The following is a 288,358-nucleotide window of genomic DNA, read 5'->3' as shown; positions in this document are numbered from 1 at the left end:
CTGTCCATGACAAAATTCATACAGATATTGAGAATTGCATGTATAGAATTTTTTTCAGCCATTTGTCACAACAGTTTTAAAACTCTTGAAGCTAATCATAAAAAGAGGAGTTTGTATTTTGTATATTCACCCATGAGGAACTGAAAACTTAGAACTAGCTAGATTTTAACCTCAGAGAGTTTGAGAAGCACTGTCCTGATTTGCCTTTCCAATAACCAGTGACTTGCTCTTGTGCCAATATTATGTGATGAGTGATTCTGATCTTCTGATTAGCTATGGCCAGAAAGTAAAATCAAACAAAATCTGATAAAAATAATTTATCACCTATTACCAGTATTAGTGCTGGTTTTGCCTTAAAAATCTTTATTGCATATCAGTTCATTTTAATTTACTAATCAGATGATATTGGGAAGCTATTATCTCCATTTTGTACATGATTCAGCTGAGTTCAGAGATGGTGTGTCCTATCCAATCTCACAGTTGAGTTGGCAGACCGGAGAGGGACAGGAGAGAGTTAAAAAGCTATTTACTGGGTGAATTACTATGAAGAAATTGTTTAGTATTTTTGAGGTTTACTTTCTTTATCTGAAGCAGGCAGATAATAATATTTACCTTACGCATTAAAGACTTGGTCAAAAGAATGAATGAGAAAAGATGGTAAGCACTCAATTGAATTAAGGGTGATTCATTCTTATTAAGGATCTGTTCACTAGAAATATAGGTAAAACATTGGTATTTCCCAAAAGGAAGATAGTGTTACCAGGGACACACACATCCACACACACGAATTGTCAATGAAAGTAGAATAAATGACTAAATGCCGTATGCTTATGCATAGGTCTTGAGTTCTTTAGAATGCACACACAGCTTAGCCAACAGAAGTATGATCTTGCCAATTCTGTTCCCTATGACTATATTAGGGTTTATGGGCTATATCCAACTATATATAAATTTTTGGATACTCAATTCAAAGGTTTTTCAAACTCATTTTAAGAATTCTATAGAATTCTGTTCTCTGAACAAAGTTATCTACAGAGTTCCATTGTTCAAAACAGAACAAAAAATATCTGGGTAATGGAAACAGTGTGATCTGATTCCTGACTCAATCATCCTCCCCTGCCCCACAATAATCCCTGAGACATTTTCTTAGACAGCCTCCATGTAGTTCAATGTGAAAACCTCTATTAGTGGACAGCGTGCACAGTGACAGTAGAATAGTCTTAACCAAAAAAAAAAAAAAAAAAAAAGAAAAAAAGGAAAAAAGGATTAAAAAAAAATCAGTAGGCTTAATCAAAGTGATCAGAACTGACAAGAACTTAGTGAATTAGAAAGAAAAAAGGCAAGTGCACAAACCTGGAACATAACCATCTCTCCTGAAAATCTCCCCAAATTGATGACCATAAATCAGTTTGAAATATCAACCTGCAGTAATTTATCCAAACTTTCTGTTGTTCCACCCAATGATGCTTTTACATGCTTGGAGAGAAGCGCAGAATTTCCTATTGGGTATGGTGGTTTTAGGTGGTGTTGTGATTATCCAGGGCCAACTTTCCTCAAGATCAAAGACAAGAAAACGCAAGAAATCAATGAGGATGTTACAGACCTCCTAATAATCCCATGACCCTGACTTACAAGAATCAGGCAGCTAAAATCACTGACTGAATCCATCAGAGAAAGTAAAATGGTCCTCTTTAGCAAAATACTTGAAAGAACATACTGCAACTTGAGGTCAGTTACTGGGTTAGGCAATGGAGCCTCCAGAAATTTGCTCTGAGAACAGCAGTTGGTATTGCAAAGGGAGCTTGGGTAAATGAGGAACTTGAAAAAGCAGGGTCCCAAGGACCCGTCTGTGATTGAAAGTGGACACATATACCCCTTCTGTGAACCTTGAAGATGAGGAGTTCAGTTTTAACCTTTTTGAGTTCATGGAGAAGGTGGGACATGCGGTTTCACAAAGTGCCAAAGAGTTGAAAAGGTTACAGAGTTTGTTTACTCTTCTTTATGCTTTATGGGCTCCCATCTCTGCTGGCAACCTCAGTGTGCTTTGAATTAGCAAATGCTATTCCAAGATATCAGATACTGTTTCCATTTTTCTCCTTCAGAGGAGTGTGTCTGTCTGTCTGTCTGACTCTCTCTCTCTCTCTCTCTCTCTCTGCTGGGGACTGAACCCAGGGCCTTGTGCATCCTAGGCAAGCACTCCAACCCTCAGGTACATCCTCAGTCTTTTTTTTTTTTTAACAGAAGAATATCTAACATAGCATCTGGAGGTTTTTTTTTTTTTTTTTTTTAATCTCACTATAAATACATTGCAGGTCCTGGGGAGAATGGAGGAAGAGAGTAGGAGGACAGAAAATACCTTAAAGAATCTGGAAGGCCATCTCTTCAATCTGAGATAGTTACATTCAATATCACTCTTCCATGACTCCAACTGATCTTTTCTCCTCAAATCATGTAAAGTTTCATGTCTTAGAGCAGTGATGTCCAATGCTTAATGAGACAGTGAGAGATAATGCAGAAGTACAGGATCATCACTTAATTTTCCTCAAGAATTATCTCTACAATTTGCAAGATCTCTGTCACTTTCTAGTCAGATTACAAATTCATTCTTTTGTAATAGCACTTAAAGACAGATGGTCTCAATATTTAACATAGCAATATAAAAAATTATTGGAACCACAACTCTGATGTTGGTAAAGGAATTTAGCAAATTTGTCCTGAATTTGAAGCCATAGATATTCATTATGACTCTGGTATGGAATGGGGAAATTTTCTTCCCATTTTACATATAGGCAAAGTTTAGGCCCAATAATGTTAAAAGTTGTTATAAATTCTATGACTAAACCCCAATTTTCTATACTACTCACCTTTGACCTATTCTTTAAATTGAGCCTTCATTCCAGTGGAATTTTTTGCAGAGGTAAGATTTTTTTTCTTCTGCATAAATATTGCATTTTCCGTGGCCATATAGAGAATCAGGAAAACAGGTAAAACTACATATTCTAGAACTAGGAAAGTTGAACTATCTTTCAGTATTTTGGGGATTTCCAAGCCAAGTTTATGTAGTCTACTAATTTTTTGTTAGAGGAAACTGCTTTTTAAACATGAATTGTCCTTTTGTATTATTCTTCTTTCAACTAGAAGACCTATACATGGTGTATGCACTTAATAAAGACTCCAGATGCTCTTAGCCCTAGAGTGCTATTATTATTATTGGGAGTGCTAGTATTTTAAAATCATTTGATTTTAATTACTTCCATGGGTAAGATAGCATAGGGTGAGGTGTAGATCATGAGGATTATGATCAATGTTCATGCTCACATGTGTGACCAGAAGATCAAGAGTGGGAGGAAGTGGTGAGCTGCTTGGTTAAACACCTTGCATGGAAGCAGTATCCGTTGGACAGTTAGAACCCTTTAAGGAGGCACACCCAGGTATGACGGAAATGGTGTGAGATTTATTGTCATTCACCCAGGCCAAGGGAAAGAATCCAGGAAGGAAAGAAGCAAGTCAAAGTTTTCTCCACTAGAGTGAAGCAAATTACATTACAAATCTTGATTGCCATCATATAAAAAAAAAATTATGTACTTTTGGTGAAAGTCTAGGATAGGCTTGGAATCAAAGGGAAGTAAAAGCTTTGGGATTCCAATCGACCCTTATGCTTCCCTCCTTTGATGCCTTGAAGATGGATAACATTCTCTAAAACCAAGAAGATGCCTTTTGCCAAAAAAGAAAAATTCATCTTGAACAATGATGGATATGAAATACCAAAATTGTGATTTTATAATGGCTTTTTATGGTCATTATTAAAAATATGAAAGTTTTACCATGTGGGTCAACTGGGTTTATTCTGTTAGATTTCAGTTTAGATACAGCATTGTGATCAGGAGTCTTTTTTTAAATGGATTCATTATTTTTCCAATTGAAGGCTTTAACAATATTCAGATGACACAATTGTCTGTTCAATGATTAAGGTGATCAAAAGTTTGATCTTGGAAGGTCCAATGACCTTTCTCATTTCCACGTCACTGTCTGGTCCTAAAATATGTGTAGTTTTTGCCTCTTTCTTACAGGTCAGCAACCTCATAATTAATACCTACTATTCTAGCTGGAAGTTCTGCTTATGGATTCATTCAACAAATATTTATTAAGTAATATGCTAGGCATAGTGCCCAGTACTGGGTATTTGTAGATGAATAAGGGAGAATGGAACAAATGTTTGAGAGCCCAGGACTTCCTGGACATTCCTCTGACCAAGTCACCATATGCCAAACAATATACATAACAGAAGTCTTTTCATTCTAGGCAATTATATAATGTGGATATCATTGTTCTCTTGATTTTTTTCCTTTAAAAATAAAATTCACTATGTTATAAAATATACATGCTGTAAAAATATGTGATCATAGTAAAGAATATGAAAAATATGTGAAGGTACAAAAAAGAAAATTAATGTCCATAATAGAAACCCCTAAGAATAATTACTATTACTTTGGGAATATTTTCTGTATTGTGAATCAGAATTTTTGTGCTTAAAAAATTGTAGTGTGTCTTAAGGATTTGTTTGTTTGGGCAGAGTTGATGATGGGGCTTAGAAACTAAAGACTTAAACCTAAATATTTTGTATGTAATAGTTTGGTTCTGAAATTTCCTCCCAGTTCCTGTTTGTTAAAGGCTTAATTCCAAACTCAGTGCTGTTGGTGGCTTGCCCTTGGAGGGGATAGCTGGATCCCAGTGCCCACTCTTCCTCTCTTTCAATCCTCAGCCATGAGATGGGCAGCTGTGCTCTGCCACATGTTCTCCACCTTGATGTGCCATTTTGTCACAGGCCCAAAAGCAAGAGAGTCAATTGGTCATGAACTAAAACCTCAAAACTGTGAGTCAGAAATTAACTGTTCCTCTTTATAAGTTGATTATCTCAGACATTTTGTTGCAGTAACAGGCATGTCTATGAGAATTGGTGAGATTTGTTCTTTCCATTCTCATTCCTACCCCACTTCATCTTCAAACCGACAACTTTGCATCCTCATTTAGTCTAAGAAAATATTTTCTCCCACAGAACTGTGGGAGATCTTGAGAGGAGCCCTTCCATCTTATTTACTGTTGCAACTTAACTACCTAGCAAAGAATTAAGTGCACAAACTCTTTGGATTAGCTGAGTGAATGAATGACTGTGGCACAAAGACCAAGGTCCTATAGGAATCCTGCCAGGATCAGAGATCATGGTAGAGGGTCAAAAGCTACTGCTATAAACTCAGGAATGTATGTCGATGGGGCAGAGGAGTGAGGAAAGAGCAAGGCAGAATGAGGAACAGTGTGACACAGAAGTTCAGTGTGGGACCTCAGGGACAAGGCTGAAAATTGTACTGGTGGATCTAATTTGCACAACAGATAACTTTCTGAAATTTCACTTTTGGGGGGCATTGATTCCCTGATAGAAAATCTATTGATGTACAATATAAATTCCAAAACATGAACACTTACCAAAAAATTCACTTTCACATTTATAAATCATATTTTAAAGTACACAAAGATTTCAAATAAAATATTCAAAAATAACTCTATTGTATTCATAATCTCATACAAGTCAAATACTTTACCAAATATTGAGCAACATAGAGAACTTAGAAAGTTCCTGGAATTGGGAGATATGAGAAAGAAGAAATCTCTTCTTTCTGGAGAAACACTTAGTACATTTTTTTTAAATGAATTCATTTAAGGGAGCAGTTTTGAGCAACTATTTTCTTATGATATCTTTTATTTTCTGATTTCTTTTCAAACCAGATGAACAGAAACAATTGAGAAGTCTATGGTCTTCTGCCTAGAATTTTCTTACATTTGCAATGAGGGGCAATTGCTTTATGAGTTCTGTCATCCCTACCATTATCTGCCTTCATATTCTCCAGACTTTACAGATTTAAATTTTGCCAGAGTCTTACCAATTACCTACTCTAGCACCATCCCTTGCAATTGAGGAAAATAGAGAAGGGGAGCAAAACTTGCCTACACTGGTTACTGGCACTAGAACCCAGGTCTTTGGAACCCCTTGTTCTTCCAGTGTCCTTTCCCTGGACCACACAGTCTCCCAGGATAAACTGTGTTTGTACGTGTTTTGGGAAAGGAGAATGAGGCAATGCCCAGGATTCAAGGGTAATCATCACTTTGTGACTGTGGCCACCAGTAGGCCATCAAACCCAGACTTCAATGCACCTGAAGCAGCCAAAAGACATACAGTGTTCTAGCATAGAATAGAAGCCTTGAAATGGTGCCAGATGTCTGCAAAAGAGCTCTGACATCTTGAAGAAACTCAGGTTTGAAATCATATCCTAAAAAGAAAAACAAAATGGCAGAAAATATTTTGGAATATTATTATTTAAATTGAATTTACAGAATATAGTCTGCATAAAAATCAACATTTGGAGGATGTACTTTTTATCATCCTTAGCTGCAACAGCAGCTAAAGTAATATCAGACCCCCTAAAAGGAAGATCTCCCTATACATCCTCTCTTCTGCACCATCTTCATTAAGTTAAAAAAGAAAATAAGATATAGAAGTCAGTTGGAAAATAGACAGTCAGGACCATCTTACCACTTCAATTACACAAAGGAACTCTTATAAAACATGCAAATGAATATAGACCCACCAAGCACTAATGAAGATGAAATTACATGAAGCCACTAAGTAAAAATAGCATATAACAAATGACACAGCACACAACCAGGTTTTTCTGTGCTGAGGGAAAGAAGAGAACTGAATTTTATCCCCCTGTGAAATAAAAACAGAGTTGAGACTGGGTCATGTGCCTGGCCAGCTCACCCCTGGAACACAGCACAACTGGGCTCTGGTTTTGCAAAGAAAAGCAAGGAACAGTGTAATCCTCATAGTCTTTTGGCCCCCAAAACTCTCAAACCCATTCCCAATCTGTCAGGGTGCTTATCTGTTTTGAACATTTAGTCTTTTTTTCCAGAGTCTTTCTGAAGTAACCCAACACTTTCTCCAAACCACCAGCACAGCCTGACTCTGCACCTCTCAGCTGGAATTCTCCTGCACACATCTGGCTGGTTAGTTTATTTCCCTATTAATTCAGAAGCTGCTTGACAAAACTCTTAAGTGTTGATAGGCATATGTGTTCTGCAAGTTAGTGTTCATAAAATATATGTGATTTTGCAGCAAGGAAAGCCAGATTCTACAGGACGAGAAGTTACTGTGCTCTCTCTAAACTCTCCCAAAACTATATACCTACCTTGAGATAGTGAGGGTTGTGGGGATCAAGGGGTGAAACAGAAGATTATCATTTAAAGGAGTCTAAGAAACAAATTTACAGTTTTTAATCTCATATGATTGTAACATATAAAATGAGGCCTGGTTACACTTGCTTTAAAGCCAAATGCAACCAAGGATAATAGTTAAACCACACCACTGTGACTCAGAAAGCTTTCAAGAATTTACTAGGTCTTTGTTGTAATTTCCATAAAACTTCCTAAAAGTCCTCTGTAGCCATCTTTTCTTTCCCCACCAAGTTTCATAATGCCAGTGGCACCTTCCCTCAAACTTTGGTAAATAAGGTCCTTTATCTAGTTATACATTTATATATTGAAGAATAAGTTAATGTTGCCAAAGAAATTCACTTGTTATTTTGTTGTTGAGTGCACTGAACATTTATTAAGCACCAACTGTGTACCACCCAATTGTTCTAAGCTTCATGGGTACAAGGATAAATAAGAGACAGGATGCAATCCTTGCCTACTGAAGAGGACATTGTAAGGTAGGTAACATAATCGTCTCCATCTTATTGGACAGAGTCTACACTCAGAGGTTAAAGGAGTTTATTTTCTATTATTGGTGGCCTATGAACTACATCCAGGACTGTCTAATTTGTGGATGATTGCTCCTAATTTTGCATCCAAGAGTTTCTTGAAAAAAAAGGAAAAAAATCCACAAAACTTTTAGTTATACGCAGTTAGAATTCCTGAACTGGTGTAAAAAATGTCATTATAGCCAACTGGAATTTTAAATGTTCTTTTGTGTGACATCATTACTTCATTGAGCTTCTATAACTGTGTTATCCAGTAGAACTTTCTGTGAAGATAGATATGTTACTAGTCACATGCAACTATTGAGTCCTTAAAATGTAACTAGTGCAACTGAAGAAGTAAATTGTTTTATTTTTATTTTATTTTAATGCACTTAAATTTAAATATCCTTATGTGGCTACCAGCTGCCATATGGGACTGCACAGTCTGACAGTGTGCAGATCATAGTGTTGGGGATGAACAGGGATGACCTCATCCGGGAGAAGAATCTTTCTTTTAATAGGTAGGGGGATATTTGTTAAATATTTAACCTGTTTTAATATATAATGGAAGTGTAGGTAAAAATGTAGTAGAAAAAGAAGCAGTCAAAGGTGATAATGGGTAGAGATTGAAAAGGAACAGCCTTCACAAAACAGGTGACAGTGACTGCAGTTCCACATGCTGATGGTTCATTGGAAATGTATTGTCATCTGCAGGAAGAGAAAGTCACTTACACCTGGAGGAGTGAAGAAAATAAGTTTGTGCTTATGCAAGCTGGTTTCTCAATGAAATGACCTGGCTACTTTTATCTCTACAAGCATTACTAAAGAGTAATGATCTCTGTGGTCTGAAATAAAACGGTTGTAAATGGGAGGGAGGAAAATATTATTCTTTCTTCTTAATAAAGGACAAGCACACCTGAAACCTCACTTTGTCCATGCACACTGGGGTGGCGGTGGGTTTTTACCCATTAAAGAGTCAGGAATCAGCTCAACGGATGGAAAAATATTCTCTATCACTAATTCTCTTAATCTTCTGATTTTCACACTGGATTTACTAAGAATTTTTCTAATAAGAGCACACCTGCCTTTTCTTATTCATTTTGTATTTCCACACTATAACTATATCCAAGCTGATGCTCAGTGTGACAAAATTCCACCATTGACTCTGCTCTTAAGCTGAAGATATTGGGGAGGTTTGGTGGCCAGAATCAAGGTAACTTAATAAAAAAAAGAGAAGTTTTTACTGGAATTGCTGACACCAGTTCCATTTCACCAACCCACACCATCAAGCACAGGGCAAAGAGAAGCCAAGACCATAGAACTCACATCACCATAAATTTCTCCTTTAAATCATAGGAATTATTCTAGATATAAAAGATACAATAAATAGTAATATAAAGATAAAAGGACAACCTGTCATGGTGGTGCACATCTGTAATCCCAGCAGCTCTGGATGCTGAAGAGGAGGAGTGCAAGTTCAAAACCAGCCTTAGCAAAAGTGAGGTGCTAAGCAACTCAGTGAGACCCTGCCTCTAAAGAAAACACAGAATAGGACTGGGGATGTGGCTCAGTGGTTGAGTTCCCCTGGTACCCCTGCCACCCAATAAAAAGATAACAGGACAGTTTTTAACCAATTTAAATATGGAAATGTCACTGTCTTCTGTTCTCTGGTTTTCTTTGCTTTTCTGCAATGAGCCATTCAACCCATTTTAGAGGAAGGAAATTTCCTCTACCCTCCTTCCATTCCCATCACCCCCAATTCCCAGGAGAGAAAGCAAACACTTCTAAATGAGCAAACACTTCAGTCCTCTCCATTCACCTCAATGTTGACAAAAGTGAGGCTCACCCTGTAGTTTCTGACTGGCACCTCAGAGGCATTCTTTTCATATGTACCAACACCTCACTAAATTGCTTGATGGACACAGTTACTACTCTTACCACAGAATATTGTCCTGCTATTTGTAGTGGTCCTCTATGGACTATGTTGCCTCTACATATCAGGACATCTTTAGCTCAAGGGGCTTCCTGTACTTTTCACTAGATCACAGGGAAAAATCTCTCCAACTGAATGGAGGTAGCTTATGTTCAAGCTGGGATGGTGATCTTCAAGTGGAAAGTTGTTATATAAGCATAGTAGACCACTGATTGTTTCTCCTATCTGTTCTATTTCCCATCTTTTACAAATAGATCTCGCATACTTTTAAGGTGTTCACCATCCCTTTTCTTTGAAGTCCATGTAACTTAGGGGACTCTGATCCTATTCTTAGTTTGGGGGTAGGTTCTTATTAATCTCAGCATGGTGAACTCATCCCACAATGATCTCATCCCCATTTTCAGTGATTGGTTCAGAGCACAGGCCTAAGCCAACTAGCTCTTGATATTCTCTCTTGTGGCTATACTATTCCAGGGCTAGGACATGTGAACTATCTGTAGCTTTGGCCCAGTTAGAAAGAAAGGACTTTCATTTTAAGGTTGGAAGAGATGCTATCATTGTCTCCTACTAGAACATGAATTAAAAAGTGTACCATCTTGATTCCTAATGGTAGGCATTGCCCCAAGGAGAATCAATCTTAAGTTGGTTCAAAAGATTGAAATGGAGTCATGGAAAATATTTTCATGTTTGAAGACATTGTTCAGTCACAAAACCAACCATTTTTGAAGTCCACCCTGCCATAGGTTTATTCATTCCCTTATTGTTTAAATCAACTTATTGGAAGTGTCTATAACTTGTAGCTAAAAACTGGCTTAAAATCCTTATTAGAGGCACCCAGGAAGCTAATAATGAAACCTACTTGCTATTAAAGTGAAACCCCAAATTCTCAGTGATCAGCCAGAAAGAAAAACCATTCAGTGTAGGAGAAGTAGAGCACTAATTAAGTAGCCCTAATTCTTTCCTCAAGGAGTTCATCCCGCTATATGGAGTTCTCTGAGGTCAGACACTGGTAGCCACCACCATACTTGACCACAGAGGTGTGTAAATTCCCTTTTAAGGCCAGACATAGGCACAGTTAAGCTGTAACTTCTAAGAATGTTATATATTATAGGAGAACTATAGGAAAATGAGCAAAGAGTATGCTGATGAATAAAATATGACTTTCAAAATAAATATGACTTTCAAAATACATGATTGTTCCATAACCTAGATTTACAAATCTTGTCTTATTTCTTGTCCTGGTGTCTGAGCTTTGCATGTGACCCTGCCGGGGTTTCAAACTTCCTCCTACTTGGCCTCAATATTGGTAGCACCATCTTAAAAACAGCCCCTCTGAGGTTTCCTCTTAGCCCTTTGACAAATTCAGTGTAAGCATTTCATCACAGCTCTAGTCAAAACAGTCTATTTCTGCTGTATTTCCTGAAGTCTGACCAACAACAATCCACATCAAAATCATTAGGGATTAACACCTAGAATGCAAATTCCTGGGCCCTACTCTAAGAGTCAGTAACTCTGAAGTGGCACCCAGGAATCTGAATTTTCACCAGTTCCTCGGGTTATATAATCAAAATAAAAGTAGAAAACACTACTCTAAGATAAGCTTTAATTTTTCCAAAACTTAAGTTTTCTGGTATATCATGCTAAGTGAACAAATATCATACAAATACAATTTATCACAAATATATATGCAGTGATTATTATGGACTTTCAAATCTGGCTTGTAGCTTCTTTCTACAAACTATTTTCCATGCTTGCATTTTTTTTCCTTAACCAATCCAAATGCATGCCTTTTTATTAACCTAGAAAAACATGGTAGCTTTGAAGTTGAACATGGACTTTCAATGGAACAAATTTGTTGTTTTCTTTTTTTTTAAATAAACTCTAAAAATTGCTAAACATACATTGGAAGAAGGATGCTAACACATTAGAACTCGAGATTAATTAAAAACAAAAAAGTGTAGTTCAAGAAGTGGTCAGTCCATGTGCCAAACACTTCTACTCATGACAGATTAAGAAAGGTTTTCATGCTGCAAAATAGCCCCTCAACCAACCAGTTTTCCAATGCAACACCCACTGTTTTCTGTTTTCACATCACATTTCTTTAATTTATTGTGTTTGAGGTTGCTGTAACCTCAAATCATTACATGAGAGGAATAGCATATAAATTAATTGTAAATGATTTGTTTGAATGTTTGTAATCCTTTCTGTGAGACAATGACTCTGATGAACTGACATCCTGGTGGATGGGAGGTTGAGTCTTAGTGGGAAGACAGTTGCTTATTTTGAGTTCTCCCAGAAACAGCTGTTGAGACAGAGAGGGAAATTTATCTGAGATCAGATCTAAGGAATCACAGGTAGGGGTGTGGGGAAGTGAAACACAGATGCAATGCAGGGTGTGATGATGAGCAATTTATTACAGTGGCAACTGGGATTTAGACTACAAGAAACCTGTAGGGCACTGCATTACACAAATCCATTATCTCAACTAAGGCGTAAAGAGCTGGGGTATCATCCACTAATTGCCTTTCAACATTGGTTCAAGGATGTTCCAGAAATCCCATGTCCCCCAAACATGCCCAGTGGTCCACTTGTATGGTGTTGTGCAGCCTTCGAATCTCAGAAGTTTGAAGCAGACATTCACCAGCATGTAAGAGGCTGGAGACTGTTGGAACGATCTGGGTGAAGCACTAACAGTTCTGCTGCAGTCTACCCTTATGTCACTCAGATCCCCTTGGACCCTACATTAAGCTGACTAGGTTTTGTTCCTGATTCTTTAGGAGATGACTGGTCAGAATTTCACAGAAAAATGAAGAGACAACAAGGTTAATAGGGTAAGATACAGTCTCCACAGCTGCAGTTGTTCCCAAAGTCATAACTAGGAATCATCATCTTCCTCCTGTATCACCTTTTTTGGCAATCCTGCTGGTCTAGGATGCTATGCTGATGTGATGACCTCACTTTCATGTCTGAGGAATCTGAGTCCCTGATTTAACATGTGTTTGTCAAAGGAGAATTGCTTGACTTCCCTGGTCATGATGGTCACCATGTTTGAAACTAATAAAAAGTGTTACAGTGAATTTCCTGAATTCAGACCTTTTGCCTGCTGATATCATGCATTAGTAATCCTATCTCCTATCTCCTTATGGTAATCAGGACCTATACTTCTCACTATAGTAACTTTTTGTTTGTTTGTTTGTTTTTGTTTTTTTCTGTTGATCTACCAACATGAGGAGTCCAAAATGACTAAGCGGAAGTTGTAACTATCAGTAAGAGGATCTCCAAAGAGAACCTGGGAGTTCCCAAGACTATTTTGTGGTGTCCACATTTTCAACTTCATATCTTCAAGAGACCAAATTTTCTTCATATACTAAAACAACATATCACAGCAGATTGAATGCTGAAGCAGATATGAGAATCCATGTGTCTTCTATGAAACCAGATATTAAGGAAATTGAGAAAAATATAAAACAATGTCATTTTCCTCTTAAATTTTTTGTTCTGGAAACAATTTTTTCATTAAAACATTTTTTACTTTAATATGTAATGGGTTTACTATTATTTTAAAATATATTAATAATATTTTGAAATTCCTGAAGTTTAATTACAAATAGAATAATTAGTGGTAGAGAAAAACTCACAAAAATAAAATTCACTGGGGTCTACAAAGAATTTAAAAGGGTCCTGAGATTAAATAGTTGGAGACCTCTACTTCAGGTTTAATGGAACTTTCACCGTGTTCCCTGAGATTTGTGACTGTTCCTAGTGAACCAGAACCTTCACTCAAGCAAAGACTAAAAGTGCTGAGGTGGAAAGGAGAAATTCTCCAGAAATACATTGGTTGTACTAGTGGGAGGGACCACTCATTCCACCACTTGATTTCTTTACCCACATATTATAAATTTCAAGACATAGAACAAAAAAACCATATAATGGTTACAGATTCATATCACCTTAGCTCTGCAGAATACTATTCATTCCCAAAGTGGCAACTTGGTTGTACTTACAACAAATTATATTAGGAAAATTTTCTAATATATGCAAAAGAAGATAGTGGAGTACAATGAACCTCTCTGTACCCATCATCCATATTCAACAGTTGTCAAAATTTATAACACATGCTTTCTCTCTGATTTTCATTTTTTCCATTTTTGCTATGCTTACATATTTTTTAAATCTTTTATAATTTTATTAGGGTATAAGTGAAGCATATCCCACACATTAAGAGCCTGTAATTTAATAAGTTTTAACAAACATTTGTAAAATCAAGGTAACAAACATTTCTATCATTACTAAAAGTTTTTTTTTCATGCTTGTTTTTGATCCCACCCTCCATTTCAGTTCCTGGACAACCACTGATTTGTTTTGTCACTATTAATTACTTTCATTTACTATAATTTTATATAAATGTCTTAAAGTAATTAAATGGAAGACAATTAGGCTGAGGCAACTCCTGCACTCTGGGTCTCCATGCAAGCAAACCAAAACCCAAATCATGTAAATACTAACATGAAATTTGAACTTAATGAATCAGAAACCAACTAACTTTAATTAGGGACTTTGCACTAGAATGACCTAAATAAATGTACTGCTCCACTCTGACCAAACAATGTTTTTTTTTTTACATTGCTTCTGCGTTTTTTCTAAAAAAAATCTTCCCCTTGTGCCCTTTTCGGGGGAGCCCTCAAACCACGTGTGGTTTGGAGCTGTCTGATTCATGAATCAATGTCTTCTCAAATAAAGTTTTTAATGCTTAATATGCCTCAGTTTACCTTTTAACAAGTGAAATCATAATATGCACTCTTTTTTGGCTTGGATTTTTTTATTGAATTTTTACATTGTTGAATACATCAATATTTCATTTATTTTAATGCTGAGTAGTATCCCTCCATATGGGTATACCAAAATTTATCATTTCAACTATTGATACACATTTGGGTTGTTCCCAGGGTTTAGTTATTAAAGATAAAATAGCCATGAGCATTTGTGTACAAGTCTTTATGGAAGTGTATGTCTTCTATTTCCTAGGAGTGGAATGGAGGGGCTATATGGTAGGCATAGTTTTAACCTTTCAAGGAAGTGCAAACTTGTTTTCAAAATGGTTGCACCATTTTACATTTCTACCAATAGTTCAAGAGAGTTCCAGTTGCTCACATCCTCACCAAAACTTAGTTTTTCAGTTATTTTAATTTTAGTCGTTCTAATAGATGTATAGTGATAGCTCATAATGGTTTTGGTTTGCATTTCTATGGTGACTGATGGCATTAAGTGTATTTTTTATGTTCATTTACCATTCATATATCTTCTTACATGAAGTGTCTAAATCTTTTGTTCATGTTTTAGCTGAGTTGTCTGTCTTCTTATTCTTATGAGTTTTTATATATTTTCGAATCAAGTCTTTTGGCAGATACATGTGTTACAAATATCTTATCCAAGTTTGTGGTTTGTCTTTTTGCTTTCTTGTGAAAAACAAATGTTTTTAATTTTGACGAAGTCCAATTTTATCATTTTCTTATGGTTTTTGCTCTTTGCAGTTTGTCTAAGACAACTTTGCCTATCCCAAGATAGCAAAGATTTTCTTCTTTCTTTTTGATGTTTTATAATGCTGGATTTTTCATTTAGGCATTTAATTCATTTTAGCATAATTTTACAAATGACATCAGGTGAGTTTGATTTTTTTCGTATTGATAACCAGGATCAACTCTTTTTACTGGTTCTTTCAGTTATACATAATAGTAGAATCCATTTTGACCTAAATATACAAGCATGGAATATCTTATTCTAATTCAGCCCCAGAACCTCTTCTTCTCCTTCTCTTTCCTCTCCTCCTGCTTCCTTCCCTTTATTGATCTTTCCAACATCAACTTTTATTTTATTTGTTCTACTTATTTATACAAGATAGGAGAATGCATTTATTCATTTTGATAAACCATACATAAATGGAGTATAATTTCTCATTTTTCTGATTGTACATATTATAGGATCACATTGGTCATGCAGTCATACAAGTACATTATTACATGAGGTAATAATATCTGTTTCACTCTACTATTCAGCACCAACTTTTGAAAAGATATTTTTCCTCATTATATTACCTTGGTACCTTTGTAATAAATCAACTGACCATATACATGTGGATCTCTTTCTGGACTCTATTCTGTTTCACTGATGCATAGGTCACATATTTTCTAATTTGCCTTGTGTTTTCATCCATGACCCATGAATAGAAATGTGTTATGGCCAAAGAATAAACTACGTGTGATTTTGTAGCATGTGGACTTGGAAAATAATGTGTATATTGCACTTGAGTGTAATGCTTTATAAATGTCACACAGGTGAAGTTGAACGATAGTATTGTTCTTATCTTCTGTGTTTTTGTTTATTTATTTATTTATTCGTCTTGGATTCAGCAATTGCTGATAGAGGAGAGTTGAAATATTCTACTGTGTTGAACTGCCCATTTCTTCAGCTTATTCATTTAATATTTATTATTATGAGGTACCTACGTATTTATAATTGTTTTATTTTCTTTTTGTTTTACTTTTTGGTACTGGGGATTGATCCCAGGGGGCCAATGAGATACATCCCCAGTACTTTTTATAATTGTTCTAATTTGTTACACATGGCAGTAGACTGCATTTTGACACACCATACATAAATGGAGTATAACTTCTCATTCTTCTAGTTGTACATGATGTAGAGCTGCACGTAGGGTAATAATGTCGAATTCATTCTACTATCATTCCTGTCCCCATACTGCCTCCCCTCCCTTCACTCCCCTCTGTCTAATCCAAAGTACCTCTATATTTACAATGACATCATGTGCTAGTATTATTTTACAAATGAGAAAACTGAGACTTAGAGAAGAAAAATTCCACAGTTGGTAAGAACCGAACCTGGATTCCAACCCAGACACTCTGACTCTAGACCCTGCACTAGGAAGGGCCATGTGAGATAATTTGTTCCAGAATTTTCCCTGTGTGCTCTGTGGCATGTGTCCTTCAGAAGATTAAATTCACTGACAGATTCTTCACAGCTGGATACCAAGAAAGCATTGCTCAGTTTATGTGAACAACTCCTTGGCACCCAGACAAGATGGGTACAGAGCCCTCCCGTGGACTCCAAATTATCTGCTATGGACCTTGGACCCCATGACTTCCTGTGCCTGTCTGGGGAATCCCACACCCCACCCTCAGCTGATCCTTAGCCCTAAGCAGACAGGTTAGGGTGGTCCCTCAAATGAGCTTTTTAGCATGAGGTAAAGGGCGGAGACACAAGAGTTTTGGGTCAGTTGCCTGTGAACATATTATTAGATTATAGTTTGGTGGATAGTAATATATCTCATCTGCTTTTATGTCACTTTATACAGTGGCTGCTTGGGTCCACGCTAACTATGGAACAGCAAGAACAGCTCAGTTCATGGGGCTGATGAGGAAGGTTTAGCCTTCCATGACAGAGTGTAAGGCTCCAGGTGGCCTCTCTTGGGACTGATGTTCTTTCTGCATAGGCCATTTTTCTAGCCTATAGTGTTCTTGGTTAGAATTTATGTTGACTCAGCTGCAGTCCCTCAGCTGGCACAGCTGTGCTGTCACCAGGAGATCGTTAATTCCTCATAAAAAGGCAGTGATATATAAGGTTTGGTCCGGGTGTGTGTGGAAAATAAATGAATAAGTGTCCCCACTCCAAAATTACAGAGGAACCACAAACTCCTTGGTGGGAGACTACCAGGAAATCTAAATATCTTGTACTATGTAATGCTCTACTAGCCAACCTTTAACTTGTGCCACTCATGTGATTCTCTCTCATAAACACACCCCTACTGCCAGCTCACTCCCCTCCCCCTACCTCAGACAGTTCTGGAGGTATGTGAGGTGCAGCTGCAGAACACGTCCCTTTTGTAACCAGGAAGCCGAAATCCAGGGAGAAAGAGTGACTTACCCAAAGTGAAAATGGATCAGAAATCAGAAACAGGAAGTCCTTACTCAGTGAGATTTACAGGAAAATGCAGCACCCTGGGTGAGACACTGTGACCCTCATCTGACCTGTCTTCCTCTCACACCACGGGATGGGAACTATCAGTTTCTACAGGGATGTTTGAAAAATAAACATTCTTCTCTGAATTTCCTGTAGATCCTGTATCAGTTTCTCATGGCTGCCATAACTAATTACCATAAACTTGGTAGCTTACATCAATAGAAATTCATTCTTTGACCTTTCTGAAACCTAGAAGTCTAAAATTAAGTGTCCGTAGTGTTGATTACTTCTGGAGCTCCAAGGGAGAATCAGTTCCATGTTTGTCTCCCAGCATCTGGTGGCTACCAGCAGTTATTAGTATAGATACATCATCCCAATCCTTGTCTCTGTCTCCTCTGTGTGTGTCTGTCCTCTATGTGTCTTCAATAAGGATACCTGGTATTGAATTTGGGCCCCATCTGAATAATATGAGATTGTCTTATCTCAAAACCCTTTTTCCAAATAAAATCATATTCACAGGTTCTAGGGATTAATACATGGACATATCATTTTAGGGGGGCCATTCACCATACCATGGATCCCTGATATCCTGGTCCTTTGGATTTATTTGCATTACCTCAGACTTGCTACATACTAGAGCTAAGAAAGAAAATATTTACTGAGTTTCTGCTATGAGACAGAAATCAGCTACCATCCAGTAACATACATCTAATAACAAGCTCACTAGCAACTGACCCAGAAGACTGGTGAGGTACCTGCACAACAGCAGACAGTAGACCATCAGCCTAGGGGAGGTGTGCTTAGCATAGATGAGTAATTTTAACAACAGCAAAATATCCCTCCTAAAATCCCACTCACAGCTAAAGGAAATGCCATCATTTCCTTTGCCTTTGGTGTGAACCCCCCATGTGGGAGATGACAGGAAATTGACACAGTTATGATATGGCAAACCTGACCTTTTTTCATGTGGCATGTAGTAGAACTTTGGCCAGCTTCACCTCTCTTTGATTTCTGAGGTCAGACACAGTTAAATAGAATATGGAGTTTGAGAAAACCTTTCAGTGTATCAAGTCATCAATGTCCTAAATCCTACCCAAAAGGCAAAAAAGAATAGGAAAATGGAAAATGTATTGACCTATAGAAACATTAACTGCTTCAAAGCTTTTTCCCTGGGAAGCCAAGGAGACCCTAGGAATAAGAAGTTCCCACAGCTCCACCTTCTCTCCTAGTTATCAAATTATTCCACTGCACTTTTCTGTCAATGTGAATTTCATAGCTAATTCACAAAGATAAAACCCCAAAGTCACCTGAAGTTAGAAGAATCAAGGTCACTGAATGAATTATGTCAAAAATAAGGGAAGGTCAAATGCTTTGAATTCCATCTTATCTTACATTCCATTCCCCCAGGTATGGCATTCAGCTCAGCAAGTCTGTGCCATTTCATGAGCAGATGCTATTCATCGCTTTCCTCATGGAACCACCTCTGAAAAACAGTGCAATGACAGAAAAAAGAAGAGGAAGAAGAGTATACACCTTTGTAGATTCAACATCTAAAGAATAAAGCTTAAAAGCAAGGTTTGAGCAAAGCAGTGTGTTGTGTGCTCTACCACAACACCTTGCTGCTGGCACAGATGAGACAAGGACTTCTTGGTTTGGGGTTTGCAACAGGAAAGAGAGAGAGAGAGAGAGAGCGAGAGAGCGAGAGAGAGAGAGAGAGAGAGAGAGAGAGAGAGAGAAGGAGAGAGGGACCCTTTCAAATTATAACGTCTGGCCTGATTCAAGGCCCAACATGCTATAGCAGTCAGGGCCAAGTATTTCAGAGAATGGGTTCAGAATGCTGGTGCCTGCAAGAAAAACCTTGAATCAAATTCCAAATTAAACTTGTACTACCAGGGGGAACAAGGATGCCCTCTTTGTTAATTTTTCCTACTGTTACAGGAATTCTTCTGGTTCATATCCCTATTTAATTGGTTGGTTATATTTGCTCTCAAGGCCATGAATCCCACTAGCTGATTATACCCTTTTAGAATGGTTCCCTATGGACCCGCCAGTCTGGCCTCATACCGGATGAGAAGCTGTCTTGTGGTATTTACTTCTTCTATAGCAATGCATTTCTACCCCCAAAGTAAGTATCCTATTCCTTTCTCAACCCTACTCAATTCTTTGGCTTTCTCTCATATTGCAAGCTTCCAAGCTGTCATCTGGAGATTTCATTAAATTGTTTATCCCCAAGGTCACAATAACATGAAACACTTACCCAGACCTGACCACTTTCCCCTTGAAAGGCACACTCCAGACTTCCCCATCATACCTGCAGTTACAGCAGTATTTCTTGTGCATATGACACTATAACTTTGATATTTGCTTAGCAAAATCTAGCAACATGTGTTCCCAAATGTTTAATATTCTTAGGGCACTTTCCAGATGTTTGTGTCCTCAGATTTAGTTATTCAGTTCACATTGGATCTTTAGACCTGTCTGGGGTCTTTGCATGCAATCTCTTTCATGTGTGGGGAATCCAGGGAGCCTCAGGTCATAAGAAATTGTCTTCTTTACCCATTTATTTTTGATACCTAGAATCTTACAGAAAAAGATTGGAATAAGGCCATCTCCACTTTTTTCCCTATTACACATTCAGAGCCAAAGTAATGCAGGCAAATAATTTTTGTAAAACATCAAGCTATAAAATTCAACAATGAGGTGAGGTATAGAGGAATAGAAAATGATAATTACATTTGATAAAATTTTTGTGTTTGTTTGTGTGAGTTTGTTTAATTTACATTTGCTGTCTTTTCCCTGTGTTTTCAAATTAGTGAGTTTGCCTCATGGTACAGGTTTTAGAGAGTACAGAGAAAAGTCTGCCTAGATAACCTCTGGATTCACTTAGCACGTCATGGTGATAATAAGGGCGGACTAGAGGGAGACTGCGTTCCTTGTCGCTCCGTAATGCCAGTTTCAAGCAGAGGATATCTGTTTCTCAGTGAGGCAGTTTTTGCTGCTTATTGATCCCCTGGTGTTTACCCATTTGTCTGCTGTGATGACCTGCAGTCTGCCAGCATATCGACACCTTTTTTGAGAGCAGATTACTCACTGTCAGGCGTCTATCATCCGCCATTTGCCTGCCTCTCGCCTGTCCATCGCCTGCCTTACTCCTATCCATCACCCAACACTCGAGGTTCACCTCCTGATCGTCCAACAACAGTCAGCAAACTGATCGCCAACCGCCCGTGGAGCACCAGCTGCCTGCTCCTGCCTGGAAGTTCTCTGTCACAGAACCTGCAGGTTTGATTACACGTGGCTGCCGCCATTTTGAGACAACAGCCACGCCCCGTAGGACCCTTGGCAGGACTGACTGAGCCCCGTCTCCAGGATCCCTCAGCCCAACAGATCACTCCCTGCCTCTGGGGCCCTCACATCGACTGACTTCTCCCTGCCGCCAGGACCCCCAGACCAATTGACTGTGCGCTATCACCGGGACCCCAGACCGACTGATTGCACCCAGCCTCCAGGATCCCACAACCACACCAAACACACCAGACCTTCAGGACCCGTGCCGGACCAACTGCATCCCTTCTTCAGGACCTCCAGCTGACCACATCCACCCCCTGAGCTGCAGCTCCCCATTTGCCAACACATTTCGAAGCCAGAGCAGCCATCTTGGATAATCCTGGAAGCATAACTCCGATCTTTGGGTGGGGCAAAACCCATCCTGCGACGCCTGCTGGAGACTTGAAGCTCATTGTCAAGTACCTCTCATGCATCAGGCTACTGAACACTGGGAGGTTTCATTAGTATATGACTGTTATACAGTAGATTTTCTTTTTTCTCCTTTTAAAAAAAATTTAAGTTTTTATTTCTTTACTTTTCTTGCTTTCTTTTCCTTTTGTTTACCTGTTCCCTCAGAGTCTCTTTCTCCTTTTTTGCATGCTAACATCTGATTTCTTTTGATTACACTCTCACCCTTTCTATTTTCTAGAACTTCTGTATATTCTTTTCTTATCCCATTAACAGCCACATTCTACATCCCTCTGCATCCTCTTTGTCCTCCATTAGAAACTGCAGACCTTATTGCAAACCTGTTTGTTTTACCGAAGATAATATTTGAACTCATTTTGTTTATTATGACAATTTCATTATTGTCCCCATAGGGGCTATTTGATCTAGGATTGCATAGTGTCTGATTTGGGCACTGCTAATATTGATCTCCCCTTAAAGAAAGGGTTTTGGAAACCTATAGGATCACTATAAGCCTATAGGGGGAAATCTGCAATACCCCAGATCTGCACTGCTAGAGGGGAAGATACATGAACAACATGAAAAAACAAGGGAAGAAAATGATCCAAACAAATCTAGATTCTATATTAATAGAATCCAATGACAGTATGTTAGAAGAAATGTCACTTAGCATGTCATGATTTTCCTGATTGACCTAATAATAGTAGTAATGAGAAGACAGCAGTAATGAGAAGAATGACCCAGAATTAAGGCAAGTTTTTAAAAAATGTGAGGAAGGTAAGTTTTGACAACCAGAGAAATGAAAGTTGTAACCCATTTGTGTATAATGAATCAAACAAGAAGAAAGAAAGAAAGAAAGAAAGAAAGAAAGAAAGAAAGAAAGGAAGGAAGAAAGAAAGAAAGAAAAAAGAAAAAAGAAAAAAAAAAAAGTACGATAATTTGATTTAGATCATTTAGGAAGTCCTAAGAGAGTGTGGCAACTGTAATGGAAGGGGTGTAGTTACAAGGTTCAAAGGAGTGATTTTAACATAAAACAGAGTAAATCTCACTGGACTCTGGCTTATTTACATACATGTTCTTTCAAATTATCCTTCAGTTTTAGTTAAAAATTGTAATGTATAAATCTGCTCTCCCCGCCCATCAGGTATAGCCATTTGCCCACCTCCCAACCACTTGTCAATCTGTGAACATCCTGGCTAGCTATTGGTTCATCAGTCAGCTTGCACGTATCCTTCTCCAATATTGGTCCCCTGTTACCCCGGCGGAATTCAACTGTTTTACTGTAGCTCCCCCGCCATCTTTTTCCATTCTTCTGTCTGTCCTCCTCACTTTTCTCTATCCTCCTGGCTTTCCACTCTCTCTAGCACACACCCTTTCTCTTTCCTTTCTATTTTCCTCTCATTTTCTCTTCCCTGCAGAGAGACACTCTGTTTGCTTAATAAATTCCCTTATGTGATTTCCTGTGTCCGGCATGATTTCGTGGGATTTCCTTACAAAAATACATTGACACTTTTTTGAGACAATCAAAGCAAATAAAAATGATGAACTTTCTTAACTGACCTAACACAAGGAAATAAATGAATAAGTGATGAAAAAAAGACAAGTTTTGAGGTTGAGTCCAGCTTCCATGTTTGTGGCACTCTTCCTGAACCCATTTGGGTTCCCTTTATAGTGCGCTTTTATTACAGAAAAAGCTGTCTTTGGACACAGGCTTTCAAAATTCAGAGGTCTCAAGTCACTGCTTTATTGACCATTCTTTAAACTTAGTACTTAAGAATCCTTCACTCCAGTCATTTCCTTCACTGGGAAATTTATGTTAATCCTCTCCAAAAAGTGAGCCAGAAAGTTCAGCTGTTGTGATGGGTAATTTTAGGTGTAAACTTGATGGATTAAGGCATACCTAGAGAACTGGTAAAGCATTACTTCTGGATGTGGCTGTGAGGGTGTTTCCAGAGGACACTGGTGTGTGCGTCAGTGGACTGAGGGGAAGACCTGCCTTCAGTGTGGGTGGGCACCATCAATATATTAGAAGCCTTTGCAGAACAACAACAAAAAGGTAATTGTTGGGACTAATGACAGGTTAACTAACTCAGGCTGACTCCTTACTCCCTGGCGAGTAAGGAGCAAGATCAAGGCTCAAAGGTGGTTTCAAAGGTTCATGACGATAAACCCGACCACTGTCAGGGATTGGTTAACAACAGTTCCGTGAACGTGATCAGCTCGTGCTTGCCATATAGTCCAATGGGACTCTCGCCTCCGTGAACCCCCCTGCCTTGCTGACCTTTAAGCTGATTGGTTCCCGACTAGCCCCCACCCTACATAAAAGCTGTGGGATTTCCTCAATAAACGAGTTCCTGCTGTGACGGGTCTCCCTGACACGTCTGATTGTCCTCCGCCTGGAGGGCTGGGAGCGGGCGGTCAGTCGGCTCTACCTCTCCCGGTCTGACCTTGTTGGGGAGTGTCCCCTTCCCTTGTCGCTGGTCAAGAAAAGCAGGGGGGCTTAAGACTCCGACAGGTAATTTCTTCCCTCTCCTGGAACTGGGATACTCTTCTTCCCCTATCTTCCAGGCCTTCAGGCCTTCAGGCTGCTTGAGTTACCCCAGTGGCCCATCTGGCTTCTGAAACTACACTTGGACGCAGTCAAGCCAATGTCATCCCAGAGTCTCAGATTTGCAGACAGCCTGTCATGGGACTTCTTAGTTTCTGCAATCACATGAGCTAACTCCCCTAATAAATTGCTTCTTCTCTATCTATCTATTTATCCACAGTCATGTGTTTCATCACAATGGCAGGCTACATATACAATTGCAGTCCCATAAGATTATAATGAAGCTAAAAAATTCCTATTGCTTAGTGACTGTAGATGTCAGAACATTGTAGCACAACATATTATTCATATGCTTTTGGTGATACTGTTGTGAACAAACCTACTCTGCTGCCAGTGGTATAAAACTGTAGCACGTGCAGCTATGTAAGTACTTAATACTCAACAATAAACTTATTATACTTGATTGTTTCACTGTACTATGTTTCTTATCATTACTTTAGAGTGTACCTTCTTTTTTTGTATAAAAAAGTTTACTCGAATACTCTGCCATATTATGCTGGCAGCAGGCTCATACATTTCCTGTTACCACCTCTCTTAGTTACTTCCTCTTAATTACTTCAAAAGGCCACATCAAGTGATTGACCTCTGTCAAGTAATTGACCTCTATCGGCTAGGTATGTGTAAGTGCATTCTACTGTGCTCACCAGGACAAAATAGCCTGAGGACATATTTCTCAGAATATTTCTACATCATTAAGCTCTTGATTAAGCTCTTGATTATATATATATATATATATATCCATATCTGAGTATAGATACGGAAATAGATCTAGATATATCCTACTGGTTCTATCTCTCTGGAGAACCCTCCATACAGTGATGTTTTGCCTAATGAAGAGAAGAAAGAAAATAGAATTTGCTCTTAAAAGATGCCTCCAATATAACAAAATGAAAGTGATTACTGGAGTGATGAACTTCTCAAATTAGAAATTCATTTCAGCCTGAAAATTTGTTAAGAGTAGAATAAATTAGTATTGGAAAAATTGTTTCAAAAATGCTATTTCTTTTCTAGATTGATAATAATTCTGTGGTGAGAGTTTTTTAAGGGTGCATTGAGTTTACTTTTCATTCAAAAAGCAATATAAGATCATTAGGAAAAAAATTTAAATATAGAAAAAAGGAAGAGAAAAAATTCAAACACCACACACTTATATTCCCCAAAGACTGAAAATAATTTTAGGAGACAGTTTTGTAATGAGAACTTGAGCTTTGGAATTACAGAGGCCTGGATTTAAAACCAGCTCCAAGTATGTGACCTTGGGCAAATCTGTTTAATGAACAGATGCTTAACAAATGGAAACTGAATGACAAGCCTGATTATTTTTACATAATGAGGTCATTGGAAAGAAACACTCACCTTTCTTTTCAAATACCTGACTGCATTCAGGTCAGTATTAACTATCTCTAATGTTCTTCATCTTGAACTTCCCAGCCTCCAGAACTGTAAGCAATGAATTTCTGCTTCTTAAAAATGACCCAATCTGATGTGTTTTGCTTTAGTCGCCAGAGTACAGAGTACATTAAGACTTTGGAATAGGAGCTTGGGTACAAGGTTAAGAGTAAATGACAATGAAGATTTGAAGGTGGCAGGGAGGAAAGAATAGGGCAGCAATGGGGAAAGGTGGCTGACTGGGGAAGTACCAAAAAGATTAATTCTCTTTATGGTTCTGTCAAACTTGTATACACACACACACACACACACACACACCACCCTATATACATATTTGCCCACCCCTAACCTCAATCCCCTAAATCCCTGAATATTTTCCAGTTGCTTCCTCTGGTAAAATGTCCATAGACCCTATCCTTAATCTAAAAGCATCTTGGAAAATATCAGTCCAGATAGACATGCACAGGAAAAGGATTAGAGATCAAAGAACAACCAGAGACCCCTGTTTCTTTCCTAGGCTGGGTGTAAACAGTTAATGAAAAGATGAACAAGCCATCTGTTGAGCATATAGTTTTCTGTTTCAGAGTTTCTGCTTCAGAAAACTTAGATTAATAAGACTACTAAGCATAGAAAGAGCCTCCAGTTTTAAATTAGATGATAAGTGGTTAAAATTTAAACTTGAGAAAACTTGAAGCTTTATGTTCTTAACCACCACATCACATATTCTACAAATATTGCAACAGTCTTTCCTAAAGAAAGGTTTAGTTAAACCACATCCACTTCTCAGTTCTCTCTTCATAGAGCAGGGAGTCTATGTGGGCTTCCTTTACCCTCTGTCTTCATCTCAGGTAGGACCTCAGGAGGCTGCTGTCAGGGAGTTATGCAAAAGCCACAAGGGTCTCTTCTAACTCTCATTGAGGTACCTTCGACATTTTCTCACATTTCTTTCCACCTTAAGAACCTCACAGAGAGAGTGAGAGTGAGGTTTATCGTGCTGAGGAGAGGGGAACTGAGGACTCACCCACAAGGCACCACCACCAGCCCAGAGGCAGGTTTGGTGAGAGGTGACAGCAGCTGCAGGGTCCTTTCAGCTGCTGGGGGTGGTCAGACTCTCCCCAGCCTCTCCCATCTTCCTCCTATTGGGCAACAAAGGACTCAGTTGTGTTTTTTGACCTTCTTTCCTGTCACCCCCCCTCCCCCTATCCTGTGAGGCCTCCCTATACCATTCCTCTGCACTAGGCAGGTGTTTGAATCCCCTCGCCTGGGAAGCCTCCCTCCAGGAAACTTGCTTCTTCCAATGCCCTGAAGACCTTAGGTCTCCAATGTTACCTCAATTTTAGTCTGCCTAGGATATTTAACTGTTAGCATAGAAGTCTACTAGGATGATGATATCATTTCATTTCTTCACCTAGATCCCTCACGGGTATGTTCACTTTGTGAGTGAGCATTGAGCTGAATACTGAGGAGTTGTGGGTACACAACTCAGTTTTGTTCATATGTTTGTTGTGTTTCAATAAGAAGGTTTTAAATATTCCATCTTCTTCACTAGTATCTTCCTAGAGGACTATTTTCTCTTCTTGTCTCATAACTTGCAACCAAAATGCCTGACACTTAAAAACTTATCAGAGGGCATTGATCTAAATGGTATTTAACCTTATTACAGGAGTAGCAAAATCTAGTTTAACAAACAAAACACTGAATTAGAATAAAGAGATTTGAATTCTGGTCTGGACCTGCTATCATTGACCTAAACTAACTCTGGCAGTTTCTTTGGCCCTTCTGGACTTAGCTTTTAAAACTATAAAACAGACTTCTCTGCATTTTCGTTCTTGACCTCACAAGGATTCTGTCAGGAATCAGATGAGGTTTTCTATATAAAAGATACAGGAAAGTGTAAAGTCCAAGGCAGAGTTAGGTGGGTTTCATCTGGGGGCTCCTGCTTATATTCCTGAGAGCTAGGTCCTTGTCCCCAATGCCAATTCATGCCAATTTAATAATAAGCACATGACTTTGAGATAAAAGAAAAAGAAGGTTTATTGCTTTACTGGCAAAGAAGAAGCATAGGGAACTCCTGTCCCAGAGGCTGTGGTTCTGCCCATCATGGAAAACAGAGGGCTTTTAAAGAAGCTATTCAAAGGCTACATTCCAGGTGTGCCCTGGCAGGGGGTCCCAGTGTACCCTGATGGTGTATTGAATTCACTTGTTAATTTGGCAGTCATTTCCTAGTTCTTCTGGTAACATCTCCTTCCTATGGAGAACAGATAACTAAAGGTAATCTTGTTCCCCACCCCAGGTTAAAAATAAGCAGCAAGGGCTATATTCAAAAGGTAAATTGGACCACTTTTGCATCGCCCCACTGTCAATATCTACATTTGATTTCTTTGGAAAAATGGACAATGATATCTCCAAGATGCTTCCTGCTGAGAGAGGCTGAAGTTGGTGGAAAGTGACCCAAAACAAAGTCCTTGTTTTCTGTCAGGTGGGGCACAGACAGTTAAGGGTATTCAACATCAAGGAAATCCAGAGGTTTATGGTGGCAGTTGGCAGGTGGCTGGACAAGGCATACATAGGGCAAGGATCAGCTAGGATGACAATGAACAAGACAACAAAGCATTACTTTTTTGTAAGCAATATGAAAGCAATTAGTATTTTAGCCAGTTTTTGAAATGCAGAAAAAGCTTGTGTCTCTAGAGTCATTTGTGGTAGTTAAATATTAGGCATTTCCACATAAAAATCCTTTCTTTATAGCCTCCAGCTTTACTTATTTTAGGTAGGGTTGACACAAGTATACATCTTCAGTTACATTTTTTTTAAAAAAAAAAACATTGTTTTTTCTTTTAAATATCTATGCAGGACTGTGCTTTAGCTATACTCTCCTGCTAGGTAGGTGTTTAAGACCAAGTTGATCAAAACCAGCCTTGTTCCTATCTATTCTTAAAAGTCAGCTGAGATTCCTCAGAGATCACTCTCAGGGATGTGTGCGAAGACTCTTGACTCCTTTAGATTTCCTCTACCGGTGATGTCATCTGCCATGGGTCAGGGTCCTGCTGACCATACATGGCTTCTCTTGGAAGTATCAGGGACATTTCCCTCTCCAATGACCCTCCTCTTTGTGCAGTGGTTGGCTTCCTGTTCTTTAGGGTTCTCTCCATCTTCCTGATTAGCAGATCAGGTGACTCACCAGAGTTTCAGAGCCCTTAGAGGGGTCCCATCATTTTCTGGGTATTTTCTGATGTCAGAGGGCAAGGGTCAAATAATGACTGCTTTTTCCTTAGCCCTTTTACTTCCTTGACTTTAGTCTCCAAGTTTCTGGTTTTAAACACTCAGCAGACCAGTTTTACCAGTCTTTAAGTGGAGTAATAGGTTTTAATTTTACAGTCAAATTTAATTGGAAGTCAATATTAGCACTGGTAGTTAGCCTTATATCCTGTCTGTCCTATAAGTGATGGCTTATTATCTCAAATTAACTCAGGTTGTTCTAGTAGAAGGAGTACCTCTGCAAAATGTTAACAGTCAACAGTTATAAAGTTTACAAGGAAAATACAAGATGAAATTAACAATAGCAAAAACATATTCAGTTTGTATAACTGTAATCCAAAAAACATTAAAACTCATAATCTCAAACCTTACCTAGTTATATATCTCCTATTGGAGATCACAGTAATCTTTACAATAAAAAATTCATCTTTTGAACACAACTCTAAATAAGTTCGTGTCTAGCCTATCTGGAAGCCTTTCTAACATACAGTAAGGTGGGAGGCAGAGCCTTATCTCAGGTAAGGGGGGAACTCTCACAAATAATACAATATTACATCTAAAACATGAATCAAACAAAAGCTAAGAGAGCTTTTAACTTTCTTTTTGTGGAAAAAGTGGCAAAATGCTTTCATGTTTCATGACTTCACCTTTAAACAGATAAGACTGTCCTTATTACTTTCCTAAAATACATTTAAATTCCTAAAATGCATTTAAATTCCTATTCCAGTGTGAAAAGTAACAAAATTTTACATACATCTTAATGATAACAGGTCCAATTATAGAACATTAAGTGATATAAATAAATCCCCAATGAAATTTTGTTTCTATAAGTCTAAAATTACCTTTATAGACAACTTCAGTTTGGAGAACACCAGCTTGATGAAGTGCTCTCCTAAGCTTTATATTTTAAAACTTGTATGCTAGAAGAATATGAATATATTTAATATACAGAGAAGAACTAATAGTGTCATAATTACATGGATGTCCTTGTATTAACTAGGTTTAATTTTCCTAGGAAAATTCAGAATCCACAGATAATTAAAGACTTGTAGATTTTAGCAGTGCTAGCAAAAATCGAGGATAGCCTTAAGTCTCTTATACATTTAGGGAACAGTGTTAATGATCAGAACTAGACTTTGTCACAGCAGATAGATACAGCCAGTTTTTCAAATGATAACATGGGCTTTTTTTACCCCAGATGCAGTTTATAAAAGATAACACTTACCGATTAAACCTATGTGAACTTTCATTTTCTAAATGTTTATGGAACATTTAAAGTTCAGGCAAACATTTGTTTCAGATGTGTGTGTGTGTGTGTGTGTGTTTGTGTGTGTGTATAACAGTCATAAAGTCTCATTATTTATATACATATAGTCACATAATATACATATATATAGTGTATATGATCATATATATATGGTCACATATACTTAGGTTATTCATCAAAATCAAGCCTGGTCAAAATTTTAAGTCATCTGTTTCTCTGACAAAGAAAAATCCTAAAAGCAATGGACATCACACTTTAATAAATATTTATAGCTCTCGCGTCTTGCACAAATTGGTACTCACTCACTCAATGTGAGGTTTTTTAACAGGCAGAGTGGTATAACTACTGATTCAATTCCCATTTTAAACAACTGTCCAGAAAAGAATGAATCCCTCTCTTTAGGCATTATTTTTTTCCCTGGGGCAAATTATTTTATCCTAAAATAAATATTGGTTAAGATAAAGTTGATCACTCAGGGTCCCTTTGGCCTAAAAGGCCTTACTCACTTCTAGAAGACCTCCAGCAGAACTGACTCTGTTTCTTATCCTGGGAGGCACTTGCAAATAAAATTGTTGCCTTCTGGGTGAGAATGTTATCTGTAGCTTTAATTTATGCAACAAATTTTATCCCAGGAGAGGAATCAGACAGTCTGGCATATTTAAAAAACTGTGCCTTAAATCTTTTTCCTGCCAGTTTGCACTCAAGGGATTGGAACACAGGGTACTGCTGTTTGAACAGTCTTCCTTATCATCATCATAGTGCCATTGACTTTAAGTGAGTTCCCCACTGTCAATTATACCTAGAGACTCTCTCTCTTTATATAAGTATGTATCTAGGGCCCTCTATTCAGTGAAGCTCATACTGACCACACAGAGATTGATAGGGACCTCTCTCTGTAGAAATCAGCAGGGCCAAGACACAGGCACTTGCATACATGGGAACTTGGGGAGGCCCTTGTATTTTAACTCTATGGGCAACAGGCAGGGCTGCAACTAGAAGTGTCCCATGGTCAAATGGGGCATCCTGTCAGATCTTAAATGGGGAGACTATTTTGTCCCCAGGTTATAATTTAATAGTACTGGAACTCATTGCCTTGTTCCTGTAACTGGCAGATTTTACCCTTACCCCACCCCCACAAGATAGGTTAGTTAATCAAACAATGAGGATAATGGTGCCCCAAATAAGATTTTTTTTTTTCAAATGTAAAGCCAACTCTGTGAGGTTAAGTATTCTAGTTTACTCCTTTGTCCCAGTGGAAAAATGGAAATGGGGGTGGACACAAATGGAGGCTACAGAAAATTCAGACATAAGGACAAGATGGACACAGTCAAATAGAACGTCATGGGTCTTGATACCTTCCCACATCTGTATAGCACAGATTCCAACAATTAGCTTCAACACTTTTTAATGTCTGTTCAGCATAGACCCTGATCGCTGCCTTTATCCAGAAACCTTAAGTCCCCAGACTAGTATCCTGAAGTGGACAATCTTTCTACCAGTTTCCCCCTCACATCACAGGGAGTTCCATCTTTTTTTCTCTCATTCAAAAATAATTTTATTTCTTTTATTTTTGCCCTCTGATACCATCCGTGGATTTCATTCTTTGAAGCTATGAGACAAGAACCCAGAAAGAAAAGAGGTGAGGCCTATGGCTCATATAGGTTTCATTTGTCTGCAGAAGTGGTGAACTAAGCCCTGTTCTCAAACTCCAACTTTATTCCCATGTACAAAGAGTAGCTGGAAAGCAGGGTAGAGGCCAGGTCGTCTTTGCACATATCTCTATAGACCAAGCAGATTTCCTGGGTTCTTTTTTTCTTTTCCTTTTCCCCAGAACTGGTGTACCTGACCCATAGCAGGATAATTTACAACTGCCTGGGACCAGGCTGAGAAGCACTACGCAGACTGTCAGCCCTTAGTTGAAAGGATTTTTTAAAAATTTTTTAAATCCTTTCCTTTGGGGTTCTGCTATACTCGCACATAAGAGGTTGCACCTTTTTGCATCCAACTTAGTATTTGACTGTTTATAGTCCCATTATGTAATTGCATACATGCCTGTATATACAGACTCTTTCTCTTATCTTTGACAGACCAACTCTAACTGCAAGATTGTACAATAATTCAGAAAACCATTCAAAGACCAGATTGTTATGGTAAAACATCATCTTTTTCTTAGATGGGTTTATTTCTACAGATGGCCCATTCAGCCAAGTTCTTTCCTAAGTAACAATCTGTAGGATCAACACGGTCGTGCCCATGTCTTAAAGGCCCAGAAACAGATACAAACAAAAAAACATAGAGAGAGAGATAGAGAGGATCCTCCAAACTCTAGCCAACAGATGGGAACCTTTAAAGCAGACCACAGAGGGAAAAATCCCCCCAAGTTCCCAATTCCACTTAACTATGACTTCTATACCACTGTCACCACAGATGTCCCCACAAAGAGGGTCCAGATGTTCCCACAAAGGGGAATCAGATGTGTAGAATCAAGGGTCTTGTTGGGCACACCAGGGGAGCTTACCAAACAGCCAAGGTGTTGTGAATTTACTGTGTTCAGTTTCTTTTTTCTCAAAGTAGACCAAGATGGAGTACTCCATATAGTTCAGGGAAGTGAGGTGGGACTTCCCCAAAGCAAAAGGGGCTTCAGCAGATGCTGGAATGGTCCCTCAATCCTTCCCTGTACTCACAGGAATAGCTCCTCTGGCTCAACCTGAGACACACTGGCCTGACTTGACTTTCCAGCAGTCAGCTCTCAAATAGTTCATCTTAAGTCCTCAGCATGGAATTGGGGTTGCTTATAATGCCAGGCCTCCTCAAGAAAGCTGGAGTGGGGGTCGCTCTGGGGTCCCTTTGTGGTCACCAATTTTGTTACTGAAAGCTCAGTCCTTGTCCCCTATGCCAATTCATACCAATTTAATAATGAGGACACAGTTTTGAGATAAAGGAAAAAGAAGGCTTATTGCTTTACTGGCAAAGAAGAAACATAGGGGACTCCTGTCCCAGAGGCTGTGGTTCTGGGACATCAGAGAAAACAGAGGGCTTTTAAAGAAGCTATTCGAAGGCTACATTCCAGATGTGTCCTGGCAGGGGGTCCCAGGTGTACCCTGATGGTGTATTGAATTCACTTGTTAATTTGGTAGATATCACACTCTAGTTCTGGTGATATTTCCTTCCTGTGAAGAACAGATAATTCAATATTAATAATCATTGTCATTCTTGTTAAATAAAATTTATGGAGGTTGCTATAGTTCAAATGTCCCCACCAAGATTCATTTTGAAATTTAATCCCATTGTATTAAAAGGTGGGAAAAGATGGGACCTTTATGACATGACCATGGATTAATAGATTGATGTGTTATCTTGAAACTGGGTCATTATAAAAGCTAGTTTAGCTCTGTCTCTTGTAAGTGCTCTGCACCACCTCAGTACTCTGCATAGAGTCCCTATTGGTAAGAAAGCCCTCCCCAGATGAAGACCTTCAATCTTGGATCTTCCAGTCTTCAGAATCATGAACTGACAAAACCTTTGTTCTTTTATTGGGGGTGGGGAGATGTACTGGGGATTGAACTTAGAGGCACTCAACCACTGAATCACATCCCCAGTCCTATTTTGTATTTTATTTGGAGGCAGGGTCTCACTGAGTTGCTTAGCACCTCACTTTTGCTGAGGCTGGCTTTGAACTTGCAATCCTCCTGTCTCAGTCTCCTGAGCTGCTGGGATTACAGGTATGTGCCACTGCACCTGGCAAAACCTGTTCTTTATCACTTAGTGACATTCGGCTATAGCAACAGAAAATGGATTAAGACAACAACCATTGTACTGAGCTTCTGCACTAAGCCCTCAACAGATCAATCCTAAACTGAATCACTCAAGATAGAGTTACATGTCAACAAACCAAAATCTAAATCTTCTGATAAGAACTGACCTTCTGAGAAATCAGAAGGGAGATTGCAGCTAAATCCCCAAACAGGTCAGGTTTAACCAGCATGACAAGGTAGTAACCTCTCCTTACAAAGAAAGCAATCTGAAGCAATCTGTTGTTTACCAATCCGGTTTTTGGGTTTTGTGCTACCCTGCTTTTTTTTGTTGTTGTTGTTGTTGTGGTACTGAGGATCAAACTCAGGGCCTTGTGCTTGCGAGGCAAGCACACTACCAGCTGAGCTATCTCCCCAGCTCTACCCTGGTTTTTTATACCTTACAAAAACTGAACTTTTTGCCCACCTGGCATAGTGCCTTTCTATTTTGATGGAAAGCCATTCAATTCTTGAATCATTAATGAAAGCCAAGTAGACTATTAAAGTAGATTTATTACAGTTTTGTTTATTGATATTATTTAGTATGAAGGAGCCTTCTGAATATTTCACATAGAAGGCAACCCAACTAGTGGTACTGTGGGTGCCAAGGATGGAAAAACAAACAAACAAACAAACAAAAAACCAGGAAGAATCACAGAGAAAGTTTTTTGGGGCTAAATGTCAGGTTTTGGGGAGTGGAGCAGGAGGGGATATGACTCCAGAAGAATCCCTCATACCATTGAGAAACACAGAATACACCATTGTCAAATGGATTACCAAAGTTGTTAACATGGAGAGTTCTAGTTAGGTTTTAGTTTCCAATACTGTGATATGGTTGATAAAATTTACTAACACTAAATTTGCTGTATCATGTAGGCAAAGATTTCTTAAATGGATTACAGAAATAACTTACTGATACAGGAAAAATTAGTTATTTATTATTTATTATTAGTTATCTATGAACAACTGTTCATAAATGGATACCATTCAGAGAGTGAAAAGATAAGCCACAGACTGGGGAAAGGTATCTGCAACTCAAGCATCCAAAAACGAATTAGGTAAAAGTATTTGAAAAACTCACATGTCAGTAGAAAAAAGCAGTCAACCCAAATTAAAAAAATGTTGCAAAGGTGGGTGTTAATGAAAAATGACTTGAATTTCACAAAAGAAGATACACAAATGGCCATAAGAATATGAAAAGTTGCCTATCTTTCAGGGAAATGCAAATTAAAACTATTCTCTAGACTAGATGACGGACTTAACAATTCAATTGCTCATTCATTCATTTTTTTAAATTATTTTTTATTTTTTACAGACTGCATTTTGATTCACTGTACACAAATGGGGTACATCTTTTCATTTCTATGGTTGTGCACAATGTAGATTCATACCATTCATGTAATCATACATGTACATAGGATAATGATGTCTGTCTCATTCCACCATTTTTCATAACTCCCCCCATTTTCCACTATGTAATCTAAAGTTCCTGCATTCCTTTCTCACCCCCACCCCACCTCCCGCATTATATATCATCATCCACTTATCAGAGAAAACATTTGTCATTTGGTTTTTTGGGGTTGGCTTATTTCACTTAGCATGATATTCTCCAATTCCACCCAGATGCCATAATATTATTCTTCTTTATGGCTGAAAAATATTCCATTGTGTATATATACCACAGCTTTTTTATCCATTCATCAATTGAAGGGCATCTAGGTTGGTTCCACAATCTAGCTATTGTGAATTGAGCTGCTATAAATATTGATGTGACTGTATTACTGTAGTATGCTGATTTTAAGTCCTTTGGGTATAAACCAAGGAGTGGGATAACTGGGTCAAAAGGTGGGTCCATTCCAATTTTTCTGAGAAATCTCCATGCTGCTTTCCAGAGTGGTTGCACCAATTTGCAACTCCACCAGCAATGTAAAAGTGTGCCTTTTTCCCCACATACATGTCAACATCTATTATTGTTTGTGTTCTTGATAATAGCCATTCTAATTAGAATAAGATTAATCATGGTATTAAGATACAAGTATGATGATATTGAGTGAAAAAAATCATAATATAAGATAGTGGCTGCAGAAATGGTTCTTAGACTCAGTATACATCATATTACCTAGAGGGCTTGTTAAAACACAATTGCTGGGGTTTTCAAGATGGCGGACCAGAGGGCGACTGCCTTTCATGTTGCTCCAGGACACAGGATTCAAAAGAGGAGATAGTGAGAGACTTGGGACCAACTCAAAGCTGCTGGGTGAGTCTCTCCCATTGGGGAGGCATCCCGGATGGGGCGGTAGTCCCGGAACGCAGGGAACTTTGTGAAGTAGAGTCGTTCGGTGAGACGCCCCTCCCCCCACTGGAGCGGTAAACATGGACCACTGGGATCATCATAGAGGAGGCGGCTCAGCACAGCACTTGGACTCGGAGCAACCACTGGGGCTCCAGACGGCTGCCTGAAGAGGAGCTGCGTGGCGAGCTGTTTAGACTCAGAGTGACCGCTTCTGAACATCGGGGGTTGCCTGGAGGAAGAGGAGAAGCATGGCAGGTCGCTTGGTCTAGGAGTGACTGCATCAGAGCCACAGGCGGTTGCGAGAGGAGGAGGCGAGTGGTGAGTTGTTTGGACTCAAAGCGACCGCTCCTGAACACCGGTGGCCTGCCTGGAGGAGGAGTGCAGTGGGTCACTTGGTCTCCGAGCGACCGCTCCTGAACACCCGGGGGGCTACCCCAAGGAGGAGGAGGAACAGAGCGGGTCACTTGGACTCAGAGTGACTGCCTAGGGCTACGGGCGGTTGGTGGGAGGAGGAGACGGCGAAGTGAGTTGCTTGGACTCCTAGTGACTGCATCGGAACACCAGGCGGCTGTGCGGAGGAAGAGGTGTGTGGCGGGTCTCTGGGTCTCAGAGCTATTGTACGGGGCTCCAGGTGGCGACTCAGAGGAGGGGCCGCATAGCCAGACAATTAGGTGCAGAGCAGGGTCCCAGGACCGGCTTCATGCTGGAAGAGTCGCACAGAGACACGCCTAGGGGCAGAGCGAAGTTTCCAGGACTGCGGGCAGATTCTCTGAGGAGAGGCAGCCTAAGGAGACTTGTCTGCGAAGGGTGAGGCTGCCAGGCCCAGGAGGTAGGTCCGGGCCCCTGGGAACGTTGCAGAGGAAGACAGCCCAGCCCAGGCGGTAGTTGTAGATTGAGTGGAACCTCTAGGAGGGGAACTGACAAGCGAAACCTCCCCACTGGGTGAGTTTTCCCTGCCGGGTGAGGTTTTCCCACAAGGACAGTAAAACCAGAGACACAGGCACAAACAGGCCTTGCCTCAGCCCACAGCCTAGTTCCCCTTTGGATGACCATTGGTCAACAAGTGGAGGCACCTCTGCCCACTATCAGGGAATATACCCCACTGAGGGTCACCAACCCTAGAGAGGCAGCTTCCTTGTGGAGCACTGCATTATCAACTTCCTCCAAGACTGCAGGCTACTGAAGGATAAGAGGGGATATACTAGCAATCTTCAGGGAAATTATAAGTCAATAGAGGAAATCTGCAATATCTTAATGACCCACTGATTCCTGAACAATATGAGAAAACAAGGGAAGAAAATGCCCCAAACAAATCTAGATGTTACATCAATAAAATCCAATGACAGCATGGCAGAAGAAATGACAGAAAGGGAGTTCAGAATGTACATAATTAAAATGATCAGAGAAGCAAACGATGAGATGAAAGAGCAAATGCAGGCATTGAATGATAGCACCAATCAACAGTTAAAAGAGCAAATACAGGAAGCAAAAGATCATTTCAACAAAGAGTTAGAGATATTGAAAAAAAACCAAACAGAAATCCTTGAAATGAAGAAAACAATACCAAATTAAGAACTCCATAGAAAGCATAACCAATAGGATAGAACACCTGGAAGACAGAACCTCAGATATTGAAGACAAAATATTTAACCTTGAAAACAAAGTTGAACAAACAGAGAAGATGGTAAGAAATCATGAACAGAATCTCCAAGAACTATGGGATATCATGAAAAGGCCAAATTTGAGAATTATTGGGATTGAGGAAGGCTTAGAGAAACAAACCAAAGGAATGAACAATCTATTCAATGAAATAATATCAGAAAATTTCCCAAATCTGAAAAATGAAATGGAAAATCAAGTTCAAGAGGCTTATAGGACTCCAAATACACAAAATTACAACAGACCCACACCAAGGCACATTATAATGAAAATACCTAACATACCAAATAAAGACATATTTTAAAGGCTGTGAGAAAAAAGAACCAAATTATACTCAGGGGAAAACCAATACGGATATCAGCAGATTTTTCAATCCAGACCCTAAAAGCTAGAATGGCCTGGAACAACATTTTTCAAGCTGTGAAAGAAAAGGGATGCCAACCAAGAATCTTATACCAGCAAAACTTACCTTCAAATTTGACGACGAAATAAAATCATTCCATGATAAACAAAAGCTAAAAGAATTTACAAAAAAGAAAGCCAGCATTACAGAACATTCTCAGCAAAATATTCCATGAGGAAGAGATAAAAAACAAAGAAGCAAATCAGCAAAGGGAGGATTTATCCTAAAGGAACTGTCAAATAAAGGAGGAACCAAGTTGTGTCAAAAATAAATAAATAAATAAATAAAATTTTTAAAATGAACCAAATGACCGGGAATACAAATCTTATCTCAATAATAACCCTGAATGTTAATGGCCTGAATTCATCAATCAAAAGACATAGACTGGCAGATTGGATTAAAAAGAAAGATCCAACAATATGTTGTCTGCAAGAGACTCACCTCATAGAAAGAGATACCCATAGACTAAAGGTGAAAGGATGGGGAAAAACATACCATGCACATGGACTCAGCAAAAAAGCTGGAGTATCCATCCTCATTTCAGATAATGTGAACTTCAAGCCAAAGTTAGTCAGAAGGGATAAAGAAGGACATTTCATACTGCTTAAGGGAAGCATAAATCAGCAAGATATAACAATCATAAACATCTATGCCCCAAACAGTGGCTCATCCATGTATGTCAAACAAATCCTTCTCAATTTTAGAAACCAAATAGACCATAACACAATAATACTAGGTGATTTTAACATGCCTCTCTCACCACTGGACCGATCTTCCAAACAAAAATTGAACAAAGAAACCATAGATCTCAATAACACAATCAATAATTTAGACTTAACAGACATTTATAGAATATATACCATCCAACCAAGAGCGAATACACTTTCTTCTCAGCAGCACATGGATCCTTCTCTAAAATAGACCATATTTTATGCCACAAAGCTAATGTCAGCAAATACAAGAAGATAGAGACACTACCTTGTATTCTATCAGATCATAATGGATTGAAGTTAGAAATAAATGAAAGAGTAAAAAACAGAAACTACTCCAACACCTGGAGATTAAACAATATGCTATTATATGATGAATGGATAACAGAAGATATTAGGAAGGAAATTAAAAAAACTCTTAGAGGTAAATGAGAACAAAGAAACATCATATCAAAATCTCTGGGACACTATGAAAGCAGTACTTAGAGGAAAATTTATTTCATGGAGCACATTTAATAAAAGAAGTAAAACTCAACAAATAAACGACCTAACACTACAGCTCAAAGCCCTAGAAAAAGAAGAACAGACCAACACCAAAAGTAGTAGAAGACAGGAAATAGTTAAACTCAGAGCTGAAATCAACGAAATTGAAACAAAAGAAACAATACAAAAAATTTACAAAATAAATAGTTGGTTCTTTGAAAAAATAAACAAAATTGATAAACCTTTAGCCACACTAACAAAGAGAAGATGAGAGAAAACCTAAATCACCAAAATTCGGAATGAACAAGGAAATATCGCAACAGACACGACTGAAATACAAAACATAATTAGAAGCTATTTTGAAAATCTATACTCCAACAAAATAGAAAATTTTGAAGATATCAACAAGTTTCTAGAGACATATGAATTGCCTAAACTAAACGAGGAGGACATACACAATTTAAATAGACCAATTTCAAGTAATGAAATAGAAGAAGTCATCAAAAGCCTACCAACAAAGAAAAGTCCAGGACCAGATGGGTTCTCAGCCGAGTTCTACAAAACCTTTAAAGAAGAGCTCATTCCAATACTTCTCAAACTATTCCATGAAATAGAAGAGGAGGGAACCCTCCCAAACTCGTTCTATGAAGCCAATATCACCCTGATACCTAAACCAGACAGAGACACATCGAGGAAAGAAAATTTCAGACCAATATCCTTAATGAACATTGACACAAAAATTCTCAACAAAATTTTAGCAAATTGCATACAAAAACATATTAAAAAGATAGTGCACCATGATCAAGTGGGTTTCATCCCAGGGATGCAAGGTTGGTTCAACATCAGGAAATCAATAAATGTAATTCACCATATCAATAGACTTAAAGTCAAGAATCACATGATTATTTCAATAGATGCAGAAAAAGCATTTGGTAAAATACAGCACCCCTTCATGCTCAAAACACTAGAAAAAATAGGGATAGTGGGAACATTCCTTAACATTGTAAAGGCTATCTATGCTAAGCCCATGGCTAATATCATTCTAAATGGTGAAAAACTGAAAGCATTCCCTCTAAAAACTGGAACAAGGCAGGGATGCCCTCTTTCACCACTTCTTTTCAATATCGTCCTTGAAACTCTAGCCAGAGCAATTAGACAAACCAAAGAAATTAAAGGGATACGAATAGGAAAAGAAGAACTCAAACTATCCCTATTTCCTGATGATATGATTATATACTTAGAGGAACCAGGAAATTCCACAAGAAAACTTTTAGATCTCATAAGTGAATTCAGTAAAGTAGCAGGATATAAGATCAATGCACAGAAATCTAAGGCATTTTTATACATAAGTGATGAATCTTCAGAAAGAGAAATTAGGAAAACTACCCCATTCACAATAGCTTCGAAAAAAATAAAATACTTGGGAATCAATCTCACAAAAGAGGTGAAAGACCTCTACAATGAGAACTACAGAACACTAAAGAAAGAAATTCAAGAAAACCTTAGAAGATGGAAAGATCTCCCATGTTCTTGGATAGGAAGAATTAATATTGTCAAAATGGCCATACTACCAAAAGTTCTATACAGATTCAATGCAATTCCAATGAAAATCCCAATGATGTACCTTACAGAAATAGAGCAAGCAATTATGAAATTCATCTGGAAGAATAAAAAACCCAGAATAGCTAAAGCAATCCTTGGCAGAAAGAGTGAAGCAGGGGGTATCGCAATACCAGATCTTCAACTCTACTACAAAGCAATAGTAACAAAAACGGCATGGTATTGGTACCAAAATAGAAAGGTGGATCAATGGTACAGAATAGAGGACACGGACACAAACCCAAATAAATACAATTTTCTCATACTAGACAAAGGGGCCAAAAATATGCAATGGAGAAAAGATAGCCTCTTCAACAAATGGTGCTGGGAGAATTGGAAATCCATATGCAACAGATGAAACTAAACCCATATCTCTCACCGTGCATGAAACTAAACTTAAAATGGATTAAGGATCTTGGAATCAGACCAGAGACCTTGCATCTTATAGCAGAAAAAGTAGGTCCAGAGCTTCAACATGTCGGCTTAGGACCAGACTTCCTCAACAGGACTCCCATAGCACAAGAAATAAAAGCAAGAATTAATAACTGGGATAGATTCAAACTAAAAAGCTTTCTCTCAGTTAAGGAAACTATCAGCAATGCAAAGAAAGAGCCTACAGAGTGGGAGAAAATCTTTGCCAATCATACTTCAGATAGAGCACTAATCTCCAGAATCTATAAAGAACTCAAAAAACTCTACACCAAGAATGTAAATAATCCAATCGACAAATGGGCTAAGGAAATGGATAGACACTTCACAGAAGAAGACCTACAAGCAATCAACAAACATATGGAAAATGTTCAACATCTCTAGTAATAAGAGAAATGCAAATCAAAACCACCCTAAGATTCCATCTCACCCCAATTAGAATGGCGATTATCAAGAATACAAGCAACAACAGGTGTTGGCGAGGATGTGGGGAGAAAGGTACACTCTTACATTGCTGGTGGGGCTGCAAATTAGTGCAGCCACTCTGGAAAGCAGTGTGGAGATTCCTTAGAAAACTTGGAATGGACCCACCATTTGACCCAGCTATCCCACTCCTTGGCCTATACCCAAAGGACTTAAAATCAGCATATTACAGAGATACAGCCACATCAATGTTCATAGCTGCTCAATTCACAATAGCCAGATTGTGGAACCAACCTAGATGTCCTTCAATTGATGAATGGATAAAGAAAATGTGGTATATATCTATAATGGAATATTACTCAGCCATAAAGAATGATAAAATTATGGCAATTGCAGGCAAATGGATGAAACTGGAGAATATCATGCTAAGTGAGATAAGCCAATCTCAAAAAACCAAAGGAAGAATGATATCGCTAATAAGTGGATGATGACACATAATGGGGGTGTGGGAGGGGTTAGTGTTAGGGTTAGAGTTAGGGTTAGGGAGGGGGGCAAGAATGGAGGAAGGAAGGACTGTATAGAGGGAAAAGAGGGGTGGGAGGGGTGGGGGGAAGGGAAAAAGTAACAGAATGAATCAACCAACATTACCCTATGTAAATTTATGATTATACAAGTGGTATGCCTGTACGCCATGTACAAACAGAGAAACAACATGTATCCCATTTGTTTACAATTAAAAAAAAAAAAAAAAAAAAACAATTGCTGGGTCTCAAAGTGAGTTCCTGTTTCAGTAGGTCTGCTGCAGAACTCCATAATTTGCTTTTCTAGCAGGTTTCCAGGTGACATTCATGTTGCTGATTTAGGACCACATTTTGAGAATTAGTCATTTAAAGGATGATTGTGAGTATGTTAAACAAGCAAAACTACATATGGAAAAAGTATAGGGCAAATAAAATTATACTTGTTGAGGAAAAAAAATACTATTCTCTGCCCTCAGAATGAAAGAAAGGTGTTGGCAAAGACATGGGACATCTAGAACTTTCATACATTGTTATCAGGAGTGGAAATTGGTACAGTTTGGAAGTGGGTTTATAAGTGTGAAAAGACAAAAATTAAAACAAATTTAGTTTAAAGATCTTAGTTGATTTTATTTGTGATTCTAAAATTTAGCAACACATCCTTCAATAAAATAGAATTGATCATGTCTGTGAGTCATTCTGAGGAGTTTGATTTTATAGGCAGAAAAGGGTTTAGGAAAATAAAAATAGAAAACAAAAAGTGTATCAGTTGCTTCAAAGTTAACTTTTCTTCCCAGCAACTCAGGAGGCTGAGTCAGGAGGACCACAAGTTCAAGGCCAGTAAGGACAACTTAGAAAGACTATTTAAAAAAAAAAAAAGCAAAAAAAGGCGGGGTGGCATGGGTGTTGGGCTCTAGGGATAAAGCACCACTGGATTCAATCCTGAATTAAAAAAAAAAAAAGAAAGTAAAAGAAAAAGAAAGGAATATTGTAAGCTTGTGGCCCACAAATGACAAAGACAGGAGATGGGATGCAAACCTCGCATCAGCAGGCTTTACTTTATTATGCAGCAAAGTCAATCAATCAGGCACCGGTGGCCCTTTTTCCGGGTATGGAGGTGGCCCCCAAGTTACAGAAGGAGTCTGGGGTTTATAGTTTCATTGGAGACTGCGGACGTGCAGTTTGGACCATCAGGGGCTAGTTGTACAGGTTAAAACTTTAACTTAGGAGGGTAGTTGCAAAAAGGTTGAAACTCAATATTATCTGGGGAGATAGGAGTCCAGATCCTGAGGGATGAGTACTCAGATCTTGCCCTTTGGTTTTCTTTCTCTGGGTTCCATTGTTTCCCAGAGTTTCAATATTCGCTGTGCCTCCATTCAGGACTAATTTGTGATGGGGAAAGGTCAAAGTTCAGGGCCCAGCATTCAGTATTTGCCTCCTTCCTAAGAGGTAAATGTTTGCTTTTGGTGGAGATGCTGGGGATGAACCTGGGAAGGGATGAAAGTTCACTTTATTCCCTCAGGGCCCATTATTATTGGGAAAGGGTGATGTGGGAGAGGTTCAGTGCTTGATCAATTTCCCCTCCCTCCTCCTGAGCCACACTGTCCCTCTGTTTTTCCTGGGGAGTTGTCTTGTAGGAATATTATTTTCCATAATCCTTCAAGTATAACAAAGTTAACTTTTACGTGTTGAAGCAGTGTTTTCATGCCAACTAAAATGATTTGAGATTTTGGCTTTTATCTCCCTCTTGATTACTCAGAAATTGAGATGAATAGCTTAGATTAAGTTTGGTGACCTGGAACTCTGGCCTGAGTGACTCCTTTTTCATTAGGTCTGTTAGGCCTCTTGCAGGAGTTCAGTCCAAACCAATGACTCCTATGCATTGTATTCAACATAATTTTCTACTTTTGTTATATATGCATATGCAAAAGTCCAAAGTTCCATTCCTTAGTACAAAAGTTTATTCAAAGTAGGATCGTTCACAATAGCACCCTCTGAAAATGGATCAAATGTCCATTAACAATGGAATGAATTTGCTAACTATGCTAAATTTACTAAAATGGAATACCATCCAATGAAAATGAATAATGAAATGAACAAACTACTATAAGCAACACAGCAATGTGGATGAATCTCATAAACCTAATGCTGAGTTAAAGAACTCCCAACATAAGAGGATGATTTTACTCATGCAAAGTCAAAATGACAAAAAAAAAAAAAAAAATTCTTTGGTAAGCTCAATGAGAAAGTGGTTATCTTCTGGGAAGGAAGAGGGACTCTAAGTGACTCTTGTGCACAAGGATGCTTCTGGAATGAGTTTCATTGCATTTCTTGAGTTTATGAAGGCTACAAAAAAATTTTGCAATCTTAAAAACTCATTGTTTATGAATTGTGTTTTTCTGAATGTGTTATGCAAAATAAAAAATAAGGTTATTCATAAATGAAGTCAAACTTGCCCTGCTCTCCCCCACCCGTAGAGAACTGTATAACTGTGACTGGTGGAATGTGGAGCCTGTGTGAGCCTGATTTTTCCAGAGGAACTGGAACTCTGCAGCCTTTCTGGGAGGAGATGCCACATCCCCACCACAATGCCTAAACATGGGCAAAAAGATCTGAGAGATAACAATGACATAAAAATGCAATTCAGTGAATTGATGAAACAACTTACACATCATGAGCCCACATACACTCAGTGCCAAAGCACAGCCACAGCTAGAGGGAGAGCCCAAGTAACAGCAGCCAGAGAGGGCTTCTGAGGGACAGCAGGGTCTGCATCTGGGCCTTGCTCTTCCCCGAGGCAGGAATGAAGTTTAGGGACTCAGGTCCAGGCACATGGTATAAACAGGCAAGATCTGTATTCAGGACTTAAACTTTCAGCAGCCTGGCTCCAAAGCTTGGGAACTTGACTCCTAAGCTGTGCAACTTCCTGAAGATGAATAAAATATAGGGAAGGACTTCCCAGTAGCCATAATTTTGGAAATTTCTAGGAGTCACATACACATAACAATTAAGACATGGTAAAACTAATTTTGTTATTAATTATTTAACCAAAATTTAAACATTTCCACATGAAATAAATATGTTTTAAAAATGAATTTCTCAGTGAGGTAGTTCAAGATTTTTTAATACTAAGTCTTCAGAATTCTGTGACTATTTTCTTTACAGTTCTTATCTATTTGGACAAACCGCACTTCCCCTGTTCATGTGACCATTGTATTGGAAAGCATCGGTCTAAAGAAGTGGAGAGGAAAGAGAAACACTATCCAGTGAGAGGAATAACCTGTGTGGAAGCTCAGGACAGAAATGTTCTAGCATTTGGGGCATCTTTCATGAACTGCCTGAGTGTGCAGGCCTGAAAAACTGCTTCCGGGGAAATTCACTCTACCTCTTAATACTCCTTTCTGCATGTAGTGATTAGAGAGAGTTGAAAGTCCATGTCCAAATAAGCCTCTCCCTGAATCCCATGAGCTTTTACACCGACAGGTCAGTGTGAGGGAGAAGCCCCTTTGAGGCACACCCTTGGAAGTCCAAGGCCAAGCCTGGCACTAAGGCCTTGCTTCTCCCCTGGCACAACCTCACCTCCTCAGCCCTGTGCCTCCTCTTCCCACCATGCACTCTCTTCTCAGCCTCATTCATCACTGTCCTCCCTTCTCCCATCCACCTCCACCTCTTCCTCATCCCTGACCTCATCTTGGGGGAGTTTACTCTGCTTTCTTCCCCACTTCTGAGCCTCTCCAAACCTTCCCCCACCATTCCCTTAGAACTCTGATCCAGGTTCTTCACAGGACCCACCATGTGAGCTGCACCATCTGACATTGTTTCACAGCCAACTTGTCCCCCAACCAGAGTTTTATCTTCTATTGGCACAGTGTCAGATAGATAATAGCAACGTATAAATAAGTGTTGTGGGAATAAAACCTACAAGGATTGAAAGAAACAGAGTTCTCTTGCCAACAGATCTCTTAAAAGAGGGCAGTTGAGGTAGTTGTGTTTTATAGTCATTGTGCATTTGCCAAATATTGTCCTATTGAATCATTTCTTAAAGTCTGTCTGATCACAACTTTAACTATAAATTAATTCTGCATCTGCATAGAAACAATCATATGTAAGCATGTTATCTTATTTAGAAGTGCTGGCATTCACATTTCTAGATGCTCAGACAAGAACAGACTGAGAGAGGTTCATCTGGAGACAGGCATGCCATGCAGATTTTGTCATGGTAGAAGCAATGCCAAGTGTTAGGATCCGTCAGAGATGTGTAAAATGTAAATAACTAATGTTCTCAAAACTTTGCAATGGTGTGCTGTTCCTGTATAACCTTAGGAAACATCTTGTCATCTCTGTATATCTAGTCCTTGCTTTGTGGTCTCCCTCAAGCACTACTAGCACGATATCTCTGTTTCTGGGAAACACGTGGCTATTTCTACAGATGAAACTGGTGGCTATCAGGATCATTGCAGTGGTATGCTGTAAACCACAAGGCTGAATCTCTGATGTGCTGATAATTTGCAGGTTGCTTCCTCTCTGAACTGCTTCTCTTTGAATCTGTGAAATGGGAGGAAGTGAATATACAGAGTAAGGGGAAGTATAACATCAGGTAGAAGGCACACATATCGCAGGACTCTGTGCTCCCTGGATGGAGCCCTGAAGAGGAGAGTGAGGATGAATTTGACTCCTCTGATTCTCCATGTAGACAGGCTGGAGCTTTAGATCTAGTTTCATGAAAGGAATTATGGGGTGGGAAGGAGGAGAGGGCAGAGTTAAAGACGACCTCAATTCATGGCACCCCATCATCGCCATTCCAGGCAAGGTTCTTTGTTGCTTTTTGTTGTTGTTGTTTGTTATGTTTTGTATTATATACGTCTTCTTCATTCCTGGCACCTACCTGCCACCTCCGTAGGTAGTCACTAATATGTACGTGTGTGTGTGTGTATAATAATACATTTGAAATTTTATGATTGTCTCTGTGTACTTTGTAAAGATGAGTGTGTGTGTAGATAGATAGAGAGAGAGATAGAGAGATTAGATTATGGAACTCATTCTTCCTCTCACTTATTTTTTCACTCAGCACTATGCTTTTAGGATTTGTCCATAAACTTGATGTACACTACTCTGGTGGCAGTTACAGAGGTAGACCATATGCATAATGGTTGGGAATACGTCCTCAGGAGTCCGACTGCCTGGCATCATGACCTGAATACCATCTGTCAACTTAATCCATCTACGAAACCTCTTCAAACCTTGGTTTTCTCATTTTTAAAACAGAAACTGTGGAAGTATCTACCTCGTGGAGTACTAGAAATGTGTAAAGTATTTAGCACCCACAAGCATACAGCAGGAGTTAACCAACATCAGATCATCATTGCCATCACTGTTATCCCCATACCAGTGCCACAGTGAACATCCTCATACACATCCCTTTATAAACTTGTACCTGGGCTTCTCTGAGGTGTAGACTCCAGAGAGATGACTGGGTCATAGGGCAGAGGCTCACCTAATTTTACCACATACTGCCAAATTTTTCTCCAGACTGACTGCCCCGGTCTGCATTCCCACCATCGATTCTCCAGCAGTGAAAGCGCAGATTTTAACAAGTCTCCCTTCTAATTGCTCTGACATCATTTATCTGAAAGACTTCTGTCCAAGTTGGGTAGAGAAGCTGCTTGAGGACAGTGTAGCAGTCTGTGCTGTTCTGCACCCTGGGTCCTTGGGACTCACCAAATAGGGAGAATCAGAATCACCCTGGGGTGGGATCCCAAATGCTTTCCCAGGTTTTCTGACTCACACACTCCAGGTGGACATAAACCTCCAGTTTCCTACCCTTAAGTAAGAATCCCTCCTTCTGGGAGCCACTGTCACTGATATGAATGATGACCTCAGCTCAGAACAAAAGACAGAGAACCACTGAGAAGGATAGGCCTGCAGTGGGTCAGGGATCTGAAGGAGTTGAAGTCTGATGAGGTGAACTGATGGAGCAAAAGGTGCTGAACATCTCCATGTCCATAAAATTCTCCCGTTGTCAGTTCTCTTTGTGGCCTAGAGAATACCAGAAATGCCACTGTTTAATTCAGCCTTTTGAATTAATCCTGAATTTTCTCTGGAAGCCTGTGCTTTATTAGCACATTCCCTAGGAGGGCCCTAGTCTCCACACCTGTTACTGCCAAGGCGTGTAAGCATCTAAGCAGTAGTCTCTGAGGTATTTGGGCCTTTGATAAATGTTTGGTAGATGAAGTATGATAAATGTCCCATGGCATTGGGAGACATTTATCTCATAATCCCCATGGACAGTGAGTACAGCTCCAGGGGAGATTATGAGGCTCACTTCAAGGTACCATTTACACCTACCCTGACACCCACATCATCATAAAGATGCTAAACTGAATAGCTGCCAGTAATACCTGATCTAGGTTTGGAATTCAATAACTTTTAAAATATCTATTTTTATGAACAATGAGTCAGCAAAATCTGTTCCCTTTATGTCTGCCTCACAAGAGTTCATTAAACTTCAAAAGCAGAAACCAGGTAATTCAGTCACTGCCTTACATACTGGTGAGCGGTTTCTTAGAGTTGGTTTCTGCTTCTAAAAAGAAACTGCATGCAATTATTTGTGCTGAAGGTGTGCAAAAGTGAAATTTGCCCTTGGATGTATGAAGGTATGTTGCCCTCGGGGATGAAAGAGTAGAGATAGAAGCCCTGAATCAGGTAATGGGCAAACAACTTTCTGCCTGATGAGGTAACAATTTTGTGATGCAATTTGGCTTGAGGTTTTCTCACTCTGGTCTGAGTGATATCAGCTACGTATCAACTTTTTGCACTTGAGAGAAGATACTGGGAAGAAAATGAAGTTGGCTTGGTACTGGAGCACTAATTTTTAATTGAGTAGTCTTTCTTATTACTTTGTATTCCAAGAAATTTTTTTCTGTGGATCAATCAGATGACATGTAGTAGGTTCTCAGAAAATATTTTCTGATGATTGATTGATTAGTCAGTGCAAGACAGGGCTGCTTACTCTGTTCACAGATCTCTGAGCCCACCCTCACCTTCCACATAATCTCTTGATGCTATAAGACACATAAAATAAAAACATATGTTGAAATCTCATATAAAAATTCAAGCTGGAGGCTGGTGAAGTCTCACTGAGGAACTAGCCTGAGTTGTGGCAGGATGAGATCTGAGGGGCCTGAGGTCAGGTCAACAGCTGGCTCAAGAGAAAGGGAAGTGTTAGGAAGTGTGCCGGCCTGAGGAACAGTGATGCTTACAGTGAACCCTTAGGAGGCAGGGACGGATGCTGCACAGCAAGGAGGAATTAAACAGAGAGCATCTGATAGGAGAGGTCAGTTGGAAGGTAATACAGGGGCTTGGGGGCAGGGATCAGGTGTACAAGGAGAAGAGGTCGCCATGAGTCATAGTAAGAAATGAAGATGCTAAGGCTGCTGCATATTCCACCCATCTCACCCACACTCCCACATATGGACAGCAGGGTTCAAGGTGTACCCCAAGACATTCAGGAAGGGGGCATCTTCTGAGGTTTTGCCTACCTGGTTTGATGCCAAATTGATATCCTTTGTCTCTACCTTCTAGAACCAGGCCCTGCTAGATCCTAGTCTCTGTGGCCTGGTGAGTCTGCTGCCCTCCAGAAGAGGCAGACCCAGGGGAAGAAATGTAAGCCTATCTTACCCAACCATCTGGGTCCTGGCCCCAATTACTGTGGACTCTACTCTACCCTGACTTGGACCCTCAATTCTAAACACTGGGCTTCAGGTTTAACTCAAAAACATTATGGAACACCCTATCATGAACTTTGGTCCCAACTAGAGATACAGTTAATGAATAAAAACATTATCCTTAGCCTCAGGGAGACTACAGCCTAGTGAGAGACAGGGTCCAGTAAATAGGCAATTTCAATAAAATGTGATAAATACTGGGATGGGGAAATGGAAGCACGTAGGAGGGCAGCTAACCCAAACTGGGGGAGGAAGGGTGTGGCAAGAAAGATTTTCAGAGGAAGTGAGAGCTATATCCTGATGCAAAGGACAAGTAATAAACCAAACAGAGAAGAGGTCTGTGGGTGTGAGTGGGGCAAGGATGTAGGAGGAAGTTCAATGGCCCAGAGATTCATGAAAGTAGGACAGGCTCAGGATCTGAACTTAATATGACTGAAGTCATAGAGGCTACCGTACTAACTAGCTCTATGTGACATGAATAAGCTATTTGACTTCATTAATACAATTCACCCATTCGCAAAAGAAAGAAAACAGTATCTCCTTCACAGAGTTGTGGAGGGTAAATAAGAGAACATGGTGATAGAACCTAACTTGGTATCTGACTTGTAGTAGGTGCTTAACATAGTTTTATTTTCTTAAATAACTGGAACTTAGCAGCAAGAATGAATATACCCTACAGAAGGGAACAGCTTAAAAAGATCAACTGTATTTTCTAGATTCAAAGTCACCATAGCAATTATTTGCATTCTTCAGATCCAACTATGCTTACTCTAACCCTGTTCCCCAGGTTGCAGGTGGGGACCTCACTTTGTATTTCTTTGTGGGTACCAACTATAGGTGCTTTCATTAGATGGGGCCATAGCTAATCTATTCTATTTGATTGTTTTCCACCTTCCATGCTCAAAGACCATTAGCCAAGAATGAACCCTAGAATGCTGTCTTCCTGTGGGCAGCAGGGACAAGGAAGTGAAGAGCATATTGCTAATAGCCTGATCCCCTTCAGATCTGTTGGCTGATGTTCCATTGCTTGTAGTCAGATACTTTTAGTTCTTACTCTGACCTGCTCTCCTCCCCTGTCCCATGCCAGATTGCCTGAGCCCACTGGGCATTGCAATGCTCCCTTGGCAAATCCATCTCCTTGGTATTTGCCACAGCACTACAAACCATGGATAATTATCTTCTTTATTAATTTAAAAGTGCACTGAGAGATTTTCATTTCTGTAGAATATTGTTCACTTTATTACACCTCACAATACAAAACAGTCCATGTTACAATGACCTTGATTCCCCTCCCCTGCAACCTCTGAATGTGAGTCTGTATATGGCACAGCTCCATGTTTTGGGGCCAGACTTATCCTTAAATGAGAGGGTGGTGTGATAAATATGGTTTATAATAAGCCTTAACTAAATATCTGATCCATCTTTTTGATGGTCCTGTTCTTATCTTGGGAGTCCTAGGATTACATTAGGAGGAATGATTCAGAGGGAGTTAAGAAACAAAAAAAAATAAATAAAACTGACACGTGGGCCAAAACTGTGAATGGTGCTGACAGATCACTTAGACCCACACCAGGCCTCTGTACCCTTCCTTGTTGTGTCTCTGGCCTGCCTGTCACAGGCTTTGGGTCCACCTCACTGAACGAAGGAAGCACCACAAGGAGTCCTCAGCAGTCCTTTATACTGCTACCTCGGTTTCTGTCTTCACAGACATCAGCAGACCTTTCACCTACAGGAGGCCTCTCATCTGATGCTAATCTTATCTCTCAGAGTCACATATGCTGTGTTTACTTCTATGTTGGTCACCTTTAGACTATCAGGAAACTGAAAAACTCCTTTCAGGAGAATGTTTTTTCTGGTTCTCAAGCCCTGCTGGTCCTTTTGGTCATCTGAGATAGCTGTCTTCCATACCTCTTATTTTTGTATGTATGAATCAAGAGCATATTGCTAGCATAAACTTAGATGCAAGGGACATATAAACTCAGATGTAAATTCATTGTGCACAATGTGTTCCTCTATCTTTTAAAATGCACTTATTTCTAGGGAACTAAATCTTAAAAAATAACTGGATTTTTTACCTTGTTCTCCAGAAATATAAGTCATTACTACTCAAAGGCCTTGATTGTCTTCCTAAAATCCATTTGTTGCATGGCTAAATTCATTGCAGCAGATGCCTTCCTCTCTATCTGCCCTTGCCTGCCTAGAAAACTTTCTTCCTGTCACAATGAGGCTTACAGTGACTCCCTGTGTCTTAGAATCAGTTTGGGGCAATGAACACAGTTGTAGACTAATTTATTTCAGACTCAAGAACTTGTAGGTGTATCCTTCTAACACTCACCCTGGGCCTCGTCTTAGAGCTTCAGCACCCAAACTCTGCAGCATCCTGAACAAGCTGATTCACCATTCTTCCCTGATCCCATTGACCTAAAGCTGCAGCCATGATAACTAAACCACATTCTCTTTCAGGACATGGTCGCTGGTACAGTGATAGTAGGAGTGGCAATGATCCCACTGGCTCTTGAGTCTCTGAGGATAGTATTCCCTGTGACAAACCTTCTCCTAAACTCAATTTCCAGTACAGAAAAATGAAGATGAGGTCACTGACTCAGAAAGGCTAAGAATGTCAGTTCCATGACATGGAATATCAGTAGAAACTTCTTTGTCTTATTCACTGCTGTTTGCCAATATCTAGTGCAGGGCTCAGAACACTTAGTATTAAATACAGGAATTATAAGTTTAGAAAAATGGAAAATCCAATAAATACAATAAAGGAGTTTTGAGTCCTCTGTTTTGAGAAGAGACAAATTTAAGAGGAATTTAACAGTTAAAATTTTAATTTAAAAAGTTGAAGACCTTAATTAGAGGATGGAATGTAAGAAGTTAGTGCTAACAGTATAGGATTTGATTCAGACTGCTGGGGTTCGAATCCTAGTTTTAATGCTTACTGTGCTTGTCAATGCAAGCAAGTTAGGCAGCCTGTCTCAGCTCAGTTTTATTTTCTGTAAAATGGAGATAATCATAGATAAGTGTTGTTGAAATTGTATGAGGTAATACACAGAAAGGGCATAGCACTCTAGCTACAGAGTCAGCCCCCCATCATTGATAACTGCTACTGTCAGTAAAAATATGACCTTGTCAGTAGTGGAATTATCTCATACTAAGACCAGTTCTTTAGTGATGGTTTCCTAGAGGGCTATGTGGAAATGTGTCTACTGAATATCTAGACTTAAAAGGGAAAAAAGAGTCACATTGACCCTGGATAGGATTATAAATTTCTTGAGAGTAAGAATTAATATTTTTCATCTTTGCACCTTGAAAAGTACTGGATACATGGTAGTCTGTAATAGACCTTTGTTCAAGTGTTCAATCTTTGTATTGACTAATAGATTTACTCTGCCTGTAATTCCACATGATGGATGATTGCAATGCTGGTGTATGGTCCCATAGTAAACATTGAGGCGAACTTTGGTTCCAGTCAGGTGGTGGTGGTATAGTAAGAATACACAGCTCCAACAAAAATGTTCCACTTTTCATTAGTTCCACACATACCAACAAGAATTAAAATCATTCAAGGATTCCTTTATTATTGCCATGCATGAACACTGCTGATTTATGTCTTTCTCCTTCTCTCTTCAGAAGTCTTTTATTTTCTATTCCATTTGAATTACATAAAAATTCTTTGAGAGTACTGCAGTCTTGTAGCAATGATCTGATAATGACTCATCTCCATTTCACAATTAAACACTGTAAAAAGCAATACTCAAGCTTGCCAGTGAATTCTTCGGCTGTCTTCTCTATGACCTATGGTAATAACAATGTCTTTTTCCTATCATCAGCATAAGGATGATGGAAGGACTTTGGCAAGCAGTTCAATTTTTGGAAAAAAAGAATTATCTAGGAATAATAGAGCAGAACTGAGCCACCTTGATTTTTACCTCTAAACAGGAATCCCAGATTACTTCAAAACATACAAGTATTACTGGTTCCCTGCTAGTGTCATGGAAAGAAGAATAAGACTCATATAAAGTCCTAGAAAAGGGAAAAGGTATTTTTAGAATGAAGTGTTCTCTGAGAAGAGGGCAATGTTAATTGGGGTAACACTGAGACTTTGGATTTAAGTGAGAATTGCTCTTGATTTTCTCAGAAAACAACCACCCACCTACAATCACAGGCTATTCTGCTGATAACTGAGCAGGTTCAGTTGTTTACTTACTCAGGGTAGCACAGGTAGGTGGATCTGTATGCTTCGTTCTGGATGTGTATGGCTCCTGGGAAGGGTGGAAATAGGATGGGAGGTGAGGACTGGGACAGTTGGAGTTGATGAAAGCCAGTATGAGAGTTAAGGATGGATATCCAGGCAAAAGTCAGCAACATGGAGTCTCTCCAGTAGAGCAATCATCCTCTCTATAGCACTACCTTCTTGGGAGAAAAAATTGTATGATAGTCAAAAGATCAAAATTGTAAGTTAGAAGAATTGTGTAGTTAAGCATAAAGTTAAGTGTGAAGTCAGTGGCTGGAAATTTTTCAGTTATATTTCTAATTCACCCTAGCATATCTATTTCAAGACTAATTCAGAAATGTTTCAAGAATATGTTGATGGCATTAATCAAACTTTAGAATTACTGGTAGAAACAGAATATTATTTTTTATATCCTAAATGATTTAGCTGTTTAATATGCCCTGTTTGGCAATCTAAAACAAAACAAGCATACAAATGTTGTTAAAGAGCACAGAATTATTAGTCTTGATAGAGAAATTTGGAGTAAAAAATTATTTCATGGCTTTGACTAGATCAAAAAGAAGTGATATAGTCCTTAACTATGAGAAAGTCCAACCGTCCTTTTACTGGAAGAAATAGAATCATGCAGGTAAAAGTCATACATGGCATTAGCATCAAGGATTCCTACCCTCAGTATCATATGTAAAACTGCAAACACCTTTGCCTTTTATGGGGAGTTGTATCACCCTCAAATTGCTGTTTTTCTCCATAGCACTTTTCTCCTTCTAACAGACTATTATTTCATTTTATTGTCTGTCTGTTCTTACTAGAATATTAGCCCTATAAGGTTTAAGAACCTTTGACAGTTTTGTTTACTGGTTTATCTCAGCTTTCTCTAATAGTGCCTAGTGTATAGTAGGTTGAATTAAATGCATATATATTTTCAGGCATATCTGGGAAATTAACAGTTTTTTATGACAGAAGGAGGCATAAATAATTGGTATGGTCCTTCCCTCTTCTTCCTATGTAGAATGTGGAGATAAGTACTGGAGCTACTTTGGCCAACTCAGGTGCCTGAGGGAATAGCTAAGAAAATTTCAGCTTCCTCTGTCTTTATCTCATAGACACTGATATAGTTTGGATCTTGAATGTGCCCCAAAGGTCTCATATGTTAAAGGTTTGGTCCCCATCCCTTGGCATTATAGAGATGTAGTGGAACCTTTAGGAGGTGGGGCTAGTAGAAGGAAGTTATGTCATTGGGTGCATGTCCTCAGAGGAGACTGTGGACCCCAATCTCTTCCTCTCTCTTTATCATTCCCAGGCACCATGAGGTGAGTAGCTTCCTTTGCCATTCATTTCCACCTTGATGCACTACCTCACCACAGGTCCAAAAGCAATGGGCCAACTGACCATGAACTGAAGTCTCTAAAACTGTGGACCAAAATAAACCATTCCACTTTTTAAGTTCACTATCTCAGGTATTTTGTTACAAAAACAGAAAGTTTGCTATCATTGACACTAAACCAATACTAACAAACTTCTGCCTCAGGATCTCTTATTAAGTAGGAAAATAGGTCATCTTTATTTAATCTATTATATTGGTAATTTACCTGCTTGCAGATTTATGTTGCCATATTAGTTGGCTTTCCATCACCATGACAAAATTCCTGAGAAAGTCAGCTTGAAGAAGGAAATATTGATTTTTGGTTCATGGTTTCATAGGTTTCAGTCCATGGTCATTTGGTTCTGCTGTTTCTAGGCCTATGGTGAGGCAGAAATCCATGGTAGGGAGCTCATGATGGACTAAAGCTACTTACCTCACTGTGGCCAAGAAGCAAGAGAGACAACTTGCTTTTCTAACAAAGTCCTCCTTCCAAAACCCATTAAGCAAGAATCCTTAATGACTATTCCATTGATGAAGTCAGAGCTCTCATGCTCCAGTCACTTTCCAAAAGTTCCACCTCTAAACACGGCTGCTCCAGGGACCAGGTCTTCAACACATGAATCTGTGGGGGACACTTTGGATCCGAACCATAACAGTTGGCACTCTTCCCTGAAAATGATATTTCCAAATTCCATGGTCAGTTGACTTCAGCCAGGTATGGTCATCAGTAGCCCTAGCAGGAAATTTGAGACAGGAAAAGAGAAAGGCATTTCTCTCCCTTTCTAATTCAGGCAGTGTCTCCATTATTGTCTTTGTCTCCTCCATGATCCCAGATACTGCCAACAGGCTCTCTTGCATGGTCCAGCTTCCACTCATCATCCATCTTATAGACTCTGAGAGCTCTGACAAACATTATCTCCTTCCTTTGTCCCTAAAGTATTGTGGATGGTAGTGGCTTCCTATACTTACTAATCTCTAAACTATTAATCTTTAAGAAACCCTATGTGCCCTCTCAATAATTCCAGCCCCTTGGTAGCTAAGGCCCTGCAATAAATTATTTCTATTAGAATATCTGGCATGGACTAAGTTTTCCTGATAGATGTGGCATTTTTATTGAGTTTTCTATAACTTGCACAAATCACCTTCCAAATTGATTCAAATTTTAAGAAGTAATTAAAACTTCTTTATCTTGTGGACTGACGAATTTTCCATTTTCCTCTTTAATAAAATACAAAACCTCACTAATAGGAGTCCAAACTACTAGACTAATCAAAGACTGTGCATCCTCCTAAACTAGGTAACTGCAGTGGGACAAGAAGACTTCCTGTTGGAATACAGTTTGCTTCTTGGACATGATGTTAAGTCAAGCTGAATTCAAACCTATAATAAAATCATGAAGTTCATCTTCTGTCTCATAATCCAGGTTGACCTGGATTCACTGCTGCCTCCCTTATTTCCATGCCCACTAAAACCATCTGGTGCTCAGAGGAGTAGGAGTAAGACAAAAACTTCAAATCTCTCAGAATTAGAGGTATATCCAACTTTAAAGGGTTGCTGAAATAATGCACTTAGCAAAGGGCCTAATATCTCTTCCACTACTTCCCTTGTGAATATGTGCATAACAAACTTATCATCCATGCTATGTGAAAGTCCTTTGTGGACTTTTCCAGAGTCTCAAATCTAATCATGGTTAAGCCAACAAAGGGATTACAGCTTTATCAGAAGTTTATTTTTGAAAGACTGCCACATATCTCTGCTAGATATGGTATCCTGTTTTTTTTCCCCACTATGCTGAGCCCAAAGATCCCAAAATAAAGTTGAACTCCTCAGTTATGCAGAAATGTTAACAGTCTGCTCAGTTTTCAGGAGAAATCAAAGTTCTGATGCTAAACAGTGTTCACCCCTGTAATGAAGAAATCTGAATATGAGGAAATTCTAAAATTTCTTCATCAGAAGAAAAGGCATTATAGATTCAACACACACACACACACACACACACACACACACAAACTTTTTGAAATTTATTGCCATTTAATGTACCCTAGTTCTGGAGTCTACATGATACAGTGTTTTTCAGTGGATGATCTAGTTGGGACATTCTATTCCTCTCTGTAACATGAAGCAAACTCAGCAGGAAGCTTTGTAAAATCAAGTCTAAAACCTTGTCCCAATAAGAGTTAGTTCAGCCTAACCTGTGCATACAGTAGTTTGTGGGCTTGGTGACAAACTTGGTAACCTACATACAATGTAGGTTTTCATAGACTGAAGATCTAGTGTTGCCCTCGACATCATCAGTAGGACACACTAGTGAGAGAGATGGTCCATTACTCTGATGTGACTAAGTCCCATCAACCATTCTAGCCACAACAAAATCATTCCCATTTCTATGAACTTAAATCTCAAGAAAGAAATCTATCACATACCTTCAGACCGCTACACACTATCTTTCTACTGAGAACCCTAGGAATCTAAGCCACATCTTTTCAGGTGAAATTCCTATGGTGCAATGATAAATTATTGGGTTGAAGATGATGGCAATGGAAGAGGGTTTTCTGAAAAGACTTTTATAACCCTATTCCACACTGCATTTTTGTTCATGTACATAGTGCCTAAACAAGCAGTGTAGTTGATCTTCTTTGCATAATTGGAGAGATTGTTTTTATCAACAATGTCCCCATTCTTCTATGTGACCTTGCTACTGCCCCATCAAAACATGAGTCTAATTCCCTTTGATGTGAATCTGTGCAGGACATGTGGATGCTTCTACAAGCTGAGTATAGCAAAATCGATGCTGTGAGGCTTCCAGACTGGGCTATAAAAGGCAATGTGATGTTTGCCTTGTTCACCAGAATGGTTACATTTTTAGTACGGAGCTGCCATGTAAGAAACCTGGAGGTCACTCTGCCAACAGGAAGCCAAACTCTATGGAAAGACCACATGTAGGTACTGCATTTGACAGCCCCAGTGTCACTCGCAGAAGATATCAACCACAAGCACTAGGAGTTGTCTTGAACATCCAGACCAGTCAAGCCTTCAGGTGATGGCAGCCCCAGTGACATCTAACTATAACTTCTTCAGTGATCCCAAACCAGACCATCCAATAGAGCTCTTCCCAAATTCCTGAACCAAAAAGTCCTGAGCAAAAATTAAATCATTGTTTTAAGTCACTAAATTTTAAAAAAATTTTTAGTCGTAGATGGAGACAATACCTTTATTTGTTATTTATTTAATTTTATGCAGTGCTGAGGATTGAACCCAGTGCCTCACATGTGCTAGGCAAATGCTCTACTCCCAGTCCCTAAGTCACTAAATTTTAATGGTAGTTTGTTATATAGTAACAAAGCCAAAATAGAAACAGAGTTATTTCAGAATTACCTTTACCTTATAATTTTTCAGGATACTTCAGAATCTAAGAAAATCAAAAGTTTCTGGTAACTCTCAGGGAAAGAACATTTTCTCTGAGACACTGGAAGTTTTCAACATCCTGACATTACTAGAATTTGCTAACAGCTAATGGCCCTGATAAGCAGCTACATTATTATGCAATCAGGTATATTTACCATCATTCTTCTAGAAGAAATTGTTCTACATATTTGGGAAAATACATTTTAATCAACTAGGTAGTGTGAGATATTTAAGTTCATTTTCAAGTGGTACTAAAGAGTTGCTAAACTTTTTCCTAATAGGAGAGGGGAGTCCTATACACTGTAGACCTTTTTGCTTTGTTGAGCATCTAGGGATTACAAGCGTAGAAGAAGAACTAATTGCTCTCTTCAACTCAGTTGCTCAGCAGAAGAGAGGAAAATTGACCATGTTTGGAAAAAAATAAAAAGCAGAACATACAATTGCTGAGTAGCTAAAATGAAAAATTTGGGGAACAGTGACTTTAAATGATGTTTTGAAAGAGTTCACTGTGCATCAAAAGGAAAACTTTTTCCTCTGTCATTCTTAACAGAGTTTCAGTAAATAATATATTGCTTAATCATTCTCTTTTCTTAGTAGTTCAGAGAAATGCAGAGGTATTGAGGTTAGGGAGGAGAGGAAAGACTACATTCAGAGACCTTCAGAAATCTTTACCACACACTGATAAAGACATCACAGGGTCAAACTACTGTTTTAAAAAGAGAAAGGAAACTGCAAATAAGGTACATTAAGGTATCACCTAATTATAGAAGACCTGTTTTTTATTAGTGCATATTAATTATAAAGAAAAGTAGATTTCATCGTGGCATATAACTTACTTTGATCATATCCTTCCCCCAATTGTTTTCCTTTACTCTCCACCACCCACAATTTCCCTTCCTCTTCTCTAATAGTATCCCTTCTACTTTTTCACATCATTTATTTTCTAGATTTCACATATGAGAGAAAACATGTGATGTGTCTTTCTCAGTCTGGCTTATTTCACTTAACATGAGGACCTCCATAACATAAATTCCATCTTCCTGCAAATGACATGATTTCATTATCTTTTATAGCTCAAAAATACCCCACTGTGTATACATATCACATTTTAAATTCATTCATCTGTTGAAAAGCACTTAGACTGATTTCATGACTTGTATATTGTGAATCATGCCATGATAAACATGGGTGTACAGGTATCTCTGTAATATGCTGCCTTTAACTCCTCCAGGTCTATCCCCAGGAGTGGTATAGCTGGATGGTATAGTAGTTCTACTTTGAGGATTTTTAAGGAACCTCCATAATGTTTTCCATAGCAACTATAGTAATTTACATTTCCACCATTAGTGTATCAACCTTCCTTTTCCCACGTCCTCATCAGTATTAGTTTTTTGTCTTCTTGATGATAGCCATTCTAACTGGGTGATATGAAATCTCAATGTAGTTTTCATTTAACTAAAGATGTCAACATTTTTTTAATGTAACTACTGACCTTTTGTACTTTGTTTGAGAAGTGTCTGTTCAGTTTATTCATTTATCTATTGATTTATTTCTGTGTGTATGTGTGTGGGCATGTGTATGTGTGTTGAGCTTTTTAGTTTTTCATATATTCTATGTTAATCTTTTGTTAAAAGAGCAACTGGTCAAGATTTTCTCCCATTCTGTAGGCTGTCTCTTTATTCATTTTATTTCCTTTGACTGTGAAGAAGGTTTTTAATTTGATGCAATCCTACTTATTGACTCTTTCTATTATTTCCTAAACTAGAGGAGACCTATTCAGGAAGTTATTGTCTGTGCTTATATCTTGAAGTGTTTTCTCTCAGCAGTTTCAAAGTTTCAGGTCTTGTATTTGGTCTTTGATCTATTTCGAGTTGATTTTTGTACAGGGTGAAAGATAGGGATCTAGTTTCAGTTTTCTACATAAGGATATTCAGTTTTCCCAGTGCCTTTTGTTAAAAAGGTATCTTTCCTCAAACATATGTTTTTCACACCTCTGACAAGAATCAGATGGCTGTAGCTACGAGGGTTTCTCTCTGTGTTCTCTATTCTATTCTGTTGGTCTACTTGTTTGTTTTTATGCCAGTACCATACTATTTTTGTTATTTTTGAAATCAGGTGTTGTGATGCCCCCAGCATTGCTCTTTTTGATCAGGATTGCTTTGACTATTCTGGATCTTTTGTGCTTCCACATGAATTTTAGGATTGATTTTTCTAGACTTTTGAGGAATACATAATTTTTTTTAAAATGGGGATTGCATGGAATCTGTAGTTCACTTTCAGCAACATGGCCATTTTAACATTATTTATTCTGCAGACCATGAACATAGAAGATGTTCTATCTTCTAGTTGTTTCTATCTTCTAGTTTCTACCTAGATGTTTCTATCTTCTAGTATTTTCTTTAATTTCTTTCCTCAGTGTTCTGTAGTTTTCATTGTAGAGGTCTTTCACCTCCTTAGTTAGGTTTATTCCTAGGTGTTTCTTTTTTTAAGCTATTGTGAATTGAATTGTTTTCTGTTTTCTTTCTCTGCTGGTTCATTATTAGTTTATAGAAAAACTTGATTTTGTAAGTTGATTTTGTATCTTGCTACTTGGCTTGATTTTTAAATCAGATCTTAAAGTCTTCTGATAAAATTTTTAGGATTTTCTCTGTATAGGATCATATCTCTGCAAATAGGAAAAACTTTACTTTTTTAATTTGTATCACTTCTATTTCTTTCTCTAATTTAATTGCTCTAAAAATTCGAGTACTATGTTGAGTAAGAGTGGTAAGAGTGGACATCTTTGTCTTGTTTAGATTTTAAAGGAAATGATTTCAGTTTCTCTTATTCTGCATTATGTTGGCTGTGGACTTGTTATACATAGCCTTCATCATGTGGAGGCAAGATTCTTGTATACCTAGTTTCTTTGGGGCTTTTATGATGAAAGGATATTGAATTTTATCAAGGATTTTTATGCGTGTTTTGAGATGGTTATTATTTTTTTCCATTTCTGTGGTATGTTTATTGATTTGTATATATTGAACCATTTTTGCATCCCTGGAGTGAAAGAAACTTGATCATGGCTTCTAATCTTTTTAATGTGTTCTTGAGATCAGTTTGTGAGAATTTTATTGAAGATTTTTGCATCTGTATTTATCAAGGATATTGGTCTATGTTTTCTGTTGTTGTGTTCTCATTCAGTTTTGATACTAGGGTGATAATGGTTTCATAAAATGAGTTTGGAATTATTCCCTCTCTTTTTGTTCATGGAGTAGTTTGAAGATCATTGGAGTTAATCCTTCAAAGGTTTGGTAAAATTCAGCAGGGAATCCATCTGGTTCTGAGTTTTTCTTTGTTGGTATTACTGCTTTACTCCTATTGCTTTTTATTCATTTGTTTGGGTTTTTATATCCTCTTGATTCAATTATGGTAGGTTTTATGTGTCTACAAATGTATCCATTTCTTCTAGATTTATTGGAATGTAAATTTTCAAAATAGTCCCTAATGATCCTCTGGACTTCAGTGGTATCTGTTGTAATATTTCCTTTTTCACATCTAGTTTTGTTACTTTTGGTTTTCTCTTGTTTTCTTTTGGTTAGTTTGGCTAGGAGTTTACCAATCTCATCTTTTCAAAGAACCAGTTCTTTGTTTTACTGATCCTTTGTTTTGCTTTTTTAGTCTCTATTTTATCAATTTCAATTCTGTTCCTGGTTAGTTCTTTCCTTCTACTGGTTTAGATTTGATTTGTTCTTGTTTTTCTAAGACCTTGAGATGCATTTATTTGCGGTCTCTCTGATTTTTCAATGCAGGCACTTATTTCTATAAATTTCCTTCTTAGAACTGCCTTGATTATGTCTCACAGACTCTGATATGCCATGTTTCCATTTCCATTTGTTTCTAGGGTATTTAAAATTTCTCCCACGATTTCAATGACCCCCTGATCATTCAAATATGTATTCTTCAATCTAAAATAGAATTATTTGAATAGTTTCTGTTGTTGATTTCTAATTGCATTCCATTATGATCTTATATCATGCAAGATGTCATTTTAATTTTTTGTATGTTAGAACTTGCTTTATGGCTTAAAATATGATCTATTTGAAGAAGGTTTCATGAGCTACTAAAAAGAATGTGTATTCAGATGTCGTTGTAGAGAATATTTTGTAGATATATGATAAGTTCATTTGATCTATAATGTAGTTTAACTCTGATGTTTCTCTATTGAGTTTTTGTTTAGATGCCCTATCTCTTTGTGAGAGTAGGGTATTGAAGTCATTCACTATTATTGAATTAGGGTCTATCTATCCCTTTATGTCAAGTAGTGTTTGTTTGATGAAATTGGGTAGACTGATGCTCTAAGTATACATTTATAATTATATCTTCTTGGTGGAATTATCCCTTCACCAATATGCAGTGACATTCTTTGTCTCTTCTAATTTTGACCTGTGTGTTAGTTTTTTTTTCCCCCCTCTGTGATAAATTAAATGAGAAAAACAATTTGAAGGAGGGCAGATCTATTTTGGTTCACAGTTTCAAAGGTTTCAGTCTGTCATTACTTGGCTCCAATAGGCATGTGGTGAGGCAGAACATGGTGAGGAGGATGTAGCAGACCAAAGCTACTCACCTCATGGCAGTTATGAAGCAAAAAGAGAAAGAAAGAGGCCAGAGACATGCTTCTTAGTGTATTTCCTACAATTAATCCCCACCTCCTACAGTTTCTTCCACATCCCAATAATGCCATCAAATTGTGAATCCAACATTGTTGCATTGGGGACTAAATGTTTACCATGACTTTGGGGAACATTCTAGATTCAAACTGTAATTCAACCAAACAGCTTGAAGTCTGCTTTATCAGATATGAGTGTAACTACTCCTATTACTTTATATCTCCATTTGCATGAAATATTATTTTCAATCATTTCACTTTGAGTGTGTATGTCTTTGCCAGGGAAGTGAGTTTCTTACAGGTGATCAGGAGTTGGGTGTTATTTTTTAATCCAATCTGCCAGTATGTGTCCTTTAACTGGAAAAATGAATACCATTTATATTTAAGATAATTCTTGAAGGGCATGTACTAAATCCTGTAATTATTTTTTTGCTTTTATAATGTTTGATTCTTTTCTAATTCTCATTTTCTTATCTACTCTTCCAGTTAGATTTATTTCCTGTGTTCTCATGGTTGCACTTACCATGGGATGCCTGTTTTAAAAGAACTTTATGCATATCAACCTCTGAATGTAGAGAGAGGAATCAAGTTCACATACAGGAACTCCTAGACACCAATCAGTATTTTCCCCCAGATGTTAATAGTTGTTTAGTTTTGAAGGGAAAGAAATTCAAGGGGAGAGCTGGGATGTGGATAGAAAGAAAAAATCATATACCAAATTCGCATACAAATGGCCTGATGTTTTTTCCAGCTCACCAGTGAAGCTTCATTCCTTGCTATCTCTTTCATGCCTTTCAAATTTTTCCTCTCATTTTTCCCATTTTCAGAGAGCCAGTTCTAATTTGATTCTACAGATGAAAACTAGCAGTAGAGTGTTAACAATTGGTAATGAGTGAATACATTTTATATGTCTTAGGGTCATGTGCATTCTAACCTTCATGAATTTTATTCCTTTAACTCAGATATGAGAAAATATCTCATTTCTTTGCTTTCTTCCCTCTCTGTCCCCTAAGATGGGATATAAACCTCAGATTCTAAATACCTCCTTGTGTTGCATTTTTCTTTGAACCCCTGTATACAGACATAAATAAAAATCTGTCATGTCTTGAACATATATTTTTGTCAGTTTAATTAGCAGGCCTCCAGGAATCAAACCTAAGTGGGTAAAAAAAAAAATTTTTTTTTTTAATGTCTGACAATACTCTTCCTTTCTGAGACTGTAGAAAAATCCAGCATTGGATCATTCTGATTTCAAAATAAAACACAGATCTTGTTTCAAAGGAAGTAAGAGATGGTTTATTCTGAGTCACATATCAGTGACCAAGGTCTGGGAACACTGATTCAGGTGGCCCTGAATAACATGCTCCACCCTGAAAGAGGTTACATGACATGAACATTTATGGTCACAGAAAAAGAGGAAGTCATAAATCAGTACCTGTACCAAGTACATTGGTAGGGACATTATTTAGCTGGGCTCCAGCAAAGTGGGAATATCTTTCTTGTAGGTTTCAGATGTTATAATCTCAGCTTTTGGGTTCGTGAAGGTCAGAGGTCTGCTCAGCACAGTCATGACTGCCAAGAGTCTTACATAATAGTCACAAGAATGTTAGGTCAGATACAGAGGTTGCAAGTAAATAGCTATTGAAAGGTCTAAGATAGCCCAAGATAATTTTGGCTTTTGACCTACAACATTCCCTTTCTCCTCAATCATGATGTTGTACTCAGTCAATGTCAGTCTTCAGGATCTGTAATGTAGATGCAACTTCTTCAGAAACCTTCAGCTCCACACTGGGTTTGGTAATAAAGGAGGCTTCTCTTCAAACTCTAGTTATAATCTAGCAGTCTAATGTGGTTTCTGGAAATAGAGGGAAACGTCACCAGCCTTAGTTCATCCTGATGCTGAGATACATTCATTGTCCAAGTAGCATTGATCTGGCATCCCCATTATTTCCCTGCTGTCCGAAGGCAGAGAAATTATAGCTAAGGCAGGAGCCCTTTGTGAGTGTCCAAACGCCTCAGGTATGGTTTTCTTCAGTCTCATCTCCTTCCTGTGTCTCTCCTTGGTCTGGAGAGCAAATCCTACCTATTCTATGCAGATTTCCATTCACTCTTGTCTTGGGAGGCAGCTTCTCAAACAGCACTCACTTCTCTCCCATCTCTCTGGCATAATCCTCCCAAGAAGTTCAGTTCTTCAGAACACTGGAGCTAGGAAGAAACATTGTCTATGGTGATTTTTGCTTCCTGTACCCACAACACAAAACCCCCCTGAGACAAGGGAGGGGCTCAGAGGGCGAGCTGCCTTCCTGGGAGAAAAAGAGAAAAACACACTGTACAAAGAAAACACTACTATCTCAATAAAAACCACTCAGATACATATTTAAGATACTGCGGGTGTTATCAACTATTGCTAAAAGTAGCAAGACATGGGCCTTTTAAAATGTCTCCCAACGGGTCCTCTACAGAATGAACTAGCCAAGTTTGAAGGGAAATGTATCGGAGACGATCTTGAGTTTGCACATATTGTTCTCGGAGAAACACTTCTTATACTATCCCTATGTTTGTGAGGCTTTCATTTCCTCTCAGCAGAAAATTCAGAGCTGAGATTCTCACCAGGAAAAGAACTCACCTGCAACAACCTTGGAATCTCTGAACACAATGTCCTTGCTTCTTGCTAAAGCTGAATTAGCCTTGAGTTGTCTCGCTGCCCACCCCGTGAGAGATGAGACCTCCCAGCCAGGATGTGGTCTTGAATGGACTCTGAGAAGTAAACTTTTAGGAGGATATTTTCCTGCCCCACCCCTGCCCTCTAGGAGATGACAGCAATAATTCTGGGTTAGTGAGCCAAAGGCAGGCCCTGTCCTACCTACCAGAAGCAGCTGCCTTGAAAAGAGAAAAAACAGCTTTCCCCATCAGGAAGAACTGGCCCAAGCCCGGGCACTGAATGGACATCACACTTCCCCCAAGCCACCGCAGACAGCCTTGAGAAGGGAAAATGAGCCAGGGAACCACTGCTGTTCCCCTCTTCCCTGGGACCAGGTTTCCTGTGAGATGACCCTCAGAACCAGACACTATTGTGTGCTGTCTTGGTCCCTTTGACACCTGAACTCTGACATGCTATCAGAGGGGTTCTGTAGAAACCCCCTACTATCCTCCTGAGAATGGTACTGTTAGCACAAAAAGACCAGGTGGGATGCAAACCTCACGAATCATCTCAGCTGTTTATTCAGGAACAAAGTTTCTCACAGCAGCAGGGGATGCAGGGATGAAATGGCATCAGTGGACCCACTTTCCTAGTGGAAAAGGAGCCACTGAACAAAGAAAGGGACTGGGTTTATATAGGTATTTTTGAGGGGTGGTCTAGTGAGCATATCAGTTTGGGCACTCAGGAACAGGTTTGTGAGGATTTGAAAATTTGTTTTTACTGGACAATATTTTTACTTGGAGAATGGTCAGGGGTCAGCATTAAGTGTTTATCTCCCTCCCTTCAGAGTCCCATTGTAGTGTCATTGGGGAAGGATGTATTTGGGGAAGGATCAATGCTTTGGCTTCCTTTCTAGTGACTGCTCTGTCAATGGAAAGAATGCACTAAGAAAGCTTCAATGTATGGCTTCCTTTTTTACTCCATTTTCTCAGATCTCACTGTTTTGGAGTTTTTTCATTTTCCATATCTAATAGGCACACTTGGAAGTGTTGAAAGATATATATTTGCATATCCTAAGACAGTATAAAAAAAGCACCAGTTGTATTTCATAAGTATTTTTAATGTTTCACTTTGATCTAAGCACCAGCAGTCCAAGTTCTTACTCTGGTTTATATCCACTTTACAGACTAGGTAAACTGAAGTGCAGGAGATTAAAATGACTATTTCAGGTCCCACAGATAATAGATTATGTAGTCCAAGATTCCAAGCTAAGATTTCTGCTTCATTTTTCACATTTGTAATCTATTCTGATGTTTATTTCACCAAAAAGTTTTTAGTTAAAAAGTTAAAAACTTGAGTTAAAAAGTTTTTAGTTTTTGTTTGTTAGTTTAAGATAGATACCTGAAAAATACCAAAACTTCCTAACAGCAAGATGGACTGAGTCCCTATTAGGAAAATTAGACATGTATTTATGACATTCTTTTTTTTTTGCGACACTGGGGATTGAACTCAGGGCCTTGTGCTTGCAAGGCAAGCACTCTACCAGCTGAGCTATCTCCCCAGCCCATATTTATGACATTCCAAGTAAACTGGTATCTCTGAAGAACTCCAATAGAATCACAGTTGGCAAGGGCAATGGAAAGCGGTCTTTCTCTTTTTTTAATTTTTTTTTTTTATTTTTACAGACTGCATTTGATTCTTTGTACACAAATTGGTACATCTTTTCTTTTCTATGGTTATGCACGATGTAGAGTCATACCATTCCTGTAATCATTATTATCTCACAAAGAGTTGCTTTCTGTTTATAACCTCCAGCTTGATTTAAGCATTAGAGTGTATGTGTGTGTGTGTGTGTGTGTGTGTGTGTGTGTATTTGTGTTTTAGAGGTGTCCGTGGGGTAGACAAATAAGCTTTAAAAAGAGCTGAGTAAGGCCAAAGAATAAGCACATTGTATACAACAGAACAACTAGAGTGTTCTGTAGCTTTGCAAAACATTGTGGCCAAACAAAATGTTCTGCCAGGGGCAACATGAGTTAGCTCTCTATCATCTCAGTAGGAACAGGTTATATTTTCAGATTCTATTGGCCTTTAAGGTGCAGCCTAATACACTGCGTTCTTGTGTAGCTGAGTTGCCAAACAAGACCAATAGTTCAATTTGGGGAGCTGAGAAACGAGAAAATTTTCAGTTCCTTTCATAGAGCCTGTGTCTTTTCCGGAAAAATTTTTAGTCCCAGTGTGTGCCTCCGTTAGAAAAAAGAAGCATGTTTTCTTTGAGAAGTTGGAGAATTTTTAAAGCCTATTTTTCAATTGGATGAGGATTTCATGGAGATTATGTGTTAGTAATAACCTTTAATGCAAAGGTACCAGACAGATGTGATCTCATTTAACCTCTAAGGAAGGCTTGTGACAAATGCAGCCTTTTCACATTTTAAATGCAGAAACTGGGGTTCATATATTATGAATAATTTGCTCAAAAAGTCCTCCTGGAAAGCGATGGGACTTTTAACCGTGCCTTACTGCCTCCCAAGGACATGGTATAAATTAGGATAACTTATCCATATAGGATAGATAGGAGTTGGTAATAGGTAACCAAGAACTTAGCTCTGAGAAACCACCCTCATGAATTGGAGGACAACTTTAATCTTGATCTTCTCTTCGACGAGAACTCCCCCACCAGCCCTCATAAGCACAGTCAGTAAGTTTTCCAGTTTCAATTGGGAACAGTTTTTTAAGAAGATAATAAAATTTGGGGCCAGGATTGTAGCTCAGTGATAGAACACTTGCCTAGCATGCACAGGCTCTGGGTTCAATCTCCAGCACTAAAGAAAAAATGATAAAGTTAATTACCTTGCAGAAAACACTTTTTTTCATTCCCTCAAGCAAGGGAAAAAGTTACATAAATTATTATTACTATCATCATCATCATCATCATCATTACTTGGTAATGAGGATGGAACGCAGGAACACTTTACCCAGCTACATCTCCGGTCATCTTTATTTTATCTTAGGGTCTCACTTAGTTGCTGAGAGTTTTGCTAAGTTGCTGAGGCTGGTCCTGAATTTATGATCCTCCTGCCTCAGTCTTTCAGCTATAATCCCAGTTGTTACTGGGATTACAGATGTGTGCCACTGCATCCAAATATAAACTTATTTCCAAATTATTCACATTCAAGAACTTATAATGAGCTGATCACATTAAGATTGTTTTACCCTACAGGAAAATTACATGGAAGTCCAAATATGTCTAAAACAGAGACCTCTACGGAAACTTACTGCAAGTACAGTGATATCAATGGTTTAATTCACAGTAGTCGTCATAGAAAGCCTATTTTAATGTTCTTGGTAAGTAAAAATGGTAGCACCAGAAATCGTAAAATTATGATTGATTTTGTTTACTTGGCATAACCAACACTAAGGTCAAGATACAAAGAGAAGAGATCAGACAGGAGAAGTTATTTGAAATGTATATACAGATATATATCTATATATCTTTTCTAGATATCTATATACCTAGATACATACCTCTCTAAAAGATATAAAGACTACCTATAAATGAAAAGGAAAAACAGTAATCTAAAACATAATTAAAATGAAAAGGCAAATGACAGAACAAGAAAAACAGATGGTTTATGAACATGTGAAAAGGCACTCAATATCACCAATAATTAAAATAGGCATCTTTAAAATCATGAGATAGTGTTTCAGTTCTTCAGATCGAAACAATGTAAAAAATCTAGAAGCACAAAATGTTGGGAAAATAAAACTATTGGCTAAATTGACACAGTCAGGAGAACTAGGAGTTAGGAGAATATAGTCGTATTTACTAAACTGGATATTTTCCTAACTCTGTTTTGAAGATGACCCCTGGGAAAAATGCTTGACACATACATAATGAGACACATGGAAGATGAGTAACATTATTAGTCATGTGAAATTGTGGGGAAGAGCCATCAATTGTGGAATGTCTAAACAAACTGTGATATATTCAAACAATGGGATACTATTTAGCAATGAAAATAAATGAATTACAGCTACACCAGTGGGCGAATATTGTGGACATAATGAGAAGCAAAAACCAGAACTTTCAGAAAATACGTAAGTATAAGGCCATTTACATAAAATATTAAATCTACAATATATAAAATTATGAAACGTATTTTATAAAGATACAAATGAACATATGTGGGAGCTGTGAAAAATTTCAACACAGTGACACACTTTAGATGAAGGATAGTGGTTAACTCTAGAAGGAAAGAGGAGATCAGATCAGGATGAGGCAAACAAAAGACTCTAACTGGATTTGTCAGAAGTGGGTGAGGTATTTCTCTTCTACTGTTTACATCTCCTGGTTTTATTTTTTTACTATATCATACTTTTGTATAGTATCCTCGGAGCTCAATACCGTCTATCCAAATGGACCAAGTACTTTCGGAATGCATTACTTTTTTTTGACCACGGCTGTGACTGAGCTTACACCTCAGATAAAACAAGAAAGATAATTCAGAAGTCCTTCAAAGATGAATGAGAAATTGTCCTAAATTCGCTGCCTGGACTTTTTTTCCACAACACTCAGAAACCCACTAGTATGGATTCCATGCTGTGCCCGTATAGGAAGCCAGTATACTGAGCCAGTATAGGAAGGAAGGCTGATTTTTAAAGCCAGAGATAGATTTAGGTTTGTACTCTGTCAGAGCCACATTTTAGCCTCAGTTTCTTCATTATCCAATAGAACTAAGACAAACCTTCCTTGCTGAGTTTTTATAAGAATGGAGTCAGTCACTGCATTCAGAGTGCCTGATACGCAATAAGAACTCATAAATAATGTGGTCATGATCAAGGTAAATCATCAGTCTAGAAAAGCCTCTTTTGATTCTCTTACTCTTTCTCCCAAATGTCTGACATTTTCAAATTTGCCCTGTAGTGCAATGTTTTCATTCAAATAGTTTTCCTGAGGCTTATGATAACATGCATCCTAATTCCCTGTTCAGATAGTTTTCCAGTTATTTCTGAACTTAGAAACTAAGAGAAAAGGAGTAAGTGTTCTACTTAGTCACATTTCTTTCTTCCTTAAATGTACTAGTTGAGGTCATGAGACTATTACCTCAGAGTGCTCAGACATTATTAAAACAAATTACTCTGAGTCAGGATAAGGGGAACCGGAACACTCACTCCAACTGAGGAGGCAGAGAGGCCCCCTGAGAAGGAGTGAAAGAAAGGATTTCTTGTTGGCTCACAGATGACATTATTTAGAAATGGTTTGTTTTGCTAATATGACCAGATGACTCCCAGGCATATATAAAAACACCCCACACCACACAGCTTTGCTTGATGAGTGTCCTATAAAAGGCAGTTAACCTTGACTGAAGGGCATGTGTCTATTTGGGGATAAACTATTCAAGGATTTCATTGTCTGCTACTGAGAGCTATTCCTAGGGAGTTGCTAAGTCCTGTTAGAAGGAAAAGGACTTGGTTGAACAGGAAGTCACAGGCCTGAATTTTTACTCCACCACTTCCTGTTGAGGTGGCGACAGTAAACTGCCATCATTTCTTCACTTTTAAAGCAGGGATCATAATAACTTGCATAGTTCTGATAAAATTAAAGAGAATATTATGGAAAGATCTGGAATGGAGCCACAAGCCTGGTAAGTAAGTATTCAACAAATGTTAGCTGACACATTAACTGACTCAGGTTAGTTTGGACTTGTAGCTTCAAAATTTCAGATCCTAGTTTCAAGAAGGTAGGGATCAACTGGAGTACAGAGTGTTAGACTTGCAGCCGAGGAGAAAAACTAAATTGTACTTCTTACTTGCCAGGTGGCTTGGGACAAATTTCTGAATTTTTCAAGTCTAATTTTCTTAATGTGCAAAATGGGGTATAATACTACCTTGCCTCTCTACTTTTAAGATTGTTGAAGGGGAAAAATTTTGTCACCGTGTGTCACCAACATTCACATTCTGCATTCTTTGTGTTTCTAAAATTAACAACCAGGGTTAAGCACGCATTTGTGTTTTCTCAAATTACTAACTTCTGATGAAAAGGACAGACTTTAAAAAATCCAGTGGAAGAATTATAGCTGGGTTCTGGAATTCTGCTATCTGCTCTTAGCAAAGGCGAACGGTAACTCCACAGCAGAGTACTAGTAACAGTAATGATTAAGATAATTATTCATCTCTGAACAAACACTGCCACCTTCTCTGACCTTATGCTTACAACTTCAAAAAAAGTGAATAATTCCATAACGATTTAAATCCCAGAATTACCTTTACCTAAAGAGAGTCTGGGTAATAGTTTCTAAACACTTGGGAAATCAAATTTTATCATCAATGGCTGCATTTTTGGGTAAATCAAAGAATAAAGTTTATGAAAATCTGAGTTTATTTAAAGGATTCAAACCCAGTAAATTGGGTGATATTCTAGCACATGAAGTATATGTGGAAGTTTATATGACATTGCCTAAAAGAAAATAACTCAAGACAGATTTTAGTTTCATTGACTAGAAAATATTCAAGTCAATTTATTTTGCTCTCTTCAATTGGAAAAATGAAAAAAAAGACCTCTTTAATATCTAAGTAATGCAAGAATACCTTCTTACACACACACACACACACACACACACACACACACATGCATGCGCACAAAGTGTAAATGTTCCAGACAGCTTAAGTCCCTTTTGTCCCCATTCCCCTTCTCAAAGTTGCAAGAGTGACTACTATTATCAGTTCACTGTGTACCTTTCCAACACTTTTTTCTTGGCATTTTCACATACATACATATTTTTGTTAGTATGTATTTGTGCATAAGTAATCCAAACTATTCTGCAAACATCTTTTTACTCTACAGTATGCTTTAGAGATAGTTTCATGTCAGTTTGCGGATCTCTACCTCTCTCTTTTTAACTATTGCATAGTACTCCATTCTACAATTATACTTTCTTACGTCGAACCACTTCTACATTAGTCAACTTTGTTGCTGTGATAAAATACCTAGAATCAACTCAAAAACAGGAAATATTTCTTTTGTCTCTTGGTCTCAGAGGTTTTAATCCATGGTCCCTTTCCCTGTTGTGGTGGCACAGTACATCATGGCAGCAAGAGTATGAGGTAGAAGAAGACTGTTTACTTCATTGTGGTAGAAAACAGAAGGGAGAGGACTGGTACCCCAATATCCCTATCAAAGGTATACCCCCCAGTGACCTGAATTCCTTCTACTAGGTCTCACATCCTAAAGGTTCCACCACCTTTCAGTAGCACCACAGACTAGCGATGAAGCCTTTAGCATATGGGACTTTGGGGAGCATTTAAGATTCAACTATAACAACTTCCCTATTGACTTGCAAGTGGGTCATTTAAAATATTTCACTGTTATAAATATGGCTGCAATAAACATATTTGCCCATCTTTTTAAAACATATAAGTAGATATAAAAAAAGTAATTACTGATTATAGGATCATACACAAAGCTGCGACACTGCCAAGTTACCTTCCAAGGTGCCTGGGTCAGTTCTTACTCTCCATGGCAGTGTATCCTGGAACTCATTCCCTGTATCTTCACCAACACTTGATACTGAATATTTCAACTTCTGTGTTAAACAAATGATGATTTTATTTGCATTTCTTTGATTAGTAGTTCTATTTAGTACTCTTTCATGAGTGTATTATTTATTTGTATTTTTCTTCAACAAAATACCTGCTAATACAAATTTAACCTTTTGCTTTTTCCTATGTAGATGCTACACTTATCTAATTAATCTTGCTTTCCGTATTTTTAATATCTTGAAAGGGGTGCATTCCATTGGTTTAGAACTTTTGATCTGCCAAATTGTAATATTACAAGTGTTTTGCAATTCTAATACTGTAAAATATGTAATCTCACATCACGCTTGCAACCAAATGACAGATATTAGTCTTCATTTCTCAGAGATGAGGAAATAAAACCACAAAATGTACAAACTCAGATCTAAGACCCATTATCTTTGGGTCCAGACTTTTTCTCTAGACTAATGTTTTGCAATTATATCCAGGTACCACAGAAGCCTAGGACCTTAGAGGGGAAGAAATTTAGGTAAGGATTATCTAAACTTCACTTCACAATTGAGCAAACTAAGGCATGAGAAAGCTTAGTATCTGAAACCTGGTGTTAGAATACAGATCTTCAGGTTTTCTGCTGGGATTCCTTCCATTAAACTATGTGGGCTTCTAGAGTGCCAGGGTTTCACAAACAAATTCTGGTGTTTTCCCTATCAATCTCCTGAAAGAGGAAAAGAATTTAGAACCATTGTCAAACTTTCAATTTTTTTTCATTCTCTTAATGCATAAAATAAAGGGGCTGTTACATTTAAGTTCAACTCAGAAGTATTTTATATATTTACATTGACTCTAGGGCAAAGACAAAGGAAATAAAAACAACCTGGGCTGCAATAATATATTCTGTTTAGTTACTCTCCATTCTCTAAGTATCTCAAGTGTTTCATGGATGATGTTATGATTTGAATCTAAATATGCCCTAAAGGCCCATATGCTAGAGTCTTGGTCACCAATCTGTGGTGCTCTTGGAAGGTGCTGGATTGCTTAGGAGGTGGGGTCTAGTGGAAGGAAGTTAGGTCATTAGGGGTTTGTCCTTGAGGAAGATATTGGGACGCTAGCCCTTCCTTTTTTATTTGTCTATTTATTTATTTATTTACTCTGCTGCCATGATGCACTGTGCCATCACAGGTCCAAAGAAGTAAAGCAAGGGACCATGAACCAAAACCTCTCAAGACCTTGAGCCAAAATAAACCTTTCCTCCTCTTAAGTTGATTCTAGGTATTTTGTCATAGCAACATAAAACTTACTAGCACAGATGCTGTTATGTCTAAAAGCAAGGATGGGCAAACATGTTTGGAATCAGCAGTTATAACTATTCTGAGACTTCTTCAGCAACAGGAGGGGATTTGAGCTTTCCCTTTAGTTGGGATCTTTCATTCCCTCGTCTTCCACAGTCAAAACTAGGAAACACATGAACACTTCCAGTAATCATCTTGTTTCAACTGCTAGTACTTTTAAATTATTTATTTTTATTATTTATTTTACTTAGTTATACATGACAGCAGAATTCATTTCAATTCATTGTACATAGATGTGCAATCATACATGTATATAGGGTAATATGTCTATTTCGTTCCACCATCTTTCCCACCCCCTGACCCCTCCCCTCCCCTCATTCCACTCTGCACAATCTGAAGTTCCAACTGCTAATATTTTTATTTGCCAGAATAAAAAGGACAAGAATGGTTTAACCTGCATCACTAACTTAAGAAGAGTTGTAGCTACTATTGGAAAGACAGAGATAGGAGGCTGCCCTTGCCCAGATTAAAAACTCAAAATCTTCTGGATTTTGAGCATGAATAAAAATAAACCAAAGCTCCAAGTTCTAAGAAAGTTTGGGTGCATGATCTCAGATCCTCTGCAGGGTAAGTTACACAGCAAGACAGAAAGAGTCCACTGAAGGGTCATGAGCCACACGGTCCAACTGAATGCTCTCTGATTATTCCTGGATCCCTGATTTGGCCACCTCACAGTCTGCATTTATAGTCTCCAGGCAAATTCTTTAAGCTTCTGGTTGCATTTTCCATTTCGGTTTGTTATAAATAATAGGTCAGAACACATGTCCTTAATAGCCTCAGATCTAAAACATATGTGTGTGCAATGAGACCACAGAGGTAGAGCTACAAAACCTGCAGCCAATTTTATTTTTAGCAGAGATTTTAGATGTCTGTTCAACACATTTATGTGAAAAGGAATTGTTTTTCATCCAATATGTCATGTTGTCAAGAAACATACCAATGCAGAAGGCCAAGTTCCTGCCCTCTAGGAGCATGTAATCTCATTTCTTGTTCATGCAGAAAGAGTGCCAGTTTGCAGAACTTGAGGTTCAATAGGTGTAATGGAAGTAAAGCAGAGATGAAGGGGAGCACACTATCAGTCAGTAGTAAGCTACAGAGAAATCTTCACCAATTTCCTTTGGGTCCTTCAGGTAGGGACTGTAGAATAGCTATAGGGTTGCTATTATGTGTAGGAACCCTGGTCTAATTTATAAAGATGCTCCTTTGTTTCCATGATTCTAGAGTTCCCTAGACACTTTCCTGGCTCTATAGCAGAAACTTACCTACAAAACCCATTTTTCAAGTCAGCCTCCCTTCCTCACTCAGTGAGGAAAGATCCCTGCTCAGGCAGTCTTCCTTTGAACTTCACTTCTTTCTTCACTGATGTTGTATTAATTTCCCTGCTCTTTCTGGAGATTTCTGGTCCCAGAACAATTCCACTTTGTCTTTCTATTCCCCTTTACAACTTCTTAGAAGAAGATCTAGGAGGGAACAGTACTGTGGGAAAATTCTGAGTTAGGACTTTGACAGTACTTGTTAGTATTTGGAGCTTCAGCTTTCTCTTTTGTTTTTTGATTTTTTAAATTTTTTTTAAAAATTTGCTTTTTTTAGATATATATGAGAGTAGAGTGTACTTTGACATATTATACATACATGGAGTATAACATTCTAATTGGGATCCCATTCTTGCAGCTGTACATGATGTGAAGTTTCACTGGTCATGTATTCGTATATGAATATAGAAAAGTCACATCCAATTCATTCCACTGTCTTTCCTATTCCTATTCTCCTTCCCTTCCCATCATTCCCCTTTGTCCAATCAAATCAACTTCTATTCTTCTCTCCCCATCCCTTATTGTCTGCTAACATCCACATATCAGAGAGAATATTTGGCCTTTGGTTTTGGGGGATTGGTTTATTTCACTTAGCATGACAGTCTCCAGTTCCATCCATTTACTGGCAAATGCCATCATTTCATTCTTCTTTATGGCTGAGTAATATTCCATTGTGTATACATACCACATTTTCTTTATCAATTCATTGGCAATTATCAAGAATACAAGTAACAAGAAATGTTGGTGAAGATGTGGTGAAAGATGTTCACTCATACATAGCTGGTAGGAATGCAAATCGGTGTAACCACTATGGAAAGTAGTATGGAGATTCCTTAGAAAACTTGAAAGGAACCACCATTTGACCCAGTTATCTCATTCCTCAGTTTACACCCAAAGGACTTAAAATCAGCATACTACAGTGACACAGCCACATCAATGTTTATAGCAGCTCAATTCACAATAGCTAAGCTATGGAACCAACTTAGGTACCCTCCAAAAGATGAATGGAGTTTCAGTTTTCTTAATTATAAAATAGATAAAAATAGTATTAACTGTCTACATCAGAAGACTGATGAAACAATTAAGGTATGTGAACCAGGTGCCTCTTTATAAGTGTTGGCTCCTGTTTCCTTTACCTAACTAAACTCTAAATTCCTCTTTTAGGTTGTAGACCATACCATTCTGGTCTGAGGTCACTTTTCTAATTTTTAAAAAAGTATTCTTGACTCTAATCCCTGTACATCTGCCTAAACTTGCTCTCTCTGTCCTGTGAGCATTGTTTTCTATTGGTCCAACCAGTTTTATCCCCCAGGGCTGCTCAGGTTTCCCCTCTGGTTCCCCCACCATGGTGTTGCTGTGAACTCCACATCATAACTTTTCTTCTCAGGGTGTCCCCATTACAATATGTTGATTAGTTGACTCTTTCTAGGTGGGTACAGAGGGAGACTTGGTGGCACTGTGGTGTAAGTACTGCCATCATGGCCTACTTCAAGCTATAATCAGTTCATAAATTACTTGAATAATGAATAATAAATCTCACAAGCTACCAAGAGCTGACTTCGGTACATGACTAATACTGTTTCAGTTAAATACTCTTTCTTTTTGTTCAAGGGATCTTCTCATACTCTGTAACCACCATGAAATTTCATAGGAACTTTGACTATGTCCTGCTTCCAGCATTAGGGACACCTCTAATTTAGAACCTGTTTATAGTGCTGAAATGATTGACATGCTCTTAAACACAATAAATTCCTCAGCGCTTTCTGGACTAAATAATAAGTTCATTTTCATCTTTAGATTGGAATCCATGTTCTCTGCCTCTGAGAAGTTGATAATTGGGAAGTATTTTCTTCTCTCCTTTCTTTATTATAATCTTAAATGCTGTGTTACTTATTTAAAACCAAAGAGATATATACTATAGACTGCTTGTGTCCCCCACAAATTCATGTTGAAATCCTAACCCCTAATGTGATGGTATTAGGAGGTGGTCTTTGGTAGGTAATCAGGTCAAAAGGGAAGACCCCCTTATTCCTGGTACCAGTGATAGAACCCAAAGGTACTTTACCACTGAGCCATACCCACAGTCCCATCCCCATCTTTTTTGAGACAGTGTCTTGCTAAATTGCTGAAGCTGATCTTGAACTTGTGATCCTAATGCTTCATGCTCCTGAGTCATTGGGATTATAGGCAAGTGACACCATGCTCAGTTCAAAGCCCTTTATTAAAGAAACTACCAAGAATTCTCTTGCCCTCAAGTGATAACTACATTTCCATTGTTTATAATATCTAGTCTCTGGTATTCTGTTACCGCAGCCCAAATGGACTAAAATATATATATAAAATTTTATATATATATAAAATTTCACTTGGGGCCCAGAAAGAGAATTTTGTCTAAATTCTCATTTCTTCTGATCTCATAAACCAATAGGATTAGAAAGACAGAGTCAAACTCATGAAAGTTGAACAAGAAAAAGGTTAAGATTTGTCATAAAGCATGAAAAACAATGATCTTTATCATTTATCATGTGTCCAAAACCACATAACTGCTCATAATTCTAGACAAAAAGAATCTAATATTTTAAAATAAACTTTCTGATCAGCCAAATAGTGCTGCAAGAAGAGCAAATCCCTTTAATTTTCTAGTTTTTTAAATTTTATTCTGACAACTTTGGAAGAGAAACGGGAAGTATCTTTCAAAAAGAAATTCCAAATTGGCTTCAATTGAAAAAAATTCTTGAATCTGTTTGATAGGCTTTGAATTGTTTCTGGGTTTTGTTTAATCATTCTAACCTAATGGAGTCAGCAAAACTTTTGGCCTTCAAATTGAGTAATAATGATATCCTCATTGCAAAAAGTATGCCTACATATCTCAGAGTCATGTGGAGAGAGGATCTGTTTGACTTTCCATTCTGATTATAACATTTAATAAATAATTTAGAAGTTTCTATTTGCCTTGCAACCTGGTATTCATGTCCCACTGAGGTCCTTTCCTACACTAACTGGAAATGAACTGTGTAACCAACAGAATATGATGTAGAAATGTTGTAAAGGACTTTGCAGCTTCTGCTCTGTTTGCTCTTGGATTACTAACAGCTTCCACATCCTGCAAACACTTAGTCCTACAAAGAGGTCTACGTGGCAAGGCGCAGAAGCTTCCTGCTGACACCAGATTTACTGTCAGCAAGTGAGTAAGCTGTCTTCAAACTGGATGCCCAAACCCATATCAAGCCTGCAGAAGATTGCAGCCCCAGCTGACACCTTGACTCAACCTCAGGAGAGATCCCAGAACCCTCTATCTCAGTTTCCTGAAATTTCTGACCCATAGAAACTGTGTGAAAAATAAATAAATAAATGTTTATTTTTGTTTTAAACGGCTATGTTTGGGGGTAAATTGCTATGTAGCAATAGAAAGCTAATATAATCAGTTAGGAATTTAAAACCTAATATTCAGAGAACCAGTGTTAATAAACCTCTCAGGGTCAGTAAGAGCTAAAAGACTGTACTTTAATCCCTGTGAAAGACATTATTGGGTTTTTAAGACTCCTGAGCCTTTGAACTCCACTTCTATGTGAATTCTGTACCTCCTGGGTTCTGGTAAGAGATAAAGCATTTCCTGCACCTCTAGACCTAGCAAATTCAAGGTGCAAGACACCTCCTTACTTTGGCAGTGTCAGCAAGAAGCTTCTGTTTCTCCCCAAGCAGACCTCGGGTAGCTGGAGTTTGAACAAGTGCCCTGGACATGACTCATCAGGTGAACTTGTCCACTTAGGATCTTAAATCAAGAATTAGAGATGCAAACATGCAGGCAATGAGAGGTGGTGAAGTGTCTGACATCCGGTGGCCAAATGACAGTGTTGTAAGTTATGGCACCCCTGTGGTCTAGAGGTTATGACATTAGTGCCTTTCTTCACTAGATGGCTCTGTTCCTGCCCATTTCCCAATGCTGGTTTTCTAACCACAGAGATTCTATGAACCACCTAGTAAATGTCTTTTTTGCTTAAATATCTGCATCTGATATATGCATACTACATCATGGTAGGTACAATGGAAGTCACAAGGGAAGAATTGGATACATAAAATATCTGCTGTCAACAGGAACTGCCTAGGAGGGAAGATTAATTTATTGGTTGATTGGATCTGTCTTCTAAAGCATAACTTAATGAACAGGGAGAAACTGAGTCACATTAGGGAAAGATAAAGGGCACGGTTTCTAAGATAAACCATTGTAGGCGTGCATCCATGCACCAGAAGTTTGGGATTCTAAAACACTAGTGATTTATTAATAAAATGTTTTTCAGTCCAAGTTCTCCTTCACTAACCTTGTATTTAAATATTTATTAACTTACTAAAATAACTTCAAACCTGTCATGAACTACAAGAAACAGAGGCATCAAGAAATGCAAAATAAAATTAATTTTAAAGCCATTCTAGTTAAAGCAAAACTACTAAGAACATGAAATTGAATATGTACGCAATTTAACATTTGAAACTGAAATCAGTTAAAATGTATGAGATAGTAATAAATTTCAAATTTTATGCTGTTTTCTCAAATAATTAGGAAGGCATATGCACAACAGAACTTGGGTTTAACATTTCATCTTTCTTCCCATATGCCTTTCATTAATTCTTGAATTACAAACTCTCATAAATCCTAGTATTTTTAGGCTGCTAAACAGATCCGTAAGCAAGCCAGAAAAATGATCTGCAGGAAGAAAAAACAAAAGTATAGAAACACAGTTTCCTGTAGGTCATATCTGGTCAGCTATACTGCAGCCTTATTTGGATCTGCCCTCAGTATGCTGTTCAATATTAGCAAATCCTATAACTCTTGCCTCGCCTTCTGCCAAGAAAGTACATTAGGTTGTTTTACTTTCTACTTTTTGGAAAAATGCATTTTTTTCTTTCAGTTACCAGTTATTGAATACAAACTATGAGCTACTGATAGGTGCTGAGGATGCACTGGAAAACGTGCCACATGTTTCCAGATCATGGACCCCTGGAGTTTACATTCTGGTGTTTCCTAATGGGGAAACATGGCCTTTCACAAGAGTAGAGGCACACCTGGGACCCGTGACTCTGTGATGCTGGGTGGTTGACCTTTAGAAGACAGGGAGGGCTGGGGATATAGCTCAGTTGTGCTTGCCTTGCAAGTACAATGCCCTGGGCTCAATTCCCCAGCATCTCAAAAAAAAAAAAAAGAAGAAGAAGATGAGAGGGGTGGTGTGGTGTAAGTGGTGCCCACTTACATCTTTCTGCTGAGTAACAAAGCTCCTGTGTTTCTTCAGTAATATGTGGAGGTAAAATGATCACGTGTGAGAGCTGTAACCCAATCAGCCCATCCTAGTTTGAATGGACTGAGTGATAACAGTAGGCAGGCGGGGCATGGTTGAAGGAAGAGGGTCACTGGGAGCATGTCCTGGAAGGGTGCATCTGTCCTGCAGGCCCATCCCCCTTTCTGACTCTGCTTCCTTACCTCACCATGGGCTGAGCAGCTTTCCTTTGCTGGGCTCTTCCCCCTTGATGTGCTGGGTCTAGAGCCATGGACTCAGACAGCTACAGACAGACCTCTGAAACCATGAGCCCCAAATAAACATTTCCTCCTCTTAGTGGTTCTTGTCAGGGATTTTGGTCACAGTGATGCAAAACCTGACTAAAACAGGGGAATAGAGTGTCCTGCAGAGGGATGAGGATAGAGACTGTGGGTCCCCAATTGTCACAGGAAGGTATCATTTATTAACAGAATATGAGTTTTCAATAAATCGTCCTGAGAATTTTGAACCTATTTCTCCCTCTCATTGCTTTTTATTTGTCAATTTTTTTAAGCTCATCCTCTCCAGAGAATCCTCTGACATTCAGGTGAACAGAGAAAATGATTACACAAGCTATCAATGGGGCAAACATGTCTACTGACCCAAGATAAAAGGTGATGGGCATTACTCATATTTTAAAAAATTCCCCTGACCCACTGAACTGGCACTGGCACCTCTTGATGTTGTTGTTGTTGCTTTTTTTTTTTTAAATGCTTTTTTTGAATTACGTAGATATGTTCTTGGTGAAAAACTCAAGCATCACATGCCGGTCAAGCCTGTCTTCACCATCATCCATTGTCAAGCTTGCAATCTTCCAGATAATTTTCCAGGTACATATTGAAACATAGTACAGGTAAAAAGTTCAGTTTCTACTCTTGTATGCAAGAAAAATCATAGCACTTAGAGAACTTGTTTACGCAACTTGAAAAAAAAAATGTATGCCCAGTCATCAGCAGCTCCTTCCCTCCTCTTCTTCACCATGTGTATCTAAATGTGTTGGTCATCAGGAAAGCACCTTGTTGGTCCTGCGTGCCATGGGTGCCGCAGGCATTAGTGAGGAAACACTTGTTCCCCTTTGCCCAGCTCTTTGGAACTGGAGACTGCTCTTGCCACAACATCATTGAAAGAGTCAAGAATCAGTCTTCTATCTACAGTGTCTGCTAAAGAGAATGCCCAATGCCATCAGTGTTCATTGCTGACAGTGCTCCCTCTGGGGCCCTTCGCTTTGTGGGTTCTGCCTGGGAGAAAGAGACCCCCAACCACAAAGAAGTCCATACTCTCATCACATGCTCCATATGCCCAAATCCTCTCAGTTCCAGGTAGTTTTGTTTTATTTATTTATTTTTTAGGGTGAATTGGTAAGATAAGAGAGAAGACAAAATCCTCTCTGTTCCTTTAAGAACTGCTGTACTTTACAAAACAGCATTAGGAAGAGATATACAGGTGACATTCCTACCTCCTGCCCACTTACATCTTTCTGCTGAGTAAAAAACCTAGAATGGCTAGAAACAGGAGGGATTCAGAAGACAAAGGAATCATTAGAATGATATTGAAAAATATTAATTTTGACTATATAGAGGGAAAAGAGGGGTGGGCGGGGTAGGGGGGAAGGGAAAAAATAACATAATGAATCAAACAACATTACCCTATGTAAATTTATGATTACACAAATGGTATGCCTTTACACCATGTACAAACAGAGAAACAACATGTATCCCATTTGTTTACAATAAAAAAAATAAAAAAAATTAAAAATAAATAAATAAATAAAAAATATTGATTTTGTATCTACATTAATTAAACTATCCTGTAGGTATTACTCTATAACTTCCTTTTTTTTTCTTATTTGTGCCTTGAAGATCTTTCCATGTTGTTACATATAGCTCCACATTGTTTATTCAATAAAAATTTATTGAGCCCCTAATGTGTGCCAGGAAATACATGGCAGGGCCTGCACACAGGGCACAGGAAAAACAGGCTAAGTTCGTTTCCATCAGTCTTAAATTTTAGAGATGGTGAAAGATAATAACCAAATAAACATGAGAATGACTAATGCCAGAACATGAAGAAATGGGTGCTAAGAAGAAAGAAAGTGGGGTGAAGGGATGCAGGCAGGGTGGTATCTGAGACGTCAGGAGTGCCTCTCTACTAAGGCAGCCTCAGGAGCTGTGTAACATTACACCCCCCTGAAAATGGATGGTGAGGTCTGTGCCCATTTTTTGCTATTATAAATTATGTGGTAATATTTACCTCCTTGTGCACATGAACAATAGTACTTTGAGTAGATACTGAAACGTGTAATTACGAGGTCATACTTGCCAACACTCTTTGAAACAGCTGTGTTATCTTACACTCCCATTAGAAACTGCTGCCTTCCATGTCTCTTTTAACAGTTGATACCATAAAATTACTATTTTTACCAGTTTGATACATGAAAAAAAATTTTGTTTTCTTGTTAATTGGCCCTTTCCTGATTACTAGTTTGAATATCATTTCAAGTTTATGTTATGGATAGAACATATAGATAGATTGGAGAGGTATAGGGGACAGAACCTGGGGTGTCTTTCCACTGAGCTACATCCCCAGTCCTTTTTATTTTTTTAAATTTAGAGACAAGTTGTTGAAGGTCTGGCCAAATTGCTGAGACTGGCCTCACACTTGGCACCCTTCTGTCTGAGTCTCCTGGGTCACTGGAATTACAGACATGTGCCACTGTTCCCCACTCTTTATTGGATATTTTTATTTTCTATCTTGTAAAATGGCTATTCACGTTTTTTACCAATGTTTCCATGGGATTTTTATTTTGTCTTTTTCTTTTGATTTGTTGGAGTTAACAGATTCAAGGCAATAATATTTTGTCTTACATGTGTTGCAAATATTGTCTCCCTTTTTGTCTTTCACAGGTAGAACTTCATTTACTCACGTAGTCAGAAGTATCTATATATCCTTGTGTTGGTCATATATTCCTCAATCTTTTTTTTGCAGGGGGGGTTTAAATTCACATTCAGTATATATTTATTGAGCACTTTCTCTTCCTCTCTCTCTCTCTCTCTCCACACACACACACACACACACACACACACACACACACACACACATAAATATGTACACACACATATGACATTATGCCAAGCAGGGAAATAAAAAAATAAATGGCCTGTGGCATCTGTTCTCATGGATTTTACAACTTAGTGTTGGGGACATAGGTTCACAAATACCTATAAAAATCAAGGATTTTAGAATTCCACAAAATAGTAGTTTAAAAAGTTCTATGGTGGGGCCATGCCTAACTTAGAACAAGGCATGTGGAAAGATTTTATAGATGCTATCACACAAAAGAGAGGGCAGGGGTAGGAATAAAAGCAGGAACAGCACAAGCCAAGGCAAAAAATAGAACAAGAAAAAACTAGAGATAAATTTCTGGGAAAGCTGGGTAGTAGGTGTGTGGATAGAAATAAGAGGAACTCATAGTGGGAGACAAGAATACAAAGATAGGGTACAGCTACCTCAATCTTTTACCCATAAATAAGAAATATGGGAATAAATTCATTTCCTAATCTCCGTAAGAAGCAGTCATTAAAGAAAATCATAGTACTTATCATGAGGTATTAAATAAAAATTTGGAGTGATCACGTAAACCTAGACAACCTCACCCTGACATTTGATGACAACTGAAGACAGATTGCCACACAGTTCATCCAGTGTCTATGTGTGCATTGCCAGGGGATCTGCTGGTTTCTGCCTGGCCAGAGCCCTTGCCCAAGAACAGCTGCAATTTGCAAATTTTACTATCCTGTAGAGGTAAGAATTGGATAATTTATGCTCTATGACTTCACAGTTTTCTGGGGAGGCTGCCAAAGAAAGCATGTTTGGGATAGAAATCTGAAAAAAGCAAAATTGAAATAAATGTAAAAATTTTAAAACCCAGACCCAGTTTGGTATAAGAATAAGCTTTCATATCCTGATCCTCCCTAAGTTCTGCCTCCAGGATGCAATGGCTATCATGGGTTGCCGTGGATAGCAACAGGCCACCTTGAGCTATATCAGCATAGAACCTCCTTTGATAGGCAGCTGGAGAATAATGGGATGTGGGCTTTAGTTATAAGGGAATGGTGGAAAATGTTACAAGAAGCTGACCTCCCTCACCCCTACTAAAATGGCGGCCTTCCTCTGCACATTTTATGTTGCTTTGGAGAGAATGACAAAAGACAGATGCTTCTTGCTGGAATGCTAGTTGTTTAATCATTCTTTCTAGTCCCAAGACATTTACTGTAGCTTCTTGGAGCTGACATCTTAGGCTGCTCCTTGGTTTTCAGTGTCTTGTAAATTATGTTGAAATTTTCCATTACAAGGAATATGGGAAAATCTGTGGCAGAGATTTTAAAGGTGTCACGTCGCAGATGGTGCTGTTGGGCCAAGAGCCTTAAAACTGGGAATGCAGAAATTTTTGGTAAATAAACTGTAAGTTCTTGTAGCAAGACGCAAAATATATAACCTCGCCTGCTCCTGACTCCCACCCAGCCTCAGAACTGCAGAAGCATTCATGTCAATTGAAAGGCTTCATAGCAATACACCAGGTTAGTCTTCCCAGCAGCATGACCTGCCACACAGTACCCACAAAGGAGGAAACCCACTTCCTTTCTGTGGTCTCCACTGAACCCCCAGATGCTGCATGGCAGGCAAGATGCCCCTCAGAATCATAGTAAAACTCATCTTGGCCACAGACCACCCTCCTCAGTAGGTTTCTTGCTCTGTTTTCAGAAGGATAGCGTGAAAGAGAAACTGGAAAGTCATGATATACTCAAGTATTTTCATCAGGTTACAGGGCAGCAGTAAATGGTTGACTTTTCGTGTACATCCTTGTTTTCCCAGGGAGATCCCACTCTTACCAACAGGCAAGTCAGAACAGCAATTTAGAAAATGATTTATTTTCTCTTTCTCTAAAAGTCATAGCATTGAGTTGAATTTCATGAAGTCCTCTTGTTTTAGCATATTCTGTTACATTAGCACTTTTTTTTTTTTTTAACATGAATCCGTGAATGTTTTCTTTTTTTATCTTCTTCTAGTTAAAGTTGCACATTGGCTTGATTTGCTCTATGGCCTCCCTCTACTGTACAGAGATGCTCATTTCTTTTCTGGCTGGTGATAACTGTGCCTCTGAAGGGCTTTCTTCAAAGTGAGGGAGCTTTGGAACAGAGAAGGTGTTCGCACACAAAGACGGGGCAGGGTGCAAACCTCACAAATCACCTCAGCTGTTTACTCAGGAACAAAGTTTCTCACAGCAGCAGGGGATATGGGGATGAAATGGCATCAATGGACCCACTTTCCTGGTGGAAAAGGAGCCACTGAACAAAGAAAGGGACTGGGTTTATATAGGTCACTTTTAAGGGATGGTCTAGTGAGCATATCAATTTGGGCACTCAGGAACAGTTTTGTGAGGATTTGAAAATTTGTTTTTACTGGACAATATTTTTACTGGGAGAAGAATGGAGGGTCTGGGCTCAGCATTCAATGTTTATCTCTTTCCCTTCAGGGTCCCATTGTACTGTCATTGGGGAAGGCTCAATGTTTTGGCTTCCTTTCTAGAGATTGTTCTGTCATTGGGAAAGAATGGCTTCCTTTTTCACTCCCTTTTCTCAGGCCTCACTGTTTTGGGTTTTTTATTTTTTATTTTTCTTCATTTTGCATATCTAATATTTCAAACTCTAAAAGGAAAGAAGAAATTAGGCATCAAAAATCTCTAGCTGCCTCAAGCTGGGAGGGGGTGATGTGAAGGAAGGGGCTTCCTTTCAGAGTCCTGGAAGTGAATTTGGGAGTCACCTAGAGGGGGACGTATGGGAGAAGTCCTGAGGTCATTGTGAGCAGTGTTAACTCTTTTTTTTTTTTTTAAGCATATTAAGCAGGTTTATTTAAAGGGAATAATACAGACTTCTCCAGAATTAAGTGTTAACTCTTTTTATGCTGCTCCAGGAGATCAGGTGGTGAACTGTGGGGGGAGGGATGTTCTGGGATATTTCCTGGCAGTTGTGGCTGAGCAGACCACTTTATTAAAAAAATAGTGTAGTAGTAATACGTGAGGATTAACTAGCTTGTTAGGTTAGGAGAAACAATGATAGCATATAGAATGAAGACTAGTTAGCTTACTAATGTTAAGGGTATAATTCTAGCATGGAAAACTAATTTGTCAGTGTTAAGAAGATGATTTGAGCATGTAACATAATTGAGGTCTCTGTTATTTCTAGTCAAAACCAATCAGATTTGGGGTGTTCTTCCCATGAGCTCATGGGCTCGTTTCCTTTGAAGCATAGCAAGCATGATTAATCGTGGAACCATATTTTCCTGGTGGTTTACTCGTTTCCATCCTGTATAAGGTCAGGGATACAATTAAGAGTATAGTCAAGGCTAGTAACCCAGTTACATGTGTGGAAAAGTGTCTGAAAGGGTTATGGGAAGATATCCCTCTCAGCTAAACTGCTCCAAATTTATTCATTATCAAAAGTAGATATTTGGGCATTACCCATGACCAGGACTTAAGACTGTAATATTAATACATCCTAAGAAGCATTATGAAAAGGATCATGTTCCATTAAATGATTGCGTACACTGAGTCCATTGCAAATCTTGTACTTGTTCTCCTAGACATATAACAGAATCTTTTAATAGTTAAACCTCACCTAGAATTTCCTGATCAATATGTTCTTGAGTCTGCCAAGTTTCAGTAAAATTCAGAGGTGATTATCCCAACTAAGATAACAATGCCAGCTATTAGTGACCAGATAAAATGTTTAGCACTTGTACAGGGAGACAGGTGGCTATTGGCCTTTATAACTATTAGTCCTGGACTCTACCATTTAATCTGATTGTCACATTGTTGTAACGTACAATTCTCATATTTAATATAACACATGTTTTGTGAGGCATTACATTATATTTGAATTGGTTCAAACAATAAAACATAGGAATTTAATACATATGCTGTGAGGTAGAATTCTTTCATCCTGGTGGATGTTTCTAGCCTTATTAGTAAGGGAATAAGTTGGGGGCCCTTGTAGTCTAGTGTGTGCTGTTATTGGAATGGGTAGTCTTCAGTTGTGGGGCTGAATGTTGATTTGAGGAGTAAGGAAAATTAAGGTACAGAGTCTAGTTTAATTTTGGTAGGCAGGGATAAATATGAGCCTTGTAAAGAACAAACCTCAGAAGTTTGGGGGCATCAGGGATGTGGGATGGACACAAGTGTACATCTTAAGTTTTATTTAAAAAAAACTATTGTTTTTCTTCTAAATGCCTAAGTATGACTGTATTTTGGTTATAACTGTTTTGCTAGATGTTTAGGATCAAGCTAGTCAAATTGACCTTGTTCATATCTGCTGTTAAGAGTCAGCTGAGTTTCCATAGGGGTCACTCTTGGGGAACTTAAGAGCAGCTTCTTAGCTCTTTTAGTGCCATATGCTTGCTAAAATGGGTTAGGGTCTCCTTGATGAGGTGGCTTCCCTTGGAAGCATCAGGGATATCTCCCTTCTCCAATGACCCTCCTCTTCGCAGCAGGTACACTGATTGGCTTTCCATTCTCCAGTGGTCTCATTAATCTCCCTGATCAGGAGGTCATGTGGCCCAGAGTTTCAAAGTTTCTTAAAGAAATTCTCTAGTTCCCTGGGTTCAGGCTGACTCAGAGGGCAAGAGCCAAATATTGGTTTTCTTGACTCTTTCATTTTAACCTCAATTATTAAGCCTTGGTTTTTAAACATCTAGAAAGCCAGTCTCACCAGTCTTAAAGTAAAAGCACTTGGTTTTAACTTTAATGTCTACAACCTTACAGTCATTTACCCCTTTTATTTAATTGGGGTCTGTATTAGTACTAGAAGTTAGCCTTATATCCTCTCTGTCTTGTAGGTGAGGGCTTATTATCTCAAATTAGCCTAGGTTGTGTATTCTTGAAGCGGTACCTCTGTAAAACATTAACACACAGCAGTTATATAGTTTATAAGGAAAATACAAAATGAAATTAACAGGAATAAAAACATGTTCAGTTTGTGTATAGCTATCTTGAGTTTTAGCTACATTATACATTATAGCCCTGTTTGGGATCACAATCTTTACAACAAACATCAGTCTTCTGAACACAACTTAAATGAGCTGAATTCCAGGCTATTTTAGAGCCATTATAACATGTAGTAAGGTGGGAGGCAGAGCCTTATCTTAGGTAAGGTGGGGCTGTTGACAAATTTTAGATAAAGTGTTCTAGTTCTGAAGTTGATCTTTACCTCTTTCTTAAACGTGATTTTACAAAGTTTGCATATATTATTTCCTGAGTCCATATGGACATTAGTTAATATAATTTAACATTACATTTAAAATATGAATCAAAGAAAGGCTGAGAGAGTTTTTAACTTTTTCTTTTGTATGGAAATTTGGCAAAATGTTTTCATGTTTTATATTATTAACATTAAAATTGATCAGGCTCTGATCTTTTAGAAATACATTTACATTATTATCCCAGTGAATAAAGTAACATAAGACTTGGGTTCAGTTATAGAACATTAAATCATATGAATAAATCTCCAATCAAATTTATTATTCTTATAAGTTTAAAATCACCATTTCAGACAACTTTAGTTTGGAGAACAGCAGCTTGATAATGTTCTTTTAAATTTCCTGCTTTAAAGACTTGTATACCTGGAAGATATGAGCACATTCAATATACAAAGAAGAGTAATAGCATCACAATTATATTGATGTCTTTATATTTAAGTTTAACTTTGGAGGAAAATTTAGACTCTGTAATGTAGTGTGATACTTGAAACAGTTACTGTTTAACCAGAGTTGTATAAAACCATAATTTCTTCAAGACTAGTTGCTATAAAGCATAAAACTTAACAGATACACTATTAAGAGTGAATTAACATTTTAAGAAATACTTGTCAGTTTAACATATAGATTAAACCTTGGCTTTATATCAGTACATTACTATTTGGTCTTAGGGAAAAACCTTAAAAAGCTTTAACTGATTGTTTCACATACATATAGCCAACTTAGTTACACATAAACTTGTTGAAATTTGCCCTTTACTTTCCTAGACTCTCATGTTGTTTATTTCTTCACACAAAGACTTTCTTAACCAGAAACATTTTTTTCTTCTATCAATCATGTTTTTATACCTAGAACCTTCAAATTTCTCTTTCCTATCTGTTGATACTTCTTTTTATATACACTCTGAAACAACCCTTATGAAATTTCTGAGTTTAGATAAATTACTCCATTTTAATAAAAGGAAATGCTTGATGTTATTTATAGTACACTAATTAAAAAACAGTTGAAACTTTTGGACCCTTTGTACATAGAATTACATCTATTTATTTACCAATTTGTGAAAACACAAACAATGTTCAGGTATATAATCCCAAGGAATTCAAGAAGTTAGGAGTACTTGATGTTATATTAACCATTAGCATTTTCACTTTGTAAATTAATCAGATGTCTCTAACCAACACATTCATAATTAATCCCATACATATCCAATACGATTTGCTTATTTTACTGTAAAAACCAAGATACCAGACAAGTGTATTGAACAGTATTTACCATCTCTTCCTTGTTGAAGAAAAGTCCTAGAAATAATGAATATTAGGCATTTTATAATAAACATCATATTACTTTGACCACCTTGAGAAACTTGTGAGTTAAGTAATTTTTTAAAGACATCTTTACCTTTATTTGTCTACCCAATTTAAATTGAGCCTTTTAAGTCATGTGAATTAGAGGCATTTGGAACCATATTTTTGAATTTTAATTCATGAGTACTCCTTATCTATATGCCAATTTTGATATCACGTATGTGATATATGTATGCATGCACATATATAGACAGCAAAATATACACATAACACAAAAGCAAAGGCCTTGTAGATTTTTGTAGGTGAATCTCCATTGCAATGTTACAGATGTTTTTAAAACTCTAGAGTTGAATAAAAATAGGACTGATCAGAAAAACATTAACCTAGGTATGTAGGATCAAAATCACGAGCTCAAAAAAAGAGATGGAATTGAAGAAAAAATAAGAGTCCTAGAAGAAATGACATGGCCATTAATTATTTCAGTAATGCAGTATGAGAGAGTGAGTAAGAAAGAGAGAAAGAGAGAGAGAGATGGAGAGTAGGAGAGAGAAAAAGAGAAATGAAATCATTTTTCTGTGTTGCAGCCCAGAAGTTAAAATGAACACCTTTTTCTTTAGTCTCAGGTTGATTCTTAGTTGGGCCTGCTGACTTTTGCAGTTTACATTCCAATGCAGGTTTCAGTGTGGCCTGACCAGGGAAATTGCTACCTCTAGCTTTTTGACCCTTTTTTCCCTAGTTGGTAATCAGGTCAGGTTAGGATGCAGAAAATTATGAAATATTATTATGCTTCTTACTGAGACATGCCATTGGCTATTGATTTGGTCAGGGTTAAGGGAGGACATTTACCAGTTAGTTGTGCCCTTAAAATCTCTTTAGGAGGGAATATTTGCCGACTGCTTGGTCATTTACCATTCCTGTAACCTAGGGTTTTCACTAACCCTGTAATCTAGGGCTCCTCAGAGGTATTAGGGGACTTGGGAAGCTGGCTACACTGAAGAAAGGGGTATTTTTCCCTGGGGACAGTCCACCTTCCAGTATCCCCACTGCCCACATTTGGGACATGGCTTGGTGGGGGGCCTTGGATTCTGACAAGCTCTTACCCAATGTCCAGTTTGCTCACATCAGAAACAGAGCCCAGGAGATGTATTAAAGCATCTGGTGGGGCTGTGAGTAGCAGTACCTTTTTTGGGTCTATGGATGGTTGAGGCTAGGAGTTGATGCTTTTCTTTCTTTTCTTTTCTTTTGTCCTTATCTTCCCTATTGCTAAAGGTCTTGAGAGCAATATTTAGAGATTGCTTATGAAAAGCTTTGACACCCTTTTCTAAGTGTCTGAGTTTCTTTCGAATGTCAGGTGCAGATCCGCTGATAAAGTTAAAATGTATTAAGAGACTGCCACCAGAACTCTTGACCTCAAAATTCGTACATTTGGTGACTGCCTCAGTAAGTTGGCTCAAAAACAGAGCAGGATTTTCATTGGGTCCCTGGGTGATTTCCTTTATCTTTTCTCAGTTTACTTGGGTGTGAGAATTTTTTGACATTCCCTCATGGAGGCAAGTGACCATATGCTGTAACCTGATTACCCCCAGGTCTTAAGGTTAGTATGTCCAATCAGGTTCAACTGAGGGAACAGCAGCATCTGCTGCTGGGTAGATTTCAGGGTTTTGGCTATGCAAGAGATTTGCATGATCTCTAGCAGCCTGCCAGATGCAGCATGTTCATCATTGGTCAGGATAGACGTGAATATAATATACGTCTGCCCAAGTAAGATAATATGCCTGAGTCAGATGGGTAAATTCCTTCTTATATTTGGCAGCATTTTCAGAAAAATAAGTTTAATTTGTCTTCTATTTGGGACATATCTGTTATGGAGAAGGGGATATGAACTCGGATGATCCCTCAGTCCCTGCCATTTGCTGGAGTGGAAACATATCCTGCTGGGAGTAGTTTTGACCATATATGGGGAGGTGCTGGCAAAGGGAAGTGAGAGTGTGGAGTTTCTGAAGGGGAGTCTGATGGGAGAGTTGTAGGATTTTGGGTAGGAGGATCTGGTGGGGGAGCAATGGGGCTCTGGGGAGGGGAATTGAAGGGGAGATGGAGGCCCCAAGGGAGGTTATGGGGCCTTGGGATCTGTAAGGAGGGTGTTCACCTGCTATCTCCAGGACTGTGAATGAGGAAAGGGATTGTAAATTTGTAGCTAGTAACTGCAAAGTAGTATAAGGTTGATATAGGAAGTTTGAGTGAAAGGGGAAAAAAATGTCTGGAGGTACAGTGTAGAGTGTGCCAGGCTAGCTCAGGTGTAGGTAAAAGCCCCGGAGTCAGAACCCAGACCCCAGGAGTTGGGTAAAAGCAGGCTTGTGGCGAGCAACCAGGAGTTCCAAGTACTTGCCATTTTGGATTAAATATTTTTCTAAAGCTTGTAGAATCTCTTTATCAAGAGTTCCATATTTGGACCATGTGTGCTGGCTATCTAATTTATATTGTGTCAGATTTGAGTACTGAGTCCAATGAGGTGCTTAATTTTGAGATCAGTATGGGAATAAAGGGTTTTAAAGTTGGAGGAGAGACAGCCCAAGGGAGTGTCTCTGGGAATTGATTAGGTAGTTTCCATCTTTGGAGAGGTTCAACAGAGAAGATGACAATCAAGAGCAAAGTGTTTTATGACACCAATATGCCAGTCTTGAACTGGACTTACCCACAAGGGACTGGGGAAACATCTTTCCCTCAATCCCGTGATAAGGACAGGGTCTTAGTTAACCTAAAGGTGGAGTCTCTGTCCAATACAGAGAAATGAATGAGGGACATGGTCCCAGTTAATAAATGGGTCTTACCTCTCCCAAGAGTTGAGAAGGCCAATAGTGGATGCAGAAGCAAAATGGCAAGTAGGTCCCTGATTTGTGATGTTTCCCAGGTGCTCAAGAGAAGGGAAGATTGAGGAGTGAGCAGAATTAGGCCTCCTTTGATGCCAACAAAGGGTTTGCTATAAATCCCTTTACTGTTCGCATGGCATAAAGTCACAAAAGTTTAGTGGGTGGTTGATATCTGGTACCCCTGAGGGCTGTCGGAGTCAGGACTTGGACTCAAAGCCTTCAAGCAGCACTAGGGAGTTGCCCCAGTCAGATGCCTTCGGTTGCATTTGAGCCTTCCTACTGTCTCACACACCAAACCTCTCCCATGTAGCGGTTGACATCTGGTATCCCTAAGAGCTGTTGGAGTTAGATTTCAGGCCCAAAACCTTTATAAGTACCAGAGACTTACCCTGCCCAGCTGGACTCAGTTGTTTTGGGCCCTCCATCTATCTCTCACACCAAATTTCTCTCACATAAAGTGGACAGCAAAGGGCCTACATTCTACAGGGTAGGGAAATGCAGTCAGTTCGTAGATTCAGCCCTTAGGTCGTGTGAGCAGTGGCTGGGGGTCCTCCCAGCTTTCAGAGAGCCTTAGAGGTGCCAGCAGATCACGGTCAGTATCCAGGTTTCATCAGTTGTTTAATTGATTGCTGGGGAAGGGAATAGGTTGTGGGGAAGTAGGGAATGTTATTTCTCGATTCCTACTCAGGGAATCAAACTGTTAGTATAAAAAGACTGGTCATGATGCAAACCTCACGAATCATCTCAGCTGTTTATTCAGGAGTGAAGTTTCACACAGGAACAGGGGATGCAGGGATGAAATGGTGTAAGCGAACCCACTTTCCTGGTGAAAAATGAGCCACTGAACAAAGAAAGGGACTGGATTTATATAGGTATTTTTGAGGGGTGGTCTAGTGAGCATATCAGTTTGGGCACTCAGGAAACATATTTGTGAGAATTTGAAAATTTCTTCTTACTGGGCAAATTTTTACTTGGAGAAGAATGGAGCATTCGGGTCAGCATGCAGTGTTTATCTCTTTGCCTTCAGTGTCCCATTGTACTGTCACTGGGGAAAGATGTATTTGATGAAGGATCAATACTTTGGCATCATTCTAGGGATTGTTCTGTCATTGGAAAAGAACATTGAGAAAACTATCAATGTATGGCTCCCTTTTTCACTCCATTTCTCAGCTCTCACTGGGTTTTGTTTTTGTTTTGTTTTTTTGTTTTTTTGTTTTTTTTTTCATTTTCCATATCTAGTAGAAGACACACTGGAAATGGAATCTTGGATCTATGGTATTCATGTGTGGGTTTTTTGTTTCTTACATTGGAGACTAGAACACACTCATATGGGTATAAATAAATATATACCATGTGTGTACAAAGCACATTTGGGAGCAGGTAGGCTAAATAACAAGATTTTGTCTTCCTGTACCACTTTCCACAAGGGCATTTGTAAATATATATTATCTTCAAAACCCTCTCTTAATCTTCACTAAGATTATTATTTTCCTGTTGCATGAGGGAAAACCAAAATAAGGAAAGCCGTCTCAACTCTGCCAGCATCACCCAGTTCAGAAAGAGTGTCCCACCCTTCTGAGAGTCAGCAACATTATCCATCAGACCCATGCCTCTTCCAGGCTCTCTGGTTCTCCACTGTGTACAGACCAATGTTCTTGGCTCCTCACTTGATCTTAAAATCAGTGTTGGGTGAATCAGTCAGAAGATTTGGACATTCTGTTCAGAGAACATTATAAAGTCATCAAGATTTGCTGGATCTGCAAAACTCTCCTGGCATTCTTAGTAGAATAACTGTCCTCTGTCCCCAGATGACTTCATGAAATGTAAGATTTGTGTGAGATGATAGTTTCCTCATCGCCTGGAGAGATATCCACCCTGACATATGTCTCTGCCTTTGCCCATGCCATTTTCTTTTGGCATGTCTTTCTTGTCCACCTTGGTCCACCAAAGAAAGAGTTCTTATGCATCTTATAAAACTCAATTTGACTATTACCATCTCCTTCACCAAGACTTCACACCCATTCTCCAGTTCTACCTTCTTAGCAATGCACCAAATTTGTTCAGGTCTCCACTCACATCTCCCACCAAGACGTATGTCTAGTGAAAAGTGTTGATCTTAGCCCTAGCTCCACAAAAGGCTTAATCAACATAAGCATAATCTCTGTTTCTTTGCCAGAGACTGGATAATATCTGTCCTGTGGCCTTGGTCATCAAACGAGAGAAGCACATAGGGGTTCTTGGTCCTTACTAGGAAGACAGGATCCAAGAAAGAGATATCCATTCCTCTTCCTCTGAAGTGCCATTGTCTGTGGTCATAGGGTAGCTGCTTACCTCCCTCTTGGTATCAAGAAAAACTCTTTCTAACACCCACTGGCCACTGAATTCTGAAAGTCTTGGTTTCCTCTTTTAAAAAATGAGGAAGTTGACCTAATTTATCTGTAGCTTCCTTCTAGCTTTAGAATACCAAGTATGCTTCTGAAAGATGATGGGTAGGACCTAGGAAGTGGAGAAGGCCGGTTAATTTTATTCATAACTCTAACAGTCCTGAGCCATTAACACTTAACAAGTAGTTTGCCTTTCAAGAATTGGGTGACCTCAAATTTCCAGCTTAAGAAATGAATAGTAATCTTGGTTTACCATGAAAACTCACACTCCTGTTTCCCTGCAATGAGCTGTTAAAATCCACTCCTATCTCATTCAGTAAACAAAATGTTTCTACTCAATTAAGTGAAAGGAGTAGTACCAGTTTAGGAAGTGAAAAGACTTTTCTTTTCTCATTAATTTTAAGTTAGACTATTCCCCATTCCCCTGCTGATGTAATTATTTCAAAACCACCCAAGAAGAAATGAAGAACATGATTCAGGTTAGTTAGTACATGATAAGGCAGTTGTATGAAAAAATTAAAGAAAAAAATACAGGATTATTTTGCCTGAGGTTAAGTAGATTTTTTTTAGCTTGCTTCAAAATGTTAAAAGAATTAAGTTGAAGCACCATCTAGTGGTCCTTGGTTATGTCTTGACAAAAATTGCTCCAAATTTTGTTCCATTTGAGATCATGATTAATTTTTATGCACATGCATATGTATGCATATGGGTGTTCAAAAAAGAAAAATAATACTTTTTGCACCTTTCATTCTCTTTATATAGGGATAGGAAGATGGGGGTCGGGAGGAGTGGCTGTAATTTTCTGTTCTTCCAGTCAAGTGCCACTGATGTCATGGCGGTGAGAATGGGATAGAGAGGTAGCATAAATCTCTCCCACAAACGATGGAGTCCATTCAGTGAAAAAGAATTAAAACAAGAAAGTCCAATAGCTCTCAGTTCCCTTGTTTCTCTTACTCACAATGGAATGTTCATCTTTCCAATCTTGCAAAGCAGACATGTCCTCACATGTCTAAGTATTGGCAGGCTGACTACTAGGTGATCTTTTCCCGCCCCCAGACTCCCAAATCCTTTCCCACCCACCACAAGTCACAGCATCACTTAAGTTTACAAAACCAACAGTTCTTGCAAAATTTTCATAGAAATGACTCTGATTCATAACCTCTGAAGTTATGTCTGTTTCATTATCTCTAAGTCAAAAAGGAAAATAGATCACTATATGCACATAAGTAGAACATAACCTGCTGTTGGAAGATTGACAACAAACCTTCAGATTGACCAACTAGGCATTTGTGATGATTAGGGTTAAGTTTGGCTTTCCGTACAGAAAAATCCAAAATAGCAGTGGCTTGAGTAAAATAGTTTATTCTCTTACACAAAGTCAATAAGTAGATGGACTAGGGTTGGTAGGGCAACTCCATGGTCATCAGACCCAAGATTCTTCCATCTTTCTTCTTATCCATCTTAGTGAATAGTCTATCCTCAAGGTCACTCATGACTCAAGTTGGCTGCTGGATCTCCAGTCATTACAGGAGTGTTGCAATCCAGGAGATAAGGAGGAAAAGCAAAAAAGGACCCTTTCCTTCTCTTTAAAAAAGTTTTTCAGAAAATATCACACAAGATATGCTTATGTGTGACTTGCCAAAACTGATGGTCATACTCAGCTGAAAGGGAAACTGAGAAGTGCCTTTTAGCCACATACATTTGCACAATAAATGAAGTTGAAGTGATGCTATTAAGCTAAGGGCCACAATAAGACCACAGTAATGCTTTGTAACAAGCAACCACAGAACCTCTGTGGAAACTATTGCTCATATGTCTGGGATTAGCATAGGGTCAGGTCTGATGATCTTGACTGAGTTTCTTCCCATGTCTAGGGAAAGGCTAACTGTCTATATGTTATCCAGGCTTGCCTCAACAGGGAGGTGGGGAGGATGGAGTGAGGTCATTCATCTGTACTCTACCTGATTCTCATTCCCCAGCAGGCTAGGTCAGGCATGTTCTCATTGAAGTAGCAGGTAGAAATAGGTAGGACCTCTTGAGACCCATGCTTAGACTGGTACAGTGCCTCTGCTGCCTCATTTTATTGGCCAAAGCAAATTACATATGGTGGATAAGCATGTACTTTCCTTATGGAAAGATCTTTGAAATCAACTGAAAGTTTACACGGGTAGAGAGAGAGGTGAAGATATAGAGTCAGGAACATAATCAATGGCCACAAAGACAAAGGGGAGGACCACAAAGACAAAGGGGAGGACCACAATGGACCAGGCAACTTGCAATCTCTAACAGTCTTTTTTAGTCTATTACAGAATTGAATTACTAGACTACGTCCCTTTATATATCCTAAAAAAAAAAAAAAAAACTAATAAAAAAGATCTAATAAATAGTTAATATGCTATTTCCTAATGTCATTATTTATTGATTCATATTAGATTACTAATAGTTTACACATTGATCTTAGTACTAGTCCTGTTATTTACTATGGGCAGAGATTGGCTAGAGGTATAACAAGTTTGCTTCCTTTTCTTTCAAAGCCGTCAGACCATATTTCCAAGATCTGTACAAACTACCATAGACTTATGACTGAATACTAGACAACAGAATATGAGTAGAAGTGACCACTACTCCAAGTCTGGCCAGTAAAATCCTCCCACATAAAATCCTGTTTCCTCTTCACTAGGTAAATAGAGAGTATTCTGAGAAAAGTAGAGCCATAGCAATGAAAGGATAAAATGATATCTTGGAACAACACCAGTTTAACCACTGTCCCAGACCCAACAACTACATTGGAATGTGATCTGAGTAAGAATTAAACTTTCTGGTGGGTAACCAAGAAGCTAGGATGAAAGCACCATCTATTTAGATTACTGGACTAATGTAGTATCTTCTAGTATTAAGTATTCATTTTCTCCCCTACAGATTTATTAAAAACAAAAGTAATAGCCCAAATCACTCACAACTTTACATAAGAAATGATTTTTTTAGCTGGGCGTGGTGGTGTGTGCTTGTGATTCCACTGACTTGGGATGCTGAGGCAGAAGGATCACAAGTTTGAGACCAGCCTCAGCAAACTTAATGAAGCCATAAGCAACTCAGTGAGACCCTGTCTCAAAAAAAATAAAAAATAAAATAAAAAATAAAAAGGGCTGGGAATGTGGCTTGGTGGTCAAACAGCCCTGGATTCAATCTACATTATCAAAAAAGAAAAAGAATTATCTAAGTGAAACAATATTTTTTACTACAGGATTACCATCTGAATCAAGTGGAGATAAGGTCTCAGTTTACAGTGGCCTTTCAAGATACTAGCGCTTCACTATTATCTTACCCTTTACCCTCATTAATCCAACCTCTGTAACTTAGAATGTAGACCACAAATGGAACTGAGACACTTGGAGCTCTAAAAGGTAAGAAGACCTTCGGCATTGTCTCCAAGGACACTAGCAGTTCCTTAGTTGAGAATAACTTATAAATTCTACTAAAATGCAAGCATTGCTAAAAAGGACTCTAAGTCATTCACTCAGTGTTTAGTTCAGATATGCAATGGGACTGCCCTGCTACTTGCTAGTGAGAAAAAAAGGGATGGAAAGTCAGCTACTGGCCCATTTGTAGGCAGTTTTTATAGTGACTCCAGCCATTGCAACTTGGATTAGCATTTCAAGGGGGCAAAGAAACCAAAAAGCTGGATGAAAGTACCATTCAAAGGACCCAAGGGTATATAAAAACTGCTCAACATTGTTGTTTGAGTTGCTGAGCCATCTTCTTTACACTGAGAAGCAGGATTGTTTTACTTTTGCAAATGAGCACTCACTGAAGGAAAGGGGAGAATAGATAAGATATTCTTGACATGTATGAGAGAAAGCACCAAATTTTTTCATGTGTACATACTGTATGGTAAGAGATTGAAGCAGATTGCCAACTTATTATGTCCATTCTCATAAATGCTAAGGTACTAAAATGCACTTAGGCTAGACGTTGCACATGAATGCTGATTACAAATGGCTTCTTTCTTGTAATGTCTCATCGACTGACTTCCAACTCTTCTGGTTTTTATTCTCTAGGAAGAAACATCATCATCATCATCACCATCATCATCATCAAGCAAGAAACAAGTCATCAGAATCATAGAAACATGGAAGTAAATTCTCGAGAAGTCCCATCAAACTCTTTCTCCCACTGGAATCTTAAGAAGTGGGTTAAAATAGGCCCCTCTTGGTTCAAAATCACAATGAAGCAAAAACTGTGGCCCCAGTACTGTGGACATCTCTGCAAGGCCTCAGGGTTGTTCACAAAGCCTAATGTTAAAGAAACCCCTGAGGCAACAAATGCAATATATTGTAAAATGTGTCAAGCTGATTCCAGCATGCCATGAACTCAAAGTCTCATAGTGAGGTTTGCTTTCTATTGGGTCTCACCATTTCAGATCTCAGTTCCTACCTGCAATCATTTATTCTCTGGAGGAAAGCGAATCCCACAATGACCAGAGTGACCACAAGAAGAGTAAGTTTCACATAGAGAATTATCAGCAGAGTTGAACCTGGAGATTCTGGTGTTTGGTGACCTTTAAATATAGGCAAAAGTAAAAATTCAGCTTGAAGATTCTGATAATTCACAAATTACAGTCAATGGTTTAAAAGAATACTTTAAAAATATTCCTAAAGTTCTTAGATTGTCAAAGTTAAAAAAAAAAAAAGAAAAACTTCTAAATTATAATTCAAATGTTACTAATCTATCAATTCATGATTGAATTTAGGAACCACATCTATATTTTGTACTTGGTACATTTTTAACTCATATTTTATGAAGAAAGAAAAAGAAAGAAAGAAAGAAAGAGAGAAAGGAAGAAAGAAAGAAAGAAAGAAAGAAAGAAAGAAAGAAAGAAAGAAAGAAAGAAAGAAAAAAAGAAAGAAAGACAAACTTCCCTTGGAAATATTAAGCTTGTTCTTAAAATTTTTGAGAATGATCTGATAATACTTTCAACACAACAGTGAAGTGATTTTGTCATTGAGTAGAGAGAACCCCTTTAACAAAGTGTTTTTTGTCTTCCTAATTTCATTTTACTCATTGGTAAAATGGCCCTGGAATTTGTTTAAAAGATAAAAGCAGACTAATTAGGACCATTATTCTGAAATCTTTTCTTCCATGAAAATGGTAGCAGAGTGTGAACTCCATGTACAACTCTTGACTCCAAGAGGTCATAAATAATCTGCTCAAAGACTAAACTGAGAGAATGTCAGGCAACCTAGGCACCATGGGGGAATAAGGAGACAACATGACTTCAGTCCCCAAAAAGCTCAGAATCTAACTGGAGAGGTCAGACCCACACAAATGAAAAGAGAACTCACAAGAGAGCAAACAGTGCTGGTGAGCATTAGATTATAAACCGTCTGAGGAATAAGAATGGTTCAACTCTGACTGAGGGTCAGAAAGAAGTTGGACTTAAACTGAGCTTTTCTGGCCTGCAGGATTAAATAGGTTAAAAGAAGAAGGAAGGATGTTTCAAGGAAAAGGAACAAGTTGAAAAAGATTTGAAGATTTGGAGCATAGAGTGGAAAATGTATAGATTGGTCTGTGATAAATCAGAACCTGATTGTGCAATTATTTGTGCCAAGCATTGTGACAGACCTTAGTGATATATATTTGAAAAAAAAAAAAAGTGGTTCCTTTTCTCAAGGAACTTACAATGTACTGAAAGTCATAGACATCAGTAGTTGTGATACAAAGAGAAATTTGAAGTCTTTGTTCCCATGTTCCTGGCACAAACCTCCTAAAACCTTAGAAATACTACCATGGTAAGAGTATCTTTTGTATGATAGCATGATGACTGGTGTCTGGAAGAACTTAGATATCTTCAGTATGGGCATTAGTTATCAGAAAAACCAAGGCATGATTAGAGTTGTAACTTTCAGCCCCACATTACCACCACAACCATCACCACTATCTCTTAGGAGGCAAGATATTAAGTTAATCACCAAAAGCCTATGATTTAGTTAATCAAACCTATGTCCAGAAAGACAGTGAACAATGGGGTTAGGAGAGATTCTGCATTAGGAAACACATCAAGGAGCTCAGAGAATGATGTTCTCTAAGATGATATGGAAACTCCAGGTCCCTTTCTCTATACCTTACCTTATGCATCTCTTCCATTTGGCTGTTCCTACCTTGTTTCCTTTATAATCAATGAATCATAGTAAATAAAATGGCTTCCTGAGTTTTGTGAGCCATTCTGGCACATTATTGAACCTGATGGAAGGATTGTGGGAGATTCTCGAATTTATAACCTATTAGCTAAAAGTACAGGTGGCAACCTGAAACCTGTTATTGGTGTATCAAGTGGGGGCAGTATGTGAGACTGACACACTAATCTGTGGGATCTGTGCTAACCCAAGGAGCTAGTGTCAGAATTAAATTGAATTGCAGAACTCTGGTTAATACCTGGAGAATTAGAGAATTGGTTGGTTTGCAAAGAAAAGCACCCCTTACACACTTGGGTGAAGCATTTTTCACTTTATAAAGATCCCTCTAAAATAATCTAAAAAATAAATTGAAGAGAAATAAGCTAAGGGCCAGTAGTCTTCTTATAAGGACATTGCAATAATCTTGGTGAGAGATGATCATACAATTAACTAAGGCAGAAAGAGAAGTTTTCATATTTAAGAATGATTTTTAAGGTCAAGTCAATATAACAGAGTGACTGATTTTGAATATGAGGAATAAGAAAGAGGGATGTTGCTGAATATTTTTTAGTTTCTAGCTTAAGAAATTTATTGTTATAAAATAAAATACATGCATGAATATGTAACAATCAATCCCACTATTGTGCATAATTATGATGCACAGATAAAAATATGGAAAAAATAATTAAAAGAATGTACAGAAAGACAAAAATTTAAAGTAAGTAAATGTGCAGAACATATAAAAGGGTAAATTATGTAAGTTGAGTTACTCTTGATTCATCTGGGTGAAGCTGTCTGGTTCAAAGTTGATTTTGATCACCAACTAGGAGAGTTAAGAATCAGAATTTGGGCAAAAAGAAAACACAGATTTGAGAGTTTAGAATTAGGTGATAGTTGAAGCAATGGGTGTGATTCTGAGAGTATTCAAGGAACAGAGATAAATGAGAAGAGGGACAAGGATGCTTTCATTCACAGAATGAATAGATGAAAAGAAACAAAGAAGTCAAATGAATGTTAAGAAGAGAACCAAGGGACAGGATACAAATTACATACAAAAATTAATAGCTTTCCTATATATCAATAATGAATTTGCTGAGAAAGAAATCAGGAAAACAATCCCATTGACAATAGCCACATAAAAATCAAAATACCTCGGGTTAAACATAACCAAGGAAGTGAAAGACCTCTACAGTGAAAATTATAGAACATTGAAAAAAGAAATTAAAGAAGACATAAGATAGAAAGACCTCCCATGTTCATGGATAGACAGAATTAATATTGTTAAAATAGCCAAATACTAAAAACAATATACAGACAGGGTAATCCCCATGAAAACACAAATAAAACTCTTCACAGAACCAAAAAAAAAAAAAAAAATGATCCTAAATTTTATTTGGAAGAATAAAAGACCCACAATAGCAAAAGCAATTCTAAACCAAAATAGCAATGCAGGAGACATAACAATACCTCATCTGAAATTATACTACAGACCTATAGTAACAAAAACTACATGGTACTGGCATAAAAACAGACACATAGACCAAACGTAACAAACAGAAGACACAGAGAAAGACCCACATATCTACAGTCATCTGATCCTTGACAAAGGTGCCAGAAACAGACATTGAAGAAGATACAGACTTTTAAACAATTGTTACTGGGGAAACTGGTTATTCTTATATAGAAGAATGACACTAAATCCTTATTTCTCACCCTATACAAACACAAACTCAAAGTGGATCCAAGACCTATGAATTAGACAAAAAAATTGGTAACTCCTTGAAGAAAATGTAGGGTCAACACTCCAACATATAGGCAATGACTTTCTTGATAAGATTCCTAAAGCTCAGGAAATAATACCAAGAATTAATTAATGTATGGTGTTGAACTTAAAAAGCTTCTGCACAGCCAAGAAAAAAATTAAGAAGGTGAAGGGAGAACCTACAGAATGGAAAAAAAAAAAAAAACTTTGCTAGCTACTCTTCTGATAGAGAATTAATATCCAGAATATACAAAAAAAAAAAAACTCAAAAAACTTAACACCAAAAAATAACCCAATCAATAAATGAGCTAATGAACTAAACAGACATTCCTCAAATGAAGAAATGCAAACTTAAACAAACATAGATATTTAAAAAGTGTTCAATGTCTTTAGCAATTAGGGAAATGCAAATAAAAACTACATTGAAATTTTATCTTACTTCACTTAGAATAGCAGCAATCAATAATACAATTATAAGTGCTGGAGATGATGGGGGGAATGGAACACTTTTACACTGTTGGTAGAATTATAAATTAGTATACCACTATGGAAATCAGTACAGATATTTCTCAAAAGACTAGGAATGGAACAACCACTTGACCCAGCTATACCACTCCTTGGTATTTATTCCAAAGAATTAATGTCAGTATAATATAGTAATACATGCATACCCATATTCATAGTAGCAAATTCACAATAGCCATATTTTGGAATGAGCCTGAGTGCCTCAATGGATGAACAGATAAGAAAATGTGGTATATATACACAATGGAGTTTTATTCAGCCATAAGGAATGAAATATGTCATTTTCAGGAAAATGGATGGAACTTGAGAGCATTATGTTAAGTAAAGTAAGTCAAACACAGAATGTCAAGGGTCATATGTTTTTTCTCATATGTGAAAGCTGGAGAGGGAAAAGGAATAAAAAGGAAAGGGGGACCTCATGAAAATAGAAGGGAGACCAGTAGAGTAAAGGAAGGAAACCAGAGGGAGGAAGAGGGCATAGAAAAGAAAAATACTGGGGAATGATATTAACCAAATTATAATGTTATGTCATTTGCATACATAAGTATGTAACAAATAATACCACTATTATGCATAATTATAATGCATCAGTGAAACATACGGAAGAATGGTGTGCATCTACATCTTGTACAACCATAGAAACAAAAAGTTGTACCCCATTTGTTTACAATGAATCAAAATGCAGTCTGTAAAAATAAAAAATAAAAAATAATTTAAAAATTTTTTTTAAAATGGAAGAAAAAAGAGGAGAACCAAGTGAGAATGTGAGGAAAACACATGATAAAGGAGGAGAGACCATACTGAATATTAAAAAGAAGTAAATTAATTATTAATAATTAATAAATATTATTTAAAGTTATCAATTATTGAACATCATTAAATGGTAAATACCTAAAATTAATATTTGTAAAAAAATTACAGTGAAGCTAATTAAGCTAACAAAGAAAAGTTTATATTTTGTTTGACATCTGGGAAATGTTTGGTATTTTTTGTCCAGGCACTTTCTGGGAAGGCAGACACCAAGGGATAGATGTTAAGGGATAGATGTAAGGTAACATACAAGAGACAGTAAGTGTACATTCCTTTTTGGAAAGAATCTTGGACATGAGTAGAAGATAAGAACTAAGAGTGAAGAAGTGATAGCATCAAGTTCTTAAACACACACACAAAACAAACTAGAAAAATTACAAACCAGGAAGCCAATCTTGGATAGACTCCTATTGCCAGTCAAATGGAAAACACGTTGCTATCTGAATAGTGGCACACACTCCTGACTGTCACTGTGTTGCTGTCATGCAATTCTCTCTGTGACAAAAATCCCCCTCTGGGCTCCAAATAGTCTGTGCAGCTTATTTATCTGCAATATCCTTTAACACCCCAGTTCTATTATGCCCTGGGAACAGGGACACTTCAAGGACACTGCAGAGATGTAAGGAAAAGCATGCTTCAGTCTTAACATATGAAATATGAAATTTAGAGACACTTGTTTTAGTCACAAATCTGATGATCTGAAATATCACAACATATGACATTCTTTACCTAACACCTGGAGGTGATATCCACGACGGAAAGTCCCATCATATGTTACCATTTGACACTTATAATACCCATCATGAGTGATGGCCATTGCTTGGATCTGAAGGTGAGGACTCTGGTCAGGTCTGGAGGCCCAGGTTATTCTCCTGTCACCACAGTTGGTTTCGATGGTCTGATTTGTTTCCCTGTCGTAAGCAATGTTGCATGAAGGCTTGCCTCTGAAGATTATTTGCCATGCTGTTATCAGCACTCTTGTCAAAGGAATACAAGGGCAACAGAGCACAACTGTTGTACCCATCGGCACAGACAGTGAAGTGGTAACTGGACACACATGCATACATATGAGAAAAGAAAACCTTGATAAAGGACCTGTGTGTTTGATTTATCTATAACACATTATATGAGGTTCTACTACAACATTGCCTAGCTGGTGTTCTTATTCTAGAAAAATTAGATTTACATAAGAAATTAACACTCACAAAGTATATGTAATGTATTAAAGCAAATTCAAGTATTAACAATTTTTCTCCAGTATGATTTATTAGGGAAACTACGTATTATAAAGTATGTTGGAATTAAATCAGGAGTTTATCTAGAAACAGACAAGAACACAGAATTCTAAATTAAATTATAATGTTCTAAATCTGATATGTTGGTGGTAAGCAATATTGATTTTATCATACAATTCATGCTTCTCATGAGATAAAATAAAATGGAATAATTATCAGGCAGTGATCTCCCCTTGAGTTTGATGAATACAAAACTATCAGTAACATCAAATCTAAATGCCTGTTACTGAGGGTGCTATTCCTGACAACATAAATGTCAGAAATATGTGACATTTTTATTAAATCCAAATATTATGGCATTTACGTTGAGTGTGCTGGAAATTTTCTATTTTTTTTATTATTTACGAATCACAAAAGTCAGTGAAACCAATATATCTTAAAATAATGTACAATTTCACCAGTTCAGCCATCCAATGAAAATGAAAAATGATAATGCCTAGTGAAAAGAGACCTTCAAAATATTTATTTCTAGTGAAACAGTAGTTTGATGTATAAAAACAATAATAAAACTTCCAGTTATAACTGTAAATGTGTGATATTACCAAACATAGTATCTGGAAAAGTTTTCCTTCCTTCTTGTTTAGATAAATATATACCCACAGATAGATGAACTATGACTGTGCTTACATAGTTTGTTTCAGTATGTTCAATCCAGTTCTCAGAACTAAAAAGTTGGCCCCTTGGGTCCATCTTTTAAAGCAAAACTTGAACCCTGAGACCTACAAACATCTAACAGAATCTCACACTGCCCGAAAAACAGCATAAGCTGTCCATGACTGAGAGTGGTTTGCCAAGAGGTGATTTCCTCAACCAATGCATCTGCCATAGCTCACCTGTAACAAAGGTGGGGTCAGTGACATCATCACTTCAACATGAGCAGAAGCAGCTACGGTGGAGGAAATCTTTTATGTGAATGAATCTTTCTTTCACAAAACTCTACAATCAATATCTGTCCTTTCCTGTTTCCTTGTCACTCTCTCTTTTGGGTACTCAAGTCCTTGCATTTCAGGGTCAAATAAAGATCATATGACTAGATGAAGAAAAAAGCAGGATTTGAACTCAGTCCTGACAGGAAGTTAAACCCATGCTCTTTCCACCATTCCAACTGGATAGAGGTGTAGAGGTAAGTGAGATTGGGCCTTTTTAGGGAGCAGGTAGAGGTAGGGTCATTTGGGGTACCTCATACCACAGCAATGAGATCACCATATTCTAAAGCAAGACATGAGCTGGCCTGCAGTCAGACCATCAGCCACTGTTCCTAACAAAGTTCAGCTCTCCATCCCCTCAGTGCTGGCCCTCAATAAGGACGTATATTACCTTCTAGAGGAGATAATGCCGTCTGCTTTTCATCCATGCATGAACTACTTGAATCTAGAGAATATTTAGAGAAAAGTAGACAAAATCAATTTTATATGCTCAAATAAAGTAGAAGCCAGTATTTCTCCAGAGTCTCATTCAACACGAGAGACAATCAGTAAACCATAGCTGAAATTACACAAAACTCATTGCAAAACAGAAATTAGAAGCTATTCCACCTAGTAATGAAAGTAGGTTAATATGTTGAAAATTATATTCATAAGGTATTAATCAGTGATTTCTCATTTATGAGACACCTTATTTTGTCAACCATTTTATACAAGGTAACCCTGTCTCCCTTCTCCAACTGGAGAGATTGGTCCAATATGGGCATCTCACATGACCTGATCTGACTCAACTCCTTTCTCCATATGTCACTCTCCAAGTTTTTCAGTCCAGTGTTGGGACCCTCACACTGATAGATGACAAGGCAGAGCCTTTTCTCAAGGATTTTAGAATCTGAATTGAGAAGGCTTCATCCATCTCCCTATTTTCCCTAATTTTCCTACTTAGGAAGATTTAAAAAGGGGGGGGGAGGGGGAGAATGATGCAGAAGGAGAGGGAGGAACAATGGTGAAAGTCCTCATCCCTTCAACTTTGTAATTCCATAGTTCCTAAAACCCGCATGCATTAGTTCTCTTGAGTGCTATAATATTTTTTACAATCAAAATAATCCTGAGCACCTTCAAAGTAAAGCCAGAGATTCCTGAGTCAAGAATCCAGACATCACAAAGGGTGGAGCTGAAGTGCCAAACTGAAGAGCATTATTAAAAGAAAGTCTGAACTATGAACAGTGGATGTACAAACACACATTTCATTCTCTCTTCCCAGAACGCCAAGGGTCAGGTTTATCCTTCCAAAGCAAAACACTGGAGAGTAATTCTCTGAAGAACCTGAATAGTCCCAGAGAAAAAGACCTTCAGGTACATAAGGAAGTACCAATATTTTTAAAAGAGAAAAAATCATTTACCTCCTTTTTCATGTATTGAAGCTTACTAGTTGACAAACACCACTATGAGATAGTACAACTTTTAATTGGTTCTTCAGTGCTCAATTTGAAATTTATTGAGAGTCAAGGATTACCAAAGAGTTAAGAAAGATATTCTATGTGGAAAAAAAAAAAAGATTTTTAAAAAACCAGATGTCTAGAAAACAAAAAGAGCTCAGATTAAGTTAACATAAGATCAATCAGAAGATTGAGGCAAGGAGAATGTCCAAGCCAATAGCTGTGCAGAAAGTCAAGTGACCTACAAAAGCTGATTCATTGAAGAGCATAGAAAAACCTCAAGAAAGTTTGTCTTCAAGGAAAAAAATGGAAAAATATTACTAAGGGTTCTCTAGTATAGTGAGTGAGATCAGTGATAAGTAATAATAGGTATACATATCATTAAGGAATCCCAAAAAAGTAAAGCAACTATGAAGTCCAAGAAAAACCAAAAGTTACTCAAAAGAGAAAGAAGGATCTTATTTTTTTATTCAGTACTTAATAATAAATTAGTGTGACCAATGGTCACTTAAGTTAATAAAGTGCTGCTATCTTACTAACATGAAAGATGAGGAAGGGGAGTAAGGTAATGTTAAATCTTCATCTACCATAAGAAAGTGAGTACCTAAAGTTTAAATTCAATACATTAAGAAACAGCACTATGAGAATGTGGTTTAGGAAAATGTAATTAATTACTACAAGAAACAGTAAAAGGCTTGAAAGAACTGAGGACACAGTGGTGGGATTGGAAAGGCACAAGTAGGGCTGGTACTTTCAGTTACTGCCTTATAGAACTATTTGACTTTCAATTCTGTATGTTACATATATGTTACATTGATTCTGATAATATTTAAATTTTTAAATAAAAGAAATGAAGATGGGATGGAAGCAGAGAATCAAGAAACTAAATTACAGATGTGATTATAAGACATTTAAGAAATTCTACCAGGGGATGGGGAGATAGTTCAGTCAGTAGAGTGCTTGCCTTGCAAGCACAAGGACCTGGGTTCAATCCCTGGCACCACAAAAAAAAAAAAAAAAAATTTCATCCGGAAGACCCTAAAGTAGAAAGTTTTACCACGCTAAAAATTCATGGAGGCAACTTATAAATGACTTAATCCTTTTACTAAAACCATAAGCATTTGTTTAAAATTGCACTTTATTCTTCAATTAACACCATGAATATGCTTTTAAAAATACACTACTCAAGTCAATTTACTACTAGTATAGAAGGGAGCATTAAAGCAGAATAAGTAATAAACTTTGATGTGCCTATATCACTATACTCTACTGCTGTTAGTTCTTTTGGATAAATATCAAGGAGTGGGATAGCTGGGTCATATGTTGGTTCCATTGTTAGTCTTTTGAGTAATATCCATACTGCTTTCCACAGAGATTATACTAATTTTTAGTACCACCTACAGTGTGTGAGTATACATTTTCTACCACATCCTTGCCAACATGTTTTGTTATTATAGATCTGACTTCCCTTTCTTGCTATTCTAACTGGAGTGAGATGAAATCTCAATATAGTTTTGATTTGTATTTCCCTAATTGTTGGGGATGTTGAATACTTTTTATATATTTGTTGGCCATTTGTATTTCTTCTTTTGATAAATGTCTATTTAGTTTTTTGCTCATCTATTGATTATGCAATTCACAATAGCCAAGCTACAGAACCAGCCCAGGTGACTGTAAACAGATGAATGAATAAAGAATATGTGGTATATATGTACCATAGAGTTTTACTCAGCCAAAAAGTAGAATGAATTTATGGTATTTTCTGTAAATGATTGGAACGGAGAATATCATGCTAACTGAAATAAGCCAGACACAGAAAGCAAAGTGTTGAATTTTTTCCCTCATATGTGGAAACTAGAGCAAAATAAGGGGAAACTGAGGGTCCATGAAAATAGAGAGGAGATCAGTGGATAGAGAAAGGGGATCGAAGGGGAGAGAGGAGGGACAGGAAAAGGGAGGAACTGAGGAATGAAATTCATCGAATTATGCTATTTGAATATATATTTGTGGTGTATATGAATATACCACAGTGATTTTCACCTTCATGTATTGAAAGCTATCTGCCTCTGGAAGTTGGAGACTGCCCCTGGGAGAATGGACTGTCAAGGATCTGCAGATCCCATTGATTACCAGATTTACCTGCCCTTATCAAGGACTGCAGACAAGGAACTGCTAATTAATGCCCCCTGGGCCCTAACCTGGCTGAATCACTTCGGCCCTTCCCCTGCCCATTCGCTTCTCACTTTATGCATCTCACCTGCAAAACCAGGCCTAGTCACATAGGCAGGAAGGAGAGAAAAGCGGGGAGAGAACTAGAGAACAAAAGAGACCTTAACCTATAAAGGATGTAGGGTACGCTCACTTCTTGGAACTTTAGAACATCAGCCATGGCCCCCTTCTCCCTCCCAGGAGATGTCTGTGTTATCACCTTTAAATATAACCTGCTTAATATGCTAAATCCTACTATAATTTTAGGATTAGCCTGCATGCTCTTCCTTATAATACTTGCAGTTCTTAAATATTTGTGGTCCATTTTCAACAAAAGAATCACAAGGGTTCAAGTCAATCAAGTTCTCCTGAAGGAATCCCTTGTACAAATTAATAAAAATGGGGGAAATATTGGGAGAAATCCTAGTTCTTGACTGGCAGCAGTGAACGTCTCAAGTGTGTAAGGAAAACTTGCAGGGAGGAGCATTCCGCTTCAGCTACCTAGGAAAGTAAACAACTGCCCCAAGTTGACTCAGTGTTACCAAGGGAACCTGTATAGGAACCTGGTGGTCTGATCCCCCGCGACACATTGCAATTGGGCAAGAAATCTATAAAATGTACAGCTGTTCCCACAATAAACGAGTTTGCAAGCTGCTCCCCACAAGCCTGCTTCCACCCAACTCCCAGAGTCTGGGTCTTGACTCCGCACCCTTATCCGGCATATGAGCTAACCTGGCACAAGAGAAACTACAATGTATACCTACAAATCGTCAATTTAAAAACAAGATATAACAGAAGGAAGACTAGTAGAGTAGAGGAAGGGTAACAGGAGGAGGGAGGAAAGGGAGAGGAAGAGGAAGCACTGGAGAATGAAATTTAAAAATTATATTTTAGGCATATATGATTATATAAAAATGAACCCCAATAATTATGTATAACTAGAATGCACTAAAAAACATTTTCAAAAACAAAAAAGGAGAATAAACTGCATTCTAAAATATGGTTTTTTAAAACAAATGTTTGTGACATTCTTTTAGACTCCTCTCTTTATTTGGGGGAGAGGTGAGTGATGAAATGGAAGCTGAAGAGAGAATCCTTGAATAAAATTTCACCCTATTTTCCTTCTTCACATAACTCCTTTAAAAGAATGTAAAAATCAAACAAAAAGCTAGAATTACTAACCAGGAAGCAGATCTGTGGATAGACTCCTGTTGCCAGTTGGGTGGGAGACAAAGCAGGTCACGGTGGACACGTTGCCATCTGGATAATGGCACGTACTCCTGGTGGTCACTGTGCCATTGACCCCGTCCTGTTTCTCAGGGGCACAATCCCCCTCTGGGGTCCAAAATATCTGTGCAGCTGGCCTGCCTGCAACTGCCTGGCACACCACGGTTCTATTCTTCTCTGGAAACACAGTCACTTCAGGGGGCACTGCAGAGGTGTAAGGGAAATCATGCTTCATTCTCAACACAGGGTATGGAACTTAGGGAGACATTTGATTCAGACACAAATCCAGTAACCCAATATATCAAAATATGTGACTTTCTTTACCTAACACTTGGAGGTGATAATTATGTTCGAAATTCCCATCAATTGTTGCCATTTGACACCTGTAATTCCCTTCATGAGAGACGACTACTGGATGGATCTGAAGGTGAGGACTCTGGTCAGGTCTGGAGGCCCAGGTGATTCTCCCATCAGTACAGTTGTTCTCCAAAGTCTCATTTGTTTCTCTCTTGTAGGAAATGCTGCACAAAGGCTTGTCTCTGAGGACTATTTGCCATGTTACAATCACCAACACTCTTGATGGTGGAATAAAAGGACAACAGAGCACAACCTTTGCACCTGTCTGCTCAGACAGTGAAGTATTAACTGGACACACACAAGGAGAATGAGAAAAGAAAACTTTGATCAAGAACTTTGTTTTCAATTTGTTCACAGCAGATTACATAAAGTTGTACTAGAACCTGGTTTCATTGGTAATGTTATTACAGACCTACACAATAAGTTAACATTCACAAAATATATAAAGTATTAAACGAAAAAAAATGTTGACCTATTTATTCTAATATTATTCATTACTATGGAAAGAATATGCATTATAAGAATGTGGGGATTAAATCAGGACTTTGATAAATAGAAAGAGACAAAAAAGAGAATTCTAGATAAAATGACAAAAACAGTGTCCTAAATCTAATGTTTTGGTAGTGAGCAATGTTGGATTAATCACACAATACATGCTTCTCAGTAAGAAAAGAAAACAGAATATTAGTTATGTGGTTGTCTCCCCTTGGGTTTTGATGGGTGCAAAAAAAAGTTGGTAGCATAAAATTGAATACTTGTCCCTCATGTTGACATTTAAGATAAACATAAATGTGGAAAGAATATGATACTTTCATTAGGAGTAACTCAGATGAAATTCAAGTTGAACTAGTTGGAAACGTATTTTTAGAGAATAACAGTCAGTGAAATCAACAAATATTAGTATGATCTGCTATTTTATCAGAATAATGATTACATAAAAATGAAAAATAATGATGCCCAGTGATAAGAGATGTTTACAAATATTTACTACAGGAGAAAGAGAAGTGTGCTGAATAAATTAAGTAAAAAAAAAAATTGTTCTTCTTTGGAAGTTTTTCATAAAAAGGATTTTATTGCAAAGCTGTGATATTATCATAGACTTTAGATAATTTTTTCATCTTTATTGTTTAGTCACACATATACTCACAGATAGTTCAGTTAAGAAATTTGATCACAAATTTTGCTTCCATATGTTCATTTGACTCCTTGTGTCCATCTTTTAAAGCAAAACTTGAACCCTGAGACCTACAAACATCTAACAGAATCTCACACTGCCCGAAAAACAGCATAAACTGTCCATGACTGAGAGTGGTTTGCCAAGAGGTGATTTCCTCAACCAATGCATCAGCCACCCAGCTCACCTGTAACAAAGGTGAGGTCAGTGACATCATCACTTCAACATGAGCAGAAGCAGCTACGGTGGAGGAAATCTTTTATGTGAATGAATCTTTCTTTCACAAAACTCTACAATCAATATCTGTCCTTTCCTGTTTCCTTGTCACTCTCTCTTTTGGGTACTCAAGTCCTTGCATTTCAGAGTCAAATAAAGATCATATGACTAGATGAAGAAAAAAGCAGGATTTGAACTCAGTCCTGACAGGAAGTTAAACCCATGCTCTTTCCACCATTCCAAATGGACAAAGGTGTAGAGGTAAGTGAGATTGTGCCTTGTTTAGGGAGCAGGTAGAGGTAGGGTCATTTGGGGTACCTCATACCACAGCAATGAGATCACCATATTCTAAAGCAAGACATGAGCTGGCCTGCAGTCAGACCATCAGTCACTGTTCCTAACAAAGTTCAGCTCTCCATCCCCTCAGTGCTGGCCCTCAATAAGGATGCATATTACCTTCTAGAGGAGATAATGCCGTCTGCTTTTCATCCATGCATGGACTACTTGAATCTAGAGAATATTTAAAGAAAAGTAGACAAAATCAATTTTATATGCTCAAATAGAGTAGAAGCCAGTATTTCTCCAGAGTCTCATTCAACATGAGAGACAGTCAGTAAACCATAGCTGAAATTACACAAAACTCATTGCAAAACAGAAATTAGAAGTTATTTCACTAGTAATAAAAGTATGTTTATATGTTGAAAATTATATTCATAATATATTAATCTGTGATTTCTTATTTATGAGACACCTCATTTTGTCAATGCTTTTATATAAGGTAATGAATGCTGTCCCCCTTCTTCCACCCCAACTCCTCTAGCTAGAGGGATTGACATGGTGTGGGCACCTAACTGTATTTGCCACTCCCTAATTAAAGTTGTATGGTCCAATGGTGAGAACCTCACCTAGATAGACAAGGCAGAGCCTCTTCTCACAGATTTTAGAATCATAATTGAGAAGAATTCATTTACGTCTCTTCTCTTCCTATTCTTTCTAATTTAAAAGGAAAAAGGGGGATGATGTGAAATCAGAGGAAGGGACAAAGATGGGAGTCCTTATCTACTTCAACTTTCTAATTTCATAGTTCCTAAGACGCTTGGGTGATATCAAATTTTTTCCCATCAAAATAGTCCTAAACACTTTCAAACATGATTACTGAAAACTTGCTTTATTGTGCGTGTGTTTAAAAAAAAAAAAAAAAAAAAAAAAAAAAAAAGAGTATGAGGTGCAGGAGTGGGAAATTCAAGTTATTTTGTTATTATATGGTACTCGTATTAACCATGAAGCAAAATACTTGTGAAATATACTTATGAAAGTGTATTCAGGTTAGTTGTAAATGCAGATTGTAAACTCTAGGGCAACTACTAAATGTAAAAATAGAAACATATTAGGTATACTAAGAAAGGAGAGAAAATAGAATTATTAAAAATGATCCACTAAAACAATAAAAGGGAGACAGTATAAAACAAAAATAGGAAAGAGGGCAACAAAAGGAAAACAGTAGAAACTATAGTAGATGTTAAGACAAATACATCAGTGATCAGTCTGAATATCAATGATCTAAATGCACCAATTAAAAGAAAATTTTCAGTATGGATAAAAAAGCAATACCCAAATATACGACATCTGCATGAAATTCACTTAAATATAAGGATCAACATAGTTTAAAAATAAAGGGGAGAAACAAGATTATTATGATAATTCTAATAAGAGAAACAGTGAATAGTTATATTAATTTGGACAGAAAAATTTGAACAAGGAAAAGTATCAGAGTGAAAAACAGGCATTGTCTGATCAATTCTCCAAGAAGACATAGCAATTCTTAACATGTGTATCTAACAACAGAGTGTCAAAATGTGCAGGACTAAAACTGATATAACTTCAAGGAGAAATCAAAATGGACAGAACCAACAGGCATAAGATTGGGATGGGCATTTCTGAACTCAACCACCCCATCAATCAGCTGGGTATAACTGACATCTCTAGACTACTTTCAACAACTAAGGAATATATATTCTGTTTTTAACAGTGTTTTTAATTAGTGTTTTGTGGATATACAAGATGGTGAGATTCATAGTGGTATATTCATATATGTACACAGGAAAATTAGGTCAGATTCATTTCACTGTTCTTTCCTTATCCCATCCCTCCTCCCTTTATATCACCCAGCAATCTACTTCTGGCTATATGTCCAAATGATTTGAAATACATATGTTAAGAGATCTGCACTATTCTGCTCATTTCAGCATTATTCACAATAGCCAAGGTATACAAGTACTTAAATGTCCATCACTGGGTGAATGGATTAAAAAAGTGGGGCGCACACACACACGCACACACGCACACACACACAACAGAATACTATGCACCCTTTAAAAAGAAGGAAATTTGACATTCATGACAACAGGGATGGAAGTGCTAAGTGAATTTATTATGCTAAATGAAATAAGTCATACACAGGAAAATGAATAGTATATGATCTCACTTTTATGTAGAATCTAAAAATGTAGGCCTCATTGGAACAAAGAGTAAAAAACTGGTTACCAGAGACTGGAAGTTTGTGGGAGAACAGTAAAAGGGAAGGTGTTGGTCCAAGCGTACAAAGTTTTAATTAGACCGGAGGAATAAGTTTTAGTGACCTACTGTACTTCCTGGTGACCACAGTTAGTGCATCACTGGAATAAGATATATCAGAAGTGTGCTAGATAGTGCACAAGTTTATCACTGCTACAGAACAATTCAAACAGCATCTTACGAGGGAATCAAGAATCCTCATCACTATTTAAAGATAGTTTTTTTTTTTTTTTTCAAAAATGTAAGAATGTCACACTTACCAGGTACCATGATAATGATGGAGATCAGTAATCTCAAAGCCAAAGTACTCCCCAAAGTGTGCATTTGGAGTGGTGTTCTACTTAAACACAAAACTACTGTCAATCAATCACTGGGCTCATTGAAAGAAACTCTTCCTCCTGGTCACTTCTGTTTACTCTCAGTTCAGCAGAATTTTGTCATTCTCCTTATTATTTTGCTTATCTTTATCTTCATTTCCTTTCTGTATGATTTTAGCAGATTAGTCATGGGAAGGAAATACAGTGAGTTTTGCTGAATGAAAAAGGAAAAAAGCCAAGAATCATTCATTCTCCCATAGCAACAAAGTAACAAAATAAATTACATGGCAGTTTATGAGATAGGGAAAGTCAGTGAAATGAATCTGACCTAACTTTCCTATGTACATTTGTGAATATACCACAGTGAATCTCACCATCATGTACATCCATAAGACACTAATTTTTAAAAACTGATTATTAATTTATTTATTAAAAATAAATTACATAGCAATTTATTTTATTTTTAGTGATGCATTATAATTATAAAAAGAGTGAGATTCCTTATATTTGTATATGCACATAGTATGATTGGTCAATTTCATTTTAAAAGTAGCATTATTTAAAGTATAAATTATATATGGTAAAATGCACAGATAGAGTACACCTTGATGAATTTGTACATATATATACACCCACATAAACATTTTCAAAACCAAGGTAGCACTCATTTTCATTACTCAAAATTTCATTTATGCTTTCTTACTATTTTTTTAATTTTTTTATTTGTTCTTTTTAGATATACATGACAGTAGAGTGTATTTTGGCATATTAAACACACATGGAGTATTTATAACTTATTCTGTTCAATATTCTTTCACCAGATGTCAACACTACTCTAATTTATATCACCATTGATTCTTCTTTTTTTTTTAATGGTGTTAGAAATTGAATCCAGGGCCTCACGGATGCTAGGCAATTCTCTACTACAAAGCTACAAACCCAACCCCACACTATTGACTCATTTTGCTGGTTTTTAGATTCACATACATAAAATTCTTTACATAGTTCAAGTTTAAATGCTATGTAATAGGGTTTTCTAAATGAATATACTATAATTTACTTATCAATATATCTGTGGGTTTGGATGATTCCAGTTTAAGGCTAACAGATATAGCTTCTATGAACATTCATGCTTTACATGTTGTTTGGTCTATGTACACACTCATTTTCTAGGGTATATACCTAACAGTAAAATTGATGGGTCATGCCAAGGTAATGAAGAAAAAGAGAGAGAAAATGTAAATTACTAAAATTCATGATGAAAAAGGAAATATCACCTTGAACATTATTGAAATACAGACGATAATCAAAAACTACTTTGAAAATCTATACTCCAATAAAATAGAAAATCATAAAGACATCTACAAATTTCTAGAGACATATGACTCAAATTGAATCAGGAGAATTGAGACAATTTCAACAAATCAATTTCAAGCAATGAAATTGAAGATGCCATCAAAAGTCTACCAACCAAGAAAAGCCCAAGACCAGATGTCTTCTCAGCTGTTCCACCAGATCTTCAGAAAAGAACTTACACCAGTACTTCTCAAATTATTCCATGAAACAGAAAAGAGGGAACCCTTCCAAACTCATTCTATGAAGCTAGTGTCACTCTGATACCAAAACCAAAGACACATCAAAGAAAGAAAACTTCAGACTAACATCCCTGATGTACATAGGTGCAAAAATTCTTAATAAAATACTGGCAAATTGCATACAAAAGCATATTTAAAAAATAGTGTACCATGATCAAGTGGGGTTCTTTCCAAGGTTGGCTCAACATATGAAAATTAATACACATAATTCATCACAAAAATAGACTTAAAGACAAGAATCACATGATTATCTCAATATATGCAAAAAAGCATTTGACAAAATACAGTACCCCTTCATGCTTGAAACATTAGAAAAACTATAGATAATAGGAATACTCCTCAACTTTGCAAAAGCTGTATATGCTAAACCCAAGGTCAACATCATTCTAAATGGAGAAAAGTCGAAAGCATTCCCTTTAAAAACTGGAGCAAGACAGGGATGCACTCTTTCACCACTCCTATTCAACATAATTCTTGAAACCCTAGCCAGAGCAATTAGACAAAAGAAAGAAATTAAAATGATACAAATAGGAAAAAAAGAACTCAAATTATCTCTATTTGCCAATGATACGATTCTATATTTAGAAGACAAAAATTCCACCATAAAGCTTCTTGAACTCATAAATGAATTCAGCAAAGTAGCAAGATATAAAATTAACACCTATAAATCACTTGCACTCCTATACACTGATGACAAATCAGCTGAAAGAGAAATCAGGAAAATTATCCTGTTCACAACAGTCTCAACAATCTCAAAAAAAAAAAAAAAAAAAAAAAACAGAAAAGAAACATTTGGGACTCAATCTAACAAAAGAGGTGAAAGAGCTCTACAATGAAAACTACAGAACACTAAAGAAAGTAATTGAAAAAGACCTTAGAAAAATGGAAAGATATCTTATGCTCTTGGATTGACAGAATTAATATTGTCAAAATGGCCAAACTACCAAAAGTGTTACACAGATTTAATGCAATTTCTATTAAAATCCCAATAACATTCTTTACAGAAGTAGAAAAGGCAGTCATTAAATTTATTTGGGAAAAAAAGAGGTCCAGAATAGTCAAAACAATCCATAGTGAGAAAAGTGATGCAGGAGGCATTGCAATACCAGACTTTAAGAGCTATAGTAATGAAAATGCCATAGTATTAGCAGGAAAACAGACATGAAGACCAGTGGGACAGAATAGAAGACACAGAGACATACATAAATACAGTTATCTCATCCTAGAGAGAGGTGACATAAACATACATTGGAGAAAGATGGCCTATTTAACAAAGGGTGCTAGGAAAACTGGAAATCCATATGTAATAGATTGAAATTGAACCCCTATTTCACAGCCTGCACAAAAATCAACTCACAGTGGGTCAAGGACCTAGGCATTAGACCAGAGACTCTGCACTTTCTAGAAGAAAAAGTAGACCCAATTCTCCATCATGTCTGTTCGGGAATGGACTTCCTCAATAAGACTCCTAAAGCACAAGAAGTAAAATCAACACTCAATACATGGGATGGTATCAAACTGAAAACCTTCACAGCAAAGGAAACAATCAAGAATGTGAAGAGAGCCTACAGAATGGAGGAAAATCTTAGTCACCTGCACCTCAGATAGAACATTAATCTCCAGGACATACAAAGTACTCAAAAAATTTAACACCAAAAAAAAAAAAAAAAAAAAAAAAAAACCTGAAAAAAAAAAATCAATAACTGGTCAAAGGAACTGAACAGGTGCTTCACAGAAGAGGAAATACAAATGGTCAAAAAATATTATGTAAATATAAAAAATAATTTAAATAAATACATTTTGTCATTTCTATCTAAAAAGAACAAATAAAAGAAAAAAGTGAAAAAAAATTTTATGAAAATATATTCAACATCTCTAGCAATTAGAGAAATGCAAATTAAAACTACGTGGAGATCCCATCTCGCTCCAGTCAGAATGGCAATAATTAAGAATATAAGTAGCAATAAATGTTGGCGAGGATGTGGGGAAAAATGTTCACTCATTTGGTGTGACTGCAAATTTATGCAACCACTCTGAAAGCAATATGGGGATTCCTTAGAAAACTTAGAATGGATCCAGTTATCCCACTCCTCAGTTTATACCCAAAAGACTTAAAATCAGTATTCTACAGTAACACAGCCACATCAATGTTTATAGCAGTTCAATTCACAATAACCAAGCTATGGAGTCAACTTAGGTGCTCTTCAACAGATGAATGGATAAACAAAATGTGTTATATATACACAATGGAATATTACTCAGCCACAAAGAAGAATGAAATTAAGGCACTTACCAGTAAATGGATGGATTTGGAGACTATAATGCTAAAATAAGCTAGTCCCAAAAAACAAAGGCCAAATGTTCTCTCTGTTATGTGGATGCTAACCCACAGTAGGAAGGGTAGGGAGGAGAATAACAGAATTTCATTGATTTGACAAAGGGAAATGAAGAAAAGGGACAGGAAATGGGAATAAGAACGATGATAGAATAAATAATCTCATTTTCCTTTGCTTCTAAATGAATGCACTACCAGTATAACTCCACATTATGTACAACCACAAGAATGGAATCCTAATTGGAATAGGTTGTGTTCCATGTATGTGTAATAGTCAAAATACACTCTACTGTCTTGTATATCTAAAAATAACAAATAGAAAAATAAAGCAAAGCGCAATAAAAAAAAATGATGGGTCACAGGAAAGCTGTATGTATGGTTTTAATAAATACTTCCTGTCATGAGTCAAATTGCCTGTTCTTATATTGAAGTTCTAACCCAAATACCTCAGAATATGATCTTATTTGGAAATGGCATCATTGCAAATATATTTGTTAAGATGAAATCTATTGGAGTCAGCCTGGACCAAGTCCAAGATGACCGAAGGCCTTATAAAGAGAAGAAAATTAGGCATAACCATGCACACAGGGAAAGAAGCATGTGAGGTGAAGGCAGAGATCAGGGTGATACTTTGTCTATAAGCTAACAAAAGTGCCAAAGACTGTCAGCGTAACACCTGAGACTAGAAGAGAGACAAGGAATTGATTCTTCCTTTGTGCTTTATAGTATTTAAAGACTAATTTGACAAAAAGTCATAACACAAAGACAGTTGGATAAATGAAGGGCAGAACTTTTGTTACTTATAGCTACAAATAAGAGAAGTCTGCCATGAAGTTCTACACAGGGGTTCCACCTGAAGATAGGATTACCACAAGCTGAAGCTACAGAGGACAACTAATATATGGCAAGCTAGAGAGAGGGGACTAGGTCTTCATGGCTTCTTGTACAGTGAATAATTTGAATAATCTCATGAGATCTGGGGTAGCTGCATATGGGGCTGTTGCTAGTTTTCTGACAGCTGTTTCTGGAACAATTAGGGTGGCTGCCCAATGATCTGGAATGTGAAAGTTCACACAAGGGAGGTGGTTGAGGCATGGACGTATATCAATCAGGTACTCGAGGAGGGAAACTAACCAGCCTCTTGTCAAGGCCTTGAAATTGGAGCTAGATGATGTATTAGAGGAAGTCTGAGTTTCCACTTGCTCCACTACTTGAGGTTCAAGCAGCAGGTGTACTTCTTCCCAGAAAGTTGGGAGAAAGAGGAAATTCACTGAAATTCAATATCATACAGTGAGGGTGTCATAGAAACACAGAAATTCAGGTGCATTGCACACAGAACGAGGAAGAATACATTGGAGCCAGGCCAGTTGCAGCACCATTACCAGTTCACCAGAGAGAGGAGGGTTAACACAAAGAGAGAAACACGATGGACAAATTTGGCATGGAACAACCTATAGAATGGAAAACAGTTTGAACTTAGCTGATCTCAAGCCTGTACAGCAAACTGGTCTTTGAAAATTACTGTTTCTCAACTGGCAAAAGGAGAGCTGAGATGGCAAGCCATCATGAAGAGCCCAGCCTGCAACTTGCTGCTATGAGAACTCAGGAGATCATAGCAAATATTGCCACACTGTCCTGGCAAGCACCTACCTTGAGGCCTAGGGTGTACCTAGAAGAACATAATATAAACAGGCGCAAACAGAATATTGTACCCAGGAGGACTCAATTCAGAGATACGGAGGGGTGCAACTCACTTTCCCTTTGAATCTGGTGGCTCACATGACCAGCTGAAGAGAGTCAAAAGACTGAACAGGCAGGCATGAATACACCGAGGGATGAATTTGCGAAGGCCACTTTGGTGGGCAGCAGAGTGTGAGAGATCTGTGGACACTTGGCTTCCCTGACCTTCAAGTAGAAGTCTTGGTGGACTCTTGAAATCCAAACACCCTGGGGAGATTGGCATCTGCCTGGTATTAGGGGTGCATTGACCTAATCTTTCTAGAGCAGATACTACCTAAGGAAGTTCCAAAAGCTTGTTTCTAGCAAAACCCATGCCACCAGAACTCCCCACTTAGACCTCTGAAGCAGTCCCACCCTCAAAGTGTATCAGTCCAGTTTGTTCAGACAAAATTCCAATCAACTACTTCTCATCCTGTCCTACCTTAACTGGTGAGAAGGGAAGCTGAAAGCTATTTCAACCAGCCTCAGTTTAGGCCATGGCAGCTGGCACCTCAGTGAACAACACAAAAAAAAAAAGGATTTGAAAAACCTCCGCCCTTGCTCTAAGGGGTACACAACCCAGGAAGAAATGGAAAGGAAAGTCAGGAATAGGCAATGATCATCCAGCCTCCTTGACAGTTTTGACCAATTCAGTGACAACTTCTTCATTTTCATTGAGTCTTTTTTCCATGTTGGTGGTGGTGGCGGAGGTGTGTATGTGTGCATTTATGCTGTGCTGAATGGTTTGTGGATATATATACATTTACATATTTCTTTATTTTTTCTCATTTTTAGCATTTTTTAATGATTGCTGTTTTTCTTTGTCTTGTCTTTCGAAGGGTAAGTTTTTTGTTTATTTTGTTTTTATTTGTGTTTATTTCTATTGTTTCTTCTTCCTATAATAGCCAAATTCTCCTCTTTCTCTCTCTCTTTACTTACTTTTTCTTTTATTTATTTTTCTCTTTCTTTTTATTAACCCTCACTTGCCACATCTTTTCTGCTTTTTCGCTGTTCAAATTTTGAACATGCTCAACTTTTCCTTACCTTCCTATCAAACTTTATTTTCTCTTAATGAACTGTATTTTTTATCTTTTAGAATTATTTGGTTTATATAATTTCTGCCCCCACCATTCATGTTGCTGAATTTACTGTGGATGGTGTAGTTGACACCTGAAGTTTACTCTAACCCAGATCTAGTTCACAGCTAATTATTGTTCTTGATTTTGGCAGGTGCTGATCCCACTATTTCTGTTTCTATGGTAATTAGTGTTGTATAAGTCATAGTAGGCACCAGATATTTATTTTAATGCTGTACATTTTTTGCTTCTATTGTTGCTATTATTTGTTTTATCCTTTTCTGGGAAGTGCTAGAAAACTACTGGGACACCAGAAATTCACAGGGTAGAATCTTTGCTACTGAGCTAAAAACCAGCTAACAAAGAGTGCACCTGCTTGCTCCACACATCTCCACACATAAACTAAACATGCTGAAACTTCAATGATACTTTTTTTTCCTTAGGTAGCAGGGATTGAACCCAAGGGTGTTAAAACACTGAGTCACATTCCCAGCCTTTTTTGTTGTTGTAGTTGTTGCTCTAGAGACAGGGTCTCACTAAGTTGTTTAAGGCCCTGCTAAGTTGCTGAGGGTGGCTTTGAAAATGAGATCCCTTCACCTCAGCCTCCTGAGTTGTTGGGATTACAGATGTGCACCATTATGCCTGGTTTCAATGATACTTTAAAACAAAAAATGGAAAAGACCAAAACCTCAAACTAATAAACAGATCCCAAGTAGGAACAACAGGGGGACCCTCAGGACCCATTCATGGACATCCTCTCCTACTATAGCAAAATCAGAGAATTAACACAAAGACTGTGGACATCACACCTATGAGGGATCTCAATACAGAGCATTCACATGCCCTTTTAGAATATACAGAGTTCTTAAGTGAAAAACAGTCATAGACGGTGTACTCCACATAATCCTGCTATGTACAACACAATTGCCAGATCTACAAGAATAATACCACTCTTTTTAGAGACTACAGGGAAAGTGGAATTCTCAACCCTGACAAAAATACACACTTTTAACAAAATACACTTATCATAACCAAAGAACTAGCATAGAAACTATACTACAAAACCCATTTGGAAATACATTAAAAATTTCGCAAAAACCTGACATCCCAGAACACTTTGGCACGACAAGGTTGTGCCCTAAAATGGCCCACTGCTTTAGTCAGCTTTTTTGCTGCTGTGACTAAATGACCAGACCAGCACAACCATAGAGGAGGAAGAGTTTATTTGAGGATTCACAATTTCAGAAGTCTTAGTCCATAGATAGCTGGCTCCATTCCTCAGGGCTCCAGGTGAGACGGGAACACCATGGCAGGAGAGTATGACAGAGAGAAGCAGCTTACAGGGTGATCAGGAAGCAGAGAAAGAGAGAGACTCCACATGCCAGATACAATATACCTCATATCCATGCCCCCAGTGAATCACTTCCTCCAGCCACACCCCACCTTCCTCCAGTTACCACTCAGTTAATCCCATCAAGGATTAATTTGATGGTTAGGTTAAGGCTACAACCCAATCATTTCTCCTCCAAACCTATCTCATTATCTCACACTTGAGTTTTGGTGGTTACCACATCTAAACATAACAACCACACATAAGAGTGGAAGAGAAATCCATCCCCAGAAATGCATAAAACTCAACACAGGAACACAAAATACATGAAAAACAAGGTAACATGACAACTCCTAAAGTTCTTAATTCGACAAGTCCCCGAGCCAACGGAGAGCTTCAATCCGCAAACAGCCTCTGGGATCAGGGCAGGGTAGCCAGGGACTTCTCCAGGCGACTCTGCCCACCCCGGCCACAGGCTCTTTCCACGGGGCGATCCAAGATGGTGGACTAGAGGGTGACTGCATCTCCAGTGGCTCCAGATCCCAGGAGTTAAGAAGGGGAGGCATTGAGGACTCGGACTAAAATAGAGCCACGGGTAAGTCTGCCCACTGGGTAAAACTCGGCCCGGGTGGCAGGCCCAGATAGAGGTGGCTTATCGGAGCAGGACAGGGCAGCTAGAGTCATCCACAGGCAGCCCTGCGCACTCCAGCAGTGGGCCCCTCCCACACAGCCAGCTTCTCCAGGTTCTCGGAGCAGGCCCCCTAGTGAGAGCCTTTCTGATCAGAACAAGCTCCAAGTCCCAGAGCCAACGCGGCGTGCTCCAGCCCGCAAGTGGTTTCAGGGACCAGGACAGGGCAGCCAGAGACTTACCCAAGCAGCCCGGCCCCCTACGGAGGGCCCCTGCCTTTCAAGGCTAGCTTCTCGGAGCAGACCACCCAGTGAGAGCCTTTCTACATAGAGCCAGCCACAAGTCCCCGAGCCAACGGAGAGCTTCGATCCGCAAGCAGCCTCTGGGATCAGGGCAGGGCAGCCAGAGACTTCTCCAGGCGGCTCTGCCCACTCCGGCCACAGGCTCTTTCCACGGGGCGATCCAAGATGGGAGACTACAGGGTGACTGCATCTCCAGTCGCTCCAGAACCCAGGACTCAAGAAGGGGAGGCAATGAGAGACTTGGACAATAATAGAGTCATGGGGTGAGTCTCCCCCACTGGGCGAAACTTGGCCTGGGCGGCAGGCACAGATAGGAGTGGCTTATCAGAGCAGGACAGGGCAGCTAGAGTCTTCCCCAGGTAGCCTTCCACACTCAGGCGGTGGGCTCCTCACACATGGCCAGCCACACGGTGCAGGCCCCCAGTGAGAGCCTTTCCGCACAGAGGCAGCTCCAAGCCCTGGAACCAGTAGGGGGCTAGGAGCAGCTTTCTTCGGAAGCACTGCATTATCAAGTTCCTCCAAGACTTCAGGCTACTGAAGGCTGGGAGGTGATACACTGGAAATCTACCGGGACACTATAAGCCAATAGAGGAAATCTGCAATATCTCAGGGTCCCACTGACAGCTGACCAATATGAGAAAAAAAGGGAAGAAAATGTTCCAAACAAACCTAGATACTACACCAATAAAACCCAATGACAGCACAGCAGAAGAAATGTCAGAAAGGGAGTTCAGAATGTACATAATTAAAACAATCAGGGAAGCAAATGAGGAGATGAAAGAGCAAATGCGGGCATTGAAGGAGGAGATGAAAGAGCAAAAGCAGGCATTAAATGATCACACCAATCAACAGTTAAAAGACCAAATATGGGAAGCAAGAGATCATTTCAATAAAGAGTTAGAGATACTGGAAAAAAAAAAAACAAACAGAAATCCTTGAAATGAAGGAAATAATAAACCAAGTTAAAAACTCCATAGAAAGCATAACCAATAGGATAGAACACCTGGAAGACAGAACCTCAGACATTGAAGACAAATTATTTAATCTTGAAAGCAAAGTTGGCCAAAGAAGATGATAAGAAATCATGAACAGAATCTACAAGAATTATGGGATATCATGAAAAGGCCAAATTTAAGAATTATTGGGATTGAGGAAGGCTTAGAGAAACAAACCAAAGGAATGAACAATCTATTCAATGAAATAATATCAGAAAATTTCCCAAATCTGAAGAATGAAATGGAAAACCACGTAAAAGAGGCTTATAGGACTCCAAATATACAAAATTACAACAGACCCACACCAAGGCACATTATTATGAAAATACCGAACATACAAAATAAAGACAGAATTTTAAAGGCCGCGAGAGAAAAGAACCAAATTACATTCAGAGGGAAACCAATAAGAATATCAGCAGATTTTTCAATCCAGACCCTAAAAGCTAGAAGGGCCTGGAACAACATTTACCAAGCCCTGAAAGAAAACGGATGCCAACCAAGAATCTTATACCCAGCAAAACTTACCTTCAAATTTGACGATGAAATAAGATCCTTCCATGATAAACAAAAGCTAAAGGAATTTACAAAAAGAAAGCCAGCATTACAGAACATTCTTAGCAAAATATTCCATGAGGAAGAGATGAAAAACAACGATGCAAATCAGCAACAGGAGGCACTAGCCTAAAGGAATAGCCAAATAAAGGAGAAACCAAATCAAGTCAAAAAACAAATATGAGTCAAATGACTGGGAATACAAATCACATCACAATAATAACCCTGAATGTTAATGGCCTGAACTCATCAATCAAAAGACATAGACTGGCAGATTGGATTAAAAAGAAAGATCCAACAATACACTGCCTGCAAGAGACTCATCTCATAGAAAGAGATACCCATAGACTAAAGGTGAAAGGATGGGGAAAAACATACCATGCACACGGACACAGCAAAAAAGCTGGAGTATCCATCCTCATTTCAGATAATGTGGACTTCAAGCCAAAACTAGTCAGAAGGGATAAAGAAGGACATTACATGCTGCTTAAGGGAAGCATAAATCAGCAAGACATAACAATCATAAATATCTATGCCCTGAACATTGGCTCATCCACATACGTCAAACAAATCCTCCTCAATTCCAGAAATCAAATAGACCACAACACAATAATACTAGGTGATTTTAACACACCTCTCTCACCACTGGATAGATCGTCCAAACAAAAATTGAACAAAGAAACCATAGATCTCAATAACACAATCAACAATTTAGACTTAACAGACATATATAGAATATACCATCCAACAAAGAACGAATACACTTTCTTCTCAGCAGCACATGGATCCTTCTCTAAAATAGACCATATTTTATGCCACAAAGCTAATGTCAGCAAATACCAGAAGATAGAGATACTACCTTGTACTCTATCAGATCATAATGGATTGAAATTAGAAATAAATGACAGAATAAAAAACAGAAACTTCTCCAATACCTGGAGATTAAATAATACACTATTATATGATGAATGGATAACAGAAGACATCAGAAGGGAAATAAAAAAATTCTTAGAAGTAAACGAGAACAAAGACACATCATATCAAAATCTCTGGGACACTATGAAAGCAATACTTAGAGGAAGATTTATTTCATGGGGCGCATTCAAAAAAAGAAGTAGAAATCAACAAATAAACGACTTACACTACAGTTCAAAGCACTAGAAAAAGAAGAGCAGACCAATACCAAAAGTAGTAGAAGACAGGAAATAGTTAAAATCAGAGCCGAAATCAACGAAATTGAAACAAAAGAAACAATTGGAAATATTAACAAAATAAACAGTTGGTTCTTTGAAAAAATAAACAAAATTGATAAACCCTTAGCCACACTAACAAAGAGAAAGAGGGAGAAAACTCAAATTACTAAAATTCGGAATGAACAAGGAAACATCACAACAGACACGACTGAAATACAAAACATAATTAGAAGCTATTTCGAAAATCTATACTCCAACAAAACAGAAAACCTCGAAGACATCAACAAATTTCTAGAGACATATGAACCACCTAAACTGAACGAGGAGGACATACACAACTTAAATAAATCAATTTCAAGCAATGAAATAGAAGAGGTCATCAAAAGTCTAACAACAAAGAAAAGTCCGGGACCAGATGGATTCTCAGCCGAGTTCTACAAAACCTTTAAAGAAGAGCTCATTCCAATACTCCTCAAAATATTCCATGAAATAGAAGAGGAGGGAACCCTCCCAAACTCGTTCTACGAAGCCAATATCACCCTGATACCTAAACCAGACAGAGACACATCGAGGAAAGAAAATTTCAGACCAATATCCTTAATGAACATCGACGCAAAAATTCTCAACAAAATTTTAGCAAATCGCATACAAATATATATTAAAAAGATAGTGCACCACGATCAAGTGGGTTTTATCCCAGGGATGCAAGGTTGGTTCAACATTCGGAAATCAATAAATGTCATTCACCATATCAACAGACTTAAAGTTAAGAATCACATGATTATTTCAATAGATGCAGAAAAAACATTTGATAAAATAAAGCACCCCTTCATGCTCAAAACACTAGAAAAAATTGGGGTAGTGGGAACATTCCTGAACATTATAAAGGCCATCTACACTAAGCCCATGGCAAATATCATTCTAAATGGTGAAAAACTGAAAGCGTTCCCCCTAAAAACTGGAACAAGGCAGGGATGCCCTCTTTCACCACTTCTATTCAACATCGTCCTTGAGACTCTAGCCAGAGCAATTAGACAAACCAAAGAAATTAAAGGGATACGAATTGGAAAAGAAGAACTCAAACTATCCCTGTTCGCTGACGACATGATTATATATTTAGAGGAACCTGGAAATTACACCAGGAAACTTTTAGAACTCATAAGTGAATTCAGTAAAGTAGCAGGTTACAAGATCAATGCTCATAAATCCAATGCATTTTTGTACATAAGTGATGAATCTTCAGAAAGAGAAATTAGGAAAACTACCCCATTCACAATAGCATCGAAAAAAATAAAATACTTGGGAATCAGTCTCACAAAAGAGGTGAAAGACCTCTACAATGAGAACTACAGAACACTAAAGAAAGAAATTCAAGAAAACCTTAGAAGATGGAAAGATCTCCCATGTTCCTGGATAGGCAGTTACTATTGTCAAAATGGCCATACTACCTAAAGTGCTATACAGATTCAATGCAATTCCAATTAAAATCCCAATGATGTACCTTGCAGAAATAGAGCAAGCAATTATGAAACTCGTCTGGAAGAATAAAAAACCTAGAATAGCTAAAGCAATCCTCAGTAGCAAGAGCGAAGCAGGGGGTATTGCAATACCAGATCTTCAACTCTACTACAAAGCAATAGTAACAAAAATGGCATGGTTGGTACCAAAATAGACAGGTAGATCAATGGTACAGAATAGAGGACATGGACACAAACCCAAATAAATACAATTTTCTCATACTAGACAAAGGTTCCAAAAATATGCAATGGAGAAAAGATAGCCTCTTCAACAAATGGTGCTGGGAAAACTGGAAAACCATATGCAACAGAATGAAATTAAACCCCTATCTCTCACCCTGCACAAAACTCAACTCAAAATGGATCAAGGACCTCGGAATTAGACCAGAGACCCTGCATCTTATAGAAGAAAAAGTAGGTCAAAATCTTCAACTTGTTGGCTTAGGATCAAGTCCTTAACAGGACTCCCATAGCACAAGAAATAAAAGCAAGAATCAACAACTGGGATAGATTCAAACTAAAAAGCTTTCTCTCAGCAAAGGAAACTATCAGCAATGTGAAGAGAGAGCCTACAGAGTGGGAGAATATCTTTGCCAACCATACTTCAGATAGAGCGCTAATTTCCAGAATCTATAAAGAACTCAAAAAACTCTACACGAAGAATACAAATAATCCAATCAACAAATGGGCTAAGGAAATGAACAGACACTTCACAGAAGAAGATGTACAAGTAATCAACAGATATATGAAAAAACGTTCAACATCCCTAGTAATAAGGGAAATGCAAATCAAAACTACCCTAAGATTTCATCTCACCCCAATTAGAATGGCGATTATCAAGAACATAAGCAACAATAGGTGTTGGCGAGGATGTGGTGAAAAAGGAACACTCATACATTGCTGGTGGGGTTGCAAATTAGTGCAGCCACTCTGGAAAACTGTGTGAAGATTCCTCAGAAAGCTTGGAATGGAAACACCATTTGACCCAGCTATCCCACTCCTTGGCCTATACCCAAAGGACTTAAAATCAGCATACTACAGAGATACAGCCACATCAATGTTCATTGCTGCTCAATTCACCATAGCCAGATTGTGGAACCAACCTAGATGACCTTCAGTTGATGAATGGATAAAGAAACTGTGGCATATATATACAATGGAATATTACTCCGCCATGAGGAATGATAAAATTATGGCATTTGCAGGCAAATGGATGAAATTGGAGAATATCATGCTAAGTGAGATAAGCCAATCTCAAAAAACTAAAGGACAAATTATCTTGTTGATAAGCGGATGAGGACATATATTGGGGGGTGGGAGGGGCTAGCATTAGGGTTAGGGTTAGGTTTAGGGTTAGGGATACGGAGTGTTGTAAGAATGAAGGAAAGAAGGACTGTATAGAGGAAAAAGAGTGGTGGGAGTGGTGGGGGGGAAAGGAAAAATAATAATGAATCAAACATCATTGCCCTATGTAAACGTATGATTACACAAATGGTATGCCTTGACTCCATGTACAAATAGAGAAAAAACATGTATTCCATTTGTATACAATAATAATAAAAATAAATAAATAAATAAATAAATAAAAATAATAAAGTTCTTAATTCACCAGCAACTGGCTCCAAAAATATTGCACTAACTGAAAGATCAGATAAAGAATCAAAAATAACGATTATAAAAATGATCATGAATTCCAAGAGAACACAGAAAAACAATGAAATGAATTAAGGAAGTCAGTACAGGATATGAAGGAGAAACTCAATGGACATAGATATATTGAAAAACTCAAACAAAAACCTTGGGAATGAGACATGATAAATCAAATGAAATTTTCAATTGAATTTCTCTCTTTAATAATGTAGACCATACTGAAGACAGAATCTCACAGATGGAAGACAAAATGCCTAGCCTTGAATATTCAGAGAGTATATAAAAAAGAAAATAAGTACCCATTTCCAGAATCTACAAGAACTCTGGAACTACATTAAGAGATCAAATTTAATAATCATTGGAATCAAAAAGTGTTGTGAGATGCAGGTTAATGTCATGGATAACATCTTCAGGGAAATAATAACAGAAAAATTTAAAAACCTGGAGAATGAGAAGGACATTCAGATACAGAAGGCATTTAGAACCCCAAATGTATCATTTTTGACAAGATCAAAAAACTTTTCATGACTTACTATAACTAAAATGCTTAACATACAGAACAAGGATAGAATTATAAAACCTCAAGAGAAAAAAGACAGGTCACATTTAGAGGCAAGTCAATCAGAAATACTTCTGATTTTTCAGCATATAATTTAAAACTGAAGAGAACTTGAAATGATGTGTTCCAATCCCCTGCCCCCAAAATAAATGTCAACCAAGATTGCTGTCTTGAACAAAGTTATCCTTCAAAATCAAAGAGAAATAAAAATCTTCCAAGTTAAGCAGAAACTAAAAGAATTTATGACTACTAAGCTGGCACTACAGAAAATACTTAAGAAATACTACACAGAGAAGAAATCAAAAGCAAACCCCAGAGTTTGCAAGTAGACAAATCTCCTTTGAATATCAGTTAAGCAAATGAAAAACAGGAACAAATTAAGCATTAGAAATAAATCAAAATGGCAGGAATTAATACACATCTCCCTAAAATAACATGGAATATAAGTGATCTCAATTCTAAAATTAAAATACATACACTGGCAGAGTGGATAACAAAACAAGACTAGACTCTATGTTGTTTGCAAGAGACTTTCCTTACAAGCAAAGACAATCACAGACTGAAGTAAAAGGCTGGAAATGAATATATCAGGCAAATGGAACACTCTCCCCAAAAGCAAGGGTAGTTACTCTCATATTCAACAAAGTAGTCTTTAAGCTAAAATTAATCAGAAAAGACAAAGAAAGACACTTTATGCTAGTAAAGGAAATAATCCAAGAAGATTTAACCACTGTAAATATTTGTGTCCCAAATGTTGATTTACCTAATTAGATAAGATACCTCTCTCACCAATAGGTAGGTCATCCGGACATAAACTCAGCAAAGAATTTTCAAACCTAAAGAAGTATTATAAATCAAATGGATTTACCAGACAAGTGTAAGATATTTCCTCCAGCAACAACCAAAGTCACTTTTTTATCAACTGCTTATAGAAACTTCTCTAAAACAGACCATATTTTAGGCCACAAAGCAACTCAGCAAATGAAATACATATATGTACGTAATTTCTTGCATCTTATCTGATCATAATGGAATGAAATTAGAATTCAACACCAAAAACAAAAACCCTACAGAAAGTTTATAAACACATGGAGATTGAACAATATACTTTTGAATGACAAATGGTGATAGAGTAAATCCAGGAAGAAATTTAAAAATTCTTAGAATCAAATGAGAATAGAGACAAACATACCAGACCTGCTGGGACATTATGAAGACAAAGAAAAGATTATAGTTTTGAGTGTCTACATGATAAAATCAGAAAAATCCTAAATAAATAAATAATGTTGCATCTTAAGGTCCTTGAGAAACAAGAATAAATCAATTCCAAAATTAGTAGAAAATGGGAAATAATTAAGATCAGAGTCAAAATCAATGAAATAGGGAATAAAAAAAAATACCAAGGATCAATGAAATAAAGAGTTGATTCTTTCAAAAGTTAACCAAAGTTGATAAACCCTTAGCCAAACTAACCAAAATTAAAAGAGAGAAGACCCAAACTAATAAAATTAGAGATTTTTAAAAGGGAGAAATCATCACAGACATCACAGAAATCCACAGAATCACTAGGGACCATTTTGAAAATCTATATTCCAATAAATTGGAAAACCTAGAAAAACTAATACTTTTCTAGACAAATATGACCTTCTAGCATTAAATCAAGAGGTTATAGAAAAACTAAACCAACCAATAACTAGCCATGAGATAAAAGCAGTAGTAAAAAGTCTTCCAACAACAAAAATGTCCAAGACCAGATGGATTTTCAACTGAATTTTACCAGGCCTTTAAAGACTAAAGGCCAATGCTCCTCAAATCATTTAATGAAATAGAAAAGGATTTAATATTGGACTGAGGATGTGGCTCAGTGGTTGAGAGACCCTAGGTTCAACCCCCAGACCAAAAAAAAAAAAACACTAATCTGGGCTTTCCAGGATCTTTGACATTATCTTGGTTGAGTGAAAGTATATTAAAAGCATGTGTTATATTTTTACAATAATATCTTCACTCTATTCCAGGGTTCAAAGTGGAAGGTGTAATCATTGCATTATTGGAGAATATGATCTACATAGTTAAGTAGGGTATGTGTAAAAGTTAATGCATTTGTTTGTAGTTGAGGTAAAGGGGTAGTTGCTGTGGTCATGATCAGTGATGGGTTAAGATATGGGGTAAGATATGGGCAGGAGGTTGTACTGACAAATTGGAGGAGTGGGAGAAGGTGCTAAAGAGTGGGAGGTCCTCAGCCTAGCACATCTAGAGGTGATCCTATATGGGGCATCAATAGGAAAGCAATACTCTCCACTAATTTTTGTAATTACACCAAGTACAGGGAGTATAAGGATGTATGTTTTGACAGAAAGCAAGGAATATAATAGGATTGTGGGCTAAGCAAATGGAAAATTCAGGTAAGGTAATACATTCCATTATCAAAGAAAGGAAAGCAATAAATATCATGTACTGTGGTTTGAATGTACCATCCAAAAGGCATGTGTTGCAACTTAATCCCAGATGCAAAAATATTGTGAGGTGGAGCAAAATGGGAGGCATTTTGGTCATGAGGGCTCTACCCTCATGAATGGAGCAATCCTAATTATAAAGTGTTTAAAGTTTCACATTTACTCTCTTGCTCTCTCTTGTCCTCTCTTTGCCTTTCCACCTCAGGACGATGCAGCAAGAGGATCTCACCATAATCTACCCCTCAATCTTGGAGTTTCCCGTCCCTAGAACCATAAACTAAGTTTCTTTTCTTTATAAATTGCTCAATCTCTGCTATAGTAGCACAAAATGCATTAAGATATCCTGTGTCCAATTTGTTAGTGCCTTAGAAGAGAAACACATGGGACAATGGTCTCAGTGTCCTGGGTGAAGCCATCCTGAAGAAGTCATCTCAAATGCCAAGGTCATAGGATGGAACACGTCATCTACAATGTTGAATAGGGCTATTATTTTCAAGTGGATACCCACTGTGGTTGATATAGGACTTTATTTTGTGAACGTATGCTATTTTACAAAGTTGAGCAGTTTATGAAATTTGAATGCAGTATTGGACCTGGAAGGTTGACTTGCAAACGTCTTTAAAAGTCAAGGGGCTTCGTGGGTGCACAGTTAACAAAGGTGATGTAAGCATCCATGACACTGCCATAAAGCACCAAAGCACAGAATACATAAAGCTGAAGTCAAGGACGGCCGAGTCTAAAACTTCTAACAGTGATGATAAAGGTTTTGCTGCTAATAGTTTTTATTTTTAATTCTATTTTGGGGGGGAGTGCTAGGGATTGAACCCAGAGCCTCACACATTCTAGTCATGTACTCTATCACTGAGCTACAGCCCGGTCACCTTACAAATAGATTTTAAATCATATAGTTTTATTTGAGTGTATGTTGTTAATAGAGCGCCAGGTGGTTTGCTAATTAAAATAAGCTTGGACTAAGATGTAGGCTAATACTGGAATTTAAGACTAGAGAAGGGTCTTTGGTTCAGCCAATTAGTACAGGTTCTTTGCCTCTGTTGTCAATTTGGTTGATGATAGACAAGCTAATGAGAACCCTGAACTGCAAAGTTTAGGCCTGCTTGCTATGGAGTGGAGCATAATTAAAGCTTCAATTAAGGACAGCCAAGTCTAAAACTTGGCTCAAATTTGTTTGGTTCAAACATGACTTATTCGGATAGTTTAGATTTTGAGGTCACAAATCTACAAACAAATAATAACAAGAGCATCCATTAACAGAAAGGTGTGCAGCCTATTTGAAAGGTTTTTATTGTCTGATATTGATTTTTTTGCAGCATGTCTTATCACCAAGGAGGCTTTATATGGTTTTGGTTTTATGACTGAAATATGGTATTGATTTTATTATTATCTATAAATATGATTTTTATTGACTGTGTGGAGATTTCTATCTCCCATCTTGTTAATACAAACTGTCTGCAGTAACGGATCTGAAGAACTAATTTCAATTTCCTGGAGGGTTGCAGAAGGAAAGTCCAGATGAATTACCCTCTCTCTATGATCCGAATATTGAGGGAGTGTGTTTTGAGTGATAGAAGTTCAGACCTAAATGGGTCTTGTATCAGACCTTATTAAAGGTCTTCATATTTAATTGGTCCTTATATATTAGAAGGTGGAATAAATTTCCCTTTGAATGAATGTAAGAGTGATGGAAAAGATTTTAAAAATTTGTGTGAGGTGTGAATTGGCCAAGGGAGATCAAGGTCTAGAGCATGACAAAGACTCATTAAGGGATGCATTTGCCAGATTGGACACATTTGCCAGATTGGAGTTGAAGAAATAAATATGTCTCAAATAAATAGGCTGTTTGGGTCCCATTAGGGACATGACAGTTCTACTGAATGCCTTTTCCAAGAGCTCAGCATTGTGTATTTGAAAGGAGAAATGTGTGCCTTGGCTACAATTAGTTATATTTGGAACTCTGAAGGGGTTAAGTAATGTTCCATGAGACTTTACAATGTGACTGTAGTAAACATGGAGACACTGGAAACATATCTCTCTTTGGACAGTACATTAAGCTCCTGCTATGGACTGAATGTTTGTGTTCCCCCAAAATTTATAAATTAAATAACCCACCATGCAAGGATATGAGAACTGTCTGCAAACCAGGAAGCAAGCTCTCACCAGATAACAGATCTTCCAGTGTCTTGATCTTGGACGTTGCAGCCTCCTGTGAGCAATGTGAGGAATAAACATTTGTTATTTATCCACTCAGTCTATGATATTTTTGTTATAGCAGCCTAAACCTAAGACATGTCCCGCATGTCAATCCCCTTGCATGTTGACATGCAGCACTTGTTAAGGCCCGAACACAGTAACTGGGCATTACACATTCTTTAACCAATGGGTATCTTTGGCAAGCACTGGGGTGGGATTGGGGGTATGAGGATGAACTATTTGTTCCCTTGTTTCAGAGGACTCCTTTAGATTCAACACCGGGCAGCTGGTCTCCAAGGGTGTGGCCCACAATACCCTTGAGCGTCTGGGGAGTAGAAGTTCACAGCAAGAGCAGCCAGGTCTGCCATAGCAAAGATAGATGGGTTGCTACCCCACTTCAGCAATTCTGAAGGAACCCAGGTACCATTTCTCTTCTGTGAGGGAACCAATCCACTTTCCTCCATTGGGGTTGTCTGGGTTCTGCCCCCCAAAATAATAAAGAAACACCAGTGCCAAAAGTGTGAGGGCCTCTTGAATAGACCTTTGCCAACCACAGGCTGAGAGAAACCACACTGAAACACCTGACCCAGGAAAGTGTGACTTAAGAAGTTTGTTCCTCCTATAGCCCTAAATGGGAGGCCCCATTCAGCCTAGTCTCTCGCCCACCAAATTTAGCCAGTTAAAAATGCTCATTTTTAATATTCCAACACAAAGGAAGTTTGAGTAAGGAAAGATGTAAAAACCACCAGCAGACATAGTAGCAGACTGCAAATCTAAAGCAAAAATTCACCACAGGCAACAACTCTTTCCCAAGCTGCTCTTTTGGTGGTTTGGGACCAAATAGTAAGCCTAGAGCAGACCTCTGAGAAGCTATGCCAGAGCCAGGTTCATAGTCATGCTGTTCTGCTCACCAATTGTGAGTGTCTTTTAATTGTGGGTCACCACACGATATGCTGATAAAAATAACTCTTGTTACTGACAACTTCAAAATGAGAGGGCTGCCACAAGGTCACACAAGGATCACACAAGGGTCACACCAGGGACAGCTAGAGTTGTGGGGGCAGCATCTTACTGCAAACAAGGTGATGCTCGCTAGCTTTCCTGGGCTCCCTGTGTAGCAGTCAACTTGAATAATTTTGTGGGTTCCAAAGCAGAAGGGCCATTCCTAGTTGTCTGGTGTAGGATCATGGGGCAATTTGAGCAGGTGCATAGTGGCCGGGAGCATGAGAGCCCAGATAAGAGAAGTGGTTTAGTTTTGGTTTCAACCAGTACTCAAGAAGGAAACATTTTTGCCCCAACCAGGGCCTCAAAACTGAGTCAATGCATCATATATATATATCATATAAACTTCAAAGGAAACCAACCCCCTTCCTTGACACCTTGATCTCAGACTCCTAGGCTTGAGAGCCAGAGAACAATACATTTCTGTGGTTTAAGCCATTTAGCTTGTACTTTGCTACAGCAGCCCTAGCAGACCAATGCACTCCCACGCCAGCAGTGCCGTTTTTATTCCTCCTAGTTACAAAGGGACATCTGCACGGCGCCCAGCCCGGTTCTCCACGTTTCACATGTCAGTTCACATCAAGCCCATTTCAAGTGTTCAGCAGGCTTTGTGGATCAAGGCTAAGGAATGGATTACCACTGCTCAAAAGCAAATCTGTTTTAATCACCATAGAGATACACCAAAATATTCTCATAAAACATATTTTTCACAACAAATATATTTAATCCTTTCTCAGGCCTAGAGAATAATGTCAAAAAAAGTACTCTTAGTTTCTTTTTAGCCATATAATTTTAGATGATTTACAACTTAGCCAGATACAGTCACACATGCCTATAATCCCAGCTACCTGGGAGCTGAGGTAAGATTGCAAGATCAAGGCCAGTCTGGGAAATTTATTTATTTGTTTGCTTATACATACACACAATATTGGTTATATTCCCTTAGCAAACCCTGACTAATACATGGTAGAAATTATAATTAACAAGCTACATTTCTTATTGTGGTAAATATACATAACATAAACTTCATCATTTTAATCATTTAGAAGTATACCATTCACTGGTCACCAATACTAAGATCCAGGAGATTTTTATCCCACTACCCCTTAAGCCATCCCTCTCCCTTCCCCCTACCCCAAACCCTGGGCAAACACTAATCTGCTTCCTTTTTCTATGAATATGCCTATTATGGATATTTTACATAAATGGGATCATATAATATGTGGTCTTTTGTAACTGGCTTCTTTTATACAGCATGTTTTAAAGTTTCTTCCATGTCATGCTTGCACAAACACATTCTTTTCCATGGCTGAATAATATTCAGTTGTCTGTATATACCAAATTTTGCTTATGCATTCATTAACTGATGGATTTGAGAGTTGTTTCCAATTTTGGCAATTACTAATAGTGCTACTATGAACATTATTGTACAGGTTTTTGAATTCCTGTTTTCAATTCTTTGGGCCATATGGTGGAATTTCTAGGTTGTATTGTGATTCTGTTTAACTTATTAAAAACTTGCCATTTTTTGTTCACAATGGTTGCAATTTTTCTAACTTCCCACCAGCGATATATGAGTCTTCAAACTTCTCCACATTACTGTCAACATTTGTTATTTTCCATCTTTTAAGAACTATTATCCTTATAACAATTCTACTGAGTATGAAGTAGTATCTCAGTGTGGTTTTGATCTGCATTTCTCTGATGACTAGTGAGAGTGGTCATCTTATTATACTTGTTGACCATTTGTGTATTTCTTTTGGAAAAATGTCTGTTCAAATCTGTCAGCTATTTTTTAATTAGATTGTTTATTTGACTAGCATGGGTTCTTTGCAAAGTTTCTGGATACTATAATCTTACATATAATTTTCAAATACTTTTTCAAGTTACGTAGGTCATCTTTCACTCTGCTGACAGCATATTTTGACGCACAAAAGTTGTAATTTTGAAGTCCATATGGTGGAATACACCTGTAATCCCAATTGCTCAGAATGCTGAGGCAGGAAGATAACAAGTATGAGATTAGCCTGGGCAACTTAGTGAATAGAGGACATGGACACAAACCCAAATAAATAAAATTTTCTCATACTAGACAAAGGGGCCAAAAATATGCAATGGAGAAAAGATAGCCTCTTCAACAAATGGTGCTGGGAAAACTGGAAAACCATATGCAACAGAATGAAATTAAACCCCTATCTCTCACCCTGCACAAAACTCAACTCAAAATGGATCAAGGACCTCGGAATCAGACCAGAGACCCTGCATCTTATAGAAGAAAAAGTAGGTCCAAATCTTCAACATATCGGCTTAGGATCAGACATCCTTAACAGGACTCCCATAGCACAAGAAATAAAAGCAAGAATCAATAACTGGGTTAGATTCAAACTAGAAAGCTTTCTCTCAGCAAAGGAAACTATCAGTAATGCAAAGAGAGGGCCTACAGAGTGGGAGAATATCTTTGCCACTCATACTACAGATAGAGCGCTAATTTCCAGATCTATAAAGAACTCAAAAAACTCTACACGAAGAATACAAATAATCCAATCAACAAATGGGCTAAGGAAATGAACAGACACTTCACAGAAGAAGATCTACAAGCAATCAACAGATATATGAAAAAATGTTCAACATCTCTAGTAATAAGAGAAATGCAAATCAAAACTACCCTAAGATTCCATCTCACCCCAATTAGAATGGCAATTATCAAGAACACAAGCAACAATAGGTGTTGGCGAGGATGTGGGGAAAAAGGTACACTCATACATTGCTGGTGGGGTTGCAAATTAGTGTAGCCACTCTGGAAAGCAGTGTGGAGATTCCTTGGAAAGCTTTGAATGGAACCACCATTTGACCCAGCTATCCCACTCCTTGACCTATACCAAAGGACTTAAAATCAGCATACTACAGAGACACAGCCACATCAATGTTCATTGCTGCTCAATTCACCATAGCCAGATGGTGGAACCAACCTAGATGTCCTTCAATTGATGAATGGATAAAGAAACTGTGGCATACATATACAATGGAATATTACTCCACCATAAAGAATGATAAAATTATGGCATTTGCAGGCAAATGGATGAAATTGGAGAATATCATGCTAAGTGAGATAAGCCAATCTCAAAAAACCAAAGGACGAATGATCTTGCTGATAAGCAGATGATGACATATAATGGGGGGTGGGAGGAGTTAGCATTAGGGTTAGGGTTATGTTTAGGGTTAGGATTAAGGAGGGTGGCAAGAATGGAGGAAGGAAGGACTGTATAGAGGGAAAAGCGGGGTGGGAGGGGTGGGGGGGATGGGAAAAATAACAGAATGAATCAAACAACATTACCCTATGTAAATTTATGATTACACAAATGGTATGCCTTGACTCCATGTACAAATAGAGAAACAACATGTATCCCATTTGTTTACAATTTAAAAAAAGTTGTGATTTTGAAGTCACATATGGTGTAATACACCTGTAATCCCAATTGCTCAGAATGCTGAGGCAGGAAGATCACAAGTATGAGATTAGCCTGGGCAACGTAGTGAAACTCTATGTCAAAATTTAAAATTTTTAAAAAGAACTGGGGATGTAGCTCAGAAAGTATTTTCCTAGCATGTGCAAGGCCCTAGATTCAACCCCCAGTACCACAAAATTCATAATTTTGATGAAGTCCATTTTTTAATATTTTCTTTGGATTCATGTGTCCTTATGGTGTCATAACAAATAAATTATTGCAAATCCAAGGTAGTGAAGATGTTTTCTTGTAAACACTTTATAGTTTTGGTTTCTTTGGATTCCGATCTTTTTGGGGTTACTTTTTGTATATGGCATGAACTTTATTCTTTCACATGTGGTGGTCCATTTATTCCAGCATCACTTTTTGAAGAGACTATTCTTCCTTCATTGAATGGCCTTGGCCTATTTGTAGAAAATCAGTGGGTCATAAGGTGCAGATTTATTTCTAGTCTCTAAATTCCAACCCATTGACCTGTGTCTGTTTTTTTAGTACCAAACTATTTTGATTTCTGTAGCTTCATGGGTAGTTTTGAAATTAGGAATGTGAGTCCTCTAAATTTGTTCTTTTTTAATATTGTTTTTAACTATTTTGGTTTAAAATTTAAGATTCCACGTGAATTTGAGGATTTTCAGTTCAACAACATTGGGATTTTAATAGGGATTGCATTGAATATGTAGATCTTATTTAGAAGTATTGTCTTTTTAACAATATTGTCTCCAATCCATGAACACAGAATGTATTTCCATTTACTTGAATCTTCTGGAGTTATTTTGGCAATACTTTATAATTTTCACTGTACAAGTCTGGTAACTCCTTGCTTAAATTGATTCTTATTTTATTGTTTTTGATGCTATTGTCAATGGAATTGTTTTCTTAATATCCTTTGCATGTTGTTCATTGCTAATGTATAGAAGAGCATCTCTCTTTTGTTTGTTTGTTTGTTTGTTGGTGCTGGGAATTGAAGGGGTGCCTTACCATTGAGCTATATCCCCAACCCTTTTTATTTTTTATTTTGAGACAGGATCTCACAAAGTTGCATAGGACTTCACTAAGGTGCTGAGTCTAGCCTTAAACTTATGATTGCAGGCATTTACCACTGCATCCAGCAGAAATTCATCTCATTTTTGCCTGTTGTTCTAGTATCTTAAACCTTACTGAATTTCTTCATTAGTCCTAGTGGGTTTGGGGTTTCTTCATGGTACGTTTAAGACAGATGTCATATGTGAATAAGGTAATTTTACTTCTTTCTCATCACTTGGGATAATTTTTATTTCTTTTACTTCCCAAATTGCTCAGAATAGAATTTCCAGTAGAATGTCAATAAAGTGGACAAAGTGGGACTCTTGGCCTTGTTTCTGTTCTTGGGGGCAAAGCTTCCAGTCTTTCACCACTGAGCATGCTATTAGCTATGGGTTTTTAATAAACGCTGTTTATCATATTGGGATGCTTCCCCCATTCTGAGTTTATTGAGTGCTCTTGTCATGAAAGGGTGTTGGATTCTTCTAGTGTCTCCCCCGCCCCCGCTTTGGTATCATCGAGATTATCGTGTGTAGGGTTTTATCTGTATTACATTAATGTGGCTTATTACATTGATTGATTTTCATATGTTGAACCAACATTACATTCTGGGATTAAATTTCACTTAACATGCTGTATAATGCTTTTACTATGCTACTAGATTCAGTTTGTCAGTATTTTGTAAAGTTTTTTTTTTTTTTTCAATATAGGTAAGGGATGTTGGTCTGTAGTTTTCTTGTGATATCTTTATCTGGCTTTGGTATCAAGTTAATGTTGCTCTATAGAATTAATTAGGAAGTGATCCTTTCACTTATATTTATTGGAAGAATTTGAGGAGTCTTGGTGTTAACTGTTTAAATGTTTGGTAGTATTCACCAATGAAGACATCTAGTACTGAGCCCTTCTATGTAGGGAAGTTCTTTCCCTCCACATTTTTTTACTGGTGCATTATAATTATACATAATAGTGGGATTTGCTGTTATATATTCATATATGCACATATTTTAACAATAAAATTTGGTCATTGTCATTCCCCAGGATTATTCCTCTACTTCCCCCAACCCCGCCCCATCACTTTCCTCTACTCTACTGATTTCCCTTCCACTTTTATGTGATTCAGCTGCCATCTTTCTTTTCCCTGTCCTCATATGAGAAAATACATGACCCTTGACTTTCTGCATTTGACTTATTTCACTTAACATCGTGCTCTCAAATTCCATCCATTTTCCTGAAAATGACATAGCTTCATTCTTCTTTATGGCCCCATTGTGTATATATGCCAAATTTTCTTTAACCATTCATTCACTGATGGACACCTAGGCTTGTTCCATAGTTTGGCAATTGTGAATTGTGCTATAAACATGCTACAAATGTGGGCACACATGTATCACTATAGTATGCTGACTGTAATTCTTTAATTCTTTAGGATAAACACTGAGGAGTCAAATAACTGGATCATATGGTGGCTCCATTCCTAGTCTTGAGAGGAACCTCCTTACTGATTTGCATAGTGGTTGTACTAATTTACAATCCAACCAAAAGTGTTAACATGTTCCTTTTTTGATTATTGACTCAATCTCTTTCCTCATTACAGGCCTATTCATAGGCCTCGTTACAGGCCTCTTTTTTTTCTTCATTACTGAGGGATGAACTCAGAGATGCTCTATGTCTGAGAACATAACTGGCCTTTTTTTTTTTGAGATGAGGACTCTGTTATTCAGACTGGCCTTGAACTTGCAATCCTCCTGCCTCAGCCTTTCACAGATTTTCTGATTCTTATTGATTCAATATTGGTACTTTGTGTGTTTCTAAGAAGTTGTTAATTTCACATAGGTTATCTAATTTATCAGTGTACACTTATTCATAGTGTTCTCTCATAATTCTTCTCTCCATAAGGTCAGCTGTAATCCCCCTGCTTTCATTTCTAATTTCAATAATTTTGAGCCTCCTACTTTCTATTTTAGCCAACTGGTCAAATTTATTCAACTTTTAAAAGCCAGGTTTCGGTTCTATTGATTGTAGTATTTCCCTATCATTGATTTTTCTTTACCTCCACTCTAATCTTTATTATTTCATTTTTGTGCTAGCTTTGGATTTAGTTTGCTCTTCTTTTCTAGTTCCTTAAGTTGTATATTTAGGGTTACTGATTTGAGATATTCTTATTTAATATAGCATTTATAGTTATTAATTTCCCTCTGAGAAATATCATCACTACATCCCCTAAGTTTTGGCATGGTATATCTTCAATTTTATTCATTTCAATGTATTTTATAATTTTCTAATGATTCTTTCTTTGTCCCATTAGTTGTTTAATTTCCACATATTCTTGAATTTCCTTATTGCCCTTTGGAGACTGATTTCCTTTTTCATTACATTATTTTCAGATAAGATTTTTTTATTTTATTGCATTTTCTTCAATTTATTCAGATTTATTTTGTGGCCTGACATACGATCTATTCTGGGGACTATTTCATATCCCCTTAAGAAAAACCAGTTTTCAGTTATTTTGGGGTGAAGTGTTAAATCTACCTGTATCATAGTACATATTGCTGCTCAGCCTTCTATTTCCATACTGACCATCTATCTAGTTGTTTTATCCTTTATGAAGGTAGGGAACTGAGACCTCCCATAATTATTATAGAACTATTTCTCCTATCATTCTGTCAATTTTTACTTCATGCATTTTGGAGCTTGTTTTAGGTGTGGATGCTTATAATTATTCTATCACCTGTTGTATCCTACATGTTCACATTTTATCAATATTAAATGCCATTTTTGTCTTTTTATAACTATTTTTTACTTAAAATGTATTTTGTTTGATATTGGGTACATATTTCTTTTGGTTACTATTTACATAAATATATTTTTCCATCCTTTAATTTTCAACTTATTTGTGTTTTTTGGATATAAAATTAATCTCATTTTTAGATAACACATAATTGGATCATATTTGTCTTCCCACCATTCTCTAATCTCTGACTTTTAAATGCAAAATTTAATCTACACTTGCAAAATTACAGATAAGAAAGTACTAATTCTGCTATTTTTCCAGTTGTTTTCACTGTATCTTATACATTGGTTTTTGTTTCTCAGTTCCTCTTTAGTGCTTTCTTTTTTAAATCTGATTCTTTTATACAGTAATATTTTATTTTATTTTTCACTTTATTTTGCGTTTTTTATTATTGTGAGTGTGCTCAGTATTATAATTAAAACTTGCAATTATAACCATCTAGTTTGAATCAATATCAACCTAGGTTCAATAGAACAAAAAGAAAAAGGAGAAACTAGGTCCTGTACAATTTCATCTTTTTCCTTTAAAATTTCTATTGTCACAAATTACATCTTTTAAACATGTGTGCCCATTTAACATAGATGAACCTTATGCATTTGCCTTCTAAATTATGTAGGGAAAAATTAGAAATTAAAAATAAAATAATAGCGACTTATATTTACACACATATCTATCTTTACTAGTGTTTCTTATTTTCTCATATGGCTATGAGTTATTTTTTATGGGGAATGAACTCCTTCAACTTCTGCTTTTCTGAAAATATATTGATTTCTCATTAATGTTGAGAGATAGTTTTGCCAGATATGGAATTATCGGCTTATAATTATTTTTCTTTCAATATTCTAAATATGTCATTCAATCACATTCTGACTTTCATCACTTCTGATGAGTCACTTCCTGTTTATCTTGTTAAAGTTCTCTTAGGCATGATGAATCACTTCTCTTTACTGTTTTCAAGATTCTCACTTTGGGAGGCGATCCAAGATGGCGGCCTAGAGGGAGACTGCACCCCTGTCGCTCCAGAACCCAGGAGTTAAGAAGGGGAGGCATTGAGAGACTGGGACTGAAATAGAGCCACGGGTGAGTCTGCCCACTGGGTAAAGCTCGGCCCGGGGGGCAGGCCCAGATAGAGGTGGCTTATCGGAGCCGGGCAGGGCAGCTAGAGTCATCCACAGGCAGCCCTGCGCACTCCGGCGGTGGGCCCCGCTCACACAGCCAGCTTCTCCAGGTTCTCGGAACGGAACTGGCCCACTGGTGAGAGCCTTTCTGACCAGAACAAGCTCCGAGTCCCGGAGCCAGTGCAGCTCAGCGTACTCTGGCACGCAAGCAGATTCAGGGTCCAGAGAGGGCAGCCAGAGACTTCCCCAAGTAGTCTGGACCCCTGCGGTGGGAGGTGCCGTTCAAGGCTAGCCTCTCGGAGCTGACCGCCCAGTGAGAGACTTTCTACATAGAACCAGCCACAAGCCCCCGAACCAACGGAGAGCCACGATCCGCAAACAGCCTCTAGGATCAGGGCAGGGCAGCCAGACACCTCTTCAGGCGGCTCTGCCCACTCCGGCTGCAGGCTCTCTTCTCGGGGCGATCCAAGATGGCAGCCTAGAGGGAGACTGCACCCCCATCGCTCCAGAACCCAGGAGTTAAGAAGGGGAGGCATTGAGAGACTGGGACTGAAATAGAGCCACGGGTGAGTCTGCCCACTGGGTAAAGTTCGGCCCGGGGGGCAGGCCCAGATAGAGGTGGCTTATCGGAGCCGGGCAGGGCAGCTAGAGTCATCCACAGGCAGCCCTGCGCACTCCGGCGGTGGGCCCCGCCCACACAGCCAGCTTCTCCAGGTTCTCGGAATGGAACTGGCCCGCTGGTGAGAGCCTTTCTCACCAGAACAAGCTCCGAGTCCCGGAGCCAGTGCAGCTCAGCGTACTCTGGCACGCAAGCAGATTCAGGGTCCAGACAGGGCAGCCAGAGACTTCCCCAAGTAGTCTGGACCCCTGCGGTGGGAGGTGCCGTTCAAGGCTAGCCTCTCGGAGCTGACCGCCCAGTGAGAGACTTTCTACATAGAACCAGCCACAAGCCCCCGAACCAACGGAGAGCCTCAATCCGCAAACAGCCTCTGGGATCAGGGCAGGGCAGCCAGACACCTCTTCAGGCGGCTCTGCCCACTCCGGCTGCAGGCTCTCTTCTCGGGGCGATCCAAGATGGTGGCCTAGAGGGAGACTGCACCCCCTGTCGCTCCAGAACCCAGGAGTTAAGAAGGGGAGGCATTGAGAGACTGGGACTGAAATAGAGCCACAGGTGAGTCTGCCCACTGGGTAAAGCTCGGCCCGGGTGGCAGGCCCAGATAGAGGTGGCTTATCAGAGCCAGGCAGGGCAGCTAGAGTCTTCCCAAGGTAGCCTTCCACACTCCGGCAGTGAGCTCCTCCCACACGGCCAGCTGCACGGTGCAGGCCCACAGTGAGAGCATTTCCGCACAGAGCCAGTTCCAAACCGTGGAACCAGTAGGGGGCTAGGGGCAGTTTTCTTCGGATGAGCTGCTTTATCAGATTCCTCCAAGACATCAGGCTACTGAAGGCTGGGAGGTGATACACTGGAAATCTACCGGGACACTATAAGCCAATAGCGGAAAACTGCAATATCTCAGGGTCCCACTGACAACTGACCAATATGAGAAAACAAGGGAAGAAAATGTCCCAAACAAACCTAGATACTACATCAATAAAACCCAATGACAGCACAGCAGAAGAAATGTCAGAAAGGGAGTTCAGAATGTACGTAATTAAAACGATCAGGGAAGCAAATGAGGAGATGAAAGAGCAAATGCAGGCATTCAAGGAGGAGATGAAAGAGCAAATGCAGGCATTAAATGATCGCACCAATCAACAGTTAAAAGACCAAATACGGGAAGCAAGAGATCATTTCAATAAAGAGTTAGAGATACTGAAAAAAAACCAAACTGAAATACTTGAAATGAAGGAAAAAATAAACCAAGTTAAAAACTCCATAGAAAGCATAACCAATAGAATGGAGCACCTGGAAGACAGAACCTCAGACATTGAAGACAAATTATTTAATCTTGAAAACAAAGTTGGCCAAACAAAGAAGATGATAAGAAATCATGAACAGAATCTACAAGAATTATGGGATATCATGAAAAGGCCAAATTTAAGAATTATTGGGATTGAGGAAGGCTTAGAGAAACAAACCAAAGGAATGAACAACCTATTCAATGAAATAATATCAGAAAATTTCCCAAATCTGAAGAATGAAATGGAAAACCAAATGCAAGAGGCTTATAGAACTCCAAACATACAAAATTACAACAGACCCACACCAAGGCACATTATTATGAAAATACCTAACATACAAAATAAAGACAGAATATTAAAGGCCGCGAGAGAAAAGAATCAAATTACATTCAGAGGGAAACCAATAAGAATATCAGCAGATTTTTCAATCCAGACCCTAAAAGCCAGAAGGGCCTGGAACAACATTTACCAAGCCCTGAAAGTAAACGGATGCCAACCAAGAATCTTATACCCAGCAAAACTTACCTTCAAATTCGACGAGGAAATAAGATCCTTCCATGATAAACAAAAGCTAAAGGAATTTACAAAAAGAAAGCCAGCATTACAGAACATTCTCAGCAAAATATTCCATGAGGAAGAGATGAAAAACAACAATGCAAATCAGCAACAGGAGGCGCTAGCCTAAAGGAATAGCCAAATAAAGGAGAAACCAAATCATGCCAAAAACAAATATAAGTCAATTGACTGGGAATACAAATCACATCACAATAATAACCCTGAATGTTAATGGCCTGAATTCATCAATCAAAAGACACAGACTGGCAGATTGGATTAAAAAGAAAAATCCAACAATATGCTGCCTGCAAGAGACTCACCTCATAGAAAGAGACACCCATAGACTAAAGGTGAAAGGATGGGGAAAAACATACCATGCACACGGACACAGCAAAAAAGCTGGAGTATCCATCCTCATCTCAGATAATGTGGACTTCAAACCAAAACTAGTCAGAAGGGATAAAGAAGGACATTACATGCTGCTTAAGGGAAGCATAAATCAGCAAGACATAACAATCATAAATATCTATGCCCCGAACATTGGCTCATCCACGTACGTCAAACAAATCCTTCTCAATTACAGAAATCAAATAAACCACAACACAATCATACTAGGCGATTTTAACACACCTCTCTCACCACTGGATAGATCGTCCAAACAAAAATTGAATAAAGAAACTATAGATCTCAACAACACAATCAGCAATTTAGACTTAACAGACATATATAGAATATACCATCCAACAAAGAACGAATACACTTTCTTCTCAACAGCACATGGATCCTTTTCTAAAATAGACCATATTTTATGCCACAAAGCTACTGTTAGCAAATACAAGAAGATAGAGATACTACCTTGTACTCTATCAGATCATAATGGATTGAAATTAGAAATAAATGACAGAATAAAAAACAGAAACTTCTCCAATACCTGGAGACTAAATAATACACTATTATACGATGAATGGATAACAGAAGACATCAGGAGGGAAATAAAAAAATTCTTAGAAGTAAACGAGAACAAAGACACATCATATCAAAATCTCTGGGACACTATGAAAGCAGTACTTATAGGAAGATTTATTTCATGGGGTGCATTCAAAAAAAGAAGTAGAAATCAACAAATAAACGACTTAACACTACAGCTCAAAGCACTAGAAAAAGAAGAGCAGACCAATACCAAAAGTAGTAGAAGACAGGAAATAGTTAAAATCAGAGCCGAAATCAACGAAATCGAAACAAAAGAAACAATCGGAAAAATTAACAAAATAAATAGTTGGTTCTTTGAAAAAATAAATAAAATTGATAAACCCTTAGCCACACTAACAAAGAGAAAGAGGGAGAAAACTCAAATTACTAAAATTCGGAATGAACAAGGAAACATCACAACAGACACGAGTGAAATACAAAACATAATTAGAAGCTATTTCGAAAATCTATACTCCAACAAAACAGAAAACCTCGAAGACATCAACAAATTTCTAGAGACATATGAACTACCTAAACTGAACGAGGAGGACATACACAACCTAAATAAACCAATTTCAAGCAATGAAATAGAAGAGGTCATCAAAAGCCTACCAACAAAGAAAAGTCCAGGACCAGATGGGTTCTCAGCCGAGTTCTACAAAACCTTTAAAGAAGAGCTCATTCCAATACTCCTCAAACTATTCCATGAAATAGAAGAGGAGGGAACCCTCCCAAACTCGTTCTATGAAGCCAATATCACCCTGATACCTAAACCAGACAGAGACACATCGAGGAAGGAGAATTTCAGACCAATATCCTTAATGAACATCGATGCAAAAATTCTCAACAAAATTTTAGCAAATCGCATACAAATATATATTAAAAAGATAGTGCACCACGATCAAGTGGGTTTTATCCCAGGGATGCAAGGTTGGTTCAACATTCGGAAATCAATAAATGTCATTCACCATATCAACAGACTTAAAGTTAAGAATCACATGATTATTTCAATAGATGCAGAGAAAGCATTTGATAAAATACAGCATCCCTTCATGCTCAAAACACTAGAAAAAATTGGGGTAGTGGAACATTCCTAAACATTATAAAGGCAATCTACGCTAAGCCCATGGCTAATATCATTCTAAATGGTGAAAAACTGAAAGCGTTCCCCCTAAAAACTGGAACAAGGCAGGGATGCCCTCTTTCACCACTTCTATTCAACATCGTCCTTGAGACTCTAGCCAGAGCAATTAGACAAACCAAAGAAATTAAAGGGATACGAATAGGAAAAGAAGAACTCAAACTATCCCTGTTTGCTGATGACATGATTATATATTTAGAGGAACCTGGAAATTCCACCAGAAAACTTTTAGAACTCATAAGTGAATTCAGTAAAGTAGCAGGTTACAAGATCAATGCTCATAAATCCAATGCATTTTTATACATAAGTGATGAATCTTCAGAAAGAGAAATTAGGAAAACTACCCCATTCACAATAGCATCGAAAAAAATAAAATACTTGGGAATCAATCTCACAAAAGAGGTGAAAGACCTCTACAATGAGAACTACAGAACACTAAAGAAAGAAATTCAAGAAAACCTTAGAGGATGGAAAGATCTCCCATGTTCCTGGATAGGCAGAATTAATATCGTCAAAATGGCTATACTACCTAAAGTGCTATACAGATTCAATGCAATTCCAATTAAAATCCCAATGATGTACCTTGCAGAAATAGAGCAAGCAATTATGAAATTCATCTGGAAGAATAAAAAACCTAGAATAGCTAAAGCAATCCTCAGTAGCAAGAGCGAAGCAGGGGGTATTGCAATACCACATCTTCAACTCTACTACAAAGCAATAGTAACAAAAACGGCATGGTATTGGTACCAAAATAGACAGGTAGATCAATGGTACAGAATAGAGGACATGGACACAAACCCAAATAAATACAATTTTCTCATACTAGACAAAGGTTCCAACAATATGCAATGGAGAAAAGATAGCCTCTTCAACAAATGGTGCTGGGAAAACTGGAAAACCATATGCAATAGAATGAAATTAAACCCCTATCTCTCACCCTACACAAAACTCAACTCAAAATGGATCAAGGACCTTGGAATCAGACCAGAGACCCTGCATCTTATAGAAGAAAAAGTAGGTACAAATCTTCAACTTGTTGGCTTAGGATCAGACTTCCTTAACAGGACTCCCATAGCACAAGAAATAAAAGCAAGAATCAACAACTGGGATAGATTCAAACTAAAAAGCTTTCTCTCAGCAAAGGAAACTATCAGAAATGTGAAGAGAGAGCCTACAGAGTGGGAGAATATTTTTGCCAACCATACCTCAGATAGAGCGCTAATTTCCAGAATCTATAAAGAACTCAAAAAACTCTACACGAAGAATACAAATAATCCAATCAACAAATGGGCTAAGGAAATGAACAGACACTTCACAGAAGAAGATGTACAAGTAATCAACAGATATATGAAAAAATGTTCAACATCCCTAGTAATAAGAGAAATGCAAATCAAAACCACCCTAAGATTTCATCTCACCCCAATTAGAATGGCGATTATCAAGAACATAAGCAACAATAGGTGTTGGCGAGGATGTGGTGAAAAAGGAACACTCATACATTGCTGGTGGGGTTGCAAATTAGTGCAGCCACTCTGGAAAGCAGTGTGGAGATTCCTCAGAAAGCTTGGAATGGAAACACCATTTGACCCAGCTATCCCACTCCTTGGTCTATACCCAAAGGACTTAAAATCAGCATACTACAGAGATACAGCCACATCAATGTTCATTGCTGCTCAATTCACCATAGCCAGATTGTGGAACCAACCTAGATGCCCTTCAGTTGATGAATGGATAAAGAAACTGTGGCATATTTATACAATGGAATATTACTCCGCAATGAAGAATGATAAAATTATGGCTTTTGTAGGCAAATGGATGAAATTGGAGAATATCATGCTAAGTGAGATAAGCCAATCTCAAAAAACTAAAGGATGAATGATCTCGCTGATAAGCGGATGAGGACATATAATGGGGGTGGGAGGGGTTAGCATTAGGTTTAGGGTTAGGTTTAGAGTTAGGCTAAGGAGAGCGGTAAGAATGAAGGAAAGAAGGACTGTATAAAGGGAAAAGGGTGGGAGGGGTGGGGGGGAAGGGAAAAAAAAGAAACATCATTACCCTATGTAAACGTAAAAAAATAAAAAAAAAATTAAAAAAAAAAAAAGATTCTCACTTTGTCTTTGTCTTTTGACAGTTTGATTATAATGTGCATCAGTGTGGATCTCTTTGAATTTATCCTATTTGGCATTCATTGAGTTTATTGGATATGTAAATTCATGTCTTTCATTAAATTTCAGAATTTTCCAACCATTATTTGTTCAAATATTCTTTTTGCCTCTCTCTCTCACTCACTCCCCCCGCCCCCCGCAGTCTCCTCTCCTTTCCCTTCCTCTCCCTTTCTTCTAGGGCTCACCTTGTTGTACTTGTTGTACACTTGATAATATTCCAACAAGCCTCTTAGATTCTGTTCATTTTTCTTCCTTTTAATTTTTCTTCTTGCTTCTCACACTAGATAATTTCAACTGTGATTGTCAATTTCTCTGTTTCAAGTTCTCTGTTTCTTTCCTCTGCCTACTCAAATCTGCTATTGAATATATTTCATGAATTTTTCACATCATTATTGTACTTATGGCTCCAAAGTTTCTGTTATTTTCCTTTATTACATTTCTATCTTTGTTGTTGTTGTTTTTAATTTGGTGAAATTGGGCTCTTCTGGTTTTATTTTATTTCTTTTTACAAGGTCTTCTTTAATTCTTTGGGCAAGTAAAAATACTTGATTTGAACCCTCTGACTAGTAGGAAATTATCCATGTTTCCTTAGAGGCACTTTCTATTGTCTTTCTTTATTTTCCCCCTGTGTATGTATCAAAATTTCTAGTGTCTTTGCATTCCTCAGAATTTTTTAAATTGCTGTAAACTAAATATTTTGAATATTATAATGCAATACCTCTGGAAATCAGATTCTTCCTTCTTCTTTGGGTTTGTTGCTGCTACTTGTCATAGTTCTTTCTGTTTGTTTAATGAATTTTCTAAACTAATTTTTTAAATCTAAATTCTTCATTGTGTGTACCTAATAACTGCTGTTTTCCATTAGCTTATTAATTAGTTATTGATTTGGCAGTAATTTCCTTAGACATATGCAACCCAGAGAAAACATCTCCTAGTCTTTGCAGATGGGTTCTGTGTACATTAAGAAAACCTTCAACACTCCCCAGGCAGCTTACAAATCTGCCTTAAACTTCACTGTCTTCCTTCCTGAATGTCAGTCAGATGTGAGAACTTAGGGTCTTCTCAGATCTTTTCTGAGCATACTTCCAGCCCTAGTAAAGTGAACATATTTTAGATTCCCCAGTGTATATGGAAGCTTTGCAAAATTCATAGCCTCCCACATATCTCCTTTCCCAGCTTCTTCCTAGGCTCTTTGGTCCGTGTCCTGCTTGCCCCATTTTTTTATCCTTCACCTGAGAGAGCCATTCCTAGAACATTTTCCTTTAAATGGTTTTTAGCAAATGCCATTCAAGAGATTTCAGCCCTGAGATAGTTTCAAAGTGGAAAAAACAAAGGCAAACCCCTCATCTGGGGGCCACACCCTCATAGAGTCACTAGACAAGCCAAAACTTGCCACCACAATTCTTTGAGAACAAGATTTGTATTGCCCCCTCTGTTAGTCACTATCCAGCTGTGGTGTGAGATGGTAGGCAGGTAAGGTAAAATGCCATATCTCTCTCTTACTGAAGTTTAGTAAATTTTCTCTTCATTAAGCATTCCCTTGGTCGAGATAAAGTATTTTAATTAAATTTCAGAGTTACAAAGAACTAGAGGAACAAAGTTTTGGAGTTTCCTACTCCATCAGTTTGATTGATGTTACTCAATATATTTGCCTTTAAATGACCTTGGACCATTTCTACGCCAAAATCCCTAACCACTCTGCATTTTCCAAACCCCTGGATTCTTGCTGTTGTCAAAAGTTAAACTCTTCTATTTCCACTGGAGACAGCCTACATCCTGTATGAAAATTATGTTCACTTTCAAAGTCACTTTTAGACATTTTTAAGGCCTTTCATCAGATATGACTTCACCTGCTTTTGTTTGGACATGCCAGGGTCTCCAGAGACTCCTTACCCTCGATAGCCAACTGCAATCACCAGCTCCCATTGCTCTGGGCAGCACTTCCCTTTTTCCTCCACTGGCCTTTCTAAAGTGCATATTTAACACTGAAATAGTTACGCACATCAACTTCCTGTTCAGGTTGATGTTGTAACACATATTTCCACCACTAATACAAGCATTTCATAATAGCACTAATTGCACAAACACAAATATATGAATACACAAAGCAGGTGTATTCATAGGTTCTCACGGTGTGGTCTCTTGTGGTTGTTGCAAGCATCATAGCTTAGAATACACGATCCTTTGTTTATTTCTCATCTAAACCACAGTCAAGGTCGTTGGCACGCTACAATTTCTATAGCATTTGAGAAAAAAAGTGTTTATTCAGTAGTCTCCAAATAATTTTGATAATGAGTCAGAATTGACTTTGTTCTTGAGCGTCTGGGTTTTGGGTTTGTTTGTTTGTTTGTTTCCTTTTCTTCTTTTCCTCTCTCAGAATGAAAACTAGCCCTGCTTATTAATTCATTATTATATTATCAGGTAAGAGATCCTACAACATGTCAAATGAGTTACATTGTAGAAATAGACATCTGGATTAAAGTGAGGAATGATAGGTTTTATTTTTTCTTGCCTGTATATCTATATTAAAGTGGACAGGAGAGATTGAGAAAACAAATATAAACGCTCCTTCTTTTAACCCTTCTTCTTCTCTCTTACGTTTCTCTAAAACAACCAACAAAATTCTAGATGGTGATGTCTAATCAACCAAGAGATAATCAAAATTAAAAAAGACGATAGGTGATAAAAAATTCATTTAAATATATAGTTAAGACTAAATATTTGAAGGAACTGTGGCTAAACAAGAGAATGCAAATGCTTTAAACCCTCAAAAATGTAAAAATAAGAAATAACAAATGAGAAAGTGGAAAGAAAGCAAGATTTCTTTTCTTTTGTGGCATGGCACTGACAGTGAAAACATGACTTTAGAAATGAGTGGTTAGGGCTGGGGAGATAGCTCAGTTGGTAGATGCTTGCCTCGCAAGCACAAGGCCCTGAGTTCGATCCCCAGTATCACAAAAAAAAAAAAAAAAAAGAATGGTTAGACTTTGGAAAGCAGTATGGAGGTTCCTCAGAAAACTTGGAATGGAACTACCATTTGACCAGTTATCACACTCCTTGGTATATACCCAAAGGACCTAAAATCAGCATACTACCGTGACTCAGCCACATCAGTGTTTATAGCAGCTCAATTCACAATAGCTAAACCAACTTAGATGCCCTCCAACAGATTAATGGATAAAGAAAACATGGTATATATACACAATGGAATATTACTCAGCTATAAAAATGAACGACTATGACTTTACCACTAAATGGATATAACTGGAGACTATCATGCTAAGTGAAATAAGTCAATTCCTAAAAACAAAAACAGACTGAATGTTCTCTCTGATATGTGAATGCTACCCCATCACAAGGGAGAGTATGGAGGGGAAATACAGAAACTCAGTGGATTAGACAAAGGAGATTGAAGGGAAGGGAGAAAAAATGGGAATAGGAAGACAGTAAAATGAATTGGACATAACTTTCCTATGTTCATTTATGAATACATGACCAGTGTAACTTCATATCATGTACAACCAAAAGAATGGGATCCTCTTTAGAATCAGTTATACTTCATGTATGTATAATATGTCAAAATACACTCTACTGTCATGTATATCTAAAAAGAACTGATGAAAATTAATCAACTTAGTTTTTAAAAACAAAAACAAAAAAATGAATGGTTAGTTACATCATCCTTTAAAAATGAATATCTTATTGGCAAAGATATCTCTTTTTTTTTTTTTTTTCAAAAAAAGGAGACAATGATCCAAACTCATTGAAGTATATGTTTACAAAGATTTCTCTTTCTATTCAACATCTTCTTTTTAGTTCATTGAATGTTTTGCACATCATTATGGTAAACCATAAAATACTAATGTGAAGAGAGAGCCTACAAAGTGGGAGAATATCTTTGCCACTCATACTACAGATAGAGCTCTAATTTCCAGAATATATAAAGAACTCAAAAAACTCTACACCAAGAATACGAATAATCCAATCAACAAATGGGCTAAGGAAATGAACAGACACTTCACAGAAGATCTACAAGCAATCAACAGATAAATGAAAAAATGTTCAACATCTCTATTAATAAGAGAAATGTAAATCAAAACTACCCTATGATTCCATCTCACCCCAATTAGAATGGCGATTATCAAGAACACAAACAACAATAGGTGTTGGCGAGGATGTGGTGAAAAAGGAACACTCATACATTGCTGGTGGGGTTGCAAATTAGTGTAGCCACTCTGGAAAGCAGTATGGAGATTCCTCAGAAAGCTTGGAATGGAACCACCATTTGACCCAGCTATTCCACTCCTTGGCCTATACCCAAAGGACTTAAAATCAGCATACTACAGAGATACAGCCACATCAATGTTCATTGCTGCTCAATTCACCATAGCCAGATTGTGGAACCAACCTAGATGTCCTTCAATTGATGAATGGATAAAGAAACTGTGGCATACATATACAATGGAATATTACTCCGCCATAAAGAATGATAAAATTATGGCATTTGCAGGCAAATGGATGAAATTGGAGAATACCATGCTAAGTGAGATAAGCCAATCTCAAAAAACCAAAGGACGAATGATCTTGCTGATAAGCAGATGATGACATATAATGGGGGGTGGGAGGAGTTAGCGGTAGGGTTAGGGTTATGTTTAGGGTTAGGATTAAGGAGGGTGGCAAGAATGGAGGAAGGAAGGACTGTATAGAGGGAAAAGAGGGGTGGGAGGGGTGGGGGGAAGAAAAAAAAATAACAGAATGAATCAAACAACATTACCCTATGTAAATTTATAATTACACAAATGGTATGCCTTGACTCCATGTACAAATAGAGAAACAACATGTATCCCATTTGTTTACAATAAAAAAAATAAAAATAAAAATAAAAAATAAAATACTGCTGAAAAGCTCACTTTCATGTACATATGTAGACTTTATTTTTTATAATAGTTTTAGTTCACAGAAAAATTGAGTGGAAAGTACACAGCATTTTCCTATGCCCCCTTCCCACACACAAGCACAGCCTCCCCCACCACCAACACATCCCCCTAGAGTGGTTCATCTGTCATAACCGATGAACCTGCACCGATACTTGATTATTAGTTAGTCTACAGTTTATGCAGGTGTTCACTCAGGGTGTTCACGCTTTTTAAAAATTTATTTGTTCTAATTAGTTGTACATGACAGTAGAATGCATTTATACATTTTGATAGATTATACATAAATGGAGTATAATTTCTCATTTTTCTGTGTTCACTCTTAGTGTTGAATATTGTGGAAAAAAATTTTACCTCAAAATTAGGAATTGTTTCAGATCAAGTAACAATACTTTCCATTTAAAATAAGATTTTTATATGAAAGTATTTTTGTGAAATTATTAATTTTTCCTTTTTATATATATCCATAGAAAAATATGCAGCTAATACAGTGTTTGTTTATGAACGGTGGAATTGTGAGCACTTAGATTTTTCTGTATTTGTTGAATTTCATATAAGTATATTTCATTTTCACAAAAATAAATTGCCATATTTTTTTAAATTAGGAAAAATAAATGCCTAATTGATCCCTGATTAGTATTCCCACAGTAAATATTAATGCTGATTTATAACATATTTGACAGAATTGTTTCAGAAAGTTATCTTGAAAACTAGTAAGAGATTTGATGGGGGGTGGGAGGGGTTAGTGATGGGGGGTGGGAGGGGTTAGTGTTAGGGTTAGAGTTAGGGTTAGGGAAGGTGGCAAGAATGGAGGAAGGAAGGACTGTATAGAGGGAAAAGAGGGGTGGGAGGGGTGGGGGGAAGGGAAAAATAACAGAATGAATCAAACAACATTGCCCTATGTAAATTTATGATTACACAAATGGTATGCCTTTACGCCATGTACAAACAGAGAAACAACATGTATCCCATTTGTTTACGATAAAAAAAAAAAAAAGGAGATTTGAAAGGCCCCAGAAGATGATATAGCAAACTACAATTTGAGAAGACAAGAGCAATAAGAGGAATGAGTAGAAAATTCAAATGCTTACTAGGGTTAAAATTGGGAAACTATTTCCATCAAGCATGGGCACTGTTTAAGGAAGGTTAGACTACATTCCACAATGTGCTAGACTGCATAAATAGTCATAGTGGCTTACATACATTGTGTTTGTGCAGAAGGAGGCAGGTTGTTAAGGTTGGAGAATGTGTAAATTAATAATCAGGAAAAAAATGAAAGTTCTGCCAGTTTTAATTTTAAAGAAAAGACCAGAAAGAAGTCACTTTATATGTAAAACAAAAGAAAAACAGAGAAAGAGAGAACAAACTCTGCAGCTAAGGACACATCTCAACTACTGGAATTGATGTTTTTATTAACTCTAAAACCAAAGACGCAGGTCCATTCACATCAACCAAATAATGCCAATTTATGAATTTTTATTAACTTTTCTGCACTTGACAATGTTCTATAAGTATATAATATTTAAAAAATGCTTCCAAAGTTTAAATTAATTTAATCTTAGGTGGTCATAATATACATTTCATATCAACCGAAACAACTAATGAAATTCTCTTTTTCTTTTTCTTTTTTATTTTAGGCTCCATTCACATGTATGAAAATGTCACAACAAAACTCATTAATTTATACCATCAATAGATTCTAAAAGTTAAATTTTTAAAAATGAAAAAACTTGAAAAAGAGAAAAAAAATGTTACACTCTTAAACTATATTGAAGGCATAACTTTATAGTAAAGATCCCAAATAATGCACTTAGAAAACACAAATATGCCCAAGAACTTGTTCTGTAATCTGTTAAAGTAATAATATGAACACGTCACGTGGTATCTTGAAAATGTGCACTCAGAAGTAAATTAAGGGTCAAAACCAAACAAACAACAACAACAACAACAACAACAACAAAAAACCCTCAAATCTGTAATGCACCAAATTCAAAACTTTTTGAGAACTGACCTGACACCACAAGTGGAAAATTCCACACATGACCTCATGTGACCGGTTAGTCAAAACAGGTGCACTAAAAATATTGCATAAAAATAACTACAATCTATATGTATCAAGTACATGTGAAACATAAATTAATTTCATGCTTTGAATTGGGTCCCATTGCCAAGATATATATATGCATATCTCACAATCCAAAAAATCCAAAATCCAAAACACTTCCAGTCACAAGCTTTTCAGCTAAGAGGTACTCAACCTGTAATAACCATAGTGTGTGTCATTTGTTCATTCAAGTAAAATGGTGTTTCAGAAAAAATTAGTAAGCAGTTTATTCAACTCAAAACTCAAAAAGCCACCTAAGTACTTGTGTTAAAGCCAACAACCATCATACTTTCAGAGGTATCACAAGTGTTTTATGTCTACTTCACATTTCCTCAAATGGGATATTTTAAAACATCTATTAGGAGTTGACATTTAATAAAATCAATATTTTTTAAAAGGCAATAACATCTTAACATTATTGTGAGAACAGAAACAACCTTAAGAACTTCTTTAAAAGGACTGCCTTGAGTGGGTCCTTGCATCCCATTTTTGCTACAGCTAAGCTAAAACCAGCTTGGAAAACCAAAGTTTATTCTTGCCCACCCTCTTGAGTGTCAGAGACATTAGGAAGTTGGAAAAGAAAGATGGTGTAATCTGATTTGGATTAGTTATTCTCTGCAAAGCAATAGTAAATAACAAATTTACTTCCACTTATAAAAGGAAATCTGTTTCTTTTTATGTTATGTTCCTCCACAGACATCACTAACAACTGTAAATTTAATAAATTTCCACTTGTAAAGGGAACATGTTTCTTTCTGCTATTTTCCCCCACAAAGATCACTGCCACTCCCTGACATATCTCAAAAATTATGCATATAAGACATAAAAGTTTTCATTACAAATGGTTAGTTACTCTCAATCTTTAGTGTCAATATTGTTAAGGAGAAAAAAATTTAGGTGAACTCTATTAAAAATGGGTGATTCTAAAATGAATTAGTTAAATAGAATACATACTCCCTAGGAATGAAAATTGCTTCTTATGATTCTCATTTTTCCTCTTTAATGTTCAATAGACATTATTCTGATACACTCAGCCACGTGAGAATGACCTAAAGATAAATGATAGCACAGACATCAAATAGACACAGGTCTTTGCTATTCCAAATGTATGAAGAAATCTAAGGTCAATGCCACTCCAAGTTGTGTTAGTCAGCTTTGCACTATTGTGACCAAAATACCCGAGTAGAACAAAATAGAGGAGGGAAAGTTTATTTTGGTTCATGGTTCCAGAGGCTTAGTCCATGAGCAGCCCAGTCTGTGGTTTTGGGTCCACTGTGAAGCAGAAAGGCATGGTGGGGGAGTGCTGCCCAGTCCTGGCCGCCAGGAAGCACAGAGAGGGAAGGGGCTGCAGAGAAGATGCACCCTGCCAGGGCGCACCCCTGGTGACCCTCCTTCTCCAGTCACTTGCCATCTGTCTACAGTTACCACCCAGTCAGTCCATTCAAACTAGGTTGGACTGATTAGGTCACAGCTCTCATAATCTAATCATTTCACCTCTGAATATTCCTGCATCAACACAGGAGCTCTGGAGGGACACTTCATAAACAAATCATAACACAAGATTGAGGGTCTGTCAAATCCACTTTTTCCCTCATGATCCCACAAATAGTTGATAAGATTAACCAAGAAAGTTGTGGGGACACATGTTTATGATCCCAGTGGTTCCAGGAACTGAGGCAGGAGGATCCCAAGTTCAAGGCCAGCCTCTGCAGATGAGCCCTAAGCAACTTAGTGAGACCCTGACTCAAAGTAAAAATAACAAAAAGAGCTAGGAATGTGGCTCAGTAGTAAAGTGCCTCTGGATTCAATTCCTGGTTAAAAAAAAAAAAATAGTAAAAAAAGAAAAAAAAAAAGATTAACCAAGAGAGTCTGCGTACCATCGGGGACTGGCATCTCATACTCTCACTCTACTTAGTGGTTCAATGAGATTTATTCTTCATTTATTTGACAGCAATCTGTTTGTTTCCAATCCAGATAAATCAGACAAGGATAAAACACTATAACAGAAATGAGACTACTCATCACTATTTTCATCCCTCTCTATACACATGTGTGTTTACTTTCACACACACAATATAGGGCCTGTTCATAAATCTGCTCGTGAAAGCTTTGTGGGGACACTGGCAGCAAGAAGATAAAAGATCACCACAAAACTGCACATGTAGAAATAAATCCATGATCTGTTTGCCTTACCAAAAAAAAAAAAAAAAAAACGGAAACCTGTACAAATACATGGAGTATGGCAATATATCTTGTTTAAATATGTGATGTGAATCATTAAATTTTTTTTCTTATTTACCATTTGATGTTTGGAATAGGTTTCCAATTTTGAATGTATAAACCTCATGAAGATCAAATTAAAACAAAGGATTGAAGAATTCATAACCCATTCCTTGTCTTATACTCTTAAAGATGATAATCAATATTATGGAATATAGGATGCAAGTTTCTAGTTCTGTTTGGAGTGATTTTTAGACAAGTTATTCAGCAATGGAATAGATGGTTCTGAAAATCACTGTACTAAACAATGAGAAAATGGTCAAGAAACACTATTATTAGTGACGTAGGAACTACATTATTTGTTTAAAAACCTTAGTAAAAGAAAATGTGGGGATGGAAATTTAGGGGTAGGAATTGGTTGCAATTTTAAATTTGGTGGTCAGGTTCCTCTTCATTAAAAAGATTACTTTTTTAAATTTATTTTTTTTGTACACAAATGGGATACATACTGTATCTCTGTACATGAAGTAAAGGCATACCATTTGTGTAGTCATACATTTACATAGGATAATAGTGTTTGCTTCATTTTATTATTTTTTCCTTTTGCCCCATCCCTCCCACCCCTCTTTTCCCTCTATACAGTCCCTTCTTCCTCCATTCTCAACTCCCTCTCACCCCCCACTACGTGGAACCAACCTAGATACCCTTCAATTGATGAATGGATAAAGAAACTGTGACATATATACAATGGAATATTACTCAGCCATAAAGAATAATAAAATTATGGCATTTGCAGGCAAATGGATGAAATTGGAGAAAAAGATTACTTCTGAACAAAAGTTTGAAAAAAGTGAAGAACCCGTAATATCTGGAGGAGAAAAAAAGAAAAAAGAAGAACACAGCAATCCAAAAATCCATGAAAGCAGTTGTAAAATCCCATGAAAGTTCGATGGAGAGAAGAAATAGAGTGACCAGAGCAAGTGAGCAATGGGGAGCCTACCTAGTAGGAAGGGAGGTAAGGACAGAGAGGTGCCAAGGAGTGGGAGGCAGATTCCTTAAAGCTGTGGGGATCCACTAGAGTGATGAAAGAAGAGGAGCAACATCATCCACATGTTTTAACAGCCTCACTCAGACTATTGTGTTACAAATAGATTGGGTTTGAGCTGGGGTGTGGAGCCAGTTATGAGGTTAATGTATTGCAATGGTTCAGGTCTGGTTTTGGCTTAGATCAGGATGATAGTAGTAAAAGGATTAAGAAGTGGTAGGAATCTAGAAATATTTGAAGGTGGAGACTGCAGGAGCTGCTGATGGATTACTTATGGAATGTAACACAAGGAGGATTTAAGTCAGGAGAGGTGGCACACAGCTGTAATATCAGCTACTCAGGAGGCTGAGGTAGGAGAGTTGCAAATTTGAGGCCAACTGGGCAGCTTAGTGAGATCCTGTTTCAAAATAAAATAAAAACAGGTTGGGGATGTAGCTCAGTGGAAGAGCGCATGCCTTCCATGTGGTAAGTTGCAGGTTTAATACCCAGTACAACAAAAAAGAAAGAGAAAGAAATAGAATTTAAAAACCATTCCAGGGGTTTAGTCCCCAGAAGTAAAAGAATGGAGGTGCCATCAACAAATCTGGGAGTGGCGATCCAAGATGGTGGCCTAGAGGGAGACTGCACCCCCAGTCGCTCCAGAACCCTGGAGTTAAGAAGGGGAGGCATTGAGAGACTCGGACTGAAATAGAGCCACGGGTGAGTCTGCCAACTGGGTAAAGCTCGGTCCGGGTGGCAGGCCCAGATAGAGGTGGCTTAACAGAGCCGGGCAGGGCAGCTAGAGTCATCCACAGGCAGTCCTGCGCACTCCGGCGGTGGGCCCCGCCCACACAGCCAGCTTCTCCAGGTTCTCGGAATGGAACTGGCCCGCTAGTGAGAGCCTTTCTGACCAGAACAAGCTCCGAGTCCCGGAGCCCCTGCAGCGCAGCGTACTCCGGCAACGAACCAGTGGAGAGCCGCGATCCGCAAACAGCCTCTGGGATTAGGGCAGGGCAGCCAGAGACCTCTTCAGGCGGCTCTGCCCACTCCGGCTGCAGGCTCTCTTCACGGGGCGATCCAAGATGGCGGCCTAGAGGGAGACTGCACCCCCAGTCGCTCCAGAACCCTGGAGTTAAGAAGGGGAGGCATTGAGAGACTCGGACTGAAATAGAGCCACGGGTGAGTCTGCCCACTGGGTAAAGCTCGGCCCGGGTGGCAGGCCCAGATAGAGGTGGCTTATTGGAGCCGGGCAGGGCAGCTAGAGTCTTCCCAAGGTAGCCTTCCACACTCCGGCAGTGGGTTCCTCCCACACGGCCAGCTGCACGGTGCAGGCCCACAGTGAGAGCATTTCCGCACAGAGCCAGTTCCAAACCGTGGAACCAGTAGGGGGCTAGGGGCAGTTTTCTTCGGATGAGCTGCTTTATCAGATTCCTCCAAGACATCAGGCTACTGAAGGCTGGGAGGTGATACACTGGAAATCTACCGGGACACTATAAGCCAGTAGCGGAAAACTGCAATATCTCAGGGTCCCACTGACAACTGACCAATATGAGAAAACAAGGGAAGAAAATGTCCCAAACAAACCTAGATACTACATCAATAAAACCCAATGACAGCACAGCAGAAGAAATGTCAGAAAGGGAGTTCAGAATGTACGTAATTAAAACGATCAGGGAAGCTAATGAGGAGATGAAAGAGCAAATGCAGGCATTGAAGGAGGAGATGAAAGAGCAAATGCAGGCATTAAATGATCGCACCAATCAACAGTTAAAAGACCAAATACGGGAAGCAAGAGATCATTTCAATAGAGTTAGAGATACTGAAAAAAAAACAAACTGAAATACTTGAAATGAAGGAAACAATAAACCAAGTTAAAAACTCCATAGAAAGCATAACCAATAGGATAGAACACCTGGAAGACAGAACCTCAGACATTGAAGACAAATTATTTAATCTTGAAAGCAAAGTTGGCCAAACAGAAAAGATGGTAAGAAATCATGAACAGAATCTACAAGAATTATGGGATATCATGAAAAGGCCAAATTTAAGAATTATTGGGATTGAGGAAGGCTTAGAGAAACAAACCAAAGGAATGAACAATCTATTCAATGAAATAATAACAGAAAATTTCCCAAATCTGAAGAATGAAATGGAAAACCAAGTACAAGAGGCTTATAGAACTCCAAACATACAAAATTACAACAGACCCACACCAAGGTACATTATTATGAAAATACCTAACATACAAAATAAAGAAAGAATTTTAAAGGCCGCGAGAGAAAAGAATCAAATTACATTCAGAGGGAAGTCAATAAGAATATCAGCAGATTTTTCAATCCAGACCCTAAAAGCTAGAAGGGCCTGGAACAACATATACCAAGCCCTGAAAGAAAACGGATGCCAACCAAGAATCTTATACCCAGCAAAACTTACCTTCAAATTTGACGATGAAATAAGATCCTTCCATGATAAACAAAAGCTAAAGGAATTTACAAAAAGAAAGCCGGCATTACAGAACATTCTCAGCAAAATATTCCATGAGGAAGAGATGAAAAACAACGATGCAAATCAGCAACAGGAGGCGCTAGCCTAAAGGAATAGCCAAATAAAGGAGAAACCAAATCATGCCAAAAACAAATATGAGTCAATTGACTGGGAATACAAATCATATCACAATAATAACCCTGAATGTTAATGGCCTGAATTCATCAATCAAAAGACACAGACTGGCAGATTGGATTAAAAAGAAAAATCCAACAATATGCTGCCTGCAAGAGACTCACCTCATAGAAAGAGACACCAATAGACTAAAGGTGAAAGGATGGGGAAAAACATACCAAGCACACGGACACAGCAAAAAAGCTGGAGTATCCATCCTCATCTCAGATAATGTGGACTTCAAACCAAAACTAATCAGAAGGGATAAAGAAGGACATTACATGCTGCTTAAGGGAAGCATAAACCAGCAAGACATAACAATCATAAATATCTATGCCCCGAACATTGGCTCATCCACGTACGTCAAACAAATCCTTCTCAATTACAGAATTCAAATAGACCACAACACAATAATACTAGGCGATTTTAACACACCTCTCTCACCACTGGATAGATCGTCCAAACAAAAATTGAATAAAGAAACTATAGATCTCAACAACACAATCAGCAATTTAGACTTAACGGACATATATAGAATATACCATCCAACAAAGAACGAATACACTTTCTTCTCAGCAGCACATGGATCCTTCTCTAAAATAGACCATATTTTATGCCACAAAGCTGCTGTTAGGAAATACAAGAAGATAGAGATACTACCTTGTACTCTATCAGATCATAATGGATTGAAATTAGAAATAAATGACAGAATAAAAAACAGAAACTTCTCCAATACCTGGAGATTAAATAATACACTATTATATGATGAATGGATAACAGAAGACATCAGGAGGGAAATAAAAAAATTCTTAGAAGTAAACGAGAACAAAGACACATCATATCAAAATCTCTGGGACACTATGAAAGCAGTACTTAGAGGAAGATTTATTTCATGGGGTGCATTCAAAAAAAGAAGTAGAAATCAACAAATAAACGACTTAACACTACAGCTCAAAGCACTAGAAAAAGAAGAGCAGACCAATACCAAAAGTAGTAGAAGACAGGAAATAGTTAAAATCAGAGCCGAAATCAACGAAATCGAAACAAAAGAAACAATCGGAAAAATTAACAAAATAAATAGTTGGTTCTTTGAAAAAATAAATAAAATTGATAAACCCTTAGCCACACTAACAAAGAGAAAGAGGGAGAAAACTCAAATTACTAAAATTCGGAATGAACAAGGAAACATCACAACAGACACGAGTGAAATACAAAACATAATTAGAAGCTATTTCGAAAATCTATACTCCAACAAAACAGAAAACCTCGAAGAAATCAACAAATTTCTAGAGACATATGAACTACCTAAACTGAACGAGGAGGACATACACAACTTAAATAAACCAATTTCAAGCAATGAAATAGAAGAGGTCATCAAAAGCCTACCAACAAAGAAAAGTCCAGGACCAGATGGGTTCTCAGCCGAGTTCTACAAAACCTTTAAAGAAGAGCTCATTCCAATACTTCTCAAACTATTCCATGAAATGGAAGAGGAGGGAACCCTACCAAACTCGTTCTATGAAGCCAATATCACCCTGATACCTAAACCAGACAGAGACACATCAAGGAAAGAAAATTTCAGACCAATATCCTTAATGAATATCGATGCAAAAATTCTCAACAAAATTTTAGCAAATCGCATACAAATATATATTAAAAAGATAGTGCACCACGATCAAGTGGGTTTTATCCCAGGGATGCAAGGTTGGTTCAACATTCGGAAATCAATAAATGTCATTCACCATATCAACAGACTTAAAGTTAAGAATCACATGATTATTTCAATAGATGCAGAAAAAGCATTTGATAAAATACAGCATCCCTTCATGCTCAAAACACTAGAAAAAATTGGGGTAGTGGAACATTCCTAAACATTATAAAGGCCATCTACGCTAAGCCCATGGCTAATATCATTCTAAATGGTGAAAAACTGAAAGCGTTCCCCCTAAAAACTGGAACAAGGCAGGGATGCCCTCTTTCACCGCTTCTATTCAACATCGTCCTTGAGACTCTAGCCAGAGCAATCAGACAAACCAAAGAAATTAAAGGGATACGAATAGGAAAAGAAGAACTCAAACTATCCCTGTTCGCTGATGACATGATTATATATTTAGAGGAACCTGGAAATTCCACCAGAAAACTTTTAGAACTCATAAGTGAATTCAGTAAAGTAGCAGGTTACAAGATCAATGCTCATAAATCCAATGCATTTTTATACATAAGTGATGAATCTTCAGAAAGAGAAATTAGGAAAACTACCCCATTCACAATAGCATCGAAAAAAATAAAATACTTGGGAATCAGTCTCACAAAAGAGGTGAAAGACCTCTACAATGAGAACTACAGAACACTAAAGAAAGAAATTAAAGAAAATCTTAGAAGATGGAAAGATCTCCCATGTTCCTGGATAGGCAGAATTAATATCGTCAAAATGGCTCTACTACCTAAAGTGCTATACAGATTCAATGCAATTCCAATTAAAATCCCAATGATGTACCTTGCAGAAATAGAGCAAGCAATTATGAAATTCATCTGGAAGAATAAAAAACCTAGAATAGCTAAAGCAATCCTCAGTAGCAAGAGCGAAGCAGGGGGTATTGCAATACCACATCTTCAACTCTACTACAAAGCAATAGTAACAAAAACGGCATGGTATTGGTACCAAAATAGACAGGTAGATCAATGGTACAGAATAGAGGACATGGACACAAACCCAAATAAATACAATTTTCTCATACTAGACAAAGGTTCCAACAATATGCAATGGAGAAAAGATAGCCTCTTCAACAAATGGTGCTGGGAAAACTGGAAAACCATATGCAATAGAATGAAATTAAACCCCTATCTCTCACCCTACACAAAACTCAACTCAAAATGGATCAAGGACCTCGGAATCAGACCAGAGACCCTGCATCTTATAGAAGAAAAAGTAGGTCCAAATCTTCAACTTGTTGGCTCAGGATCAGATTTCCTTAACAGGACTCCCATAGCACAAGAAATAAAAGCAAGAATCAACAACTGGGATAGATTCAAACTTAAAAGCTTTCTCTCAGCAAAGGAAACTATCAGAAATGTGAAGAGAGAGCCTACAGAGTGGGAGAATATCTTTGCCAACCATACCTCAGATAGAGCGCTAATTTCCAGAATCTATAAAGAACTCAAAAAACTCTACACGAAGAATACAAATAATCCAATCAACAAATGGGCTAAGGAAATGAACAGACACTTCACAGAAGAAGATGTACAAGTAATCAACAGATATATGAAAAAATGTTCAACATCCCTAGTAATAAGGGAAATGCAAATCAAAACTACCCTAAGATTTCATCTCACCCCAATTAGAATGGCGATTATCAAGAATACAAGCAACAATAGGTGTTGGCGAGGATGTGGTGAAAAAGGAACACTCATACATTGCTGGTGGGGTTGCAAATTAGTGCAGCCACTCTGGAAAGCAGTATGGAGATTCCTCAGAAAGCTTGGAATGGAAACACCATTTGACCCAGCTATCCCACTCCTTGGCCTATACCCAAAGGACTTAAAATCAGCATACTACAGAGATACAGCCACATCAATGTTCATTGCTGCTCAATTCACCATAGCCAGATTGTGGAACCAACCTAGATGCCCTTCAGTTGATGAATGGATAAAGAAACTGTGGCATATTTATACAATGGAATATTACTCCACAATGAAGAATGATAAAATTATGGCATTTATAGGCAAATGGTCGAAATTGGAGAATATCATGCTAAGTGAGATAAGCCAACCTCAAAAAACTAAAGGACGAATGATCTCGCTGATAAGCGGATGAGGACATATAATGGGGGGATGGGAGGGGCTAGCATTAGGTTTAGGGTTAGGTTTAGAGTTAGGCTAAGGAGAGCGGCAAGAATGAAGGAAAGAAGGACTGTGTAGAGGGAAAAGAGGGGTGGGAGGGGTGGGGGAGGGGAAATATAAAATAAACATCATTACCCTATGTAAATGTAAAAAAATTAAAAAAATTAAAAAAAAAAAACAAATCTGGGAGTGAAGCATGTTTGGAAAGATAAGGGGAGTTGTCTGGGACATGTTGAATTTGAGTTGTTAAATATTCAAGTGAATATGTCAAGAAGGTAGATTGTAGGGGGATGGAAATCTACATGGAGATATAAATGGGGAATCTGTTACATTTGTTTGGATATTGTTAGTACTGTGATATTGCACAAAGGAACCTGACGTATTTCGAAATGTTCCCGGATATGTTTCACAGTAATTCAAAGAAAAACAGAGGAGTTAGCTCCTGTCATTCCTACGTGGTACCACTACTCTCCACAACACTCCATTGAAACTGCCTTTGTGATGGTCACTTTGAAGGTAATTTTAAGTTCCTATTCCACCTAATCTCTTTAAGGAACTTGAAATTTTTGCTGCTTTCTTCTTCCAACTCTTTATTTGGTTTCCATTGATTTTATTTCTCCACTAACTGTACTCTGTCTCTTGTTTTAGTTTCTTTTCTCTGACACACCCTTAAAAACGTGGCATTCTTCAGATTCCATCCTGTGCCTGTTTCTCTATCCAACTCAATCCTCTGCCCGGGAAATTTCGTTTACTCCTATGGCTTACGAGAAAACTACTTCCAAATCTGAATCTCATTCATCATTTCCTGTGCTTTACATACGTATTTCCAACTCATCTCAAAATGTATTCACCCAAACAATGTTCCTTATGTGATCAGTGACAATATCATCCACATTAAGGAAAATATCCAGTCATCAGCAAACCCTACTGAACTCCCATATTTAATTGATATAAAATTTTTGTTGATTCTATAACTAAAACATCTTCCAAGTATTTTGAATATTTAAGATTTTTCACTGTTTATATCCAAGCCCCAGCACTTATCATACCCATCCCAGACTGTTAAAATAGGCTCCGGACTGATCTCTTTGACACCAACTTGTTTTAATTCTAGTCCATACAAAAACAAACAAAATGTCTTGTGGTTATGCTGTTCCTTTACTTGAGATCCTCCATTCCTTTCATTGCTATTGGGTAAAATCCAAACTCCTGAGAACACCACACATGGCTTTTTATAACTTTTTTATAGTCTTTATTTGTAATGTTTTATAACCAAGCCAGAGATTTTTAAATATAGGACTACTTTGAACTATAGACCTTTATATTTGTTTTAAGCTAATATATTTTTTAAATGACTAAAGTTTTATATAAAATCTAGATGTCAAGTTATCTTGAGAAACAAAGATCTGATAGTGCCAGCTTCTCATTTTCAAATGGAAATTATCAGCTGGAGCTGAAAAGTTAAATTACTCTTGTACCTTCTCTCACCATAGTCCCACTTGGCCCCTGGGCTCATCTGTGGTGTCTGTCTGCTTCTGAAGCCCCTTGTTACCTCTGCTGTACTCACCACCCACCCGCCACACCATGTTTCTTCTTTAGCCAACATGAAATTCCATGATTCTCTGTCCTCGCATATGCAAAACTCTTTACTTAGACTGTCCTCTTTTGACTGTGTCAGCCTAATTAACTTTTTAAACTCCTACATACCCTTCAGGGCTGGTATAAAATTCATCTCCTTTGCAAAGTACTCTCTGGTTTTCCCAACCTATTTACCATATAACATAATGTTCTTTAATTTTGTAATTCTCTTACAGCAATCAACAGGAAAATTGGCATCCCAATAACTAGAAATAATAGGACAGTATGAAAACCATCATCAAATAACATATGGTTAAGGTGATTTTCTTTAAAAGAGAGAAAGTAAACTGAAAGAACAAAGATTTTAGAAATAAGACATAAAGTTATTGATTAAATCTCAATGATGGATTAAAAAAGAGTGTAGATAGTTGAAAAGAAATAGTCAAGTGGAAGATTAATCTGAGAAGACCAATCCTGCAGCAACAATAAAATATAGAGAGAAGGAAAATATAAAAGAGATAATAAATTGTAGAACAGAATGCAAAAATCCAATGTAATTCTATTAAAATTTCCTGAGGAGCTAATTTAGTGAATGAAGAAGTTTTCATAATCAGATCAGTAACTACAAGCATACTTACCTCTGATCAGACTTTTGTCCTAAGTGTAAAATACAGCAGGTCACATGAGACAAATTGCCATCCACCCAGTGTATGTGCTTCTCATGGTCACTGTCCTGTTAATCTAAGGTTCATGCCCAGTGATGCAATTTCCTTCCGTGGCCCAAAAGATCTATTCTGTTGATTTTGCATACTTAAGTTTTGTTTTTCCTTGAAAGAAAGGCCACCTCTGAAGACCATAAAAGAGACAGAAAGTTGATTCAAGTTTAATTTTTACAAAGCAAGAATTCATGCATGGTTAGTGAGGAGTATTAGTGAATGTTAGGTAAGGGCATTCCTCTACAGTCAGATTATCTGACTTCAAATTCTGCCACTCCTGTTTCCTAGTTGTGTAACTTTCTCTGTGCCCTATGAAAACACTGGCCGTAAAACTGGCATTGAGGTCAGAATGTTATTCCTGTGGAGATGTTATGAGTTTCTCTATCTCACTACTATAATCATTCTTAGAGCCAGACCTCTCAAAACAAAAACAAAAACAAAAATCCTACTTTCTCCATATTCCTTTATTTTGAAACTTGAGGCCAAGGAGTGAAATGTCTCCCAGAGGTGACAAATTTCAGAGATCTCAGTATCTCTTTTTATTGTTTTCCAACCATTGAATTGACCATATATTTGTAAAGTACACACCTCTTTAATAAACTCCTCAAATTATCCAGCTAGGGTGTGTAACTTGCCTCCTACTGTGGCTCTGACATACACATCTCTTTTTTGAGATATTAACATGTGAAAAATAATCTGTATCTTAGATATAATGAAATAGGGTGCTTAGCACCTCTATGCTTCAGTTTCTGTAAAATAAAGTTAATCATAATTACACTTATGAGAATTAAATGAATTAATATACTTGAATACCTAGATAAGCACCTAATGTGTAATAAGTGCTCAACAGATATCAACATTAGTAAATTTGAATCATTGGAATAGGTGACATGAATTATCCAAAAAAAAGTCAAAAGAAAAATCATACTTCCAAGAATCTTGGGCAAATTTTGTCTCTCAATTCTAGACCTGGACAGGTGTATCATTCTGCCGATGGATGGGCTTCTTTACCCACACAACAAGGTGGTGGCTATGTTGGAATTCTCAGTTGAGCATTGGAAGAATACACACTCAATATCCATGAGTGATGGCCACCAAACCACTCTGAAGGGCAAGATTCAGTTCTGTCTGAAGGCCAAGGTTATTCTCTTGTCAGCACAGTTCATTTCTATCATCTCACTTCTATCTCACCTGCAAACTCTGATGCGGGAAGGTTTGTCTCTAAAGACTATTTCCCATGTTGTTAGCATCACCATTGTGAGGAGCATAGGAAAGGCAAGCGGTCACAGCCTTTGTAGCTACTTGTATCAACAGGTAAGTATTAACTAGATATGTTAATCAATTTTCTGTCTCTGTGACAAATAACTGAGAAAAAAAAAAAAACAATTTAAAAAGAAGGAGAAGTTTATTCTGGTTCATGATTTCGGTCCGTTGTTCGCTGGTTCCATTGCTTTGGGCCTGAAGACAGGCAGAACTTTATAGTAGAGGAAAGCTTCTCAGCTCATGGCAACCAGGAAGCAGAGAGAAAGAAAGAGGGAGAAAGAAAATAATAATAAGGAACCAAAGACAAGATAAACCCTTCCAGGGCATGCTTCTAGTGACCTACTTCCTCTAACTAGGTCCCACTTCTCAATAATCCATTCAAATGATTAATCCATGAAATGGATTAATCCACTGATGAGGTTAAATCCCTCATGATCCAATCATTTCCTAAAAACTCACTTCTGGACATCACTGCATTAGGGACCAAGCTTTTATGTACCTGAGTCTTTGGAGGATGATCCAGTCCAGATCATAACACTAGACATAGGAAGAAAGAATTGATAAAGATCTCCATGAATACATCATTTTAGAGGGCACTATTCAATGTTGCTCACTAACAACATCTTTTACCTAAAACACTTTTAATGCCTAAAGATAAATATTAAATAATATCCTTCATAGATCCACTTGATATAAATATGAGTGCCCATATGCATATAACTACAGATACAAACCACATGTCTCTTCTCTACTGAATAACTAAAAACCTAAAATTTAATAAGCATGTAATTTACCTTGCATACCACTGTCTAAAGAAGCATAAGTGAGACATAAATGACCCAGTATTGACTATCTCAAGTCAAACAGAAGATGACTTTAGAACTGAATCTTTGAGGTGTAGCTACTGAAAGAAGAATTGTGTGAGGCAAGCTCACACATAGATGAAGGACAAACTGAGTCCATGGTAGCAATTTAGTGGGGCCAGATGAGAAAGGCATATACAATAAGAAGAGAGTTTTCAAGATGGGTTGGTTAACAGAGGTCTAGATCTCTGTGCTCAAGAATAAATACTTCATCCAGTGGACAGAATAAGTAAGGAGCTACTGAAAAGTCTGGAAATAGGAGGAAGGTTTTGACAGAAGGATTATTTTATGAAATGATTTCCTTGCATCATGAAAGATGTCTCTGAAGAAGAGTCTAAGTATAGGGGTTGGGTTGGAAGATCAGGTTACTATCCAGGGGAAGGATAATAAGTTAGGGTAAGGCCTGGAAAGTGGGTAAGAGACAGCACCTTTCTGGATAGAACAGCTGACACTCCTGTCCTGTACTGCTGGGCACTGCCAGGGCCACCTGTATCTGAAGGAGCATTGCTGAGTGCTGGGAGATTAAAACAACAGGATAACCAACTCCAAGATTTTTGAACATGGATGAATTGCTAAGGTGCAAATGCAGAGATGTTTCCTGGAGGCAAAGAGTGAAAAAAGACTCTTATACAGAAGACGATTGACAAGAACACTACTTAAATATTCCACTCCTTGTGTAATAGAAGTGCAGAAAGGACTCACAGAGAAGGGACCATAAAGGGAAGTAGTTAAAATGAATTAGGAGCAGAACCTGATAAATGTTGGTTTCCTTCCTCAGTTTTTTGGTATTTACTTTTGCTTGTTTGTTTTCTTGATCCCCCACTCACCTTAGTTCTATGTTTCCCTTGGATCTACAATTAGGGTACTTGCAAACTAGGTCTCAAACGTGTCACTTCAAAATCTTTCTAATGTATCTTTATCTCCTTAATACCAGAGAAACTAAATCAGCTAAAAGGAAGGAAAAGAAGGAAGAAAAGAGGGGGAGAAGGGAAAGAGGGAGGTGGATGCAGGGGAAGAAAGAAAATAAAAAGAAAAACTAAAACAAAGATGAGTAGAGAGATCTCTAAATATAATCTTTTACTGACTCATAGTCATTTTTCTATATGCACATTCTCTAGATAACCTGAGCATCGACACTTGTTTAAGGTGGTATTCTTCTATTCTAGAATAAAGGTACTTAGATGATGGTGTGTTATCAATTGCTAAAAAAATAATGGAAATATTTTAAAGTGAAGACACTTAAAAATTACTCGCACCAGCCATTTATTTTTTAAAGAGATATTTTAACATCAAAAATCAGAAATTTAAGAATTATACAATTTTAAAATAAAGATTTCTTTCAATTAATGAGTTTTGATTTACTTTATTATTTTGTTTTTAGTTTTATCACTTCTCCATGAATTCATTTCCCCATGTATCATGAAACACTAGGCTAAGTCTCAAAACAAAAGTTTGTATTCATTCACTGTGTAATCATCACATGACTTAAGGCCAATGATCATTAAGCTCACCCTAGTTCATTTTTCTTCATTGGTTAAAGTGATAAATGGGAATAAATATAAATACATCCTCTGGGAAAGAAAATGCATGTGTACAAATTTGTGCCCAGCTGTTCAAGAACATTTATGATAGATGAAGACAATCTAGAGGAAGCAAGCATAGTAAGCAAAGGATACTTAGTAGTTAATAGTGGTGATTCACTATTTTCTAGCATGCAGTAGTTTAATATTTACTTACACTTACTTTACACCATCCCATTGAGAGAGAAAACATTGCCCTCATTTTACTCTGAGGAAACTGATATGAGATAATTTGACAAATATTACTAGTAGGAGATAGCTCTAAGTCTCAATGTCCAATTTAACATCAGTATTATTCTCACTATCTTCCTTGATCATTCAAAGTCCCTGAAATGAAGAGTATGAGGAAATGATAATCAGACATAAATATTGAAGTTGGTTTGAATGTAAAAACATTAGTTATTTATAAATATATAAATAAATTCTTTAAAAGATAAGGTGGGAAAGAGAGAAGAAAATAATTATTGAGCACCTACCCTGTGAGAGGCATTTCTGCATTCCATACTAAAAAACTCTCTGAGAGGGTAAAATAACCATCCCATTTTACAGATGCAGAGTCTGCCTCCAAAGGAACAGAGCAGATTCAAACCCAGTCAGTAAGAGAGAGCACAGAGAATGGTCAGGCCTTTTCTACATCATATTGCCTCCCTCCTGACCACCTCTGCAAGAATTAATTAATTAATTAATCAATTTCCCCCTAAAGTGGATTAAATAGCACATGCCCATTTATAAAGATATTTGCATTTATGTGGGAATTTCCTTTTAACTATTTACTTGTTTTTAGTATGGTGCAATGATATATCCTAAGAATTATCATAAGCCTGTCTTTTCAAATAATAAGACTTCCTTGAAGCCTTGCTAATCAAGTATGATCTACAGATCAGCAGTGTCAGCATTATCTGGAAGCTTGTAAGAGTAGCCCCCCATTCAATGACTCTTCTAAAATTCTTATCCAAGGAATTAAGGAAGAGAAGAAGAAAGAGGAGCATTTTTAAAAACATAAAACATTCTAGTGGGAAATGTTCTAGTGTATTTTCTCATCATGATTTTCTCCCTGCCCCACAGTCTTTTACTTTTCTTTGCTGTATCATTAGCAGTGGTGAAATATCCCTCGCTTTATTAGCCTTTTGTAGTTTTGGTTCATGAGCAATTTAAAAACAAACATTTTCTGTTTGCAGAGTTGAGGTGATAAAGATCAAATTTCCTTTTCTTCATTTTCCTACATTTCTTTTTTTAAATATACCTACAAATATACATATATGTATATTTTTTAGTTATTGATAGACCTTTATTTATTTATTTATTTATATGCATCCTGAGAATCACTTTCCTACATTTCTTTATCTCCATAGAAACATGTATGATTCATACTCAATTGCAATGATCTTCACTATGTCAAAATAATTCTTATCACTTTGTTCACTTTTATAAATAAGAAAGAAGAGAGAAAGTTTAAGCAGCTTATCTGAAGTCAGTCAAAGACAGTGCAGTAGAAGAAGAAAAAAAATAAGATCTTTTCATGGGTAGTTTCCCTTATCTTTCATTGTATTTTGCTTGTGTGTTTTATGAATTTTTTTTTTGGTAATTTACAATAGAAATTAAGCATGATCTCTCCCTGTAAGAGTATGAAACAGTGAGACACAAAATATTTAAAAGTGAAATACTAAAAAAGACAGTGCAAACAATTCTCTACTTAAGTGAGTGTTAGCTTCTCCTACTTTATACTTTTTATTTCTTTTTTATTCTTTTTAACTTTTTTTCTGGCTAAATCAATATGAATTATGTTGTCTCTTGCCATTTTTCAATGGAGTGTGAAGATGAAGACTGAGGTAGCTGACCAGTAGGCTAAAGTTTCTGCTCATAAATTCTCCTGACATCTTCCTTGAACAGGCAATAATCTTACGCTTTCCATTTGTTCTGTGCCCTCATCCCTCCTTCATAAGAACAAACTAAACCCTATGTTAGCAGAAGGAAGGAAGTAATAGAAATTAGAGCAAAAATACACAAAATAGAGAACAGAAAAACTCAACAAGACTAAAATCAGGGTTTTTTTTTAAAAGATAAAATTGATACTTTTAACTCAACTAACAAAAGAGAGAAGATACAATTAAATAATATCAGAAATGAAAGAGGAAACTTTACAACTGATATTGCTTAAAAAAAATATCATGAGACCACTATAACAATTATATCAGCAAACTGGAGAACCTAAATGAAAAGGATAAATTTCTAGAAACATACCATCTTCATGAGTAACTAGAAAGTCTAAACAGGCCACAACTAGTGCTGAGATTGAATTGTAATTAAAAAAAAAAAAAATCTTACAGAAAATCTCAGGAACAGATAGTTTCACTGGAAACTTCTACCCAACATATAAAGACTAATTAGTGGCACTCCTTCTCAAAGTCTTCAAAAAAAAATTGCAGAGGAGGGAACTCTTCCAGCTTCATTTTGTGAGGCTAGCATTACCTTGATGCCAGATCCAAAGGCACCACAAGAAAAGAAAACTACAGGAGAATATCCCTGAAGAAGTTAGATACCAAAATCCTAAAGGAAACATTAGCAAATTAATTCGACAGCATTTTAAAAAGATCATATACCATAGTCATTTGAGATTTATCTCTGGGATACAAGAATAGCTCAACATATAAATATTAACAAATCGGTGTTTTGTGTGTGTGACTGGGATATACCACATTACCACAGGATAAAAATCATGTGTTCATCTCAACAGATACAGAAAACACATTTGATAAAAATTCAACACCCATTCACAATTTTTTTAAAACTTTCTACAAGCTAGATTTAGAAGGAATGTACCTCAACCTAATAAAGATCATGTATGGAAAGCCCACAGGAAACATTAGAGTTAATGGTGAAAAACCAGAAGTTTTTCCACTGAGATCAAGGAATGCTCACTCTCATTACTTCAATTTAACATAGTATTGGAAGTTCTAGCCAAAGAAATTAAGCATGAAAAACAAGTAAAAAAGAATCCAAATCAGAAAGGAAGAAATAAAATTGTCCCTGTTTTCAGATTACATGATTTTATATACAGAAAACCCTAGAGGAGTGCCGCCAGCGACATCTGGAGGCCCGACCCCGCCCGCCTGGGCGCGATTGGCTGCCGTGGCCGCTTACGCGTCGCGCTTCCTGGCGCTACTCCTGCTGTCAGGCCTCTCTCTGCTCAGACCTGTGTGGAGCCCCACCCCTTCCTACTACACCACTTCAGATGCTGTCATTTCCACCGAGACTGTCTTCATAGTGGAGACCTCCCTGACATGCAAGAACAGGGTCCAGAACATGGCTCTTTATGCTGATGTCAGTGGAAAACTGTTCCCTGTCACCAGGGGCCAGGATGTGGGCCGTTATCAGGTGTCCTGGAGCTTAGACCATAAGAGCACCCATGCAGGCACCTCTAAGGTTAGATTCTTTGATGAGGAGTCCTACAGCCTCCTAAGGAAGGCTCAGAGAAATAACGAGGACATTTCAATCATCCCACCCCTGTTTACAGTCAGCGTGGACCTTCCGGGTGCCTAGCATGGGCCCTGGGTCTCCACTGAGGTACTGGCCGCAGTAATTGGCCTAGTGATCTACTACCTGGCCTTCATTGCAAAGAGCCACATCCAGGCCTGTGGATGGCACCCCAGCTCTCCTTTGCTTCTTTCAATAAACAGTCACTGGCTGTCATGATTAAAAAAAAAGAAAAGAAAAGAAAAGAAAACCCTAGAGATTCAACAAAAGCTGTTAGAACTAATAAATGAAGAAAGCAGGATACAGTATTAGCAAGCTTCTTCCACCTTCTAAAGTAGAGATTGTGAGTCCTATTTGCACCCATCCAAAATTCATAGAGATCATCGGACTTTAAATGAAACAAGGGATCTATGGTGGCAAATTTGTAGACTGGAGAAAATCATCCTCTGCTGCACTGGATGGGGAGGAATGAAAAGGCACTGTTATCTCATGGGTTGAATGGTGTCTTCTCAGTATTCATGTGTTAAAATCTTAACCACCAGTTTCTTAGGATGTAACCTTATTTGAATATAGTGTTATTATAGAGAAAATCAAGTTAAGATGAGGTCATGAGAATGAGTCTTATTTCAATATGACTGGCATCCTAATAAAAGTGGGAAATTTGGACAGAGACATGCATATAGGGAGAATATTATGTGAGCATAAAGGTGACCTTCTACAAGACAAGGAGAGAAGCATGGAATGGATCCTTTCCTCTCAGCTCTCAGAAGGAAGACTTCCTTAACAGGACTCCCATAGCACAAGAAATAAAAGCAAGAATCAACAACTAGGATAGATTCAAACTAAAAAGCTTTCTCTCAGCAAAGGAAACTATCAGCAATGTGAAGAGAGAGCCTACAGAGTGGGAGAAAATCTTTGCCAACCATACTTCAGATAGAGCACTAATTTCCAGAATCTATAAAGAACTCAAAAAACTCTACACGAAGAATACAAATAATCCAATCAACAAATGGGCTAAGGAAATGAACAGACACTTCACAGAAGAAGATCTACAAGCAATCAACAGATATATGAAAAAATGTTCAACATCTCTAGTAATAAGGGAAATGCAAATCAAAACTACCCTAAGATTCCATCTCACCCCAATTAGAATGGTGATTATCAAGAACACAAGCAACAATAGGTGTTGGCGAGGATGTGGTGAAAAAGGAACACTCATACATTGCTGGTGGGGTTGCAAATTAGTGCAGCCACTCTGGAAAGCAGTATGGAGATTCCTCAGAAAGCTTGGAATGGAAACACCATTTGACCCAGCTATCCCACTCCTTGGCCTATACCCAAAGGACTTAAAATCAGCATACTACAGAGATACAGCCACATCAATGTTCATTGCTGCTCAATTTACCATAGCCAGATGGTGGAACCAACCTAGATGCCCATCAGTTGATGAATGGATAAAGAAACTGTGGCATATTTATACAATGGAATATTACTCCGCAATGAAGAATGATAAAATTATGGCATTTGCAGGCAAATGGATGAAATTGGAGAATATCATGCTAAGTGAGATAAGCCAATCTCAAAAAACTAAAGGACGAATGATCTCGCTGATAAGTGGATGAGGACATATATTGGGGGGTGGGAGGGGTTAGCATTAGGTTTAGGGTTAGGTTTAGGGTTAGGGATAAGGAGTGTGGTAAGAATGAAGGAAAGAAGGACTGTATAGAGGGGAAAGAGGGGTGGGAGGGGTGGGGGGGAAGGGAAAAAAATAATGAATCAAACATCATTGCCCTATGTAAACGTATGATTACACAAATGGTATGCCTTGACTCCATGTACAAATAGAGAAACAACATGTATCCCATTTGTATACAATGATAAAAAAAAAAAAAAGAAAAAGAAACCCTACCTCAATTTGGGGCTCCTAGCCTCTAGAAATGTGAGACAATAAACTTCTGTTGGTTAAGCATTTCAATTCTGTGGTACTTCATTATATCAGTTTTAGCAAATATGCCATCTCACATAGGAGATCCACTAAACTGCTCTCTATTTAAAGTAATCACAGCATCCTGATGAAAACTGGTCCACAGTCCCTATCTTTACCTTTGGGGAAGCCTGGTTATTTGCTTGCCTTCACTCACACTTCCCAAAAATCCTGTGGTTAGTATAGCATTCAGGTAACATTCATACAAGTCATGCTAGTAAAATCTATAGCATCTACCAAGAACTGGTAGATGTTTACATTTTAGTTCAACTAATCCTCAAATATTGCCATTTCAGTACAATTGACCACCTATCACTACCATCTGTTCCTTGTCAAATATATAAGAAATGGAAGAGATAAGAATCAAATCCAGTCTAACTCTAGTCTGTACTCTTAGCTACTAAACTCCTCAATCTCTCTCACCAGCATCAGCTGCTTAAGGAAACCAATACCGTGGAAAGAGAGAAGCACAGACACACAGACACGTACACACTAGGAAGCAAAACAACTGATCCCTGAGAGAACTAGTGTAGGAAATAGACAAAAAATTTTATTCTATTTAGAACTTCAATTTCTGGACATTGTTAATTGTATATTCTGAAAAATAGTCAACTAAAAACACCAAAAATGAGGAATAGAATACCAAAAAAAAAGTTGGTTTTAAAGCTTAGTTGAGCTCACAGGAAATTAAGGAGAATTTCTGGAATCCAAACTGAAAAGAAGCAAGAATATGGACTGGAAAGATGGAGAAGATGGAGGTAATTCAAAGAATATCCTGAAAGTGGTAGTTGGAATCTATAGACATGAATTTTAATGACCTTCGAGGAAGAAGAAAACCTTGAACCACACAAGGTAAGGAGTTAATTACCAACACACAACTCCCAAAAAACAAATACAAACAAACAAACAAAAAAGGCTGGGATAAACTTTAAATAAATCCAAGTATTAAGAGAGGAAGATGAAGTTATTTGTCATACACTAAGATCTGGGTGAAGAAAAGAGATTTGGAAAAGGTCTCTACCATGAATTCATCACCATAACACTGGTTTAAGAGTTGAATTTTTATTATCTATGTTATCTAAGAAACTCTAAGCTAAGAAAATCAATTACAGTGGCCCCAGCTTGGTAACACTTGGTAGGAAGAGTGAGTCTTTTGAAAGAACCTTCCCTCACCCCATTTCCCATGTGGTTCTCACAGATATAGACAGCCAAACATAAGATCACAAAGTTATTTAAAATTCAAAATTTATTTAAAAAACTAAAAAAGACAAATATCCATATGTGGAGGTGACAGAAAGCAAAATAAACAAACCTGTCAAAAGATTTAAGTATTATAACTTTCAAACAAATTTGGACAATGTATATTTAATGAGCTTATAAAATAACTGAGTTTAACATGTTTGCAGAAATCCAAAATGTCATTCAAACATGAAAAAATATTTTAAAGGAACTAAATAAAACTTGTAGAATCAAATTTAATATTTATTTTTTTAATATTTATTTAAAATTAATGAATAACAAACAGTAGATTAGACAAAGGTGAAGATACATTGGTAGTCTCTAGGGAGATCCGAATAAATCACAAAAACCTGCTACACGGAAGGACAAGGTTTTGGAATTATTAAAAAGATGTTTAGGGACAACTGGGATCATTGTAGAGGAGGTGGCTCAGCACAGCGCTCAGACTTGGAGCGACCACTGGGGCTCCGGGCGTCTGCCTGAGGAGGAGCTGCGTGGCGAGCTGTTTAGACCCAGAATGACCGCTCCTGAACACCGGGGGGGTTGCCCAGAGGAAGAGGAGAAGTGCGGTGGGTCGCTTGGTCTAGGAGTGACTGCATCAGAGCCACAGGCGGTTGCCAGAGGAGGAGGCGAGTGGTGAGTTGATTGGACTCAAAGCTCCTGAACACCGGTGGCCTGCCTGGAGGAGGAGCGCGGTGGGACACTTGGTCTCAGAGCCACCGCTCCTGAACACCCGGGGGGCTACCCCAAGGAGGAGGAGGAGGAACAGGGCGGGTCACTTGGACTTGGAGTGACTGCCTAGGGCTACGGGTGGTTGGCGGGAGAGGAGACGGCGAAGTGAGTTGCTTGGACTCCTAGTGACTGCGTCGGAAACCGGGCGGCTGTCCGGAGGAGGAGGTGTGTGGCGGGTCTCTGGGTCTCAGAGCTATTGTACGGGGCTCCAGGTGGCGGCTCGGAGGAGGGGCCGCATAGCCAGGCGATAGGTACAGAGCAGGGTCCCAGGACCAGCTTCTTGCTGGAAGAGCCACACAGACACGCCTAGGGGCGGAGTGAAGTTTCCCGGGCTGCGGGCAGATTCTCTGGGAGAGGCAGCCTAAGGAGACTCGCCTGCGAAGGGTGAGGCTCCCAGGCCCAGGAGGTAGGTCCAGGCCCCTGGGAACGTTGCAGAGGAAGACAGCCCAGCCCAGGCGGTAGTTGTAGATTGAGGGGAACCTCTAGGAGGGGAACTGACCAGCGAGACCTCCCCACCAGGTGAGTCTTCCCTGCCGGGTGAGGTTTTCCCACAAGGACGGTAAAACCAGAGACACAGGCACAAACAGGCCTTGCCTCAGCCCGCAGCCTAGTTCCCCTTTGGATGACCATTGGTCAACAAGTGGAGGCACTTCTGCCCACTAGCAGGGAATATACCCCACCTGAGGGTCACCACCCCTAGAGAGGCAGCTTCTTCGTGGAGCTCCACATTATCAACTTCCTCCAAGACTTCAGGCTACTGAAGGGTAAGAGGGGATATACTAGCAATCTTCAGGGACATTATAAGTCGATAGAGGAAATCTGCAATATCTTAATGACCCACTGATTCCTGAACAATATGAGAAAACAAGGGAAGAAAATGCCCCAAACAAATCTAGATGTTACATCAATAGAATCCAACGACAGCATGGCAGAAGAAATGACAGAAAGGGAATTCAGAATGTACATAATTAAAATGATTAGGGAAGCAAACGATGAGATGAAAGAGCAAATGCAGGCATTGAATGATCGCACCAATCGACAGTTAACAGAGCAAATACAGGAAGCAAAAGATCATTTCAATAAAGAGTTAGAGATATTGAAAAAAAAAAAAAAACAGAAATCCTTGAAATGAAGGAAACAATAAACCAAATTAAGAACTCCATAGAAAGCATAACCAATAGGATAGAACACCTGAAAGACAGAACTTCAGATATTGAAGACAAAATATTTAACCTCAAAAACAAAGTTGAACAAACAGAGAAGATTGTAAGAAATCATGAACAGAATCTGCAAGAACTATGGGATATCATGAAAAGGCCAAATTTGAGAATTATTGGGATTGAGGAAGGCTTAGAGAAACAAACCAAAGGAATGAACAATCTATTCAATGAAATAATATCAGAAAATTTCCCAAATCTGAAGAATGAAATGGAAAATCAAGTCCAAGAGGCTTATAGGACTCCAAATACACAAAATTACAACAGACCCACACCAAGGCACATTATAATGAAAATAACTAACATACAAAATAAAGACAGAATTATAAAGACTGTGAGAGAAAAGAACCAAATTACATTCAGGGGGAAACCAATACGGATATCAGCAGATTTTTCAATCCAGACCCTAAAAGCTACAAGGGCCTGGAACAACATTTTTCAAGCTCTGAAAGAAAATGGATGGATGCCAACCAAGAATCTTATACCACCAAAACTTACCTTCAAATTTGATGATGAAATAAGATCCTTCCATGATAAACAAAAGCTAAAAGAATTTACAAAAAGAAAGCCAGCATTACAGAACATTCTCAGCAAAATATTCCATGAGGAAGAGTTAAAAAACAAAGAAGCAAATCAGCAAAGGGAGGAATTATCCTAAAGGAACTGTCAAATAAAGGAGGAACCAAGTTGTGTCAAAAAATAAATAAATAAATAAATAAATAAATAAATAAATAAAATTTTAAATATGAACCAAACGACTGGGAATACAAATCATATCTCAATAATAACCCTGAATGTTAATGGCCTGAATTCATCAATCAAAAGACATAGACTGGCAGATTGGATTAAAAAGAATGATCCAACAATATGTTGCCTGCAAGAGACTCACCTCATAGAAAGAGATACACATAGACTAAAGGTGAAAGGATGGGGAAAAACATACCATGCACATGGACTCAGCAAAAAAGCTGGAGTATCCATCCTCATTTCAGATAATGTGGACTTCAAGCCAATGTTAGTCAGAAGGGATAAAGAAGGACATTTCATACTGCTTAAGGGAAGCATAAATCAGCAAGACATAACAATCATATACATCTATGCCCCAAACAGTGGCTCATCCATGTATGTTAAACAAATCCTTCTCAATTTTAGAAACCAAATAGACCATAACACAATAATACTAGGTGATTTTAACACGCCTCTCTCACCACTGGACAGATCTTCCAAACAAAAATTGAACAAAGAAAACATAGATCTCAATAACACAATCAATAATTCAGACTTAACAGACATTTATAGAATATACCATCCAACCAAGAGCGAATACACTTTCTTCTCAGCAGCACATTGATCCTTCTCTAAAATAGACCATATATTATGCCACAAAGCTAATGTCAGCAAATACAAGAAGATAGAGACACTACCTTGTATTCTATCAGATCATAATGGATTGAAGTTAGAAATAAATGAAAGAGTAAAAAACAGAAACTACTCTAACACCTGGAGATTAAACAATATGCTATTATATGATGAATGGATGACAGAAGATATTAGGAAGGAAATTAAAAAATTCTTAGAGGTAAATGAGAACAAAGAAACATCATATCAAAATCTCTGGGACACTATGAAAGCAGTACTTAGAGGAAAATTTATTTCATGGAGCGCATTTAATAAAAGAAATAAAACTCAACAAATAAACAACCTAACACTACAGCTCAAAGCCCTAGAAAAAGAAGAACAGACCAACACCAAGAGTAGTAGAAGACAGGAAATAGTTAAACTCAGAGCTGAAATCAACGAAATTGAAACAAAAGAAACAATACAAAAAATTTACAAAATAAATAGTTGGTTCTTTGAAAAAATAAACAAAATTGATAAACCTTTAGCCACACTAACAAAGAGAAGATGAGAGAAAACCCAAATCACTAAAATTCGGAATGAACAAGGAAATATCACAACAGACACGACTGAAATACAAAACATAATTAGAAGCTATTTTGAAAATCTATACTCCAACAAAATAGAAAATTTTGAAGACATCAACAGGTTTCTAGAGACATATGAATTGCCTAAACTGAACGAGGAGGACATACACAATTTAAATAGACCAATTTCAAGTATTGAAATAGAAGAAGTCATCAAAAGCCTACCAACAAAGAAAAGTCCAGGACCAAATGGGTTCTCAGCTGAGTTCTACAAAACCTTTAAAGAAGAGTTCATTCCAATACTTCTCAAAGTATTCCTGAAAATAGAAGAGGAGGGAACCCTCCCAAAATCATTCTATGAAGCCAATATTACCCCAATACCTAAACCAGACAGAGACACATCGAGGAAAGAAAATTTCAGACCAATATCCTTAATGAACATCGACGCAAAAATTCTCAACAAAATTTTAGCAAATCGCATACAAAAACATATTAAAAAGATAGTGCACCATGATCAAGTGGGTTTCATCCCAGGGATGCAAGGTTGGTTCAACATCACGAAATCAATAAATGTAATTCACCATATCAATAGACTTAAAGTCAAGAATCACATGATTATTTCAATAGATGCAGAGAAAGCATTTGATAAAATACAGCACCCCTTCATGCTCAAAACACTAGAAAAAATAGGGATAGTGGGAACATTCCTTAACATTGTAAAGGCCATCTATGCTAAGCCCATGGCTAATATCATTCTAAATGGTGAAAAACTGAAAGCATTCCCCCTAAAAACTGGAACAAGGCAGGGATGCCCTCTTTCACCACTTCTATTCAATATCGTCCTTGAAACTCTAGCCAGAGCAATTAGACAGACCAAAGAAATTAAAGGGATACGAATAGGAAAAGAAGAACTCAAACTATCCCTATTTGCTGATGATATGATTTTATAGTTAGAGGAACCAGGAAATTCCACCAGAAAACTTTTAGATCTCATTAGTGAATTCAGTAAAGTAGCGGGATATAAGATCAATGCACATAAATCTAAGCATTTTTATACATAAGCGATGAATCTTCAGAAAGAGAAATTAGGAAAACTACCCCATTCACAATAGCTTCGAAAAAAATAAAATACTTGGGAATCAATCTCACAAAAGAGGTGAAAGACCTCTTCAATGAGAACTACAGAACACTAAAGAAAGAAATTCAAGAAAACCTTAGAAGATGGAAAGATCTCCCATGTTCTTGGATAGGAAGAATTAATATTGTCAAAATGGCCATACTACCAAAAGTTCTATACAGATTCAATGCAATTCCAATTAAAATCCCAATGATGTATCTTACAGAAATAGAGCAAGAAATTATGAAATTCATCTGGAAGAATAAAAAACCCAGAATAGCTAAAGCAATCCTTGGCAGAAAGAGTGAAGCAGGGGGTATCGCAATACCAGATCTTCAACTCTACTACAAAGCAATAGTAACAAAAACGGCATAGTATTGGTACCAAAATAGAAAGGTGGATCAATGGTACAGAATAGAGGACACGGATACAAACCCAAATAAATACAATTTTCTCATACTATACAAAGGGGCCAAAAATATGCAATGGAGAAAAGATAGCCTCTTCAACAAATGGTGCTGGGAGAATTGGAAATCCATATGCAACAGAATGAAACTAAACCCATATCTCTCAACATGCACGAAACTAAACTCAAAATGGATTAAGGATCTTGGAATCAGACCAGAGACCTTGCATCTTATAGCAGAAAAAGTAGGTCCAGAGCTTCATCATGTCAGCTTAGGACCAGACTTCCTCAACAGGACTCCCATAGCACGAGAAATAAAAGCAAGAATTAATAACTGGGATAGATTCAAACTAAAAAGCTTTCTCTCAGCAAAGGAAACTATCAGCAATGCGAAGAAAGAGCCTACAGAGTGGGAGAAAATCTTTGCCAATCATACTTCAGATAGAGCACTAATCTCCAGAATCTATAAAGAACTCAAAAAACTCTACACCAAGAATGCAAATAATCCAATCGACAAATGGGCTAAGGAAATGAATAGACACTTCACAGAAGAAGACCTACAAGCAATCAAAAACATATGGAAAAATGTTCAACATCTTTAGTAATAAGAGAAATGCAAATCAAAACCACCCTAAGATTCCATCTCGCCCCAATTAGAATGGCGATTATCAAGAATACAAGCAACAACAGGTGTTGGCGAGGATGTGGGGAAAAAGGTACACTCACACATTGCTGGTGGGGCTGCAAATTAGTGCAGCCACTCTGGAAAGCAGTGTGGAGATTCCTTAGAAAACTTGGAATGGAACCACCATTTGACCCAGCTATCCCACTCCTTGGCCTATACCCAAAGGACTTAAAATCAGCATATTACAGAGATACAGCCACATCAATGTTCATAGCTGCTCAGTTCACAACAGCCAGATTGTGGAACCAACCTAGATGTCCTTCAATTGATGAATGGATAAAGAAAATGTGGTATATATCTACAATGGAATATTACTCAGCCATAAAGAATGATAAAATTATGGCAATTGCAGGCAAATGGATGAAACTGGAGAATATCATGCTAAGTGAGATAAGCCAATCTCAAAAAACCAAAGGACAAATGATATCGCTAATAAGTGGATGATGACACATAATGGTGGGTGGGAGGGGTTAGTGTTAGGGTTAGAGTTAGGGTTAGGGAGGGGGGCAAGAATGGAGGAAGGAAGGACTGTATAGAGGGAAAAGAGGGGTGGGAGGGGTGGGGGGGAAGGGAAAAAAATAACAGAATGAATCAAACAACATTACCCTATGTAAATTTATGATTACACAAATGGTATGCCTTTACGCCATGTACAAAGAAACAACATGTATCCCATTTATTTACAAAAAAAAAAAAAGATGTTTAGTCAAGGAACAGAGAATGTGAACACTTCAACAGATTTCAAAAAAAGAGAACAGATAAAAATGGTGAAATTTAATATTACCAGGGATAATAACTACAGATTTTCCAATAGTAATTAAAAAAAAAAACTAAAGTTAAATCCTCAGATTCACGATGCACAAAAAAATTTCAAACAAAAAAAAAATAAAATTAAAAAGATGGTCTGGGAATCTAGTTTAGTGGAGAAGTACTTGATAAACATGCTCACAGCCCTGAGCCCCAGCAATAAGAAAAAGAAAAGAAAGAGAAAAAGGGGGAGAAAGAAAGTAGTCCATCTGGAAAATATTTTTTTTAAATGAGAAAATGAAGACCTGTTTTGTAGAGAAACAAAAACTGAGACAGATCTTACTAATACAGACCTTTTCTACCTGAACTTTTGAACAATACCCTTAAAAACAAGAAAAAGAAAACAGAAAATGAGCCCCAAAGAAAAGTCTAACACTGAGGAAGAAAAAAAAATGGTAAATGGGTGGGTCAAGCTTTTTAAACCACTAATATTAATATCTAGCTTAGTAAGCTGATATTTGGTTAAGTAATATCTAGTTGGGCTACAGAATGGTTTTGAAAAGATGATAAATTTTCTTTTTTCAGGATTGAACTCAGGGACACTCCACCACTGAGCCACATGCCCAACCCTATTTTGTATTTTATTTAGAGACAAGGTCTCACTGAGTTGCTTGGTGCCTTGCTCTTGCTGAGGCTAAATTTGAACCTGAGATCTGCCTCAGCCTCCAGAGTCGCTGGGATTACAATCATGTGCCACCATGTCAGCTTAAATTTTCAATATTACATGACAATAACTCTAAAATAAAAGAAGGAATAATTGGAGTTAAAATGTTGTCAGGTCACTTAACTGTGTAAGTGGTAGTATCAATTAAACTCTGATTTTAAGCATGAATGTTAAATTTTGAATGACAATCTCAAAGGAATAGAAGTTGAATGAGTAATTTCTAGTACAAAAAAAATAGAAGTTTAGAGACTGTACATCCAAAAGGAAGCAAGAAAAGAACAAAGGAGCTATATAGAAAATTCTGAGTAAACATATAGTTTATTAATACTTAAATATTTAAGCATATAAACATAATATCAAAATTGTCATTTTTGATATTTAAAACTCAGTTATGTGATACTTAACAAAAGAACTCATCTAAATCTTTGGGACATGGAAAGACAGAGATTAAAAGGGTGAAAAGGATAGAGATTAAAAGACAAACAGTAGCCAAGAGAAAGCTCATCCTAAAAACAATGCCACTCTGAGATAATGAGCACACTCCAGTGATGAGCACACCCAAAATCCAGATAGTGATTCTTACACCATTTCCCACCAAAAGGAATCAGGGCTTTTAGGGAAATGGTTTATTCTAGATCAGAGGCAATAAAGGTACAGGAGAAGCCTAGGACATTTTATGGTTCAGAAAACAACGAAAAAATTCCAGGAGAAAAAAATGAACAAAGGACTTGAATAGACATTTCAACAAAGAAGACATACAAATAGTCAATAAACAAAAGATTTTGATGTCACTAATCACTAAGGAAATGCAAATCAAAAACACAATTGTCACTTCACACCTAAGTGTTGGTAAGGATGTGGAGAAATTGGAAAACTTGCACACTGTGAGAGGGAAGGTGAAATGGTGCAATCACTATGGAAAGAAGTATGTTGGTTTCCCAAAAAATTTAAAATACAATAGCAATGTAATTCAGTCATTCCACCTCTGAGTATATACTCAAAATATTTGAAAGCCAGAGATATGAACAGATATTTGTATAAGTTTGTTCATAGCAGCATCAATACCTGAGCCAAAAAAATGAAGTCTGACACATGCTATCACATTGACGAGGCCACAGATAATTATAAGTGAAATAAGCCAGCCATAAAAAGATAAGTACTATACAATTTCACTTATATGAGGTAACTATACTAGTCAGATGCATAGAGTCGGATAATAGAATATTGGTCACCAAGGGCAGGGGAGAAAAGGCAACAGGAGTTGTTTATTGGTACAAAATTTCAGTTGAGGAAGTTGAAAATCTTTTGAGATGGATGGTGGTAACGGTTACACAACAATGAGAATATACTTAGTCCCACTACATCATGCAGTTAAAATAATCGATTTTATGTTATGTATATTTATGACAATAAATTTAATTACCAGGCATTTGAAGAAGCAAAAAAATAGAATCCACACTAAGGCAAAACCTGACAAAGATATAAGAGTCAGCATTAAACAATCTTCATGAATATAGTTCATATGTTCCAAAAGCTAAATCAGGTATAGAAGACAGAAAGTAAGATCCAAATCTAACTTCTAAAAATAAAAACTAAAGCTGAGGTTTAAAAAAATACACAGAATGGAATGAAAATCAGTTTGTAAATTGTAGAAGAAGAGGATACTAAATTTAATAGCAATAAAAACCATACAAAAAGAAACAGAGATGAGGTCAACACATTAGGAAATCAAAAAAGAAAATTATTTTGACCATCTTAATAGATAAAGACAAGGCTTTGATGTAACATCCATTCCTGTTTTTTTTTTTTTAAACTATCTGAAAACTAGGAATAGAAGAGAAACTTTTCAATCTAGTAAAGGACACCTACAAAAAAATTCCCAGATAAATTATTATTTAATGGTAAAAGTCTGAATGCTTTCCCCCTACAATCATAATTAAGACAAGTATTTCCACTTTTGCTACTTCCAAACAACCTAATTCTAGAGGTTTTTGATAGTACATTAGACAAACAAAACACATTGTCACTTGGATTGGAAAGGAAAAAGTGAAGTCCCTACTCAGAGATGGTAAGATCTTTTATGTAGAAAATCTGATAGGTCTACAAAAAAGTTATTAGAACCAATACATTTAACAAGGTTGCAGGATATAAGGTCAATATACAAAATTTAATAGTATTTTTCCACCATATCAAGGAAAAGTTAGAAATTGACATTTTTTAAAATGCCATTTAGAATAGCATCAAAAAGTATAAAATGTGATATTTAGGGATAAATCTGACAAAAGATGTGCAAGGTCTGTACACAGAAAAATATAAAACATTGCAGGGAAAACGTAAAAGACCTACATAAATGGGAGTTCTACTATGCTCGTGGATTGGGTGACTCAGTGTTGCTAAGATATCCATTCTCCTCAAACTGATGTATGTTTAACAGAGGCTAATCAAAGCACAAGCAGACATTTTTGCAGAAATTGACAAATTGATTTCAAAATTCATGTGGAAATTCAAAGTATTGAATGCTGGGATATCCACATGCAAAAAAAATGAACTTTAATCCATATCTCACACCATATACAAAAGTACTTTAAATCATAAATGTAAGCGTATAATCTAAAACTATAAAACTTCTGGAATAAAATTGAGGGTAAAATATAAATTAAAACATAGTTATAGAAAGTAGATCCATGTTACCTAGGGAGCAGAGGTCAGGGGCAATAAGAAGAGTTTGGGCATACAGTTATAAAGAAACATAAGGAAACTTTTTAGAGTGATGGACAAGTTCATTACATTGACTACCATAATTTCTCAAGTGAAAAGCTATGCATAAACTTAATAATGCATACACTTTGTCAATTATACCTTAATAAAGCTATTTATAGATGTTCATGGATAAAGCATAACTACTAATGGAGATATGTTATAATGCATTATTAATGGATAACTTTGAAACTATTGGAGGTGGGGTAGAGGGAGAAGAATTTACCAATCCAGTAAAACACATAGAGGAAAAAAATAAAATAAAATGAAGCGGCAAGAGAGAGCATAGTAAATTAGACATATAAAATAAGATTGTAAAAATATGACCAAATTTGTGTGATAGGCTGACAGAGCTGGCTCCATGAGAATGTTATAGGCCAGACTATAAGGGAAATGACTAAACAGACTCCATTTTGCTCTAAGACTCCATGTTATATAGGAAATAAACTTCTCCCATGGGAACACCCTGCCTCTGTACCCATCAACAATTGCTTAGCTTCACCCACGGGAACACCCCGCCTCTGTCCCCATCATCAGTTACTTAGTGTGACATGTTTAACAATACAAAATGACAATTCTTATGTAATGAAAAATTGCTCTCTTTTGATTCCTATTGCTCCTAAACAATGTACCATGTGAACAGTGATTGTATGGATGTTAGTAACCTTTCTTTAGTTTGTACCTAGGTAAGGGTCCTTTTGACCCATGTCTCCCTCTGTTGATGATCTCATGATGTTAGTTTGTAATTTTGAATCATAGCAACAGTCACTTATGATTGATATGATTTTTGGTATAAGAACTGCTACAACCCTATGGTTGGGACTGTTCTCCCAATAGTCATTTTTGGGGCATTGTGTGAGTCAGCTGGTCAGCTTAATAAAGACTCTCAAATTTGGACTTCTCAGTGGTGATTGATCTGTTAAGTTGCGCCCCGTAACAGTAAGTAGTCACAATGAATGTGTGTGGTTTAAACTCCCTTATAAAGTTCTCAAAATTTTTAATAAAAGTCAGTTGTATATTTTTTTAATAAAAGAAGTAGTTTATTTATAAAAGGTGTGCCTAAAATAAAATTCACAGAAGAGTCGAAAATAAAGAGACAGAATACCGTAGTCATGTAAGCGTGCTTTTCAGATTCCCCAACAATAAAAAAACTTACCAGTCCATTGCAAGAAGTGCAGTTAACTGATGATCTGTTGCTTACAGCTTCAGGAGCCATCTCGGCATTTGAGCCAAGCTATGCTCTTCCTGGACAGCCCCCAGCCAGTGACTGATCTTGAGGGGGTATCAGGGTTGATCAACTCTTCATGTGAAAGACCACTTTGACTCCATCGGTTTGGTCAGGACTTGGACAATTCTAATATTGCCATCAAGGTTCTTCTTCCTCAAATGTGCACCTCCCCTCTTTCCTTTCACTGGCTTCATTCAGATCAGCATTAGTCTAAAGGCTTGCCCTCCCTAGCTGCTTCCTCACCCTTTAATCTTTCACAAGTATAACTTCCTGTCCCAACTAACTCTCATCACTCCTAATTCTCTCTCAGCCTCTGCTTCCTGAACTAATCCTTATCTTTCCTGTTCAGCAGATTTAGAGTGGGTTTGAGGAATTTATAATTTTTAAAATTTCTCCACAATTCCAATTTTCAGCCATGTTTTACCACCACAGTCAGCAGTTTTCATTAGTTTTTTCCTGTACAATATAATGTAACATTTATAAACTATCTTGGAATCTTTACTATAGCACATTTCCTGCTATGACATTATCAACTTTTGCTTTATGTTTCAGTATTTAAACAGTTTTATACCTAAATATGAGCCTTATCCTAAATACAGATGGATGAAAAATTAATAAACTTCAAGGACAGTTATCTATTATGCACGCTGCTGAATAATATTCATATGAAGAAAAAATACACTGGGGTTTTCTTCTTTTTTTTTGCAGTGTTGGGGATGGAACCCAGGGCCTTGTGCTTGCAAGGCAAGCACTCTACCAACTGAGCTATATCCCCAGCCCTACACTGGGGTTTTCTTTGGTGAAGTCAAAATGGTTTGATGAAAGTATCAAAGGACACGTGCCAAGTGTCCTTATAGTAGTTTTATATCCAAAATAGACTAAAAATCCCTTTAATGATAAACCTAAAATAGCTAAATGTCTGGAGGGAGGGGAACATATTAATAAGACAAAGTAATTGTCTTAAATGCCTCAGGTAAAACAACTGATTTTGATTTAATTTATATCATATCATGATGAAAAAATTTTTAATGTTTTTCCTGCTATGGCATAAACAAGCTTATTCTTCATAATTTTTATAATTAAAATGTTTTCATGATACTAAAAATTATGAATATGCATATTATAAACATTTTTGCTCCATAGAAAAATAGACAGAAGGATCATGTCATTCTATGGCCATTCTCTTATTATGTAGATTCCCCAAGTCCTCCATAACACATTTAACTGATTAATCATCCATAGACATTTGTTATTTGATAAATACATCAGAATAAAATGTAAAGCATAAAAATACAAAATGCCAATTTATAATGTCTGCAAAACTTAGGCATAAAGTGTCAACATTTCTTTAGAGATGCAATGAGTTCAAAAGAATACAATGTCTTCACATGTGTGTTCTCTCTCTTGCAAACATGACAAAAATACAAATCCACTATTATTAAATAGTATAATTCTTATTATAATTTTATATCATATTAGACCACTGGTTAATGGAAAGGAAAAATGGGAAAGGCAGAAATGAGAATTTCTCAGTTATCACAATGAGAGTATTGGGAAAGGCACAAACACTGTTGAAAGGAAGGTAAGGTCATACAATTTGGCATAAAAATAAACACCAATTGATCCACCAATTCCACTGAAGAAAATTATCTCACAGACACGCTTAAATAAATGCAAAGAGATATATCCAGAAAACATTTGACATTGTATAGTTTATACTACAAACAAAACTTAAAACAACCTGAAAGTCCACCACTAGGGAAGTGGCTAATGAAACCATCATATAGTGGAATTTTATGTAACCATAAAAGAATGAGGTAGCTTTGCTTCTGCTGATATGAAAAGATCTCTAAGATTTGCATTATTAGCTTTTTATAAGTACATAACAGCATTACGGCATGTTCCCATTTGTATCTTGACAAGAAGTGTGTGTGCATGTGTGTATATATATACTATGTACTTATGTAGTACATAAACATATGTAAAATGATATATAAATGGATACATACACTATAGTCATATACACATGTCATATGTACACAGAAATTTCTAGAAGAATATATAATAAACTATTGATGATTCTTCCTTCTTTAAAGTTCTTTCTTGAGGAAAATTTTCACTATTCATTGTGTTGCACCATTCAAATGTTATCATGAGCATGCACTTTCTTTGTGATAATAACATCAGTTCTTCAAAAAACTAATAGCAGCTAAGAGTCTAAAATTCCAATTGCAGAAAGATAGAAATGCAAATCCATTAGAAAAACTCTGTCCTCTAAGACCCTTTGAAAAACTAATTTCAGAATAGGTCTTCTGTTCAAGAACTGTAAGAAAATCAAAACAGTAGTTGAACTGTATCTTGATCTGTTTTTCTTGGTGCTACAGTCCAATCATTTATAAAGTATGGAGACTGGTGCCATCGACTTCACTTCATCTCACCTGAGATTGTTTACAGTATCATAAAGTGGATTGTTCTTCTCTGCATAGCTGGCATAGGGCTGCATTTCATCCTAAGAAAGAACTCAGAGTCAAAATCAGTTCACAAAGGCCATAAATCATTATAGAAATTACTTGTGTTTTTCTAACAGATGCCCACAGCTTTAGTACATACCAATAGTACTTATATTTGTGTCTCTGAGCATACGTGAACATAGGAACAAGATCTTGCTCTAAGACCTTATTTAAAAATATTTGTTGATTACTTAGATCTGTGTGTGAGATAATAGCTGTGCAGAAGAAGAAATGGAGAAAAGAGTGACACAAGAAGTACTTTTCTTTTTTTATTAAGTATTATACATAGTAGTTGGATTCATAAGAAGTATTTTTCAAAGGAGAGAATTGAAGATTTAGTAAGCTACTGTATATGAGATAGGTTTTCAGTTTGGGTATAAAGAAAATGATAATTGTCTTGAAAAAGGGAAGTCAAGAATTAAAGATGGTTCTCTGGGAATGGAAATACCAATTCAGTTTCTTCAAAGTCCACAGAAGGCAAATATTATGCAGTTAGGATACAGTTTATGAAATGAAAATGTGGATTTGGGTGATGTGCAAATAGTACTTGATAGATAATTAACAAAAATAAGTACACCTAAATATCAGCATTGTAAAATCAGAATTTTTTAGTTTTGATGGAAACCAAATTGATGTAAGTTACAAATTATGTTTCTAAAATATTCAGACTATGCACCTTAAGTTTGTAAATATTCTTTTTTTGTCTTATCTTACCTCCTCAACAACTGTAGTAGCTTCTGTTTTTTTCAATTTACATTTTCTGTAAAGATGAAATAAGCTGAAATGAATACAGGAAATATCATTGTTTAGATTGAAAAATGCAAAAAAAAAATATGACGAAGTTCATTTTGATAGAAGTCATGAAATATCAGGAATGAACTACCAGAAATGAGTGAAAAATATTGCTTGTGGTTAATATACTCAAAGAAAAAAATTCTTAATTTTGGAAAAGGAAGTAAAATTGTGCAACAGAAACTTAAAGCAGTAGAATATATGTGTCACATGTGTTCTTTGGTACATTAAAGGAATTATTATGATTATTTTCCTAAATAAAAAAATTAGTATGTACTGTCTCTCCCAAGATCCTGCCCTAAATTACCTAATTCCCCATGCTTGCATGCCTCAGTACTCTGCAAAATCACTCTTATCATTCAAAGTATACAAGTCTAACACCTCCAAGGTACTCTCTTTGACTATGAGAGAATGGCTGTTAATATTCTAAGTTAGCAAGTCAGTCCATTCCATATGTCTAACTCTTTTCTGGTCCAATAAAGCCACAACCACAAAAACATTCATCAGTCAATACCTGTAACCACTGATTTTCAAAAACCAAATGAAACCGATGATCAAAATAACAGGGATGATGATGAATAGATAATAGAGTTTTTCTGATCCTTTGGCACCTGTAACCATAGACACAAAAATGTATGATTCAAATGTGGTAAATTCAGATAATAGAATATTATTCCATGATAAAAAGAAATTAGCTATTAAGCCATGAAAGCACATGAAGAAAATTTAAATGTATAATGTTATGGTTTGGATGTGAGGTATCCCCCAAAAGCTCCTATGTTAATGCAAAAATGTTCAAAGGTGAAACGATTAGATTATGAAAGCTATAACTTAATCAGTCCACCCAAATTTGATCAAGTTAACTGGCAGGTGGGGAATGCTGGAGAAGGTGAATTCCTGGGGGTCAGCCTTTGAGGACTGTATCCTGTGCCCCTGGCTCCTTCCTACTTTCCTTCCTTTATTTCTCTCCCTGTCTCTCTCTCTCTCTCTCTCTCTCTCTCTCTCTCTCTCTCTCTCTCTCTCTCTCTCTCTCTCTCTCTCTCTCCTTCCTAGACGCCATGAACTGAGCAGCTTTCCTCCTTGCTGCCCTTCCACCACAACACTTCACTTGACTTTGGACCCAGAGAAAGGCAACGTGCGGAGTATGGTGGACTAAACCTCTGAAACGGTGAGCCAAAATAAATTCTTGCACCTCTAAGTTGGTCTTGTCAGGTATTTTGGTCCCAAGGACAAAAGGCTGACTAACGCACGCACATATTACTAAGTGAAACAAGCCAAACTGAAAGTCTACTTATTATATGATTCCAACTGTATGATATTCTAGAAAAGGCAAATCTGAGAAGACTGTTTTAGGTTTTTCACTGCCATGACCAAAAGACCTGACAAGAACAATTAGAGTAGGAAAAGTTTATTTAGGGGCTCATGGTTTCAGAGGCCTCAGTTCATAGACAGCCAACTCATTGCTCTGGGCTGAAAGGGAAATAGAACATCATGCTGTCAGAGTGTGGAAGAGGGAAGCTGATGGGAACATGGCACCAGGAAGTAAGTAGAAAGAGAGATTCCCCTCACCATGGACCAAATACATACCTCAAAGACATGCCCCCAATGATTCACCTCCTCCAGCCACACACTACCTCCCTACAGTTACCACCCAGCTAATCCCTATTTAGGAATTAATACACTAATTAGGTTAAGGCTGTCATAATCCAAATACTTCACCTCTAAGCTTTTTTGCATTGTCTTGACATGAGCTTTTGGGGGACACCTATATCTAAACCATAAGAGAAGCAATAAAAAGATCAGTGGTTGCCAGGAATAGAAGGCAAGGAGGAACCACAGAGGAATTTTATAGCAGCAAAACTATTCCTTATGATATCAGAATCAGGGATACATGTCAATATACATTTGTCCAAGCCCATAGAATGTACATCATCAAGAGTGAACCCTAACATGAACTGTGGACTTTGGATAATGTGCCAATGTAGGTTCATGGATTATAATAAATATAATATTGGTGTGGGATGTCTGTAGTAGGGGAGGTTGTGCCTGAAATTTAGATATCACTGTTATAGTACAAACAGAGTGTTTCTCATCTTCAGCATTTAGAAAAAATGGGTCATTATAAAGGAAAGTAGTTGGGAAAATAACCCTAATTCTAAAGTCACTTTTCTGCTCAAGCATTGAAACTATGATGAAGGCAAGGCAGTAACCTTAAATATCTGTTAGCTGCTGGCCACAATGTAACTCAGTCAAACTGTACAAGTCAAAATGAAACTGCCAGATCAAGAAGCACTGCTTTCAGGATGGAAATTCCTTAGAAAACTTGGAATGGAACCATAATTTGACCCAGCTATCCCACTACTCAGTTTAAACCCAAAGGACCTAAAATCAGCATGCTACAGTGATGCAGCCACAACAATGTTTATAGCAGTTCAACTCACAATAGCTAAACTATGGAACCAACCTAGGTGCCCTTCAACAGATGAATGGATAAAGAAAATGTGGTATATATACACAATGGAATATTACTTGACCTTAAAGAAGAATGAAATTCTGGCATTTGCTGGTAAATGGATGGAGCTGGAGAATATCATGCTAAGTGAAATAAGCCAATCCCCAAAAAACAAAATGCCAAATGTTTTCCCTGATATGTTGATGCTGATCCATAATGGGAGGCAGGGAAGGGCAGGGAAGAATGGAGGAACTTTGGATTGGGCAGAGAGGAGTGAGGGGGTGTAGGGGTGAGAAGGATAGTGGAATGAGAAAGATGTTATTACTCTATGTACATGTATGATTGCATGAACAGTGTTTCTGCATCATGTTCAGTCAGAGAAATGAGAAGTTGTGCTCCATTTGTGTACAATGAGTTGAAATGCATTCACTGTTTTCAAAACTGTGTTCCTGGCGTTGCATGAATGTGGCTGGAGGGCAGCAGATGGAGGGGGAAGCGGAGGCTGAGCAGGCCACTGTCCAGTCCCTCCAACTTCCTTCAATAGTTCATGCTTTTAAAAGTCAGATTTCTCAGTATTTTATTTGAAAAAGAATATTTGACTTTTACTGTAAAAAGAACATTGTTTTTGAAATTCTCTCTTCCAAACTAATGAACTGTCTCTTACTGAATGTGCAGGGAAGGCAAAGTAGATCTTTGCACTATATGGGAGTTTGGACTAGATGATCCCTTCAACTCTATATTCTATGACTGATATGGTATCTTGTCATAACACTGGATAGTAGATTTTATGCACCATCAAGGCACAATTACTCTTCTTAATAAATAATTCTAGACTCTTTTAAAACAAAATGGGAATGAATATTGAAAATGGTAGTTTACACACAGGCTTTGCTCTTATCCCTCCTTAAAACTTACTAAAATAACATTAAGAAAAGTTTTAAAAAAATAGACTTTCAAAGACCAAGAGAACAGTTGTGAAGACAAGAACAGATGAAAGATTACAACTTCTTTTTAAGTAAAAGTGAACAAATGAAGGAATTGTAAATGATTTAGTGAAGTAAGTGAAAATCTTAGTGCCTACAAAACCCCAGAAAGAATAGAAAGCATCAGATATTTTAGGTATTTTAAAATCACTAAAAGAGGATTTTAAAATGATCTGTCCATAAAGAAATGATAAACATTTTAGTTTAGAAATATGCTAAATTACTCTGAAAGAGCTTTCCACCATGTACACATGTATCAAAGTATCACTTTATATCCTATAAATATATAAAATTATTATTTATCAATTGCAAATAAAATAGAGCTTTAGAAAGAGATAAATTTGGAAAAGCAATAGAAAAGGTGGTACCTGGCAGGAGGCTAAAGTGTAGGGCTGAAAGTTGAGGAGCTTCTATGAAAGTTTGTGTTACAACAGGTAGGCTGCCAAGACCCCGGCCACACCCTGTGAGGCATACCTTCCCCAACCAACAGGAAAAGGGAAGGTGAACTAGAGAGACTCAGGGTCAAGGATCCAGACATCATGAAGGGTGGAGATGAGGTGCCAGACTGCAGAGCATACTAAAGGGAGGCCTGGCTCTGAAAAGTGGTTTCAGGAAAAAACTCTCCAAGCCTCCTACCTCAGAGCGAAAGCCTGACAGACCATCAGCACTCTGGGAAGGGAGAATGAAATATTTGAATTAAAACTATATGTGTTCTTTTAAAAATACACTATTCAACTCCACTATTATTAGCATAGAAGTGAACTTTAAAAGTAGAATAAACTATATCCTAAAATATCGCTTTTTTCCACAATTTATGTAATATTCTTCTAGACCTATCTTTTTATTTTGGAGAGAAGATAACATGGAGGCTAAAGAGAGCAAGTATGAATGACATTTCTCTGTACATTCTTTTTTCCTTCCTAACATAATTCCTCTAAAAGAATGGAAAAATCAAACAAAAAACTAGAAATACTAACCAGGAAGCAGATCTGTGGATAGGCTCCTGTTGCCAGTTGGGTGGGAGACAAAGCAGGTCACGGTGGACACGTTGCCATCTGGATAATGGCACGTACTCCTGGTGGTCACTGTGCCATTGACCCAGTCCTGTTTCTCAGGGGCACAATCCCCCTCTGGGGTCCAAAATATCTGTGCAGCTGGCCTGCCTGCAACTGCCTGGCACACCACGGTTCTATTCTTCTCTGGAAACACAGTCACTTCAGGGGGCACTGCAGAGGTGTAAGGGAAATCATGCTTCATTCTCAACACAGGGTATGGAACTTAGGGAGACATTTGATTCAGACACAAATCCAGTAACCCAATATATCAAAATATGTGACTTTCTTTACCTAACACTTGGAGGTGATAATTATGTTCGAAATTCCCATCAATTGTTGCCATTTGACACCTGTAATTCCCTTCATGAGAGACGGCTACTGGATGGATCTGAAGGTGAGGACTCTGGTCAGGTCTGGAGGCCCAGGTGATTCTCCCATCAGTACAGTTGTTCTCCAAAGTCTCATTTGTTTCTCTCTTGTAGGAAATGCTGCACAAAGGCTTGTCTCTGAGGACTATTTGCCATGTTACAATCACCAACACTCTTGATGGTGGAATAAAAGGACAACAGAGCACAACCTTTTCACCTGTCTGCACAGGCTGTGAAGTATTAACTGGACACACACAAGGAGAATGAGAAAAGAAAACTTTGATCAAGAACTTTGTTTTCAATTTGTTCACAGCAGATTACATAAAGTTGTACTAGAACCTGGTTTCATTGGTAATGTTATTACAGACCTACACAATAAGTTAACATTCACAAAATATATAAAATGTATTAAACCAAATCCAAATGTTGGCCAATTTATCCTAATTTATTCATTACCATGGAAAGACTCTGCATTATAAGAATATTGGAACTAAATCAGAATTTTGGTATATAGAAACAGACAAAAAAGAGCATTCTAGATTAAATGACAAAAACTGTGTCCTAAATCTAATGTTTGTGTAGTGAGCAATGTTGGATCTATCATATAATTTATAAAGAAATAATTAGTCAGGTTGTTGTCTCCCCATGAGTTTTGATAAGTAAATATATCAGTAACATCAAATCTAAATGTCAATTCCTAACTAGTGACATAAATGTGAAAAGTATAAGATACTTACACTAAAAGTAATTCGGATGAAATTCAGGTTGAACTAACTGAAAACTTTTTATGGTTTTAGAAAATTAAAAAGTCAGTGAAATTAACAGAGTTCAGAATAATCTACTGCTTCATCAGATGGGTAATTACATGAAAATGAAAAATGATGAGGTCTAGTGATAGATGCCTAAAAATATTTACTTCTGGTGAAAAAGTGGTGTAGTATATAAATTAAGAAACAACATATTTGGTTTTGGATTGCCAAGGTGTGATATTGTCAAACATAGCCTTTAGATAATTTTCCCTTTCTTACAGTTCAGTTACACATACACTTTCAGATAGTTCAGCTATCAATTTTGATCAAAGATTTGGTTTCTGTATGTTCAATCTAATTATCAGAATTAAATATAAAAATTGACCCTTTTGTCCATCTTTTAATGGAAAAATTAAGCTCTATGATCTTCAAGCTTTTTTTTTTTTTTTTTTTTTTTTTATAAGCTGGGGATTGAGCCCAAGGCCTTATGCCTTTGAGGTAAGCACTCTACCAACTGAGCTACATCCCCAACCCCTTTAAGCAAATTTTTAACACAGACTCTCATACTTCCCATAAACCACTATAAGCTGTCTGTGACTGATAATGGTTTGTGGAGAGGTGATTATTCAACCAATGCATCTGCCACAGCTCACCTCTAACAAAGGTGAGGTCAGTGACATCACCTCTTTAACATGGGCAGAAGCAGCTATGGTGGAGTAAACCTTTATGTGAATGAACCTTGGTTGTGGTAAACTCTGCACTCAGTATATATTGATTCCATTATAGTGTCACTTGTCTCCTCTGGGTACTCTCAAGCCCTTGCCTTTCATGGTCAAATAAAGATCACATAACTAGATAAAGAAAGAGATGGGACTTGAACTCAGTCCGGACAGGAGGTTAAACCCATGTTCTTTCCACAATTTCAACTTGACAGAGGTGTAGAGGCAAGTGAGATTGAGACTTCTTTGGGGAGTAAGTAGTGGTAGGGTCCTTTGGGGTACCTCATACCACAGCAACGAGATCACCATATTCTAAAGCTAGACATGAGCTGGCCTGCAGCCAGGCCATCAGTCACTGTTTCTAACAAAGTTCAGCTCTCCATCCCCTCAGTGCTGGCCCTCAATAAGAAAGCATATTACCTTCTGTAGGAGATAATGTTGTCTGCTTTTCATCCATGCATGGACTACTTGAATCTAGAGAATATTTAGAGAAGTATAAATTAAATCAATTTTATATTCTTATATACATGGGTCCATTACTTCTCCACAAAGTCTCATTCACCATCAGAGACAATCCATTAACCATCACTAAAATTACACAGAAATCATTGCAAAACAGAAATTAGAAGTTGTGCCACGTAGAGGTAAAAGTATGGTAGTATCTTGACAATTACAAAATATTAAAGATTCCCATTTACAAAACACCAAACTTTGTCAACCATTTTATACAAAGTAACCCTGTCTTCCCCTTTTTCTACTCCCAACCCCCTTCTCAGTTAGGGGGATTGATTGACCCAGTGTGGGCATTTCACATGAACTGATTTGATTAAACTCCTTTCCCTATAAGCCGCTTCCTAATTAAAGTTGGTCCAATGATGGGAACCTCACCCAAATGGACAAAGCAGAGCCATTCCTCAAGGATTTCAGAATCAGAATTGACAAGAGTTAATTCATCTTCCTTCTTTCCCTATTTTTTCCTGCTTTGGAAGTAAATAAAGAAAAAATATGCAGAAGCAAAAGGAGGAACAGAGATCAGGGTCCTTATCTACTTCAACTTTCTAGTTCAATAGTTTCTGCGACCCACATGCTTTTCTCCCTTTGTATTCTACAGAATTTCTTACAGTCAAAATAGTCCTCATGAATCTCAAACTTAGTTTCTGAAAAATTGCTAAATTCCAGTTTATTTTAAAAAGCAATTACACAGAAAACAGGATGGAAGAATTAATATTATTTTTTTTTTTTTACTTTAAAGTCCTCATGTTACCTGTGAAGCAGTATTGTATTATTTGAAAGTGAACTTGGACTAATTATAAATATATTGCAAACCCTGCAAGTAAAAAAAAGCACAACTGGTATGCTAAAAAGAAAAAAATGATATAAAATATTCAGTTAAAACCATAAAAAGCATAAGAAGGTGGAAAACAAATACAATGAACAAAGAATATAGGCAACAAATAGAAAACAGTAATAGCTATGATAGATATTAATCCAAATATAGCAGTAATCACTTCGAATATTAATAGTTTAAATGTACCAATTAAAAGACACATTATCAGAATGAATTAAACAGTAAGATGAACCTGTATATTGTCTGTAAGAAATACACCATAAACATAAGGACATATATAGTTTAAAAATAAGGAGAGAAAGACATATCATGCTAACACTAATCAGAAAAAAACAGTCGTAGCTGTATGAATTTTAGACAGGGAAGAGATAAGACCAAGGAATGTCATCAGAGACAGAGAAAAATTACATAATGATAAATGGGTCAATTCTGCAAAATGTCAAGACAATCCTTAACATGTATGTGCCTAAGAAAGAAGCATGATAATAGATGACACAAAAACTGATAGAACTTCAAGGAGAAATATATGATCTACTCTTATAGTTGGAGACTTCAACACCTCTGTATGAGAAATGGACAGATTCACCAGGCATAAAATGAGCAGAATTTAGCTGAACTTAACAAAATGGTCTATCAACTGGACATAATGGGCATCTATAAATGATTTCTCCCTATAACAGATTCACATCAAGCTAATCTAACAGTTGCACCAAAAAAATAAATCACATTATGAAACCATAAAATGCATATTTGCAAATTTTTAAATTTTTTTATTAATTTGTGTTTGTTCTAATTAGTTGTACATGACAGTAGAATGCACTTATACATTTTGATAGATCATACATAAATGGAGTGTAAGCTCTCATTTTTCTCATTGATCGCCATCGGTCACACAGTCATATACGTACATGAGGTAATAATGTCTGTTTCACTCTACCATCCTTCCTACCCCCACATCCCTTCCCCTCCCTTCACTTCCCTCTACCTAATATAAAGTAACTTTTCTTCCCTAGCCACCCCACTTATGTTGAATTAATATCCACATATGAGAGAAAATATTTGGCCTTTGGTTTTTTGGGTTTGTCTTCTTTTGCTTACCATAATATTCCCCAACTCCATCCATTTACCAGAAAATGCCATAATTTCATTCTTATTTAAAGTTGAGTAGTATTCCACCATGTGTATGTATATATATATGTATATGACACATTTTCTTTATCCGTTCATCTGTTGACGGGCACCTAGGTTGGTTCCATAGTTTTAACTATTGTGAATTGAGCTGCTATAAACACTGATGTGGCTGCATCACTGTAGTGTGTTGATTTCAAGTCCTTTGGGTATAAATCAAGGAGTGGGATAACTGGGTCAAACAGTGATTCCATTCCAAGTTTTCTGAGGAATCTCCATACAGCTTTCCATAATTGTTGCACCATTTTGCATTCCCACCAGCAATGTTTAAGTGTACATTTTTCTCCACATTCTTGCCAACATTTATTGTTGCTTGTATTCTTGATAATGGCCATTCTGATTGGAGTGAGATGAAATCTTAGAGTAGTTTTGATTTGCATTTCTCTAGTTTCTAGAGATGTTGAACATTTTTTCATCTATTTGTTGATCGATTGTATATCTTCTTCTGTGAAATGTCTGTTCAGTTGCTTAGCTCATTTGTTGAATGGGATATTTGTTTTTTGTTGTTAAGTTTTTTGAGTTTTTTATAGATCCGAGAGATTAATGCTTTATCTGAAGTGTATGTGGTAAATATTTTCTCCCAATCTGTAGACTCTCTTTACATTATTGATTGTTTCTATTGCTGAGAAGAAGCTTTTTAATTTGGGTCCATTCTATTTATTGGTTCTTGATTTTACTTCTTGTGCTTTAGAGATCTTGTTAAGGAATTCAGATCCTAGGGTGACATGGTGAAGATTTGGGCCTACTTTTTCTTCAGCAAATTTAAAAGAACAGAAACCATGCAATGTCTGTTCTCAGGCATAGCAAAATTAAACTAGAAATTAGCAGAAAGATAAATGGAAAATCCCAAAATTTTTAGAGATTATACCATACATATCTAAATAAGGCATGGATGAAAAGAGAAGTCTCACAAATTTAAAAAAATTCTGAAGTAAATGAAAATAAAACTTTCCCAAATTTGGGGGATATAACAAAAGTTGTGTTTATAAGGAATTTATAGCATTGAATGCATATACTAGAGATGAAAGATGTAAAATCAGTCAAACTCCAAATTTATGGTACTATTAATAAAAGAGGAAATTAAATTCAAAGAAGCAGAAGAAGACCAGGCACCATGGTGCATGCCTGTAATCCCAGCGGCTCAGGAGGCTGAGGCAGGAGGATCAAAAGTTCAAAGCCAGCTTCGCAACAGTGAGGCGCTAAGCAACTCAGTGAGACCCTATCTCTAAGTAAAATACAAACTAGGGCTGAGGATGTGATTCAGTGGTTGTGTGTTGAGTGCCCCTGAGTGTAATCCCTGGTACTCCCCTCCCCCTCCTAAAAAAAAGCAGAAGAAAATACATAGTAAAATTAGATAAAATAAATGAAGTTGAAAAAAAGAAATTAATATAGAAAATCAACAAAATCAAGGATCTATTTTATGAAGGGAACAATAAAATTAATAAGCCACTTTCCAGACTATTTAACCAAAAGAAAGCATGCAAGGTACTAATACATGAATGAAAGAGGGGACACCACTACAGATTATAAGGACATTAAAAAAAAAAAAAAAAAAGAAAAGAACATTATGAATAACTTTATGCCCACGAATTTGATAACTTGGATGAAACAGTCTAATTCCTTGAAAGACAATCTGCCAGAACTCACACAAGAAAAAATAGGCAATCATAACAGGTCTATATATATTAAACAAATTAATCAATAATTAGCAACCTTCCAAAGCAGAAAACACCAGGCCCAGAAGTGTTCACTGGTGAATTCTGCCTGATGGTTAGGGAAGAAATTATTCTAATTCTGAGCAATCTCTTTCAGAAGATATAAGCAGAGGTAGTGTTTCCTAATTCACTCTATGAGACAGATATTGCCTTTAAACAAAAACCAGAAAAATACAAGAAAAGAAAACTATCAACTATCTTATGAACATACATGAAAAAAAATGCTCTACAAAGTTTTAGTAGATCAAATCCAAGAATATAAAGAGGATTATACCCCATGACCAAGTTGGATTAATCACATATATGCAAGGCTGTTTCAACATCCAAAAATCAATTAATGTAATCTGTCACATCACTAAAAGAGAAAAATCACATAATCATATTTGTAGAGGTAGAAAAATCACTTAACTAAATCCAACACTCATTCATGGTTTAAAAAAAAAGAAAGAAAATTCTCCATAAACTAGGAATAGAGGTTAATTTTCTCAACTTCATAAAGAATTTCTGCAAAAACAACCTAGAGTTCACATCATAATTAATAGCGAGAAACCAGAGCTTTCCTACTAAATCAGGAACAAGATAAAGATGACTACTTTCATCACTGCTTTTCAACTGGATGGTCTCACTAATGCAAGTTAGACAAGAAAAGGGATTGCAAAAAAATACAGATATGAACATGGATATAAAGTTACTTTTATAGTTTCTGGCCACATGAAAACCTACACACAGATATTAATAGCAGCTTCATACCTTCCTCCTCCGTGTTTGGCAATACTGGGGAATGAACCCAGGGCCTTGCTCATGCAAAGAGAGCAACTCCAGCCTTTGAGAGCAGCTTCATTCCTAATTGTCAAAACTTGGAAGCATCAAGAAGTTCTTTAGTAGGTGAATGGATAAGTGAACTGTGGCACATTAAGAAAATGGAATATTACATATTACTTAGAAGAAATGAAATAACAAGTCATGAAAAGACATGGAAGAAATTTAAATGCAGATTATTAAGTGAAAAAATCCAGTCTGAGAAGGGTGCATACTGTATCATTCCAACAACATGGCATTCTATAAAAGGTGAAACTATGAAAACAGTATAAGATCATGAGTTGCTGGTGTTAAGGGGAGAGGGAAAAATGAATAGGTGAAGCAAAAAAAGATTTTTAGGATAGTGAAACTACTCTATATGATATTAGATTGGTAGAAAAATGTCATTAACATCAAACCCACAGAATATAAAACACCAGGAGTGAACACACAACAAACTAGAACTTTGTGTAGTGATGATGTGTGTCAAATGTGTAGATTCATCAACTGAAGCAAATGTACCATTCCAGTGGGGGATGTCAATAGTGGGAAAGGCTTTGCATGTGTGGGGGCAAATCACCCCCACCCCTTAAGACTTGGCTGTTTAAAAGTGCTCTGGGATAAAACTCCAATGTTCCATTCACACTCCATTTTTGAAACATGCAGTATTAAAAGTAGTGTCAGAAACATGAGGATTTAACACACAGAGCATTAGAATGTATAACCACACAAATATGAAACAAAATACAAACAAAAACTCTCGACACTAAAAATAATGTTAACAAGAAACTCCTTTTCCATTTAAGTCAGCCATCTGCAGATATAAGGCTGTTTTGTGATTTTACTACTAGTGAAACCTCTTAGTAACTTCGAGCACCAGAAGTTTCCTTTCCCAAGTCATCACTGTCATATGCCCCAGTAAACACATACCACCCACGCAGCAGACATTGCACAGCCATGACTGTGCAAACCCAGACTCCGTGAAGCTTCCTCCAGCGAGAGGAAGGGCTCTCAGAAACAGCACATGACTCTCTTGTGATGTTAAACAGTTTTCATCTATTGTAAAATGCTGTATAGTGTGTTCTCTACTCTAAAAAAAAAATCTAGAAATAGCATTTCTGAAATTTCACCATTCCTAATAACTCCTGATTCAGTAACTGTTATTAACCAAAATAGAGCACGGATTATGCCCAACGCAAATAGTTAATATCATTGTTAATGTTTATTTTTTTTCTAATGTTTCGAGATAGGAAACAAAAATAAAGTTAATATTTCCTGCACTTTCATTCACTTGCAGGACTTTGATGGAACATAAACAACACACAGATATAGGTCTGATAAACTGCAGACTAAAAAAAAAAAAATGACACTATACTTTCATAACTATATAACCCAAGAAAGAATAGTTTCATTTTTACATTTTATTGATATTTCTTTATAGGACTAGGAATACTTAGAGCCTCTAAAATAGTACTAAGCTAAGTAGAATTAATTCTTATTGCTTACTACAATCTTTACAACTTGTCATTTTATTGCTATTTAATACTTAATAAATTTATTACTTCTAAAATATAGGATGCAAACAAATATATGTTGAAATCCATAAAAATGTCCTGACATTTCATGAGGAAAAAAACAAAATTATTTCTTTCTTCGTTTAATGATTCTAGTATTCAAACTTCAAAACTATTTTCTTGCAAACTTCAGTAACTCTTCAAAGTTATTTTTAAAAATTTGGAGCCTTTATGGATTATGTATGAAGCCATTTTTAATGACTGGAAAACATAGGGATATGAGTTGACTTCTTCCTTTGTTTCTTTTTAGGTAATTAAATGAATTTATAAGCCCTTGTTCTTTCTCAATAAGTAAGGAATAAGTAGAATATCAACACACACTGTAAATGGAGGTATTAAGTCCATTAAAATCAAGCAATAGTTTTTTCTCCTAGAGTCAAAGTTTCATTTAAAATGAATGTGACTTTGAGAGTGAGATCTAGAATTTCAAATGACTTTACCAGAGCAACTTTTATTTTGTCACACCAAGTACATGACTTTTTCTAATCACCAGTATGGTAAAGTCAATACACTACAGAAATTTTTACTATGAAATTCCTGTCTCAAAGAAGTTTAAAATAGCAACTTAATATTTTAATTAGTGAATGCTTTTACTGCACTTTATAAACTACATTTTGTAATTGCAACTTAGACAAAAGAGTATTTCCAAGAAATTTTGAAGTTGTGAATGGATTCAACTGAGCAAAATAAGTCAATCCCAAAGAACCAAAAGCCAAATGTTTTCTCTGATATGCAGATGCTAATTCACAATAAAGTGGGGAGAGGGGGTAGAGGTATTTTGGACTAGACAGAGGGTAGTCAAGGGAGGGGAGAGGGCATGGAGGTAGGAATGATAGTGGAATGAATTAGACATTATTACCCTACATGCATATATGTGTAATGTTACATCATGTACAACCAGGCATGTGAGAAGTTATACTCCCTTTATGTATGATGTGTTAAACTGCATTCTACTGTCATGTATAACTAATTAGAACAAATTTTTATAAAAGGAAGTTGTGGAATTAAATTGTCTCTTTTTCAAAGGTCCTGAAAATAAAATTGTTGTCATCCAAATGGGTTAATTATATTTCTGATTCTGATTCTAAAGCAGTGGTCCTCTCAGAACCATCTGGGAACTAGTGGAAGTTCATGGTAGCTAGATAGAAAGTTCAGGAACTTTATATCTTTTAGGGGAGGAAGCTTGAAGTACAATTTTATTTCTGATATAAAATTAAAATCAGTAGACTCTGCAAGTATGATTGAAAACAAGACCTTTTTTATGCAAATGCTGTTATTTCCAAGTAGTAAACAGTAATGATAGGGGGAAAATATCTATGTGATCTTTCTCTTTATTACAGTTTACTGAAGACTAAGGTATTAATTTTATGATAAATTTTAGAAGTAGATTACTAAGATAAACTACTAAGATATCATTTTAAGATAATGATCAGTTTCTCACTATAATTTTTCATTGAGTGGCACCTGAGTTTATTATATCACATATCTGATTTAATAAAACTTTTGAACTGATGGAGAGAAGCTTGAGCTTTATTAATTCATTTAATCAATTACAATAGCTGGACACTCAATTCCATTTATCAAGGTGCTTTTAATTTAATAAGGGGAATAGACATTAACTAATCAAACAATTACACAATTATGTGAGATTGCAATAATAATAAAGGAAAAGTATGGAAAATGGATGGTGAGCTATAGATCCTGATATTGAGATTTGTGGTAGGCACCCTCTCTGATGGCTCCCAGTGTTCTCCCACCTGATATTCATGTCTTTGTAATATTCTCTCCTCTTGAGCACGGGCTGGACCTACTTACTCACTTCTAGCAAAAAGAAAGTAGCAGAAGTGATAGAACATCAGTGCTGGGATTAGGTTGTATTAAGTCTATGGTCCTCCTCATGTTCTCCTTCTCTCTCTCTGACTCTCTCTCTCTCTCTCTCTCTCTCTCTCTCCTCTCTCTCTCTCTCTCTCTCTCTCTCTCTCTCCTCTTGGATCACTGTGAGATATTCATTTGAGGGTAAGCTTGTTATGTAATAACAGGTAACTAATACAAGATCTAATGGATGAGAAGAAGAAGAAGAAGGAGAAATGAACATTCCAAAGGAATGTAATATTACATGCAAAGGATGTGTGTCTAAAGGAACTGCTAGTATTTAAAGAAAAACCCAGGGGCAGGGGTAGAAAATTTTCAGAATTTTTTCTTTTTCTTTTTCTTTTTTTTTTTTTTTTTTTTTTGCCCTGAGACAAATATATTTTCCCTATGGGAAGAGAATGGAAAAGGAAAAAATTGCCATTTTATCAATATGAAATGCAACATGATTTTTAATTTAAAACTTTCTGTTTCATATGCCTCATAGTTTTATATTTCAATTGTGATGAATTCCTGCTTCAAAAAGTGAAAGCAACTGAAATACTAAATATAAAACTTCTGATTTGCAATCATGTTAATTATTTTTACAACAGAGCTTTTCAGGGGGGAGAACTAGTTTACAAATATTTGAAATTTTAGGATAAAAATTATTTACATCAATGAACTACAATTGCAAACTCAAACATGGGTAAATCTCAAACATGATATTGAGTGAATAAAAGAAGCCATAAAAGAATATATACAATGTAATTCCATTTATGCACAATACCAAAAAGAATTAAAATAAATCTTACTGTTTGGACTGTATAAACACATGATAAAACATAAAGAAAAGCATGGAATGATTCTCCCAAAAGATAATGGCTTTAAAGCAGAGGCAGGGGAATATAATCAGGAGGAACAGGCAATAGTCAACTGCTTAATTACCTAGGTATCAACTTTATAATTATTTTTAAATATATGTATATAGTAAATTCTAATATATGTTGTAATGTTAATAAAAAAGAAAAGAAAGATAAAGAAATATAATAAGCATAAATTAGCATTTACTTTTTTATTTTTAACATTTTACATAAAATTTGAACTACTGATAATGGCATACATTTCATGTTCTTATACTTTATAATACTGACTTTTACTTTTAAATATGTCAATTTAGTAGCATACAACACCTAATTAGATTTTCAGTAAATAATATTTTGGGTGGAAATCCAAAGTTTTAGCAGAGTGATTAAGAAAAACACACCAAAATCTCATTCCTCAGACCAAAATAAAATAAAGATTTAAACATAAAAGACAAAAATTCAAGTAGCAAAAGAAACAATGGGTAATTTTGATTTTTTAATCTTAAACAGGACATAGGATGAATAACATCTTGCTTTGCTGGGACCAAGGACTTTCTTGCAATGCCGGATATTCAATGCTAAAACCAGGAAAAAGTCTCAGGCAAACTGCAACAGTTGCTCACTTTAGTGAAAACCCGCCTAACCCTGATATGAAACAAAAACTATAAACAAAAGTATTGAGATATTTGACTCTATAAAGAATTTAAAACTTCTGTATGACTAAAAATAAATTAAGTAATTAAATAATGCTGTCAAGCAAAAACCTGGACAATTGTTCACATTTATGATAAACAAAGGTTAATTTCCCCACCAAAAAGATAAAAAATGATACAGAAAACACACGAACCAATAAAAAAGAAATAGACAACCCAACTGAAAGAAAACTGGGCAAAAGATAAGAATAGGCTGATTAAAGAAGTAATATGTTGAAGGTGATTAAGCTAGTAATACCTAAGATATACCACAGAGATAAAAATAAAACAGTCACATGGTTTATAAAAAGAAAATATGAGACATGGTTAAGAAAAGTAGTAAGTTCTAAAACATAAGACCTGAATAATAAAAAAATAAAAAATAAAAATAAAAAGAACTGAACAACAACCAATGGATGGATAAAATTTCAAAAGCATAAGAGAATTCTAGTAAATAATAAATTTCATCCTAGTTTTCAAGACAATATAATCATAATATTTGCATCAGCTGGTTAGGGCACAGCTGACAAAGGCCATCTTGCTGTACCTTTTTTTTTTTTCCTTGTTTCAAGGCATTTACTGTCTTTAGCCTAAAACTAGTTGATGGAGACCAACTTGTTCCCTGACCTAAGGCAGATGTTGTACAAGTGTGTATCAGTAATCACAAGGAATAATGTGTTCAGTAAATATATTGATATTGAATATATATGCACATTCATTTTTGTATATATAAATGCACATACATATTTGAATATATATGCACATACATATTTGTAAAGATATATATACTAAAACATTAATTCCAGCATGGGTTTTATTTCAGAAAAAATACTGAAACTAATCAAAAAGTCAATCTGGAGGGAACTATTCAAATGTTATGAAATGAAGTATGTGCAAAGGCATTGAAGATCACAAAACAATAACGTTGCCATTTTTGGAATGTTTGTTAATACAAACACAGTACAAAGTACTTCATATGCATCATTTGCCTTAATCTTCAAGCAACCCCAGACCGTAGGTAAAGGATTTTAGGTAAAAATCTCTCCCGATTTTATTATTAATTGGCAGCTAATTCAAATTTTTAAAAATATTACCTGAGTCAACTAAAAGTATCCACAGCCAGATCTATCCCATGGGCTGCCAAATTGTTGTCTCTGATGTGGAAATTAGGGGAAAGACCAAATCCAGAGTTTTGAAAACATTTATACACAGGGTTCTCTTGGAAGCAGTGCAGTTAGCAAAAACAACGAAGAAAAATAGACGGTAAATGCAGCGCCATGAAGCCAGGGTAAGAGAATTCATGTCAGGAAAAATCAAGATCAAATTGTGGGGAAAGTCTTAAAGTAAGATCTAAGGAGAGGTCTGATTCCGTAATAAGCATGTCACAGATGACCTTTAAGATCTAAGAGAGCATTTTTAGTAGAAAGGTCGGAGGAAATCAGACTGAAAGGGGCCAAGCAGAGGCAATCCAGTCAACGAATGTAGACTCAGTCTTTCAAGAATTCTGACCTAGAAAGAGGGAGAAACAGGACAGTGGCTTTACCTGTTCACATCAGAGATTGGAAGAGATAAAACAATGCCTGGAGCAGTGAGGACTGGGGAAGCATTTAAGAACAGGGAGCACACTATGTTTGCAGACAGGAAAAGGGAGAGGTAGAATTTCAGGAGTGAGGGAGAAGTCTAACCAGGAAAATAATCCTAGGGGTCCTGAAGGCCATGAGACATGGAGAGCTACTTGTGAAAAAACAGGTATTTCATCCCTGAAAGGAACAAAAAGATTAAGAAGGAGACATTTTCAGGAAGTTTAGGTTAACAAACAGGAGTAGCTACTCAGTGTCAAATAGGGCCTGATAGAATCCATGAGGCAAGCTCCCAGCTCTTAGGAGCCTACCAACTAGGGATATTAAAAAAAAAAAAAAAAGTCCACATTGATTGATGGTCAATCAGGAGGTGAGCAGGATGGCAGGGATAGTTTGAGCAAAAAAATAAAAATAAAAATCAAGCTAAGAAAACCTAGGACAGTGCTTCTAATCCTGGCTCCCATCAGAACCACTTGCAAAGATTCATGAAGTCTACCTGCCTAGACCCTAGAAAAGTCTGAGTACGTAGGTTTGAGATAGCACCCCGGATCTCTAATATTTTGGGCTCTGTAGGAGATTCTGTCTGGCAACTATCTTAAAATTACTGACTTAGAACAAACCCTGGGGAACATCTAGGAGGGAGTCAATTAAGGATAGAGAGAATGATTTTTCTTGGAGACTAAAAATAACTAGATTTCATTATTTGGAATCTACAAACATTTACCAGTTGGACATTTTTTTCAAAAAATTGTCAATACCCCCAAATGGATTGTGTAATCAACTATTCCCTTAGTACATAATGGATAACTCTTTAGAGGAGAGGGGCCTTTCATGGTAAAGTAAGAAAATGTCAAGAAAAAAATAAAAATCACTAACCACCTTAAAATTACATGAACACATACAGATTGGAAATACACTTTTACTGAGTCACTGAGTTTTCTCAAATAATTTCCTTCAAGCACACCCAGGTTTCCCCTGTGTTGACAGAAAAAAAAAAATTAGATGTTGCTTTCCCCTTTTAGCTACAATCGTTTCCCCTTTCTTTGCTACCTAACTTCTAGAATGAGAAGTCTGTGCCCACAGCCTCAATTTCCTTCCCACATGCTCCCTCAACAATAGCAGCAATCGGCTGCTCCCACACTTTCTACTCAAAATGCAATTTCGAAGGTCACCAGCATTTGAGAGTCAAACTTTTTGCTACTCTGCAGCATTGTGTTCTGCTTGGCAGATTTTGATACCATAAAAGTTGTTTGAATTAAAACAAGGTTATTTGTATTAAGGCTTAATTTTTAAAACCAGAATAAAATAAATAGAACCAGAAGGTTATGAAGGAGGAAATCCCATATTTATGTCTGATAAGAGCTATTATAAACAATGGTATAAAGGCTATTACAATCTTACACTGGGAATACTTCTGCAAGGATATCTGCCCAACAACTGCCTTTATTCTTAGACTGCCCCCACCCCTGTTACTGGTCCTCATAGCCAAGAATTATTGTTTCAAAATACATTATAATCCCCCTCAATTTGCCTTTGAAAACTTCTTGCCTCAACCTCTTTGAAACAACACATGGTTTACTATGACACATGTATTCCCAATTTAATGCTACTCCCAAATCCACTTATGAATGCTTAGAGAAGGCATCAACAATTAACCACTTTCTCCTCCTCCATGACACTTAAATGTTTCCCTCTTTCTGTATCCTTCCTGTCTTCACAGCTTATTCCCATATCTTCTCTGCAAGCTCTATTTTCCTCAGGTATGCATGTGAAGGTATTTCCCTAAAGTCCCACCTGTTCCTTTCTCTTTGCATCTTCCGTCGTCCTTCTCCCTAACCTCCAGAACTTCAACTTAACCTTTCCACACCTATCTCCTTATTTCTACCACTGTAGTCATGGCTTAGCTTCCTTGGTGCTTCATGCAGGCTGTTTGACCTGCTTGGAATGCTCATCTCACAACTCTATCTAGCTCTTTCTGTTTGTCTTCATTTTAAACATCTTTCTCAGGGAAGCTTCCTAACCCTCAGACCAGATCAAACTTACCAGTGACATGTTTCTACATAAGCTGATATTTTCCCTTTCACACTGTTCCTTATTTATTTGCAACAATGTATTAAATCTCTACCTTCCCTACCAGATTCTAAGCTCCATGAAAATAGGATCTACATCTCCCTTGACCAAGTATCCCCAGCATGAAGCACAGGGACTAACACATAACTGACACTCCTTTATTTATTGACCGACAGTATAAATGATGCACATTTTAGCTGTAACTTATTTTTCCTGCATAAGAATCACAAACCTTTAGCTGCTATTCCTCCTGATATCTTGCTGTCATTTCAAGTGCACCTCATCAAAATGTCCTAGATTTTCCCAAACCCACTTGCCGCATCTCTTTCCCCTCTATTTTTGGTACTAAAGAGGTGTTCAATCTCAGCTTATCCACTATAAAGTTAAGTGATAGATATAATTAACAATTCCTCAAACATGCCTGGACTTTATTTACCTGCATATAAAATGAAAGAATTTTATTTAAGGATTTCTAAAGTTCTTCCTGTCTGTAAACTAACTCTATACTTCTTAATAGCATTGTGCATATCTTTCATTACAGAAATGAGGAAATTACTATCTAAAGAGGCTAAGCAATTCCTTAAAAATGAAAATAGCTGCATAAAATAGGCATGTTATAATTGCTGAATATAATAGAGAGAAAAATGTTGAAAGCAGCCAGAAAAAATAACACATTATGTTCAGGAAAACTATGTGTGGGGCCAACTGACTTCTCATTCAAGATAGTAAAACATTTTTAAGGTACTGAAAGAAAAAAAAATGTCAGCCTCAAATTCTCCATCCAGCCAAAATAAGCTTCAAGAATGAAAGCAAATACTTTTTCATATCAAAGAAAACTAAAAGAACTCTTTACCAGAAAACTTACACTTCTAGAAATGACAAAAGAAAATTTTCAAGCTAAAGTGAAATAATACTAGACAGAAACTGGGAAAATCAAGAAGGAATGAAGAGTACTGGAAACCACAACTATGGTGGATGTGGACCTGCCCCAGGATCTCCTTCAAGGAAAGTCTGCAACTGTTACTGGGAGCACCACCAGCAGACAGCATTCCATCTCCAGCATCTTCAGCAATCTGCCTCAGTTACTCTGCCCAGTCAGACCTTCCCTTGGACAGTCCTCACCCAATGAGTGACTGAGACTAAGGTAAAAGGGTCAGCCAATTTGACAATGCAGGGACTCTCTAAGGCCATTTTATCTGGAGAGCTCCCTGAAGGGTTAGGAGTGGGTGACAGCTGGTTGAGACTGCAGGATGATTTCTCCCACTGCCAATAAGTATTCTGCACACAAAACTACATCTGTCTGATTCCAAGATAACCTGTGACACCATCAGTAACTCAAAGTACTAGAGGTTTTTAAAGAAAATTATTTCTTTAGAAATGGAAAACTTCCAGTCCTCCTTCAATCCAACGATTCTTCTATATTGCTTCCCTTAAACACAAAAGAGATTTTGTTCTCAGAATGGGGTCTAGGTTTTCAGATATGCAAGGCATACAAATTCTATCTAGGAAAAACTAGAAATTGATTTCTTACTGTTGATGCCTGAATGATATGTGGAAGAAAAAAAATGAGCTAATTGTGACTGTGACTACTATATGAGTTACATGAATATGTGATATTTATCATTGTTATTATTGTAATTGTTTTAAAAGTAATGGCTATTGGTAGCAATATTGGCATTACTCCATTCCAAAATCATTTCACAAACACAGATCTGCTCCCTAATCCCAGTCAGAAGTTGGCAAAAGCATGTCAAAGATATTAAGGGAAAAGAGGCGAAAATATATTATTGACTTTTATGTTTCAGTCACTGTACAGACCAATATTTTAGATTCAGCATAAAACCACATGACGTCCGTTTGATTTTATTAGTGAGCACCATTAATTGGAATATTCAAAACTTTATTGGGAAGCAGTTTATTTACAATGAACACTGTAATTTTCTCACATCTCCTTATTGGCATTCTTAACCTACTAGCCCTCCTGAACCTAACTTCTCAACTCATTCTTTGATTTTAGTAAAGTTTCTTTCCTCCTATTTAAGGTCATCTACACAATTCATAGCTCATAAGTGTCCCTTCCTATCTCTTCTTAGATCCTGCCCTCTGTTACAGAGAGGAAAGAGATAATTAGGCTCCTAGGACCAAATCTGGAAATTTCCAGTGCTTATTCTGTTATGTTTATTTTGATGGGTAGTCTCTTTGTGGGATTATCCTCTTCATAAATTGCTCACAAACCCTGGATTTTGCTATATTTCCAAGTACATATGGGAATTTCCCTCCCCAGTGTTCTCCCTCCCTAAACTGAATTGAATATCTTCCTCTACAAACTCCTTTCTCAGTCAACAATGTAGACCATGAAACTTTCTAAATAAGAACATGGGGGTAGAATCTTCCCACTTCTGCTTCAAAATCCATCTTTTACTTAGTGCAACCAGAATTCAATGGGATTCTGCTGCTATACTATTCTCCCAGAATATCACCTTACTACATTACTTTCCTGTTCACAAAACAATAGATGACTCCTCATTGTCTACTGCACAATTGTCAGATTCCTCTACTCAGTTACCAAAGACACCTGAAATCCAGTCTTTCTCTTATCATACAGCACACAATATCTGTGCCATCAAACTGGACTTCTTTCTCCCCTAAACTCCCTTGCTTTTGTTCACATTACATGTTCCCCCTCCCAATTTCTTTCTCTGCCTTTCTTGTTAGTAGACAAGATTTAATAAGAAAATACCTGAGGGGGAGACAAAAGATAATTTCAATCATCCATCCCAGAATCAAGTTTCCAACATCATACCTGGTCTCCCTTCCTCTACTCCTCTTATCTGAGACCACTTCTTCCTCCTTTTACCCCTTTCATCTTCTAGATTTGGGGTGTATGTTCAAATTATATTTTCCTGCTCCGGTTAAAATCATTTCACCTTTTACAAAGTTACTGACTTTGCCAAACCTATCATTCAAGGCCCAAATCAAGACCCTTCTCCTCCACAAAGCCTTCAGCAAGGCAACCCACCATCATTTCAACTTTCTTCAGATTGTTCCTGGGTTCAAAGACAATTTCAAGATGTACTGATTTTAAAAATCTTCCCCAATGACTTCATCTCTGCTTCGAATATACTCCATGCTCTTAATAAGGACTTCCAATGTATTTAAGTAATTGCTTTAACATAAATATTTATAGGAAAATACACTTATAAAATATTATAATATGTCAATTCACAACTATCACAACTAAAAAAGAAAGGGCTGAAATTAAAGAAAGACAACTTTCTTTTTTTCACAACTGCTTTTAATCTCTTTCTCCATCTTTTGCAATTCTGCTCAAACTATCCCATAGCTATCTTAATTTTTATCTACTTCTGTTCCCTGTTTGCCCTCTAGTGGAAGATAATGTTAAATTAATAAAAATTATCCGCCAAAAATAAAATAAAATAAAATAAGTGAGGGTTCCTATTCAGCAACTCATTTTGGTAAAATCGGCAACTTTTGTTAAAGGTGCAATGGTTTTAATTGAAATGGGAAAATAAAATTTGAACACATACCAAAAAAAAATCTAGAAGACAACAGGACTAAAAAGAGGAAGAAGTAGCAGAGAATATGAGGAGCGGAAGGGAGGAGGACCAGATTCAAGGTTTGGAACTTGTTTTGGGGTGGACAACAACAATTACCTTTAGTTTTACCCTCAGGTATTTTGTTATTAAATCTTGTCTACTAACCTCCACATTGCTTGAAGTTATAAGCAAATAAGTAAACAAAAGTAAAGAGTTAAGCATGGTTAACTTGAAGCCAAGATCTCTCTTGCTCCTTGGTGAATGTGTCATGGGCATAGTGATTTGCTTCTAGTAGGCAGTATCAATAATAAGCAGTAACAGTAAGAGAGACATGAAGCCATGATCCCAGTGGTTTTCTTCTCACTCTCCTAAATCATTTTTTGGTGAATTTATCATGCCAAATCACTGCACATAACTGGGTTTTTAAATATCTTGATGCCTAAACATTTTGACAACTTTATAATGATACAAAAATAAACTTCAGAGATTTGACATTTGTAATATCTCCTAGCTGTACACAGAAACAGTTTTAAATTTCACACCTTTCAATGTTTAAATTTTAAATTATTATGTTTTCATCACGTTATGTTTTTCCCTTTCCCAAAAGTAATAGTCTGAATCAACATATATAGTTCTTTGACTATCTGACTTGCCCTGACCAAGTTGGGCACTGAACAGGCTTCTAGAATAGCTTTCTAAAACAAGATTCCAACTATCAAAAGATTCAGATCACTATTTTATAGTGAATAACAGTCCATACTAAGTTTATAACAAATTATTGGCTTCGCCTTTTTCAGTGGTTTTTGGACAGTGGTACAGTGAGACGCAGAGAGTAGCACAAGGGTTAAACACTGAAGAAAATCACTCTCTCAAATGTTTCCTGGTTCACTGACTTACTGAGTGCGAACACATACTAATGGTTCTAGCCTTGAACAAATCATTTCACCTCTCTAAGCCTCAGTTTCTATCTTTGTAAAATGATATTTTCCATGCCTGCTTTACAGATTACTGTGCAGATCAAAAGAGAAAAAGTATGTGAAAATGCTCAGAAAGGTACAGTAGTCGAGGATGGTCATTTTATATGCACTCACGAGTAAGATTTACCTGTGATATTTCTTTTTTTGCTGGAAGATAGACAAAAATTATTTGACCGTCATTCAAATGAGGAAAAAAATACCTTTTCTCTTTCAATTATCAAATTTATAAAATTTTAAAGTAACTACATTGTTCCCTTGCAGCTGTTCCATCTACTAAAAGTGAAACCTGCAAACTCCCTCCCACATCAACTCCTAACAACCCTCTGTAGTGAAACAGGACACCCCCACAGTAGCCCCCACATTCTCTTCAACTCCTACAGGAACCTAAGATAAGGAGTGTGTCCTCTAATTCAGAAAGTGTCTCCTACAGCCCACGCACCTTTAAGAAAAATACAGACACACATCACAGGCGTTCCAGCAAAACTGTATGCATACATTATATTTTAAAAGTACCTAGTCATAAAAAGCAATAGAAAGCAATAAACTTTCCTAATCTATACTATCAACAATGTGGACTTAAATGGGATAATTATTTAATTTTTTTCTAACGAGGCAAAGAAGATAAAGAGAGTCCAGACAACTTTGATTGCTATTAGTATGTTTTAATTTAGCCTGCCTTGTCCAAAAAAGGAGGGTGGGGGGATAAGAAAGAGGCAGTAAGGCAAATCATACAAATGCACATACTGTGGAAGAATAGGATAAAATAAGCAAGAGAAAGCAGAAACTAAAGATGATAAAGTCAAATAAATCTGTGGATAATGTCCTACATCTATGGCTACAATTGGCTTGCATTGTCCCACACGAAAGGCAAGGAAAACTCCAGAGGAGCTAGGACAGGTCTTTCATCAGTCATTCTTCTGAAGAGAACCCAGACTCACCCGCCAGGAAGAAGACGGTCAACATCAAGAGTAGCCGTAGGTGGTGAGTTCTGCAAGGGCAGAGCATTTCTGTTTTGTTTTCTGCCCTTCACTCAGTACTTTTCCTCCTGACAGGTATAGGAGCGGCTGTGAGCATGACGAGGTTCCCTCCTGTCAATTTCTCCGTGCTGGTTCCTCTTAGTCCAGCAGTGGCAGGGGACTTCTTTCCTCCTAGCCCTCTCTTACTGGATGTGTTTTAGTCTGATTAGTAACTTGGAAGAGAAGAAACTGTTCTCTGGAACTTGACACAGCATTAGATTTCCTGTACAAGGCGCTGAAGCAAAGACGGAGGAAGCAGATTGATGGGGTTATCTTTCAGCTCATTGGTTCTCCTCTCACTTCTGCTGCTCACAGATAAACTTTACAGAAAGACATTGAACATGCCCAAGACAACGGATTTATCTAAACTTACTCTAAAAAATAAGGCAGGATATTTCTCTGTTTTTGGTTCATGGCTGTACATTTCCCAGTCATGATAACTTTTAGAAGCTTTCTCCAGGTTGAAGTGTACAACCTTAGTATTCAGATCTGGAAGAAATATTTCTGCTTAAAAATCCTGGGTGCAATTTCTGTCTAGAAAGGAAATCTGCATACATGTCTGGAAGCATCATAAATAGTTTGGTTTTCCACTGCTATTCTAACAAATAACCACAAAATTAGTGGCTTACCATAAAGCAAACTTAGTATCTTACCATTCAGGAGATCAGAAGTTGAAATGAATCTTACAGGACTAAAACCAAGGCATGAGCAGAACTATAGTTTTTCTGGAGGCTTATGGAGAGAACCTCTTCCTTGTCCTTTCCAGTTACTAGAGGAAGTCTGCATTCTTTGGCTTGTAGCCACATCATTCTAACCTTTACTTCACAGTCACATCTCCTTCTCTGATCATGACCCCACTGCCTCCCTCTTATAAAAATCCTTTGTGACTATATTGGGTTCACCAGATAATCCAGGAAAATCTCTCCATCTCATGATCCTTATTTTAATCACATCCCCAAAGTCCATTTTGACCTGTAAAATGACATATTTTCATAAGTAGACATGGACTTGTACCTTGGGGATCATTATTCTATATTACAATTCAGTAGTCATTGATAATCACTTTCATCTTTGAAGAGTTAGATTGGTCATTTTAACAAAATTAATAAGCACTCATCTTTTAGTTGACACGCATCTGGAATTCCAACTTTCCAGGAAAACTCTGCCTAATATTGCCAGTTAGTATGCATTTAGATACACTAGAGAGAGAGAAAAAAGTCTTCTATGTAGTAAGAATTTCCTACCCCAAGGCAAAACTCTCCAGGAAGGGGAAGAAAACATTGCAAACAGGAAAAAGATTAAACAACATGCATTTTTTTTTCTAAGTTGGCAGTTCCATCTTCCCTCTTGCCAACCATTAAACTATATATATATTTTCCCCTCCCCCTTCTCTGCTTTCTTCCTAGTGAATTGATTTGGCTCAGACAGTAGAATGAGCTCCCTTAATGCACGGAAGACTGAGAAAATGAGTTATGACAATGAGTGGGTTATTGCGATCTTCTCTTTGTTCGTTTAACTAGGCGTGAGAAAAATCAGTGAGAAAATGCCATTTAAAATGTAAGACTCTTGATTTCCACCACATAAAGCAGATCAGACCATGGGTTTTGATAACAGACCTAGAGTTGTCTTTGCTATGCAATAAATAGTCTAATGACATGGGGCGCATTTCTTAATCAAATCTATAGCCTTTTTCCACTTAATATTAAATTGACAGCAACTTTTTCACACGTCATCAAAAATTCTTAATGATCATTTATTTTAATGTTTGCTCAATGACACAGTCAAATCTGACCACAAAAGGGCTAAATGACCTTCCACCTAAAGTCTCAAAGTGACTTGGTAACACAGCTGAGAGCAAAATATTTCACATTTGCTAACCCGTGTTCTCCCAACTCAGTTCTTCTGGTTTGAAATTTCAGGCAACAACTCTAATAGGCACACTCCCATGTTCTCATCTGAGATCAGACCACAACCTGCAATCAGCAGTTTGAGTCAGCTGAGTGGTATCAAAAAGGACGATTCACCAAGTTGATTCGACCGAATGAGATTGTTTCTCTCTCTATTCTCTTATCTCTTCCACCTTCAAATCCCCACTTTTACTTCTTAGAGAGAGCAAGTGTTCAAAACAATAAAGGGACCATGGGTTAGTTAGCAAAATCATGCACCAAAAATATACCCCAAAACTCAGTATAATAAGAGAAAGATATTTGTCCGGTAAATGTATCTTTCTGAAAAATCTGAAGGCCCCAAGTTCTTCTTGGCTGTGCCTTGGCCACAGGGACCCAGAAAACAGCAGAAGAGCAAGAACGGAGCAAGAGAAAGGTAGAGGTCAAGCCAGAATCACAAACCATTTGCTCCATCAGTATCTTCTTCAATAATACCTACTGAGAATTAGGGCATGTAGAAAGAAAAAAAAAAAAAACAAAAACCCAGAATGATGAGATGCCAATTAAAGTTGTAGCAGCTAAAACAAAAAGACTTAGTAAGTTTTAGAGCTCATCTAAGTTATAATGCCCCCAAACTTGCACTGCTGATTTACTCAAAATTATTTCATCTATCGACAAATGCCATTGAAGTAAATTTCTTCCAATCAGGTATACTTCTCTTTCTCCAAGTCAGATTCAAACTTAGCCACAATCTGAAACCATTTAAGGTAGAACACAGCAGTCTTGCCTGGGGACTCCTCCCATTATGAAGAAGCTGAACATGGAGCTTTCATATTTACTGCAGACTCTATGGCCTTTTATTCCTTGTTCCCTGGGCTCTTTGTTCTGCAGCATCACTACCTGATCATCCATCTTCTATTTGAATATTGACCACCTGGAATTCCAATATCTGCCTGCTCCTGGGCACCATAGCTGAAATTTCTGGATATGTATCCTTGCAAAAATGGTCCAATACCTGCTTCTTTGGCATCTTTACTTTTGGTGAGCTCTCTGGCTCAGATATCTGGTCTGATTTACCCTTCCACACACACACAAACACACCAGCTAAACACTTAGTCCCATTTCCTTCAATCTACCCTGTCCTACCACTACTCAAGTCTAACTTAGAAATTTCACAGAGGTAAAAGAACAATGCCTAATGGTATGAAAAATTTCAAGAAACCCAAACTCTACAACACTCCACTATTTTATTTCCTCCCTGCCCCTATGGCACAATTAGAGATCTGAATCTAACAATCACTGCAATGCACTGTAAAATCAAATGACTGCACTCCTAGACATACCCATTTCTATTTTCCAATTCTCCTTTCTGCAATTTTCATCAACCCAAGCTCTCAAGATTCGCCTGAAATCCTGGCATGGAGGCATGCACAATTAAATGTGTTGATTGGTAACTTAAAAGAACCTCACAAAATGTACATATCTATTTTTACATTCTACTGTTATACTGATATTTAACTCAAAAATTTTCACTACACAAAAATTAGCCTTAGAAAGTTAGGAAAATATAGCCACCTGAAAGTTAATGATTATTTTTTTCATTATGATTTTATAGATTGTACAAAAAGAAATATTTAGGAGTAGATATTTGCTACATCAAACAGAGAAATTAGTAACCATGTTTTATTGGATGCCTAGTGTTAATTTTAGATTTCACTGGCCATATTCAGAGTAAATGTTTGTCAAAGCCTTAAGCTTAACACGCAGGCCCTGTTCTAAACAATTGAAAATATTGCCTCATTTAATATTCTCAACAACCCTAAATATTATTAACCTCATTTTATAGTTTAAGAAATTAAAGTCATAAAAATTTTACAAAGACACCTGTATAGATGATAAGTGATGGAAACAGGATTCAAGCCTAAGAAATCTCACTCCAAAATCTATTTCTTAACTATGTGGCTAATTAGACTTTCTTTAATTTTCTGCTTTTTAATTCTTTGTCTTGTCTCTGATACATCATCCATAAATAGATCTATTCATCTATTCCCTCGCTTTTTCTTCCAATTGTACACACTGACTTCATAGTTATCTGTTTTGTTTCAATAAACAAAACTTGTGCTTGGTCACTTATCATCTATTTACATTAAGATTATTCTCTGCTGCCCCCTTCAGATAATTTGGTGAAATCAGCTAATATTTTCATCAAATTCAGTAACAGATGCACTTTGAGATTTTGATCACAAAATATGTTAATATGCCTAAACATTGCACATTTAATTTAAAACTTTGGGAAATTAGCTAAACATAACAAATGGCTACCTAATGGGTAGTATATATGTTATAACCTGAAGAAATGTTATTGTAAAGAATAATAACAGGGCTGGGGAGATAGCTCAGTCAGTAGAGTGCTTGCCTTGCAAGCACAAGGCCCTGGGTTCCATCCCCAACACCGCAAAAAAAAAAAAAAAAAAAAAAAAAAAGAATAATAATGAATCTTCTGAATTGCCTGGAGGATGGCTTAATAAAAACAATAGTACAAAGAAATGGATAGGGGCTGGGGAGATAGCTCAGTCGGTAGAGTGCTTGTCTTGTAAGCACAAGGCCCTGGGTTTGATCCCCAGCACCCAAAAAAAAAAAAAAAAAAAGAAATGGATAGACAGATGGGTGGATGGATGATAAACTCCATCCTCATTTGAGGAATATTTGAAGACCATCATCATTGGGTACCCTGAGAAACAACCTCTGAGATGGGGTCTAATGTGAAACATGATCATTCAGCAGAAATGTCAGGGTCTATCACTTGTGGAAATGAAGGAACAGGAACTGATTGATAGGCAAGGAGAGAAGTCAAACCGTAAAGTAGGTCTGCACCCAACTCAACTACCCCATGCAAAGTTCTGGAACTTGAACTATCTATCCTCTAGAGTTATCCTCTATTGGCCTCCAAGGATCAGGCCTTTAGAGTGCTGCATCCATCAGTCACTGAGCCACAGGAAGGACCTACTTGGGAAAGGCAATCCATGAGGGAATTGAACTGCAGACACCATCAAAACTGGAGTAACAAAGTGCTTCATTGCAGGGGATCAGATGGCACCTCACAGAGTCTGCCATGTAGATAAATATTGGAAAATAACCTACCCTAATTCTGGCCTCAAGTACAGTGGTATTCCATTCAATAAATTGTGTTCATTCCCCCAAAACCAAATTTATGGGAAATCTTGTTGAAAATATAAACTTGAAGTAGTTCTGCATTAAGATGCTTCCCATTTGAGGTAGTTATGTTATTAGCATTTACGACTGGCCACTGGGAAGTCCAGAAAAATACAGAAATAAATTTTTTTAAAAATGAAAATCCCAATTATATACTTGGCTAAAAATTACCATCAAGGCATTATGAAAAGAGACCAGTATTATCTGATCTCCAAGCACCCTAATGACTAAAGTAAAGAAGGATGAGAACATTTTTAAAAGGAGTATTCCAGATGGAGCCAAGTGGGATTACCTTACATGTCTCAGATAGTACTCAATTAATAAATAAATGAGTTCTGAAAAATTTTTAGGGAAATCATATGAAACAAAAATTATGCATTTCAATCATAGAAGCTGACGTTTGCCTGCACTCATTCGATTTTATTTTTTTTCATTCAAACTTCATTGGGCCTTTCTCTAGGGCACGACAAATGTTTAGTTGAACTGTCATGGTTTTATTGTATCAGTGACTTAAAATTTTTGTCCCCAAATTACATGTTTGATCATGTTGTTTATATTTTATAAAATAATGTAATGTTTTCAGCAAATAACTGAAAAGCAGTTTGTTGGCTGAATTCCAGTACATTAAATTAAGAATGTCACAATTTCTAGTTTTGAGAGTAACTCTTAAGACTATGGCTCCTAAGTTTGAACTTCCTGGGTTCAAACTTTAGATCTTCCACTTAGTTTTGGGTTATTTTATTTTCTTTATGTTCTACAATGTCTATTTAATTTAAAAAATACTCACATCACTTTTATAATTTCCAGTTCTCTACCAGTACCAGACATTTTTCTTTGATGTTCTGGAACATTAAATGAATACTTTAAATTTTCTGTGGACAAATCTCTATTGGTTCTTTCTGTGAAATCTGGTCTTCTCTTGGTTCAGGCATTGCTCATGTTTTGTATTGCATTTTGTGCTACGTTAACATCTATATCATGTTTCTATGACTATTTTCCTGGCTATTGATCTTTCTTTGTTGTGTGATCTAATCCATTCATGCATTTAATATATAGTACTGCCAAATAATTTAGGAGTGGTTTAATATGATTGCAAGTGTTTCTAGGGGAATTTTATAAAAAATACTGTTATGATTACCTCAGCTTGGGAAAAGAAGAAGTAAGGATTATGAGACTGCTGAAAATGTTGCTGAATGTTCTGCACCTAGAAAAGGAAGTAGATAAGATCTTTTTTGTCTTAGGGTTCTATATTTTACTTGGCTGAACATAATAAAGTAACTAACCCTATAAGAAGTGGTGTCCTGCTTCTAACGAATGTGTCCTAACAGTAAACAAACCCATTATGACTGAACGTACACTGATAGCAGCCCTGGTGAAATGAACCAAGCAAGCATGAGCTAGCACACAAGTTGATCTATAAATCCCCATTCTTCAAAACAAGTATCTCAAAACCAACAGCAATGGGGCCAAAGCAGCCATGTCCTAACCTTCAAAAGCAAATCACTTTCATAATATCTATCTTCAGACACATTCATCCAGAAGGAGGACATCCAGGCATAGGAATGTCTTGGGAGATGCTTTTGAGAGAAGGGATGTGGATTTAGCTCTTAAGGTCCAAATCTATACAGCATCAGCTTCTGATGGAGCCTCAAAGCCCAGAAGATCACGTAGGGAGAGTATATGCAGGAGAGAGAGAAAAAGGTCACTTGACAAGAGAGGAAAAAAGAGAATGAGTTGAAAATGATGAACTTGTTTTATAACAACTCACATTTGTGGTAACTAATGTAGTCCCACAAGACCTAACTCACTTCTGGGAAATGGGCATGCGTCTCTTCCAAGGGTGGACCTGATTACCTCCCACTAGACTCCATCTTCAAAGGTCCTACCACCTTGCAGCACATGGAATTCTGGGGAACAAACCATGTCCAAACCACAGGAAGATGTATCAAATATCTCTTTTAAAATGATGTGATTTATGACTGCTTAAATTTGGTTTGTCCACATGACCTAACCAAGAAAAAGGGGATAAACTATCACCACAGCTGACTTTAGGTATATAACCTGAATATGTCTTTAGGTGTATAACCTGATTTTAACCATGGTCCCTTTTGGAAACAAAAGAAAACCTGGCATTGGGATACCAGAATTAATGAATAAGACTAAATACACAGATTAGAATCAATTTTGAGAAAGTGACATGCTGAAATACTTTCTGAGCATTCTTCCCTTATTTATAGTTTTTATTCCATTGTTATTCTTCTTCCAAAAGTTATTCTTTCTATTCAAATACAAATAGTAGGTAACTCAATTTCTCTCAGCATACATCAATTTGTATCACTATTAAATGGGATTAAACAATGACTCTAAGAAGACATTGAAAAATGCTTCTACAAAGCAGAGATATATAATATAAAACTAATTTCCTACAAAAATAAATGATGATTGAGGGACCAAAATGTCAATTAAAATGGATACTATTATAAAACTAATATCTGCTTGTCAAGAATAATAAAAACAGTATAAAATTATATAAAGGGAAAAGTAAAAATATTCTATCCAGGACACCAATCTCCATCTGCCTTCCCTTTCACATTTTCCGCTTATGATAGACAGAAAATGTTACCTGCCCTCAAGATGACCATGTCCTAATCCCTAGAATGTATAAATACTTTGCCTTAGATAGCAAGAATTCTGAAAATATGATTAGTTTAAGTGTCTTGAAATTCAGATAATCCTGGATTATCTTGGTGGGTTCAATGTAAACACAGTGGTGCTTAGAGGGAAGAGAAGCAGAAGCAGAGAAAGATGGAGGATGCTACACTTTTGGCTTTGAAGATTGAAGATGGGGCTGTGAACCAAGGAATGCAGGCTGCCTCTCAAAGCTGAGGAGATAAGGAAGCAGATTCAAGCTCTTTCAGGAGGAGCACAGTCCTGCTGATACCTTCATTTACCCTACTAAAAGCCATTTTGGACTTTTGACCTCCAGAATTTCTTTGAGACAATAAATTTGTGTTGTTACAATGGCATTTAGTTTGTGATATTTTGTTACAGCAGCAAAAGGATATTTGTACACCACTTAGCTACTCCTGTATTTGTATAATCTTCCACAGTATGTATAAAAGCCTGCTGCAGTTTTCTTGTATTTTTCTTCTGTCTTTTTTAGGCTCACTCTGATATTTTTGAGGGTTAGGTGAGAGAAAAGATGGAGGGTCACATATCCCATGTTTCTATATTTTAAAGTATACGTCAAGGTAACAAATGTTAAATAAAATGTGTTCCTCCTACCTTATCATATATAACTTCCAAACAATTTTTTAAACATAAACCTATGGTTCATTTAAGACAAAATGTTAGAAAAATTTCAAAGATGGCCAAATTAGTTATAATTACATACATTTGGGTGTTCTCTTGATGGGTCATCTATGTTTGGAACAGTCATAAAACATAATTCATAAGCCTTTGTATAATTATGCTAGAAGTTTTTTTGGTTCTTCACAATTCAGTTTTTCCTCTTAGAGAATTGAATATTTATATATTTTGCCTAATCTTTTCTCTTTTTTATTTAGGTTATGCAATGGTTGGTTGTATATGTCAACTTGACGGGTTAATGGATGCCCCTATGGCTGGTAAAGCATTATCTCTGGAAGAACATTCCCACCGATGTGGCTAGCTATCATCCAATCCATTGAAGGAAGGCCTGAATAGAGCCAGAAGGCTGAGGAAGCGTGAATTCATTCTATTTGTTCATATTCTCCACTGGCCCCTCCGCCACTTCCTTCCTCCCTCCCTCCTCAAGCAGAGACATCCATCCTCTCCTACCCTTAGACATCAGTGCTCCTGATTCTCAGACCTTCTCAGCACTGGAAGGACACCACTAGATTTCCAGGATCTTTAGCTTGTAGTTGGCAGAAAATGGGACTTCTCAGTCTCTGTAAGTGCATGTACCAATCCTTCATAATAAATACCATTCTGTATATCAGGATAAATCCTATTATTTCTGTTTCTCTAGAGAATCCTAATACAGGCTAACTGTATTTTTTTTTTTTTTGATGATATACTTGATTTCCTTATATTCTAGATATGTATCTGCTCAGCTACCTTCTGGCTTGGACCCACCCCATCTTTTTGCCACATTTTAAAATATGGGTTATGGTTATGTTTTATTCATGTTATAGGTATATTTTAGAGTTATTTTATGGAATAATTGTAATCAAACTATTTGATAGATTTGAATTGTTTGATAGGTTTAAACCTTGCAATTCTATTGTTTTTTTTTGTTTTTTAATTAAATGAGAGTTCTATAACTTTTTTTGGTCAGTTTGAATTACTTACAGTTATCATATTGCTGTTGTTATAGGTCTCATTTCATAGTAGGTCTCCCGCATAATATTCCCAGTTTCCTATGGACCATACTTTTTCAATTTACTTACCCTTCTCTACTTCTATACATGATTTCAATTTTCTTATTCTATTTTAAAATATCAGGATACTACTTTGTCCTTATGGTGAGCAGCTCAACTTTGAAAACTTCATCCTTTTATTTACTTTTTCTTACAAAGTTTTAAGGTTTATCAATATCTAAATCTTCTCTCCATCACAAAACCAAGATATATTCCTTGGTACATTCTCGTGTCTTGTATACCTCCATCCCACACCCACCCCACGGTGCTAACAATCGACCAGGACTGCTCAAAGTGTGGTGTATGAACAGGCACTGGTTCACAAACAACTTGGCATCTGTCTGTTGATGTGCACTCCTACTGTAGCTCCTTTTCTCATGTAGATGACTAACAAACCATTCTTGGATAGCACTTTGAGCAGCAACCACTTAGACTGGAAATTCAGTTCTGGATCATTGGAATTTACTTTGTGTGTCATTGCTTAGATAAACAATGAACTTTGTTAAATTATTTATTCACCCATATGTCACAGATTTCATTGCTCCTTCTTAGATTTATTTTTTTCCTTGCCTGAGTACTTTCTTCAAAAGTGCTATTTAAAATTATTGTTCTATAGGAAATTTACTCTGGCCTTGCATGCTGTGACTCTTCATTTTTGCATGTTTAATAGTTTACATCTAAAATCCTAAGTTTGGTATTCATTTTCTTCAAACTTTAAAAACATGACTTTGGTCTTATCTTCCATCCAGTGCTAGAACACAGAAAATTTAATCTGACTCTTATCATTGCTTTGTAGGCAACCTGCATGTATCCTCTGAAAACTTTTAGCATTTTCTTTTTTACTTTGACCCTCTTAAAGGTTAATTTGATATGTTTAAGTGGTGGATTTCTATTATATAGTCTTTTATATGAATCCTTCCAAACCAAAATCTTTCATTTTTAATTCTAAAAATTTTCAGTAATTATGATTTGAAATATTCCCTCCTTCCATTTCTTTTAACTGATTCCTATAATATTTATATTAAAATTTCTTTTTACCACCACTACTCTTAAACTTTGAATTTTTCATATTTTTTCTCTTCCTAATTTTTTCTTGAAATATTCTACAACCTAATCATCCAACTCACCATTTTTTCTTGGTCTAACCCATCCTTTGAGATTAATTTTTAAGCCCACCCATTGAGATCTTTACTTCAACAATAATATATTTTGTATTCAATATGTCCAACTGGTCCCTCTTTGAAGCTTCTTGATTCATGTTTATTGTTTATTCCTTTATTTCTTTGAAGATATTTACTGTTTTGTTTTAAATTCTTTGTCCACCAGGTTTATTCTCTCTGATTACTTCTAGCATGGTTTGTTGTTGTTGTCTTCACTTGAAGAATTTGTTGGGTTCATAATGTGAGTTTGTGAGGTCCTATTATCATGTAAAATCACCGACCTTGGCAAATAAGATATTTGGGGTGAAGAGTGCAAGTCTGGACTCTTGGGAAATAATCTAGACAGTAGAGAGAGCATCACAGCATGAAGACCATATAGACTTAACTATTTATTTGCCTTCCATTCATTAGATTCTGCCCATCAGGCAACCCCCTAATACCTCAACTGCAAGCATTATACCTTTCTAGAGAGTAACCACACACACACACAAAAAAAAAACTTTTTCATAATTTATTGTCCAACCCATGGAAGAAGATGTGTAAGGAGGGAGGGAATATTTAATGACCTAGCTGCACTGAACTCTAACTAAATATCCAAGAGCTCATTTAGTCATTTGAGAACCTGCTGTTCATATCAGCTCATTGACTAAAATTCATTGCATTGCTCTGTAGAGATCCAATACTTCATTATAGGTAGCTGAAGCAGAAGCTTTGATTATAACTTCTTCGATCCAATGACAAGGGCAGGTCTGTCCAATTTTCTCAAAAATTTCCAGAGATAATTTTTAATTAAAGCAGAATTTAGAATTTTTATTTAAAACAGAACTTTCCTATAAGTATACAACATCCCAATAAGGGGAGATGAGAAACTTTAAAAAAGTTTAAAACTTTTTAAACTTTTTAGGATTTTAGATGTAAACTATTAAAAGGGTAGATGAGAAGTCTTTTAACTTTTAATAATATATATGCAGAAACAGTTAACATAGAGTGTCTAAAACTAGTATCTTTAAAAAAGACTTGCTTAGGGGCTGGGATTGTGGTTCAGTGGTAGAGCACCTGCCTAGCATGTGTGAGGCACTGGGTTCAGTTCTCAGCACCACATAACTAAATAAATAAATAAATAAAGATATCGTGTCCATCTTTAAAAAAGGACTTGCTTATATAATTTATATAATTGGCCCTGGGCTAACATCTGAGAACATGACTGGTAAACAATTCTCTCCATTGATGGAAAATCTTCTTTAAATGGTAAGAGTATTGTGTTGCAACTAAGCCATTTATATGAACAATATTGTTTATATTTGTTTTAGTCAGTTTTCCATCACTATAACAAATACTTGACAATCAACTTATAAAGAGAAAAGGGTTATTTGGACTCACAGCTTTGGAGGTTTCAGTCCATGATCAGTTGCTCCTGTTGTTTTGAGGGCCTGTGGTGAGGCAGTAAATCATGGGCTGAGCATGTAGCAAAGCAAAGAGCTACATGCTCAAAGCAAACTTACCTCACAGCTGGGAAGTAAAAGAGAAAGAGAGGAAGAAATCAGGGTCCCAACATCCTCTCCAAGGGTACCCCCCATCCTCCGCCCGTGACCTAAAGACCTCCCACTGTATCCCACCTCTTAAAGTTTACACAACTTCTCAATAGTGCCTCCCTGGAGACCAACCAAAGTTTTAACACATGGGCCCTTGGGGGACATTCTAGATTCAAACTATAGCAATACTGACCACTGACTTCTTTCTAAGAACCTGAGATTTCAGTGAACACAGTCAGTCACAAAGACAGTAGGTGCTTACACGGCCAGCCCTTGATAAAAACCCTGGACTCCTACACTCACCTGAGCTTTCCTGTGGACAGCATTTCACCCATCACACCTTGTTGCCTGCAGAATTAAGGACAGTCTTTACAGCTTCCCTGGGAGAGAACTCTGGAGACTAGTGCCTGACTTCCACAGACCCCATCTGCTTTGTACCCTTTGCTATGATAATAAACCACAGCCATGAGCACAACTACATGCTGAATCTTATGAATCCTAGTATTTCACCTTTGGGAGCTGAGCCTAGGGACATCTGACCCTCTACCTGAGAATAAGTTAAAAGCTTGAATATATATCAGCATATTTGCCTGTGGAACATTGTCTCACTTCTCAGGTGTCAAAGAGCATATTGTTCATGTGCAATAAGGCAGTAAGACGTGAATTAGAGATATGTACAAAAAGTATCACCTATCAGAATAGTCTTGCCTACCAAAGTAACAAATAGTTAAATGTTAATTTATCAGAATGTTAATTAATAAAGCCAAAATCCATGCTTTATTCAACAAAACAAAACTCTGAGTTTGCTACTAATATAAAAACACAAATTGAGTGTTGCAAAGTGTTTCAGTATATTTTAATAGCACTAGTATGACAGAGCCAAATACACAATTGCCAAAGAGAAAAATGAAGATTACTTAGGGCAATTGATTTTCTCTCTATTGATTTAAAAAAAAAAATCTTGAGAGAAGTGAATCTGTGCTCCTCCTCCACACCCCAGATCATTCTAAGAACTCACCTCCCACACATGAGTACTGTCTGATACTTAATCTCCTGATCTCTTTAGAGGAATTTGTTGGTACAGCAGACACAACCTTAACAGAAAGTTCAAAAAGTTTTTCTGAAGAAAAAAAGAAACTCTCTGAAGTTAGAAACATTCTCTAAAAGTAATTTAATGAGATATAAATAAAATTCAATGATTTGATAAGCTTCTAAAGAAGATTTATGGTAGATATGACTCTATTCTTTCTGGAATGATGCTTATATAATAATCCCAAAAACAGTAACCTATACATAATTGATAAATTAGATGGAAAATTCATACATCATGTTGCATGTAATGTATATGCCACAAATTTGTGTCAATGTGTAGGTGATATGTAATATAAATTTTTAAATGAAAAACACAACTTGGAGAAAATGTAATTAAAGGCATGTTAAATTTAAATCATTTATTCAGACAGTAGTTATTACAATTCAAGCAATTTAAATTAAATATTGAAGATTCTCCTGTGTCAGTCTCTTTCATATAATGCCTCTTCCTTCTTCCTTTCCGCAATATTTTTGTCTTATTACAAGAGTTTGAGGTCACAATTTGAACATGATCAGGTCTATCCTATAGTTAAGTCCCAGTACCCAGATCAACTCTGGTATATAGCATGCATTCAGTAATATTATTAAAATAAGGAGAAGTGATGGTAGGAAAAAGTCTTGTGTAAATCAAATGCCAGGACTTAATCCATTACTTCTCTCTTCAACTAGAAGTAAGTATTTCTAGTGTATCTGCCCTTGCAGGCGAGAATGAGAGTTAACTTAGGTGTATACTTTACTTGCTGCCTTTTTTAATGTCCAAGATTCTGTCCACCTATCTATGTTTACAAAGATCACCTTCTTCCTCTCTTAGATGAATTCCCTAAACTTGACAACATTAGGACTTGAACATAAAATGAGATCACTCTGGACCCGATGGTCATTCAGAGGTACACATGATGGAAGGAACAACTGAGATGACCCTGTTCTAATGGTAAGATCTCATCACTGTCCTACCTTCCTCCTATTCTTGGTAGCTCAACCTAACTGAGTATAACTATGGCATTTAGGTAAGATTAACTTTAGAGATAAAACTGACTCTAAGCTATGGGTTAAAGTATGTAATGTCTGTACAAATCATAATAAATTTTTTAAATGTGTTAAACTTTGTGGTGAATGACCTCCTCAGTTCTCAAAACAGAAGGCAGTTATTCTGAGAAGGACCATAAACACACCCTGAATGGAAAGGAATAAATCATGTGATCACCTAGGAAAGCATTCTAGGTAGCAGTGTAAGGAGTTAGTTTGAAGGCAGCAAGGAGAATAGTGAGCCTAGCACAGAGTAGAGAAGGGGGAAAATAATACTAGATGAAGTCAGTAGAGTAAGAGTGGAAACAGGAAAAGAAGACCATCTAGGCCTTTTAGGTTAGTGTAAGAACTTTGACTTTTCTCTAGGTGAGAAAAGAAGATGTTGGAGGTTTTAGCTTATATTTTAACAAAACAACGATTAGTGCTGTGCTGGGAATATACTGAAGGGGGCAAAGAGCAAAGATGGGTGACCAGTTTGGAAGCTCTTGGAGTTAACTAGGTAGGAGATAATCGGGCATGGGTCAGGGTGGTAGCAGTGGATGTGCCAAAAAAGTGTTAAATTTGGGATACATTTTGAAAGTAAAACCAGAATTGCTAACAAAGTGAATGTGGAGTGTAAGGGGGAAAAATCAAGAATTGCTCCCAAGTAGTTTGGCTGTGTCATTTGGGAGACTGGGATTACCAATTATTGTGATGAGAATGACTGTAAAAAAGACCAGGTCAGGGAAGAATGAGAGACTATCAGAACTCCTCTTTTGAATATTGTAAGTTGGAGGTGTGTATTACACAGCACGGTTTTTTAATCTATATTCCTCCCTCCTGCCCCAGGATTAAATCAAATTCTGAATCTTAGCCCAGACCAAGCGCTGGTCTAGAAGGCTAGATTCTAACTCCCATACTATAGTTCTTGGCTAAAGTCCTACTTCATGTGCACAGACCACCAGGAACCAGGATGATGCCAACAACCAGATCAGAGTATTGCCAGAAACCAGAGTCCTACTGCAACACCCCAGTCACCAGACCTGACTCCCTTTGATACTGATTTTGGCTTGATTTTCCTGGACTCAGAATTCTCTGTATTCCTCTATTATTTCCATTGCAGCTCTATAATGGAGTTGGTTCTCTTAACCTAATTCCTCCAAATTCTACTCCTTTCCCCCCACTAGTAGGTCTTACTGCTGTCCATGTTCTTTGACCTACTTGAAATTAGGGAAGAGTTTGATCACATGGGCCCAGGAAAAAAACAGCATGCAAACTATCTTTCTGAAGTTTTATATGCTTTAAAAGAATGGAATGAAAGAGGGGAAAAGATGATTAAATAAATTGTCAAGTAATTTTCCTAGTTATATATATTTCCAGTGGATTATCTATTTGACTTGCCACCCTTTGCATGACAAGACAATTTCGTTTTGCAAAGATTGTCCTAAGTTGCAAAAATTGTCCTGCCAAATGATTTCAAAATGATTCGCTGTCAAGTGAATTCCACAATGATTTAGGATTCAGATCCATGAAATATTACAAAATGAGTACCATGACATCTATTAATCCCTGAATTCCTCCAAAACTCTTCTGAGAATTGTGAAACATCCTTTATCCTCTGGTTTATTTCCAAAACTGAGGCTCCAATATTTAGAAAGCATTTTAAAGCATATTAGATACACAGCAACATATGGATCCCAGGCTTCTGGTTGTATATAATAAAGGTTTTATTATGGGGGAGTGAGTCTAGGAAACAGGAAATCTAAGGCCTAATGCAAGAATCAATCAAATATTAGCCAGCCAACATTAGTCCAGTTGCTGTGTTGGCTACCAGAAACTCCTGGGTTTTGTTTATTAATTTTTATATTGTGTTTATTCAAGAATTGAACTGTTTAATTACCAAACAACATGAGAAATAGCTAAGAGTATGTGAGTTACCACTACATTTCTGTTTTCTGTTGGTGCTTTATAAGATCTTTGGTTTTTACACAGGAATATCTTTCAGTTATTCAATTCATCAAACTGAAACCTGTTATCTCCCATTTCACCACTTATCAGTTTAAATTGCTTTAAGAAGAAACTTGTGAAATACGATGTTGTTATGGAACTTCCATGAAGCAAGAGTTTTGCTTTTATTTTGTAAGAAATCTCCAAACTTTAATGAGGCTTCCTGCATCTCTAGAGAAAAGCAGAGATAACACTCCCTCTCCTGAAAATGAGATGCTATTATTCCAACCACATTTCTCACCAGTTGTTTTTTCAAAAAATAAAAATAAAAAGTGTTTTTCTTAGTTATATGAATGTATGACAAGGGTTAACCATCCCTTAAACAACAAAAGAAATTGTGAAAATGAAAGACTTTGGAATCCACCAGAGCATCACACCACGTTACACCTTCACTTGAGAACCAAGGACTGTAGTCAGGGTTCAGTTTATGCCTGAGTAAAACCTTACTGCTTCACCTCAGATGGCTTATTTTAAAACAGACTTGTGTTATTGTTTGTTGTTGTTCTTTTTCTTCTTGCTTCTCCCCAACCCTAACATTTGTCCTGTCCCAGGGTAACCTATCATATTCTCTACCCCAAGTGTCATGCCCGCAAGGCTAAAGAAACTCTAAACCTGGGAACTGAAGCAAGGGTTCTCTCAAGAACTCCTGACAATATTTGAATCCCAGCCCTTGTATTCCTATTTTTAAACCTCTGCGTTCCCTCTGACAGAGAATCACAGCCTCTGGGACAGTTATCCCCTGTTTTTTTTTTTTTTTTTTTGGTTTTTTTTTGTTTGTTTGTTTTTTGTTATTTGCTGGCAAATTAAACTTTTTTTCCTTTTTTCTGAAAACTTTGTCCTCTTTATTAGATTGGCAATGGAGACAAGGACGTTCGTATCAGGACCACATAGCAAGGTAAGTCTTTCACCTCTGGAAACCGTTTGACATCCTCCTGCTGTAAGGTACTAGTCCGGGGCACAGTCGTTAAGGCAAGGGTGTTTGAGGAACCCAATCGCCTTGATCACCGGGTTCACTGCCCGCAGAAGCGGGAAAGGTCAGAGGAGACTACGATTCCCAGCAGGCGCCGCGCCAGCGGCATTCACGCACGCGCGGTCCAGACCGTGGGAAAAGGACTCTGCCGCGGGGCTTCAAGGAAAGGAACATGGCAGCGCCGGGCCTGCGGCTTGGAATGGAGAAGCTCTTTGAGATGCTGGCGGCAATGGGGCGCCAGAGCCGAGCTTACAGCAAGTCCCAGACTTTTGCTGAGGTACTGCGGCTGCCGAAGAGTCAGTTGACAAAGTTAGTGTACCCGCTGCAGGAACTCGAGCAGCACCTTGTCCCGGACACAAGGCCCCACCTTCACCTGAGGGTCTTCGACCCTAGCCTGGAGGACATCGCAAGGGCGGAGAGCGTTTTCGCTGCTTCGCAGCGGAACCGCATTGAGTATCTCAGCTCCGCGGTCCGGCTCGACCACGCCCCGGCCCTCTCTCGACCTGAGGTGAGGGCTCCAACTGCCCGGGTTTACCGGCCGCAAGGGGTTAGCGCTCAAACCACCCGAGCCCCACCTGCCGCAGCTTATGAAGAAGGCCAGCGGCGGGAATTCTACTACCACTAGTTTCACACGATCAGAAAAGTTTCCTGGGTTTGTGTGGAGGCATATTTTAGATAACCATATATATAGTTTTGCTGGGGATGTGGCTCAGTGGTAGACCAGTTGCCTGGCAGTTTTTGGCCCCAGCACCAGAAGTGGAGACGAAAAAATACATAGTTTTAATTATGATAATGAATACGGAAGACTTTAAGGGGTTTTGAAACATGAACTAAGAGTTCAAAAAGAAAATTCTGCCCTTTATTTATTTCCTAATTAATTGAAGTAGAAAAACATGCTGGGACAAATTACAAGTTAGGGAAGGAGACGTGATAGATCCATAAATGAGATGATCCTTATCAATATGTAATTTTCACCCTATCTAAATTTCTCATCTTCAGGAATAATTATCTATAGATAGCAATAAAGAGATTTTTAAACTTCCATTAGTGAAATTTCAGAGTGTACATTTTATGCATGTTCTACAATTTAATAATATATTTTGTTTTGAGTTTGCTAAAAGGCGGCTCAAATCTCCTTTGCCCTGTAAATGGAACATTGGCCTGAAATTTTTCTTCTGAATTATGAAGAACTCCTAAAATTAATGGACTTTTGTATACTATTGTTTGTTATTCAGTTTTGTTTGTATATTAGCATTGGGTTTAATCAGTCAAGCATTTGAAACTTATGCAAGACTCATATCATTCATTTTGAGGACTAACAGTTTTGTAGAATATATGGCATCTCTGGCCCCTGTCCACTAAATGCCTCCCAGTTGTACTGATAACCAAAAATGCCCTTACACATTTCCAAAGTGTCCTCCAAGGAGCAGTTTTGACCTCATTTAGAATAAGTTGAAGTTGTCTACCCTTTAATACCATTAAAAAGCAAAACCATGTGTACTAATGGTGATTAACAAGACTATTCTGTTGCTTCCCACAAAACAAAGGAGAAAATCTTGGAACCAAAAAGATCAAGGGAAAAAAAAAAAACCTGGAATACCCTGGTGTTACAATATACTATGGAAATTCTTAAGAAAATATGCTTCCAAGCATGTAGGTGTACTTTAGATTGAAATAACATTTTTGTTACTTCAGAAAGCTTTGCAAACATGTAATGCTTAATAAAACATGCAGATATTCTTGAGTAGCATAGTGAAATTAAAGGTACAGGTTCTGGATATAAATGTCCTGATTTCAAATCCCAGATCCTTCACTCTCACTGTATAATTTGGGGCTAGTTAACTATTTTCTCATCTACAAAATGGGAGATGATTATATAATCCATTCCATAGGTATGTTGTAAAAAAAAAAAAAAAAAAAAAGAAAAGAAAAGAAAGTTGAACTGGGGATGGTGGTGTATATGCGCCTGTAATCCCAGCAATTGTGGAGGCTGAAGCAGGAGGATCCCAAAGCCAGCCTTGGAATAATTGAGGCGCTAAGCAACTCAGTGAGACCCTGTCTAAATAAAAAATACATTATAGGACTGGGGATGTGGCTCAGTGGTTGAATGACCCTGAGTTCAATCCCCAGTACACCCCCCGCCAAAAAAAAAGAAAGAAAAGATTGTTGAAGGCTTAGAATAGTACTTAGCACCTTGAAATAGTTCATAAATATTAGCCATGTGTTAGAATTTGAGATCTGACCACACAGAAACCACTTTTTATGTGCCTTGACAAGACTGAATAGTTTCGTTTCATGAGGGGTATAACATTTAATTAATAAACTAGTACTCAGTTCTCTTAGTGCTCAATTATCTTTTTTTTCTTGTGTAAGGTATGTTTTATAGGCAGAAGCAATGTTGGAAAATCATCCCTAATAAAGGCGTTATTCTCCCTGGCCCCAGAGGTTGAAGTTAGAGTCTCCAAAAAACCGGTATGTTGATACTTTAAATATATCTGGACTACCTCTCAAATTGAGTAAAATGAGTAATAAATATTGGAAGATAAAAGAAATAATTTGGTAAGTGCCTAGAGAAAAAGAATTTTTCAAACAGTTAAAGCAGGACATTTCATTCATCCTGTGTATTTCTCCAAAAAAAAGCAAGTATGACTGACTGAATTTTAGTAGTCTTGCCAGTACCTTGAGGAAAGCTTTCTTTGTCCATATCATCCAAAGAGTTAACAAAGTCTTTTATTAGAATTGTACTGTTTCCTTCTAAATAATGATCATCTAGTTCCATATTGATTTTAGGGGAAATAGCTTTAATGGGTTTTTGTTTGTTTTGTTTTGTTTTGTTTTGTTGTTTTCCTTTTTCTTCCGGCAGTCTTTTATACCTTACTAATTTTCTCTCTCCACATGCGCACACACTCATTCTTACACATTTACCTGTCAGGCATATTGTGTTTTTCCAAGACCAAACCATATGCTTCTTAACCCAGCCATCCTACTATAATAACTTTCTGTCATTTTCCAGTTCCTCCTTTGCCTTAATAAAGCATAATCTACCAATATCTAAGATGACATTTATAGTGTCAAATCATCCCCAGGTCCCCATACCTTAATATCAATCCATGGCAAAACCACTGGCTCCAATGCTCACTGCTCCCTGATCCTTGCATTAAGTTGGAGCCCTTCCATGAGACTTAACTAGTCTTTTGCTCGCCATTTCTTCATGTAGTTGATTCTCTGGATTTATCACTAATAATTCTTTCCTTAACCTTTCCATCCTCACTCCTACCCTGCCTTACCATATAAACTGACTAAACTATAACTTCTAGGTAGGGTGAATCCCCTTCCAATGTAAGAGGACCATGGATGACATTTATTCTTTACATTGTCAACCTCAGTCTTGTCAGGTCATATAATTCTAAAATCATTTTCTAATGGACAGATAAGCCTACTGAAAGTTTAATCACCATTAAGAAGACTTTGATAATATTTTTTCTACAATCAGAACAATTGACTAAATTGTCTTTTCTTTTTATGATTAATAAATTTCCATGGACACAAAAGAATAAACCACTTATTATCTTTTTCCATCAATTTTAGCTGTGCAAATATTTTAAAATTATAGTGTTGTACATGATTTTAAAAAGGTTTAATGAGAGCACTAAAACTCACATAATAAAACATAAAAACATCTTGACTATAGGGGAGCAATAATCTAGGGGTAAGAAACTTATCAGGTTTTGTATGTAGATGTTAAAAAAGCCTATTATGACTATGGCAATCACACAGTTTGAAACAGAGTGATGTTTTCCATGGAGAGTGAAATAGGCAAGACTCCATAACATTTTGCCTGTATTTTTCCGTATGTCTTATATGGAATCTAAAGTTCTTAAGTAATACAGAATCTATTTTCAGAAAAATGAATTAGAAGGAGAAAGTAGTATGAGCCAAGCTTATATTCAACCATTTCCCTTCTGTCATTTTCGTGTGTCATAGAGTACCTGGGATTGTATACAGGGCTTTTAATAAATATTTGACAGTTGAATAGAAAACATTGCAACACATGAAATATATAAAAGACATTTTAAGTCAGCTTTTATTTTTTCATTTATTAGGGACATACAAAGAAAATGAATTTTTTCAAAGTTGGAAAGTATTTTACAGTGGTGGACATGCCAGGTTATGGCTATAGAGCACCAGAAGATTTTGTTGACATGGTAGAGGCCTATCTAAAAGAACGAAGGAAGTAAGGAAATTTATTTTCTTATTTTTATCAGTGGAGTATTCTACACATGATCAGTATTTCATTTTTATCAAATGACTTAATTTAGAAGGTCCATTTTTTATTCTCATAATGTTCTATAATATAATATTTAGGAAAATGGTGTGTTTTGGCTTCTGACTGTAGGTGATTGTAATCTTAATTTCAAGTGTTTTCCTAAATTGGAAACTCTAGAGTACTTCAGTAGTTTGTTCATTTTTTTAAACCAAACTCCTAACTAATTTCTGAAAATGAAAATTGTTGGTTAATGTGATATTTATCAGATTTAAATAAACTTCAGTAAATTGATTATTTTTAAAATACCTCAGCTTTATCCTCTGAAAATGTTATCTTTACCTATATGTCTCTATAGGTAGTCAAGTGACAGTTCTGTTTCAAGAATTGCACAATATAGAGAAAAATAATATTAAATTTCTGAACTATAAAAATTTGTTCAGGACTGGGGATGTAGCTCAGTGGTAGAGTGCTTGCTGAACATGCTAGAGGCTCTGGTTTTGATCCCTAGGCCCACCAATTTAAAAACAAAAGTGTTGGTAACTGTATTAGTTTTGTAACTTTACATAGAAACTAAGGTGAAATATTTACAAAAGAAAATGCAAAATATCATGTGTCTGATTTCTGTTATCTGTTAGTCTTAAAATAATATTTAAAAGGTTAAATACTTGTGATAACATATAGTAAAATTGTGTTTTTTTTTTCCCCCACTAAAGTTTAAGGGACTTAACTCATCAGAACAAAAATCCCAGTCAGACTTAGGTTTAATACATGCTTATTGAAATAAATTAATATTTAGCAAACTAAGTATTGGAAGTAAACAGCTTTGAGACCTATTAGATTATAGGATGAACTTCCTGGTGAATTTAGAATTCCTTTTGCCTAAAGAAATTTTTAAATTTTGGATCAAAAATACTTAAAGGGAAATTCCTTAGTATAGTAAGGGTGGGTAGGAGAGATGAATGAATATATCTTATATTGCCATTAATCTTCTTTTCTACATTCTTACAGCTTGAAGAGAACATTTTTATTAGTGGATAGTGCCGTTGGAATTACAAAAACAGACAATATTGCTGTAGAAATGTGTGAAGAATTTGCATTACCTTATGTGGTAAGTGTTTCTTTTGACTCATGGTTGCAGTTAGAAACATCAGTTCTGTTTCGTGTGATCTGTGCAAACACTTTTTAATGAATGAATAGGTCTTACCTTCTCAAAATACAAAGAAGTGCCTTTATGTTGGTACTTTATGTTGAGTGGCACTTTTTTCCTTCTCTCAGTTTTAAGTTTTTAAAATTATAATCAAAGTAAAAGTATTTTAAGCTGTTCACTTAGTGTTCCTTAGTGCTTTCATTTTCCATTTTTTTTAATGGAAATATAAACTGTTGCCTAAAACATGTTAATAGCTCTTTAACAGCAGCTTGGCAGATAATACTTACCAAATATAAATAGAAGTACAACTGAAAAATTTGTGAACCTATTTTGGAATTTAAAAATCATTTCAAGAACATAGCAGGCTCCAGCACATACAAGTGTTATTTTTATATTCTTAAAGAAACAATTTCTTCTGGGAATATCTTACTAGCACTCTTTCTGTCAGCTGACCTAGAATAAAATACAGATTAGTAGTCTGGCATCTACATTAATTTTATTTTCTTATATTTCTAGATAAAATAGCATTGTTAAAGTTCCCTTATAAAGACAAGTAAAGAACTTAATGACTATAGTTCAGTTTCTACTAATTTTCAGAAAACCACTAAAATATAACAATGGAGTTTAAATCTAATCACGTTAATAGCCACTTTTTTGGGGTAGTGGGTACCCGGGATTGAACTCTGGGGCACTGATCACTGAGCCACATCTCCAGCCCTTTTTTTTTTTTTTGTGGTAGTGGGTGGTTCTTGGGGATTGAACTCAGGGGCACTCAGCCACTGAGCCACATCCCCAGCCCTATTTTGTATTTTATTTAGAAATAGGGTCTCACTGAGTTGCTTAGCATCTTGCTTTTGCTGAGGCTGGCTTTGAACTCAGGATCCACCTTGCCTCAGCTAATAGCCACTTTTTTTGTCTTCTTTAGGATTGTGAAAATCTTGGGGTTTGTAAAAGTTCTGTGAATCACACTAACTTAGAAGGCATCAAAAGATGATAGTCTACATAGTAAAAATGCTTAAGTATTGTGAAACTGGTTTTATTAATTAATAGTATTCATAATTTAGTAACATAAGTACCAGTTTATAAAATCCATGTATTTTCCTCAGCTTTAACTGAGGGAAATATCTCATGTTAAATATCAATACATCCCGAGTTCAGTCCCCAGTACTACCAAAACAAAAGAAAGACCATACACACGCACACACATTTTTATACACGTATGTATATTCACATATATGCACACATATATTTCAGCACATTTTGCCCTTGTGAGGAAAGACTCCTATTTGAAGTGATTCACAGGTCATTAGCAACCATATACTTTTTGCTTCTCACTTCTCCTGCCATTAGCACTTTCATGGTAGAAGGCATAAATGATTCATCAGGAAATTTAATTTTATAGAAATTCCTCCAAGAAAACCTGATGGATCAGTGTTTTACATCTTAATTGATGCATCCATTAAATTTAAACATCCATTCTTTGATCTTTCTTCAGTATGTAGATGTATTTGGACAAGTAAAATTCTTGATTTACCTGAGTTGTAACTACTATAGTAGATAAAATCTACAAATAGCCCAATTTCAAATTTTTCTTTTAGAATATTACTTATAAGGTTGGATCATTTTAGAACTCAAAATGATCATAAGTTCACAGTTTTATGTACATCAACCTAATATTCATTTATATATATTTTATCACAAGATATATTGTGATCATTTGAAACAGCTGATGGCAGTTAAAAATAGGTTCCAGGATCCTTCTTATTAATCTTAAATCCAAGATATGGAGGCTCTGTGTAATTGAAACACTATTCAATAATAGACACATCATGTACATTTTATATGTTACATACATTAACTCATTTCATTTTTAGAGCAACTTCTTTCGGGTTATTTTTATTTTGTAGATGAGGAAATGAGTACAGAGAGATCAAGAAATCTGCATGGGTCACTTAGTTGTAACTGAAAAATTGTAGTTAAAGTGTATATAACTGCATATTAAGAAGTATTTTATTTCTAATGCTTAAAATTTTATTTTCTTATAGATGGTATTAACAAAAGTTGACAAGCCTTCCAAAGGACATCTTTTAAAACAAGTACTTGAGATCCAGAAATTTGTCAACACTCAAACACAAGGATGTTTCCCTCAGCTATTTCCTGTAAGGTAAAAGTTGAATTGTTCTAATAACTTTATGTATTAAAAACCTTTAATATTGTCAGTGTTTCTTAAATTGAGGTATCACTTAAAATTTGAAAGACTATATACTTAGCCATGATTTGTTGGTACAGTCTTTTAGTACTTCTGGTGTTTTTTTGTTTGTTTTTTGTTTCTTTCCTTCTGTTCTTCTCACTGGATCTTTCTTCAAGGTATTTCATTTTCTTTCTGTCTCAGCCTAGCTCGGCCCTAGACCATGGCGGAAATGAAAACTTGACTTTTTAAAAATAGCCACAATAAAGAACTCTTTCTTAATTTGAAAGAGAAACAACTATGTTTATAATAAAAAGCCCAGTCAGGCTATGAGGAATTAAATTTTTCCTTTTACATTTTTCCTTTAAAAGGACATATAGGAAGAAAAAATGCTTCATATGAGTTCAGATTAAATAGTGGTAGCAGACAGAATGGATTATTTCCCGAGCTGGTAATTTCTAAGATGTTATGATGTGGTTTCGTGACAAAGCATGGGTTTGTAATTTCTTCATGTATCTTGGGTACAGTAAGTAACATGTTCTGTGGCAGAGATAGAGCACCACTCCTCTGAGATTTCCTTACTCTGACTTCTTTGTGGAAGGCACTATGCTAGTTGCTACGAGAAAATAATGAAACCAGATAAAACCTAGATATCCAAAAGCAGCCTTTTAGGTCCTGCCAATCTAGATCAGATTTAAATTATGAATATGCCTATCAGAACCTTTCTTCCTTCATCCCTACAAAATGCTGTTCTTTTTTGACTTACATTCTGCTATCTATCCTGTTTGTCTGTCCCACATACATATTGGAAATTCCTAGAGATTGGAGAGAAATCTTAATTCTTAGAGCTGTGAGCATTGTCATAAAAATAGCTATTTATTTTAACTATGTAATAAGAAGGAAGTGAAACTTCAGCTAAAAAGATCACTTGAACATAAGATTAGTACATCATGGTTAAACAAAATCATTTGTTGAAAAATATTATTTAGTTGATATAAGTTGAGTTTGAATTAACCACAGTGTAACTGGAGAAAATTGGGATTTTTTTTTTTAGGCTACATCAAGTGGAGTTATGGTGTTCAAAACAATGCATTGATCAAGCAATAGTCCCATACTCCTGCAGGCTCTGCCTCTAGACCATTCCTGTCAGACCATGGCTTGACATTAAGAACTATTAGGGCTGTCTGAAAACAGCTGGTCTTGAAGGGAGGCTATTGAGCATTCAGAATACTTCATTGATTCTCATAGTAAACATGCCTGTTTCACAGACAAGGTTATAAATCAGAGAAATTGAGAACTGCAGAGAGTTATATGCTGTAAGACCACTCTGGTCTTGCAGAATATAGTTCCTCTACTTCTTGGTTACTGCTTTTAAAGCAGCTTATTTCATTTCCTCAGTCTCTTCTCTCTCTGGTAAAAAATGTGATGCCAGAATGTGATTGCCATACACGTGAGGCACATAATAATGTTTAGTTTCCTTTCTCACCAGTTGTCAGTCCGGGGATGGCAGGGTCAGGCCTGTGACCCAGATTATCAGTCAGATTCCTAGTACTTTTAGGGACATTTTCTTCTTTAGATATGCCAATATTCTCTGCTGGCATGACCTTGGAATCCCTTCTGCTACCATACTCAACATAGGTAACCAAGGTAGTACAGAAAGTCTTATACCACTCTCAGTGTACGAATTAAGACATGGAAGCCTACTGAACTTCAAGAACTTAATCTTTCACTGTAATACAGTAACCATATATAGGAAAGTACTCATAACTCTTAAAACCCCATGCAGAAAATAGTTAATGTAGACTTCTTGCTTTTACTTGCATGACCAAGCCCTTGGTCAGCCCTCCAGAAGGCAGTTCAGCCTAGTCACAAATGGTTATTATAAAATAAGTCAGGTTTTCTTTCTTTGTATACTTGTGGTAGGAGAAGGTAAATTGTGGGTGGACATTTAGACTGGCAAGGTTTGGCTTTCAAGCTTGCAGGCAAAGGTCAAGTGCTAACTAATCTTTATGTATGAACTCTAGCCCAGCAGGCCAGAAAGTATCAATGATTGGTGAAAGGCTTCCCTAAGGTTAGATACTGGGATCAATCCATTTCATAAATGGCATGGAAGAAATCTATAAGTAGGCACTACATAATTGCTTCTGTAGTTGTCTATGTGTAAAATTCCAAACAGATAAGAAGTGTTTCTGAGGTCAGAAAATTGTGAGTTGACAGAAATGTTTGTTACACAAAACTCAAGGTGTCCTACTGTTAGAACTATCCAACTGTGTCTCTCCTTTAAATGTTTGTGTATGTACAACTTCAGTTATAAAAATCACTATGGGCTTTTCTCAAGGAAGCAGCTTTGACCAAAAAGTCTACAATGCTCACTTAATTATGAAAGGAATTAGTGATACTGCAGGAAATATTCCACCTGTATATAAAATCACAGTGTATTAAAAAACTTGAGAAGTGATTTGGTTGAGCTCTATATGGACAGATGGATGGATGGGGAGGAAGGGAGGGAGGGAAGGATAGTTTTATGGGTGGATATAGGAAGACAGACAGATAAATAAAAGTCACAATAATGGTGAGGGTAACTTAAAAACAAAGAAACCAAAAACAAAAACAAAAAAACCTACCTGAATAAAGTTCTAAATTATCAAGGTGGTGGAATTTTTGTTACCAAAAGAACAAACTAAAGACATCAAAACTGGTACTGGAAAACAATAAAAGATACAGTAAAATTTTTAGAATTATGAGGGAAACAGATCAGATACTGTAGATCATCAGATGATAGAATTCTGTAAGAAGCTGAGGGAAGAGAGTAAAGGCAGAACAAATTAAAAGACATTTTGCTTCATACATGGAATCACAAAAGTTTGTAAATACCTTTGTTAGATAAATTCAGATCTTTTACTACATCTGAGGTAAGGGAGAAAAATTATATTTCTTTTCTTTTCACAGCGCTGTGACCTATTCTGGAATCCATCTGCTGAAATGTTTTATAGCAAATATAACAGGAAATCTTAACTAATGGTATCCATTAGTTTCAAAGATGAAGTTTCAAAATTCTTTGTGCCACTGGAATTCAACATCTAGAAAAATTTAAATATTGTTTTAAATGTTGTGTATCAGTAACTTGCAGAAGGATCACTTCAGCTTTAAAACTTGCATCTTCCCCAAACAAGAATGATTTGGTGCGTGGGGGACAGAAGATTTATAAATAATTATCTGTTCAGTAGAACAAATGCTAGCTGATTTTCCTATTTTAACAAACTCACAAGCAAGAACATATTTTTTTTTAAAAATCCATAAAATGTAAACCTATTACTACTATGTAGAGAAAGGTTTGCCATGTTATTTATTGGGCCTTTATCTTTTAAAGAAAATGTCTATCACGTATTTCTCAAGTATTAAAATGGACTAAATAAAAGTAGCTGCTTTTCCATTAAACATTAATAGGTAAGTTGAAGGATAAATACTCATGTGTATTTCTGTAATTAATTTTTAAAGCCTTAGTTAAATATTGAAAAAATTATTCTTGGTAAAACTTGTCAGTCCATGTTGGAACACCAGTAATTTCTGGCTGGAATCATTCACCTACAGGTGAACACAAGACTCAGAATTGGAAAACAAGAAATTCAAGTTCCAGTTCAAGTTCCAGTTCTAACATCTATTATACCTAGGTCTTTGGGGAATTACTTGGTTTCTCTTAAATTCATTTGTAACTATAACCACACAAACTATTAAGATTAAAATAGTATTACATGAGGTGATATATATGAAGACAGCTACATATTTATAAACTCAAACCAACCAAGGAATACAGCAAAATTCATAGGTATTTATCACAAAACATTGTTATTACAGAATTGGTATTTTCTCTAGTGAAAAGCAAAAAACAAAAAATGACCTTTAAGCAAGATTAATTTGCAAAGAGAAAAGAGATAAAGATACTTAATCCAAAGGAATATTAATGAAATAGAAAAATATTTGGCTGATAGTCCAACCCAGGTTTTATAATTCAACCTAAACTACTAACCCACTCTGATTTTTTCATTGAGGGATGTTAGCCACCAGTTTCTTTGAACTGTAAAAATTTATGATTATTGAACAAAAATGCCACTTCACATTCTGAAACTTAAACATAGGAACACTGATTAGCTCAGTGGAATCACGTCAAAGTAAAAGTAGCAGCAAGACTGGGCCTTAAATCATAACTCTAGAGACCTTTCATTTTATCTTCTAAATTAGAAATTAGGATGTTTCTTGGGATAGTAGGTACTTGAATATTAACAACTGCCAGCAAATAAACCAGGCCCTGTGGGTAACAAAGCTATACCACACCAGTTTTTCTCTTACTAATTCATCTTCATTTCCCAATATGTAAAGGAAATACACTGAGTACAAAGCCAGTTAGATGTTGATCACATTTCTAGATTGTCATGAATACAACATCCTTGGTATTGTCCTGGAGTTTTTGGTAATTTTTCTTTAAAAGTTATCAAGAAAAGAGATTTATGTTGGCTTATGGTCCTGGGGGTACAAGGTTGAGGAGTCTCATCTGGTGATGGCTTTCTTGCTAGCAGTCCCTAGGCTTCTCATGGCAGGAGATGGAGTGTGCATGTGAGTCACTGTTCATGTTTTAAGGTACCAAGTAGCTACTTCCACTTGTCAAAAAGCCAGACAGAATACAGGCCATCTTAATACTAGAGGTTAAGAACTTGGAATTAAAACAGGATGTTTAATAGGGCTTCAGGAGAGAAGCTAAACCAGTGTTTATTTCATTGGCTCTGGATTTGGGGCCACTGCAGTCAAGATCACCTGGGCTCCTTATTAAAATAAACGTGCAGATTCTGTCCCCATCCCTGGTCCATGTTTATCAGTCTCAGGGAAGAAGCTATGATTCTGTTTTTAAATAACCCACCAGTGATTAAAAAAAATCTGAAAAGTTCAAGAACCACTGGCATAGATAAGTGAGAAAATGCAGAAAACGATGGAAAGAACAAAGATTTTAAAAAATGCAAAGGACATACAGAGGAAAAAAATAGGATAGCTGAGGAAAGGAAGGATGCAGAATATATATGAGGGCACTGTGTTCTTTTCCTGTCTCTGTAACAATATAAAACTTAAGACTACCTGAGAAGCATATTAACCTAATTCTAGTTAAGTCAGTACATTTGAACAGTACCTCAAATTTCACATCATTATTTGGAAATAGATGAAGATTTACCCTCTCAAAGCAATTGTATAAGCATGTACAAATACCAGATAATTGCATCAGCACCTAATTACAAACTGATGACTACCCTTATTCCTGGGTATATTTTTGTGTCTCCTAATACTTTCTCCTTTACTTCTTTGTTATCCTGTTGTACTTCACATATAACCACAAGCCACCTTATATCCATTTTGGAAAAAGGTTTATTTGGGGGAAAAAAATCATTAATTGGCACCACCATTAACAATAAATAAATAACTGAAAATCTCTTGGAAAACTACAAAAACATTTTAATATGCCCTCCTGTGAGATAAGGTGAACACATGAAAAGAACTAATGGTTGTGCCTAGTCTCTGGTAATAAATACAATTAATGACAAAACTTTTGAGTCTTTTGATAATACTGTCTTAATACATAAACAAGACAGCACAATTGTTGGAAGCTACAAACATTGATACTTAGAGGTGGACTTAGCTACAACAGAGTCAATGAGACTAAGTGACCCTCTAGGGTACTTCCTTGCTACTATCCAGCCTCACTCCCCATTTACCTTAAGGCACAGAAGTTTTTGCAGTTAATTGTTCAGGTCTTCATTCCCTGGTAAATCATAAAACTATTCAAATTTTCAGGGACCTATCAGGCCCAGTCAAGGAGTTAATTTGTTTTTCAAGGGCAGGCTATGACAGACTTTTCATCTTAACACCTAGCATGTAGTCAAAGCCAAATAAATACTTGTTGATAATGGCACAAAGCAACTATAAATGTTTACTGAAATGAACTCCTGTGTGATGTTACACAGAAGCAGATCCTCTGAGACCAAGTAGGACATCCAGGTCTCAGAAGTTCCACTTAAAACAGCAGAAGACTGACTCAGCTTGTTAACTACTTGAAAGTCTCACATATGAACATCTAAACTCCCATTAAAGCAAAAATATCATCAATGTCATCTGTCTCCTTAACAGATCCTGGCATACTGTCTTTGTTTATTTGTATTTTTATCCATGAATCACTTTCATTTCCATTTCTTCCTGTGAGGTTTTCAGGAATCTGTTTCTCCTTAGTTTGTTTGACAGGACTTAAAAGTTTGCTACTCAAGAGCTGCTTACTGTTAGGACTGGGATCAGTTCTCTGAACTGTATGGCATGAGAATCTCCACTTAGCACTGGTGTCAGTAGCACTCTGAGAAGAGAACTGCTGTATTTCCTTCAGATGAGTTGACTGTAACTTTCTCTGTGGTTTCCTTTGTCTCAGTAAAAATTTATTCTGTGATCTTCTTTGTCTCAGAAGATGCTTTGAAGTTTTGATACCTGAGCCATGAAGAAGACAGTTACTAACAGACGTTTTTATGCACTTTAGTTTCTTTGGCAAACTAAAAAACAAAAAGAAGAGTAAAGTCAGAGCTTGTTACAGATGCAAAATAATTCTCCAGCACTTTTTAAATGTTTCTTTTCTACTAACTTCTACCCAAAAAGGATATAATTTATTTACAAGTCTTCTCCCTCTTTATAATCTTAGAATCATAACAAAAAAGTAAGGAAATTGGAGTTTCAACCCAAATCTATCTTTTCAGAGCAAAACCTACCCCTGATTAAGATTAGGCAAATGTGTCTTCATTTTACCTTCAACAAAAATTAACTGCTACAGCTACCTAGCACAGTAGAGTGGCTTATTGATGAACTGTGTCCTCATAACATATCAGGAATGGAAATGGGAAAACATCACAAGTGAAAAAAAATCCATCAGTACACAGTTATCCATATGTGGATAAGCAACTCATGTTGACGCAAGAAATGAACAACGAAAAAGGAATCAAAGTGCAGAGAGGGTTCATGAAAGTTGAGAACACAGGGCCTCTGCCACACACAAACTGACAGCCTTGAGCTTCCTGAAATGCAATCTATAGCATGTCATCTTCAAGCCTGCAAAATTCAGAATTCAAACAACTGATTTTAAGAGGTGTTTGTCTTCTGAATAGGGTACACTATCATATTGTTCACCAATGCTTGCTGAACTGCCTCACTGATAGCCAAATTTTAAATATTAACAAAGGTCTAAACCCCCTACTCCACCTCCTTCCTTACTTTTAAAACAAATAAACATTTGAAGTAATCCATAATCCCTGTTTCAAAACTATTTTCTTGTGTTACTCTAAGCAATGACATTTAACTGAGGAGAAGGTGGGTGGGTATAACTCTTGTATTGAAATGGAAAGAGAATGAATAAGAACAGGAATTAGAGAACCTGCATTGAGTTCTAGATCTCCAGTACTTACATCTTATGCAAAATTCTCCATTTCCTCATCTACAAAATGAGAATAACGCTGCCTACCTCATGGAGTTATTATAGAAATTAAATATGTTATAGAGTATGTTACAAAAAACAGCTGAAGAGGACAATATGAAAGAGGACTGCACTTAGGGAAGTATAGACTATAATGATTTAACCAATAAACAATTTTGTGACTGTTCTCATTAACTCCTTTTTGGGAGGGGCATTCAGAGCTATCCCCTTCAAGCAAGCTGATAAGATCTTTATTTTTTTTCTTTATAGATTTTATTGTGCTTTGCAATTATACATAATTGTGAGATTATGACATTTTCATACATACATACAACAATTTGATTAACTTCAAGTTACCTCCCCTTTCTCATTAGCTTTTAATCATTATCTTCTTTGCCTCATCTAACCCTTGACTCTAAACCCGATCTTGAACAAAAGGCCTCTCTCCATCTCTAGCTGTTTCCAATCCTAGCATAGATAACTTTGAGGTGACTACAGACCTTCATGGGATCCCAGTGTTAAGACCCTTCCAGTACATCCCTAGGAATACTCAACAACTTCTCCCAAGGATCTTTTGTGAGAACTTGCTACAAAACCCCCATTACATACAAAATTTTTTCTAAAGCAGAAACATCTTTTTCATAATTTTTCAAATAAACCTTAAATTTTAGATAGTTACAGTAGTTCATCCACAGGAACCAGTATAAAGCACTGGATAGACACGTCTGTAACTATCAGTAAGAAATTATGGTGCATGATAGAACATTTATTGAACATAAAAACTAGTCAGAGTGATGACTGCCTCTATGAAGGAGAATAAAGATCTTTATACCTATCTGTGTGTGAAACTGTTAAACATGAGCATCTATTTTTTCAGTAAAAATAAAATCCCTTAAGTATCTATAACTTCATGGAATCCTTCAGGCAATACTGGCCTACAATCATAAACAGTTCTATGAGTGTAAAAAATCACAGGAAAAGAAAGCCATCAATACATGGGGAGTAACTCCTGTGAACACCTAGCCTGGCCCTGATGCTGGCAGCCTGGTGTGGGCCTTGAGGTGGTCTCCCACTCCTGCTCTCACACTCTCATCCAGCTGCACTGTGTGCAGAAAGGCCACCGTCCCACTAAAGCATGAGCTTCTTAAGGACAGACTAGTCTATCTCACTCAGCTGTGTCCCCAGGCTTTGCACACCAGACATTCTTAACGCGTCCTGAGTGAATAAATGGGAATAATAAGGAGTATTAGTGAGTAGGTCCAAGTAACCTGTTTATTTTCTTTCTCCCAATGATATAACTATGCCCATATGACAAAAGCAACAAATGAAATTGCAATATGAGTAGATCTCACTCTCAGCACTACTAGAACTATCTAGACATCCCGTTGTAAAGAAGAGACTTGAACATATACACTTTTGCCCTGAGCAACAACAGAAAACGTAAAGAAATATAATATTTGTAATATCCTTACCTATAACCTTGAGCTTCCACATGTTTAAGCCTGTTACTTTTAAGAAGTTTGTTACCCAGAAAGGTAGCCTGAGCCTTGAGTTTTTTGCTCCTGCACCATGTAATTGCCATTTGGATTTCTTCAGAGAGTTGTATGAAAGTCTTGGCCTCTCGGAATCGTTGCACAAAACTTTTGGCTTGAGGAGTTCCTATCACTTTCTGAGAAGAATGTTTCGTTGGCTTCAGTTTAGACTGAGAACATTTTAACTCAAAACCAGTCTCCTGAAATGTGAAAAGATAAGGAAAATAAATATGGCTTGTTAATGGCTTGTAAATATATGACAAGAAGGAAAGCTGACTCAATCAAAAGTCTAAAATAATCAGTCTTTTTAAAAGAAAACTTTTTGCTGCATTCTTTTGTCTTAAAAAACTTAATTTTTTTTTTTTATCCTCTGCTCCTAACACAATTTGATTTTTTTTCCTCCTCTGTATTAAGACAGTTGACTTAGATGGACCTAGGAAACTCAGTATAAATATTGTAGTACACACATCAACATACACACTAGAATGAAACTCCAAATAGTTAAATAGTGGTCAAAGCCTAAGAGCAGAAAAATACTTATTTCTATCCCCTAAGTAACCTTCTTCAATGATGGGTCAGAAATGTTACACTTGAGGATGGGGGGATGTGGAGCCTGCAAAGTGTGCAACAAAGCAGACCTACCAATCATTTAATTAACATATAGTGAACATGTTAAAAATGCTTAAGCCAGCAACATTTCTATTTCACTTAAACCATTTTCTTACAAGGCACCTTTATTTTTTCAATCCCTTCTTTCTGTATGTCAAGTCAAGTTTGGATTTTACTAACTTCTAGTACTTCCTGTGAAAATATGCCACCTACTGAGTCTGCTTCAATCCTCCTTTCAAAGCTTACCTTCTTTCCCAATTTCCCACACTCAACAAGAACTTAAAAAGGAAATAGAAAATATAAAAGTTAAGACCCATCAACATTTTGTTTGGTGATCAATGAAATAAATTTGCCCTTAAAAGCAAACAGCATATTAGTGCCAACAACTAAAAATGTGGTAATGATTACTCTTGAATAAGAAGGACACCAACTAATCAGCTTCAAAACCAGCTCATCTACAAGCACATGGACAAGATGCAGAAGTTTCAAGGGTTACAAGGCACCATAGCTCTCTGAGTCAGAATTGAAAAAAATATTTTTGGGATTGGAACAACTGGAAAATATACTGCCTGCACCCCAGCTCTTCCACTTATTCAGTGTGTGGCCTGAACAGTTTAATTTTTCTATGCCTCAATTTCCTCATCTGAAACATGAAATCAGTAATAAGAGCATCTACTTTACAGTACTTTTTAGAAGCTTGCATGAGTTAATGTTTATAAAGCATTTAGAACAATGTCAGACACAGAAAATATTAGCTATTTATTTTTTATCCCTCCCTCTAACATGAATTGGGCAGAATATAAACATAATCTGGAGTCCTTGTAAAAAGTCCCCCCCCAAAAAAAAAAACTGTGACTTATTAGAAATGATTGAGAATTATTAAGTAGAATGGAAGAAAAAATCCACAAATGAAACCAGAAGAAAGACATTTTACAAAGACAAACGACAGTAAAAATAGTTATGGTAAAAAGGGTTGACACTGACGTACTTATCTGTTAAGTTCAGAACAAGAAAAATTTATAGGCACTAAAGAGAGGAATCATGTTAAAAGTTTGAACATCAATAAGAAGAAAAGCCTCATGAGGAGGATGATGACAAAAATGATGACAGTTGCTAATAATGTCCAACACCAATTAAATGCTTAACCACACTACAGACCCACTGAGCACTTTGTATGCATTAAAACTATCCAAACCCTATGAGGTTCATACTATTATTACAGAAATTCAGGTATGACAGCCAGGGAACCTAGTATAAACCAAGTTCTGGATTCAAAACATCTGTTTGATTGCAAAGCTCACCCAGACTCTGAATCCATACTTAAAATAGATCTTATGATGTTCAGAATCCATACTTAAAACAGATCTTATGGTCACTTTAAAGTTCTAAAGAAATTCCTACTAAAACATTTCTGAAGGCATTCTATTAACTGAATTAACTGAAAGCATTAAAAAATTCCCTGCCTCTATTCATTCAAAAACATACATATAAACACTGATGTGGCTGTGTCACTGAAGTATGCTGATTTTAAGTCCTTTGGGTATAAGCCAAGGAGTGGGATAGCTGGGTCAAATGGTGGTTCCATTCCAAGTTTTTTAAGGAATTTCCATACTGCTTTCCAGAGTAACTGCAACAATTTGCAATCCCACCAGCAATGTATGAGTGTACCTTTTTCCCTACACCCTTGCCAACACCTATTGTTGGCCGTATTCTTGATAATAGCCATTCTAATTGGAGTGAGATTAAATCTGAGGGCAGTTTTGATTTGCATCTCTCTAATTACTAGAGATATTGAACATTTTTTCATATATTTGTCAATCAATTGTATATCTTCTGTGAAGCGTCTGCTCAGTTCCTTAGCCCATTTATTGATTGGGTTATTTGTATTTTTGGTGTTAAGTTTTTTGAGTTCCTTATAAATTCTGGAGATTAGTGCTCTATCTGAAGTGTGTGGTAAAGATTTTTTCCCACTCTGTAGGCTCTTCATATTGCTAATAGTTTCCTTTGCTGAGAAAAAGCTTTTTAGTTTGACTCCATCCCATTTGTTGATTCTTATTTTTATTTCTTGCACTTTGGGAGTCTTGTTAAGGAAGTCTGATCCTAAGCCGACATGATGAAGATTTGAACCTACTTTTTCTTCTATTTGGTGCAGGGTCTCTGGTCTAATTCCTAGGTCCTTGATCCATTTTGAGTTGAGTTTTGTACAGGGTGAGAGATAGGGGTTTAATTTCATTTTGCTGCATATGGATTTCCAGTTTTCCCAGCACCATTTGTTGAAGAGGCTATCTTTTCTCCATTGTATGTTTTTAGCACCTTTGTCTAGTGTGAGATAACTATATTTATGTGGGTTTGTCTCTGTGTCTTCTATTGTGTACCATTGGTCTACCTGTCTATTTTGGTGCCAGTACCATGCCATTTTTGTTACTATTGCTCTGCTTCACTCTTCCTTCTAAGGATTGCTTTGACTATTCTGGGTCTTTTATTTTTCCAAATGAATTTCATTATTGCTTTCTCTATTTTATAGCAGCTCAATTCACAATAGCTAGATTGTGGAACCCACTTAGATGCCCTTCAATAGATGAATGGATAAAGAAACTGTGGTATATATACAGAATGGAATATTACTCACCATAAAGAATAAAATTATGGCACTTGCAGGTACATGGATAGAGTTGGAGGATATCATGCTAAGTGAGATAAGCGAAACCCTTAAAAACCAAAAGCCAAATGTTTTCTTTGATAATTGGATGCTGATACATGACAGGGAGTAGGGAAGGGTAAGGGAAGAATGGAGGAACTTTGGATTGGGTAGAGGGAAATGAGGGGAGGGCAGGGGCAGGGGGAAAAAAAGATGGTAGAATAAGACAAATATCATTACCCTGTGTACATGTATGATTGCACCAACAGTGTTACTCTACATCATGTACAACCAGAGAAATAAGTTGTACGCCATTTGTGTACAATGAATAAAAAAAAAAAAAAAAAAAGCATACACATAAATCCTACTCCACTGTTTATATCCAGAATTTATTCCCTGTTCTTAGTGAGTAACATCCTTTACAAATTAGCAGAAATCATAAGATGTATTAAATTAAGCCAGACAAACCTCGGTAACTTTGTGTTTCAGTTGTTTGCAGAAAGACCTCACACCAAATCCTGTCAACTCTTCTGTGAAGGTAGAAAAATCACAGATACAAAATTTCAGGCATGCTACTTTCAAATCTCCAAGATATTCTTAAGTACACGACATTTCTTGCCAAGTTACTACAAAAGAAATAAAGTGAATAAAGCAAGCAAAGAACTATGAAGGAATAACAAAGAACTTTAAATGCTCAAGCTTGTAAAACATAGGTGTAACTATACCTCTCTAAAGATAATCAACGTGGGTTAACATTCAGAAGTGATAGAGATTTTCTTTCAATACAATGAATGACTACATCATGCTTTTAAAAGTTTTATTTAATTAGAATATGTCCTATATCAAACAACTTACCTTTGAAGACATTCTTTACTGGCTGTCCAAGATCCACGTTATTCTGTATATTGGTCTTCATTTGTTTAGTTTTTTTGGAAATTCTAAGTAAAGTGTCTTTGCTGGACTTTGATGAATGTTCTTTTGTTAAAAAGAGTTTGTTTAATAACTTAGCTACTCCTTTTGCTGCAAAAGCAGTAGGCACTTTTTTCTTAAAGACTTCAAGATAAGGCTGTCCTAGAAATTCAGCAATATCAGAAGGAAAGGTAAAATCTTTGAAGTAAGGCATGGGTTGACTCCTAGTGATCTCTTGAAGCAATCCAAACAATGGCTCATATAAAGAAATCAATCTTCTTAAAACCCCTTTATAGAGAACCCTAGAAAGAAGCAGGAGCTCACAGATTAGCTAGTAATTACATAATCAACTATAAGATTCAAAACTGAAAACAAATGGTTATCAAGCTCTACCAGTATAGATTAAAAAACAACTACAACACCACTGTGGTACATATTTGCAAGTAGTTGTATTAATCCAGCAAACAGAAAAAGTACAAAATATTACTCAAAAACAAAATATTACCTAGAGAGCTATGTCAAAGGATGCACATAAAAATTTAATGGGTGGTTTTATTTTAATGCTGAGATTTTAAGCAAATTTCAAGTTCTTCACATTTTTATGTTTTTTTTTTAAGATAAGCATGTATCATTTTTGTAATCAGCAAAAGTTAAAATCACTTTTCATTACAGAATAACAAATGTTAAGCATTTTAACAATATGATAGTAATTCAAATGGTATCCCTGATTAAGAAAATCAGAAAAAGCAAAGTGATTAGAAATAGTATGATACATTGTATACAACCAGAGAAATGAAAAGTTGTACTCCATTTGAGTACAATGAATCAAAATGCATTCTGCTGTCATATATAACTAAATAGAACAAACAATAAAAAAAAAGAAATAGTACATGATATATCCAAGTTAAAACATCAAAGCAAGGTTTTCAATCACTGAGTGCAGAAAGAATTTTCTACATTTTTCAGTTTTCTTACATTCAAATTAGAGCTAATGAACCAATTCTGAGTCTAATTATCCATCAGATCATTTTCACAATATATATTGAGAAATTCAAGAGAATGTCTCTTTAATTTGCAAATACTGCTAGTATTCTTTATACCAACCAAACAGGCCTCTAAAAACAGTGGTGTTTCAGGTGGAAGGAAAATCTAGAGCACACGAGGAATGTCAAATTGTATTTCTAACTTTCATTAAAAATTAGAAACTAAGTGGCAAAAAGAATCATGGTATAACCAGTACAAGAATATTATTTTAAACAACCCTGTGGCACATGCCTGCAATCACAGTGGCTTGGGAGGCTGACACAGGAGATGACAAATTCAAGACCAGCTTCACCAACTAAGAGAGGCCCTAAATAACTTATTGAGGCCTTGTCTCAAAATTAAAAAAAAAAAAAAAAAAAAGGACTAGGTGTAATATAAAGCCGATACCCCGCCTCCCAGCCACTTGTCAATCTGCGCTCTGCCCGCCTCCTATGGTACAGGAATTTCCGGCCTCCCAACCACTTGTCAATCTGCGCTCTGCCCGCCTCTTACGTTACAGGAATTTCCGGCTTATGCTGCCGCCATTTTCCTGCTTCTCACTTTACGTCCTAACATGCTAAATAGCTATTGGTTCATCAGTCAGCTTGCAAGTATTCTCCTCCGCTACTGGTTCCATCCAGCCCGGGAGATTCCAATATCTGGGAGAAGTGCACATGCCATCTTCCCTTTTTTCCTTTCTTTTCACCCTGGAGCGGATGTGTTAGTTGTCCGCATAATAAAGTTTCTTGCGTGAGGCCTGTGTCTGTGGTACATTTTTCTGGGAGCTACTGGCGAGCCGCAACTGAGAGGAGCCAGCGGGGGGCAGTTCAGCAGGAGTGCACAGCAGCAGCTAGAATCACCGCGGGTCCCAAGCTGATCATTTTTTTTTTCCTTACACTAGGGATGTAGCTCAGGGATCAAGTGCCCTGGGTTAAATCTCCAGTACCCAAAAAAATAATAAAAAAATAAATTGCAGTGCAATCCCTGCCACCATTTTTTTTATTCCAAATCCTAGTTCCTAGGAATTTGTTTGTTCAGTTGTTTAGTGTTGGGTTGAATCTTGTGGCTTCATATTCAAAGCCTACTCTTTGACATAATCATCAGAACTTTGCTTCCCAATCTACCAAAATAAACTGATCAGATGAAGAAAGGGACTCCTGTACCTTCAGCATCCCATTAAAAAACAATATGAAATGAAACTACATGAAAACTACTAAGAAGAAACCTTGATTGAGGTAGAGAAATGAAAAAGAAAGGGCATGTACATACCACAATCTGCTCACCAGCCCAATCATCACAAGATTCAAAATAATAAACTCTTGCAATCCTAGATGTTTCACAGTTAAGCTGGAGAATTAATTTAAGGTGGGAAAACAAAATGGAAGTAATCTGTTTTGCAAGTTACAGTTATAAAAGAAGAAACAAATTGGAAGTAAAAAGAATCTTCGTGAAGCCTTAAAACATGTTCCACTTAATGTCACATAAATATAAAAATATAGTAATAAACACTCCATTATTAAATTTAGCTTCTAAGATTAAGAATTTTCTAGCTGTCAGTGCTCTGAAGACAATATGTGCCAGAGAGAGAATGACTGGCATGGCTATATCCACCAATTACCAGGAAAAGAAGGCCAAGAAGCAAAATTTTTGGAATTCCCACAGGTTATAACACTTATAGAACCCTTGCTTTTAAACAGAAACACTGTTAAGTAGGTCCAGACAATGCCCACTCACAGGAAGTTATTTTAGTAGATTCAAGGATACAGAAATGCCTTGCAGCAGCAGTCCAACAAGCGGAGTAACAACTTGCAGGCTCCCAAAACCTTCATCAATACCATTTCCACCACTGGTTGGCTGGGGATGACACATGCTTTGGTAGATGCAGGCTGACATTCACTTGACAGAAACAGAAGAGTGTATTATTTCATTTTTAAACACCAAGTATTTCTATAACAGTTTTCAAGAGAAGACTCACGTTAAGCTCAAAAAGTTATACTCAATAATAACCAAACCATGTTTCAATACAGCCTACTGTGACCCAGCTTTCAAAGTCACTCCAGTCTCTCCCACAGACCAACAGCGGGAGAAGTACTATCACAAACACAAGGTGCCCCTTATCAAAACAGCTGAGATATAATTGGTTATACCCCAACACCAAGCAGAGAAAATCTAAAAGGAAATCATAACAGGACATCAAGTTCCCAGCCCACACAACGCAAAGGGATGGATCACCCACATGGAAGAAAACAACTCAAATAGATCTTCAATTGAGTCTTCCAAATTCATGTTTTTCATACGTTTTAAACATTGTTCAACCTGAAAAAGGAAGAGCAGCTCAAGTTAGAATATATATAATGCAGTCAGGATTCACTCATATGACCAGGAAAGCAAAGAAACCTTACTCTCAAAGTATGAAAAAAAGCTAAATACCACAGAATACCTTTTCTTAAAAGGTAAAGAAACCCAAAGCCCAAAACAATTGCTTCTGGTTACAAATATGGAATTTATCCAACTCAACAAACTGCTCAAATACAATAGTGATTAAGCAATTACTATATGGCAGAACATGATAGAAGGAGCCAAAATGAGTATTTATGATTTTGCTGAGGCAAGATGATTTATATTAGTGAAGCTATTAAAACGAGGTATTAAATTATTAACTACTAAATTTCAAAAGTCTGTAAAGTACCACAAATATGAGAAAAGTGACTTAGTCACTGAACAAATGTTATCTTAACAAGGCATGCTAGAAGATAAAGTAGTATGAGACATTTTCCAATTTCTAGTAGTAAAAATAAGATGACATAAAATGTTTAACTAAATTCTAAAATAAAAATATACTTTATTTAAAATTGCAATTCCCCCCTCTATTTTTTCTCCATAGCACTTATCCCCACTGACATACCATTATTGCTTATCTGATTAACTGACTGATTCATTATCTTTCTCTCCAAAATGCTCTGTAAGTTCCACACTATATTTTGTCCATTTTGTTCACCAGTGCAACCCAATTCTTAGAAGAGTGTTGAGTAGGCACCAAGTACCATTTTTTAATTTATTTTCTAAAAAATGGCAAGAGCTAAGCATTATACAAAAAGGTCTAAGAGTTCTGTAACCATCAGAAAATTCCACACAAATGGTATGCATGGGACTGTATCCACAATTTAAAGGCTATATAGATTTGGATGGGTACTGATACTGGCAACAGTAGTGAAGCCAGAATTGGGAACAGGCAGTTAGTGTAGAAATAGGAGATCAGGTCAAATAGAGGAAATGAAGGTGGTGAAAGCCATCTGTCTCTGGAAGTTGGAGACTGCCCTGGGAGAATGGAATATCAAAGATCTGCAGAGCCCATTGATTACCAAATTTACCTGCCTTTGTCAGGGACTACAGACAAGGAGATGCTAATTGATGCCCCCCTGGGCCCTTGACTGGATGAATCACTTTGGCCCTCCCCCTACTCCATCTGCTTCTCACTTTTTACATCTCACCTGCAAAACCAGGCCTAGTCTTGTAGGCAGGAAGGAGAGATAAGGGTGGAGAGAACTGGAGAACAAAAGAGACCTTAACCTATAAAAGATACAGGGTGTGCTCACTTCTTGGGACTTCAGAACTTCAGCCATGGCTCCCTTCTCCCCCTCGGGAGAAGTCTGTATTGTTACTACTTTTAAATAAAACCTGCTTAATATGCTTGCCTTGGCGTGCTTCTCTAGTGTTCCAACTTCAACATTAGAGGGAGCAAAGAGCAGAACTCATCACCGGAAAACGGTGATATCAGTAGTATCTTGCTGGAGTTACATGTATACTACAATTTTGAATGAAAGTTAAGGATTCTATCTTAACAGCAATTTTCAGAATAATAGAGGTAACAATCCTTAAATATTCTAAGATCAGCTCCTATCTTTTTCAACTTTTATATTTGGACACCATTCTTTGAGAGAGGTAAAAATAAACCAAGAAGATAAGGTACTTGGTAAAATCAAAACTATGATTCAAGAGACAGGACAGGAAAAAAATTTTTTTTGAAAACTTAAGCACGAAGAAAGAGAACATGAAGAAACATAAGTCTTCCCACACTCAAGGAATTGTCACACAAAAGAAGAATCAAGAATGTACTTTTTTGTGCTCCATTTAAGTAAATGTTAGAGGCTAATCCCAGCACCTTGCTTTTGAAGAGAAAAAAGATTACATCCCAATATGTGTGAAAGTTCTCTGTAAACTGTGAAATGTTAAGCTGATACAAGGCAGCAGTAGCAGTGACAACAGCAGCTGCAACAGTGAGAGGCAGCATGAGACAAGTTTCCTGCTGAATGATATGAGGAACAAATACACAAATAACTGTACCTCAACACAGATTGTACTAAATGCTGTAAGTAGTGCAAAGGAAGCCCAGAGAGTAAATACTAAAAAAGAATTCAACTTTACTAATCATCAGAAAAATGCAACACAAAATGGGATTGCCATAACATACACTCATGTCATACCTTAGAAAGAAGAAAAGTATCACTGCCTGGGGGCTTAGAAGACAAGAGCCTTTCAAAAGAGGGAACAAACATGGTAAGCACATTAAGAATTAGGTTGGCCAGGCATGGTGATACACTCCTGTAATCCCAGTGACTCGGGATGCTGTGACAGGAGGATTCCAAGTTTGAGGTCAGCTGCAACAACTCAGCAGGACCCTATCTCAATTTTTTTTTTTTTTTTTTTTTTGGCAAAGGACTGAAAGGACTGGGGATGTAGTTCAGTGGCACAAGGTCCTTGGGTTTAATCCTTAGTACTACTTTAAAAAGCAAAAGAAAGTTCAGATTGGCTAGAACACAAGAAACTTGAAGGCCCGAAAGAAGCCTGAGCTAAGGAAGTCTAGGTCATAGAGGACACCAAATGAAGGAGTTTTGTCTTTATTCAGGACACAATGGAGAATTGTTAAAAATCAGAGTTGTTATAGGATGATTAATAACCTGGTTTTGGTAAATTGAATAAACCAAAATGTAAACCAGAAGACTAGAGGAGAAAACATCAGTTAGGATAATAACTATAAGCTGAAGTCTAAACAGGAAAATGGCCATTAGAACTGAAGAGGAGACCAGATACAGAGAAAGTTCCAACTTTTAAATTGGCAGGGAGGGCTACACAAAAGGAAGAAACAGAGACAACAGAACGCCAAATTTTTATGACTGGGTGATTATTTACAACCTGGAAGTCAGGAGGAGAAATATGTTAAACCTAAGAATTAACAGTTTTGCTTTTGGATTACTTCCACTCAGATAAAAGCTATGCTAGGGAACTTTTAGGGAAAGACCATAATCCCAGATCTTTCTCTGGTGAAGAGATCTTTATTCTTTTTGCCTTAAATAATGGGAGGAGAAAGTATGAATCTATAAGATTGGAGACAATGTTTGTCTTTTTCACTCCTATACACCCAGAACCAAGCACAGTGCCTGGCACAAATAAAGTTATAAACAAAACTTGTAAGGTGATTCTGTCATACAAATAAAGTGAATAAATAAATGAACACATAAAGAACACAGCTTAAGAGTTTCTACTCTGTGGTGCAGGCCAAGCTCGAGGACTCAATTTTGTCTTAAGCTCCAATAATTACATGAAAACACTGTATACCAAAACTTGCTATATATTCCAACATACTATTCATTATATTATGTGCTCCATAATAAATGAACCAAAACATTGTTCTTTTTAGGATTTTAGGATTTAAATATGCTCAGATAATTGTTTGTCAATGTCTGACACCTTTGCCTTGATCAAATCACTTTATCTTTGAAATGAGCAAAGACACTGTTATATAGATTGCACAAAATAAAAAAAATTGAAAAGAATTAAACATATGTCCTTTCAAACAAAAAATACTTTTTTGAAATTATTTCAGGAAAAATAAAATAAAATAAAGGCACACATTTAACTGTTGGCTACAGACCTATAAATCACAAATAATTTACTGAGTGTTCCATAAAAACAAAATAGTAAGAGTGTAATCTACATCAAATAACAATCTGGCTATTTAACATAGGCTTCCTCCTCACCTGCTTGAGGGCCAGATGGGGTTTGTGGCGACCCATTCTGTTGTGATTGCTATAAAGAACTGCACATAACACATCTGCTTCTGCATCTAAGGTTTGGCTCTTCAGCAATCGTGTGACAAGATGACATTCTTTAATTACAGCTGCAATGCAAAGGTCTAAAGCAGAGACATTTAATAAGACTTGGTGTGTATTTCTACATTAAGGATATTATATGAAAAATACATTGGAAGAAACATCTTTCCTTATTTGCTTTAAAGCAATCAAACAAAATTAATATAGTCAGCCTCAACTGTACAATGAAGGATTCTAAGTATATAAGTTGAAAAATGATGACCAATGATTTAAACTCTAAGAAATCATTAAGAGAACAACTGTTAAACTAGAATACATATATCTTTACATTGCACTTTACCATGACTTAAGTAATCTTTCATCTGAATACAACCACTCATTTGGTGTACATTTTAAATACCTTGAAGGTGGGCATATCTACTTCTCTAAATCTCCAATTTTGCTATGCATGTAAGCAAAACAAAATGGATAGATTCACAGCTTTCAAAGGCAAAAGAAACTGTATTTGGATATCACTTTTAAGAAAGACAAAAGCAGGGCACAGTGATCCATGCATGTAATCCCAGAGACAGGAGGCTGAGGCAGGAGGATGACAAGGTCAAAGCCAATGTCAGTAAATTAGCAAGGCCCTACTCAAAAAAGAAAAAGAGCTGGAAATGTTGGTCAGTGGTCAAGCAATCCAGGGTTCAATCCCTGGTCCAAAAAAAAAAAAAAGACAAGAATATGTAGTCAGTTCTTTGTATTCATTGGTGAAATCTGTGTATTCAACCAACCTTGACAATATTTGGGGGACAGTCCATCTGTACTGAATATTTATAGACTTTTTTCCTTGTCATTATTTCCTAAATAATACAATAAAAAAAACTATTTACATGACATTTACATTGTATTTAGGTATTATAAGTGATCTAGAAATGATCTAAAGTATGGAGAATGTGTGTAGGTTCTATGCAAATACTGTACCATTTTATATAAGGAACTTGAGCGTCTGTAGATTTTTGGAACTCAAGGGGTTTCTGAAGCCAATTTCTCATGTAAACAGAAGGATGATCATATTCAAAAAAAGAAACCACCACATCCACCTGAAGTTGTTATTAGTTGAATATCTGACTGAATACCAGTGCCCAGAGGTTTCCTAATCTGCAAAGGTGCGAAGTAAAGGAAGTCAGTTGTTCTACGGCTCTAAGGGAACACAAGCACTCCAGGTGGAGGTTAACACAATGGCAGTTTTCTACAAAATATGCAGAATTATCTTACTGTTCCAAATACTCAAGACAGTTTAGGCTACCTTGGAGATGAGGAGTGAATTGCTCAATTTCCCATGCCTAACAGGAATTCTATTTTAAGTTTTTGAATAGAGGAAGGAAGATTAATCTGTAAACTGGGAGGATGGATAGATGGGAAGGGGGGGGTGTGATGATTTATTCGACAGACTGTACTTGACATTAATAAACCTTATTAAATTTTTCTATTAATGTAATTTTAATAATTGCTATAATTTGTCTACCGCCATACTAATACAGGGTACCAAACGGTTAATCTATAATATAGACTCGCATTCCTCAAGGCAGACTTATTTTTATTCCCATAAGAAAGTGACCTTAGGCACAAAAAGGTTTAATAACTCTCCCAGACTCCCACCTACTACTTCCTACTGCCAAAACCAGCAATACTTCGCGTTACTAACACTTAAGTTCACAGAGCACTCTCCTAATTTGCATCAGGACATCCATCGTGCTGGTTAGAAGTAGGGGAGACAAATTCTTGTTTCACAAAGAGCCAGAGGTCCAGCAAGATTGCGCCTGGAGCCCGGAGTGCTTGGGTGACGACCCAGCTCCTCCGGCCGGAGGGGGTAACTCAAAGAGCACGCTCCGGTGGCCTGAGCCAACACTGCCTGTTCCCAGGCGGCACTTGAACCCAGCACCAGTTGCTGTGCGCTGGGTGCGGGGCTGGACGTTGGCCCTGGGCCCCTTGAGCCAGGTTCTGCGTTAGCACGTGGGTTCACTGCAACAACCAGAACCCGAGGCCACAGGTCCCCTCTGCACACTGCCCCGCGCTGCGGGCAGGCCCGCGGCGCCCTGCGCCCCTTCCCAGCGTTCCCCGGACTCAGGAAGTCCCGCCCCACCCCACTTGCGCCGGCCGGCCCGAAGGCTCCTTCGGAAACGTCGGCGCTCCCTCGCCCGGCCACTCACTCACTCAGGGCGGTGCCGGGTTCCCGCACTGTCACTGTGCTTTGACTCCCCGCCTTGGGGATCCTGACGCGGTTCCACGGCTCCGGGCCCGGCCGCATGGCAGCAGCCATCTTGGAGCCGGGAAGGGCTTGCGGTGGGCGGAGCTGGGCGAGACTAAGTGGAGCGCAGAGGAGGGGGGTGAGGCCAATTCGGGAGAAAGGGGCGGGGCGGGGCCAGGAGCCCAGCTGCAGGCGGGCTTTACCGTGGGTCCCTAGTGTGGGTTGAGGGGCCCTTGCTGCATGTGACAAGACTCACTTGCTGAGTCCTCAGCAGGGTAATTTTGCTCACCTTGCATCAGAGGAAGAGCACTCTGAAGAACATATTTGAGAAGGAAGAGGCTGGAGACATGGAGACTAGAGAGTCTATCATAAATTCTGAGGATAGAAATGTTGAAGGCCCGAACCTTCAAGCACCTGCACTGGAGACTGAGAATATGACTTACGTAGAAGTCTATTATTTAGATATTTACGTGTCTAGGGTGTCTTATATATTTTCATCTTGCATTTGAGAGATGGTATGCAGAAGAACCAAATTAGATAGATGGCAGGAATAATGAGATAACTATTGATATACTGAATTTGAGATGGCCCACTGACTGTCCACAAGAAAATGTCCAATTCACGAGTTGAATAAATAGCTCCAATGTGATTAGAAAGGGAGGAAATGGACGTAGTGGCTATAAGATAATGTGTTTTAGAAACTTAAATGAGAAGGGAAGACAATTTTTGTCAACAGCTACAGAATCAAAAAGGGTTTTGTTTTGCTTTTTTTCAGATTTTTAAGGATGATATGTCAATCTGGAATCTGCCAGTCAAGCAGAAACAGTAGGATATGAAGATATTTGTTAAAGAAATTGGCTTATGTGATTGTGGAGGTTGGATAGGAAAGTTCTAAATATGTACAGCAGACGGGAAATTCTCAGGCAGAAACTGAAGCAGCAGTCTATGATGGAATTTCATTTTCTTCCTTCTTGTTTTTAGGGAAACCTAAGTTTTAAGTCCTTTCAACTAATTGAATCAGGCTCACTCATTACTTGGGATAGTCTCCTTTACATAAGATCAATGAATTTTGGACGTTTACAGAATACCTTCACAGCAACACCTAGATTAGTGTTTGGTTGAGTAACTAGGTACTGTGTAACCTAGCCATGTTGACTCATGAAACTGGCCATTGCAGATGGGAAATTACTTAATCATGCTAAGGAGAAGGGTACAAAAAGAGTAAGAAAAGCTGGACATACTCAAGAGACAAAAGGAAGAGAATTGAGGGACAAGATTCATTCAACAAAATCTTTTGACCATCAGCTGTTTTCCCAGCACCATATCAAGTACCAGAGGTGACAACAGGAGTGGTATCAAGTGCTTGTGTAAAGGAATTGACTTGAGGATCAAAGTGCCTTTAGTCTCTGAGTCAGGAATAAAAATAAAGATAGCTAGTAGATATGGATACGATAGAGCACAGTGATGGAAAGATGAGGGAGCCTAAAAATGAGAGCCTTTGTGTTAATAGAGGAGGATTTGAGGTCATTACCAAGAGTGGAAGATGGGGTGATCTTCTGGATGGGCAATGGAGGGAAATCAGAACTTTCTTTTCTTTTTCTTTCTTTTTTTTTAGTTGTAGATGGACACAATACCTTATTTTTATGTGGTGCTGAGGATTGAACCCAGTGCCTCCACACATGATAGGCAAGTGCTCTACCACTGACTACAACCCCAGCTCCCAGAACTTTCTTGAACTAGGGGATACAGAAGGAATGCAGGTGATTAGGAAGGCAGGTTTTAAGGCCATGCTTTGATTTTCTGTACTATAAAGAAAGACTGTCACAGATGCAAATGATCATTAACTATCCAAAATGTTGTCCACTTCATTATCCAAGAAATACAAATTAAAATAATTTTGAGGTACTATCAAGTAGACAGAAAAAAGTCTGATGTCTTGTTATTAGTTCTTTGCCCAAAAATTTAGATACAAAGTTATCTTTCATTGTTGTAATCATGAAAATTGAAAACAATCTTGTACCCACACAGTGAATCTGTTGTTTTCTAGTGTTTTGGCATTGGAATTCTTCCCCCTCTTCCCCACACAAAATCTTACAAGGAAATCAAATGCATAAAACAAATACATAAAAGTGGAATTGCACTTGTTAAGGAGCATGGTAGAATGCAGGGTCCTCCCATTAAAGCCTCCTGCCCCAGCCCCATAGAGGTAGAATATAAGAAACTTTAGTGAGATAACTCTGGGAGAGAGATAAAAAGAGACCCTTGGTAGCTGGAGACCACTATCTATGAGCATAGCTAGTCATGCTTGTCCCTTTAGTTAGATGAACATAATTTTCAACATATGCTTGCAACAGATCAATTAGAACAAAAACATAATTTAAATGTCACCAGATTCAAAGATTTACATCATGTACCCACAAATGATTCGTGGCTAGGCTGTTTGTCCAAAAAGACATTCTGAACCCCAAATATATAATGATCGTCATGTGTTGACTTTCAAAGAAACTTGTCTGAGAACCTGTACATTTCTTCCCAGCAAAGTTCTATATGTAATAAGAGAGTTCAATCCTGGGTGTGTCATTCATCTTCTCTAAAAAGTGAGGGGCACCTGCACCCTCCCTTTTGGTGTATACACCTTTGTTTCCCTTTAATAGATGTTTGCTTGTGCTTTGCTTCTGAAATGTCCTGAAATTCTCTTCTGTGATGAAAGTCAAGAATTTACCAAGCTTAGTTGAGGTTCAGTTCTCTTTGTAGGGACCTCCTTGCCCTGCCCCTATTCAGTGACAGTTCCATGAAAAAATATGAATCTACACATTGAAGAGACAATCTGGGGGATCATAACAAAAGTATTAGCCATGATAATTTTTCAAACAATGTGATAGATTTTTCCTTCTATGAGCTTATTTATATCTTCCATTTTAAAATAAAAATAGAAGTGTTAGTGCTATAGTGAGAAAAATAAATATTTTCAACGCCAAAATACTGTGCACCAAAGTCTTGAGATGTGTGTGTGTTTGCATGTGTGAGCATGTGCACGTGCACCAACATATTCAGACATACTTTTGACCCATTCACCTATGGCCTTTCAACTTAAATCTGGTGCTTCAAACTGCTTTGTGATTCTGGGACTGGGACTCCAAAAAACTTTCTTTGCCAACTGGTTGTTATACCAATACAGGCCACTAGAGGGAGGTTGAAGACAGGAGGAGGAGACAAGTTACTTGACCTCCTTCTAACAGTGCTGCTCAGCAACAAACACTTTTCAGCCCAGGTAAGGGCAGTAGGTTTCAGGCCCTAACTCCCTCTCAATGCCTGAATGAGGCATTGAGAATTAGATTTATAAGGGGTTACCAGGGTCTTCACAGTATCTTCTGTGCCAGCTGTCTTCTGAAGGTTAGAGTGATGGTAGAAGATACTGCCATTGAAATTGTCTCTAGGAGTTGGCTGGGGAATGATGGGATCCCACAAAGCCCAGGTAGTAAGGATTAACTATGAAAGACAAGCTGTGTACTTACTGTAATAAACGATAGAAACATGATGACCAGTTTGGACTAGGAGGGATCATTAATTGTGTCTAATCGATAAGAGTGTCTATAGGAACTAAATAGATCACAGCCTATTAAAATCCTACTTCATCCACATTATAGAGGCAAGAAAACTGGCTTAAGCACCAAAAGGGAGAGATAAGACTTCTTAATTTCCAGGCTTAAGCAAGTTCAACAGCATAGAGCCCCATAATGGACAAGGAATCCAGCATAAGGATGTTCATTGCTGTCATTTACAATAGCAAAAATTTGAAAATGTATACATATTACTGGGGTCCAATACATGCTACCTAAAATATGATACTTGGAAATTGAGGTCATTGAAGGTCTTTTTTTGACAATCTAGTGCAGCAAAAATGGGAAACATTTCCTTTTTTAAAATTATGATATGCCCTTGGAATGAAAAATAAGGTAGGCAAAACAGCTGAGACAAACAGGTCTGAAAATATAGCTCAAATCCAACAGATGGTTTTTTCTCATCCATACTGTGCTCAAAATATGATTATAAAAAATTAAGGCTCCTTTCACCCTGTGACTTTGGAACCTCTGAGTGCCTTTTCATCATTTGCATCCTGCTATAGGAAGGGGAATGGAGAACAGGGGAGAAGAGATCCACCCCACTATGTGCTCCAGATGATAGCACCCATCCCAGCAGCTCTCCTGCACTAACTGCACCTACATGCATAGGAACCTGGAAATGTAGTCTAACTGCATACCCAGAAGAGGAAATGCGTTTTGGTGAACAACTAGAAGATTCTGCTATAGTCACAGTGTAAAATAGGTAATGAGTGGCACAGAGAAATGCTCACATTCTACTAAATGAAGACAAGAAATTATAAATTTCATATATAGTAGAACTGCCAGTTGGGAAAGAAGCAAAAAGAAAATATGTATCTGGAATGAAAACAATGTCAAAATATAAATCATAGCTATTTCTGACTTTTGACAATTCAGGAGAGATTTATTTTCTAAATTTCTACTTTTTGAATTAGGTTGAGTGAGCAAACGACTTCTATATCATGATGTTATTTTTAAATATTTAAAGATCTAAGTTACAAACTCAAAGCACTCTTTTTAGCAAGGATCACTGCTGACAGTACTGTACCTCAACTCCTAGAATCTGATAGAAATGTAAAGGAAAAGAAAATGCCTATTGATAACACATTTTTTTGAAGTATTGAGAGGTCAGCCTAAGATTTTAACACAGATAATCCCTAATTTAGAAAAGCCATCTCAAAATCCACTCACTGTTTGAAATTGAATGCAAAATTAGTGTAAAGGATAGTGGTAGGACCCTACTCCAGCCATTACTGATGTTTCTGCCATTGATTCTACAGAGACCAACTATGGACCCCAGGCCTTTAAGAGAAGTGCTTTCCACAATCAAAATTAAGATAGCAGGAGTGCATCTTTCTTCAGCTTGTGTCCCCCTCAGTCCCTGCAAGCCCTGGTCGGCAGCCCAGGAGCCTGCACTCTGCAGCATCCCCAGAATCTGTTTCCTCACCCTGTGGAAAGTGGCAGCTGGGACTGCTCAGTGAAGAGCCCCAGACATGGTGGGAGCAAGAAGGTGGAGGGGAAGCTGGGGTCCAGGCCTGGGGGAGGGGTTCCCACAGGGCACCATCATGGAGGACCCAGGATCCTAAGGGAGACGGTGCTGGATGTTGCATTAGGATGGTGAGGAAGAGGCTAGGGAAGAGTTTTCCTCATTCCTTTTCCCCTTCATAGAAGAGACTATTCTTGGGAGACTACTTCCTCTCCATCCTAAGTCCTCTATCATCCCAGATCCTTCATTATTCTCATCTCTGGTAACCTTCATATACACTTCACTTTAGCCATTCACTCTCAAGTGAGAACCCAAAAGATTAGCCAGGATTATTCCATCTCTACAGCATAAATTCAGAAATTTCCCTTTCTGACAATAGGCAATAGCTTCCTATTTTTTAACTTTCCTGCCCAGATTACTCCTTATAAATCTTGTCTGTGCTCTCATTATTCCTGGGTGCACAATTGGGCAACTTCTTCCAGTCTCTCTTGAGTTGTGTGGTCAAATCCCTAAGGACGCCATTTTCAGACCAGTGCTATTAAGAAGCAGTTGTACCTCTTCCACACTCTCTCTTTCCCCTTCAGCAGTGAGGGTGAAGCTGGAGGGCAGGGAATACCACCAGATGGAATCAGAGCTGGAGTAAAGTCACTGAAGACCAGGAACACCTGCTCAGACACAGGTAAACTAGGAGTATATTTCTATCCAAAACTGAGGTTCAAACAGATTAAGAACCTAGCTTGAAGTCACATGGCAAGTATTCACTGGAACCCAGATTTAAATCCAGTCTCCTTTTCACAGTCCAGGTTATTGACCTTGGTGATATGTTGCTATATCATACCTTGAAGTCTTTATAGATGTATATACTTGTTTTAGCCAGCTTTTCATCACTGTGGCCAAAATACTGTACAAAAACAACTTAGAGGAGGAAAAAAATTATATGGGGCTTATGGTTTCAGAGATCTCAATCCACAGAAAGCTGACTTCTTTGCTCTGAGTTCAAGGTGAGGCAGCACACCATGGGTACACTGAGGGTTTTGTTCTGTTTTGATTTTATGAGGATCAAATTCAGGACCTTGAGCATGCTAAGCAAATATTCTACTACTTATCTACATCTCCAGCCTCAAAGTGATATTATTCTATTGCTTAATTGGCTGTCATCAGCCAATATTAGTTGTTTGTTTGTTTTTAGGGAAAGGACCATGTTTATGCTTGATATCTGTTGCCTTTCAGTACTTAGCAGAGTATCTGGCATATAATAGATGCACAATAAACATTTACTAAATGCTGTCCCCTGAACATTGTCTCCAAGGCATTATTAAGAGATGGGGCTTTTGGGGAGATGATTAGGTCATGACCATAGGTGCCCTCATGAATAGGAGCAGTGACTGTTATGGTTTAGATATGAGACCTCCCCCAAAAGCTCATGTGTGAAACAATGGAAGAATTTTCAGAGGTGAAATGATTGGATTATAACAGGTGTAACCTTACTGGTGATTTTTTATTTATTTATTTATTTATTTATTTTTGGTACTGGGGATTGAACTTAGGGGCACCTGACCACAGAGTCACATCTCCAGCCCTGATTTGTATTTTATTTAGAGTCAAGGTCTTACTGAGTTGCTTCGCCACTGCTGAGGCTGGCTTTGAACTGGAGATCCTCCTGCCTCAGCCTCCCTAGCCGCAGGGATTACAGGTGTGTGCCGCCGAGCCCAGTTTTACCAGTGATTTAATCCACCAATCTGGATAACCTAGTGGTAACTGCAGGTAGGTAGGGTGTGGCTGGAGGAAGTACATCACTGAGGGCCTGTCTTTGGGTTTTATATTTTGTCCCTGGTGAGTGGAAATTTTTCTCTGCTTCCGTGTTGCCATGTCCTGCAGACCCTTCTACCTTCACATTCTCACCTCAGACCCAGAGCTATGGAGTCGGTCAGTCATGGACTGAACCTCTGAAACCTTGAGCCAAAATAAACTCTTCTTCCTCTATGTGGTCTTTGTCATGTCTTTTGGACACAGTGATGAAAAAGCTGATGAAAACAATGCCCTTAAAAAATAGGCCCAAGGGAACTCTTTTGCCCTTTCATCTTGTGATGCCACAGCAAGAAGGCACCATATATGAATCAGGAAATGGAACCCCTCTGCCTCCCCTACCCCCTGCCCAACACACACTGAATCTGCAGTCACCTTGGTCATGAACTTTTATCTTCTAGAACGGTGAGAAGTAAATATCTGTTGTTTATAAGCCAACCAGTTTACAGCATCTTTGCTACAGCAGCCAGAATGGAGTATGACTTCAATAAATAAATGGCATCAATGGCTTAAGGAAAAAATGGGGACAGAGAAAGCAAATAAAACAGTAATACCTCCTCTCTGTTTTATTGTGTTTGGGTGAGAGAGAGAAGAGTATTTTAAGGACCAGAGCAGAAATCTTTTTGTAGTTAAAGAAAAGAGGTCAAACAAGAATTGACAGTACCTGAACAGTCCTTAATTCTCACATTTCAAAAGTCACCTGAGAGAAAATCATTTATATGGCACTTTGTCCCTGTCTATAATTTATATTCCTGAGGAAAAATTATTCCTTATGAAGAAATATCCAAAGTCCTGATGGACAGACTAATTTATGGCCAAATATTATTCATCCATTAAATCCTAGTTTCAAGGGCTGGGGATATAATTCAGTGGTAGCTCATATGCTTAGCATGCATGAGGCTCTGGGTCAAGTCCCCAGCACCAAGTAAATAAAAAAGTAAATAAAATTCCAGCTCAGACGTCCCTGGTTTTCACTGATCTCTGAACCCCCATCTCACTTTTCTCCCATCTCTCCCATGATTCTGCCTGGTCTGCCTTGTTCTTGAGATATTAGGCTCAGTTTACAAGCAGCTTCATGCAGACGAGAGATGCCTCCCATAGTACTGCCACAGGACACTCAGCAAATACTCATTGAAAACATGCTGGATGAATTAATTAACTTGGAGAGAAGAGCCTTCTAATATGAACCAAGTACTAGCCTGGCATTAATAATTTATTAATTAACAAAACACAAGCCAGGCGTGGTGGCACACACCTGTAATCCCAGCAACTCCGGAGGCTGAAGTAGGAGGATAGCAAGTTCAAAAGCAGCCTCATCATCTTAGCAAGGCCCTAAGCAACTTAGCAAGATCCTGTCTCAAAATAAAAATATAAAAAGGACTGGGAATGTAGCTCAGTGGTTAAGTGCCCCTGGGTTCAATCTTTAGCACTAAGAAATAATAATAATAATAATAATAATAATAATAATAATAAAATAAAACCACAATAGCTCTAGAAATCACTGGAACACATTTGAAAGGTCTATCATGCACTGATGTATAATATGTTAATATTCCTATATACTAGTCTCAAAAATTTTCCTTGATTCTAAAAGGATTCCTTCATGTGGTATATTTTAATTAAAAACATATGCTTCTACCTGGATAAACTTTTTTGAGAATTTTCTCAATTTTAGGGCTTTAAAAATTAACATATTCTCTTTCAATATGAATTTGCATGAAGTCTTAAGGAGACAGTCTCTCACTTGCATTGAGGAAATCCCAGAAGGTATAAGACTAACATGTTCCATTTACATTCCTGAAATGAATTTTGATTTGCAATTTGATCTAATTAATAGATAAAAATGGGGGTTTAAAATGTGGAGTGTATAAGGATACACCCATTTCCTGGGCCAAATGCTGATTCTCACTCTTCAGAAGTGTTGAAAGATAACCCTGCAGGAATCTTGGGATTATCCCAAGATACATGAAATAAGGGTTGAAGAAAAGAAAAAAATTGGGAAAGAGAAAAGAGAAATGAGTTCCCAGCAAACAGAAAAAAGTGAGATTGAAGCTCCAAATGCTAAGAAGACAAACTCTTGTTATTCCATTCATTTAATTTATCTTTATTTATAACATCTAGATTGACATTTTAGTGCAAATGAATAGCTTGAAGAGTACTTACTACCCGTGAGCCTTTGCACTGACACCTTAAGTTTTGCTTAAGAAATCAGTCCTGGTGTGTCTTGTTCAATACCCATTGTTTCCACCAGGGAGCAGCAGGAAGCTGTACACACACTACCCTCTAAATTGGTCACTGAAGCCACCAAGAGGAACCTGATAATCCCAGCTTGACAACCTCAGACAGAATGGAGACAAATCGATTTATCCTTGGCAGAGGAGATTCAGATAATCAAAGAAATGTCTCGCAGGCAAAGTAGAAGCGCATGATTTCAAGGCTTGGCCCCTGAAGAGGAGGAGAGTCATGTGATTTGAAGGCCTAGTTTTGGATGGGAGTAGCATAATCTAAATTTATTCTCAAGGAGCAGAATCACCTCATCCTGGAAATGTCTAAACTAAAAAGAAAAGAAAAAGAAAAAAAGGAAAAAGCTGATAATCAGATAATTGGATCATTTTCTCCACATTAAAGACTAAATGCCCAAAAGTTGGACTTAGAGAAAATGGAATCATTATTTCTACTCTTTTACAGCCTTGAGGCAAAATTTCCAAGTCAAATTTATTAGGTGTACAGGGATTTGGTTGCTGTTTTACTTTCTTTTCTCTTGCCAGTTACCTCCTGAGAGCTGGGCAGAGATCAGTGAGGTCCCACCATCAAGGCTGCCAGCATGTCTGTGCCTGATTTGGTGAGTTTCTGCAAAGGTACAAGTGCTTCCTCCCACCAGGGCCTCTGGTGGAATGTAACACCCTAGAACTGTGCCAAGGGGCAAAGCCAAACCACGTTCAGTGTCTGCTGCTGAACCAAGGGGCCATCTTTTCTGCCCAAGAAGTTGTTACGGAAATCTTTATAAAGTGCTGGATTTTGACTGCTAGTCAAGAAAGATAGTCTCCATACACCCAACATTTCCAAGACACACAGACACACTTTATCTGTACGATTGCACAAACACACACACACACACACACGCATTCACACATGCTAAGAAACCAAGTTAGGAGAGGCATGTTTCTAGAAGTTTCCTCTTTAAACCAGTATTTATTGCTGTTTATTCTTATAAAATATACCATGGGAGATGCTGGCATAGCAAAAATTTTGCCTCAATAGTACATAAGAAAACATGATCAAATCAGTAGGCAGATATATTCAAATAGTGACAGGGGCACTGAGTCAACTTTAAGATTAAAAACAAAGGACATTACCTCCAACAGAGGATTAATAGTCAGAATATATAAAGAACTCGAAAACTTAGGACTATAAAAACAACAACCCAATCATAAATTGGTAAACAAACTAAACAGATGCTTCTCAAAAGAAGATATACAAATGGCCAACAAATATATGAAAAACTGTTCAACATTGCTGGCAACTGGAAATGCAAATCATCTCAGTCCAGTGAGAATAGCGATCATCAAGAATACAAGTAATAATAAACGCTGGTGAGGATGTGGGGAGAAAAGTACACTCAAACATTATTGGTCGAACTGTGAATACAGTCACTCTGGAAAGCAGTCTGAATATTACTCAAAAGACTAGGAATGAACTATCATGTGACCCTGCTATCCCTCCTTGGTATTTATCCAAAAGAATTGAAATCAGTATACCACAGTGATACAGGCACACTGTTGTTTATAGCAGCACAAATCACAGTAGGGAACCAACCCAGATGCCGTGGCAATAGGTGAATGGATTTTTTTTTTAAATGTGGTATATATACACAACCATAAAGAAGAACGAAATTATGGCATTTGCTGGTAAATGGATGGAACTGGAGAATATCAGGCTAAGTGAAATAAGCCAGACTCAGAAAGTTAAGGGTTAAGTGTCTTCTCTCACATGTGGAAGTTGAGCAAAGTAAGGGGGACAAAGCAGGGAATACCATGAAAATAGGGGGATGATCAGAAGAGTACAGGAAGGGGACCAGAGGGAGGGGTTGGGAAGGGAGGAGCTGCAGAATGAAACCCAACAGAATTACACTATATACATATATGCCACAGTGAATTACACCTTTATGTACCTCTATAAAGCATCAACTTTAAAAAACAGTAAATAATAGAAAGAAGACCTGTAAAGAAAAGGAAGGGGGATAGGGGAGGAGAAGAGAGGAGTGGAAGAGAAGCACTGGGGATCGAAATGGAGCAAATTATATTCCATGAATGTGTGATTGTGTCAGAATGAACCCAACTATTGTGTATAACTATGATGCATTAATGAAAACATTTTAAAAAATTAAAGCTATTAAAATTAACTATGAAAATCCCTCCCTGTGGGCCAGGGATGTATCTCAGTGGCAGAGCATTTGCCTACCATGTATGAAGCCCTGAGCTCAATCTCCAGTACCAAGAAAAGAAAAAAGAAAAACAAATCTCCCCCTGTGAACTTGCAGGCACTATCAGAACAGGGGTATTTAGTTCCTTGTTCTATTCCAAATGCCTTGAACATTTCAGATGCTCAGTTAATATTTGTTAAATGAAGAAAATATTTTAAAAATATACCATATCAGAGATCGACACACTATCTCTTCGTGAGTCCATTTTCAATTATCTTTTTCTCCTGCCATCATTAAAATAGATCTTGGTCTCTTCAGATCAACACAAGCTGGAGTTGATGGCTGGGCTTGAAGAGTCATGTTGTATGTATCTTGGCAACAACCTTAGTGAGAGGGGCCAGATGCTCACCCTAGAGAAGGGCGTGGGCACTGATACTGACCAAACACGTGGAAAATTCCCATCTCATATTGTCTCTGGAATAGGGTTGCCAGATTTAGCAAATAAAACTACAGAGTGTTCACTTAAATTTAAATTTCAGATCAATGAATATATCATGGGACAAACTTGTACTAAAAAAAAATATTCATTATGTCTCTGAAATTCAAAACGAACTGGGCATCCTGTATTTTAATTGGCAACCCTAAGATGGGGTATACAGTTTCTAAGTGGAAGGGTGAGAAGATTGCCGACCTTTTAAATTGTGATTTCTCCTTTGCTCTGGTCTCAGGGGTTGTATCCTTTTAACTTCAGTGTCTGAATGCCATTGTAGAATGCCAGTGACAGTGGATTCCACTGAATCCCATTGAATGTGCCATCAAAAAAAACTCTAGTGTTTAGAAATGTTCCCCAAGCTCAAAGTTTTTGTTTTGTTTGCTTTCTGTTTCTCAGGAGTGTGCATTACAAATAACTGCTATGTTTTCTTCAAAGGCTCACCTGGTGCCAATGCCAAGTCCTGATTCTTTGGATAGCCCTTGATTCTCCCCTCCAGAGTGGGCTGGACCCAGGATCACAGGTGAGGAGGAAGCCACTGCATGGAACATCCTGCTTCCTGTCACCTGAGGAATCAGGCACTTTGGTAATGCTCAGGGTTGGCTCCTTTCTCTCTGCTTGTATACATTCAGGCTCCCACAACCAGCTGGGCTAGAAAATTCACGAGGGGGGTGACCAGCCCAGGGGTATTGGGTAGTCATGACTTCCCCTCTTAATCTGGGACACAGATCCTTCAAATGAACTGAGTTGTGGTTTTCACATCCTGTGGTTGGGTAGTCTACCCACCATGATGCCGTCCTGCTTGGGGATGCCCCGTGTGGGCCTCGGTAAGGAATTTCTAGGACATGGCATCTGGCTTCCCAGAGGAAAAGGCAGCAGTAGAGCAAATGGTTTCCCGTCCTGAATGGCTGGCACCAAGTGTTATTGATACCTGGGTGCAGAGTGCAGGGCCTCCCAGAAGCCTTTTGGGGTAGGGGAAGGATGGGACTGGAGGTCCAGATGACCCAAGTTGGCCCTAAAGATGGGGAACTGGTAGCCTCCTCAAAGGCTTGTGGAGGGCATGGGGGACCTTCTGTTCTTGGAGTTCTCGGTAGTGCTGGGGCCATCAGCTCCTAGCTCCTATGGACTCTGGACCCATGAAGGTAGTCTCATCTCCACTTCTCCTGTTTTTCTAGGGAGGGAAGGGATATTCTGGTTCGCTTCTAATTCAGGTGACAAGCCCTAAGCTCAGTTTTGAGAAGCACAAGTAAGAACCTTCAGTAATCGTTCTTTGATCAAACAAAGGGTATGTTCCACTTTAATAATTTCTTGAGAGATATCTTTGTTTAGAAAATTGAAATAGGCTTACAAGGCCTTGTGTTTCCCAAATAACTTCCAGTCAATTACTAACCTCCTCTTGATAGAGAGGATCTGACACACAATACTGGGGGGTGCGTCAGGGCTTCGTAATGGGAAACTGAAAAAAGGGGACGGGATCAAACAATGATGACGTGAATCCAGTCTTTCCAACATAAATATGACTTAGAAAAAGTGATCTCCAGACTTCTGTTCACAAACATCCAGAGTCAGTCTTTCCTGAGAATCCAAACCTAGCTGTGTCCTTATAGAAGGCACAGGTCCATCTTCACCCTGAGCTCAACCCTGTCCTTCCTGGATCTGCCTCACTAGAAGCCTCAGTGGACAGATAGCCTGGAGCTTTGTGGTAGTGGGGGTGGAGGAGCAGCAGAGGCAGAGGAATCCAGCTAGGAACCAGCCAGTACACACAGATGCCTTTCCATTAGAAGATGGACAATCAAAAGACCTCAACACTTAAATCCTAAGAATCTTATAAAGAAAATGTTCTTTGTTACTTGTAAGCATTATCACTTTTTATTGAATTATGCTATGAATGAGTACCTTTGATCAAATGAGACCAATTAAATTAATGAAAATAAAATTCTTACCTTTCTAGAAACTTCCGTTATATTGATAGACATCTAAGACCTTTTGCAAAACAACACTAATCTATCTTTCAGAACTCATCAGCTATTTCTTCCTAGAACTACCATGCTTTTCCTTAAGGTTTCTGAACCCTGGCATTATTGGCATTTGGAATGGTAGATTCTTTTTTCTAGCAGGCCGTCCTGTGCATTATATGATGTTTAGCAGCATCTCTAACCCCTACACACTAAGTGCTGGTAGCACACACTCTCCCCCTCTGAGGTGGTGACAATTCTAAAATGCCTGAAGACATTGCCAAGTGTCCTCTGGGGAGCAAAATCACCCCCATAAAGAGCCATCAGAGGACAAATCCATCTCCCACACAGAACCACTACTCTGATTCATAAGACAGCTTCCCTTCTATGAACATATTTTCCCCTGCCCTCCACAAAACACACTTGCATGCACACACCTGTCTTCCTGTTCCCTTTATCCAAAATGCCCTGCTTTTCTGCTTTCCACTGACAAACTCATGCTTATTCTTTAAGGTCTAAATACAACGCTGCTCTTTATAGCTGCCAGTCCATACCAGCTCAATTTCCTTTCCCTGGTCCCACTGACATAGGCACCACACGCAGCTATACATGTCCTAATTAAAGTGTGCACCATATGATGTTGCCTTGGCTTATTCCCTCGTCCCCCTTCTCCCAAGAGGCCACGAGTTTCTTAAGAGCAAGGTCTGTGTATCCACACTGCCCAGCATGGTCTCTGTGTGTGCGTGCCTGCGTGTCCCAACAAATATACACAGCACTCAACTCAAGTAAATGTTTTTATTGAGGAATAAGCCAAAGTCTTAAGCTCTGCCATTTACTATATTTTCTAAAGGAATACAGGGATTTTAGAATTTATCAAGAAAACTGATTTTAGTTTGCCTAGACCCCCTTAGACCTCTGCTAGATACTGGGTAAGAATTGGTTGGCTTGAATAGAAACATCAGAGGTTTTAAAAATACTCAGCTAATATCAGAGATAAACATGGGTGAGTACAGAAAGGCAAGGGGTTGTGACACCATCCAAGTGAAGCTTTACGAGGTGAATTCATGTGGGCTGGGAATGCATGAAAACACAGCATCAGGCATCCCGGACAGGGAAGGTGAAGCCATTGCTTTCATAACAAAGGTGTCAGGAACCATGTCAGAGTAACACGATTCGGGAAGCGGAGCCCTAATTGGAAGTGGAAGAAGGGAAGAGGAGTAAGTAAGAAATAATATCGTCAGATCTTGAGTCTGGGTGCTGGGGTGCTGATTTACCACTCATCAAAATATAAAGATTAGGGAAAGAAGGAAATGAGCTCAGCACTGGATACCAGTGGGTCAAAGGTCACAGACACGGTTGGAAATGGGAGTGTGAGGCTCCGAGGAGCTGAGGCACCAGGGACCAGCTTTGACTTTGAGGGCCTATCACTGAGACCAAGGGACAATACAAGATGACTGAGGAAGGACAGACGGAACTGTGATAGAGAAGAGGGGCTGGTGAGGACAGCAAGCAGGAGCAAGAGGACGCTGTGAAAGCCAGAACAAATGACAGTTCAAGAATTATGACATTTGGATTGTATAGAGGGAAATGAGGGGAGGGGCGGGGGTGGGCGGGAGAAGGAAAGATGGTGGAATGAGACAGACATCTTTACCCTCTGTGCATGTATGACTACAGGAATGATGTGACTCTGCATCGTGCACAGTCATAGAAATAAAAAAAATTGTACTAAAAAAAAAAAGGAATTGTAACATTTCAAGGACTTCAGTGGGGCAGAAGTCAGTGTGAATGAGGGCTGGAGACAGGCAGTGATCTGTTGACCCAGAGGTCTGTTGACTTGCGGGAGGTGAGACTAGTGGGGAGGAGGAGCCAGAAGCCAAACTGTGGGAAGGTAAGGAGCAGAGAGGCATGTAAGAAAGCAGAGAAGAATGTAACAGTAGAGCTAGAAGAGACCAATTCCTCAACCAGCCAGTCAGTAGGAGGAAAGCAGGCAGTCCTACAATAGAAAGGTTCTGTTTGTTTTCAGGTTGCGCAACACTGGAATCTGTTTGTCGACAGAGTGAAAGGAACAGAGAAGTAGAAGATTTTGAAGCTATAAGACAGACAACTTAATAAGCAAAGTCTTGCAAAGAGGTGGGAAGGGATCTGGCTCCTTGGGCAGGGCTGCTTTTGAAAGGAGTAAGGGCATCTTCCCCTGAGGAAAAAGTAAAGGGGTCAGGAGTGACAAATCACATAACTAAAACAAAGAGGAGAGTAGAGGAACCTCACTGCTAGATATTCCTACCCTGCTCGAGCAAGAGGGCACGCTGTACACAGAGGCCTACAGAGTTTGTGAAATTGGGACTCCACACTGATGCCCCTACAAGAGATGTTCCAGGGAATTGACCAGAAAGGATTTAAAGTTCTGCAAAGTCAGCAGAGTTTCCACAATTCCTTTCAGATGGGTGTAGTTTTTCCTGAAAAACTCCTACTCACCCTTCCACACCCAACTTAAATGTTCCCATCTCTATCACATCCAGATGGAAACTGAACCATGAGAGTCATTTTATCTCCCCCACCTCCAAGATTTTTATAAAAATATTTACCTTGTTGTGTTTGAAATGTTCTGTATACTCAGTTATTCTCCCACTAGTTCCTGAACTTCTCAAAGGTTCTAATTCATCTCTGAATTTCAGCACCTGGGGCCATGACTTTCACACATTAGATACTCAAATAGTGATGAACAAGTGAACAAAGGAATGAACACGTGGCCACCTGGCATTTCCCCTGCTGGTGGAAGCTCACTTTGACTCACAGACTCACAGCCCTGTTAACTAGAGCGGAGAGTCCTGAGGAGGGGCTGGGCTGCTTCTCTGGCTGCACAAGATCTGAGAAAAACCGCACATGTGGATATAAAAGCACATGAGAACAATCATAGCCACGAAATGAATGTGAAATGCAAATGGTTTTCTCAAGACCCATATGCTGCCCCGACTAGCAGGAGAAAAGAGCAGAGCCCTGCAGATGCGCTTACTGTAAAAAACAACTCTCGCAACCTTTTTTTTCTTTTTTTTTAGATAAAATCTGTTTTGAATCTGACTGTCTCTCTAACATAACTTTGCTGCTAAAAGTCACAGCACCATGAAATCCTAGTTCAGATGGAATTTGGTGAATTTCATGTGAATGCATGGTACCCAGCAACACCAGCGATGCTTGTACTGAGCCCCACCACAGGTCCTGTGTCTATCTTTATTTCTTACAACCATTGTGCTAGGTGGGAGTGATTACCTCTGTCTCAGATATGGGTAAACTCAGGCAAGGAGCAGAAAGATCACACCCTGGTCCACAGGGCCAAGAATAAAGACTGAGCCTTTCTAGCTGCAAAGCCGGGCTTTTCCCACTCTGTTATGCAAATGCTCC

The 288,358-nt window shown here is 37.4% G+C and overlaps 4 protein-coding genes, 1 long non-coding RNA gene and 1 pseudogene across 10 annotated transcripts; 3 read left to right on the top strand and 3 right to left on the bottom strand.

The window, feature by feature from the left end:
- The first annotated feature begins 71,741 nt into the window (after positions 1 to 71,741).
- On the top strand, positions 71,742 to 101,551 carry LOC124992355 (uncharacterized). The gene is made up of 2 exons (XR_007110107.1): positions 71,742 to 71,919; positions 100,702 to 101,551. It is a non-coding gene; the product is annotated as an uncharacterized LOC124992355 (long non-coding RNA).
- LOC124992354 (cell surface glycoprotein CD200 receptor 4-like) lies at positions 99,831 to 172,980 on the bottom strand. Its single transcript, XM_047563059.1, has 9 exons — positions 172,921 to 172,980; positions 117,587 to 117,857; positions 115,209 to 115,262; positions 113,330 to 113,650; positions 112,961 to 113,209; positions 108,526 to 108,579; positions 106,643 to 106,960; positions 101,078 to 101,201; positions 99,831 to 100,697 (listed from the first exon to the last, which is right to left on the bottom strand). Exons 2-9 carry the CDS (start codon positions 117,648 to 117,650, stop codon positions 100,691 to 100,693), a joined length of 1,191 nt encoding a protein of 396 aa, XP_047419015.1. The 5' UTR covers positions 117,651 to 117,857; positions 172,921 to 172,980; the 3' UTR covers positions 99,831 to 100,690.
- A 6,766-nt stretch (positions 172,981 to 179,746) lies between these two features.
- Positions 179,747 to 180,399, top strand: LOC124993670 (translocon-associated protein subunit delta-like; annotated as a pseudogene).
- Positions 180,400 to 196,377: 15,978 nt separating this feature from the next.
- On the bottom strand, positions 196,378 to 224,493 carry Cd200r1 (CD200 receptor 1). 2 transcript variants are annotated; one of them, XM_047564413.1, is made up of 8 exons: positions 224,450 to 224,493; positions 223,719 to 224,031; positions 204,988 to 205,041; positions 203,023 to 203,343; positions 202,654 to 202,902; positions 198,756 to 198,852; positions 198,164 to 198,227; positions 196,378 to 197,448 (listed from the first exon to the last, which is right to left on the bottom strand). In XM_047564413.1, the coding sequence occupies exons 2-8, from the start codon at positions 223,783 to 223,785 to the stop codon at positions 197,374 to 197,376; spliced, it is 927 nt and encodes a 308-aa protein (XP_047420369.1). In that variant the 5' UTR covers positions 223,786 to 224,031; positions 224,450 to 224,493; the 3' UTR covers positions 196,378 to 197,373. The 2 variants fall into 2 exon arrangements, with proteins under 2 accessions (XP_047420369.1, XP_047420370.1); XM_047564414.1 differs by having other exon boundaries at positions 198,164 to 198,209.
- A 16,725-nt stretch (positions 224,494 to 241,218) lies between these two features.
- Gtpbp8 (GTP binding protein 8 (putative)) lies at positions 241,219 to 283,513 on the top strand. 3 transcript variants are annotated; one of them, XM_047563644.1, is made up of 7 exons: positions 241,219 to 241,569; positions 243,435 to 243,533; positions 245,165 to 245,295; positions 246,337 to 246,436; positions 248,521 to 248,639; positions 280,863 to 280,936; positions 283,446 to 283,513. In XM_047563644.1, exons 1-6 carry the CDS (start codon positions 241,234 to 241,236, stop codon positions 280,930 to 280,932), a joined length of 855 nt encoding a protein of 284 aa, XP_047419600.1. In that variant the 5' UTR covers positions 241,219 to 241,233; the 3' UTR covers positions 280,933 to 280,936; positions 283,446 to 283,513. The 3 variants fall into 3 exon arrangements, with proteins under 3 accessions (XP_047419600.1, XP_047419601.1, XP_047419599.1); XM_047563645.1 differs by lacking the exons at positions 280,863 to 280,936; positions 283,446 to 283,513 and adding an exon at positions 251,613 to 258,111 and having other exon boundaries at positions 248,521 to 248,634; XM_047563643.1 differs by lacking the exons at positions 280,863 to 280,936; positions 283,446 to 283,513 and adding an exon at positions 251,613 to 258,109.
- Positions 254,055 to 271,299, bottom strand: Nepro (nucleolus and neural progenitor protein). 3 transcript variants are annotated; one of them, XM_047563640.1, is made up of 9 exons: positions 271,167 to 271,299; positions 268,899 to 269,053; positions 265,097 to 265,176; positions 264,625 to 264,756; positions 264,130 to 264,207; positions 261,784 to 262,139; positions 261,397 to 261,458; positions 257,622 to 257,881; positions 254,055 to 255,238 (listed from the first exon to the last, which is right to left on the bottom strand). In XM_047563640.1, the coding sequence occupies exons 1-9, from the start codon at positions 271,270 to 271,272 to the stop codon at positions 254,779 to 254,781; spliced, it is 1,689 nt and encodes a 562-aa protein (XP_047419596.1). In that variant the 5' UTR covers positions 271,273 to 271,299; the 3' UTR covers positions 254,055 to 254,778. The 3 variants fall into 3 exon arrangements, with proteins under 3 accessions (XP_047419596.1, XP_047419598.1, XP_047419597.1); XM_047563642.1 differs by lacking the exon at positions 271,167 to 271,299 and adding an exon at positions 269,934 to 271,017; XM_047563641.1 differs by lacking the exon at positions 271,167 to 271,299 and adding an exon at positions 269,744 to 269,920.
- Positions 283,514 to 288,358: the final 4,845 nt, after the last annotated feature.

This window comes from Sciurus carolinensis, chromosome 9 (genome assembly GCF_902686445.1).
Source record: "Sciurus carolinensis chromosome 9, mSciCar1.2, whole genome shotgun sequence".
NCBI classification, from domain to species: domain Eukaryota; kingdom Metazoa; phylum Chordata; class Mammalia; order Rodentia; family Sciuridae; genus Sciurus; species Sciurus carolinensis.
The sequence above is the reverse complement of the archived record's forward strand: the minus strand, read 5'-3'. Positions and strand labels throughout refer to the sequence as shown.

Excerpts from the sequence above, each read along its gene's own strand:
- Nepro (XM_047563640.1), bottom strand. The coding sequence starts at position 271,272 with ATGGCTGCTGCCATGCGGCCGGGCCCGGAGCCGTGGAACCGCGTCAGG. Across the intron at positions 264,757-265,096 it reads TTTGAGTTGTTTTCTTCCAT|TGAATGTCAGCCTGCATCTA; the intron begins GTGGGTGATCCA and ends GTTTCTGTCAAG. Across the intron at positions 261,459-261,783 it reads AGTAAAGAATGTCTTCAAAG|AAGAGTTGACAGGATTTGGT; the intron begins GTAAGTTGTTTG and ends CTACCTTCACAG.
- Cd200r1 (XM_047564413.1), bottom strand. The coding sequence starts at position 223,785 with ATGCTCTGCCCTTGCAGAACTCACCACCTACGGCTACTCTTGATGTTG. Across the intron at positions 198,853-202,653 it reads ATCCACAGATCTGCTTCCTG|GTGCCAAAGGATCAGAAAAA; the intron begins GTTAGTATTTCT and ends CTATGGTTACAG. Across the intron at positions 197,449-198,163 it reads CTACTACAGTTGTTGAGGAG|GATGAAATGCAGCCCTATGC; the intron begins GTAAGATAAGAC and ends GTTCTTTCTTAG.
- Gtpbp8 (XM_047563644.1), top strand. The coding sequence starts at position 241,234 with ATGGCAGCGCCGGGCCTGCGGCTTGGAATGGAGAAGCTCTTTGAGATG. Across the intron at positions 241,570-243,434 it reads CGGCCCTCTCTCGACCTGAG|GTATGTTTTATAGGCAGAAG; the intron begins GTGAGGGCTCCA and ends TTCTTGTGTAAG. Across the intron at positions 245,296-246,336 it reads TATCTAAAAGAACGAAGGAA|CTTGAAGAGAACATTTTTAT; the intron begins GTAAGGAAATTT and ends ACATTCTTACAG.
- LOC124992354 (XM_047563059.1), bottom strand. The coding sequence starts at position 117,650 with ATGCACACTTTGGGGAGTACTTTGGCTTTGAGATTACTGATCTCCATC. Across the intron at positions 106,961-108,525 it reads GGCATTATCTCCTCTAGAAG|TTACCACTTCACTGTCTGTG; the intron begins GTAATATACGTC and ends ATGTGTGTCCAG. Across the intron at positions 101,202-106,642 it reads ATATCACCTCCAGGTGTTAG|GTCACCAAACACCAGAATCT; the intron begins GTAAAGAATGTC and ends CTATATTTAAAG.